The sequence below is a fragment of the Sorghum bicolor genome, chromosome 1 (genome assembly GCF_000003195.3).
Source record: "Sorghum bicolor cultivar BTx623 chromosome 1, Sorghum_bicolor_NCBIv3, whole genome shotgun sequence".
Lineage (NCBI taxonomy): Eukaryota > Viridiplantae > Streptophyta > Magnoliopsida > Poales > Poaceae > Sorghum > Sorghum bicolor.
The window spans coordinates 62474226-62753182 of NC_012870.2; the positions used below are offsets into that span (position 1 = coordinate 62474226).

At 42.4% G+C, this 278957-nt stretch overlaps 24 protein-coding genes, 6 long non-coding RNA genes and 1 other non-coding gene across 43 annotated transcripts; 17 read left to right on the forward strand and 14 right to left on the reverse strand.

Annotated features, from left to right (window-relative positions):
* LOC8066294 (probable 6-phosphogluconolactonase 1) lies at positions 6992-12006 on the forward strand. 6 transcript variants are annotated; one of them, XM_002465081.2, is made up of 4 exons: positions 6992-7170; positions 8608-8921; positions 9018-9153; positions 11140-12006. In XM_002465081.2, the coding sequence occupies exons 2-4, from the start codon at positions 8737-8739 to the stop codon at positions 11650-11652; spliced, it is 834 nt and encodes a 277-aa protein (XP_002465126.1). In that variant the 5' UTR covers positions 6992-7170; positions 8608-8736; the 3' UTR covers positions 11653-12006. The 6 variants fall into 6 exon arrangements, with proteins under 6 accessions (XP_002465126.1, XP_021307356.1, XP_021307358.1 ...); XM_021451681.1 differs by having other exon boundaries at positions 8639-8921; XM_021451683.1 differs by having other exon boundaries at positions 8642-8921.
* Positions 14694-17973, forward strand: LOC8066295 (COBRA-like protein 1). Its single transcript, XM_002465082.2, has 6 exons — positions 14694-14849; positions 15606-15685; positions 15971-16430; positions 16593-16746; positions 16834-17111; positions 17207-17973. Exons 1-6 carry the CDS (start codon positions 14762-14764, stop codon positions 17524-17526), a joined length of 1380 nt encoding a protein of 459 aa, XP_002465127.2. The 5' UTR covers positions 14694-14761; the 3' UTR covers positions 17527-17973.
* LOC8070042 (COBRA-like protein 5) lies at positions 17995-20619 on the reverse strand. The gene is made up of 3 exons (XM_002467644.2): positions 19994-20619; positions 18848-19828; positions 17995-18720 (listed from the first exon to the last, which is right to left on the reverse strand). Exons 1-3 carry the CDS (start codon positions 20061-20063, stop codon positions 18431-18433), a joined length of 1341 nt encoding a protein of 446 aa, XP_002467689.1. The 5' UTR covers positions 20064-20619; the 3' UTR covers positions 17995-18430.
* On the reverse strand, positions 27336-28268 carry LOC110432364 (vegetative cell wall protein gp1-like). Its single transcript, XM_021452609.1, has 3 exons — positions 28128-28268; positions 27767-28053; positions 27336-27354 (listed from the first exon to the last, which is right to left on the reverse strand). The coding sequence occupies exons 1-3, from the start codon at positions 28266-28268 to the stop codon at positions 27336-27338; spliced, it is 447 nt and encodes a 148-aa protein (XP_021308284.1).
* LOC8069835 (mitochondrial import inner membrane translocase subunit TIM17-1) lies at positions 28837-32578 on the reverse strand. Of its 2 annotated transcripts, none has more exons than XM_021451594.1 (2): positions 31892-32578; positions 28837-29340 (listed from the first exon to the last, which is right to left on the reverse strand). In XM_021451594.1, the coding sequence occupies exon 1, from the start codon at positions 32576-32578 to the stop codon at positions 31898-31900; it is 681 nt and encodes a 226-aa protein (XP_021307269.1). In that variant the 3' UTR covers positions 28837-29340; positions 31892-31897. The 2 variants fall into 2 exon arrangements, with proteins under 2 accessions (XP_021307269.1, XP_002467691.1); XM_002467646.2 differs by having other exon boundaries at positions 28837-29345.
* On the forward strand, positions 33871-34884 carry LOC8069836 (mitochondrial import inner membrane translocase subunit TIM17-1). The gene has a single exon (XM_002465084.2). The coding sequence runs from the start codon at positions 34129-34131 to the stop codon at positions 34825-34827; it is 699 nt and encodes a 232-aa protein (XP_002465129.1). The 5' UTR covers positions 33871-34128; the 3' UTR covers positions 34828-34884.
* LOC110436019 lies at positions 38481-42519 on the reverse strand. Of its 2 annotated transcripts, XR_002453715.1 has the most exons (9): positions 42313-42519; positions 42199-42234; positions 41696-41824; positions 41051-41160; positions 40735-40858; positions 39422-39526; positions 38891-39090; positions 38627-38801; positions 38481-38541 (listed from the first exon to the last, which is right to left on the reverse strand). It is a non-coding gene; the product is annotated as an uncharacterized LOC110436019 (long non-coding RNA). The 2 variants fall into 2 exon arrangements; XR_002453714.1 differs by lacking the exon at positions 42199-42234 and having other exon boundaries at positions 39422-40858; positions 42309-42519.
* LOC8070043 (PI-PLC X domain-containing protein At5g67130) lies at positions 54176-56903 on the forward strand. Its single transcript, XM_002465085.2, has 9 exons — positions 54176-54441; positions 54567-54689; positions 55060-55197; positions 55289-55387; positions 55479-55782; positions 55889-56112; positions 56297-56383; positions 56490-56566; positions 56677-56903. Exons 1-8 carry the CDS (start codon positions 54334-54336, stop codon positions 56508-56510), a joined length of 1104 nt encoding a protein of 367 aa, XP_002465130.1. The 5' UTR covers positions 54176-54333; the 3' UTR covers positions 56511-56566; positions 56677-56903.
* Positions 59497-59568, reverse strand: TRNAD-GUC. The gene has a single exon. It is a non-coding gene; the product is annotated as a tRNA-Asp (tRNA).
* LOC8069837 lies at positions 74177-75528 on the forward strand. The gene is made up of 2 exons (XM_002465086.2): positions 74177-74361; positions 75105-75528. The coding sequence occupies exons 1-2, from the start codon at positions 74249-74251 to the stop codon at positions 75325-75327; spliced, it is 336 nt and encodes a 111-aa protein (XP_002465131.1). The 5' UTR covers positions 74177-74248; the 3' UTR covers positions 75328-75528.
* LOC110431878 lies at positions 82806-84566 on the reverse strand. The gene is made up of 2 exons (XR_002449360.1): positions 83963-84566; positions 82806-83040 (listed from the first exon to the last, which is right to left on the reverse strand). It is a non-coding gene; the product is annotated as an uncharacterized LOC110431878 (long non-coding RNA).
* On the reverse strand, positions 92809-94292 carry LOC8070046 (NADPH-dependent aldehyde reductase-like protein, chloroplastic). The gene is made up of 2 exons (XM_002467648.2): positions 94283-94292; positions 92809-93931 (listed from the first exon to the last, which is right to left on the reverse strand). The coding sequence occupies exon 2, from the start codon at positions 93854-93856 to the stop codon at positions 93029-93031; it is 828 nt and encodes a 275-aa protein (XP_002467693.1). The 5' UTR covers positions 93857-93931; positions 94283-94292; the 3' UTR covers positions 92809-93028.
* Positions 104211-105278, forward strand: LOC8069838. Its single transcript, XM_002465088.2, has one exon. It carries the CDS (start codon positions 104418-104420, stop codon positions 105069-105071), a length of 654 nt encoding a protein of 217 aa, XP_002465133.1. The 5' UTR covers positions 104211-104417; the 3' UTR covers positions 105072-105278.
* LOC110431903 lies at positions 115759-117534 on the forward strand. Its single transcript, XR_002449372.1, has 2 exons — positions 115759-116377; positions 117300-117534. It is a non-coding gene; the product is annotated as an uncharacterized LOC110431903 (long non-coding RNA).
* On the forward strand, positions 120023-124936 carry LOC8070047 (probable galacturonosyltransferase 11). Its single transcript, XM_002465089.2, has 2 exons — positions 120023-120646; positions 122915-124936. Exons 1-2 carry the CDS (start codon positions 120473-120475, stop codon positions 124370-124372), a joined length of 1632 nt encoding a protein of 543 aa, XP_002465134.1. The 5' UTR covers positions 120023-120472; the 3' UTR covers positions 124373-124936.
* LOC8070048 (ACT domain-containing protein ACR4) lies at positions 131150-135139 on the reverse strand. Of its 3 annotated transcripts, XR_002449306.1 has the most exons (9): positions 134865-135139; positions 134314-134401; positions 134126-134171; positions 133912-134026; positions 133745-133824; positions 133075-133662; positions 132878-132982; positions 131780-132427; positions 131150-131675 (listed from the first exon to the last, which is right to left on the reverse strand). XR_002449306.1 is itself a non-coding variant. In XM_002467649.2 (8 exons), exons 1-8 carry the CDS (start codon positions 134866-134868, stop codon positions 132092-132094), a joined length of 1359 nt encoding a protein of 452 aa, XP_002467694.2. In that variant the 5' UTR covers positions 134869-135139; the 3' UTR covers positions 131150-132091. The 3 variants fall into 3 exon arrangements, 2 of the variants coding, with proteins under 2 accessions (XP_002467694.2, XP_021307211.1); XM_002467649.2 differs by having other exon boundaries at positions 131150-132427; positions 134314-134398; XM_021451536.1 differs by having other exon boundaries at positions 131150-132427.
* On the forward strand, positions 149395-150772 carry LOC8069839 (LOB domain-containing protein 41). The gene has a single exon (XM_002465090.2). The coding sequence runs from the start codon at positions 149529-149531 to the stop codon at positions 150513-150515; it is 987 nt and encodes a 328-aa protein (XP_002465135.1). The 5' UTR covers positions 149395-149528; the 3' UTR covers positions 150516-150772.
* Positions 161095-162245, reverse strand: LOC8070049 (nuclear transcription factor Y subunit B-8). The gene has a single exon (XM_002467650.2). The coding sequence runs from the start codon at positions 162030-162032 to the stop codon at positions 161355-161357; it is 678 nt and encodes a 225-aa protein (XP_002467695.1). The 5' UTR covers positions 162033-162245; the 3' UTR covers positions 161095-161354.
* Positions 162496-169847, reverse strand: LOC8069840. The gene is made up of 10 exons (XM_021446017.1): positions 169471-169847; positions 169186-169245; positions 168484-168543; positions 168268-168375; positions 168118-168189; positions 167903-167965; positions 167332-167701; positions 164143-164255; positions 163986-164016; positions 162496-163837 (listed from the first exon to the last, which is right to left on the reverse strand). The coding sequence occupies exons 2-10, from the start codon at positions 169222-169224 to the stop codon at positions 162870-162872; spliced, it is 1824 nt and encodes a 607-aa protein (XP_021301692.1). The 5' UTR covers positions 169225-169245; positions 169471-169847; the 3' UTR covers positions 162496-162869.
* On the forward strand, positions 175215-175757 carry LOC110434416. The gene is made up of 3 exons (XR_002451912.1): positions 175215-175251; positions 175388-175588; positions 175669-175757. It is a non-coding gene; the product is annotated as an uncharacterized LOC110434416 (long non-coding RNA).
* LOC110432368 lies at positions 176462-177175 on the forward strand. Its single transcript, XM_021452626.1, has 2 exons — positions 176462-176657; positions 176742-177175. Exons 1-2 carry the CDS (start codon positions 176462-176464, stop codon positions 177173-177175), a joined length of 630 nt encoding a protein of 209 aa, XP_021308301.1.
* Positions 187625-189949, forward strand: LOC8069842 (9-beta-pimara-7,15-diene oxidase). Its single transcript, XM_002465091.2, has 3 exons — positions 187625-187785; positions 188096-189043; positions 189207-189949. The coding sequence occupies exons 2-3, from the start codon at positions 188120-188122 to the stop codon at positions 189843-189845; spliced, it is 1563 nt and encodes a 520-aa protein (XP_002465136.1). The 5' UTR covers positions 187625-187785; positions 188096-188119; the 3' UTR covers positions 189846-189949.
* On the forward strand, positions 195347-196056 carry LOC110432041. The gene is made up of 3 exons (XR_002449498.1): positions 195347-195411; positions 195515-195625; positions 195757-196056. It is a non-coding gene; the product is annotated as an uncharacterized LOC110432041 (long non-coding RNA).
* Positions 223295-230304, forward strand: LOC8070050 (alpha-copaene synthase). 2 transcript variants are annotated; one of them, XM_002465092.2, is made up of 7 exons: positions 223295-223529; positions 224111-224375; positions 226788-227163; positions 227369-227587; positions 227946-228084; positions 229268-229516; positions 229795-230304. In XM_002465092.2, the coding sequence occupies exons 1-7, from the start codon at positions 223371-223373 to the stop codon at positions 230083-230085; spliced, it is 1698 nt and encodes a 565-aa protein (XP_002465137.1). In that variant the 5' UTR covers positions 223295-223370; the 3' UTR covers positions 230086-230304. The 2 variants fall into 2 exon arrangements, with proteins under 2 accessions (XP_002465137.1, XP_021306710.1); XM_021451035.1 differs by having other exon boundaries at positions 224114-224375; positions 229795-230297.
* Positions 230434-233616, reverse strand: LOC110431688 (glucose-6-phosphate 1-dehydrogenase, chloroplastic-like). The gene is made up of 8 exons (XM_021451034.1): positions 233269-233616; positions 233030-233187; positions 232816-232910; positions 232350-232464; positions 231872-232077; positions 231641-231790; positions 231122-231472; positions 230434-231051 (listed from the first exon to the last, which is right to left on the reverse strand). Exons 1-8 carry the CDS (start codon positions 233507-233509, stop codon positions 230592-230594), a joined length of 1776 nt encoding a protein of 591 aa, XP_021306709.1. The 5' UTR covers positions 233510-233616; the 3' UTR covers positions 230434-230591.
* Positions 246141-248826, reverse strand: LOC8070053 (glycine-rich protein DOT1). Of its 2 annotated transcripts, none has more exons than XM_021456229.1 (3): positions 248436-248826; positions 247568-247668; positions 246141-247380 (listed from the first exon to the last, which is right to left on the reverse strand). In XM_021456229.1, the coding sequence occupies exons 2-3, from the start codon at positions 247647-247649 to the stop codon at positions 246506-246508; spliced, it is 957 nt and encodes a 318-aa protein (XP_021311904.1). In that variant the 5' UTR covers positions 247650-247668; positions 248436-248826; the 3' UTR covers positions 246141-246505. The 2 variants fall into 2 exon arrangements, with proteins under 2 accessions (XP_021311904.1, XP_002467698.1); XM_002467653.2 differs by having other exon boundaries at positions 247568-247649; positions 248436-248808.
* LOC8066524 lies at positions 250406-256752 on the reverse strand. Of its 2 annotated transcripts, none has more exons than XM_002467654.2 (3): positions 256418-256752; positions 251225-251322; positions 250406-250931 (listed from the first exon to the last, which is right to left on the reverse strand). In XM_002467654.2, exons 1-3 carry the CDS (start codon positions 256476-256478, stop codon positions 250692-250694), a joined length of 399 nt encoding a protein of 132 aa, XP_002467699.1. In that variant the 5' UTR covers positions 256479-256752; the 3' UTR covers positions 250406-250691. The 2 variants fall into 2 exon arrangements, with proteins under 2 accessions (XP_002467699.1, XP_021306651.1); XM_021450976.1 differs by lacking the exon at positions 256418-256752 and adding an exon at positions 253012-253160.
* Positions 261402-264414, forward strand: LOC110431959 (zinc transporter 2-like). The gene is made up of 4 exons (XM_021451825.1): positions 261402-261966; positions 262683-262741; positions 262956-263085; positions 263861-264414. Exons 1-4 carry the CDS (start codon positions 261474-261476, stop codon positions 264253-264255), a joined length of 1077 nt encoding a protein of 358 aa, XP_021307500.1. The 5' UTR covers positions 261402-261473; the 3' UTR covers positions 264256-264414.
* On the reverse strand, positions 264869-267679 carry LOC8077054. The gene is made up of 3 exons (XM_002467655.2): positions 267303-267679; positions 266089-266307; positions 264869-265279 (listed from the first exon to the last, which is right to left on the reverse strand). The coding sequence occupies exons 1-3, from the start codon at positions 267564-267566 to the stop codon at positions 265232-265234; spliced, it is 531 nt and encodes a 176-aa protein (XP_002467700.1). The 5' UTR covers positions 267567-267679; the 3' UTR covers positions 264869-265231.
* LOC8077055 (probable calcium-binding protein CML20) lies at positions 271619-272627 on the forward strand. Its single transcript, XM_002465095.2, has one exon. The coding sequence runs from the start codon at positions 271886-271888 to the stop codon at positions 272393-272395; it is 510 nt and encodes a 169-aa protein (XP_002465140.1). The 5' UTR covers positions 271619-271885; the 3' UTR covers positions 272396-272627.
* Positions 275210-276173, forward strand: LOC110431792. Its single transcript, XR_002449251.1, has 2 exons — positions 275210-275605; positions 275770-276173. It is a non-coding gene; the product is annotated as an uncharacterized LOC110431792 (long non-coding RNA).

Genomic DNA, 278957 nt, shown 5'->3' on the forward strand with positions numbered 1-278957 from the left:
TGACAAATCTGCCCATTGTATCTTCTAGAAAAGAGGTCTACCATGCTTTGTGTTTTCTTTTAAAAAAATCTGTATCACTTACCTTCAAGAAAAAGAGGTCTAATTGCTACTGGGCCGTATTCTTTTGGAAATGTTGCTTGGTGATAATTGATACTGCATGTTATGAAGGTAACACACTTGGCTAGGTAGTTCTGTGTTTATAACAAGTCTTGCATAGAAAGGATCGCTAAGGGTTTCTTAAAAATCTTGAGACTGGTACAAGTAACTAGATAATTTGTCACACTCTGGATTGAAGTATTGATGTTGACAACCAAAACTGATAGCTTTGTTTTAAGTCCTTCTGTACATTGACTTATTTGGCCAAGCCAAAAAAAAACAATGAGACAAATTTGCTGCTCCACTAGACTATTTTGTGGTAGCTGGTAAGAGCTGTCACACCATGCACACAGCACACCTCTTGTCTTATCACCTGAAATAGAAGGATATGAATATGATGATATTATAACTTAAGTGGGAATAGAGACTGATGATGAATCATACTAGAATATTTGTTCTCTCTTCGTAATAAAAAGGAGCTCAAATATGCTTAAAATAAAAAAAATTACATTATTCTGTAAAGTTAACCTTTCTTAGTTTGCGCCTTGTTCTGTTTTGGGTTGGATTTTTCAGGATATAGTGAAACTTTCTTTAAGATCATGATGGCCTGGTGAATCTGGAAGGATCCATGGCATTGGTTTTACCTGATTTTCTGCTTTTAATGTAACAGTGGCCAGATTAATGGTTGATGTGTTGTTCACCTAAAGGGAAAGGCCACCAATCATAAGGCGAAAGATGGTATGGTTTAACTGAAAATGATGTGCTCTATATCGGCAGCTCTGATTTGAAATCTTTTGTTGCTTCTTGTGGCGCTGAAAATGACAGAGGATGCGGCTGTTCCGAGCATCTCCAACAGTTTGCTAAAATTTATTTGCCATATTTTGAGTTTTGGCAACTTAATAAAAGATTTGGCAAGTGAAAAAAAATGACTATCTCCAATAGTTTGCTATTTGAACTTACCAAATTAAAAAAAAAAGCCCACACCCTAACTACCAACACCCATCTATCCTGTGGCCCGTGCGTGATGCCTCGACGTCGCCTCCGTGCGTGACGTGCGTGACTCCGCCGCCTCCGTGCGTGACTCCGTCGCGTTCTTCCGACGTCTCGACGCCGCCGTGGCTCCGTGCGTGACGCCTGGCCGCCGCTCGCAGGAAGTCTTAGCGATCTCGTCAGCAGCAGCTCCGTGCGTGACGCCTGGCCGTCTCCACGAAGGTTAGCAGCAGCTCCGTGCAAATAATCTCTCTGTCTCTGTAAATCATCAGCTCGGCTTTCAAAAATAGTAGAGAGCTCAGGCTTTCAAGCTTGAGAGGAGCCAATCGATGCCTGATATCCACTGCCTGCTACTGGTGGCAGAGGGCTGCTACATGTACGGTGCATGTCGAGGTTAGCATAAGAGGCATATTCGGTGCTTTTCTGATTACTCCTGAATCCTCCAACCGCATCGGTCATCAGGCTTTGTAATCCGGAAGTAGCGATGACATTCGGACGATGGCATCTCCATCTGTACAAGGGCTGATTTCTCCATCTATACAAGTAGCGATGGCATCCAGACTAGATTACAAGCCGAGCTCTCCATCCGGACTGCAGATGCTCGTTTGATCGGATGAGCTCGCCCTGGGCTGTGCAGATCCGCACCTGCTCACGAACTGATCTCGCCATGGCAGTAGCGATCAAGGTCGAAAATACCTAATTTCTCGTCCCGTCGGAGTTGCGAGATCCAGCAGAGAACTCCGAGTCACGGCTTCTGCTCCTCTTGGCCCGCGCCGGATCTATTCCACGAACGGACGGTGGGTCGATAGGCGGGATCGCGTCGGCCTGCTTCGTGTACTCGGCGGCGAGGTGCTTGATCTGGTCGCGAGTTCCAGCACGGGAAGTTTCACGGAACTCGCGGGAACAATGAGACGGCGCGGGGGGATGCGCGGTGAGTACGCGCGTGCAGAAGTCCGCGCGCGGATCAAGTCGATGGCAACTCTAGATTTTTGGCAAACATGTTTAGCAAACTGTTGGAAAGAGTTTTTTTCATTGATTTGCCAAAATTTGTGGGATAGCAAGTGTTTTAGCAAATTGTTGTTGTGCTTGCATGATTACGTACTAGCTAGCAAGGCAAATTTTATTCGGGCCAGATAGCTATGGTCAATTTTCAAAGTGGTGTGTTGATCTTTTACCATTGTTTTCATGTACATCGTTAGCCTAGACCACACAACCAGAAAAATCTCCTTGAACTGTAGTTTGAAGAAAACATCGGTTGCGCATCACAAGTGACTATCCCCCTAAAGCTGAACTTGTGATATGTGTAGAGTATGACCACATGTCTGCTCTTCACCAGCCAGCTGATAAATCAGAGTTTATGGCTAGCAGGGCACAAGCTATGAGGCTGTCGGGTGCATAGCTTCAGTACAAGAGCAAGTATTATAGTAGGCTGTAAGTCGGCTAAAGAGGAGAGAGAGTAAAAACGGGTTGTAAGCTTAGAGTCGGTTTAGACAGAAAGAACCAAAAAATTTTATGAGAGAGACAATTGGGCCCTAATATTAATAGTAATGAGCTAACCACTATATGAGTGGGCTGCAAGAAGGCAGTAAAAAAATCTTGCAGTCGGCTATATTATTAGCCTTGCTCTAAGGCCATCCTCAGTGGAAGTTTTATAACTCAGTCTAACACATCTATATTTTGAAAATAGTACAGAAGAGTCGGTATATTTAATGTGGATGAAATTCTAATAAAAATTCATTAAACTGGCCTTTTGTACTCACTTTAGGTTGCCAGGGTAATCTAGCCTCTAATAAAATTACTACGGCAGTCTTTAAAAAGTGTAGTACTATAATTAGTGCTTCCTGTGGCCTATGGGGGAGCATGTTCTCACAATCGCCACATAGGTAGAGCTGTGCTGTTTTTCCAGTACACCCACTGTAAGTCTGTAACAAAAACTTCTTATCATTCTTCTGCAGTAAGTTGCTTCTTGTTTTTACTGATTCTCTTCCGATTTAGAATCAATTTCAGTAACTGCAGCAAGATCGGTCTCATCTTATCCTGGGTAAAAACCAAAGAAGATAGGAGTACTACATCCCTTTCCCTGTAAAGGTGACAAGGACCACAAATGCACTACGGGTTGAACACGGATGAGTACAATTAATTCCAGTCGCTTCAGCCAACGATTGATGCGTGCTTCCACATGAAGAAGACCAGGCGAATTATTCGTATAATGACCCCTTCTCTTTCACTGCAAGACTGCGCCTCTCCCTTTATGCTGATGACGCAGTAATTTTTGTCAATCCTATACAAGCTGAAGTCCAGACCCTTTTTTCAATCCTGTAAGATTTTGGAGCAGCCACGGGTTTAAGACTAAACTTGGAAAAATGCACAGTAGCTCCTATAAGATGTTCAGAGTTAAATTTGGACGTTATCCTAAGTTCCTTTGTGGGCAAGAGAGTGGGCTTCCCAGTGACCTACCTGAGGTTACCACTGACCCTTGGAAGACTAAAGGTGGTACATGTCCAAGGATATGTGGACAAAGCCAGATCAAAATTAGCTGGATGGCAAGGAAAATTGCTCAACCAGGCCGGTAGAAGAGAACTTGTCAGATCAGTGATCAGTGCAATACCTGTTTACTTGATGACAACAGTGAAACCTCCAAAGCAGCTTTATGAAGACCTGGACAAGATGCGGCGACGGTTTCTCTGGACGGGGGATAAAGAGATTAGTGGGGGAAAATGCAAGGTTGCTTGGGTCTTGGTGACTAGGCCTATTGAATTTGGTGGCCTCGGAATCCTGGACCTGGAAAAATTCAGCAGGGCACTACGCTTACGGTGGCTGTGGTTTTCATGGACCAACCCTGAACGTCCATGGAATGGCACGAAACTACCGATCGATGTAGTGGATGCAACACTTTTTGCAGCTGTGACAAGAGTCACGGTCTGCAATGGGAGAAAGGCTTCCTTCTGGCTCTCCAGTTGGGTAGATGGGCAGGCTCCGGCTATCATGTGCCCCCTGCTTTACAATCATAGCAAGCGAAAAAATCGATCAGTAAGAGAAGCATTGGTTGATGGAGCCTGGGTTTCTGACATAGCTTTTGATCTAACACCAGAACTGCTGCATGAATACTTCAAGCTTTGGAGAGCAATTGAAGCAGAGAACATTTACCTTGCAGACTTAGATGAAGAAGAAGACAAGATTATCTGGACCTTAGAAAGCTCTGGTGAATACACTGCTCGGTCAGCCTACCTGATCCAGTTTGAAGGGCAAACAAGGTCAAATTTCCCAAACCTGATTTGGAAGGCCTGGGCAACCCCTAACTGTAAATTTTTCATCTGGCTGCTTCTGCAAGACAGACTTTGGACATCGCAACGTTTACAGCTAAGAGGTTGGATCAACAACTATTTTTGTGCGCTCTGTGAGAGAAAACCTAGAGACTGCGCACCATCTTTTCTTTGAATGCCTAGTAGCAAGAAAGGTCTGGTCTCTTGTTGCTGCATGGAGTGGATGTCAGATGCTGCACCCACAATCTTGGCATGAAGACAATGATTTGGAAGGTTGCTTCTCGCAGCTAGTAGAGAATGGTAACAAAATGGGTCACTCCTTGGCAATTCTAACTCTTTGGACCTTATGGAATGAAAGAAATGCAATTATTTTCAGAAATAGCAGGAGGAATGAGCGGGGCATTTTCTTCAAGATAAAAGATGATTGTTACCTCTGGTCGATTTCAGGCGGGCATGCCCTTAAACCTTTGTCAGTTGCTACTGTTCCTTTTATGTAATAGTCCATTGTTAGGTACCAATTGAAACCTCCATGGCCTAGGCCATGGCTGGTCGCGCCCCTCGCGCATGTAATCTTCTGTTGTGCTGACTCTTTCTTATGATAATCCAAAGCCAGATTTCCGGATCTTTAAAAAAAAAAAAAAGACCCCTTCTCTTTCCTAACTGATGAAGGCTGGCTCAACCAAAAAGGGTCCCTGTCACGGAGAAAGGCTAGGGGGGCCAAAACATAAATTTCACATCAAGGTTTCAGCTTGGGATGCATGATGACGGACCAAGGACTTGTTTGTATGCCATAGTTTTCAGGGAACCATAGTATCCACGTAAAATGAATGTATGCCATAATTTTAGAAGAAAAAAAAACAATGCCATTGAGTAGAATTTCTAAACATAAATAATCGCAGCTTAGCAATAGCATGGTTCTAGGAACCAAAAGTTTTTTTTTTTGCATCAAAACAACAAATAACTGTTCAACACTAAATTGCAGACTTTTTAGTATTATTGACTTTTTAGTCTTTGAAGTGCAACTTTGACTATTATTTTTATTAGAATATTGAGAATCATGAAGATAGTTTAGATTAGAGGTAAATCTTATGAGCTCTTTTGTAATGGTTGGAAAAAAGTACCATGGGTACTTCTAGTACTTTCATTTTTTTATATTTGTTAGCCATTTAAAAATAAAGATTATTTATAAATTTAAACTTAATTCTTGAAGATATATTGGTAATTGTTTGTTTGCTCTCCCTCCTCACCACACTCGATTTTTGGAGATATGTTTTAAAAAGATATTTTAAAAGTACTAATAGTTAAAAGTGTAAAATTTAATTGTTTTGGTTAAAATGTCAAGCAAAGGGGAGTATCCCTACTATATATTGAAAAAGAACTATGCATTAACCTTTTCGAGCCATGCGTCAAGCTGTGAAACCTAGTTTACCGAAGTCCCTTTCTTTATAAAAAGAATGTAGACTATCCTTCATAAATCTTCAGTTGAGAATGACGATCGAAGAGTGCCCTGCCCCTATTTTTTTAACCTTATAAATATTCCGAAGTGGCAACATTATGAATGTAACACATGGAGGCAAACTAACTCAAATTATCTAGGGACTAAACACATGCACATAATATCATCAAAATATATTAGTGCCTTAACTGTGTTGCCATTTGATCCATCAAAGTATATTCAATCTCTCTCTTTTCAATTGTCAACAAGATAAAATTATTTGGAGAATTGAGTCTATTACTCATATGCTTGGTAACTATTCCCTCCGTTCCAAATTATAGATCGTTTTGACTTCTATAGATAAACAACTTCTATTACGTATCTAGACATATCATATATCTAGATGCATAGCTTTCTCTTGATATTTTCGCAAAAAATAGAAGAGTTCTAAAAATAGAATTTGCTTATGATTATTCCTTTTGTTTTCAGCCTCTCTTTCTCTTTTGTGATCAAAGGCTGGGCTAAAAATTTTGTATGAATTCAGCTTTGTGCAGTCGTAGAGTCCGACTTAATTTTCCTATTATTTTGCAAATATAAATTAATGGGTAATTTGTGTCCAATTTAACAATTTATTCCTACTTTTGTTTACTCACTCATTCTGACCTGACTATGGTCTTTTTAGAAAACGCAGTTTTTTTCGTCCAAAATCCCGTAAAATTGTTGGACCACACCATCCTTTCCACTTCCCAAACTCTACGGAAATACCAAACTGATTTTTATGTGGCCTTATTTAGATCCAAAAAGTTTTTGGATTTTGACACTATAACAACAAACGTTGTTTAAAATATTTGTCTCGTGATTTACAGACAATTAGTTTTTGTTTTCATCTATATTTAATGCTCTATGCATATGTCGCTGCCGTAAGATTCGATATGACGAGAAATATTGAAAAGTTTTTTGTTTTTTAGGTGAACTAAACAAACAGAACTTTTAAAGTTGGTACTCCACAAACCCTACAGAAATACACAAGTGTTCTGAATGACACTTGAAAAACAAGTGCAGCTGTGTCAAAAAAAAAAAAGGAGCAGCATTCAGCCAATCATGGCCGTCCAGCGAGGCGAGTTCACAAGCTCCTTCTGGAGAATCATGTGCTCTGTGGCCTGTGGGTGGGGAGATAAGGATCAGCGCGCACCCGCACGTACGGGTGCAGCAGCAGCATCATCAGCAGCAGCTAGGACCCCCAGTCTCCCACTCCCAGCTCCCAGCTCCCAGGGTCAGGCAGGCAGGCTCCCCACTCGGCCGCAGCCACAGGGCGCTAGGGCAGAGACAGAGACGCCACAAGAAAACAACAAGAAAATCAGCTGCGAAATTCCGGATTAAAATAAGGTTTGTGGTGTCACCCGCTGCCTTTCTCCGATTCTTGCTTCTCCTTCTCCATGTAAAAATTACGCCCGAACGAACTCAACCCTGCTCCCGCGAGCGCAGATATAAAATAAAGGGCACTCATGCCTGCTTTCTTGTTCCCCCCTGGCCCTTCTTTCATTATTCTTCTGCGCTCTGTTCTCTTGCGGCACTGGGTATACATACAACAAGGGAAGAGGGAGGGGAGGCAAATGCTTGGCACAGGTAGGGTTCTTGGGGTCTGGGGTTCCTTCTTCTTGCTCTGTTCCTGTGATCTTGGGACTGCTTCTTGATCTGGGCCGGAAGAACCAAGAAGCACTCGCAATTGTGTTCTTGCCTGTCGCTGCATTGTTTCACAGACTCTGTGGTTGAACTGCTGTGGGGTTGGAGATAATGCTGGCTGATCAGTGTATCTTTACTTGACTGATTGGAAGTTCCTTTATTTGGGGAAAGTTTTGTTGCAGATTTCTCCTCGTCCTTGTTGTGTCAGCTCGATCGATCCATCCGTCCGTCTTTGCTCATTTTGCTTGAAGTTGCAAGCTTACCTTTGTTGTTTCCATACCACATGTATGGACTGTCTGTGCCAGTAGTAAAGTGAAAGGAATTTCCTTTGCTCACGGGTTCTCAGCTTTTGGGCCCTGACTGCCCCTTTCGAATTTGGATGCTTTTGTTGTGATTCTGAGAACAGAAAGTTTGGAATCTTTGAATTGGTTTGGCTGGCACAAATGATGGCTGGCTGCTAGAGCTTGCACTGGCAGGCACCGTCCCTTTCCCTTTGCTTCCTGTCTTTCCATTCCGGTCCTGCTCTGCTTTTTTATCCTTCACTACTGTCTACTGGCATGAGTTAAACGATAAAGAAGATTCTTTTTTTACATGCTATTTGCTCAGAAGAGAGTACACTGGTGATTTTGTGATATTACTAGATCTACCTTCTTATTTCTTATCCTTAAGTATTTAAATGTTTTTTTTCCACAGAGATTTCATCCTCATGGATGGATTTTAAGCAGCCTGATATGTTTAAATTTTATTTTAGTGGTATCACCATGATTTGTACTTGCCTGGCTGAATTGTTCATTCTACAGAATTGGGGTGTGATTGTTGTTTGAGATCTTTCTACAACATATTAGGAGTTTGAGTTTTGAGATACAGAGTACTGTCCCCTGCATAGATGGTCATATTTAAACAGTTCTTTCTAGCCAAACATCTTTGAAATCGTCAAACCTAAAATTTGACAGCTTAACTATGTCTGTCTTTTCTTTACTGGCACTCGCGCTAAATGGTAGAACTGCTGTTGCAGAACTGTGCACAGAATTTTTTATTAAACAATGCAACCATAGATAAGAACACTTTGCTTCCAGATGAAACGTAGCTTTGAGTTAGTAGATCCATAATGCATATCTTGTTTATTCCATATTTTGGCAGATTCTTCATTTTAAGATATTTGAAATGTCAGTAGGGCTTGGCCTTCTGGAATGCCCTGCTAAACCATAGGCGTGTTCTGTTGGAAGTTGGAACAAAAACTTGATTGAAAGTTCAAGCCTAAACAAAACCATGGAGAGTGAAATCATGGCCCCCTATGAAACCAAGCAGAACTGCGAAATAAGGGTATTCGAGAGTTCAGACGAGATGGCAACAGATCTGGCAGAGTTTATTTCACAAGCTTCAGAAATTTCAGTTAAGGAAAGAGGATACTTTGCTATTGCTCTTTCTGGAGGACCCCTTGTCAGACATATGCGGTAATGATGTCTCCATCTACCAATACTGCAACTCTGTATGCATATTCTTGTATCTCCCTCTGAACGAATTCCGAACTGTTTTTTTTTCTTGAAAAGGAAGCTCTGTGAAGCACCATACAACAAGACCCTTGATTGGTCTAAATGGTACATCTTCTGGGCTGAAGAACGTGCAGTAGCAAAGAACCATGCAGAGAGTAACTACAAATTAGCAAAGGAAGAATTTATCTCCAAGGTATACCTACTTAATATATGTCCTTTGTTTATTTTGCATGCAGTCTACAAATCACAACATGATATGCTAAATTCATGTATTTGTTGCATCTGTTCTTTATTTCACAGAGCTTATGTGCCCACCAACTTTCATTCTTCTTATGTTTTACTACAAGTGATCTTGCTTTGCTTGCAACAAAATCATGTCACTTATTTTAACCGTTCTTCTTGAATTCTTCTAACACGGGCAAGATATTAGTAAAGTCAACAGCTTTGATTAGTTTTGCAGATACATTGAACAGATAGAAATTGGTAGGTTTCACAATTCCACCAAGTCATGTTGATGGAATAAATATATCTAAAGTAAATAAATATATACATATCTGAAGTATACCCCTCCATGATTACAAGGAATGTTTTAACGCTCCAAATTCAATCTTCTGTTTAACTTTTAACCAACTTTCAAGAAAAACATATTAACATTTATAAGTTCAAATAAATGGACAATCTGAAATTCCGAACTTATTCCATGGATAATTTAATAAGACTAATTTGATTTTATAAGTCAAAAAAATATTTTAGCTTGGTATTTCTGAATTTGGTTAGCAGAGTTTGTAAAATTTACTTTAAGATGATTTGGATGCCTATTAGTTGATAGTGAATGGTGCGGTTTTTAAAAAAAATAGAAAAGGACTGTTTGCAATACATTTGATTATGGAAAATGCAGGTTCGTATTACAATAGCATGATAGTAATCACACAATATGGCATTCAAAGACAGTGCTTATTTTTCTGTTTCTTTAGATCTAGAAACGTATGTTTTATTTGTGTTGGTACTCGTATGTGCTAGGGATGTAGATACTCAAGAATTAACAGACAGAGCTAGCACTAATATTTGAGATAAAGTTTAAACTGAAAGCAACAATGTAAAAGGTCAGTGAAGCGCTTTGTGTGGTTGCTAGTAGTAACCAGGAAATTTCTTGCAATAGTAATTGGTCTTTTACATTTCAGTCTGCTAGGGGATAATACCTGTTGAGTTTTACTATAAAATATGAATATTGCCAGTACTAATTTTGTTTCTGAACCAAGTCACTTCAATTTCATCTTTCACAAAATCCATTTTTAGTTGCATCAAATGCATTGGGATAACACCAAAATGATGTCAGTTGTTGTGCTTTGATCTGGTGCAATCTGTTTGGAAAAATAGCTACCATGCTCTGTAAGTTGAAAACTTACCTATTTTTTGCAATAAATTTGGGTCGTACCTGTTCATTATGTTGATTTGTTGGTGTACCATGAAAGCTGTTCTTTGTCCGACCTATGGTTTTGTTTGACTTAGGATGGGCCTATTCTGTCATTTGTACAGCTCATGCAAAATCCTTTTCTGAATAATTAAGCCACATTAAGGCTGCCTACCTACTATTGTTCCAACTACTCTTGGATTGGCAGCTGCTTATGGCATCTTCTCATATCTTTCGATCCCCGCAAAAAAAATCTTGACACATCTTTCTATTATTATGTTATGCCCGACAATCGTTATCAAATATAAACTTTATCAGGATAGGATTGATGTTTGTCAGTGGATCTCATCCAGAACTAGCATGATAGTGAACTCAAGGAGCCTACATTAAATTTTGGATTAACTTTTTAACTGAAAATTGCTTTTCATCCTCATCCGATCACACTTTGCCACTGATAGTTGCTGGATGAATGATTGGTTAAAATAGGCACATGAGTTCATATGCATATTTAGGCCTTATTAAGTTGACACTTTATTTACAGTTGTCGAAGAAGGATGCTAAAAGTGAGTGTATAAACAAGTAGTGATGCTTCACTGAACATCTCTATTGTCATGTTGAAGTAATATGCATTATTTCTCCACCTTTCTAACTGCATTTGCCTCTACTATGTGGATCATGTATATCTTTCATTTTGTTTATTACCGCTTATTACCAAGAGTTTCCATTGGGTAAACCAATAACCATGAGTTACATGTGAATGACTGGCAGGTGCCTATTCCTAATGGTCATGTCTACTCCATCAACGACAATGCAACGGTGGAAGAGGCAGCAACTGACTATGAATTTGTCATCCGGCAGCTGGTCAAGGTTCAGAGAGTTGGAGTCTCAAAGATCAACGACTGCCCCAAATTTGACCTTATTCTTCTGAACATTGGTCCTGACGGGCATGTAGCCTCATTGTTCCCCGACCATCCAGCGCTTGAGGTGAAAAATGACTGGGTCACCTACATCACTGACTCTCCAGAGCCTCCACCTGAGAGGATTACCTTCACCCTTCCTGTGATAAACTCGGCATCAAACATCGCCATAGTTGCCACCGGAGAAGACAGGGCAAACGCTGTCTCTTTTTCCATTTCTGACTGTCAAGAAGGCCCAGATGCTAAAACAATACCGGCTGGAATGGTTCAACCAACTGATGGGAAGTTGGTATGGTTTCTGGACGAGGCCGCTGCTTCATCTCTTGAAGCTGCAAATGGTGCTTACGAGCATCAAGGGTACTGAGACAACTGCAACTGTTGCAACCGCAGCGGAGTTAGACATCCTTTTTGCTGTGAATGAAGAGTTGTTCATGTAGTTGACAGATTTGGACGGGAGAATTTCTGTACCTTGAGACATGCAGACTGGGTGCTACCTTTGCGAGCCCTACTCTCTCTGATTTCTTCAGAGTCGAAAATTTCCATATCTTTTGCAGTTGGATGTGGCCAAGAGTGAAGTAATTTGTGTTTTAAATGTCGAGACCTCATATCAGAGTAACTAAGTTCGACCATATATTGGTCGCAACATATGGTCCTATTTTAGTGTGTTGTCAGTTTTATCCTAACTGAAATTAGATTCCTTTTTGTGACGGTTTTGGAAGATTGCTAATCTGCAGTATTTAGCACGGACCCCTGATCGCATATTATTTCGATTAAGATGTAAATCATGCCTAGCTGATTCCTTTGGCACGTATTATTTCGATTAAGTTGTAAATCATGCCTAGCTGATTGCATATCAACAGACCATCGTCTCATCACTAACAGTTTTTTTAATCATATGTTACAGACGCAGGCAGTCACTCTATACATGTGCCTACGAGCTCAACACATCCTATCCCTATCTAAGGGCGTAGCCAGGATTTAGATATAGCGGTGTGTTTAAATAATATAGATGTCGTTGGAGGTCAAGAAAGAACAAACAAGCAAAGCACTAATTTTATCTGTTAACTAGCAAATTAGAATTATACGAAGAGAATGCGTTGGTGCAGACGTCGTTCTAGCAGTGGCACTTACAGCCATGGATGCGCCAAGCTTGTAGCTTGTTTGGACTTTGGATCTCCGCGGTGTGATGCCGGATTTCTGTAAGAAATGCTTTGTGAACTGAGATTCTCAGAATGAAATATGTGAGCCTGATGTAACACTTGTATCGTGAGTTGGATGAGCATATTGTTTTCGTCCCCGTATTGTATAAACTTTCAATGCCTACGTGCAACGTATGCGCATTGCCGATTTCAAAAAATAAAATAATGAGAAAAAGAATAGAAAAACTAATCCTACATTATATCGATGGGGTTAGAGACTATTAGAAAGAAAGACCAAACAATTAAGCTCTCATTAGCATTATTATTAACTAAAAAGTTAAAATTAACTAAGTAATTAGGGGGGCACTGTGGGGCACTAGAACCTTGAGGGTACCAGGCCCTACTCAGCCCCTCTCCCTCTCCCTCTACCACTGCTCGCTACTACGAGTATATCCGAAATGAATGATACGATCGACTTTATAGCTTTATATGGTCTTATTGGTCCATTGGTTATAGCTTTGTTTGCTCTTCATCATTTCCTCAGTCCATCGGTGCCAAGCCCTCTACTCGCACTTCACCGTCTTTGACGGCCTGTTGTGTCTCGGGCCTCTAGCCTACCTTCACTATCGTAATCAAGCCTCGCCTTGATCTTCTCCATCTATCCATATCAGACTATTTCATGTCTCATTGAATAAGCTCCTTCATCTTCATTAGTTGTACACTTGCATTATATGCACAAGCCATCTCTGCTCTATGACTTTCATGACTTGCCCAACCTAGCGCGTGTGTGGACTAAGTACATGTTCATCTCATACGAAACACATTAGTTCGCTACTGCTCAATAGACCTACATAGTCAAGTTAAAAAGGGAACTTGCTCAAGCTCAAGAAGACCTCTCTTCCCACCACTTATCCCCACAGCCTTGCCCTAATTGCTATTGGGGATCTTGATCATGTTCTTCATTAAAAAAAATTCTTGATCATGTTTCCCTCAACCACGCGATACACAATTCCAATATCTAAGTTTGAGCATGCCATTTTTTTCCACCTCTATGATGTTAGTGTATTGTTGTAGGATTTACGAAACCGACCAGAGGGGTGGGGGTGGGTTGGGGGGTTAAATAGACGGTGACCGGTAAAAACAAAGACAATAGACAAATTTGATTAGTAACACAAGAGACCTACTATCTATTCTAGTGGGGTTTGCAACTTTCAATGACAAGCAAGCAATTTCAAGTCTAGGAATATAAACAACACAAAGTCTTGAATTAAACTTGATCACAAGACACCCAAGGAGGAGTAAGTACCTTATTAAGAAAAAAAAAGTTGATCTCTCTTAAGGATAATGGGTGTATTTGGTTGAGTGTATATGGATCAACTTAGCTCGTGGGATGCAAATAAGAGCTATTTGGATGCATGTATGTCGACTTGAGCCATACTCAACTCATACAAGATTTCTCCATAGCCCTGGCTTCGTAGAAATGAGATTAATATTTGTTTCTCTGGACTTAGCTAGCTTGATGCAACTTGCTTCTTTGGGTGTATGTGTTATCTCTGAATTGGAACATAAGCTTATGTAACCAATCAATGACCAAAAGAATACAAGCAACCAAATAAAAAGACTTGCACCATTTAAGGGGGCGTTTGGTTTGGACAACTAAAGTTTAGCTGTCTAATTCTAGTCACTTTTTAACTAAATACTAAGAATAAATGGGACTAAATAGCCTTTATTTCTTTCTATTTACTTTGGAGTGACTAAATGAGACTAAACTATTTAACTGAGTAATTAGCAGGGCCAAACCAAACAGGCTCTAAACCTGGTGGGTGCCAATATGAGGCCCAATACAATACTCGCCTCAACGGTCTTTCACCATGCACTGGTTCCAACCCCACTGGCCCAGAAACCCGGAGCACGGGAAAGGTCTCAGTTCGCGAAATTTTTTGGATTTTGCCATCGTAGCATTTTTATTTGTTTATGACAAATATTGTCCAATTATAACTAACTAGGGTCAAAAGATTTGTCTCGCGATTTACAGACAAACTGTATGATTAGTTTTTATTTTTATCTATATTTAATGCTTTATGTATGTGATTTAAAATTTGATGTGACAACGAATCTTGAAAAATTTTAGAAATTAAACAAGGCCTCTCTCTCTGTGTAGCAGCTTTGCAGGCTTTGCTTCTCTCTCGCAGTGCTGACACGGTTTCCTAGGCGCCCTGCTCTGGCTTTCTCGCACCAATGAAAAAACTGACCAAGGAAAGGAAATGCCAATAAATGCGAAGGAAGGGAGAGGAAGGCATGGCAAGGTTCTTTCAGCTCTCTCTGGTGTGAGCCATGGCGAGGCTGCGACTCCTACTGCTCCGGCATCTGGCTGCCGCCGCTGCTCTGCTCGCCGGCTTCTCTTCTCTGCCACCTTTGGCAGGTCAGTGCTTCACTAGCTGGCGCTTCAACCCTAGCAAAATGTGGTGAAATTTCTGCTCTGCTGGTGCTGGGGGACTACGGACTACGGAGTACTTAGTGCGCGTGATTGTTCGTGTTTTCTTGTTGGTTTCTTTTCCCACTTTTTTTTATTCGTCACGCGTCACCTGAGCCCGTGCGCATTTCACTCTGGTCCTTATTTTTGGCCTCCATAGTACTTTGGTTCACAAATACGAATCTGAAGATAGCAACAGAGAGTTTGTTTAGAGTTGCATTAATAGCGAATCCAGACATGAATCCCGCCTGACCACCAGTCATCATCTATTGAAAAGATGCTAGAACTTCCATCCCTTTTGTGCAAACAATGATGTCCTTGTCTTGTCCTTTCATATACTGACCTGAGCACTATGACTTCAGATGGGCAAGTTTGATGTCAAGAGGGACCGTTTCTTATCTCCTCAGAATACTGGCAAGTTCAGGAAAAAAATTGCTCTGATGTCCTCACCATTATTTCTCTAATTCTAGTATTTTTATGTATGGCCAATGGATGAATGTGTAATTTTTTATGCTTGTAGTGCATGTCCATGAAATACATACTAATTCTAGCCACTATGTTACTCTCAATTGTGTCTAAGTTTCTGATATTAAAATACATCACATAGGATGTCGCATTGAGAGATCTTCATGGGAGAGAAAAAGATCATATCTTGAAACTGAAGTCCAAAATTTGCCTGATTTTCTCCTTGATTTTTTTCTGCAGAAGCATATGATCCTCTTGATCCAAATGGGAATATCACAATAAAATGGGATATCATTCAGTGGACTTCAGATGGTTATGTTGTAAGTACACTGTCAATACTACTAAGACCTGCAAGCCCTGTTTTATTTATACTAACGAGACCTTATATCTTAAATGACGAATTGTTTGAGGAAGATGAGATAACAGGCTCAGAAATTGGTTCTTTCTGAATTCCAAGGAAAATTACCACATAAAGATCATGCATTTGAGTTCTGTCTGACATTCACTGTTTGCATCATATTAAATTGTAATCTTACCAAATGCCTGAAAGTGCTATAGTTTAGTCTCATTTGTATTGCTGATGTTCTGTAAAATCTGTTCTGCAGGCTGTTGTTTCCATATACAATTACCATAAATACCGACATATCCAAGCACCCGGGTGGAACCTTGGATGGGTGTGGGCAAAGAAGGAGATCATCTGGACCATAGTTGGCGGGCAGACCACAGAGCAAGGGGATTGCTCTCAGTTCAAAGGCAGTATACCACACTGCTGCAAGAGGGATCCAGCAGTTGTTGACTTGCTTCCTGGGACACCTTACAACATGCAGGATGCAAATTGTTGCAAAGGAGGAGTGCTTAACTCATGGGTTCAAGACCCAGTCAGTGCAGTGGCATCGTTTCAGATCAGTGTCGGCCGATCTGGTACTACCAACTACACAGTGAAAGCGCCACTAAACTTCACTCTGAAGGCCCCAGGACCAGGATACAGTTGTGGAGTAGCTCATGTGGTGAAGCCTCCTACGAAGTTCATTTCCCAGGACGGAAGGAGAACCACTCAAGCTCATGGTAAGTTGTTCCAGCATTCTCCTTTAGGTGGAAAAACTTTATCGTTGTCATAACAAAAAAAATCTCTGGCTTATGGTTTTTGTCAGAGCTCTATTGTGTGCTAGGCTGCTAGCTAGCATATGTTCAGGTCGTTGAATAGCGAACACCGTCTTTTTTTTGCAGTGACATGGAACGTGACATGTACATATTCCCAATTTGTTGCTCAGCGGGCTCCAACTTGTTGTGTTTCACTCTCATCATTTTACAATGAAACCATAGTTAACTGCCCAAAATGTTCATGTGGCTGTCAGAATACCAGACCGGGAAGTTGTGTTGAGTAAGTACTATCCCTTCACAAAGTCTCTTGGAGACACCATATGTTTTTCACTTAACTATTCTTTGCATTTATGTACTACATTTGTAGGGGTGATTCACCTTATTTGGCTTCTGTCGTGAATGGACCGGGCAAGAGCAGCATGACTCCTCTAGTTCAGTGCACGCCCCATATGTGCCCGATAAGAGTGCATTGGCATGTTAAGCTCAACTACAGGGAATACTGGAGGGTGAAGATCACGGTTACAAACTGGAATTACCGGATGAATTACTCACAATGGAACTTGGTAGTTCAGCACCCAAATTTCGACAAAGTTACCACTATTTTCAGCTTCAACTACAAGCCTCTGAACCCCTATGGAGTAATAAGTTAGTATCTGGCTATCTGCTGCACGCCTGCACCTCCTGAGTTCTGACCATGTTTATGTAGAATGCTTTAGCTAATTACCGATATTTTACTGCAGATGATACTGGAATGCTGTGGGGTATCAAGTACTACAATGACCTGCTCATGGTGGCTGGGCCAGATGGAAATGTGCAATCTGAGCTTCTGTTCCGGAAGGACCCGTCGACATTCACTTTCGAGAAAGGCTGGGCGTTCCCAAGGCGGATATACTTCAATGGCGACAGCTGTGTCATGCCTCCACCAGATGCGTACCCATGGCTACCAAACTCTTCCCCTGTACTCCTACTGAAGAGCTCATCCCTCGTTCTGCCCATCGTGATTTGGACGGCGATGCTGTTCTTACGGCTTGGTATGTACTCAATCCATCCCAAATTGTAAGTCGTTTGACTTTTTTAATATCAAGTTTGACCACTCGTCTTATTCAAAGTTTTGTACAAAATATCACTTTTTTTTGTTGTGTATTGGTTTATTAATAAAAATTCTTCAAGAATGACTTAAAATTTGACTATATTTGCACAAATTTTTTGAATAAGACGAGTGGTCAAACTTGAGGTAAAAAAGTCAAACGACTTACAATTTGGGATGGAGGGAGTAGTCACTACTGATGGAATAGCTTATGTTTAGGCAACTGTTTATTGAAACTAGTGATTGGTCTGTTGACACATCAAACATCCTGAATTTATTGTAATCTAATCTAGTAGGTAAGGATGATCCTGGTGTGCTGAATCTGATGTGAAACTGTCAACCTGCAAGCTGGCTGTATTATTCATTCGCATTTTGTATATTGTCGATATGAATATTGCAGACGCATCAGTTATCACTATCCCCCAAGACAAATCTTATGTGTTTGGTTCAGAAAAGCATCCTGATGTTCAGTATGTTGATTCATATATCATTCGAACAGAGTATCTGGATTATGTATACAGTACGAAATCACAGAAATCATGTGTGCTCTATATGTCTGCTTTTTTTTCTCTCTCTCGCTCAGGCAGGCTCTCTAATAGTAGTTGCAGACCCAAAAAGTCTGCCAGCCTGATTGTCTTGCCATCTGACGACCTGCAACTGGGAAGTTACATTACATACAGTACATGACAGTTTCCCTCTGACGAAGCAATTAAGCGAAGCAAAACCCAAGTGTTGAAGTCTTGGCAACCAATATGCCCTGCCTACTCTGCTCTGCTGCCCCCTGCCTGCCCACGGGAATGGGATTGATGAAGACGGCGACGGATGAGAGGTGGAAGGGAAACAAATTAAAGGAAGAAGAAATGGAGGCCCTGATCGGTCATGCCACCAGGAGCAGCGCCAGTAGGAACGCTGAGGCGGCGGCGGACACGACCAGCTGCGAGGCGGCGACGGGCGCGGCGTTGGGCAGGTACGGGTACGAGTCCGGCGGCGGCATCTTGCACTCGTCGCCGTTGAAGTAGATCTTGCGCGGGAAGGCCCATCCCTGGCTGAAGGTGAATGTCCTGGCGTCCTTGCGCATGAGCACCTCCGACTGCACGTTCCCGAACGGCCCGGCCTCCATCAGAAAATCGTTGTAGAACTTGAGCCCGTAGAACATGCCAGTGTCATCTGCATACATGAATGCATGTATAATCAATCAATCACATTGTGTAATTAACCTGGGTTTGGCACTTGCATCATGCATGCATATATGATGATCGATCAAGAACACAACAGTCTGCTAGCTGCTACTCACTGATGCTGCCGTATGGTAGCAGCGGCTTGTACTGGAAGCTGAAGACCTCGGTGACATTGTCCAGGTTTGGGTGCTGCGCCACCAGCGTCCACTGCGTGTAGTTCATCCTGTAGTTGAAGTTGGTGATGGCGATCTTGGCGCGCCAGTAGTCCTTGTAGTTGAGCTTGACATGCCAGTGCACACGGACAGGGCACATGTGCGGCGTGCACTGCAGCAGCGCCTGCCCGTCCTTCCGCGGCGTGTTCACTCCCGGCGACAGCGCGCGCTTGGAGTCCCCCTCGATGCAGCCTCCCGGTCCGGCGTGGCCGCCATGGCCGCAGCCGCAGGCGCACTTGGCGCAGGGCACGATGGTGTCGTTGTAGAAGGAGGAGAAGGAGACGCAGCAGGACGGGTACTTGGACGCCAGCTGCTGCGAGTAGGTGCAGGTGACGGTCCAGGTCATGAGCGCCTGCGTCCGTCGCCGGTGGTCGGGCGTCCAGTACACGGTGGACGGGACGACGGTCGCCGGCCCGCAGGTGTACCCTGGCCCCGGACCCATGAGGGTGAAGTTCTTGGGGAGCTTGACCGTCTTGTTGGTGGTGCCGGCGAGGCCGACGGAGACCTGGAACGCGGAGACGGAGCCGGCCTGGTCCTGGCCGTACGCCGACACGACGCCGGCCTTGCAGCAGTTGGCGATCTGCTGGTTGTAGGGCACCCCGGGGAGGAGGTCGACCACGGCGGGGGTGCGCTTGCAGCAGTGAGGGATGCCGCCTTTGAACTTGGAGCAGTCGCCCTGCTCCGTGGCCTGCGCGCCGACGATGGACCAGATCACCTCCTTCTTCGCCCACGACCAGCCCACCGTCCAGCCCGGGGACATGATGTGCCGGTACATCTGGTAGTTGCTCATCGTCACCATCGCCACGTACCCGTCGGGCGTCCATGAGATCACGTCCCACTTTATCGTGATGTTGCCCCGAGGGTCCAGGGGATCGTAGGCCACCACTGCAAGTCCAAAGCCGCCATGCATCGAGATGGAGCCAGGCGATCGACCGACCGAGGAAGACGACGACAAGAGACATGATGAGCATCGATCGTCCATTACTGGCAATTTAATAGAAGAATGAAACAATTAAGGTTTAATTTTCAGAGGAATTAATGGCGACGAACCTGAAACGGAGCAGTAGGCGAGCGCGAGGGACAGAGCGGCCAGCAGCACGGAGGAGTCGCGGAGCCCCATCGTCGGTGGATGAGCGAGGAGCCGGCCGGCCGGCGGCGGCCTCTGCAAGAACGTAGCAGTAACACCAGCTAGCACGGCTGCTGCTTGCTAACTAGCTTGGGAAGCACCAAGATCCGATTCCGATCCTGGAGGAAGAAGCTAGAGGCAGGGCGAATAAAAGGCCAAGAAGCAGGCAGGGGGGGAGAGAGATGGCCATGGCCATGGAGATGGCACGTCACACCAGGCGCGGCGCGGCCGGCCAGACATGCAGCTCGATCGATCACTCATCAGCTGGCCGACGCCGGTTGGTTGAGCTGAGTTGCGTAACGAGGACTCGAGCTGAACTACTAATCGATTTGAAAAAAAAAAGGAAGAAATCGCGTGCGTGACGGAGGTGGTGGTGATGGCGCCGCTCCACCTCCCTCTGAATCTATCTGGTGTGTGCCTGTCCATGGCGGGCGCAGATCCTTGTCTCGCCGCATTGCTCCGCCCCTGAAGCAACCGTGGTTGGTGACGGAGGGGAGGGGAAGGTGGAAAGCGACGGCGCCGAGGACGATCTAGCTTACAGAGAGGCCCGGCCGATGCGATGCGATGCAACGGTATCTCTTACCATGCATCTGCTTGGTGTGGTGTGGTGGTACGATCGATCCGTGTCCGTGATGGCGACGGACGAGCACGTCACTCGCCATGTTTAAATGAGTGAGGTGAGAAGATGCTGTTGGTGCTAGTTGCGACGTTTGATCGCACGCACAGCCACAGCTAGGAAGATGCATGCATAAGCTATCGGACTTCCTGCTGCTTGTTCATCCATCCTTTCTCACGTTTCTCATCAATCATTCAGTGGTCGTTTGAGACTATCCACCGTACGTACCGTATATAGATGTGTGCGTATGTATACGTAGAAGAATTCCATTTTATGTATCCACGAATGAACGTACGATGCAATGTATTTATATATGTTTGTATATGTTCGATTTTGCTGGGCCGTCGTCCAACCTTTCTGATTTTCTTTTAAAAAAACTTTTCTGAAGTCAACAGAGAGCAACCAACCAATGTATAGAGCCCGGGGCATTTCAATGTTGAGCAAATTGCAGCTTTTCAGCTCTCTGCGATGCGATCCAGTAGGTAAGATGGATTCCTCGCTATGACTTACTGACCGCTCGTGACAAAATTTAATATATAGGCGAGCAAGAGAGAAAAGGTTGTTAGCTCAGTTCATTACCAACAGCAGCGCAACCGACACTTTTATAAAGATATTCACAAAACAATTAAGAAGGCACGCATAATAAAATATATTAATATATAGTCGGTGTCAAATTTCCATTTAAGTTTGGCCCGTCAGTATAAGAGGCATGTACGTACCACTAAAGAGTTTTTGTTTACAACAGTGGCGGCCTCTACATATCTGAATAGTATTTTTAGTAGAGTGACCAACAATCTAGGTTTTGGGACAAGGAGTGGGGCAGAGATATTCTACCTTTCTAACATGATGGTTTTATACTTTTATTTCTATGTTTGTTGAGAGAGTAGAGACATTCATGTTATGTATTTGGTTATAGGGATAGGGACTGAGAGGATACATCACTGTTTGAGATGCCTTAGATATCTTTCAAGTGGGATCCACATGTCATCCCCCACCCCCGTCTAGTGTGCTTAGTTGCGTGATCCCAACCCTAGCTAGACCGAGTGCTCCCCCCCTCTTTCTGCCACAGTCGACACCAACACTGCATGCCCTACATGCTAAGTCCGAGCTTGTTACACACTTGAGCATTGGAGCTGAGTAAGTGCGCGCACACCAGGGCAAAAGCTTTGTTCTAGGGAGCCATCGACCACTCTTGAGGAAGAAGACAAAGAAAAAAGACGCACATATAAAAAATACGGCATCAGGAGACAAGTCCGTTCCTTTGGTTTGTGATGATGTAGTTGTCTCTTAGGATGATTCCATCCTCTATGTTGAGAAAAAACACACACACTAAGAAAATATTGGGGGTGATTATGTCCTCTATGTGTGTTTGGTTCAGAGTCATGGTGGGATGGAATGGACCCAACCTAGCTTTTTGGAATGATACTAGCCTAGTTTTACATTTGGTTTGAAGGGGATAGGGCGCCCCCTGTTTTTTGTTTGGTTTGGGAACAAAAGGTTTTGTATGGTAAATTTGACATGCAGGTCCTATGAGCCTCTTTTCTGGGATTGCAAGGGCTCAAAGGGCCCCTCATTCCACCTCATCCCATCGTTTCTGGTCACGAGAAGTATACCTAATTTAATTAAGAGCTTATTCACGAAATATTCTGAGAAGGATATCCCCATCCTACTTGATTGAACTAAACACCTTTGAAACCAAGACCATGTCATTCTATTTCTCATGGTCCCTGAACCAAATATACTATATGTTTTCGAACTAAACATGTGTTAAAAGTTACTAAGATATCTTGCTTCATTCTTGTCCCGAAAACTCTGCGAAGGCTATGTCATTCTAGCCATAAACTATCTGTCACTTAGAAAACCGTCGGCCATGATCGACAGGAAACAATATCTGACCATACTACTCATGCATGGTCAATCTGCCCATTTGATTTATCTTGGTACTCCCTTCTCTGTTCTAAATTAAATTAGATTCATTTTAAACCAAATTATTTAAGTCCGATCAATTTATAAAAAAAACCACCTATATTATATGACATTAAGTTAGTAATACTAGATATTTTGTGACCTATATTTTTTCACAATATATTTATTTGGTATCATGAATATTATTAGCTTTTCCTATAAAATTGGTACATACTTTGATTTAAGATGATGATTTTGTGTTGGGATGAAAGAAGTATATTATTAGGCCATAATTTTGTTTGGCTATAGCTTACAAAAACGGCCACCGTACCGATCGATCGATACACACCATAGTACAGACGAGCTCTTGGCATATTTTGTCAACACACACGGTCGGAGCCTCGCTTTCAGAGGGAACAATGCTGCTTGGCAAGCTATATTATTGGTGTCAGGGAGCCATCCGTTTGCTGTGAAATGCTGTATACATGTTGCGGTTCTCTTTCTTCTTCTGTTGGGTGAATTCTGATGCAATAATGGTAGCTAGTATTTAAATGATGATGCCTCTTTTCCAGGCTTCCCTGGCAACACGTACTTCATGTTGGGTAACCACCTTTTGTTAGGGTTCTTCGGCAACTCTTTCTCTTAGTTTTTTTTCTGTGCTTCATGTGGGCAATAATGTTTCTACTCTCTAATGCTTGCACTCCGGTGCACACAATTCTGGTGCTGCGCGCATGCAGTGCACGGTTTTGTCCCTCTGCGTCCTCTCATCGATCTGGCTTTATTTCACTTGATGTTATAGACTTCTTATATGTGTTCGATTATGTTTAAAGTAGCTTCTTGTTCTTTGCTTAAGGTGTTGATCACTTCTCAGTTCTCACTTTGCTTTGTCCAAGTCCATTATGCATCCATATGACTAAAAAATAGTTTATATATATTAGTGCACAACTTTAGTGCCAATGATCATGTTGTCACTCAATCACCAAGATCCTAGTTTGGTGGCTATTTGCCCTACATAGTTTTTACTTCCACAATAGGTACCGATGATGGATACAATTTTTTGCTTTGACAGCTGCACGAGAAAGTGTCCTTGGTGCAAGGACATGGATTCAAAAGGAACTTCTTCGGTTGGTAGCATCGTCAAGAGGTGGGTCATCGACTGGATTTGGAGAGGCAGGCTACGACATCACCCTTGGGTCACAGACACGCATGTAGACTACGGCGGCCTACTACTTGAGCAGATGGTTCGACGTGTGTATGTTGGGGCTAGAGGGGGCGATAGTGCAACCACGCATGGTGGCTAGAGTGCCAAGCGGCTTGCCCACGCCATGGCTATGCACTAGAGGAAGCAAGGTGGTGAAAGGATCTAGATGGCTAGAGAGGATAGTGAATAAAAAATTTCAATGCAAACTAACAAATACTAGAGGAAACTACTTAGTAACGCAACAAAGCCTAAATAGCCACTACTTTTCCTAGCTGCTATGTATATCAGTAGATGAGGCGACACAGTTGTTTGAGGCAAGGGCAGTTCTGGAGTAGTAGTGTGGTGCTTCTCATCCTGATACTGTTGGTGTGTCTCTTGGTTATTTTAATTTGCATGGTTCAACGTAATTGTAGCGTTACCATGGGCAAAAAAAATATTGTTTTTTTATGTGCATCCTTGAAATGCCGCCGTGACGTTAGCATGGGCACTATACTAGTAATTCTAGTGGCAAGTTCATTCCACTACTAAAGCAGGCTAGCAACTAACAAATTACACTAGAGAGCTAAACTAATGAGCAACTAAAGCTAGCTACTGTACCACTAGAGCTACAACTACACTAGTGAGCTACAACTACAAACAACTACCATACACAAGCAACAGATGAAAGAAAGCACAACTGTGAGTAGTAAACCGAGCTGGATAATAGGTATACACAAGATTTATCACCAAGGTTTGGTTGCTTGTTGGTAACCTACGTCATCCTCGTTTTGATGAGTCTCATGGTGATGAGTGATCCATGTTCTAACAAGCTGTGTTGAAGCTTGATCTATAACTTAGGTGCCCCAAGAGCTAAACACAACAAGCATAAGAGACCCTTATAATCACTGATTGAAGGTGGCATACAATCACCATAAGCCCCTCAACGATTGTCGTTGCTCCAAGCTATCTAGGTGGTGGCAACCTCTGCACCAATGGTAACAAGAAATTTACAACCCAACTTATGAATTAGTACCACTAGATGCAAATCAATTAGTAGCAAATACACAAGATCTCCCCCAATTTCAAGTTTAATCAAGCAAATAGCAATGAGATGAGTGGGTGGTGTTCTTGAGAGCTCACACAAATGTTAGATCACTTAGAATACCTAGAGAGACCCTAGAAGGACCGGCCAACGTCTATTTATAGAGCTCTCTAAAAAACCAGCTGCGTTGGGCCGGCTAAAAACATCTTCTACATATCGTCTAGAAAGTCAAGTGAGATTGGAGAAGCACCACTGAAATATATACACCACACATATTAACGGTTCAGATTAAATCTAAAATTTAAACATCGAAGCGCTAAGCTCACTTAAATGCCACATTGCCACCAACGGAGAAATATATGGTACCTGCACACTCGCTCGGCCAAGTCAAACCAGCGGTTCTACGGTTGAGAAATCCAATGGCTATATTCATTTCTCCAGTGACCTTCCGGTGGGGGACACTAGATAAATCTGGTGCCCCCTAAAAACGCTCGGTACGTGCAGCTCCAGTGATGAGCATTGGAACTCTGGTGCTACTATATGTTCACTCAAGCAGTATAATTAAAGTTTATATTTTTTTAAATCTTTATATATCTTCGTATATATGTAAAGACTAGTATGCATGATTCTTTTTTTTTTTCAAAATTGCCACAACGCAAGTTCGGGCACACGACGTGCCATAGCATGGGATTATCACCGTATGGGATTATGGGCCAAATCCACGTATGAGGCCCAATTCCAGGGTTGCCCTCGGAGGGCCTAGTCACCAAAGCGGCAAGTTCGGAGTCTCAGCCATAGTAGAAAATTCAAAATTGTGATATTTATTATGATCAAGACACCTGAAATCCACCCTATGTTTAGTTGAGCAAGAAACATTGCCCTTGCCCTTTCATTATATTTGCCCAGATCCTGAAAATGTGTAAATCTATATTGCATATTTTCACTATATTTGCAACACCTGCATGTAGCCTAACTTATATAACATATATAATAACTAGAGCAGTAGTAATGTTCAGGACCTCATGCAGCCTCATCATCATATCAGATTCATAAGCTGTTGCCAAAAGAGATTTTTCATATCTTAAGCCTGGCGACCTGAGGATCAATCATCAGACTCACAAAGCGCATACATAGCTAGCAGATGTAATAATAAAGATTACCAAATCGAAGACAGATCTTCCTCTTAGGCCTTGTTTAGTTCACTCTAAAAACCAAAAAATTTTCAAGATTACTCGTCATATCGAATCTTACGACACATATATATATATGGAGCATTAAATATAGATGAAAATAAAAACTAATTACACAGTATAAATCACGAGACGAATCTTTTAAACCTAGTTACTTTATAATTCGACAATATTTGTCAAATAAAACAAAAATATTACAGTGTCAAAATCCAAAATCTTTTCGGATCTATACAAGGCCTTAATTTACCAGTGCTGTGACGGAGCCGCGGCTAGATTAGAAGCTCACAGCCTCTCGTCACCGTCGACGGAGACCTCCTCAACCACGATGGGCGGCCCCTGCGGGACCCCCAAGAAGCCGGGTGCCACGGGCGCAGCAGGCTGGGGCTGGGCTGGTTGACGCCGCGGCTTGTCCAGCAGTGGGATGCGACCATCTGCGAGGTTGTCGGCCGCGCCAGCCGCGAGGATGGCCGCGCCAGCCGCGCCCCGGCGCACACCGAGGACTGCCCAGGAGACGGCGGCGGCGGCGGCTCCGTTCCAGAGGTCCTCCTTATTCGGGCGCGCGAGGGATATGGCGCTCTCCAAGGCGGAGCACAGGCCGAAGTAGGCGGCCAGCGTGCCGGCCCCGCGCGGCGCGCGAGCGCCGACGGCCCGGGCCGCGCCGGCGAGGCCGCCGCCGCCGCGGCGGAGGAGGCCCCCGAACAAGCCGAGGATGGAGCTGCCCGCCAAGCCCGTCGCGAACCCCAAGCCCAAGGCGTCGACGAAGTTGTAACCGTCGTCTGGGATCGGAGGGTAGTATGGCTGCTCCTCGCTCATCGCGCACCAGCGGGCGGCGGCTCTCTGTCTCTGGCAGCGGCGGTGCAGGATCGATTTCGATCGGAACTGCAAGTGGTGATTCTCTATGCGGTTTCGCGGAAAATTGGACGTCTCGCGTTTATTATTACAGTATATGCCCTGATAAATAAATTAATTTATATATAGGGGCTGCGGCCGTGGGTGTTCGGAATTCACCTCGCCTCGGGTCGGGTGCCAAGCAGTTTCTATCCGAACTGGTACCCGAATTAACGGCCATGTTTGGATACTCTAACCAAGGTTAGAGTTATTTTGTAGCTCATGACTAACCCTCAACTAACTCTAGCCGAAGAGGTGTTTGGATGTAAAGGTTAGATTGACAATAAATACAATTTTCCAATCATTGGGCTCCTTTGCAGCTGGATTTGATGTGGCCAGCTGTTGTGTGACCACTTTCCACTCAGAAATGACAAAAACAAACATCTTTAGAAATCAAGCATCCATCATAGGATAAATTTTATTTTCTCCATACAAATGAGATGTCTCACTCAAACATACACGTCCTGAATGAAGCAAAAAAAAAATTACAGACAATTAAACAAAGCACCAGCTAACTGATCACGGAAGGCATTCATGTTGATATCTTCAACAAGAGGTTCATCCTCTGGCCATGTTGATGCAGAAGAACTAGGCATTGGGTTATAATTTTCATCCACATTACAGGCATCAAATTCCCTATCCGCAATTCTGCTCTCTCGAATAAAATTATGAAGAGCCATACAAGCAACAAAGTTCACTTGCCGAGCGCAGGGTGTTGCTGGGGTTGCCCATGCGTCTCCTACTCCAGCTCGCTGTGGTCGATTAGGAGGGAGGCCAGAGCCCATGGAGCGGCCAGAGAAGAGGTCGACGTCGTCGCCCTGGAGGACGGCTCCGTAGAGCCCTATCCCCGGGAACTCCTCCGCCGCCGGGACTTACGAGTTGAGGTCGAGATCCGACAGTTCGCTCAACGGCGGCTGCGAGCCCCACGCGTCGAAGCCATCTCCACGCGTCGAAGCCATCTCCTTGGACGCGTGCGGCTGGGAGAAGGAGCTCAGTGTGGCGTCGGAGGAAAAGCACGGCTCTGAGGAACTCCTCGGCGGATCTGCCTCCGCTTCTGGCTGGGAGGCGCCGGCGAGGTGGATCTGCCTCTGGATGGCTGCACGGGGGCGGCGAGGCGGGCTGCGCGGCGCGGGGGCGGGCGGCGACGCGGGCACGGAGGCGGCCTGGGACGCGGGCACGGAGGCGGCCTAGGACGCAGGCACGTCCGGCGAGGCGGGCTACGCGGTGCGGGGGCGACCTGGGATGCGGGCGCGGCGCGGAGGCGGCCTGCGACGCGGGTGTGGCGCGGAGGCGACGGATGCGTAGGTGGAGGCGCGGACGCGGGTGGGGAGGCGAGTGGGGATTTCCTGCGGACACAGTCGCACAGATGGGAGGCCATCCCTGTGGGTCCCACCTAAAATATCTCCAAATAGCCCAAATAAGCACCTCTTTGGGGGGATAGTTTTTGGGTATGGGTTAGATGCAAATAACCCCAATATAACCCTCATGTTTGAATTCTTTAGGGCTATTTAAGTTCCAAATAGCTAAATCTAACTCTAACTTATGGATCCAAACAGGGCCAACAAATTAGTACTTATCCAAGTCATGTTATAATTAAGAAAACAGAAAAAGAATAACAAGTCAGTTTTTTTTTTGTTTTTTGTTTTCAGGTCTGAGATCGGTTGTGTTCAAGTCGGCGAGCCAGCAGCCAAATAACTGTGAGCAAATTTGAATCTAGACATTTTGAGTTCTATAGTCTAGAGATCTCACGTTTAATTGCAGGTATGTATTTAGTTCAGGCCTATTTGGTAGAGTATGATTCTAATTCTCTGAGAAAACTGATTGTACAAGAGAATTGATTCTATGGCTGAAAGTGATTCTCTTTGGTTCTTTACCATAAATAAACTCTTAAAATGATGATAGAGAATCACTTTACAGAGTTAGGAGAAGCTAAGCCTGCTAGTTTGTTTTAGATAATCACTTCACAAACCGGGAGAAAATCACTTTTCTCTAAAAAAAATTGTTTGACAGAGCTCCTCCTAGATTTAGCAGGTAATGAGCTCTCAAAGCTCTGCCACACACGGCCTTCACCGTTCACCCACCCTAAGCGAGTACTACTCGGTTATGCCTCTAATCCAATGTTCTAAACACTGTAAATACGTACATAGCAGTTTTTGCCATCTCTCAAAGGCACGTGGATCTCTTTCTCGCACTTCAAAACAGAACCACTTCATATACCAAAACATGGAATGAAGTGCTTTGCACACGACACAGTACAGTATACTAAGCAAAAGCTCGCGAGCTTGTACTACCCAATTTAGAAGCCCATTAGTGAATTTTGTCAGATAAAACTGAGTCCTGGAACTCAAGGAACTCCGCTTTATTTTGCTCTATAATTCTACTGTCGCCAGGCCGCCTAAGGAGTCATCACAAAAACTTCTGACGCCCCTCCTTAGAAGTAGTAGGATAATCTGACCTTCACAACAGGAAAACATGGAGTTGATTAGCATATATGATATTATTAGGACAACGGCATTGCATTTTTATATAAAATTACAGCATAACCAACCAAGAATACTGCAGTGTACTAGAATGAATGAACAATACAGCAGTATATGCAGAGGATACTGTCACCGTTTCTCAAAGAAGAATCAATTCAGACAGGCATCACACCTTAAAGACTACTTACACTTGCACATTACAACTTTGCTTCCTCAAAGGCAGCCAACTGATTTACAGCAAAAGCATAGGTCAGGAGATGTAGCCATATTCTCAATATAAAGTGTTGTATTTTCTTGGAAACTTCTGAAAATATTTAGTAATGTTCAGAATTCAGATAATGGAATTCTAGTTGGCAGACAAATATAAAGTACCACAGGATATGACAACACAATAATGTGTGCATTAGGGAACATATTCATATTTATAGCAACAGTACAGGAATGTATCATTAGTGCATCCAATTGAAAGAATGGAACTCTCATAGCTAAGGGGAAAAAGCTGACATACAAAACCTTACAGAATGGGGAAATATCATCCCTGATCCAAGAAATAGCAACCAAGAGAGCTGACCAGCTGCAGAGTCCATGCCAGATTGCACTTGCACCACACACACACACACACACACACACACACACACACACAAATTGCCAACAGTAGTTCTAAAAATGAAGCCTGTTTGCAGCGCTTTCCTAAAAAATCACTATTTGGAGCCATTGTTCACCTAAACAGCCATTCAGTTTTTTTAAATGCCGCTTAAACACTAAATGGTGGCCAGCCATGTCTGCTTAACCAGCCATTCTGCTGGTATAGCTAAACCATGGGACCAGCTATTTAGTGCTTTGGTGGACTGGCAATTCTATAAGTGGCCAGGTCAGAGCAAGGAAGAACGAAGGAGAAACAGGAGATTAAGTCCCTGAAACTCCAGTAGATACTAAGATTTTCAGATATCATCTGCACATCATGCTACTAATAATATCAACTGAACAAGGAGGCAATTTAGAAACAACAATACAACAATTGAAAATAGCATCATAGCACACTTTGTAACCCTCTGGAATATTGTATGCCTAACAACAGTATACTGTTGAATGGGATTAATAATACTTACAAAAAACAGAAAGACTAAAAAACCAGCATCACTAGACCTTGTAGTTCAAGTCATACAAATGTCTGTTCCTGTCAGGTTATTCAAAAATGGTGTACCTATCATGCAACCCCCGGTTTTCTCTAATGGAACATATACTTCAACAACTTCCAGTTTTTTACTATTTGGCAATATAAGTACCTAAAACAGGAGTTCAACGTCCATGCATCATGGAGCCAATGTAAAACATTGGAAGAATTCAATGCAGGTGCTTTCTCCACACATAACTAACATAAAAATCCATACATGTTTAAGTAGTTCATATGCATATTAGAAAAAACTCTCTTCAGGCGAAAGTGCACAACACAAAGAATGCTAATCTCACAAAAGGAAAAGCCATACTCTATATGCAAGCAATTTTTTTACATATGACTGAAATTGACACTAAGTAGCAAAAGTTTGCCAGGCATGTTAAACTATAGAGGGTATATAGATCCTGTGTTGTCAGTTGTCACTACTTTTCCATTTCCCCTTTTTTCTAATCTCGTTCCTAGCATATATCCTCGGCCCAACCTTCTAGTGGGGTAAACCTTTGAAGTTCACAATGCGTAAAGGTCACAAAACCAATAACCATAGTAGCAATATCAATAGCAGAAACAGAGATACAAGGATGATTGGCTCGCTCTAGCTGAACAATCTGCTAGACAATGACTAGGGTTCAGGATGATTGCACAAAAACCAAACCAATGGGGTTAGTTGTTTAAGCAGCAGCATCAAGCAGCGATGACCAGGGAAAGATAGAGCATGACCCAATAAATAAAATGGACTATAGTTATTATCACGTTGCAGAATTCTGCCTCTGCTTAACATACATTGTGACAACAAACTAAATGCAGAAGAGGAAAACCCGCATCATGTAGCCAAAAATTCCCTGCTAATATGCTGTGCACTACTGCACCGTATGCATCAACATTCAACATGCCCTAGGCAACAACTGTGTAGCATACAAATACAGCACTGGAACAACAGTGGGCATACCAATTATGGTCCTGGATTAATTACAGCACAAACCACAAATCAGTTAATTGTATGAGCTTGGTGTAAATTTTCTCAAGAATTGCAACAAAACTGCTACTTGGGAAGGAGAGGAATCAAAACACTTTGCATGTTTCACTCTGGATCGCTGTGTGGAGAAAATATATGTGCTTAGCTATCATAAATTCATGACACTGATCCAACAGAACCTCGTACTCACAGCATCCATTGATCAACAAAAGAAGTAACTCAAAAGTCAAAACTACCAGTACCAGGTATACTACATTTCCACAGAGTACATGCATAAGAACAATAATGGCCACATTCAACAAAATTATATCAAATCGACAACAATTGAAGGAATCAGCAGCAAACAAAATAGAACACACAAAAAAGCTAACCTTTTTTCACTTGTAGTCGGAGGAGGGAACGGCCGTCCTTGGCAAATCCATCTCATCCAACACCTCCGACTTGTTGCGATCGCCAGCAGCAACTGTGTCCTGCTGCTTCTTCCCGAACCAACCGCCAAACCATCCAGTCGGGCCGCCAGACTCAGTGACCGGGACCTCCTGAACATCGATCGGCGGCGCCGGGGGCACTCCCAGGAAACCAGGTGGTGGTGCATACTGGCCGGGATCCTGTCCGGGGTACTGCAGGTCCTCCGGAGGCGGGGCCATCCCAATGCGGTTGAGCATGATCCCGGCACCCTCGATGAGCGCGAGGAGGGCGCCGCCAACGAGTGCGGACCTGCCGGAAGCGGGGAGGCCCTGTCGCACGGCGAGCAGGCCACCCGTGGCGGCGCCGGCGGCGATGGAGTTCCAGGGGTCCTCCTTGGCGCGGGCGTAGACGAGGGCGCAGTCGAAGGTGGAGAAGAGGCCGCCCCAGACGGCGAAGCTGCCGCCGAGGCGAGGCGCGAGCATGCGCGCGGACGTGGCGCCGCCCGCGAGGCGGTGGCCGTTGGGGGAGTTGTAGAGGCCCTTGACGAAGTGGAAGAGGGAGCCTCCTACGGCGCCCATTCCGAAAGCGCCGCCGATGTCGTCGAGGATGCGGTCCGGGCAGGGCTCCCGCGACGTCTCTGGCGTGGTCATCTCCTCGCCGTGGCGGGAGAAACCCTAGGCGGAGGCGGGCTTGGACGGAGGGACTGGCAAGCCGGCGATGGGAAGGCACGGGCGGCGCGGAGAGTGGGAACGAGAGCACGTGTCTACGTGGCGTCTTAGCGTTCGACTTGGAGGCTTTGGGCTGGGCCCCACCATGTCCTTCTGGATTTTGCACGGGTGCGCTTTGGGTCCAGCACGGTTGACAAAAAAAAAACAGTATTTGTTTTGTAATCCTCCAAGATGTTTTATTCAGCATAGGGATTTGAGACAAAAGAAACATATATACAGTCTTCTCTAAATAAATTGTTGGGATTCCTCTCAAAAGAAATAAATTGTTCGGAAACATTTCTTTGATTGAAAGCCCAATAAGAAATCTATTTACCATTTACTTTGTTATAATATTTTTTTTCAAAGGCTATAGCTATAATTTGTTGTTTTAAATGATTCAGGAAGAAAAAAATTCCATGTTCCAACCAGGGCATAAGTGTATAAATCAATATTCTCTGTATTTCAAATTAAGATGTTTTGGTTTTTTAGATACAGTAGCTTTAACTGCGTATTTAGATACAAAGTGTCTAGATATATAGTAAAATCAGCTACAATGATAAACTACTTTTTTGTCTAAGTTAATGTTTGGAACATTACCATTCAGATACCAAGCGGGAAGTTGAACGTGGAAAAAAAATCCTAATCCTAAATCGAGGGACTAGGGTGGTTTCATCCTTTAACACTACTATAGAACTACAGCCTACAGGGGTCTTTTATATTTTCCTTCAAGAGCAGTTTACTTAACATACCGTTATTTTTAGAGACGTTTGCCTTTAGAGAACTATCTAAAAATTATTTTTTAGTGACGGATGTATTTAATAGAACAGTTTTGATAGCAGGCTCTAAAAATCATTTTTGACCGTATGGATGTTGCTTTTACTCAATATATGTCTGAAGAAATCATATTTGTACCCGATGTGATTCATTCCATATTCGACACATATATATTTAGGGGGTGTTTAGTTACTCTTTTATTCCGAAAAAATTTAGACTTTGATTCATCATTTTACAAAATGGAATTAAACACAATGCAAAAACTATTTTGAATTTTGCCCTAAGAGGCCACAAAAGCCCAAAAGAGTTTCAAGAGGCCCTCATAAGAACAATAAATTATGTATTTTGGATGTAACTAAACATAACCCTAAAATTTTTTTGTATTTTGCATTCCATCATTTTAAATTAGTTGGTATTTTACATTTTTTTGAACTAAACATCCCTTTATCCGTATTCATAACCGTATTCGAATATGTCTCTGATGACTATCAGTATATGATTCCCAATCTGAGGGAAAAATAAAAATTAAAAATAAAAATAAATACGAGCAATATGGGCTCGTATCGCCGATCTGATTATTATGCCCGCATGGCCCAGCAGAGCACCATCGACCCCGGAGTTTGGATCCATACAAAACCCGTGTGCTTGGTCCCCAACTCGCGATCTCCCAACCAAACGTGTCCTCCAAGTTTCGGCCGCCGCCGCCGCAGAGCGAGACGATGACGAGCTCGCCGGATTTGAACCGGCAGCCGTGCCCGGACCGCATCCTGGAGGACGTCGGCAACGCCTTCGGGATGGGAGCCGTGGGCGGCTCCCTCTTCCACTTCGCCAAGGGCCTCCACGGCTCCCCCAACGGGCACCGCCTGGCGGGCGGCGCCACGGCCGTCCGCATGAACGCGCCGCGCCTCGGGGGCAGCTTCGCCGTCTGGGGCGGCCTCTTCTCCACCTTCGACTGCGCCCTCGTCTACGCCCGCAAGAAGGAGGACCCCTGGAACTCCATCGCCTCCGGCGCCGCCGCGGGGGGGCTCCTCGCCCTGCGCAAAGGCGCCCTAGCCGCCGGAAGGGGCGCGGTGATCGGGGGCGTGTTGCTCGCGCTCATCGAGGGCGCCGGGATCGTGCTCAACCGCACCATGGTCGATACCACCGCGCCTCCGCTGGAGGAGGACCTGCAGATGATGATGCAGCACCCAGCAGGAGGACAGGGTCCTGCTGCTGCCCAGTACGTGCCGCCTGGCTTCCTGGGAGTGCCGCCGGCGGCGCCGATCGTTGTTGAGGAGGTCCCGGTCGCTGCTGGGTGGTTTGGCGGTTTGTTTGGGAGGAAGCAGCAGGACAAGCAGGTTGCTAGCGGTGATCGCAGGCATGAGGAGCTGGAGCTGGAGTTGGATTTGCCCAGCACCGCTGTTCCCTCCTTCGATTAACAATTATAACAATTATTATTATAAATAAAGTAGGCGAAAAATGTTAGGCTATCATCAGAATATAATTTTCTCGCAGACTATACAAATATACAATACTAGATTTGATTTCTTTTTTTTTTGTTACTGAATGCTGTTTGGGGGCTCTTGTCGATCATGTGTTATGTGGAAAGTGGTGCGTCATCACTCATCATCTGAGGTTTTTTTTGGCTCTTATATTGAGAAATTCTTCCTCCATTTTAAATTGTAAGTCCTGGCTTTTCTATACGGATTTGGCTCAGTTCTTCAGTTCTAAACTTCCATGGTATCAGCGTGAAGATTATGTACGGTTTTTTTTTTTTTTTTGTGTGTGTGCGCGCGCAATAGGTGGAGTACCCATCTTCTCATCCTGTAATGATCTATGCGACAAACTGACAATGTCAGTTCCTGCTGTGTGTGTTTGAACTTTTGATGTGTGCACCACTGATTCACAATTTTTTTAATCACGAGTTGTTATTTAATTATTCTACAATCAAAGTCATTTATTAGCTATGTATATGAGCTAATATATAACACAAGATACTAATAAACGTTTGTCTTGAGACATGCATGTGGCACCACCAGGGGCACTCAACTTTTTTGGTATACTCTTTAGTATATATAAATGTATGTACATATACATGTATAATGAAGTATTTTGTGATATTTTCCCTATTTTAATCCACAACTGCCTAAAAAACAAACTCCCAATCTCTTCCACCTCGCAAGCTGGCCCATGAGGCCGATCAGGCCTCTCTAGCTCTCCACAGCTTCACTACGGTGCAGCCTCTGCAGCTGAGGAGTTGTCGGGTGTGTTTGTTTGGGAGCCCAACTTAGCCATGACTCATTTAGGTCAGTTTTTGAATGTTTAGTTGCCTGAAATCGTCCTAGGATCTGGCTAGGATCGCAGGCGTGAGGAGCTGGAGTTGGATTTGCCCAGCACCGTTGTTCACTCCTTCAATTAATAACAAATTATAAAGTAGGCGAAAAATGTAAGGTTTTCGTCAGATTATAATTTTTCCGCAGACTATACAATGCTAGATTTTATTTCATTTTTGTTTCTGAATGCTGTTTGCGGGCTCTTGTCAATCATGTGTTATGTCGAAAGTGTTGTGTGTCATCACTCATGACTTTTTTCAAACGACGGCAAAAAGCATTTGTTGGATTTTATTAGACGAAGAAAAAGAGAAAAAACAAGGAAAGAAACTACTTTACAAACTGCGAGACTAAGTTCAAAACCCACTGAAACAGAAAAAAAAATATGACCACCCTTACTCCAAAAGACTGCTAAACAAAACAAGACAACACCGAAGTCGCCGGCTACCGACTGGCAGAGCAGGAAAAAACTCCCTAGGGCATAAAGAACTATATAGGTTGGCTCCAACATTTGGTCTTGTAGCCAGCTGAAATTGGTCGATCTCCTCCTTGCATAAGAATGCCACCTCTCTTGGTTGTAGACTTTAGTTCTAAAAAGTTCTCTTATTTCTCTTTCCATATATTCCACCAAAAATAGATCATTAAACCGTCAAAATTCCTCTGATGAGATCTATCTATCTTTACCCAACATCTTCGCCATAGTTGTGCAGTGATCCATTAGCTCCAATAGTGTCAATGATAGACAGGCCATACCATGATTTCAAAATTACCCATACTTGCTTCGAGAAGATACAATCCTTGCACAAATGCATGAGAGTTTCTAGATCAATTCCATAGAGCTTGCAAATAGGGTCATTTGGCCAATTGAGGCTTTTACATGTATGCCATTATAAAAGTTGGTAATTACCTATAAGCCATTAAAAAAGTTGAGCTCTTACAGGTGCCACTGCTCTAAACTCTTTTGCCCTTCATGCCATTTCTGTCAGATTTGGCTCTAACGGTGTCAAACCGCAAGTGTAAAAAGTCAAAAATACCCTCAATGCTGAATATGTAATTAACTTTTTTTGAGCATCTTAATGACTTTAAATGAAAAAACTCAGAACTACAAAGTTGTACATCTCGACAATATCTATAAGTTTTATATAAAAAATTATTTTCATTGAATTCTATACAAAAATATATGATTTCATATGATTAATATGTCTTAGAAAAAATATTTTTATACAAAATTAAATAAAAATATTTTTATATAAATATTGTAGATCTCGTCGACGAGATCTACAACTTTCTAGTTTTGAGTTTTTTCATTTGAGATCATTAAGATGCTTAAAAAATTAATTGGATATTTAGACATGAGGGTATATATATTTTGACTTTTCATACCTGGAGTTTAACACCGTTAGAGTCAAATTTGACGGAAGTGGCGTAGAGGGTCAAAGTGTTCGGAGCAATGACACCTATAAGAGCTCAACTTTTTAAATAATTTATAAGTAATTACCAACTTTTATAATGGCATACATATAAAAGCCTCTGGCCAATGTCGCTTTATCAGATTATTAGTCAATCGTTAGGATCTTGTTATGTAGCAAGGTCCAAGCGAAGAATCTGCATTTAGGTTTGGTTTTAGTTTCATCACTCATGACTCATCTGAGGTTTTGTGGGATCAGTTTCACAAGGATTGGACTTTTTATTGGGAAATTCTTTCTCTGTTTCAAATTGTAAGTCGTTATGGGTTTTATATATGTATTTGGCTCGGTTCTTCAGTTCTAGACTTGGATGGTGTCAACGCAAAGATTATACATACTAGGTAGTATGCCCGTGCGTTGCTACGGGATAACTAACATTTTATACTTAACACACAAAGATCGCACATGATAAAATATCAATACTGTGAATTAAATACTGACGCTAAAGTGACATTTAATCAAAAAACAAAGTTCGTGAAATTAACAAAGTCACGGAGAGCATGGCATCGATAGACCTTTCCGTGATACCGCTAATTAAGATAAAATGTCAACAAGAAGAAATCTTTAATATTTATTTCTTTCATGCACCAATAAATTCATGAATAAGTTACGCCAAAGGTATCATCCTGTACATAAGTTCGAGTATATTACCACGTCGTCCGTATGTTGCTGCTAGTAGATAACCCTTGCTAACGCTAGGGTTGGTATTTTCGATGCATGTGAAAACAACGAAGGGGAATCCATATATAGGGCCTGCCCTTCCTCATCCTGCTCGTTGTTTAGGATAACAAAAATTAATTCATAGATATACATACTAATATCTATGGTTTATGTAAAACAAACAAGTATTGTAGGGCTCTTATCATTTGGAGGAACTAATATCAAAAGAATCGAATGTGTTGATTGCTAAGAAGTATGTCTATGCTAATGCTATGATAAAACTAAGGAGCTCTCATTTGGAGGGAACTAATATCCTCTCGTAACAGCTCTTCCTCTTGCCTGTGGCTTGCCAGCGACCGGGAAGGAGAGGACGAGGCTGTGGTGGAGCTCACGCCCACCTTAAAAAAAACATATAAACAAACTTCTCGGGAAACTGACACACCTCTTGTAGATGTTTGCAAGCTGTTTCTTCGTTACCATCCAAGCTATGACTTGCACTATGATTTTCATCTGGCAGATAGCTCTCTTTACTTACAAAGACAAATGGTTGTAAAATAACTATTTAATTGTTCTCGACAAACCACTAAGAAAGACAAACGCCTTTAGGTATGTCTCTTGATCAGTGATCTTTTTTGCCATTGACTCAGATATGATGACCAAAAAAATCTTCATAATCTTCATCGGATTTAGATGACGCCTACAAACACAAAGGAAATGCACATCAAGTAAAAACAACCATGAACACCAAGCCATAATGCCTCAAACAAGGAGCAGATGTGTACCTTCACTTTATCCATGAAAGAGAGTGATTCCTGTAAAGAATGGTGGTCATCCTGGTAGGGATCACCTGCTTTGACAAGATGACGGAAGCCTTATAGGACGCAAGTTTGGCCAACAAATACTTGAGATAGGATTTCTTTGAATTTTTGTAGTGTGATTCTACCTTCAGGATTTAAACTGCAATAGAAGAGAAGAACATATGTAACCAGGAACAAAAAAGATGGTTCGTAGAGTGCAGATAACACTATTATACTACATGTCTATACCTTTGGTCAGCAATGTCCCATGCTGCCTCGATGAGCTCCTTGCAAGCATTGTTGCTCAGTTTGGCCTTTGTAAACATGAGGGCCCCCACAGCCTCATGAGTCCTGACCATGCATCTATAGCACCCTCTTGAGCCAATCTTCATCACCAACTTCCTCCATTGTCAGCAGGCAATGTACCGCCACAGTTTAGCATGCGGCATCTGCAAGTTGAAAGTTCAAAACTCGAAACAGAAAGCAACACAAATTCATCCATTTCTCCAAGTAACATCTCACGACCTCTTTTTATCATGTGAGAAAAAGTCTGCAAGTGCCTCTCAAGTTTCAACAGCTCTATAGCAAGTTGATCTGCAAGAGCTTAAACAACATATCTGCATTTTCTTTCATTTAAATGGCAATAGCACATGATTGATCACTCATGAAGAAAAAGTTGAGAGCACATAGCTGCCACTCTAGTTCAAACCCAAACGAAAGAAAACAATGGAATCCACCTCAAATTCACTAAAAAGTCATCGAGAAACTAAAACATATTACCTTGAGGGCATTTCAGCGAACAATTCCATCACCTCAGACGCAATACTCTGAACCCCAGCCAACTCATGAGTGGAAAATACTCTGGTGGAAAGGCAACAATCTGGTCTATATTAGAGAGATAAATGATCTTAGTGTTAACTTTTTGGAGGGCTGGGTTGTGGGTTCCAAGCATAGGGTTGCAACAAGCATCTGTAAGGTTGCAAAAACAAATTGTTTGCCAAGATATTCTCATGCTAATCTGTGGCCTGATACTGTAGTAGCAAATAAGGTGCTAGCAACAGTTTGTGGATGGGCAATCCTTTTATTTCTATCTCAATCAAAATTTAAATTTTTAATTAGTCAGATAATAGGAGGCATCAACAGCACTTCAGACATGGCACTCTGGCCAACTCATGAACCGAAAATATTTTGCTAGAAAAGGCATCAATCTGCTCTATATTATAGAGATAAACGATCTTAAGTGTCAACTTTTCATTACATTGTCTTTTGCAAGAGCAAGCATCTCGCTAGGATTGATAACAACATTATGAAAAAATGAAAATATGTCTCAAAGAATGAGACCATCACAACAAACGGTAATCTCATATATCAACTAATGATTCAGACTCTAAAAGCATCAAAGTTATGCATAATGTATATTAGTTGTTAGCATGGATATAACTTTGGCATGGGAACAACACCAATTATGTACTATAGTAAGAGGTTGACAAGATCGATAACACATGGAAAACAGGGCATAAATACAAAAATTATCACCTAGAATGCAACAAATCAAAACTTCATCACACCTTAACTACCTCAGAGCTTTCATGTGATGACTCATTTCCCTAGTTACACCAGTCAAATTAATATGTTAATCTATGTCTACCTGTCTGGTATGGACAAAGCAGAAAATTTAAAGGGCTTTGCTGTCAAATTAGGAAAATGGTGGTCACTATTACAGGACTCTGATATTTACAAAGTGGTGCTGAGTAGCTTGCACAATTTTATTCAGATCTCAGTGACCTAGAAAAGATAATACCTTCTATTCTTGATTTCATAGGAACAGTTCTCTCACATCATAAATTGGTAATGAAAAGAGGATGATTCCTACAATAACTCAAAACATCTGCATGTGGTCAACAACATCTAACAACCAACACACGAAGCAGGTCTACAGAACAATTTATTTGGATTTACAGTTTCAAAGATTATGCTATTTCTCTTTGCAAGTTGTGCTATTTCTCATCAAGGTTTTGCTATTTTTTTTTGAAAGATTATGTTTTGCTATGATACTATATTTATTATTGAGGTCTATGTTTCAGTTCACTTACTTTGGCTTTCAAATCTGACATAACTAATTGGAACATCTCTCTGGTTCTTGAACCAGCAAAATGACCATCCTTGGCAACCTTGCTAAAATCACCATTCAACCACCTTCTTCCCACAGACACATACCTGCAAGATGGAGAAAATAATACAAGAAATTAGCAATACTCTAAACCCATTAACATAAAAGGAGATAGGTCTTACAAGAGTTTTGTTAGTGTATTCTAAGACATATATTTAAACATATAACTTTAGGATTAACAAAATCATGGATAAGAATCTGAACCAGAGAATAATAGTGCTTACAATCCAATTCCTTACTTTGGGAAGTCACCAGGCAAGCCCACAGATGTAGTATCACTGCGTCACTCTGATCCTACAAGTCACCAGGCAAGCCCACAGATGTAGTAGATCACTGCGTCACTCTGATCCTACAACAACATCAATTAGACTCCCATATGTGGGCCTGACAACAAAATACAAAAAATCCATATCATCTCCCATTATCGATTTTACAGAAAATACATTATTAAAGAGCAGCAACCTACTATTTTGAGTGCCTGATTATGCAATCCATTATTCTAAGTAAAAACATAACAGTAAGCCAGGATCTGAGAAGCCACACAAGCATCAATGATTCTAGAAATACAACAGAAAGAATTTTGCACCTCAAAAATAATTGGGATTTAAAATAAGGGCAGAACAAACAAAATAAATTGTGCACAAAGTATATTATAGTTACACTTGGTAGTTCATCCATTGCCTCTATTATCATAAACATTAGTTCCCAAGTCCCAGTATCCCACAAGTCATTGCATACAAAGAATTAGGAAGGCTGAGCTGAAATGCAAACGTGCAGTAGAAATCGGCAATCTAGGAAGTTTCTTTCAGGTGAGATCCCATCATTTTGGAAGCAAATGAAGATTGCATCATTAAAGGGGATTCAGAAAAGGCGTTAGCTTATACCTCGACTGGACACATAGTCACTAAGGTGTTTGTCCTCGAACTTTAACCTGTTAAGATCTCCATAAAGCCCCGCAAAGATTCCAGTCATCCTTGCCTCCCTTTCATCTCTTATAAAGAGATAAGGGCATCCTGCATTTTAATAAAACTAAGATCTTTTGAATTTCTGTTCAAGCTGACGAAAATGAATTTGCTTCGAATTTGAACAATTTAGACATGTGTACGACAACTAATGAGAAATCACTGAAATTTCTTTTATTATAATTAAAGTTGGCCACAAACATACGCGGCCTCTTAATCTTTATTTCCATCAGTCTGCTAACAGATAAACAAATCATAAGTGTTAATATATTTTTGACATAATTTTATATTCTGGTTGAGTGACTTAACATATCATTTTTGTTTGGAGACCTTTGGTACTGAATGATTTTTTTGCCTAAAAATTACTCTAGCATTGCATACCAAAAATCAAAGGCAAAAAAACACAGATAAGAATTGGCTCGCACCAAGATTTCATGTGCTCTGTATCTTGATACTGTTGCCTAAATCAAACAGCACACTCTATTAATATTTTTAACAGACAACTTGAGGTTAGAGAAGAATACAACATACGCACATACATAACTCATGGAGTTGAGAGGCCATGGCTCGGGGAACCTGCAATTGGGAGCCGGCCAGGTGCAGCAACGCAGACCATCTGTCGGGCATGGGCATGGAGCATTAGAAGCCGGGAGGAGGAGGGCCGCTGCTGCCTTTACCATGTGACTCCACGACTGGCAGACTGTGGCACCTGCTTGGTGCCTGACGGAGCCCGGAGGCTGGAGCCAGCCTGTTTAGAGGGGGGGGGGGTTTAGGGTTTAGCCTAATATGGCTAGAGGGGGGGGGGTGAATAGCCTATTTAAAAATTCTACAAAAATACTAGAGCAAGAGGTTAGTAAATAACAAAGCGAAGCTTTTTGCTCTAGCTCTAAAGGGGGTGTTTGCAAGCCATCTATCCAACAATTCTAGTTCAAATACCTTTGAATCAATGCTATTGTAGATTGTGTTGAGAGCCATTGTATTGTATTGCTTGTTTGCTCTCTCATTGTCGGTGGGGTTAGCCGGATCAAGAATCACAAAGTCATTTTCGGTGACTTCCCACACTCTATCATTTATTGATCCAAGATACATTTTCATCTTTCTCTTCCAATAGTCAAAAGAACTTGTGCCATCAAAGAACGGTGGCTTGCCCCCAACATGGTTGAACACTATTTGAGCCATAATTTGAGCACCAAGGTTGTTAAGCCTTCACAAACGGTGACCACGGCTCTGATACCACTTGAAAGATCCTAATATGGCTAGAGGGGGGGGGGTGAATAGCCTATTTAAAAATTCTACAAAAATACTAGAGCAAGAGGTTAGTAAATAACAAAGCGAAGCTTTTTGCTCTAGCTCTAAAGGGGGTGTTTGCAAGCCACCTATCCAACAATTCTAGTTGCTATGATCACTAAGCACACAAGCTCTAGGTCTTCTACAAGTTACACTAGTGAGCTTAACTACACAAGTCAAAACTAGCAACTAAAACTAGTTACACTACTTTGCGGTAAGTGAAAGGAGAGGAAAAGATATTTATACCGCCGTGTAGGGGATGAACCAATCACCAAATATATCAACAATCAAGCACCGGGAGAATGCCAATCAATCACAATTGAGACACCGATTTTTCTCCCGAGGTTCACGTGCTTGCCGGCACGCTACGTCCCCGTTGTGTCGACCAACACTTGGTGGTTCGGTGGCTAAGAGGTGTAGCACGAACCTCGTCCTCACTAGGACACCACAAGAATCTACCCACAAGTGAGGTAGCTCAATGACACGAGCAATCCACTAATGTTGCCTTTGGCTCTCCGTCGAGGTAGGCACAAACCTCTCACAATCACCGGGAGATGGCCACGAGCAATCACCAACTCGTGCCAATCCTCCTCCGCTGCTCCAAGCCGTCTAGGTGGCGGCAACCACCAAGAGTAATAAGAAAACCGCAGCTAGATCGATCCCCAAGTGCCACTAGATGCAATCACTCAAGCAAATGCACTTGGAATCACTCCCAATCTCACAAAGATGTATAATCTATGAAGGAGATGAGTGGGAGGTGTTTGCTTAGGCTCACAAGGATGTCTAGCATGTTAGAATGCCAAGAGGGTCAGCCCCAAGCCGGCCAAACACGTATTTATAACCCTTCAAGCAAATAGAGCCGTTGGCTCTTTCACTGGGCAAACTGCGGGGTCACCGGACGCTCTTAAAGGGGCACCGGATGCTCAACACATGCGTCCGGTGCTCCAACGTCAGCCGCGTGTCAGAATCTAACGGTAACCTGCAGTGCAAAGGACGCTGAGCAAGATAGCACCGGACGCGTCCGGTGCACACCAGACTCATGCGCAGAGAGGGACGCAAAACGCCCGCACACCGGTCGCGCACCACCGGACGCTCGAGCCAGCGTCCGGTGCCTTACCCTAGCTGGGCCAGGCACTGTCTGCACCGGACGCTCAGATGCAGCGTCCGGTGCTCCAGAAGCCAGCGTCCGGTGAGTGTTTTCTCAGCGAGAAACACTCCCGCGACTTCTCTAAATTTCCCACTGGCGCAATAGAAAATATGCACTTCATTTTCTCGAAAAGCGCCGAATCGAACCCATCCTCTCTCTACCCTTTAAACTCCACCTCCTTCTCAAAGTGTGCCAACACCACAACGTGTGTACCAACAAGTGCACGTGTGTTAGCATTTTCACAATCATTTTCTTTGAAGGAGTTAAGTTAGCTCACTAGGTTCTAAAAGCATGCACATGAACAAAGACACCTAGTGGCACTCGATAACCGCTTAGCCAAAGAATTCCCCTCTTTATAGTACGGCTATCTATCCTAAATGTGATCACACCCTCTATGGTGTCTTGATCACCAAAACCAAAACCCTAAGCAATACCTTTGCCTTGATCTCCATAGGGTTTTGTTTTTCTCTTTTTTCTTTTCCAAGTTGAGCACTTGATCATCTTGTGGTCATCACCATCATCACCATGATCATTACTTGCTCCATCACTTGGCTTGTACCAACCTCATTAAGTCTACACACACTTAGCATAGAGGTTAGTACAAGGGTTTCATCAATTATCCAAAACCAAACTAGGGCTTTCAGCTGGGGCTCCGGCGAACGAAGGTGGAGGGTTGTGGTAGGGTGACATCATGATGGAACGTGAAAGGGTGGAGGGGAGAAGCAAAGTGCGGCTGGCGGCGGTGTAGGGTTACGGAAAAACTGAGTTAGATAGGGGCGAGGCGTGGGGAAAGCACGGCCATGGCATGGGCACGGTGTCTATCTATGGAATGGTGGCGGTGTGGGGAGGGTGCGACGGCGACATGGATGAGCGCGTGGAGAGCCATGTGAGCACGGAGAGAGGAGAGGCGTGTGTGCCATGGGAAGGGAGGACGAGGGCATCGCGGGGGCGTGGTCCCACCTGCCGGCCCTTGGAAAGAAGAATAGTCGCGGTATCGCAAGGGAGGAGGCAGACGGACGAATCAACAAATGTTGCACCAAAAATTGTCCACACTTTATTCTTTTTAGTTGTAGGAGATATATGGTTATTTTTTCCTGCAATTGCACGAGTACACACCTTCTCATGCTGTCATGATCTATGCGAATAAACTGACCATGTCAGTTCCTGTTGTGTGTTTGAAGTTTGAACTTTTGATGTGTGCACCACATATAGATTTTTGTGTCCGTCTCTCTCTTTCTCTGAGTCACAATTTCTTTAATTACGAGTTGCCATTTATTCCAGGGGCGGATATAAGCCTGGGGCAACTGGGGCCGTGGCCCTAGGTGTGGCCCAAAATGTCTCTTATACCATGTGTCAATTTCTGGCTTTGAAGTAATTCTAAGCATTGAAATTAAATCATCAGGCCCAAATGGAGAGAGAGAGAGAGAGAGAGGAGAGAGCAATCTGAGTCCTAACTTCACGGGCATCGTCGTGACTCTCACTCCGCGTCTCATGCCACGCCGCAAATCCCCACTACAGCTCTGCCTGTCGCTCGTCAACCCACTAGGCAACAACTATATTGGCCGGCAACTCGGGGTCTCAGCCCATGCTGGCCGTCGCTAGTCACTAGTCGCAAGAAGATGTCTATCTGACCGTCAGAGACGCGCCGTGCGTCGCCACAGAGCACGTCTGTGTGTGGGACTGTGGGCAGGGCACTAGGCCGTCAGCCGCAAGTGCATGAGCATGGACTACTCGTACATTCCGGTTTTCGGAACCAATTCTTGGCTTATCCTCTCTCTAAAAATTTCATCAATGAAATATCGATTTTTAGAGTTGCACAGTAAAAAGGATATTACATTAAAATTTTATCACTCCTGTTCCTAAGCCAAACCATCATCTGAGATAAAAAGAAATTATGTTGTGGATTTAAGCATATAATTGAATATCAGCTAAACTTATGTATTTAATTGTGAGCTATTTTGATCCGATGTGGTGGACTCGTAGTATACATGGTTTCCTAGTGGCCCTAGACGTAGAAATTGACGAGCTCCGCCACTGATTTATTCTACAACAAAAGTCATTTATTAGCTATATATATGAGCTAATATATAACACAAGATGCCAAACGTTTGTCTTGACACATGCATGAGGCACCACTGAAGAAGATACGGAGTACTACAAAAAGATTGACCCAATATGTTTGTTATGTCAATGCTAGCTTGCCATCCAAATAGGCACCAGTAATAAGAAATAAACATTGATTTGGTGACTACGTCGTCCTCCTCCCCACCTCTATCTCAATGATCTGGCTATTTCCTTAGTGGTGTGACGACACATCTATCATCAATAATGTGTCTGTGGTGAGTTTGTGAATCATAATTAAAATTTACCAGTTTTCCATCAATGTTGATACTATGTGCAAAGTGTGTTCTTGTGTGTGGTGTTGTGCTTGTGTAAATAAAAGTGAATGTCAGTATATGTCAGCAACAATATGTACAAACGGCCATTTAAATTAAAGCAACCCCTGATAAATTTTTCATATGATATTAGTCGTTTATTACACCTATTATTTATTTGATCATTGCAATTTATTTTATTTGGTTGAATAAAGGTTGGACCAATCCAATTACCTACGACAAAGATAGCTAACTCATTACCATTAGCACAAGTTGATCCAGGTGATCAAGTACAGAGCAACTCCAAGTAACTCTTTATATTCTTCCAAATTATTGGTTACGAAGACTTTGGTGGAAAAAATACCCTCTAGTTGCTTTTTTTTAATTGGATCTCCAAATGCAAACATCCTTTATTCCAGATTTCTCGCTATTCAAAGATAAAGAGCGAGAATGGCTCTCTAGGGTGTGCATAAGATATAGAAAAACGGTTATAAGGTACAAAGATATAGAAAGCGTTTTTACTCAAATGACTCTCCAAATGATAATTTTAAAAGTAAATTTTAGAAATACTCTTGGATATGCTCTAATAAGTTGTACGTCCCTTGTAATGCATAAGTATGTTTGATGCTTTTTCTTACACAACCACACAAACGATTTTTACACTGCATTGCTTAAAGACACATGTTATAATCAATGGAACCCTCTACAAGTCTAAATTCTAACTAAATATGGCTTAAAGAAGCAAAATAGTTAGCTGATATATACCAACTACCTAGTCCTTTTTTTTTGCATAGAATGGGCAAACCATTGTATTTTGGTCACTTTCTTACACGACTCTCTAACCAACCAATTCACACACATATAAATTGGTAAGGTAGCTAGATGGTTTTCTTTGCGAGACCAGACTCTATACACTCACTTTTCATTATTTGAAAGTTGTTCCGATGAGATGTTTGATGCTCTTAATCACTTTCATTTTCATTTTTTTATTTGGAAGAAGTCCAAATTACTACCCTTAAGTATGGCCTATGTCTAGATAATTCCATAAACTATCATTTGGTTCAGTTCACTCCACTCAATTATCCTAGTTTGTTTAATTTACCCATTCAATATGATTTATCTTTTTTTGTTTCTCCGCATTCAAGATGATTTAAAATTTCAAATCCTATGAGGGGCCGGGGTAGCTAGCCCCATAGTAAATGTTAAAAGGTACATCGTAGTTTTTACCAATATATATGTTGATAGGTAAGGACATATAATAATAAATTAACATAAGAAATACAAAGTTGTATTAAAATCAGTTGTACAAAATTCATATTACTATATTTCTGAAATACAATGTCCATTATCACCTCACAAATTTTGAAAGAGAGAAACCCAAAACGGTGGGAAGCAGCGATCCCTACTCAGTCACCTCCAACCTTTGATTGGCAACCCCTTTTTTCAAAAAAAAAAAAAAAACTTTGATTGGCAACCGAACAAAACAAAACTTTGACTAGCGATGTATGAGTATATATATGACGGAGAAGAAATGAACGAGGCCCTCGCTGTGGCTGCCCTGTGGGACACTAGCGAACGCCGATGTCTCCTCCTCTCGCATGCAGCGCACGGGACAAAAACAATGGAATGCAAACTGGGCCTAGAATTAGGCGGCATGGGCCGAGCCTGCCGTGGAGGGGGCTGAGAGGCGGCATGCTGGGCAGCTGGGCCGAGGCTTAGGTGGCATGGCATTCTTCTTACGGGCTGGACCGGGAAGCAAGTGGAAAAGGAAGTGGAGGCTTGGACCAGAAACGGCGCGTTGGCTGTTTTTGTTAGGGAAAAGGTTTTTTTTTTCCATCTTAAACCTCACTGCCTATTTCTTTTAATCAATACGTAAGTTGTTCAACTAAACAATCTACTGTTACATATAATTAAAAAATTCACTAGTTTATGTAATTGTAGTGTTCATACCAGCAAGTCACTATATTTTTCTCAATATACAAGTTGTCCAACTAAGCAATCCACTAACACACACAACTAAAATCCATTAGCCATACAATTGTAATGTCCACGTCAGTAAGACACATAAATTTTTATTTATCCATGTGATTATGCCACATAATTCACAGAATTTCCGCAGCAACGCGTGGGGTATTCTTCTAGTTTATACTAAGATAATGTTCTTCAATCAAGCCTTTAAAAATGAAGATAACTCTAAATTAAATTTGAATCAAACTAGAAAGATACACGATTCACGTGCATGCATACCTGCTAGATGAGTGCACAATTTAACTTACAAAATTAGAGAGAGCAGGAAAAGAAGTATAACATGTCTGGGTTTGAATTTTGAGATTCAACTCAAGTTCGAACTTGCCCCTAGCTTTAGTTTTGTTTTAGGAAAAATCAAGAGTCAAACATATGTTTAGGAATTTTTGGTAAAATAAATACTCACTTGGACAAGTTTAGGAACAAATACTCATAACTCCATTTTATTTCTGGAGAATAAATAAATGACCTTTTATTTCATAAACAGAATTTTATGAAATGTTTTCCAAATTTTTTGTTTATGTAATACTATAGGTTCAAACCAAAAGCTTTTGAAATATTTTGGCCTTTGCAAACATAAATTCCAAAATAATTAGAAGGCATCCATTACAATATTGTGAAAATAGGGTAAGAAGGGAAAGTGTTGACTTTAATAAGTTTGACCTTACATTGCATGCAATACGCAATCTCACTCCCACAAAAAGCTTTAAAAACTTAGGATTTTTGACATTATTAGAAAAATTGTTCATAAAATTGAAAGGTGGCATGGCTTGTTTCCTCCTAGATCAACGTGGATTTGGGTGGAAACGTTCCAACCCCTGCCCGAGCCAGAGATAAATTTTGTTCAAGACAGGGGGATGCATTTGAATCCTCAAGACTTTGTTTTGGTTTGGGAGCATTTCCAAGAGACTATGTAAAATTATATTATAAACTATAAGATTTAGCTATTGTATAAAATAAAAAACTCACTCAAAGCATAGAGTTGCACAATAGTCTTTGTATAGGATAGCTAGTGAGTACAATATGCTATATATGACAATCAAAAGATTAAGAATAGCAAACTTGTTATTTTAGCAAACCAGATAACATATACGTTGGACTTTAATTTTTGCTTTGAAAATGTAAAAATAGCCTAGATAACATAGATATTATATCTGTTGGAGTTGCTCGAGTGGTATTAAAGGAGATGGGAAGGGATTGAGACTGATTAAATCCTATAATGTCAAAATCTGTCGCATCCTCTCCAATCCCCTTGTAGAAGGCATTAACCGAACAACGCTGAATTCCTTTCAATCCCCCTCTAATTCCTACCAAACCGAAACAAAGCCCTTTCGAGGGCTGATTGCAATCCCTCCGCTCTCAACCAAACGCTAGCAAATCTGGGATAGGACTGTTCCATCCCATGCCAATCCTCCAGCCAAACGGCTGTGTTTTTTTTTTTTTATTATTTTGCACTCTGAAGCATCTTATAACTTGTGTGTATACACAATACATGGTCGGCAGATCAGCTGAACGCGCTCTGTTTATTCTCCTTTTGAAGACGAGTAACGTCAAGGAAAGCATAATAGTTTTTTTTTCTTGGGTCGTATAATAAAGTTCCTAGATTATAGGATGAGTCCCTGTGTGGCCTCCTAACGCACTGAATCTATCAATAGTGGCGAAGTTAACAAGTAATCCATACAAAAACGTCAACGCATTGCATTATCGGAAATTAGTGGCACGTCAACGTCGTTGCCTATAAGCATATGCTTAGTTTGCTTGTCGTCGTTGACAGTAACAAATTAAGACGCTAGCCCCAATGAGCGCACATCTCATGTGCCCCGGGTAACAAAAGACAGTCAAGTATGTTCGCTTGAGTTTATCTATCGATCGAATCTGTTAAACATTCAGTAATATTTTGTTTTACAATAAATCAGTAAACAGTGCTGATGACTTTTCAATCAAACGAACAGGATGAGTAACATAAATAAAAGGGGTCAGAGATTATCCCATGAATAACATAATGGTTTGATTATATAGTAGTAAATTGTATGCACAATATCCATTCAGAATTAGCCATGGTAATTTGCAACAAAAAAAAACTAGCCATGGTAAAACATTATGCACATTTTTTTATTGAATTCCCATCTACTACACATTCATCGACGAATCTAGAATTCATACGAAAGGGTTCAAGTCATCTTTAATCTCTAGAGCGACTCATTTTTATCTTCCATGTCTATAGAAATTAGAAAGGACTAAACTAAAGGCTTCATTATCGCAAAAGCGGCAGGGGTGCTTGAACCCCACCCGGCCGATGATTGTGCCACACCCGCCTGCTATGTTTTTATTAGATTTTTACTACCTTTTGGTAGGACCGTAGGAGCAGATCGATCAGCAACATAATTGTTCGAGAAAACTTTTAAAATAAGTAAAGGCTGGATTTGAACTAATAGGACTCGTTTGGAACAGTTCCAGTTGGAATGATAGATTTATTTGTATTTAACATTAATTAGCTGAAATAGTTCTTAGCCTTAATCCATGCCAAACGATCGAGAGCTAATACTGGTGAAAATTCTAAAGTTTGCCAAAGGCATGCCTAATTACAACCTAAATCATACAAAAAAAACTTTTGGGTATCCTTTTAGTCAATTTGCCTCTATTATCAAGAGTTACACATAAATGCACGTTTTGATGGTCTTGTGAGTGCTACCATAAAATTGTTGAATTATAACCAGAAACATTTTCTATTGCTTGAGATATTTCGTCTTTTGTTTGGATGGACAAGTCGGTACCAAATGAAATCATCTAACAAAAAATCACGTAACAAAATTGAAATCACCTAAATATTCTATAGTATTTTTATTGTTTTGTAGCAAATCAATATAGAAACTATAATAGTAGAGTATTAAATAACGTTAGATCTTGTAGCGAAAACATTTTTTTTTTGAAAGGTGCAGCGGTATGAGTTGGTATCGTATCTTCTATTTAGCCAGTCAGCTTGTGACTCAGAGCATGTTTGGATATGAGAGCTAATAATTAGTCTATGTTATACCAATTAGACCACCTAAAACGTGGGCTAATTTTAAATTAATAAGAGCTAATGGGGAATAATTTCTGGTTAGAATTTATTAGCTCTAATTAACATATAATTAGCTCATGTTTAATCTATTTTCACAAGATGAGCTATTTTTAGCTCTGGGATCCCAATAAGTATTTAGTAGTAGTGGCTGCAATAATACATGACACAGTCGTCCTAGAAAGTACTACAAACTAACTAGTGCATAGCTCTAATAAAAAGCGGCTACAACTGCTGTAGCTGTTCTGTTCGCTTTCTGCTAGCAAAAAGTCTATATAACCTCTTCAACTATGTAGTGTAGTTTACTTTACTCCTTGAACTATAACCTAAACATTTTATCCCTAACTTTTTTAAAACCGGTCAAATAACCCTCTCGAGTGGTTTTAGAGGTGGTTTTGCCTTTTTCTTTTTTATTTATTTTCGTCAAATTTTTGAAAAATCATAACAAATCACAGAAAAATCACAAAATGAAAATTCTAATTTTATCGGACTCCGGATGAGTAAATCTACGCAGTGAACATACAATATAGTATACTTTAGTACAAAGTTTTTGCTGTAACTTTAAATTTATGTTTTTTCTATAATTAAATAAAATAATTTATATATGTGGTTTATATAGTCCAATTATGGTGAAATTTTTATAGTGGGCTCATTATTGTATATTTGAACTATGGTAAAAATTTTATATTCATTGGATCATGTATAACTTAGTTATAGATAAAGCATAGATTTAACAAGAATAAAGCTAAATAAATTTATAACTAAGTTATACGTGATTCAATGGGTATGAAATATTTACTATACTTCAACTAGAAAATAATTAGCTCACCACAAAAATTTCATCATAATTGGACCATAGAAACTGCATATATGAATTATTCTAATAAATTATAGGAAAAACATAGATATGAAGCTATAGCAGAAACTTTGCATACCGTATTATATGTTTATTGTGTAGATTTGCTCATGGAGAGTCCAACAAAATTTGCTTTTCTACTTTATGATTTTTTTTATGATTTATTATGATTTTTTAAAGATTCAACAAAAATAAATAAAAAAGAACAAATCCATACTCAAAACCGCTTGAGGGGATTATTTGACCGGTTTTAAAAGTTTTGGAGATAAAATATCCGATTTTATAGTTTAGGAGATAAAATGGTCCATCCTAAATAGTTTGAGGATTATATATTTGTTTCCTTTTGCTAGCTATTTAGTGTTTTTCTCTTCGAACAAATAGCCAACGCTACTCATATGCCGTGCCGTATAAGAGCATCTTCAACAGTTATGCAATTAGAATTTGCCATTTGTTGGAATTTGTCAAGTCTCTAAATATTTTGCCAAAGGAAAAATAAGTCCATCTCCAAGTGTTTGACATTTTTGACTTGGCATTTCCCAAAATAGTGGACCCAACTATTTTTGTCCGCGATCTTTCTTTTGTTTGGCGCGCTTTACGCGAGATTTTTCCTCTGCGCGGGAATTTCCGTCGCCCGTCACCGACAGTCCACGAAGTCGCAAGTCACCGCCGTTTCTGTGAATCGCGGCCTCCCGGTCTGCCAGTCCACGAAGTCGCAGTTCGCCAGAGTTCCGTCGCGCGCCAGTAGTCCACGAAGTCGCAGGTCGCAGAGTTCACGTCGCGCGGGAAAAAAGAGTTCGCGCGGGGAGGAGGAGTCCTCGCGGGAAACTACCGCAGCGCATGGGGAGGTCGCGCACGACAAGGACTCCAGGAAACTCAGGATATCAAAATTGCCAAGCCATTGTGCTTATGCAAAAATGCCAAGTTTGGTCCATCAAATGCCAAGTTTGCCAAAATGCATAAGTCAAATGCATAACTATTGGAGAGTAAATTTTAAGATATTTGGCAAATTTTTAAAATGCATAGTCCAATTGCATAAAAAGTTGAGATGCTCTATTGCCGAATGGAGCCAGTATCCAGGACTGATTCGTGTGTGGCGCGCGCCTGCCTGCATGGGCTGACGACCTCAGACTCAGCAGCGTTTTTGTCATCCTTTGACTTCGACCACATCAAGCAGCGGCGACCTGACGAAGCCGGAGTCTTGGGCTCTTGGCCACCCAACAAACAGCCCGCCTTGGAAGCAACACCAACCCCGACCGGACGATGAGAAATTTGATGAATTCATTCTCACATTCACATGATGGGGATCCGCGGCAGCTGCCACAGACGGACGCCAACAAGTTTCTTTCTTTTCTATATAAAAATCAAAATAAATCCATCATTTATTAATATATATAATAATCGGTCGTTACAGCAGGAGGACTATCTGATTTTGTACGTAGGAGTATGAGCAAAACGAGCACTGACAGTGTAGTTGCCAAATCCGCACGGCCATCCCTCGTCTGAATTCAGCAAGCATTTGCCTTCCGTTGCTGCAAATCCATCTGCGATCTGTACTGTACAGTATGTACTCAATCTACTGCTGGCAGTCCTGGAGTAGTTGCAGTAGTATAAATCTTGGGACAAAGCTAAGCTAACCCTGCACTCCAACCACCTCCCCCAACAATCTCTCTTGATTTGTTGATTAGTCCAAGGTGGACGGAGACCTTGAGGAATCCTGAACAGCATTATTCTTTGTCGCCGCTCTTCCTTTCTCTCCACCTTCCAACAGATTTCACAGGAGGTGGTTGGGGTTGGGCGGACCAGCAAAGGCACATGGGCCGCTCCCGTTCCTTTACAGCGGCGCCTGTTCGGGTTGTGCTCGCGCCGCCGCTCCTGCTCCTCCTCTTCTTGCTCGGCCTCCTCCGACCTGCGGCTGCCAATGTAAGCAAGCGGCGGCGGACGCCCAAGAACTAACTAACCCGTCGGAAAAATCCTCTCTCTCTTTTTTTTCTTCCCTGGATGGATTGATTAGTGGTTTGATGAGCCTTAGCGGGTTCTTCTTCCAGGTGGGGGACACCTGCTCCACGACCGCCGACTGCGGCGCCGGCCAGTGGTGCTTCGACTGCGAGCCCAAGTTCTCCGGCTCCCACTGCGTCCGCTCCGCCGCCACCAACCCCTTCCAGCTCATTGTAAGCTTTGCCGCCGCCGGGCCTCCCCTTCGTTTCTTGCCTTATTTCTTCTCTTCTAGGAGTTGTTCGGCTAGTGCCGCAAAACGGACGGCGAGCAGTTATTAATTTGTCGAGAAATTGTGCGGTTGGATTACGATTCTGCTAGATAACAATTCGTGTCATTTGTTTGTTTATTATCATTTCTGGCACGCCCAGTCAGTTACCTTCTCCATCGATTACCAATCAATTCAGCACATCCATGATATATCCGAAAAAGGATTCATTTGCACAAACTAGTCCAGGACGATATCTATCATGTGCAAAGATGACTCATACTTCGTTCTCCCATGTACTGAATAGACTCACATTCTGAATGCATCTTGTCGCTCAGAACAACTCGTTGCCCTTCAACAAGTATGCCTACCTCACGACGCACAACTCATACGCCATCGTCGGGGAGCCCTCGCACACCGGAATCCCACGCGTCACCTTTGACAACCAGGAAGATACGGTCACTGATCAGTTGAACGTAATGTCCCTTCTGATTCTCTGATCATTTCAAATACCCTGCTCCTGCATCTTTCCACCCGGAATGGAATTCACATTCTTCTGATATGCAGAATGGAGTCCGGGCACTGATGCTCGACACGTATGACTTCAAAAACGACGTATGGTTGTGCCATTCAAGTGGAGGGAAATGCAACGACTTCACTGCATTCGTGAGTACACTGAGCATGGCTTTAACATCTCAACTGAATGCATTTCAGACTACGCTGAGTTTTTTTTTTACCATACTCTGGGCCATTGTAGGAACCTGCACTGGACACTTTCAAGGAGATCGAAGCATTCCTTTCGGCAAATCCGTCCGAAATCGTCACTATAATCCTGGAAGACTATGTCCACGCGCCGAATGGACTAACGAATGTGTTCAACGCCTCTGGTCTGTTGAAGTACTGGTTCCCAGTGTCTAAAATGCCTCAGAACGGTCAGGACTGGCCACTTGTCAGCGACATGGTCGCGAGCAACCAGCGACTCCTGGTGTTCACCTCCATCAGCTCGAAGCAGAGTACAGAAGGCATTGCTTACCAGTGGAATTTCATGGTTGAGAATAATTGTGAGGCATCGGTACCTGTTCTCTTTTCTTTTTGTTTGGTAGATTGCAGTTCAATTAAATGCCACTGGTATGTTTGAATATAACATACTATTTCACTTGATCTCAGATGGTGATGATGGGATGGATGCTGGGAAATGCTCGAACCGAGCTGAGTCTGCTCCTCTCAATGACAACACTAAATCGCTGGTCCTCATGAACTACTTCCCATCGGTCCCTGTGAAGTTTACAGCATGTCTGCAGCATTCCCAGAATCTTATTGACATGGTGAATACATGCTACGGCGCAGCGGGGAATCGATGGGCTAATTTTGTTGCGGTTGATTACTACAAGGTACTTAGCATATGAAAGTCCAATCTTTTGACAAGAATTTTCAGAAATTCGAAAGAAGACCAGCACCTCATTTTCTTTGAAACATATGGAATTTTCTCTCTAGTTGTTTTCAGAAGCACTCTTCAGCATTTTCAGATTCTCTACAGGATGAGGCTGACATTATTTTTGAACTGAAATATTCCAGAGAAGCGATGGAGGCGGTGCATTCCAGGCCACAGACTTGCTCAATGGTAAACTGTTATGCGGGTGCCAGGACATCAGGGCATGCTCGGTGAGACAAGATGCATTTTCCTCTTATGGGGATTAATGTGCATTGTTCTTTTGGTGATATACTAACCGTACATGAATTCAACCCCTTTTGTTTTGGCCATTTGCAGCAAGGTTCTGGTGTAGAATAGGAATTTGATTGGAGTGGTACATTCATACAGGATTACAGAAATGCAATATTTACTTGGTATGGTGATGACAAGACTTCTTTTGCTTGACCTTCTTGCTGCTGTACATCCTCTTGTTGTACTTGAATGTTTGTAAGTCTCAACAATGAACAAATTCTTTGCAATGCAGGTGGTGTGATGATGGTAGTTTTAAGGGAGGACACAATTAGAAAGTAGATTACCTGAGAGTGATGCAGCAATACAGCAGGGTAAACAATAGGAATATGGAAGAAACAACCAGAAGTTTCATGTTTGTGAATGAGAGTTTACTTTCAATTCATCTAGTTTTGAACTGGAAAAGCACTGTGACTCCAGAGTCCAATCATTTCTGAATATGCAGAAAAGTACTTCGTAGAAGTTACTATCCGATGGGATATCCAGGGGTGTGGGTATCAATTACTCCCTCCATTCCAAATTATAAGACCTTTTGACTTTACTAGGTTCATAGCTATGCACTTTGATATACACTACGTAGATACATAGTAAAAACAACGTATTAGAAAAATCAAAACGTCTTGTAGTTTAGAACGAATGGAGTATTAAAAAAAAGTTCGACCATGGGGAGATGGCATCCTCTGGGTTTTTCTTAACGAAGGGGTGTGCCGTGTGGTAACATTTATAAAGTGTCACTAGGACAGTCTATTAGTTGCAACAAATCTAAAATCATATAAGCACACATAAAGAATGAGAATTTTTTTTTTCTTGAAAACAGGAGAGTTGTGTTTCTTTGTATTAAGAGAAGAAAAGGGGACAATAACCCTTACAAACACACACAAACACAAAATCAGTTCACTACAAAAGGCTTGGAAAATTTTTAGGAAAGATCTGTCATCTTCTAACCAGGATTTATGTTATTGACGAAAAAAATCAGTCAATAAACACGATATATTATATACAGTACATCTGAACTATCGGATAGAATTTGAAAAGAATTAAAAAGTTTAAATGAATTTAGAGAAATAATGATAAATGTTGTTCTTTTTCCTGCTATTGAGGACACCGATAAACACGAAATACCAGCTATATCACATATTGTAAACTTGTTCATGTCAACACAATAATAATAAATAGGCTTTTGCATTACCTTGTCAATTAAAAAAATAAAAAGGATAGAAATAATGAGGATATTTTGCACCGAAGTGTTACTAGCAAAAGCGACGAATTAATGTTTTTGCACCGTCCAATTTTACGCGATGGATGGTCCATGTTTTTTCCAATCATTATAAAATTTCTCTACACATGTATACTCCGTGCCTGAAAACAAAGTTTAACATCTCTTTGTCATCGATCTGATGAAGTACTCATTTCAAGGAAAATGTAAAGGTGGTACATATAGTATTCATTACGCATGTTTTTTTAGCTTTCTTCATCAAGGCCGTGTTTAGTTCCTTAGCGAAAAAATTTCGCGACACTGTAGCACTTTCGTTTGTTTATAATAATTATTGTCCAACTATAGACTAACTAGGCTCAAAAGATTCGTCTCGTAAATTCCAACCAAACTGTGCAATTAGTTTTTATTTTCGTCTATATTTAATACTCTATGCATCCGCCTAAAGATTCGATGTGACGAGAAATCTTGAAAAATTTTAGGTTTTTGGTGGAAGTAAACAAGGCCCAATATATAAGAGTACTGTGCAGTTTGCACAGATCTCAAAGAAAAATGTTTTTTTAGCTTTCTTCATCAACATTATCTCTAACAATATTGTTGTATTGTTAGGACTTAGTTTGGATCTACTAGCATTACTAGTTAGGTAGCTAATAGTTGCCAATTGGTAGTATGGGTTGATTTGATCCAGGGCCTTGTTTAGATAAAAAAAACCTTTTGGATTGAGGTACTATACCACTTTCGTTTGTATTTAGCAATTATTGTTCAACCATGAACTAACTAGGTTTAAAAGTTTTGTCTCGCAAATTATAGATAAATTGTGCAATTAGTTATTTTTTATCTATATTTAATACTCTATGTATGTGTCATAAGATTCGATGTAATGGGAAATCTTAAAAAAATTTTAGATCTTGGATGTAACTAAACAAGACCTAGGTTACTAATAAGTGGTTGGTACCTATTAGCAACTATTAGCAGCACTAAATCTACTAATAGAGAGCATCTCAACAGTCCTCCAATACCGTCCTCATCCCCATAAAACTATCATATTGGAAGTGATGTACTACTTTTTCTTCTTTAGCGTCCCCCAATATCTCTCTCTCTTTTTTGTGGCCACCAATATTTCTCTCATCTCCCCTCAAAGAAAGGGGGAGATACAACTTCCCCAATACCATGGGGGGACCATCTCAACTACCACTTTTCAGTCATATTTTCTCTTATCTTTCATATGGGTATTGGGAAAGATATATTAGGGTACTGCTGCATTATCTTCCCAGTAAATCTAGAAAGCGATATTGGATGACCACGTTGTATTAGGAAACTGTTGGAGATGCTAACAACTCATTAGCTAATAATAGTTGGGCTATTATCATGTACTCCCTCCGCCTCAAAAAGACCGATGTCTGAACGGTTTTTTTTTTGAGATGGAGGGAGTATGTTTGGAACCATTGGCATGACGTCCAGCTGCCAGGATCGAATCATATTTATTTGAAATGTATTTTCGAAAATTGTCAGTAATGTCACGATATGTTGAAGTTCTAAACTGCATCATTCGTGTTGAATCTGTAGGACTCGATCTAGTGATGATGTCGAAATTTATGCATTCTTATACATAACTTTTATGCAGTACACATACGTACGTAGCTGTTCGCCTGTTCCTCAGTCCTCAATGAAAGCTGCAGACTCGAGTTGTCCTGTTGTAGGTGTGAATGTTCACACGATGCGGTAGAAAACACCTTTGAAATTCTGATTCGACGCGGCATGTTAAAAACCCCACGTCATTTTTTTTAATTTAATTAAATAATAAGAAGAAATAAATAAAAAAACAGAAGACAAAAAAAATTGCGCCGTTGCCGGGGATCGAACCCGGGTCACCCGCGTGACAGGCGGGAATACTCACCACTATACTACAACGACTTGGTTGCTACACACGCAAATATCAGATTATATCACGGATTGTCTACTAGTCCACTACACTGAACAAATCTGGCCTATCTGCCACATTATTTGGTAACGCTATGATTCACGTAAACACACACACACATGCGTATGTACTCCTATGTAGCCAGCCGATCGTCGAGCAATTGATGCACGTGTCCAATGTATGTAATAGGCGTGTGGTATGAAGCGAAGGAGACACTCATTTAACACAGCACAACAACGACACCGATAACATGTAGATGGACAGGTGCAGCTAGATTGCAAGCAAGGGATAAGATTGTCCAGCAGAGAGACCTTGCATTGGGTCTCACATCGAATCTTGCGGCACATATATGGAGTATTAAATATAGATAAAAACAAAAACTAATTATACAGTTTGTCTGTAAATCACGAGATGAATCTTTTGAGCCTAGTTACTCCATAATTGGATAATGTTTATCTAATAAAAACGAAAGAGCTACAATACTCTAACCAACAAATTTTGGGAACTAAACAAGGCCTTACTCTTCCACCCCAAAATCCAAAACTTTTCAAGATTTTCCATCACATCGAATCTTTAGACGTATGTATGGAGTATTAAATATAGACGAAAATAAAAACTAATTACACAGTTTGGTCAAAATTTATGAGACGAATCTTTTGAGCCTAGTTAGTCTATAATTAGACAATAATTACCACAAACAAACGAAAGTGCTACAATGTTGCAAAATTTTTCCCTTCAAAAACTAAACACGGCCTTAGTGTCCCTACAACAGACGGCATGCTCACGTACACGTACGTACACCACTGCATCATGCACATAAACACATAGCATGGGCCATACTCTCTTGTGATTCCTTTTGCCGTCGCCAACACCAACACCAACATCCAGCTTTCCATGCCTTCGATCGATATACAGTCTTTGCAATATCATCACAAAGCTTTAATTAGAGATGCTAATTAATTTTGTACATGCATCTATGTTGTACCGCATAGGACATGCAGCCAGCGACATATAACAAAAGCAAAGCAAACACGATCGAACTACTAGCTACATGCAAACAGCTGTATATAGTCGTAGTACGCAGCTAGGCCGGATCCACAATAAGTAACTAATATAACTGTACACTCGATTATTGTTCATTCATGAGATACTCAATTTATTGCGTGCAATGCGCGTAGTGGGCTATATATGTACACAACACACAATATATTCATCATATTCGCGTGACAATATATACAAAAGGCAAAGTAGCGTGAACATGCATGGCACAGAACGTAGTTCAGTCACACGCTAGCTCTAGCCTAAGTTAATAGGCTTGATGATCAACATATAGGTAGATATATATTGTATATATTGACAGCTAATTAACTATTAGATTAATTTCTGATCCTATATTGTATAACATAGTATAGTATATTAATTCACTGGTGCAGAAAGGGGCTACAATCTCGGTTCAGAAACCCCTTCAGTCCTGGTTTCCCAACCAGAAATGTGAATCCAGGCGGCCTAAAGACGATGGAAGAGATGATCAACGACATCATCATCATCTATCATCTGTACTCAAGATCCAAATCGAACAGATCAGAGCTCGAATCGCTGTCCCAGCTGCTAGGAGCAGGATCAACAACATTACCATCATCATCATCATCTCCTTGCAATTGCTCAACCTCAACCAGCAGCTCGTCCTTGACGTTCTGCTCGCTTGACGCCGATTCTGCTGCATCGAGCAGCATCTTCTCACGGTGCTCCTCGTCGTCCCAAGCGCCGCCGCCGGGCACGGGCACGCAGCACCTCACCACCCACCTCTCCTCGCCGCCGCCGATGCCCCTCACGACCGTGATGCCCTGCAGCCTCCTGTCCCCCGTCGCCACGCCCAGGTCGAGCTCCTCGTCGTCGTCGTCGTCGTCGTGCGCGCCGAACAGACCGTGCAGCTGCATGCTGCTGCTGCGCTCGCGCGAGGACGACGACGGGGAGTTCGCCGCCGCCTTGTAAGTATTATTAGCAGCAGCAGTCTCTCTCTCGCCGCCTGCTGCTGGTGCCGCCTCCGCCTGCCGCAGCAGCCTAGTCGTCGTCGTCGTCGATGGTGCCTCCTGCTTGTTGATCTCCTTGCGAAAGCTAGCTCTCGGCGACGGCGACGGCGACACCATGAAGCTCAAGAGGGCGGCGAGCTTGCTCTTACCTGAGTAAGGAGGCTGCTGCCGCTTGGCGGCCACTACCTGCAGCTGCTTATTGGTGTCGTGGCGGTCGGCGTGACCATGCAGCCCAGGCTGCTGCTGCTGCTGATGTGGACCGCGGAAACTGTTGTCCTCCATCGTCTTTGTCCTCGTGTCAGGATGCACCACCACCTTAGTAGCTTGGAAGTACAGCCGGTCGGCAGACGGCTCTGTCGTTGCACTGCTGGGACGACGACAGTCGGCGTCGTCAGGCGCCGGCGGCGGCAGGCCGGCGAAGTAACTCGTCGCCCCGAACACGTCGAGCTCGCCGGAGCTGCCGTGCTCCCGCTGCCGGCTCTGCATCATCATGAGCTAGCTAGCTAGATCGATGAGCAGGATGGTGGGAATAATGGAATGCGGCGGTCGATCGGGCTGTTGTCTACGTAGCTAGACGTGCTAGTAGAGTTAGATCAGTAGGCGCTTATAAAGGCGATCGATGGAGAGGAGAAGAGACCACAAGAAGGGTCGAGGGGGGATGCATATATCGTCGTGGTGGTGGTGCGTTTGCTGGAATGGAATGCTGGTGGAGTCGTGAGAGGCTGGGAGGGCATGGCGGAGGAATTGCGCGGCACCGGAACATCCGGATTCCAGATCAAATGTCATGTAGCCCGAAAACGAGAGCTTTTAATGGATCACCAAGTAGAGTAAGAATCTCATCCTTTTTGTCCGCCCGGCCGGCTGGCTAGCTCGGCGGCTAATCATTGCATATGCAGCAGTGTCTGAATATGGCCATGTCGACTCCACTACACAAGCATGTGAGTATGTGACTCAAGCTCACTAATAAGGCTACAAAAAAGTTCCCGTAAGTAGGAGAATGTTGTTGTAACAAAAGAACTCTATTTAGTATAACCATGGAGTAATAAAAGCTATTAGGGGCCGTTTGGTGGTTACAGCTGATGGAGACGGAGTGCCCGATCTTCCGTCACGTGGAAATAACTCTCTTGATTTGGTGGAGAATTGGCACTATTCGGCCTCCAATCACTAGTGCGCCGGTTCTATGACTTTTAGGGCCCTCTGACGAACTTGTCGCAATGGCCCTTAAAATCATAAAATCTTATAATATATAGACTAATTTTCTAAGAAAAACATAACTATATGAATACAAAGTACTAAACAAATTAAACAACAAAAAAACTTAGGACATATACAATTTAGATATAAATTGATTCAAAACGATTCACAAATCACGAAAAGGGCAGGACAGAAGGTTTTGCCTCAGCTAGTCGGCTGCCTAGTCGTCGTTGCCGTCTGAATTCTAGAACTCGGGCGTCGGAACATTTGTGACGCGTTGGTGATGCTGATCGTGTGGTGATCTAATCGGTGTTGCGTGCATGTCCGACCATGTGCCGGAGTGCGAAACAGAGAAGTCGTGATTATGTGCCGTGTGCGGGGTTGCGGACATTGGCGGCTTGGCTCATCACCTCCTAGAAAGAAAGAGGCCTTTAACTCTTTTTGCTGATGAGCCGCTACACCTTCTCGTTAATCTTAAATCCTAATGGACTATAGCTATAGGGTATGTGATCTTATATACTTGGGCTTTGGCTCCTATCTCGATTGGTCCTCGACCGTCGCACCTCCTGCCCACCCCTTAGGGCCGGCACTGCCAATCACAACAAGATCTAAACGATCGATGCAATCACAACTACGACTCCTTTGGTTATTAACCTTGCACTGCCTAGTTGACCTCACCATAATGATTAGCATCAAATAACACAAACAGAGACTAAAGTTTAGTCTGTGGGACCCAAACACCCTCTAAGAAAAAACACAACTGAATTTGCTGAAATATATTAAGCATCAATGTTAGGCTCTTACAAACCAATGAATGGAAGAACTATTCAATGACTAATTAATTAAGCAAAACTCAAACCCTAACTTGACTGATGTCTATTGATTGTGTGGTCTCAGGATCAGCCAAAAGGCTTCCTGACATGTCCATAATGGAATCTGATGTGATGGACGGCCCAACAAAGACGGTGCTTAGCACCCTGAAAGATTCTATATGCCCATTTGTTTTGATGATCTCGTTGACTCATAAGAACTTTGGACATAGGGCTCTATATATTAGATATTTTATCTTCTTAGCTTTCCATGCATATGTAGAATGTAAAACAAAGTCTATATGTTATGTGAGCCACAATTTTATCGTGGGCTGCTCATTAAGTCCAAGGTGGAATCAAACTTGGGTCTCCAACTTAGTTTGGATGCCCACACTGGTCTTCTCTGCATCCAAGCCTCTAGCTAAGTACTTCCTTTACCTCTCTATAGTTTCTTAGAATAATAATTGTATGAAATTAAATGGCACCTAGCAGTGTGTTTTGGTAAAAGTATGACAACATGGTCAGTGAGACTAACTAACAAGGTTTTAGTTCTATAGATGCAAAGGATGGACTTATGTTCGCTATATTGAAGGTCAGAGTAATCAACACCTCAAATGAAGATCAAACAAAAGTGTTAAAGACCATAGAAGACTTGCAAAGCACCCAAGGCATCAAAAGAAATCAAAGCATCGATGCCGAGACACTATAACACAACATACCATTGTTGTCACTTTGTAAATGGACAAAGGGCACCTTTGCCGACAGATAACCTCCCGCGAAAGGCTTTGCCAATATTTTAGAAACAGTCATGGTAGAAGTAGTTGGCAAAACCTTTGTCGATAGTTAAAGGAATCTCTGACACTTTTTGTGTAGCCAAATGGTTCACCTATGCTGACAGTTGAAACCGTTGCCGATAGTTAACCCTAGCACACATATGAGAGGAAGGGGATGAGAAGATGACACACCTCTATACTGAGGGGAATGCAGATGTAGCGATGCTACCGCTCTTGCTGGCCAGCGGTGGACTAGGGCAACGATGGGATTAGGGGTGGCGGGCTTCTGCAACACGGGGTTGGGGCAGCGACGTCAGTTGGATTCAGCGGTGGGGGCTGGGGCGGGGGCTGTGGAGCTCTGGCCAGGAAATTTGACGGTTGCTGGATTAGGTGGCCGTGGCGGGTGCTGGCCTCCGGCAGCGGCACCCATGGTGGAGCTCCGCTTGCGGTGCCCTACAGTGGAGCGCTCGAAAGCGAGTTTTTTTTCGGAGCTTTTTCCCCTGAGTCATGTGAGTATAGGGAAAGGGTTGCTGAGGCAGCCTGTTTAATTTAGTGGGCTCAACCTTTAGCATTTTAGCTCCCACACACGTTCTGTTTTGGTGCGTGGTCTCCTGCCCACAGGACATCTCTCTAATTGCTTTGGTGCCTACCCCTTCGATGACATTTTAACAGTGGCTTGGTTAAGCTACAGTGACACTTTTTTGGACTAAAAACTTTTACCGGCACTTTCTGGGTTGGATGAAGAAATGTTGACATATAACGTGTAGGTGCGCTTACATCGTTATTGCTAACAGTTAATATGACGCTAATAATGTATACAATTGCCAACACATAATAGTAGGGAAAAGTGGGTCATGGTGCAGCGAGAGAAAGAGATAAATAAATTGGTCTTGCCTTATGATTTTGGATCCATTCAAACAGATTTGACTTCAGCTAAAAGTTGCAGAGGGCTTCATTAGCTTTCCAAAAATTCCAAGATCATCAGTTGTGCCTAAAATACGAAACCGTGTCATGCTAAAAAAAAAGAGCAACGAAAATATCCAGTGCTGAACTTTAGTGACTTTTCGGGTCTCATCAGAACTCAAATTGTCATGGGACCAGATCAAATTATCATGTGTTTCTAAACTTCTATATCCTTCGCTTAAAAATAGAGGGCATATGTTAACAGTTAAAATATGATCTTGATCTAAAAAAGTAGTTAAAATATGATATGAGAGTTGAAGGTGGATTGGAAAATCATGTACAAACAAAAAAGGAGCAAATTTGGTTTGATTGTTTGAACTAAACAAAATTTACAACATCCTGGAAAAAAATCGACCCACCAGCTATGACCTCACGTGAACATTGTACATGCTGGTCCGAGTCGGTTTTGGCAATCTGTGCTCCAAATAGTGTTCTTTCTTCGAGAACTCATCCAATCTCATGGTAAACTTATAAATTACATGTAGAATAAGTTTTCTACTAAGATAAGGTCAATTCCCTCTATTTATATAAGAAGATTATGGCCGATGAGAAATCCACCTATGCAACTACCAAAAACACATCTATCTTTTTTTTGTTACATCCAAACCCTATCTTTTCAACCCCTTGCTGTCCAACCCTTTTCTCAACGAGTAGTCTCGCCGATCCTAAGACACCCCACTGCGGGTCTCCCCCGAAGGGTCTTCTTAAAAGGCATTCAGGGATGTTTTGGGGGGGGGGGGGGGGATGAGCATCTAAGAGCAACTCCAACAACTTTACTATTCTTGTTATAGAGGCCTTTTAGAATTTTTATAGTAGAAAAATAGGCTTCAACAGATGTGCTATTTGGTTTTGTAAAATAGAAAGTTTGTTATCTCTTGATTTTCGCTGGCCATATATAGCCAACCACTGACACTAGCTATCTGATAGCAAGGCTGTTGTAAACCTCTTCTTTTTTAAGAAGTTATCTATTTTACAAAATGGCTAAACATTAAAATTTGACTATTAAATTTAGCCAAGCTCTGGAAGATGCTCTAATTGGTCTTGTCGACCTCCTAGCTGATCTCACTGTTTAGATCTCCCTTTGTTGTATATCTCGGCCTTGTGCTGCTTGGATGATCTAGCCCTCTATTATTATGTTGGCCGGATTCAGCGTTAATGGCAAATAAACAAATCTGTTCACTATGGTACGATAGCCAGCAGAAACCACGTTTGTAGTCAAGTGATAACGCTTACCATTCGTACAATTTTCGAACTGATTGTGTACCGTACCAGGACAGTAGTAGAAATAGTAACAGTCATCACTGTCGAGCAGACAAAGCGACCAAACAGAAGTAACAGAGTTAGGAAAACAATGCCAACAGTAACATGTGTACGAATTCTCTTGGGCCAAAAAGTTTTCAAAATTTTCTATCACATCGAATCTTGCGGCACATGCATGAAGCATTAAATATAGACAAAAACAAAAACTAATTACACAGTTTAGCTGCAAATCGCGAGACAAATCTTTTTATATTAGTTAGTCCATGATTGAATAATATTTGTCACAAACAAACGAAAGTGCTACAGTAGCGAAATCCAAAAAGTTTTTCACATCTAATCAAGGCCTTGGACTTCTGGTGAAGGTGCTGAATAGGTAGATGATCTTAAATTTTTGTAGGATTTGCATAGGCTATTTGGATAACAAGGAATAAGATGGCAATAGAAAAATCCTATCCTAAAGCCCCCACTGATGTGATTTATACTGCTGTGTCTTTGATGCAGAGATGAAGGGTGCTGCTGAAGGAAAAGGATGGGACCGTGTTAAACAAGTTATGGAGTCTATTCTGGTTGGCCACAGAAGTTTAGGCCAAGCTCTGTAATGGCTACGGATGTGTACGAGTTTTAGATAGTCTTTTTGAGTATTCTTGTAATGCTGCTGGTATCCTCAGCGTGTACCATGTACCCTGAGTTTAATCTCGTTTAAAAAAATGAGTGCAGATGGCCTTGTTCTGCTGTTGACATGCTATTATTGATGGCTGTAATTCTCTCCTGCGCAACGAGTGTTGTTTTGAGTAGTAGGATATTTAAGCTTTGACCAACAAAATCTGTTGAATATATTCCAGTTGAACTAAATAAATAAAGTAGTTTAACCTTGCTATAATTTTCATATATTTTATATACTACTCCCTCCATCCTAAATATAAGAGATCTAAAGTTTAAAATTAGTACAAAAATATAATGTATTTTTGTTTCTCAAACACCTCTCTCCTCCATTTCTTAGTGCATCTCCAGAAGTTTGGTAAAATAACTTCCTATCTTATTTGTTAGCAAAAGAGAAAAAAAACTCCTCCAACAGTTTGGTAAAAGAGGTACTTAAAAATAAAAAGTTGTCAAATATCCTCATCAACTCATAAGTTTACAAAGTGGAGAGAACTCCCTATCTCTCTAGTAGAAGACATGATCGCCTCTAGTAAACCAACAAAACAAATAGATGTGGATCCTACTATAAATTTTTAAATTTTAGAAAGCTATTATAGGTTTTTGTTAGAGAAGAACAAAATTTAAAGTTGCTATTTCTTTTATTAACTTGTTAGATTTATTAGTTTAGCAAGTAAATTATACCAAACTTCTGAAGATACTCTTAGTTCCTTTTAAACTTAAAAAGCCAGCTGATAACTAAGGAAAGTAACTGAACTACTGCTTCCATCCTAATTAGTGAAAAGGTGAGGTGGTATTTTGCCAAGTTCCTTATTTTGCCTGAAAATCGCTTGGATCTCTTATTAGTTATATTTCAGGACAGGATAGTAAATAGTAATGTACTAATAAAATTGGTATGTTGGTATCCAACAACGTTATTTTGAGATATGGGGATTACATTAGACCGAGTGTTTGGTTCGAGGAATAAAGTATATTATCATTTTCTCACTCTTAAGTTTTTTTTTGTTTCTAAAGGTGGATATTTCCCACTGCTATAAATCGATCAACAAAGTTGGGCATCCATTTAAAAGTGGTGTAAAAAAAGTGTTTATTAGTATTAGTATTCAAACCTATGACCTTCAACTTAGACAACACCTCTACCACTACACTATACACTTATTTATGAGTATATATAGGATGATATATGTATTAAGTAACTTTGTATTGAATACTTTTAGTCATTATATGATCTCAAATGAAAAGTTGATTCAACTAGAAAGTTTTAAAGCTGGTCAAGCACCACAACTTTAGTATAGGATTCTGTCTAAGATAGTTTGAAATTTTTAAAACTTTGAATCTCAAAATATATGAAAAAAATTAAGACTCTAAAAAACTTCAAATAAAAAAATTATCAACTACAAATGTGTAGATTGGACCACTGCATTTTTGGTAATGTCCATGTGAACATTCTAGGTCGTTTGAAAATTTTAAATTTCAAAATCTAAGAACTAAAAACACATATTTGAAACTTTAAATGATTTCTAATAAAAAACTAGTAAACTTCAAAGTTGTAGATTATATTGAGAACTATAATTTTGGTATTGACCATGTCAACATCCAAGATTGTTTGAAATAAATTAAAATTCAAAATCCAAGAAATTAAAACAAATTTTGGGGAAATAGTTTCAGATAAGAACTTATCAACTACAAAATTATAGATCGCATCGTGATCTATAATTTTTTTATGAAGTTGTGTTCATCCAACTTCATATGGAAAAAGTTCTGAATTATTTTTTATGCAACTGTCTTAGAGGTAGGCCTCTTAAGACTGTGATGAGGATATGACACCATCGGATAAGACCATTGATTATAAGGTAAGCTTGTTCCTATATTTGTATAGTGATTTTTGGTACAATTCACTTGGTTCCACATATACATGTTATTATTTTCTTATACATACAAATTTGTCTTAAATACAAATCCATCAAAGTTGAACTTTCAGTTCATCGGTAGCCCAAATACTTTATTGGGAAGGCTATAACTCATCCATTCGGAGTGCAATCAAGGTCAACAAGCACTTGATGGGAAGCTTGTTTGATAAGCTTTCAAATAGATTTGGTCCTACCTCATATTGGCAAGGCCTCCAAATCAATAAGATATTCTGTCGTTGTTTCTACCAGGAGCTATATCGTCATCATGGGCTTGTTATTCAGCCTTGTGACCGTGGCCCAAGTGGAAGCATGCCCTAAGAAGATGGAGAACTTACCAAGGAAGCCCTTGGATGTCCTCCTCCTTAGCCACCTCCTTAGGAGGACAGCAAGGGCGTCCAAGCCAAGCCTGAGGTCCAGTCCAACTCTAGTTTGAGTCTGGCTTGGCCTTTAGGACCGGTCTTCAATAAAATGGACACCCATGACGCATCCAAACTCTATTTTTGATGATCCATATATGGATGAAAATATAATTTCATAAGCTAACTAATGGCTTTGGTTTGAGGCCCAAATTTTACTGAAGTCAACAGGAATTGTTGAAACAAGTGCAGCGTCTAGAATCTATCAGGTGATATGCCACCTCTTTTGGTCCATTGGGCCATGTATCGAGCCCATTAGGAGGCGTGTCCAGGTGGAGCAATGATCCTTAGACCTTATATTCAGCCACTATCGCCTCATGAGGGTTTCGGTTTAAATCAATCTGTCCTTGAACACATCCGCAGTTATTACTATACTTGAGTTGTGTGTTATCTAGTTATTGCTTGTGTTCATCGATTCACAGTAGGGATTAGCCTTCTTGGCAAGGTCAATCGGATTATGACATAGTTGATAACTAGAGAAGACGTGGTGCTATTGCAAGGTTGGGTCTTTGTGATCTAAAGCCGGATCGGTGCGTCGCTCTCTGACCAAGTCGATAGTTATCTTGAACTTGTCGAAAGATCGGGATCTCTCGTTCCCATCAGATTGCCACCTCGATCTCTTAGTAGCTATTTTTAGGGATGGACATCCTAAGGAGTCTATCTCTATTAGTTGATTAACAAAGGCCATCTCCTTAGAATGCTTGCCTTTGTAAATGATTAACAGACTAGAGGTGGGCATTTGTCTAGAGGCATCTCACCTTTTTCAGAGGTGGTGTAGTTAATCAGAGGATTTGTCTTGTAAAATCTGTTTTGTAGTAGCGATGGAATGAGTTGGTATATGCATCATCACCCCGTCCTCACAAGTTAATAAGTAGTACTAGTATGAGGAATTGAGTCATTCCACTAAATTTGAGCAATAGTCTCATGATGCACTGTGTCTTATCTAGAATGAGATAGTTCCTCAAGCTAAACACCTCTAAATTTTCACTAGTAAATGGGATTAATGTATAAAACCCGCCATGAGTGATGGACAAAGCTGTTGGCGCATACTCGTTGTGCCCCCCAAAAGGGTGTTCAGACATCAATATACTAGTGGTGACTTGGGAAACATGGAATGAGCAGAACAAGAGAGATTTCCAATAGAGGGAACTCTATCTCGGTCACCTTTTATCTTGGAGAAGATTAAAGACAAAATAAGAATTTGGGCATTGGTAGGGACAAAACACCTTGGGGCTTGTTTGGCGTATCCACTTGAATCCATGTGCGTCGAAGTATTAGGTTGGGATGCAATTTAAACTAAATTCTATCTCAACCCACACTACAAGTCTACAAACACACATGTATTGAGATGAATAACATCTGCATCCAAATAAGGCATCGTGTATGTGTTTCTCTCCTCAATTTCTTGTTGTACCTTTTCCCCTTTTGCCCGAGGGTTTGTAACCATCGTCTTGTTTTATCAATAAAAACTAGCACTATCCTCAAGCAGCAGGTTCATCGAGAAAAAGGAGTTTAATGCATGTTTCTGTTTTCTCATAATAATCTGGTCAAGTTATTCTACCATGCACTGGATTTTTCTGTGGAATAATGATGTGTAGAGATGGCTCTTTTTTCTAATGGAAATGATGTGTAGATGGCTGTACTAGAGAGGAAACAGTGGCCAAAGTTGACACGACCCATAGTGGAACCAGATGTGTTCTTGTATGATGCTACCGTTTTCATGTATGCTCTTTCGGTCTCAGGGAAGCTGTTGTGTGACTAGATTGCTCAGTCGTGTGCCATGTTGCAACACACAAAAACCCGGCCCTCTGGTTAGTGAAAGGGACGAAGGAGCGAGATGGATGTTGATGGATAGATGAATGTTTTAGTTTATGGTGGCATTGACAGGGGACATGCATGCATGTTTTGAAATATCTGAAAGAAGTGATCCAGAATAACAGCAGGACCGCGCGTGGCTAGGGTAGAGCCACGAGTCTGCTGATGGGCACCGTTTGGTTCCTCGATTTTTTTTAACTCATATCACATCGAATATCTAGATACATATATATATATATAAAGTACTATATATATATAATATCTAAAAACTTAAAACACAGGTAGAGAATAATTTGTAGATGAATCTTTTAAGCCTAATTAATCTATGATTGAACACTAATTATTAAATAAAACGAAAATACTATAACCTACATTACCTATTAAATTTCAATACCTCCAACCAAACAGAAACTTTGGATAGCCAGGGAGTCCACACATGTATATATGATCTGACCGTGATGCATCCACCATTTATAGTATATTGTGATGACTAGTACCGCTCCCCGGCCCGACATGCATGGTCGGCGGCACTCGATCGATCGCATGCCGCAGTGTGTACATTTGTGAGCTAGCTATTCGTCGTGAAGCGCAATGTGCATGCGTGCGTCAAACCGTACATGATGCTCTGTGAAGAACTGAAGATTGAGACGCTGACCCCAGCCTACAGCGCTACGTTGGTTGTTACTTGTTAGGCACACGCTGCATGCTGCCGGCCGGGCTAGATAGATCGACCCCCATCATTTCGTTTGTGTGGTGTGCTAGCCAGACTCCGATCCGATCGAGAACTATACCTAAACGGTTTTTAAATAATTACTCCTTCCATTCCAAATTAGAAGTCATTTTAACTTTGTTAAAGAGTTAAAACATCTTAAGATCGATCAAAATTATAGAAAGAATTATAAAAATTTATTACATCAAATAGTTATACCATAAAAATATAGTTAATCAAGAATCTAATAATGCTTATTTAGTATCATGATTTTATTACTTTATTATATAATTTTGTCCAACTTAAGATGTTTTGACTCTCTAAGAAAGTTGGAGTTGACTTATAATTTGGGATGAAGAGAGTAGCAGATATATGTCCGTGTGTGGTAGCGGGGGCCATAATCCTCACTAATCAAAATGCGGACACGTGAGTTTCAAGAACTTCGTATTGGACACGGATGCATAGATCTAGTTTTCGCATCGAAACTAGGTAGGACAGGAACACATGAGCTTCAAATGAAGGATGGTTTGTATTGGACACGGATGCGTGAATAAGGATCGAGATTTAGTATCACTGGATAGATGATGACAGAGTCTTTTAGGTGCAGAGAGAGATTAGAGACGGTTGTAGCTGTCATGTCCTTCTCCTCCTCCTCCTCATCATCATCCTTATCACCTCTCTCTCACTTAGACTTTAGTCGTACTCCTATCTCCCTTACTCTCTCTTTCACCCTCCCCAGATTCATCAACTCTCCCTTCTCCCCTACCCTATTAGAGCACCTCCAGCGGGACCTTCAACCAAGCGCCTAAACAAAAATTTGAGAGCTCAAGTCAAAAACATAGGTGCAACAAGCATCTACTCAGCCTTTCAAAAGCACCCCTCAAATGCATCCCGTAAGCCCTCATTCTGAGGGACCCTTTAGGAAACCCTTACTTTTCGGTTTCGGCTTTTACCTTTCCGCTTTATCTGAAACCGATTCACTCCCCAAACGCGTGATGGTGGCTGGAGGGCGATCCTCCTTGATAACCAAAGGATGCCCGACACATGGCCTTCTTCTCGACAGGTGATGACCTCCTCATCGATGGCTAGAGGACTCCTGATGTGCCACCATGGTGTTAACTCCTTCCGAGTAGCCAGAGGACGCATGACGTGCAACCTCATCCTGATGGCCGGAGGCATGATTCCTCCTAGTGGCCTAATGTGCAGTGTGTCGGGTCTCGACACCCGATGCGATGTGCAGCTTCCTACTGATCGATGATTGTCCTAGGGTGCCTAACGCCCGATGCATTTGCATGCTCCCGATGGTCATCCTCTTCCTATTGCCCGCCACCTGGGCTCTAGCAAGCGGCGCGGTCTCCCTAGAGGAGCAGCACGCATAGCTAAGATAGAGAATAATGACGAGTGGGTCTTATATGGAAGTGTCTATTAAGATGAATTTCAAAGCTTATGCTAAAATAGATGCAAATAAATCAAGCCATTAAAAGTTAAGAGAGCCCTCAAATCAAATGTAGAGGTACTGATTTGAGGGCTCCTGCTAGAGTTGCTCTTAGCTAGCTAGCTATTACTCTCTCCGTCCTAAAACTTGATGTTCTAGGATTCAAATTGCTCCAAAAAAGCCTTGATTGTTTAGCTCTTGGATAGTAGATTGGTCATATTTTCTTTAGATTATGGTTTGCATGCCTCCATGCATTTCTTTTTAATGAGGGATTTATTCATTAATAACATAGTTCAAATTCAATAAATAGTGATACATGAATAATTTTTATTAGCACCAATCTGTCCTAAAAATCCTAGAACATTATTTTTTGGAATGAAGGAAGTGGATAATTTTTTGCTGCAGCTAGTAATTAAATTTAGCAGATAAAAAAGGCCTTGAATAGTTGAAGTAGGAAATGATTTATGTTTTTGCAGTCCAACAAAAATAGACTGGGCTTGGGGGCAATAATGGTAGGTTATATGGGCTTTTTCTCGTTTAGTCTTCCTATTTTCAGCCCAAGCCTCATGTCCCCCGTTGCACACGGCCCACCTCAGCCTCACGGAACGACTGGAGACTGGACAAAGCCGGCGGCCTTCGGCCAGCTCCCTCGACCGATCTTCACAACCTCATCCGTTCCCAGAGGGCACTGGGGCACTGGAGATGGATGGCCTGACCAGCAGCGAGATCGCCGGCTTCGTGGTGGGTGGGCTGCTGCTCGGCGCCACCATCACTGCGCCCAAGGTCGATGGCTTCATTGCCTCTTCCCAAAGAAGGTATCTTCCCTTCCATCTCTCTTTCTCTGTGCTCTTTGTTTGGTTATTCCCATTTGTGCTGTTTAGTATCTTGCAGAAGGATAGCTGGGCTGTCACTGTAAGAGTTTAAGTGATTCGATATGATTAACTGGGAACAGAACGCAGAGTTGATTTGGACTAGCAGGAGGGATGGATTTAAATACAATAGTTGGGGGGATTTGAAAAGGGTGAACAAATTCCGTGAGAAATAAGTAGTATGCATAGAAATATGCGCAGTACGTGTTCCGAATTTTATTAAGGGCCCGTTCGTTTAGCCTGATTTCCAGCTGGAACTTTTCCTGATGATCTTTGGCTATGTAAAATACAACACCGATTCTGTAAAATACAACACCGATTCTGGCCGGATCGGTTCCGGTACCAGGTTCCGTTGGAACCGAACGTGCCCTAAGATGTTTTGATTCCCGGTTTAGTTAATTTCAATTGGTAACCAACTACAGCACGAGGGCTGACATATTTCTAAAAAAAATACGTATCACTTTATCAGTAGATAACTTATTTTCAGAGGAAAGGGATAAAATTCCCTTTTTCTAAAAAAAAATCAGTAGATGACTTATGTTCAGAAAATTCATGACCGAGTACCATGAGAAAGGGTATGGCATATATAAGAGTAGGAGACTTTAAGTTCAGAAAGTGCTCTGCAATCTGCATATCCTTACCAACCACTCGTCTATATTTTGTCTGAGCAATGTACAAATCCACTGCAGGTCACTTGGTATGTGTAAAAGGTGCGGTGATCTTCAGATTGTAGCATGCTCACAGTGCAAAGGAATGGGCTCAGTTCGGAAAGGAGGTGTACTTAGTTTGGGCATGCTAGATGATCTCTACGAATCACTTGGAGCTGAAGCCAAGACTGACAATTTAGTTCCATGCACAAAGTGCAGATCCAAAGGCCGTCTCTTGTGTCCAGAGTGCTCGAAGATTGTATGATCCTTCAATAATAATAATGATACAAGGAAATATAAGGTTCTAAGTTATGCTCACAAATTTCCGTGCTTTAATTGGCACAAACTGATGATACTACAGCCAAATGCAGTCTGATTTTTCTTCTTCATGATCGCATCTTGATGTTTAGTTTTAAACTGCAAGTTTTAATATGTGTTTCCATTTTACAATTGGAAGGAAAAAACATATTTTTTTTGTCAATAGCACACAAATCATTATGCTCATGAAAGTAGTTATGTTGATATGTGTTTCATTGAGATAGTGGATACAATAGTTGTGGTGAGTGCTTATGTTTCAGGACCATCCCTAGCTTGTAGTTTGTCTGAAATGCCATATATTCTGTTCAAAAAACAAAGTATTGAAATATACATTAGTGCCAAAGTTGAAGCCTTTCGACAGATGGCCTCGTTTTGTTTTTGTTTGGACCATGAGTCCATGATAGTGATACCTTTTCTTGGCTAACTGTAACTGAATCGGAGGCATGCACATCAAGTTTTCCTTTAGTTTGTTCGTCTTCTTTTTTTGGAGATGTGGCTTCTGTAAATCCTGGAAATGAAAACAAAATGTGGGTTCCTTGTTTTGTTCAGCATAGATCTACTACTTTTCATGCTGCAATACTGCTAATGCTGAATCTAAGATAATTTATAGGCAATCTTATGTTTGGTCTTTTTTAACACTTGAATCAATGAATTTCATCTGCCAATATTGTTTAAGTTCATTAGAGGTCCTTTGCATTTTTTTAAGGGTCCGTTTCACAAGATTGACACAGTATAAGGTTCATCAATCAGCAGTATAGCAGATATTGTATCTTATTCTTATCTTCTTTTCAAGCCTTAATGCAAATTGTAGAAGCCAACTCATGCTATACTTTAGCTGCTTGTTCTCTTGTACTTCCTCTGTTTTTAAGGAGACGTTTTAGAATTTGAAGTCTTAAGACCTATATTTTGACCATGAAATTCTCTTACAATATATCATCAATTTCTATAACACAATGTTTTTGTTATTAAAGTTTTTTTTCACAAATTTGTAATAACAGAGGAAAGGTCTGGCAAATTTTGTAATAACAGAGGGTGGAGTTAAAAATACAAGCTTAACCTAACTTCTAGTCCTTGTTTACAGGCCAGCCCTAAAATATCCCCTGCCCATGGGATGGGGCAGAGTCGTTGGTGCGTAGTCATATGGACTATTTTTATCTACCATGAGAAGTTATTTTACTGAATATTATTTTTAAGTTAGAGACAGTCATTTTAGCTAGGGTTGGAGCTCTATCAATTATCGATTGTAATAGAAGAGATAGGTATCGCATAGACTAGACTAATGTCCCATGTGGTAAAGTTCTGGCCAGCTCTGTCTTCAGCTCTTTTATGCATATTTTTATCTTTTCCCTTAAAATAAACTAGTACTGTAGTCAATAAAATTATGGCTGTAAGAGTAACTTCATTAGGGCCCTTACTTGAGCCCTAATAGCTAAATATGGAGGCTCATGTCAATCATCCAACTCCAGCAGCGCCCTACTACGGACCCTAAATTTATTGGGACACCAAAATCTTTCCAGGCTCAATATCCAAGCCCCATACGTTGCTTTCCTCTCCACGCGCGTACGGACCGGGACTATCTGCCTGGAGCTCTCCCCCCCAGGCCATGGAGTGAGAGCGCAAGCCACCTGCATTCTGCCACGCTGCCTGGTGATCATCCTGCGACCTTCTAGCGGCGAGGACGGTGTAATTTAGAAACAGTCAACATAATTTATGGCTATTGAATTATTTTCCATAATATTGATACATAGACACTACTTTAGACCCTATTTAGATTTGAAATATTTTGGTCCAAAGTAGAAAATTTTTGTAGAATTGGAGCCTGGAAACTAAACGGGATCAAAAAATTTTGAGGCCAAAATTTTGGGCTACAGGGTCTACTACTGTGCACGCATTCCCATGAAAACTCATCAATGACAACTGCAACTGCATGTAGCCCTAGTTGTGTCAGAAAAAAAAAATTGCCAAACTAAACACCTAAATCTTTTCGTGTGCGTCACCTAAAATTTTTCTGGCAGCCTCTGGGAGTTGCAGTTTAGTTCCTACTAGAAAAAACTGGCGCAGCTTTGCTGCGCCCTGCCTAGAGCGTACCCGCGGTACGGTGCTGCAAGTGTTCGGCGAGGGGGTTCAGGGAGACGGGGGAGGCACGGGCGACGGGGACGCAGAGCAGATAGATGTAGATGACGACCTGAGGTGGAGCGCGAGAGAGTTCACGATTGTTCGGGTTGCGAAGGAGCGTGTGGAAACCCGCTGTAGATGGAAGATCCGACGATGAAGAAATAGAGGCGACGGGTGACGTGGGCTCAATCTCTTGCCCGAGCCTATGGTGCAGATATCGTTAGGTAAAGATGGGTTCGGGTCGTGGCAAGGCTGCCAGAATGGCATTTGGCAACCAAATTAAAGACGTCTCCTAGGAAAAAAACTCGTAGTATAGGAGCGACGACTCTTCGTGAGCTGTGCGCTTGGACGAAGCGGCACCTTGCATTATCCTGGGTCTGCTCGAGGTCCGAGCACGGCTTCAATTCCCAACTGAATTGGGAGTGACGACACTGCTGCGGCGGACGCTGCATCTTCCCAACGCACGCCCAGCCTCACTATAAATCACCCGTTTTACATCTCCTGGTACAGTACGTCTCACACCAAGCAGGCATGCAGAGAACAAGAGAGACAATGGGGGCCGCGGCGAGCATCATCGCATTGCATCCTACTATGTGCTCGGCGGCGGCCGCGGTTTGCCCGCCTGTCGTCGGTGTTGCCGCCAGCGTCTTCGGTGTGGGTGTGGCGCTAGGCGCGACGGCCGCGGTGTGCCCGCCGGTCGGTATTGCCGCCATCTTCGTTGCTGGGGTGGACGGCGAGATGGACCACCACCGCGCTGCTCATCAGCTTGTGGTGTCCGAAGCTGCTTTGTTCGACGTCGCCTGCAGTTCCGGTCCGGGCGGCGCGCGGTACCGCACCCGCTCCGTGGGACTCGGCCGTCGTCTTCCCTGCCAACGCATCCGGAGCGCTGCCGGCGTTGGTGGATGCTTCGGCGTCTGAGCTTCTGGCCGCTCGTGCGGCCTGGCGAGCTTCGGAAGTGATGGCTGTCCTCGAGACCTTGAAGCCCCTGGAGGAGAAGCTGGGTGCCAACATCCCCCGGGAGGCCAAGTCCTGCATCTGCGTCATGGCGGCCGCAGCAGGCGTTTGTCTCGACGTTTTCAAGCCTCCTACTGGTGGCTCTGTCGGGGGCAGTAGTGGTCTGCGGACACGCGGCGGCGCGGTAGCCGAGCCGCGGTTCCGTGGCCATGGTACCGGCAATCGGCGCGCGGTGCAGTAGGTTCACCGATGTTTGTTCTCACATGTGATCGGCAGATGCATGCAGTAACAAAGGCCGGCCGCCGCCGCCGCCGCGTGGCCATGATGCCTAAGCTTGATTAGCCTCGACTCTGTAGTACGTAGTATTAATTATATGCTTCAGCCTTTGTTGCCTTGTTTACAGTTATGCCATTATTACCGTTACGATTTTTGTTTTAGTGGTAAGGTATTCTCACCCGTGTGCACGGCTATTTTTTTTTTTAAACCGAGGTAAACCCCATTTCCATTATCACTAACGGATGTTCCAAACTGCAAACCATATATGTTATATTATGATCATGATGCATCAATTGAATCATTTACCCGCTGAAGTTATCATATATTTCTTGTCAAGTATCGAATTTCAGAGGAACGCGGTTTTAAATTGAATATTCGAGAAGTTGACTAATTGTTCGTGAAGGAAATCACCAAAGCGTCTAGCAACCTGTGTTATTTTTAAACAACTTGTCATTATGTGTTCCATGAAATTCTCAGCTTGAAATGTGAATTTGGATCTTATAATTTATTCTTTAGAGGATCAAGTTTGAGGCGGACCCGTGGATTGAATTCAGGAACTCCAGGCTGAGTAGTTTAATACACTAGGGTAGGCACTGATCTTTAGAAATAAAAGTCACCCTAGCACTTCGTAAAAACATTCTCCTTGCAGTTGCCTTAGCACTCCCTCTGTCCATTTATCTAAGTTATTTAAGCAAAAAAAAATCAATAGTTTCCATCATCTTGAGGTGACCCGCTGTAATTATAATTGTGTCTCGCATACGTGCTGGCCATTCTTTGGTTGCATGCGCATGTCTCTCTATCCTGGCCGCTCCTTGGTTGTATACACGTATGTACATTAATTGGATTAATTAAGATCACAGAAATTTATTGCAAAGACGTGAGTCATTCATGCTCGGCACAAGGCCGTGGGTCCTTCGTGCTCCTTGGTCTCTAGACACAAAGTTTAAACGAAGAAGACTAATGGACAAAGGGTGTAATAAAAAAAATCTTCCAAATTATAGCCAGCCTCTAAACTTTATATGATTACAAAATTAAAATCAGAATAAAAAGGACATCAATCAATAGAAATGGGAATAATCCAAAATCTTTATATGAATCCAACTCATGCGGAAAAAAACAAACAGTTTTGAGTCGCTCAAATCTTTATTTGCAGTAGATATCAGTCTAGTAATGGGAGTTTAATTTGACTTGGTTGACCGTGTTACCTTATGTTACCCCGTCTTAAAAATAATGCAATTCTTGTATTCACAGTTACTTCAAATTTCATAATAGTAAAATTGTGTAATTTAGAAACAGTCAACATAATTTATGGCTCTTGAATTATTTTCCATAATAATAGCTATATATTGATGCTTAGACACCGCTTTAATGGATTTTGAATTTTGTTTTCATAACAACGGAAGTTAATAGTAATTCATATACAATTTTCAAATTTACTTTTTTATTATCTTTATTGTGGTAGATGTGGGTAATAAAAAGAAATTTTTGGTCTCCTCGAGGGAGTGTCTCCTCCTTTTCCGGCCTTTTCAAGTGAGACGCTGCGTCCCAGGCAGCTTTATGGTGCGTTTTCATGGCACTTGTCTTGTTGAAACTTGAAAAGGCTTGGGCCGCTTGGGCGCTTGGCCCTTCCCCTTCTTCTGCTTCCGTGGATAGCCATAGCCACAGCAGCAGCACAGCACATCAGCGTCCGCCATCATGGCCGTCCTCTTCTCCAGCCTCTCGGCCCTCGTCAAGGGCACGGCGAGCGCGGCGAAGGGCGCCGTCACGGAGATAGTCCCACCGGCCGCGGCATTGGTGGGCGACATAGTGGCCACAGCGTGGGCGTCGGTGGCGTGGTTCATCTATTACCTTTGGGCCGTGGTCGCTGCCGCCGTCGCCGTGGCCATCGACACTACCATGCCGTACGCCGTGCCGGTGGCCAAGACCGCGGCGTGGTCCGTGGTCCAAGCCTCGCGCCTGTTTGTTGGTGTGGCGCTGCAGCTCCTGAGCTATCTCTGGAGCTTCTCGTCCGCCGCCGTCGCTGGAGCGGCGCGTCTGGCGACGGCGATGCTCCCGGCGGCCGTGACATTGGTGGAGTCCGTAGTCGGAGCCGCGTTAGCTTCGGTGGCGTGGGTCCTCTGCCACCTCTGGAGCCTGCTCGCTACTGCGGCCGCCCTGGCCATCCACGCGCTGTCGTGCGCCGTGGCAGCGGCGGAGTCCGCGGCTCGAGCGTCGCAGCCATGGCTGGAGCTGGCGTCGAGCCTCGTCCGTGAACTCTACGGGTGGTTGCTCGCCGCGGCTGCCCATGAACCACCGGACATGGCCCAAGCTGTCAAGAACGCGGTGGAGTCCGCCGTTCGAGCCGCGCAGCCATGGCTGGACCTGGCATCGAACATCCTGCATGGACTCTATGGGTGGTTGGACACGATGGCAGTCAAGGAGTTCCCGGACGTGTCCCAAGCGGTCAAGAACATGACGGAGTCCGCCGTTCGAGCCTCTCAGCCATGGCTGGAACTAGCGTCGAAGCTCCTGCATTCGTTCTACCGGTGGGTGGTTACCACCGTAGCCACCGTGGAACGTCCTCCGGACGTGGCCCAAGCGGTGAAGAACGCGGCATCGACCGTGGCTCAAGTCTCGCAGCCATGGCTGGACATGGTGTCGAAACAGTTGCGCGATCTCTATGGATGGCTAGTGGCAATGGCAACTGCTGCGGAGACGAAGCTCAAGACCGATGCAGCAAATGCATGTGTGTCGGCCTCCGAGAAGCTGATCCCGAGCGACGCCCCGCCGGCCGTTGTGTCACCGATGGGCTCCACGCCGGCACAGGCCTCCGCCGCCGAGATCCTACACGAGTGGTGGTCGTGGTTCCTGCATGACCGCGGCGTCGTGGTGTATGTGTATGTGCTGCTAGCCCTCGCACTCCTTGCAGTTGCCTTCATCTGCGGCGGCGTTTGCGCCCTCACTCTGCGCTCTCGACTTGCTGCTGACCAAGAGGGCCACGGCGGCGATCGGCGGCGTTCGCATCCTCAGCAGCGGCAGCGCGCGGCATGATCGAACTGCGTCGTTGTCTATACTACCATATGTATCTACGTCTACTACTCTCTAGTCGAGATTTGGTGTTTTATGATGAAAGTAGGTTAAGCATATTAGTGTTTGAAACTGTTTCGCTCCACGTTTTTTTATCTCCACTCTAAGTTTTTTAGTCAAACAGTTTTAGCTCCACACACTCTATTCGAGAAAAAAAAAGTTAGAGCTATAATAAGAACATCTCCAAGAGATTAGCCAAATCATTTTCTAAAGGTAAATTTAGCTATTGTTGAAGAAAAAGCATTTCCAACACTCTGTAAACGACTCTTCAAATTTAGTAGCTCTCCATCTTATCTTATTTGCTCTCTACTTTTGAATAGCCTAACTCACTAGCCATCCTTTATAGAGTCTGTTGGAGTACTCTAATATATTTTTGTCAAATCTATTTTAGAGAGTAACTAAATCACTAAATTTGTTTGATGAAATGTGTGAGAGTTGATAACCATGCAGAAGAGGTAATTCTATATAAAATAAAGTAGATAACTAAATACACCCAATGCTAATCAGATTAGTACAATGCACACAATATTGTTTGGATCATGGCCTGGGCCAAGCTTCCCCAGCATGCAGAATGGGCCAAAGAACATATATGAACCAGAGCTTTGTGACTTGCTCGAGGCGCCTGGGCCAAGCTTCTTCAGCATGCGAAATGGGCTGAAGGCTGTAACTTGAGAAAGACAATCATCACCCCGCGCGAAAGCAAATTGCAATGGACTCACTAAGGGCAGTTCCAATGGATGATTTCTAGTTGTAGTCTCCAAGAATAATTAATGTCTATAGAAATCATCCTTCCCAGTCCATGGTTTCTATAGCAATATTCATTCACAGGATAAATTAAATGAATCATTAAAATGAGATGGATCAATTGTGGCAACTAGCTCTCTACAACACACAATGCAACATAGTTCAAATATGCTTTTCCAAAACACACATTGTTCAAATATGCTTCCCAGAACACACATAGTCCAGACGATGGCAAAGAAAAGAAATCAAATATGCTTCCCAGAACACACATAGTTTAGAACAGAATTTAGATATAAAGATAATAGATACCACATAGTTCAATACACACAAATTTATAGATAAAGATAACAGATGGCATCATACATCAGGAGATTTCATATAGTTGGGCAAGAGAATAACTAAAGTTCATGATATATTATAGTATATAAAATAATATAAGGTGCAACCATCAGGTTTGCACGGCATCATCTCAAGTAGGTCCAGCAGTCATCCAGAAGCCATCAGGCTGCAAAATTCATCCAGAAACCATCAAGTTTCGTAGCATCAATACAAGTGAAAGAATAAGAAACAATGAATAAAAAATAACAAACATAAACATGGAGAGAAAAAACATAAACATGTATATCTATAGAAACTGATCTACTATTAGTTATATGTACCTAATTATTTTGCCTATATGAGATCCTAAACTTTTCTGAAGTACTATTTGAGTTCAGCAAATTGGTAAACCCTTCCCCATCTTACTTGCATATACTATAACTGATTGTAATGCATCTGATATAATCCAGGATTAAAAGAGCTTGTACGCAGTCAGATATTGTTGATTAAAAAAACTGCACAACTTGATACTAAATACAAGTGCAGTTTTCATGAAACAGGATGCTAAAAAAATGCACAACCTACTAGTGTCAATAATCTATTTTAGTTCTTAATTGATCAAGCAGGAGAGAACTCAGAAAGGATTATAATGTGGAAATCTATATTGAACTGAAACAGGATGAACCAAAGAAAATATTTTACTTTCAGTTCGTCAAGCGGAGACCAAATTCAGACCTGCAAGCTAAGTGTGTTTTCATGGTGGATAATACTATGCCAGATATTGTCCGATACTCTGATTGTAATGACCAAACCAGTTCTATAATAGAAATCATTTTGTCGCATCTATTATCAGCACTAAATTTTAAAGCAATATGCAAACACTGTAGGGATGATTGAACTGAAAGCCAAAGTGCACGACGGCAAAAAACTGAAATAGCATCTACAATTCATCAGACTAAATAAGTCTGGAAAACTACCTACGATTCAACAAGCCTAATTTTAGCCACTTCTAAACCAGACCGCAACAAAGCAATACTAGCCAATCATGAGCACACAAAAAAGAAAAATAAAAAATAAATCAATAAGAAATTTGCACGGACTTTATTTACCCGTCACTTGAGCCAAGCGGAGATGAACTTCTCCACCACGCAGGAAATCCCGCGGCTTCAAGACTTGCAGGTGCTGGAGATGTTGTTGCTGCTTGGGCGATGGGTTCACCGGTGGCCGAAGTCGATCCATCAGCAGGGGCAGCGGGAGTAGCAGCGACCGAAGCAAATCGGGCATCAAGAGCCATGGAAGCACGCGCCTTGCCCTACCCTAACCTGCCTTGCCCTGCCTCGATTTGCTTGGAGCTTGAAGATGGCAGACGGAGGGGATTCATGGTTGAAGAAAATGGGGATGGATTGGGACCGGATGAAGCAAGGATTTGGGATAGGGTTTGGAGACCGAGTCTTTAAGGCTTGCTGGTGGGATGGCGGTGAGCGAGCGCCAGAGGAATCGGAGAAAAGAGCGCGCTTGCAGGGGAGGAGAGGCCATCGTGCGGGAAATCGGAGCGGAGCGCGGGGGAAGGGCGCGAGCATGCGTGCGGCATCGCCACGGCGGTGGGCGCAGTGGATCGGGATGAATGAGCCTAGAAACGAGTCGTTTCTCCACAGTGGCGATTTGGTGGTTTCGATCGGCCTCGTTCCTAGCGTAGACATGGTTCCTTCACCTAGAAATCGTTTCTACATCTAGCACCCTCTCTCTTCAATAATTCCTATGCCACATCAGCAAAAAGCTGAGTTGTCAAGCTAATTAATGAACATAGAAACTGCAATAAATTTACCATTGGGACTGCCCTAAGGCGTACAGCTCACAACAGCTTCATGAGCTATTGTGAGCTGTTTTTTTTTTTTGCCAAACACTTATTTCCAAAACAGTTTCATGGATGAAGCTATTTTTCTCCTCCTCTCATAAAAACATAAGTTGGGATGAAGCTGAAAAAAAGTAGCTTATTGCAGCTCTCTCCCTCATTTCTCTCTCTCAACTATGCATGAAGTAGTTGGTGAAGCTATTTTGCCAAACACTTTTTCCAAAACAGCTAGAAAGTCACTCATGAAGCTATTTTCTAAAAAAACAGCTTTACTAGTGAAGTTCAGCTATGCCAAACAAGCCCTAAACGTCGGAGTTCTGGATTGATGAATTTTATGTGATTAGTATTTCTTCCCTTCTGTTAAATGTTAACGGTGCTAGTTCACATGCAATATATAGTGGATCAACTTCCAGTTTCGAGGAAACAAATTCTGCTTCTCCCTGGTAGATACCACTACGTCGTTCGATTGTCTTAGCCTGGTTTAGTTCGGAAAAAAATTGGTTTTTGGCTACTGTAGCACTTTTGTTTTTATTTGACAAACATTTTTCAATCACGGAGTAGCCTCAAAAAATTCATCTCACAAATTACAGATAAACTGTGCAATTAATTTTTATTTTCGGCTATATTTAATGCTCTATGCATGCGACCAAAGATTTGATATGACAAAGAATCTTGAAATTTTTTGCAAACCCTTACTATCCATTCTCTCCGCATGTATATACTATAGTATAGTCAGTAACACGATACTTTCTTCTATATACTCATTGTCTGATGATCATGTTGGTCAGTCTTGGCATGATGTATAGTCAAAACGATTATTAAATAAATAATGTACACGACTAAGAGCATCTCTGAAAGAGCTTTTCTAAATTTTACTTTTTAAATCATCATTTAGAGAGTCATTTACATAAAAATCGTTATATATATATATATATATATATATATATATATATATATATATATATATATATATATATATATATATTCACTCTCCAAGAGTTTTTTTTCTATATCTCATACGTATTCTAGAAAGCTATTCTTGTATTTTATTTTTTGGCTAGCAAAAAATACGAAATAAAAAATAGTTATATTTATATAACCATTTAGCAAAGTTGTTGAAAGATAACTTCTCACCAAATTTTTTAGTCCTAGCATAAATATCCCATTCTTCTGCACGTAGACGCTCGGCCCTAGATGTGTGACTGGTGGTTATTGAGGCGCTTGCTGCGGCACATGCGGCCGGTGAGGCTGAGCCAGGTCGGCGGTGGAGGTGGCGTTCGGCTGCTCTTGTGACGTGCCAGCATGAGTAGGTGTAGGTAGCACGCGCTCCACCGTGACTTCACGACGGCAAGTAGCGAGTGGCACGCGCGGCAGCGGCAAACAGGGAGCGACAGGCGTAACAATACTAACAATTAATAACTAATCAAGCTATAGCTGCACGAATGTATTAAAATTAACCAATGCAGATCCTTGTCAACCCTGCCCACTAAAAAAATTGGGAAAAATTTTCCTCTCCTGAAGGATTTTTCCATTTGGGCCTATCCATGTCTCGACTGAAAAAATGGCCTTCCAAAGGCTCTCCTTGGATGATTGTGGGGATTTATCTGCCTTATTTCCTGGCTTTCTGGAGAACCTCACCTCCCCAGAGGACATGAGTTATTGCATATTATCGGTTGTCAAGACCCAGAAAAAATGGACAGGAAGCAATTGCAAACATAAAAAAACGCTATGTGTCGTTTGACTGATAAACCATGGCTAAAAGTACTATTCACTGATTTGTTGTGAGAGAAAAACACTGTTGAATAGCTACCAGATTCGGCAGATAAACTCATAACTGTCAAAAGCCCAAAGTTGATGGAAGTGGACCAGCCAATGATTAGAGGTGATATCAATAAGAGGTAAGAATAATGTCAATTGTTTAGTACTCCCTCTGTCCATAAAAAAAATGTAATTCTCATATTTTGAGCAGTCAAACATATTAAAGTTTGATTAAAATTATATAAAAAATATTATTACTCATGAGACAAAATAAGTATCATTAGATTAGTTATAAAATATATTTTCATAATAAATTTAATTGGAGACAAAATGTTAATAATATTTACTATAAACTTGTTAAAATTTAGTTACTTTGACCAGCATGCTTCTCATAATTGCATTTTTTATTGACAGAGGTAGTATAAGTAATTATATAAAAAATTGTATGTTAACAGTAATTTTTTAATGAAATAGCAGGAGTTTTGTATTTGAATTAAACAGTAAAGGATAATTTATGTACAGGATTAAGGCTTGGCTACCGAACACTGGAGATCCCCCCACTACGCTGCCTAGGGAGTAGGGGCAACCACAAAGAGAACCTCAAATGAAAGAAAGAAAAAAAAAAGGCAGATTCTACCATGCAAACTAAGCTCTCTTTTGTATGTACTACCTTGTCCAAAAATAACTATTGTTTGTGTTTCCTAAGAAACAACTTTGATAAAATATATATTAAAAAATATTAATATTTATGGCATATAATTGGTATCATTAGAAAGATCTTTGAATCTTTTTTTTTGAGATACAAATATTACACGTACCTTTTATAAATTGAGTCAAATTTATGGCCGAAGATAAAGTATGGGTCAGAAGGAGTATTGAACTAAGAATTTATTTTTTATTGAACGACTTGCAATAGTGTGGTGCCTATTCTTGAAGATTTTTTTGGTTCCACACTCTTTAAAGATTCCACATTACATAGATGACCATACTATAGAAGTTGCACCTTTGGCTTAGGTTGTTCGATATATGGTTTCTCTGGCTGTCGTTGATGTTGATGTTGATTTATTTTAAGCAAAAAACACTACTCTATAGTTGTCTCCAGTGTTTATCAAAATTTATAGAAAATGCATGCTGCATGATCACCGATTATTTCCAGGTGGGGGATGTGTTCGATGTTTTTTTTTTGACAACAACCAGATTTTATTAGCCACAGCAAGCTGCTGTTAAGATAGTTACATTGGAGAGGTCTACATTGAGTAGAGCCTGAAGAAGGGAGCATATAATTCCACATTGAGATCTATTACAATGGAAAGCCTGTGTAGAGGGAGTGGAAGTTTGGGCTTGTTTAGCCAAAGTATCTGCAGTTATATTCGCCTGTCTACTAATCTTGTAGAGTTGAGCTTGCATGGTGCCTGCAATATTGGAATATGATTGTGTAAATGGTTTGATCCTCCACTGTGGGGGGTGATCCTGTTGGTCTTGGTGAAGGAAATGCACCAGCTGTTGAGAATCTGAAAGAAAGTTGCAAGAATGAAGTTGTAGTGCTTTGACAATTGTCGATCCTAGAGCAAGAGCAGTCGCTTCACCCATGAGAACAGAGTGGCAATTGTTCAGTTGAGCCTTTATGTAGATAGCTTGAGTTGGTTGGACCTGAAAATTAAGAATAAAAATGCCTAGACCAGCCATGTTAGTGTTTGTGTTGTAGCTGTCAGGTACTACTGCAACGTCAACATAGCATCTTGAGTCTTGAAGGCAAGCAGGGTTGGGGCAGTAGTATGGATTTATTCCTTGGTTGGTATTAGTGTCCTGCAAAACAGAAGGTTGCATACCTGATGGGTGTTCAAACCCAACGGATGATCGGGGAGGGTTATGTTCGTAGTGGGCCATATAGGTTTGGACTGCTTGATGTACTTGTTGAGGTGTCCATTCCTTCCTATTAAAGTGATAGTCATTCCTAGCTTTCCAGATATACCATAGGGTGTAAAGGGTTTTGCAAAGTAAAGAGTCATGAGTGTTGTCATTGATTATCAGAGACAGAGTATTTTGGATACCATCAACCTCCTGAGGAAAATTGGCAGTGTTGATAGATGGGTTTGTTGTAAGCCATACCTGTGCTGGCAAAATACAATGGAAAAAAAGGTGGCTGTCATTTTCAATCAAATTGCATTTGTCGCATATGTTGTCACCATTAGAGGAGAATCTGGTAGCTCTGTCTGCAGTGGCAAGTGCTCTTCTAATGAGTCTCCAGGTAAAAGTCTTAATGACGGGAGGGATACTTTTGGACTTCCAAACCCTGCATAAAATTCTTTTAGCCTGAGGAGTGATGCTTCTGGCACCTGTAGAAGGAAGTTGGATGTTATTGGAAACAGAGAGGTAATTGTAAATAGCTTTGGAGGATCCCATTTCGTCCTTAGCAGGAGTCCATCTGAGAATGTCGCTGGCTGCATTGTGAACAGTGGGAGTAGCAATAATTTGTTGAACAGCTTGATTGTCAAAAGTAGTATTGAGGAGGTGAATGTTCTATTGGTGGGTGTTGGGGTACCAAAGGTCACTGACAGTGTCTGGAAGAGGAAGCGTAGTGACCGGGAGAAGAAGGTGGTCATGGATGGAATTCCAGATGTTGCACCAAGGGGTGGACCAGATAGAGCTGTTACCTTGGTGTAGTTGGAGCTGAACATTGTCAGAAAGTTCTTTTTTGACCTGCAGGAAGCTGGCGCGCCTGATGGATCCCTGGCTCGAGGGGCAGGACACGTACGTCGAGGGCCGGGGCGAGCTGCGGTGCCTCGCCGTCGACCACAAGAACTGGCCCTCCATGCGGGAGGTCGTCGCGCGGTGCTCGAGGAGATCGAGTCCCATGTCTATGGCGGTGGCAAGGCAGCATGCACTGCTGGAATAGGCGGCTTTGCCGAGTGTCCCCGGCATTGGCAAAGGTTAACAAACACTCGGCACAACATTTTGTCGAGTATAACAACCGGCAAAGCATATACGACAAAAAATTAAAGTGTCTTTTGTCGGGCACTCGGCAAAAATTTACCGAGTACCGATCCGACACTCGGCAAAGTAAAGTTGTCGTGACGGGAAGAGCTGCTGTTGACGTTCAGTTTGCCGAGTGCCAGGATGTCGACACTCGGCAAATGCCCAGGTTTGTCGAGTGTCAGGCTGTCGACACTCGGTAAACTGCATAGGTTTGTCGAGTGTCATGGGCTGGACACTCAACAAAATAGCAAGATTTGCCAAGTGTCTTGGTCATTACACTCGGCAAAGCATGTCTTTGTCGAGTGTCAACCTTGTGACACTTGGCAAAGCTGAAGCGTACGGTGACTCCCGTTAGCGGACGCCATGGCTTGTCGAGAGTCAACCTTGTGACACTTGGCAAAGCTGTAGCGTACGATGATGCCCGTTAACGGATGCCATGGTTTGCCGAGAGTAAACTTTTTTGCCGAGTGTTATACACTAGGCAAAGCATCAATTGCCGAGTGTAAAATTTCGTCAAGTGTCGTGCACTAGACAAATGTCTATTTTACCTAGTGCTATTCTTTACTGAGTGTCGGACATTCGACAAAGATTTACTTTGTCGAATGTCGCGTTTTACCGAGTGTAACACTCGGCAGAACTAATTTTTGTCGAATATCCGATTTTTAACTTTGGTCAAAGATTTTTACACTCTACAAATTATGGGTTTCCATGATGCATGGATCGGCGTCCCGGCTGGTAGGGCTGGAGGATTCGTGTTGGTCCATCCCTACGTGGCGAGGTTTTTTATAAGCAGACCGCAATTATTTTGGAAGGACCGAGAAGTACAAAGCCAATCCAACGGTGCGGTGCAGACATATTTGTCCTGTGTTTCATGTCGTTTTCGTGTATTTGGAACAGGCCATGTGCCATATTTGGGAGGTCAGCATCACGCAGACTCTAGCTGTTGAGGATTGATGGATCCGCAAATGGAATCGAATACGGACAACACTGTTTATACCATATTTTAATTCAAATTCGAATACGAATATAGATATTATCAGATACAAATGCAAAACACAAATGTCTCAAATACAGGTACACATTCGGATATCTATTAGATGTTGACAATAACATATATCTATTTGTCCATCGATAGTTTTAGTAAAACAAAGTTATTGTGTATGTGGAGATTATATTATATAACCACCGTTGATAACAACTCCTCCTAAAATAACATATATAATAATGATTTTAATAGTTAAATAGATCAAAAAAATCAATAAAACTAAATAATATTTATAAATAAATAGTTTAAAACATCAAAAACAATTTCATCAATATATGAATAAGCAAGCCTGGACGAAAAACTCGAAACTCGGTAGCTCGCTCGACTCGCTCGTTAATGGCTCGGCTCGAGCTCGACTCGTTTCTTAACAAGCCAGCTTGTTTTATAATGAGCTAGCTCGTTTTATAACGAGCCAGCTCGAGCTAGCTTGCGAGCAGCTCGTTATCTCATATGAGCTAGTAAATTCACAAGCCAAAACTCAAATTAGCTTGGCCCACATGGCCATATGGTCGTGCATCCCATGCTCCATGCGGTGAGCTTGGCCCAGCTCAATCTTTGATAAATTTTGTATGAATGATAAATTATGTAATGGTCTTGGACCTGTGGTGCGCGGTGGGCTGCCTTTAAACTTTACAAATTATGGATCAATGGATGGTTTGATATATTCTTGACTTGTTTTTTTGTCTACCAGTTAAATTATGGATCGTTTATTTTGTTTCTTGGCTTGTTGCTCAATTGCATCTTGCTATAATGTGTTTTTGATGTTTGGCTCACGAGCCAAAACGAGCTGCTCGAGCTACTTAGCGAGCCGAGCCGAGCTGCTGTTCTAGCTCGTTAGTGTAACGAGCCGAGCCGAGCCAGAATACTAACGAGCCGAGCTATAACGAGCCGAGCTGTAACGAGCCGAGTTGGCTCGATATCCAGGCCTATGAATAAGTAAGGTACTTAAAATTAATATGATTATCTATTTTAAAACAAACCTTTACATATATCATTAAGAATAATAAAAATATATAATGTCATTTGGCCACATAATAGATGAGTTTTAAATAGTTTAAATGATGCATATCATTTGTTATATTAAAGGTGATATTATTTATATTACTAATTAGTCATAGATATAAGTTTAGATGGTTTTATAGGTATTTTGTTATTTGCGAATACAGATAGTGTCGGATGTTTCATATTTTTTTTCCGAATGCTAATGTGGAATCGAATAAAGAAAAATCATAGAAAACGAATACGGATACATCTACTTAATATTTTGATTAAAATTTGACTCTAAAACAAATACGGATATCGGATGGTTCAGATATTTTAACATCCGGATCCATCCTTGCTGGCTGTAATTTCATTCTGCGTTCCTGGCCCAACACCTGTCGTTGTCGTGTGTTTGGAGCAGGCCATGTGCCATATTTGCGGCAGCACTCGGCAGTCTCACGCACGCAGCAGACGTACAGGCCCGTACAGGCCTGGTTGCTCTGGGTAAAGTTTACCGTCTATTACATTAAATATTTAGACACAAACATAGAGTATTAAATATAAATTATTTATAAAACTAAAAATACACTTAGAGAATAATTTATAAAACGAATTTTTTAAACATAATTAGTCTATAATTAGCCACTAATTATCAAATAAAACAAAAAATACTACGATATCTGTTTTTTTTTTACTTACAATATCTGTTAAGATCCCACCATACACCTTCTACGTGCCCCGGTGCCCGCATCGTGCTCGCATCATTGTCAATCCCGTGAGTACGTTTGGTGTGTTTACAAGCCGGCCTCCTCTGCTCGTACCTTTGTAATGGGACTGGGAGCCCGTATTCTTCGACTCTGTGTTGAGGAGGGCCTGCTTTAATATAAGCATACCAGTTTTGGCATAGCAGGTGCCTCCATTACCAGCAAGTTGTCATTTGTACGACGCTGAATGATTGGAAAGTGATTATTTATCCATCCTAGTGTTCAGGAGCAGCTCAGCAAGTTAGCTGCTGATTGATAAGAGCCTGTTTGGGAGTGCTTTAGTCGGCTCTAGCTTTTCTGACATATTCGTTATTGATATACTGTTTATTATATAAACTTTTTTTCCTCTCATCTTATTTTCTCTCATCTCAACCCCTCCTGTCCTCACTGGCTCTATAAGAGAAGTATATATGAGAGAGAAAAAAAAGAATTTCTATCAAGGATACAGCATCATCAGTGAATGCGTCAGAAAAGCTGGAGCCAATAGAAACTCTGCCCAACAAGGTTTATAAAAAAAACAAAAGAGGAGAAAGGTCAGATGTATGTATCCTTGCCTAGCACCTCTCTTTACAGAAAGACTTTGCTTGGTACTCAATTATATATTAAGCATTACAAGATGAAGCAAAAACAGTCTTTTATTGACGAAAACACGACAGTACATAGTACTAGTAATTGTACTGAGACGATGATGCAAGCAACAATATAATGCTACGCGCGCGGAGGTAAGGTAAGGTAATTAATTAATAATAGTTGAAAATATAACCGGCCGGGCGCTAGCACTAGCGCTACCGCTGGAGTGCTAGATGGTGCCACCGTTGCAGCGCAGAACCTGGGCGTTCACCCAGTGGCCAGCGTCGCTGGCGAGGAAGCCAACCAGCGGCGCGATATCCTCGGGCATGCCGAGCCTTCCCAGCGGCGCCTCGGCGATGTACCGCTCCGCCTCCTCCTCCGTCTTGCCGTTGTAGAACATGGGCGTGCCCGTGGACCCCGGCGCCACCGCGTTGGCGGTGATCCCGGTGCCGCGCAGCTCGCGCGTCAGGATCCTGGTCATCACCTCCACCGCCGCCTTGCTCGCCGCGTAGCCAGGGCGCAGCGACCCGACCCCCGACGAGGAGAAGGTGATGATCCGCCCGCGGCCGCCGCGGGCAAGGCGCGCCGCGGCCTCGCGGCAGCACAGGAAGGTGCCCCGCGCGTTGGTGCCGAACGTGGCGTCGTACGACGCCTCGCTCGTCTCCGCCAGCGCCGGGTACGAGAAGTCCAGCACCGCCGCCGCCGTCACCAGGATGTGGACCTCCCCGCCGCCGCCGAACGCCGCCTCCGCCGCGTCGAAGAGAGCCTTCACCTGCGCTGCGTCCGACACGTCCGCCGCCACCGCAACAGCGCGCGGCTGATCCCCGCCGCCGCCGGCCGACGACGATGAGTTCTTGTTGATGGTGCTCACCAGCTCCAGAGCAGGCGCTGGGTCGCCGATGTACGCCACGGCTACGCGCGCACCCAGGGACGCCAGGTGCTTCGACACGGCGGGGCCGATGCCGCCGGCTCCACCGGTGACAATGGCCACGCGCCCGTGTAGCATCATCGGGGCCGTCACATCGCCATCAATCGACTTCGACTGATCATAACCCATCGAAGCGTGACGACGTCGGTGGTAGATGATATAACAATACTAATAATATGAAATGTGAAGTGCAGCCGACGTCGACTGATAAGCACGAGGACCTCTTCAGCCGCTCACTTATATAGACAACATATATATTTACACTATAGCAACTGTTTCAAAAAAAAATTACAGTATAGGTAGTTTTTCTTAGGAATGCTGCTTGTATTCACAGTAAGGGTCCAAGCCCACAGTATATACATGACATAATGCATAAATGTCCTTACACAATAAGGAAATATGCTAGACAATATATACATCTAACACCCCTCAAACTCAGGGTGGATCATGAAAACTGGTTCGGGAGAAAGAAACCATGCATGTCGAGCTGTCGGGGGTGGTACAGAAACACCAAAATCCCCAAATAACCATCATAGCCAAGTAACTCCTACTAACTCGGAAGAGCCATATAGCTCGTAACTTAGCTTCTGCACTCGAACGAGAAACTGTAGTATGCTTCTTAGTCTTCCAAGCAATTAGAGAGCCACCAGGAAAAACACAAAAGGTAGAAAAAGAGAGTGATGCTCGGAAGAGTCACTAGCCCAAGTAGCATCAGAGTAGGCTTGGAGATGAAAAGAGCTAGAGAACAGAAAGAACAAACAACGAGTAGTGGTCCGTGGAGCCGTGGAGGTAACGCAAGACACGAAGAATAGTGCTACAAAGTTGTGTATATACCGTTTGCCTTCTACTCCTTTCGTTATAAGTTATAAGTTGTTTTTACCTTTTTAATAAATTAAATTTACTATGTATTTAGACATATATTGTATTTAGATACGAATAATAGTTAGATATACCAAGGAGGAAAACACAAAAGAGAAATACGTGTAGCTATAGAAAGTGGTGGGTTATAGTTAGTGTTCCATCTTTTTATTTGTTTGGCTGAAAAGTCATAATTGAAAGTATTGTTTGTTAATTTATTGTGAGCTAAAAATATTATTAAATGGTCGATAGATTCAGCAGATAATCCGAAGCGAAGAGGCTTGATTAAATGTTCCATCAACTCACATAGTTTGAGAAAAGTTCATACGCTTTTACACGTTCACATTATATATATCACATATAAGTGCATGTATGGCACCAGAGAGGTCTTGCAATAATTCCAACTGTGGGTCAGTCTATCATGTCTAGCGATCTCGTATCTAGCACTGTTTAGTTGTGAAAAAATTTACAAAATACTTACTGTAGTACTTTTGTTTATATTTGATAATTATTGTCCAATCGTAAACTAACTAGATTCAAAAAATTTATCTCGTAAAGTACAGACAAAATGTATAATTAATTTTTATCTATATTTAATACTCTATACATATAGCATAAAATTTGATATGATAAAAGTTCTTGTAAAATTTTTGGGAACTCCGTGTGCCCATTCATGCGACTCTTGTCCCGGCCACATCCACACAAACACATCTCGGCTCCTGTGCCGCTAGCCCTACCATGTCCATGTGCGTAGAAACAGCGTCGACTAGCCCATACAATATCTTACTATTTTCTTAAGGCTATCCTCAATGGAGGTTTCATGATCCAGTTTCTAATACATCAATATTTTGGAAACAGTGCACAAGAGTTTCATGGGGATGAAACTCTCTCTACTCACATGAAACTCTTATCATCTCTCTCTTCATTAATATAGTGCCACATCAGCGTATTTAATGTGCATGAAACTCTAATGAAACACCCATTGAGACTGACCTTAGTAGGTGTGTGTATATCTTCTTAGACTATATTTAACTATTTCTGTTTAGGAGTTCAATTAATATAAATTAATTAGTGGCACGTGACATCTCCTCGTAGCCATTGGATCGGAATACGTGGCCCGCCGCGTCCAGGCCGCAAGGAACCGGGTGGACGACGACACGACCTGGTGCGGTCCGCGATCGAGTATACAGTATACACTAAACTACCACGAGCTGCTGAGTTAGACTATCTCCCACAATCGTCACCCAAAATACAAAATCTATTTGTCTTTTGGGTAGCGCTACAGGTAAAAGATTCCATACCTATTTTTAGTCTTCTCCAACAACAAGACCTAAAAGACAACACTCTCAGTAAATGGGTCTCGAGGAGAGAGGATACCCAAATTTGGGTTATGCCTCTCCTGATACCTAAAATGGGTATTCTGTATGGGTACTCTGTTGGAGGCTATAGGTATTGTGTTGGAGACCCATTTTAGGTTTGAGTTCCCAAATGAGTCTCCTGTTGGAGGCAGCCTTAGGGTGTGTTTGGTTGGGCTGTGACTTTTGGAAAAGCTACTGTGAGCTTTGAGCTTTTGAAAAACTGTTGTGGGATGTGGGCTTTGAGAAATCTAAAAGTCATTTGGTTGGTCACTTGTGGCTTTTGGAAAAAAAACTGAACGGATCCCAAAAGTCAGTGAAAGCAGGGGGTGAGGTACTTTTAGATTTGTACTACGAGAAAAGCTGCTTTTAGGCAAAAGCACTTGTGGCTTTTGGGTCCTTTGGTTGGCTTTTGGCTTTTACAAAAGCAAAAGCAGGTTCAAAAGCCCAACAAGGGACGCTTAGAGTGGCTACCGGCTGCAGGGGGACGGACACCATGGCAGAGACGGAGCTGCATGCGGGTGGTGGGTGGGCTGGCCTGCTTTAGGCCCTGTTTAGTTTCCCACCCAAAATTTTTTCATCCATCCCATCGAATCTTTGGACACATACATAGAACATTAAATGTAGATAAAAAATAAACTAATTACACAGTTAAGTTGAGAATCGCGAGACGAATCTTTTAAGCCTAGTTACTCCACAATTAGCCTTAAATGCTACAGTAACCCACATGTGCTAATGACAGATTAATTATACTTAATAGATTTGTCTTGCAGTTTCCTGACGAGCTATGTAATTTGTTTTTTTTATTAGTTTCTAAAAACCCCTTCCGACATCCTTCCGACACATCCGATGTGACATCCAAAAAATTTTCATCTCCAATCTAAACAGGCCCTTACGTGTGCCCTGCCTGTAAAAGCAGATCCTCCCCCACCACCAAAGCAGCTTGAATTAATAATAATGCATCTTTAGGTTTCTGTTAGAATAATGCATGCATTTTGTTGAACTCTCAATTGCTTGTGAATTTGGTTGAAACAGGAACTATTGGGTATGGGTCGGCCCGTCGCAGAGCGGAGTTGCACGTGCAGGCGCAGCACGTAGTGTGACTGGTCGCTAAATAGAGATTGCGTATTTTTCTTTTTGTGGTCGAAATTAACAAAGTTGGACTGGGCCTGGGGCAATAATGGTAGGTTAGATGGGCCTAAGCTCCTGTTGACAAACCAACCAGGTGGCACGCAGTGGCACTCCGACTAGTAAATTTTGTAGCGCCGGCTCACGATTCCGTCCGGCGGCCCGGCCCACATAGCGGGTTGCCGCCCCCGCCTCCCGCTCCCGCGTCGCTCCCTCCGATTCTCCCGCGCGTTCTCTCTCCAATACCGTGAATCCTAACGTGATTGCCACAAAAGAAAAAAAAATAGCACAAAGAATAATAATAGAAAAAAATGGTGCACAAAAGAGTTTGAACAAAAGATCAGTGACTTAAGAAATAATTCCAACACCACTATACCATGTAGATGATTGATTTTTAATTATAAATATTTATAATATGTCCACAAAATTCTTTGCTAAGTCGGTCCAGCCGGTAACGCGCTTATTGTGCGTTGGTTGTATTGTAAACTCTTTTTTTCTTAATATAATATATAATAATACGCAGATCTCCTGCGTATTCAGCAAAAAAAATATTTATAATATTATAAAATGTATCAGACTATATAAGTAAAAAAATCCACATACACAAGAATAATATTCTAGACAGAAATATATACCATGAAATATAAAAAGCTACATAATAAAATAAAATTAAAAAGGACGAATAAAAAAGATAGTGACACAAAATAATAGATGAAAATAAGAAAAGTAACCTAAAATACATAAAAAAATATTACATAAATACTAATTAAACAACGTAAAATATATCATAAAATATCTCACAGGTATCATGTGAATAATCAAAGATAATCATTACATGTCCTATTTATACTACGTGAACCTCCCAAAAATAACATAAATAGAAAAAATAATAAAAACATAGATTAAATCATAAGAGAAAATAAAAATTCCACATAATAAATGAAAATTAGATAGAATATTATATGGGATATTATGTGAACCTCTTTGGTCTTCGGCACTACTTTAGCACTATTTTTTAGCGAACGAATATTATTTTTTTATAACAAATCAGCATAAGCAAAAACATAAACTAAATTTCAGCTAATATTAACATTACAAAATACCATCTCATGTGTACCATAGTAATCGTGAAAATATCCCATACATAACATGTGATGCATACAACGTGAATATCATATATCATTACAAAATACGACATAAAACATCACGTGTACACTACATAGATATCACAAAAAACATAGTAAAACATCACATGTATAATATGTGAATATCATATTATAGAACATCATGCGTACTGTATGAACGTCACAAAAAAATATCATAAAACATCACATGCATACTATGTGAACATTGCATGTATATTGTGTCAAAGTAAATCAAAGAACATCTCATGCATACTATCTGGGTATAACAAAATAAAACATAAAATATCATATCATAGAACGTCACATGTATATTACGTGAACATCACATTATCTAAAAATAAAAAGAGTGAAAATAAAATAAAAATCAAGTAACTAAATAGAGTAAAAAAACAAAAAAATAGAAATAAAAACATAAATAACAAATGCTAAATATATAGAAAAATAAATAAATAACTTAAATAAGAAAAAAAATAAAATATCACATGTATATTGCGCAAATATGACATATATCTGATGTAACATATGAAATGAAAAAATAAAATAATTAAACATCAAAATCATTAAAACAAAAAATTGGAGTAAAATAAAAATAGAAAACAAAATCAAAATTAAAAAAAGATAAAATACAAAAGGAAAGAAAAAAATAAAAGTTAATAAAAGAGAAAAGAGAAGTAAATAAAATAAAAACATGAAAACAGAAAATGAAATAATAAGTTAATAAACTAAGAAAAAAGAAAAAATGAATAAAATATAGATAAAAGTAAAAAAAAGGAAAAGAAGAATAAAAGGCCACATAATAAAAGATAAAATACAAAAGGAAAGAAAAAATTCACAATGAAAATAAAAAAATAAAAGAAGAATAAAACAAAAATATACAAGGAAAAGGAAAAGGGGAAAGGAAAAAAATGAAAAAAAAAAGAGAAACTCACCTACCGAAGTCCCTACAACATCAACGAAACAAAAAAAAGGCGACAAAGTGTGGATCATGCGCTCTGCGTGTGTCGCGGTCTGTGGTGGTCTTATTGGCGCATACCACGGTGGGGTCTTCAACCCGGGTGAAGTCGTAGCCATAGGGGAGCCTTCGCGATGGAAATGCCCTCGCTTACTTGACTAAACTAAGGACCTAAAAGTCTAAGTTTAAGTTTAGTTTTGGTAATTAATGGCACCAAGTTGCTAATGCCTTGTGACTAAGTAATCTGAGTTAGGCATAGTAATACATGTGATGAAGGTGCAATGTGGTATAAAAAGGTGGCCACATGATTACAAAGAGATGAAGCATGAAGTGGAGATCATGATGATAAACAAGGAGTAAAGTGATCACATAGGGTTTTGCGTTTGCCGGTCTAAGTTGAGTAGAGAAGTGATTGACCGGATTTAAGATAGATAGTCGACTATCTAGAGGGGAAATCACGGTCATCTCTCAAATCAAGTGCTACTATGTCTATATCTTGAGCATCAGTGGCGGATCTAGGGGTATTCCTCGGTATTCCCGGGAATACCCAACTATTTTGGTACACTTTTATGTAAATATGTGTATATACTTATATATATAAATATATAATGCTATAATATATAGTATTTTGCACATTTAAACTCAAAACATGTAAAAAACTAGCATTTCCATTAGAAGTCTATATTCTAGAAAGCAAATATTAGTTTAAAGTTGCTAACTTGCAGTACAATTGACTATATTTTCAACCTATAGATTAACTTTGTGAGAGTAGGAATACTCAAGTTTAAAATTCTGGCTCCGCCACTGTTGAGCATATGCATTAGGATCTAGTAAAGTGCTAACCTAACTCCTTTGACAAAATGTTTGTGAAATGCTAACACACATGCACAATGGTGGTGGTCACTTGGTGGAGTTAGCACATTTGCAAAGGAGGTGGAGTTCCTAGGGTAGAGAGGAGTTTGACGCTTTTGAGAAAATGAAACATATATTTTCTATTATGCCGATGAAAAGTTTGTAGAAGTCACGGGAGTGTTTTTCACTGAAAAAACACTCACCAGACGTAGCATCAGACGCTACACCGGACGCGCTCTGTGCGTCTGGTGAGTGGCACTTGCTGGCGAGTACACATCTGTCACACGCACAGTAACTTGAGTGAGTCCAGTGATGTGCGTCCGGTGGATCTTTACAGAAGCGCTCACGACATCGGATGCAGGAGAGCGTCCGGTGGTCCGTGTCCGGTGACCCCGCGCGTTTTACACCTTCTCTACGTACGGGTCTAGTGTGTACCTGACACGTCCGGTGGATACTTAACCGCGCCCGGTGGTTTGCAAGTGACCGTTAGAGATCGATGCACGTTTTTCAAAAGGGTGACACGTGGCTGACATCTGTGCACCGGACGCAGGGTTCCAGCGACCGGTGGCTCCTTGCTATGCGTCCGGTGCCCCCGACTTTTGCCCAGTGAAAGGGTCAACGGCTCTATTTTTTTAGGGGACTTATAAATAGAAGGTGGCCGGCCTTATGGGGCTCTCTCTTGCACTTTGGAAAACTTGAGGCATACTTTGAGCTAGAGAACACTTCCTCCACTCATCTCTTTGCTTGATTGCCAATCCTAGTGAGATTGAGTGAGATTTAAGTGCATCGCTTAGTGAGTTGCATCTAGTGGCATTTGATTCTTAAGTTTACTGTGAATTTCTTATTACTCTTGGGTGTTTCCCGACGCCCTAGATGGCTTGGAGCAGTGGAGGTGTTGAGCTTGTAATTAGAGATTGTTTCGAGCCTCACCAAGTGATTTGTGAGGGGTTCTTGAGCCTTCCCCGCGGGAGATCGCAATTGGCTACTCTAGTGGATTGCTCGTGGCTTGGAGGATTCCCATCTTGGAGTGGATGTGCGGTATTCGCTGAGGGTTTGGCTTTGAATTGCCAATTAGCTCGTGATCCATCAAATGGGTGTATCGCCACAATGAGGACTAGCTTGTCGGGAAGCAAGTGAACCTCGGTAAAAAATATTGTGTCATATCTTGCCAAATATTGTACTCTATAATGTTGGTATAACAATCACTCTCCATTCCTGATTTACTTGCATACCTTGCTAGTTGTTTAGCTTACCCTTCTTGTTTAGAAGCGTAGATAGCCTTTAGTTGTGCTTTCTTACTAGACTTGTTTAGTGGCTTGCATAGCTTAGTTGTACTAGTGCTAAAATAGCTTCGCCACTTATTTTACTTACACAATTGTTTAGTGAAGTTTGTAGAATTTTAAATAGGCTATTCACCCCCCTCTAGCCATTTGGGCCTTTCAGGACCTCAACGGAAGCTTATGTAGATCGACTAAAAAGACGATTCCACTCCTTTGAAAAAAACATACTAATCCTGAACAATGGAAACTACCTAAGCATAAGCAAGCCTTAGTCAAAAGCCCTAGTCTGAATCTTCCTTGTGTCTCAGAACTCTTCAAGGAGAGGTTTCAGCTCTGCGGGGACTTCGAGGTCTCCGTTTTGGATGGGCTGACCGACCCTCTAGCAGCGAAATTGCTGTTTTTGTTGTGGGTGTGTTGCTGCTCGCGCCACCATTGTTGCGCCCAAGGTCGACGACTTCATTACCTCCTCACAAAGAAGGTATTTTCCTTTCTTTCCCATCTCTCCTTCAGCGCAACTATCCTTCTTTGGGATCTCAAGCAATAGTTGGGTGCCTAAAAGTAAATTTATCCCTTCAAAGAATAGTGAAATGTTGGTAACAGTGTATTCGAATTTGGTTCATCAAATTTTCTACTATCGGCTATCTTATAAGAAATTAAGAAATGATTACATATATTGAAAACAATAGGCAGACATACCTAAGACACATGTTTCTATTGGATTTAATTGGGTTCCTCCAATTTATTCAGCAATTAAATCAAAGAAAATTCCAAGGTCAAAGTTAATACTAGGTGTAATTTGTTGAGTCCTTTACGCAATGTAACTTATGATTTAACGAGTGTCATGTGCATGATGATCATTGTGTGATAGTGGTTCATGATGTCTTAGTGTTTTCAGCTACTAATAATAGACAATCAATTTGTTAGTTTCATGAGTTCTTTTTTTAGATAAAGAATAGTTTATATCCGGCTTCATCTACCATAAGGTAGAATCAGACCAATTATTACAAAGTTCAGTCGGACGACCGACACATCTGAGATAACTCAATTTAAGGAAAACAAAAAAGAAAGAAAGCGTTTGACTATGAAAGACCAATAAACCTAGTTGACAGCCATCCATTGGATCTAAAGAGATGCAAAGCTGAAGTTTCCAAAAACTGTCCAGCAAGCAGAAGCTGGTCCTTTAGTATCTCACGCCGCTGCAGTCTTGCCCACTGCCGAAGCCAATGGGTTCCCCTGAATAATACCTGCAAAAAAGTTTTCGGTCTGCATTTGTCAAAAACCACTTCATTTCTTGTTATTCAAATTGTCCAAACTAGGGTTGTTGCTGCCGTTAATAATAAAGAATTATAAGTATTACTACCCCTCTTAGACCAATTAACAAAAAGATCATTTGTACTGAGGGGGAGTGCAATTCAAAAAACAGGTGTACCGCACGCCATAAGAATTTAGCATAAAATCATTCGAAAAAGAGATGGTGAATAGTTTTAGGAGAATCACAGAACACACATCTTGTGTCGCCAGTCAAATTATGTCTGACAAGATTATCTTTGTTTAAAATAACACCTCTTTTTAAATACCACAAAAATACTTTTATTCTTGTAGCTCTTCGTCTTCGTCTTCCGTTGTTGCTGCATAAAAGGGACACTCTTTCTCTTATTGCGAGAGTTGAGACAGAACTAAGAACATCAAATCGCTGCTATTGCACTGTTCTCTATCATCCATGTCTCGGTTCCCTCACACACGGGAATAGGGAGAGCAGGCCTCCAAAACCGACACTGTTTGTGAGTTCATCTGCTCGAGTGAAGACCGATAATCAGGTTTTTAGAGAGTGTCTTCCACACGACTGCTCAATCGATCCACAGTTTCCTCTACTTCCTAGCAATGGGCGCACGACTTGTGTGTGGTGATCGACACTACAACTCATCTACACGACATCGAGCATGATGACTATTCAACAACCGCTATGTCAACTAGCATCGGCTCTGGTGTCACCGGGTATGCTGCTACAATCTGTCCTATGATTTCTGTGATTAAAATTATGATTATTAGTACCATCTACATATTTATATCACTTAGATCACACGTGCACACATATATGAGGCCACAAATTTGTTTTTAATCTTTTTTGGATTAAATTAATTGTCTAAATTTCTAACCACTTCCACCTTTAGATCTAAACAAATGAGACTACAAAATGTAAGGCCCTGTTTGGAACGGCTTCTTCGGCAGCTTCAGGAGTCGTTTAGAGTTGTTTTCTCCTGAGTAGGGTAAAATAAAATGGCTTCACCGATGAAGCCTCTAAAACGTGTTCTCACAGAAATTTAGGGTGGGAAGGAGCCAAAAATAGTCCTACATGGCATCATATGCAGCATATTTTAAAAAAATATATATGTGGAGCTGTTTTATCAAATGATTTACCAAAATAACTCTATCTGCACTGGTAGAGCTGTTTATGGGGCTGAAGCTCCAAAAAAAACAACTTCATTGATGAAGTAGAGCCATGCCAAATAGGATCTAACTATCTAACCGAATGGACCACGAGTATTGAGGCACCGAGTGTGACTAGACAGTCCCCACTCCCAATTAGAGTGCTCTAGGCATATTTGGATTTCGCACAAAGCTACTAGGAATACCATTGACACATTAATCGGGGGAAGGCAAGCTGAGGACTGTCGTTGGGAGGGCAGGAACTTCTGTAGTAGATCTTGGATGCTCTAATAGATCATCCTTGTGCTTGACGTTTATCCCACATTCCCACTGAAAGGCACAAAGCGTCCGGCCGGTGAAGAAAGCCGGTAGCACAAAGTGTGAAATGCAGAATCACATGCGCAACACAACACATCACCGCTAAGCAAGAGGCTTTTGGTCATGTATATAGTACTACCCATCGCCATCCATCGGCATCGAGTGGGCGCCGCTTTAATTTGCTTCCCTTTCTCTGACTTCTGCTAGCTTGGTTTCCCTTTTACCGCCTCCTCCGTCGCACGTCCTACTTTAAGCTCCACTCACCACTCAACACTCACTAGCCAAGCAGCCATTTTGGAAGGCAGCAGAGGCCAGAGAGAGAGCAAAGCAAACCAGACTAGACGCCAGAGCAAGCGAGCAGGCCAGTCGCTAGCCATGGCCATCCCCATCGCCAACCTCTCGGCCATCGTCACGGGCGCGCTCGAAGCGGCCAAGACCGTCGCTACCGAGATGCTCCCGGCGACCTTGACGAAGGACGCCGTCATCGAGGCGTCGAGAGCATCGGTAGCATGGCTGACGAGCCACCTCTGGGCCTGGCTGGCCGTGGCGAGGGCCGTCGCCGTCGACAACCTCCCAGCCAGCGCCGCAGCGGCGGCCGACGCTTCGGGGCCCTACGTCCAGACGGCGGCCAAGCTCTTCAGCGGCCTCTACGGCTGGCTGGCGGCCGCGGTGGTCCAGAAGCTCCCGGACGTCGCCGCCGAGAAGCTGCTGGGCGACGCGGCGGCGTGGCTCGTGCACGGCGGTGGCGGTGGCGTCGCGGTGTACGCGACGCTCGCGCTCGCGCTCCTGGCCGTCGCCTTCGTCGGCGGCGCCGTGTGGGCGCTCACCTGCCGGTCCATGAAGGCGCCCGGACTCGGCGGAGCCCGCGTGCCCCGCGCCGTGTTCAAGGCCAACCCCAAGCGCTACTACGCCACCGTGCGGACCGCGCGGAAGGCGCGGCGCCGCGCCGGTGGGGCTGGTTGCAAGCTGCTTCTGTCCGGCCTTCTCGTTGCGTTCGCGGCCTACGTAGCTGCAAAGATGCTCTACTAAGACGTTACGTTATGTGTCCGGATGTTAGAACCACTAATGGTACTGTCCATGAGTTTATCAGCCGTTCGCTTGAGCTTATCTTTCTCTTTATAATCAACGAACAGTACTCTCTATTATGGCTTATTAGTCAAACGAACAGTGCTGCCTGCCTGAAAATCACGTTGATTGCTAGCTGCAATTGAATTTCAAGTTTTTTTTTGTTTGCCCGCTCTTAACTCGGAGGGTATACAAATATGCAACTCACAACTGCTAAGATCGTGTGACTTGTTAGTGCAACTGAAAAGTTAATGCCATTATGCCAGTATATGACAGCTTCTGATGACAAAGTTTTTTTTTAACAAAAACTATTGTAAGACAAAAAAAGAAGAAAAAAAAATTAGAGCTTTGTCCCGGTTCTAAAACTTTTCAGATCATTTATTACCACACGAAATCTAGTATTTTGCTAACCTATCTTAGGTCAGCCCCAACAAGGTGGCTTCGCTAGTGGCTCTATCAGGGTTTCTCCAAGGCAACGCAGTGGTGTCCTGCCCCGGAGTCCACTTGTGCGTTTAGTTCTAGATCATCAAAAGTCTCGCAGAGATTCATAGTGACCTGCAGAGACACCATTCTTCTCACCTGATACATTGCTGAAGCAAATATTGAAGAGCGCGTTGGATGAGAGAAGTAACTGCTTGAAAGGAGAAAGGGGGTAATTAAATGAAGAAGTTTCATCAGATGAGAGAGGAGTTTCATCTCCATGAAACTCATGTGGCTCGGTTACCTAGTTCATAGTCTTGGTAACTGTGCCATAAAACTATGCATTGAGACTGGCCTTAGGCTAACCATTAGACCAAGATGTATGCCAAATAGGAGAGGTAAAATGAGCTAGTTATAAACAAACAAGAGCTAATTAGGCAATAATTAACGGTTAGAGCATCTCCAAGAGTTCCCAACAATTTTTTTCCAAGACCATGAAGTTTTTTAACTCGCCAAAAATTATTAGGAATAATAAATAAGACCATCTCTAACAATTTCTAATAATTCACTCTTAAAACATAAAACATAATTTTACGTCAAGAATCCTATACTATTTCTAAATTATCCTAACAACTTTTGTATATTCTTTCTCTCTCGTATATTTGCATCAAGGATCCTTTTATATTCTTTATTTTTTTCCTAAACCCTTCCACCTTTAGATTGGCCAATGTATACATATGTGGGAGACATGCAAATATATCCGCGCTGATCGATCTATTTTTCCAAGTGCGGAAAGATCGAAAGGTGGATTTGGGAACTGTTGAAGATGAGTTTTTCTATTCTTGCTAAAAATCATAAATTGAGAGGCTTTATTGGGAACTCTTGGCGATGCTCATTGAGTCCATTAGCTTTTGTTAGCTTGTAACTAGCCTAGAGTCTATTATCACAAGATAGATTAAATTTTAGCCTTAGATCCAAACACCCCTTAAATTGGGCTGTGAAAGGCTATAGGATCGTGGCCGGGCCTAGGCACAATGGAAACTATCAAAACCATGGCAGATCAAATGCCACGAGCCCACTAGATAGATTAAATTTTAGCCTTAGATCCAAACACCCCTTAAATTGGGCTGTGAAAGGCTATAGGATCGTGGCCGGGCCTAGGCACAATGGAAACTATCAAAACCATGGCAGATCAAATGCCACGAGCCCACAACCAACACCCCAATACCTCCACACGGCAAAAATGCAGACTGCAACGGACTACTAATGCAAGCAAGAAACAAGATCAGGGGCAAGATCTTAAACCGGGCCCGTTCGCTTGACTGAAAAGTCATAGCTGAAAGTATTGTTTGCTGATTTATTGTGAGAGAAAATATCGTTGAGTAGTTGGCAAATTTGGCAGATAAGCTCAAGTGAACATTCGTTTTGAACAATATTTTGTAGCACATAGATGTTGTAATCCAAACTTAGTGTCTTTGCTACTTACTCTCTCTCTTCTAAATTAGAAGTCATTCCAACTTTTCTGTAAAGTCAAATCATCTCAAGTTAACCAAAATTATAGAACGAATTACAAAGATTTATGACATCAAATAAGTATATTACGAAAATATAATTCATAAAGAATCTAATAATAATTATTTGATATTATAAATGTTATTACTTTATTATATAAAATTATCAAACTTGAGATACTTTTACTCTCCAATAATATTAGAACTGGATGGAGTTACTATTTCCTAGCTCATTGCTTGCATAATTGTGATAACATTTACACTTTCATAACACACTATTGTGAATTAAACTTTGTACTATGCCGTCTCAATGCGGCTAGTCCTTGTAGGATAATAATAAAATCAATATATCGAAAAACCCCATCACAAAGACTTGGTCATTTGATGGATACTTGAGCTAAGGAGTGTTGTTCCTAACAAATGAGAATCGGCAAAAACCCCATCACAAAGACTTGGTCATTTGATGGATACTTGAGCTAAGGAGCGTTGTTACTAACAAATGAGAATCAGCACTGGGATGCAACTCTAAGGTTTTGTTTGGATGTAGTCGAATTTGTATCAATCTACATGTTTTGGGCTAGATTGAGATAAATTACACAACATCCAAACATGACCTAATAACGAATTGGCACTAAAACGAAATAGAACTCTCAGAACGAATAATTGGATCAAAACGGAAAGGAAAAAAAAATCAGAAATCAGAGCGAAGAATTGGTCGATGGAGGAAGATAATGATCTCTTTCAATATTAGGGATAGATAGATGATTTCATTAGATACATTATGAAATGTATTTTTCATAATTTACCTCTTTGATATAATATATTTTCTATAAATTTAGTCAAACTTAAGATGGCTTAACTTTAGATAACTAAAAATTTATATTACATCTTAGGGCTGATATTATAAAAGGCTCTTCAGATCCCTTGCCCAAAAAAATTATAACGTCAGCGTTCATTTGGTTTTCCTATTAGCGTTCTCACCCTTGGCGTGCATCTTGGAAATTGAGCCTAGCTGGTGTTTGTTAATTGGGCTTGCAATCTTATTCTTCTAAATTTATTTAAGGGGGCTTGCACTGGGCCTTCCCGACATGGCCCAGTCCATCTTCAACACCACGGAGCGCAGGTTGCAGCAGCCTGATAACATCGGGCTTTTTGGCCCAACCGTATAACAACAATGTCATGTCGAGCTATAACAATGTCGAGCTGTAAGTTTGTTGTTAGATGTTGGAGGGAAGCAATGCTAGAAGATATACGGACTGAACTGCTACATAAGCGTTCAGCTGCAGAAATGGTTTTGGCCATCCTGGCCCTCCGGGACGATCCTCCTTGTTCGTTTGGCTGATAAGCTATGATAAAAAATACTAATAGCTAATTTGTTGTGAGAGAAAAACATTGTTGAATGGCTTGTAGATTCGGTTAATAAGCTCAAACGAATAATATGTTGCGGGTGATCATGTTCTTGTACTCATGGTGGGAGGCTAGGAACAAAACAAATTCAGGAGAAGGTGTGCGCTCCCCAGGCCAAGTTGCCCACCGAGCTATTATGCTAGCGATCGAATCCAACCTTGTAAGAAAGGAGGTGAACATAACACAACCATCACCAGACAGATGGATTCGGCCGCCGATGGGTAGTACTCAAAATCAATTGTGTGATGGTGCCTTTTTTTTTGCTGAAACTAAGACAGGGAGCTGGGGCTTTGTAATTAGAGATCACAACAACCATGCAGTATTGGCTAGGATCTAGTTCAATAGGAGCTGTTCATGACGCTGACTGTTCTGAAGCTCAGGCCTGTATTGCGGCTCTGCAAGCGCGCGTCGAGCCACGGTATTGGCAGCATCATCCTTGAGTCGGACTCAATGGATACAGTAAAAGCGTTACAGTCCAATGAACGTAATCGTAGTCCAGCATCTGTACTCTATAAAGAAGCTAGGGAGCTGATTTCTTTGTGTTTTGATTCTGTACAAGTTTCTCATATCTCTAGATCATGTAATAGGAGTGCGTACGAACTCGCTCGCCTGAGTCTTGGTTGGGACCTAGATCAACCCCATGTTTGGTTTGATCCGCTCCCTAGTTTTGTATCTAAAATTGTGGTTTGCGATTGCGCTGAATCGAGTGTACCTGAATAAAGAGTCTTAGCGAGTTTGATGGACACGAGTAAAACTAAATAAAATGAAAAAAAAGGCTATTATGCCATCCATGGCAGTATAATTAAGAGCACAATCATATTCTGAGTTAATCTTGCAATAAGTTACTCTGCATAACTTGTCAATATTACAAGTCATGACAGACCGAATGGAATCGATGGTTAGCCCCCCTTTGAATGCAGGAAGTTTTTTTTCATGAATCCTGTGTTTTCCAAAACGACTTAACTATTGTGAAATTCTTATATAATTTCTGTAAAATTCTTTGTTTAGAAAACAGAAAAAATCCAGCTATACGACCACATCCAGCCAAGTATTACGGCCTTGTTTAGTTTCCAAAAAAATTTGCAAAATTTTTTAGATTTCTCATCATATCGAATCTTGCGACGCATGCATAAAGCATTAAATATATATACAAATGATAACTAATTGAACAGTTTGAATGTAATTTGCAAGACGAATCTTTTGAACCTAGTTAGTCAATGATTGGATAATATTTGTCAAATACAAACGAAAGTGCTACAATGTCCATTTTGTATTTTTTTTAACTAAACAAGGCCTACATTCTGTAAAATTTCACATATAGTGTGATTTATGATGTTTTTGGAAAGCATGTACGCATAAAATCTCTTAAGAAAAGACCATGAAGACCATTTTTAGTCATAGGATGAACCTTTTTATATATAATCATTATGATTGGATGTTAAAAGTCTCGGCATTGAGGCCTTGTTTGATACAAGTTGCACGGAAGTGCAAGAGCTTTACTGTGGGCTGTGGCCAGTGGTCACAGGCCACTATTCAAGCCGATAGGGGAGCTAAATTCTGCCCTCCTGTAGATAGAAAGAGACGTGGTGAAACTATTAAGTATTACCCATTTACCCTGGCATTGTCCCCATTAATCTCAACTAACTTCCGCCCCAGCACCTTTGGTTGTTCCACGGAAAGAGAAACCAAATGATTAAAATCCAATAATGAAACTAGAAATACCCTTCAATATCAAGGAGGATATTCATTTGGTAAAAAGATGCAAATAATCTTTTCGATCCATTGGCTCATTTATATTAATCAAGTCTTTTTCCTGCCTTTTCTCATGGGCCTTAATCTTGAAGCAAACACCCAACCTAACAAAAAAGGAACTCCACAACCATCATCGTGGTTGTTCTGATATTCAGCTTTATATAACCACATGCTATATATAAAAAAAATTCTAAGACACCATGGCACATGCATGTGGAGCCGTGTCCCCAGCATGGCTCACCAACCCCCATCCCAGTTTTGCATGCTTTTGCATCATGTGCATGCATGTCACTTTTCACACAACATGCACTCTGAAACAGATCGAAACTGACATATGCTTCTCCTCCATGTTTGCAGATCTCTAATCTCTCTGCTTCAGCACAAATTGCACTCTGATCCTTGTAGCTAATTGGTTGGTTGATCAGGAGATCTGCTTGTCTCATTGGCTCCTTTGCCACTTCCCAAACTGCCTATACACCTAGTGGTAGAAATAAAAACCTGATGAGGAGACTTTTGGCCAACACTAACACTGCCATTTCCTGATTCTTCCCATGTAGTACTGTAACTGTGTGTGTGTGAGTTTGTTGTGCCTAACTTTTTATGACCGACATGTAATCAGGCAATCTGCTCTTTTCAGTCTTCTATCTTCTGGAGTCCATGTCTTGAAGACAAATCCTACATATGCGCTACAAACTAGTGTTTAGAAGGATTCAGCTAGCAGCTCCTGTGTTTCGTTCTCCTCTAGCAGAACTTTCAACATAATTAGGCTGCTTTAGTCCATCAGTCCAACTCTATTCTAGTAGCGCGCGTAACTATTCCGGCCGGGTCAGTGTGGCGCGACAAGGATGGCCTGGAAAATGGTACACAGAATTAATACCTCGCTTAACAGCATCGCTGCCCTGCTTTGTGCTGTGATTGAGAAAGCCTAACGAAAGGTGACTAGCTGAGGAAGACGACCTGATTGGTCCACCCACAGGAATCTGATGTAGTATATATTTAAAACTCCATCTGCACGCATTATTGGGCATTTCGATGGGTAGTCAACTCGCTCATTTGTCTGGGCCCTAGACATGTAGGAGTAGTGTGTGTGTAGCAGTATATATGGTACTATATGCCAAGTGTTCGGTAGGTAGAATCGTGCAAGCAGGTCCTAGTCCTACCGACAGTTTGTAATAGTTCATATACATTTCTTCGCACTGGCTTAACCGTACCTGAGAGGTGGCCAATGTCACCATAGAATATGGAATATGTATATATGTCTCCTTTGTCTAAGAACTCCGTAGCATACATGTCGTGTGTTATTACAAACTGCAAGTTATGACTCGAAGATTTATTTAGTGATAACATCATCTGTTCTAATGAGTCTTGAAATTGAACTTCTTATGAGCACAAATTATGAGTAAGGTCAGTTTCAATGGGATTTCATTAGAGTTTCATACACATTAAATATGTTGATGTGACACTATATTAATAAAGAGAGTGAGAGATGATAAGGGTTTCATGGGAGTAGAGGGAGTTTCGTGGGGATAAAATTCTTCTACATTGTTTTCAAAATATAGATGTGTTGGAAACTGTGTTATGAAACTCTCCTACTAAGGATGGCCTAACGAGACAAGAAGGAACGTGTGAGGACAATTGTGATAAGTAAAAAAAGAAGGACAAAAGAATCCTTTATGTCTTTAGTATACTAGCAAATATATCCATATGTTATATTATGAGAAAAAAATCTATCAAACGGCAAGAAAATCGAACATGTTGAATTAATGTTACATATCTATTTGTGTTTTCCTCTTTCTGTGAAATTTAAGAGCTACGGAATAATTTATTTTATGATGACTTTAACATCTACTCCCTTAGTTCCAGAAAGAATACAATTCTAGTACTGTATCATGTTTCATTATCTTAAATTTGACCAATTCTAACAAAAAAATATTTATCGTATTAATAAATATCATTAGATTAAACTAGGTGAATTCCCCGCGCGTTGCTGCGGGATTTTCTTAAAAATAAATCATTATATATATAGCATTACTATATGATATTCAGTATATTATGTATGTATACATATGAATTTGACTTGCATGTATTTTATTGTATTAGATCTAGTAAAAAAATTGCTAAGCTAATAGAACAAAAACTAATATTTAGTTACATTATAGAGAAATTAATTGGTGATGAAATATGTACATGACTTGTATGTTAATAGATTAAAGATTTAAAGTATTTCACATGATATAGATGACATGGTTATTTTTTGTAATTAATATGAAATGATATGGACTTAGTGGGGAATGATGTTGACACCTTGCATGAAGAGATAGAATATTTAGTGGGTCATTTAGTGGGGAATGATGTGAACACCTTGCATGAAGAGAGAATTCATCTAGTGGGGTTTAGCTTTATAAGAGTTATAGATATAAGTTATACTTCCATAATAAATTGATTTGGAGTCATAAATATGAATACTATTAATTTACTAGAAATTTGATCAAATATGAACCATTTTAAGTGGCACACAATCTGTAGGTGTATTCTTTTTGGATGGAGGGAGAATGATTTAAGCAATATATGTTGGCAATAATATAACAATATCCTATTAAATCTGTATCAAAGTAAAATACAATATTGATGGATTTTTTCTCCGATTATATTACAAAGCATGAAATAAAATATTTCATAACTTCAATTTTTACACTACCCATGAACCGGAACATAGCTGATTATATCAAGCTCTGTGGCTTCTTTTTAAATTTCATAAATTCAAGTCAGTAAGAAGTCAGTTGACAACGTGTTAGGGACTATTTGTTGATGATTACGACGAAAGATCTCTGTTGTTTTTTTCATGTGGCAAGGATTGTTAGGGTTCGCACGGGTACATACATACAGCCTAAAGACACATTTACTTAGACCGAACTGAGCAATAAACTTCTTAATATATGAGTTTGATTAGTTGAACCAGATTCTGTTATATAAATTTTATTCCTAATTAAAATTATGCCAACAACTTTTTTTAGGGATATTATGCTAACAACTTGGCAGTGGCAACCTTTGGTTTCTCATGATTAGAATTAGAAAAAGGGTTACGTGTTCATACGCTCGTAATATTGCTTTTATTTTTTGTTTTTGACATTTATTATATTGTCATTCTTTATCTTTTTATTTCTATTTTCATTTATATTACCAAAACAACTGGACCGTGACCAAGAAAAATCTACAATAATATGGAAGAAAAAACACCTAGACCATATATAAGCGTTAGAATCCAAATAAAAAAAAACATATCAGACCAAGTGACACACAACTGGGACAAGTCGAGAACCCTCGCTGGGTTAACAAGCAACTCTGGCTATTAGTAACCGATGGACTTTGTTATGTTACCCGCCGATGGAGCATCCATGTGATTGTTCCTTGGTGAAGACTCAAAACGCGACAGGAGGGCAGGAGGCAAGAGGACAACAAAGAGCAAACAGGAGTATATTTATTACAATATATATGCGTGTTCTGCTCAGCGACAGCCGTCAAAACCATCATGTGTGTGTGTGTTTTGCACGTGCGCCAATAAAATCTGCATTACTACTACACTTAGATCAGTCTCAGTGAAAATTTTGTGTCTTGTTTTTCAAGATTCAATATGTTAAAATAACTCTAATATCTTATTTATTTTTGTTATAGAGGCTATTTTAAATTTGTATAGCAAAAATTAGTCTCGAACATATATGCTATTTAATTTTATAAAATATGAAGCTGGCTATTTAATTGTCGGTGACCATATATAGGCAACTTCAAGCGCTGGCTATATAACTTTGTAAAATATATAGCAAGGCTTTTATAGATATTTTCTTTTTTGAGAAGTTTTCTATTTTATAAAATAGCTAAACAATAGAATTTAACAACGAATTTTAGCCAAATTATTGAAGTTGCTCTAAGAAATAATATAGATAAGTTTTATTTCTATGAAACTTATTTCATCCCATAAAATTTTCATCATCTCTCTCTTCATTTGTACATGGGCCACCATGAGCTAAATTTTAAATTGGGCCGGGTATGACATACACCCCCCTTAAAGGATCCGACGTCCTCGTCGACCCAACATACCCACAAACCGGACAAATGGTGACCAGGAACGCGCAGGGCCTACACGTACAATGAACCCCGTGTCCACGCCTCTGACCCGCACGCGCCCGTAGAAGCGAATGTTGGCTTCGATACCATTTGTAACGCGTCAAAGTCCAAACGGTTCAGATCCACTCTGCACGCGTACAATGAACCCTATATCCACGCCTTTGACCCGCACGCGCCCGTAGAAGCGAAGGTCAGCTCTGATACCATTTGTAACACCTCAGAGTCCAAACTGCTCAGATCCACTCTGCATGCTGAACGAACCACATCTATCACCATCCCACTTACGCTTTCGTCCTCGCATCGCATAAAAGAATTAACCCGAGGATGGTGGGATAGACTCTAGAAGCTTTATATGTTGGTTTAACCCACCCTTAACAACCAAGGTGGGACTGAACTCTTCATAATTATCTCATAATATGCATATGAGCCACCACGAACTAAATTCTAAATTGGACCAAGTGTGGTATGTTCTTATTAAGGTAAGTCTCTAGGTAATCGATTTGTGCACTAACAAGCCTCACAAGTTTAACCCTTAATAACTTGGGTGCTAGAATTCAATCTACAAAGATCACTCCAACTGGCCTCGAACATTAGGATAAGCATAATCTCCCTCACAAATCAACCAATTAGAGCCTCCCAACAATCACCAACAAGATGCTCAACGATCCTCGCTCTCGAAGACGTCTAGGTGACAACGTACAACCACCGAGAGTAAAAAAAATTTATAGCTAGTCGATGAACTAGTGCCATTAGTTTCAAATTCACTAAGCAAATGCACTAGATCTCTTCCTAACATCACTTTTAATCAATCACTAAGCAATGTAGTGAGTGGAAATCCCCATCCTCATTTAAGTTATTAAATGCAATTCTCATAAGGCCAGTCTCAATATATAGTTTTATGGCACAGTTACCAAGACTATAAACTAGGTAACCGAGCCAGATGAGTTTCATGGGGATGAAACTCCTCTCTCATCTGATGAAACTCCTTCATTTAATGACCTTGCCAAGTCAGCAATTTTGCTTATGTGGCACCCTATTTAATGTATATGACACTCTCATGAAACATACATTAAGAGTGGCCTAACAATTCTAGAGTTAGCTTAGGAGGTGGGATATATGACCCTTTGGGCCAAACAAACCAACTCGATCGCTTCCATCTCCTCCCAGCAGTACGAGTTATGAGTTCGAAAAATCAATATGAGTGTATGACTAGCAGTAATAGAGCATGAATAAATTACAAACCAATCAATGAGCAACAGCCAACAGGCAGTAGCAACTGTTAACATACAGTTCTCCTTTAGTATATGTGATGTGATTATGATATCTTAGGGCAGTCCCAATGGTAAATTTATTGCAGTTTCTATGTTCATTAATTAGCTTGACAACTCAGCTTTTTGCTGATGTGGCATAGGAATTATTGAAGAGAGAGGGTGCTAGATGTAGAAACGATTTCTAGGTGAAGGAACCATGTCTACGCTAGGAACGAGGCCGATCGAAACCACCAAATCGCCACTGTGGAGAAACGACTCGTTTCTAGGCTCATTCATCCCGATCCACTGCGCCCACCGCCGTGGCGATGCCGCACGCATGCTCGCGCCCTTCCCCCGCGCTCCGCTCCGATTTCCCGCACGATGGCCTCTCCTCCCCTGCAAGCGCGCTCTTTTCTCCGATTCCTCTGGCGCTCGCTCACCGCCATCCCACCAGCAAGCCTTAAAGACTCGGTCTCCAAACCCTATCCCAAATCCTTGCTTCATCCGGTCCCAATCCATCCCCATTTTCTTCAACCATGAATCCCCTCCGTCTGCCATCTTCAAGCTCCAAGCAAATCGAGGCAGGGCAAGGCAGGTTAGGGTAGGGCAAGGCGCGTGCTTCCATGGCTCTTGATGCCCGATTTGCTTCGGTCGCTGCTACTCCCGCTGCCCCTGCTGATGGATCGACTTCGGCCACCGGTGAACCCATCGCCCAAGCAGCAACAACATCTCCAGCACCTGCAAGTCTTGAAGCCGCGGGATTTCCTGCGTGGTGGAGAAGTTCATCTCCGCTTGGCTCAAGTGACGGGTAAATAAAGTCCGTGCAAATTTCTTATTGATTTATTTTTTATTTTTCTTTTTTGTGTGCTCATGATTGGCTAGTATTGCTTTGTTGCGGTCTGGTTTAGAAGTGGCTAAAATTAGGCTTGTTGAATCGTAGGTAGTTTTCCAGACTTATTTAGTCTGATGAATTGTAGATGCTATTTCAGTTTTTTGCCGTCGTGCACTTTGGCTTTCAGTTCGATCATCCCTACAGTGTTTGCATATTGCTTTAAAATTTAGTGCTGATAATAGATGCGACAAAATGATTTCTATTATAGAACTGGTTTGGTCATTACAATCAGAGTATCGGACAATATCTGGCATAGTATTATCCACCATGAAAACACACTTAGCTTGCAGGTCTGAATTTGGTCTCCGCTTGACGAACTGAAAGTAAAATATTTTCTTTGGTTCATCCTGTTTCAGTTCAATATAGATTTCCACATTATAATCCTTTTTGAGTTCTCTCCTGCTTGATCAATTAAGAACTAAAATAGATTATTGACACTAGTAGGTTGTGCATTTTTTTAGCATCCTGTTTCATGAAAACTGCACTTGTATTTAGTATCAAGTTGTGCAGTTTTTTTAATCAACAATATCTGACTGCGTACAAGCTCTTTTAATCCTGGATTATATCAGATGCATTACAATCAGTTATAGTATATGCAAGTAAGATGGGGAAGGGTTTACCAATTTGCTGAACTCAAATAGTACTTCAGAAAAGTTTAGGATCTCATATAGGCAAAATAATTAGGTACATATAACTAATAGTAGATCAGTTTCTATAGATATACATGTTTATGTTTTTTCTCTCCATGTTTATGTTTGTTATTTTTTATTCATTGTTTCTTATTCTTTCACTTGTATTGATGCTACGAAACTTGATGGTTTCTGGATGAATTTTGCAGCCTGATGGCTTCTGGATGACTGCTGGACCTACTTGAGATGATGCCGTGCAAACCTGATGGTTGCACCTTATATTATTTTATATACTATAATATATCATGAACTTTAGTTATTCTCTTGCCCAACTATATGAAATCTCCTGATGTATGATGCCATCTGTTATCTTTATCTATAAATTTGTGTGTATTGAACTATGTGGTATCTATTATCTTTATATCTAAATTCTGTTCTAAACTATGTGTGTTCTAGAAAGCATATTTGATTTCTTTTCTTTGCCATCGTCTGGACTATGTGTGTTCTGGGAAGCATATTTGAACAATGTGTGTTTTGGAAAAGCATATTTGAACTATGTTGCATTGTGTGTTGTAGAGAGCTAGTTGCCACAATTGATCCATCTCATTTTAATGATTCATTTAATTTATCCTGTGAATGAATATTGCTATAGAAACCATGGACTGGGAAGGATGATTTCTATAGACATTAATTATTCTTGGAGACTACAACTAGAAATCATCCATTGGAACTGCCCTTAGCCAACTAACGAACTCAGCTGTTAACCTATAACACACACACACACTCTCTCTCTCTCTCCTATTTAGTAGATAGATAATATACTCCCCGCGTGGTACAAAATATATATACTTGTTACATTTGATTTTACATAGTTTTAAATACATTTCTTTGACCATTATTTTCTTACAAAATATATTCTTAAAGTTCTTCAAAAATTATGAGATTTTGTAACTATTTATAATATAATTCTACACATAACTTATATGATTTCAGATAAAAATTAGTTTAGCAGTTATTGGTATTTGTTTCATATAATATGTTTTTATGACTAGATGGAGTAGCTTGGTGTAGGGTGGGGATGGGTCACCCTGGGCATTCGGTAATACCGAACCGATCGGTTCGGTTCCTCGGTACCCAGACAAATTCGGTTCCTGAGAAAACTGGTACCGATCGGTTCCTAAAAAAATTCGATACCGAGCTAATTCGGTATCGATTCTTTCGGTTCGATTCCGGTATTTACCGAAAGAACCAAACATATTAGAGCAACATGTAACATCAAGTTTAATTCGGTTTATCTTGGTTTTCTTAGTAAAACATTAACACGAAAAGTACATTTGACTCAGAATCATGTTTTCACGGTAAAGCAACTTTTCAGTTGCCCCTTTATTATACTATAAATATTTATACTATAATACTAAGGGCGAAGATAGAAAAAGGTAAACAGGAGCCATGCCACAACAATTGTCACACAAAATATAAGACCCATTCGTCTTTTGGTAAAAGGTTTAATACATATTTTTTGTCTTCTCCAACAACAAGAGCTAAAAAACTACACTCTCTGTAAGTGAGTCTCGAGGAGAGAGGATATCTAAATTTAGGTTATGCCTGATATAAAAAATAAGTCTTCTAATATAGGTATTCTGGTAGAGGCTATAAGTATTGTTCTAGAAATCCAGGTATGCTACGCGCGGTATCAGTCTGTTCAACTAGAACCATTCACAGTTTGTTGCCGCTGCTGAGAAGCTTAGACACAAAACACTATTGATACAATAGATATTTGCAGCGTGAGTGTTGTCTAGAAACGCAGCCGGACAATATACCTTATAATTGAAGAGAAACAAAAATTTTAGCTGTTCTCTAATTATTCATCTACTAACAATTTCATAAAAATTCAAAAGCGGGTATGAATACGAATTCAAAAAGAATCATATACCAATTTCCTAGGAACTAGTTTATTTTCATAGAAAAAAAATACACATATAAGAATAATCTTTTAGCAAAACAATAATAGACAAAGCTAGTTGTAAAACCAAGCATGCAAAACTAATGTCATTACAGTATCTCTAAGAGCCTTTCTAATTCTCACTCTATTAATCATCATTTGAAAAGTCACATGCATAAAAATCACTTTTCTATATCTGATGTGCACTCTAAAAAAACTATTCTCATCTTCTATTTTTGGCTAGCGAAAAATTCAGAATAAAATATAACTATATTTAGATAAACATTTAGATAAACTGTTAGAGGTTAGTTTTTTTTACTAAAATCTCTATTCCTAGTGTTTAGAAGGAAAATAAAGAGTCTCTTGAAGATGCTTTTGACTTAGTTATCATGTCTTGTTTCTCTAAAGTCAGAGAAAGATCATATTAATTATTTGTGGAATGTTTTTATCTGGTGAACCGGTGACATATTTTTCAGCGTATATATTACCAGAAAATCGACATCCGCGTTCTGAAGCTAAAAAATATTCAGTGGTTTGATGTTACGATAATTTAGGGCATTACGCTGAACAAATTTGTTTCTATCTTTTTTTTTTAGATAGTTGAGCTGCTGCACGCCTGAACATTAGGCTCTCTCCAATAGCATATGCACTTGGGAACCCAAACTCAAAATAGGTTTCCAACACAATACCTATAGCCTCCAATAGAGTATCCATACAGAAAACCCATTTTGGGTATCAGGGAGGCATAACCCAAATTTAGGTATCCTCTCTCCTCGAGACCCATTTGCAGAGAGTGTTGTCTTTTAGGTCTTGTTGTTGGAGAAGTCTAAAAATAGGTATGGAACCTTTTACCTGTAGCGCTACCCAAAGGACATATGGGTCTTGTATTTTGGGTGACATTGTTGGAGATAGTCTTACAGCAAGCTGAACCCGGATGGTACGAGGGAGGGTGAAAAATGAATGGAGACGCATGACTGGAAAGGGTGGCTTTTGCCGTGTCTTTCCTTTTACGTCAGCGAGCGAAGAACTACTCCCTCCCTCCCTCCCTTCTCCCCCGCACCGTCTCATCATTCTCAGATCTCTCCCTCCCCCTCCCCTTCCCTCCTTCCCTTCATCTCCCTGAATCCAACCCAGCTCGCCGTCCTCGCATTCCGCCGCTCGCCCTCGCGGATCCGACAGCTCCTTCCTCGCTGTCGGTTCTTGCCTCACCTCGTCTGCTGTCCTGGAAGCTGCTGCCGGGTCACCCGTGGCTGGACTCGACCCGGCCGCCTCCGGCGTGTGGGTTCGCCGGATGGTTATCGCCTCCTGATCCATCCGGACCCCCGGATCCGCCGCCAAAGGCACCGCCTTTGTGGGTTCTCCGCGCCCATGCAGGAGGGTTTGGCGCGTCGGCGGTGAGGCGGGGCTCTGGTTTAGTTCTTGCGTTGGACTAGTCCGGAGATGCTTCGTGGGGCGGGGCACGGGGGCGGCGATGCGCGGAGGCGGGCACTGCGCTCGTCGCGGCGGCGGCTTCCGGGGTGGATCTGGTGGCTTCTCGGGATCTTCCTCCTCGTCGGGCTCATGCTCTTCGTCCTGCACCACAACCAGAAGGAGCAGTTCCGGCCGCCCGTCGTGGTGAGTGCCGCAATCCTGGTCTTGTGTAGCTTTCAGATTGCTTAATTCTGCGAGATCTTCCGAAAGATCACCGCTTTACTGTTATTGCTGAAGAATTGTGGACCAATTAAGTGTCTTTATGCTTTTGTCACCTACTTCTGTTACGTGGGTCTCGATTAGCTCAACAATCTGTGATTCTTTTAAGTGTACGAGAGAATGCTCATGTTTCATGCTGTAGACGGGTATTTACACGAACTGAATGCTATCTATGTTTGTAGTGAACGAGGTTTCGACATTAGTGTGCGAGTATGGCTGGGTGGTAGGCTCTTGAGTATCAGAGTACAATTTTGGCCCTAGATCTTTATTGCCATATTTTAGTATTGGATCCTTTGAAGGTTAGTATGTCGAGTCATGCACTTTGCCATTTTATGGAAATCTTAGTTGCCACATACTATTTCGTTGATGGTAGAAAGTGTTTTTGGTTAATCATGATTGGTTGTTAGAAATGGCAAACGTGGTATGTATGTGATTTTAGGAGTTGGTGTGGCATGATAGATAGTCTGTCCCTGTACTTTTTTGGTGATCTGTTCAAGTACTTAGGTAGGGTGTCATTCTCACAAGGTGGTTTCACATCTTCCCTGTTAATAACAAATACTGTCCACGTACTAGGAAGATGAGTGCTTTCTTCCATCTGGGGTGGACATGTAACAGAGAAGATCTAATCCAAATATTATACATCAATATTCAGTACTTTGTGTGATGCTATACTTTGATAACTTCAAGTGACTATTCAAGGCCTTCTTGTTGTATTGAACACTCCCAAAAGTATGGCATTTGGGAGATCATTCATAGTTTCTTTTTTACTTTTCCTTTGGCGTCAAGCAACTTCCAGTAACACTTAAGCCTCTCTCCTAGTTTGTAATATTTGAATTGCATGAATTTGAATCGCTTCAATGAATTTCTTATGATAGCAATAAGTCCTATCTGTGATACCTGCTTAATGAGCATTTTGGAACTGCACAATTGAGATTTGAAGATGCTGAAGAGAGATCAGATGAAATCATTAATAGAATAGGATACCGCTGAGGTATATGAGACAATTGTTGATTTTAGCTTATGGTATAGGCTTTCTTTCAGGTAAAGGCTTTGTGTTAGGTTTTATATAATTAAAATGATAATCAGAATATGGATTCCCGTGGCAGAACAATTAAGTGATAATGGAAACCAAGAAAATCCATTTGTTGTTATCTGTAGTTATTTTTAGCTTCAACGAAGTATTAAATTCTATTGCACTGCCAATGTCTAGTGGTAGCTTGACTATCCAAGGGGGTATTGTAAGGTGATCGTTGTAAGGAAGTTTTTTTTTATGTTTAGCCTCTTATTATGACTTAATGCATGATAATCATAACTTAGAAAATCAGTTTTTTATGACATACGAAGAAATTGAATCCTGGGCATGAATGTGTTGGCCATTCTGTGACTTTATTGTAGGAAAGGGTATTGTATCCTCTTCAATGGCACATGGATAAATGCGAAGTGTTGTGAATGGTCTGTGCTTTTGGCAATAAAGAACTAGCTTAGATAGCTTCATCGATCACTTTAGGACCATCTCAAGGTAGATCTAATCATCTCTTCATCTGAAGAGGCATTGAGGGTTGTGGCCCTGAAAGAGACATACTGATATAAATCCTATACTAGTTTTAATCTTGAATTTCTCTAGATTGATGCTGTGAATCAATCTACTGGAAGTTCCAATCATTTATTTCTTTTAACATATGTCAGTTCATGTTATTGTCTTTAGAACTACATGGAAAAAAGGAAGCTGGTAGCAAATCATATCAATTCCTATTATTCTGTCTATAGAAAAGTATTTTTGCATTCAAAGGTGAGGTTTTAACACAATATCTGATGGAATTTCAAGAATTGGCCATATCATAGTTCAGGTATCCATATATATAAGCCATATTTTCATACAGTAGTTCCTCAGGTGGTTCACATTCATTATAAATGAAACGAAGACCAGAAATTTTTGTGGGTGCTATTCGAATCTTTTCCTTATAATTGCTTGAATAATTCAATAAAAGATAACTCCCAGCACTTGATTATTGTCAAAGGTTTGCAAACCTGTATCTGGTTAATTTTGGATTAATTTAAAATCTACTTCAGAAATGGCAGCTTCTTGTATACAATCTTGATTGGCTGCTTCTGATGTTAGCAAAAGTAACTGTTCCATTTATGAAAAATTTGCCCCTGTGCATGTTCTCATGTTTTTCTTTTGACTAATTTCAGGATAATGGTTCAGAGATCGAGGAAGTCCCTCATGAGAGAGTGAATTTCTCAGAAGAGCTTTTGAGCAGCACATCATTTGCTCGCCAATTAGCGGATCAGATGACTCTAGCAAAGGCATATGTCATCCTTGCAAAAGAGCATGGTAATCTTCAGCTTGCATGGGAGCTTAGTTCGCAGATAAGGAATTGTCAAAGATTGCTATCTGAAGGAGCAGTTAGTGGGAGAGCAATCACTAAAGATCAGGCCCATCCTATAATAAGCCGGCTAGCACGGTTAATATACAAGGCTCAGGATTCTCACTATGATATCAGCACAACAATAGTGACATTGAAGAACCATGCCCTGGCACTAGAGGAGCGTGCAAAGGCAGCAATTGTTCAAAGTGCTGAGTTTGGCCAGTTAGCAGCAGAATCCTTTCCCAAAAATCTGCACTGTCTAACTGTGAAACTGACAGAGGAGTGGCTTCGGAACCCGAAGCATAGGAGTCGCTCAGAGGAGAACCGGAATTCCACACGATTGGTGGATAATAATCTGTATCATTTCTGTATATTCTCTGATAATGTGCTGGCCACTTCAGTTGTTGTCAATTCTACAGTCTCCAATGCAAATCATCCTCAACAGCTTGTGTTTCATGTGGTCACTGACAGAATCCATTTTGGCGCAATGTCAACTTGGTTCCTCTTAAATGACTTCAAAGGTTGTACTGTTGAAGTCCGCTGCATAGATGAGTTCTCGTGGTTGAATTCTTCTTCATCTCCTCTTGTCAGGCAGCTCTCTGAGGTGGAAACCCAGGGTTACTATTACTCAGCTGGTTCCAAGAATCCTGAAAGAGAGATAAAATTCCATAATCCAAAGTTTGTTTCTCTATTGAACCATTTACGGTTCTACATTCCTCAGATACTTCCCAACTTGGAGAAGGTGGTGTTTCTTGATGATGATGTTGTGGTGCAAAAGGATCTGACTCAGCTGTTCTCCATAGAGTTGCATGGCAATGTCATTGGAGCAGTGGAAACTTGTTTAGAGTCGTTTCATCGGTATCACAAGTATCTAAATTTTTCGCACCCAACCATCAGCTCCAAGATTGATCCACATACTTGTGGATGGGCTTTTGGAATGAACATTTTTGACTTGATAGCTTGGAGGAAGGAAAACGCCACGTCATTGTATCATTATTGGCAAGAGCAAAATTCTGACCTATTGCTCTGGAGAACAGGAACTCTTCCTGCAGGTCTTTTGACATTTTATGGCCTGATGGAGCCCCTAGACCGCAGATGGCATGTCTTGGGTCTTGGGTATGATGTAGACATAGATGATCGTTTGATTGAGAGTGCTGCTGTTGTGCACTATAATGGGAACATGAAACCCTGGCTGAAGCTGGCAATTCGCCGTTACAAGTATATATGGGAGCGGTATGTGAATATCTCACACCCGTATGTTAGAGAGTGTATGTTGCATTAGAAAGTATGCAAATCTCTGTATGTTCTTGCATGGCATTGAAGCTGGATGCTTCAGTTTCTTCACATGAGGCTGCTTTCGAGCACCTTATGTGAGGGAAAGTTTCAGAGGTAGAATATATACTCAAGGGACAGCATCAAAGAAGTCAACTGTTAAGTTTTCTTTTTGGGTTGGGGGAAGATTCATTTTGGGATGAAAATAATTCCTTTGCAGAGTTTACATACAATTTGGACTGGAAATTTTAGCAGTCTAACCAGATACATCTGGATAGATATTGTAAAAGAGATACAGTTGGACCAATGGGCAAATTTTTTTTTGAGATTTAGGAAATGCAAATTGTGAGCTCAACTGTGCAGGGTCAGTGGTGTTGCATTCTTTTGGTAGTATCTTGTTTTATACCGGCGAAGAAGGTTCTGCCTCCCTCCTTGTATAAGTAGCTGTTTTAATTTGTGCTCATTCGTACAGTATGAACTCAGTTGAACCTGAGAAAGGATTCTGAAATCATATATGATGTGCTTAAGTTGAGTTGCTGATAATGTATCACTGATACAACAGAAATTCAGGTCACTAGTAGCTGTTTTGATTCACTAGGGCACTAAGCCAAACTGCTTTCATGTTTGAAACCCTGAATTGCTTCCTTTCTGTCATGACCGCTGCAAGTGCAACATTTTGTTTCATTTGTTGTTTCTGGAAAGTTTGATTCATATAATCTCGGGCTTAAGCCGAAACGACCTAGGATTATCGTGGTGAATGTCTTTTATCTAGGCATGTAATTCGAGTTCAACTGAAGCGAACCTTGGAGAGGAATGAGCCTAATCTTTGTGATCTGAGGAGTCAGCTGTATAAACATGTACTTATGGCTTACGTTTTTCAGAGTCTTTAGAACTAGAAACTGGGAACGGCAATTCTGTAGGGAAGATAGGATGCTAGATTTAACAGCCTTTTCAATGAGGTAAAAACAAAAAACTTCTGGCCTATTCTTTCTAGTTTGTCCATTGTCCTCAAGCCATCTTGATTTCTCCTTTTTCTTTGAGCTCTTGAGAACTTATCACCTTCTATGTTTTTGGACCTATATGTTCCAGTGCACCCATAGGCCCTAGTAGCTACGACGAACGTGACAGAGATTTGGTGCATTTCAGAGCAGATCTATAGAATACTCCAACGTTGGATGATGCATTGATGCATGCAGAGTCATGAAATGAAAGATTGCTCAGGGGAAGTGCATGTAGGTAAGATCCAGATCTGGCCGGCAGCTTAAAGCGGGGCGAGTACTAGTTGAAAAAGGCTTCGCTTTTCATGTGCCTTCTGCAATGCATGCTTCGTGCATCATGATCAAGACGTCTCATGTGTTTCAGCGACACCGGATTGCATCTCCGTACCTGGGAACGGCTAAATGTGTCTTCATGTCTCTTGCCACGCCATTACTATGTGAACGGTAGTGTCTGTCTCCAAGCCCTTTCAACGGACCATTGATGAACTTAAGAAACCCTCACTACCACAATCTCGAATTGCTTTGAGTGCCAAAAACCGTCAAGAAAAGAGGTTAAACCGTCAAGGAAATAATCTCTGACCACAAACCGTCAAGCAAACACACTCAAGAATAGAAGCTAAGAGAAATTAGTTTTCTTGACGGTTCTGGCACTCAAGGATGATTTACTTGAAGGCTGACCGTCAAGAAAACTACGACCAGACTTAATTTGCCAAAACGCCAAGAAAAATGTTGCAACCGTCAAGGAAAGAAGTTTTCTTGAGGGCTCACAACCTCCAAGGAAAGTAGTTTTTTTGACTGCCAACAACCTCCAAGGAAATTATTTGGATGGCCAAGGAATTCTTGTTTCATTGGCTGCCCATGACCTCCAAGGAAACTTTAAATTTCCTTGGCTGCTATTGACTGCCAAGGTAATTGTGATTTCTTTGTGGGCTGGCACCCAAAGAAATCTATACAAACAACAAAAAAAATACTCGCAATAATCAATTTTAAGATTCTGGTAACTAAACTCCACAAATTGATGATGACATGTCAATCCAGCATAAATACAATCAAAATCCAATACATAAATATATTCAACTAATTTAGTAGAAACATATTACAAATTAAAGTGTCCAACAACTACACTCCAATTAGATTAAAAAGTTTTCAACCATTACGCTAAAAGAAAAGAATATCTTAGTCATAGCTAACGTACATAAGTCCTAGCACCTATATAGATCTAAATTGTCCACTGCAAGATGGTTTTGTGGTCTACGGCTGAGAATTGTCCACTTCTTTGAATCCAGACTTCATTATAGCATACTGTTCAAAGTGCTAGCCTTCTCGGATCCAAACTTAGATTCCTATAAAACCATGAAACAAAGTCACAGATTAGTTTAGCCAAGGCAATTCCAGTTTCCTGTAGTGCCTATCATATTTTCGACTAATAGGAGGCTTCAATTCGTATTGAACCTTGCATCCCTAATAACCAGCACAGCACAAATCCTGACATGTCGAATAGATTACGGTTTGGAAAAGGGCTCTAGGAATCGTAATTATGATCAAGGAGTAGTAGTCATCAAGAGATTATATTATGTATTTATGCTGGCCATCACCATTCTTGTATCATAAGCATTTTCAACATAATAACATATGGATAGAAATCATGTTTGCCAGTTCCTGGGTGTAAAGTTTTGGGGTGTCATATATATCGGGTATGACACGGGGTGTCGTAGGGTGTTTGGATACTAATAAAAAATAAATTACAAAATCTATTAGTAAACCGTGAGATAAATTTATTAAGCCTAGTTAATATGGCATTAACACATGTGTTAATGTAACATTTATTGTTAAATCATGAACTAATTAGGTTTAAAAGATTCATCTTACAAAGTAGTCGCAATATGTGTAATTAGTTATTTTTTAATCTATATTTAATACTTTATGTATATGTCGAAATATTCGATAGGATAGAGTGTAAACTTTTGGGAAGCTAGAACTAAAAGGCCATTATATCCGATTCGGAACGACTGAACCAATGCAAAGCAATGGACATTCAAACTACATATGCTGCTCCTCTGATTGTACTCAAGACACTATTACATGCAACATTAAGGTTGTCCTTGGTGTTTGCCCAAGCCCAACTGCTGCTACCTTTGCTTGAACAGGGCCAGCTATTGGATAACCAGGAGTCCTGGCTATCCAATAGATTACCAACTGGAAAAGAGCTTAATCAGGAATCTAAATCCCAATCAATGGTTAGTCCAAGAGGTTGGCACTGACTGTCTCTTACTACTAAAAGTTATCTTAGTCACCAATCACCATTTTGTGTCTTACTTTATATCATGTTGACCATTACTACATATACACTCTCTTGTCCCAAATTTTAGGCTTTGACATTTAAACGACCTATAAACTGAACGGAGGAAGTGCATTTCCACTCTCCTCTCTCTCTATAAAGGAAACATGCATATAGACATAATATAGTAGAGAGACTGGATAGAAGAACCAGGAAGCTTCAAATGAGTAGCCACAAGCCACAAGCTAGCTTCCAATCGGTTACGAAGCACCAGTTGCAACGATCGCAGTTAGAGTTAGGTGTGGGGTATTACTGGCACATTTTTCAAGGCTGCTGTCGACAAGTGCATCTCAACGCTGGCTTACACAGTTGTTGCCAACAAACATGTCACTCTGATCATTGTTTGAGCTACATATATATAGTAGGAACATAGAGACAGCAAAATATGCACGTAACAGAGGTGGCGAGAAAAACTGTCGTCGACGACTTTCGCAAGGATTCAAATGCCAGGGGGGACAATCTCTCCTTCACTAGTCTTTATTTACGTAAATCTCGTCATACGCTTTTTTACTACTACTTCTGTTACAACTTTTTATTTTTTTCTAGATACATTTGTTTTTAACATGTGTCTAGACATAATGTATTGTATTTAGCTAAAACAACGGAGGGAGTACCATTTTTATGTTATTATTGTACGTGCTTCTACGCTGTTTTGTTGAGAAGAGAAGACATTCCATTTAATTCGTGAAATTTATTTATTTTCTCCCACAATATCATCTCTAGTGTTAAAATTCTTAAAATTCACCCTCACTGCACTTATATTCTTAAAATTCTTCTCATAGTTGATGATCCGGATTTTTTGTTGAGACGTCGTTCTCCTGTTACAGCAGAGATGATATAGCAGCCGCTGCCCGCCGCCGCCGCCGCCGCCTCCTTTTTTTTTTTTGTTTATCCCCACGTGGACTATGAAGTCAGATACAACGCCAGCAGCCTCGTGTTGGTTGCATCCACGGAATTCAGCATCCATATCTGACAGCAGATTTGTTTCCTGTCCATATCCAATGCAATACACAACAAACACACGCCATTGTGGCATTGTTTCAATACCTAGGTCGCCTAGCGAGATAGCGGATCCTTGGACGATCACTGGTATTATTCCATGAAATGCTGCCAACTAGCTAGGGATGACAGAACTGCTTCATGGCCTAGCTATATCTACAACTCTAGCTCTGCAATCTGTACTTCTTTTTGGATGTTGATGGGGGTAGTTTCAAATGGACAGAATTGGTGTTTGGGCAATGTACTTCCCCAGTAAACAACAGATTCCAACGAGGCAACAAGTCCTGATTTTCCTCTGGACAAAAACTTAACAAATATAGTTTCGCTACTGGGAGTGCCCAGGAGCATCTTTTCTTTTGCACATACTGTGATCTCCTGCCAATGAAATTGACGCGTGCAACGGTGACATGTAATGGTCATTGCCAAAGTCATTACCAATAGTGAGCTAATGATTTTTTCTCGGTACATTTGTTTAGACAAAAATCTAAGCAAACTGAACATAGAGGCCACTCAACTTTAAACAAGAGGAGTTTGCTGCTGCTGCTATGAGAAGTATCACTATTTTCTAGTAAATGTCAGCAAGCATCCGCGCGTCGTAGTAGTAGCTCTATAGTTGATGATTGGGCCTATTTCCAGGAAATGTTAGAAACAGGTTCATAAAATGCCTCTTCCACCATTGGTAACTAGAGGCATGGCCAGAAAAGATTCGTAAAATGCTTCTTCCACTTCCACGTGGATGCTCAATTATCGACGCCACTACTTGGTGCCCAATTAATAGGAAACTTTTGCGTTCTAATCATGCTCCTTTTAGTCTGTTAGCATCCAACCATTTAACCGTGGGTGGAACAAACATTTTTTCGGGAAAAAGGTGGTCACAAACTCACAATGGTGCCACTGCCAAACTTTTCAGTATACTTTTTAGTATACTGAAGAGTAAAGATATGGATTCCAAATTTCCAATACCCCATATCTAGAAACACAGCTATATATGGGGTTGGGGGTAGCAGTAGCATGCATAGCCCTAAGACTGTGCCACATGTGTGCCTAGCTAGTCCTACCAGAAAGGGATTGGTGGGCTTGCATTGTGGCAGAAGAGATGGACACTGTGGAGCTGTGATCATCTTAACATAGTGCAGTGATACAGGAGTTATGGGAGACACACACATTGCTGCCCCCCTGAACCCTGAACCTGATAGATAGATAGATAGATATATAGGAGTAGGCTCCAACTCCAACCTGTTGGGTTGGATTTCACATGGTTTCAGCAGCCGCTGCCGTCCCTAAAGATGGATGCATGCCCACCAATCCCTTTCTGGTTAAGCTCCTCTGCTCACTTGACTAGTCCCCCCACGACATGAAAAGACCAGCTTTTCTTCCCTTGCATCACAGTTCACAGAAGAAAAAGACGTCACATGACATGATGAAGCATGTTGATATAAACTTTAGACTGAATGAACATACATACATGGCAGATTATGTATATATTTCGGAAAAGCGAAAACGGGTGGCCTCAAATATTGCATGCATAGAAAGGGAAGAGTTTTCTTCTTCTAAAAAAGGGCGAGAACTGAGAAGAATCAGCTGTATCTGCATCTGCACATCATATATTGAAGAGTAAAGATCTGAAGATCATCCTCCTCCTGACCTCCAGCTCCAATGCAACAACCTGTGGTAGGGTACGTAGCAACTGACCAGATCTGTTCCAGCTCATGCACTGCCAATCGCCCAGCCCAGTGATGACAGTGGCAAGATCTGACTGAAAAGTTGCTGCAAGGCTGCAGAAGTGCAGATGAGCACAGCTCACTCTTTCAGAGGCGACTGGTGGTTGTGGGTGGTGGCAATTAGTTGCTTCAGATGTACTTACTTTAAGTTTAAGCGCTGTAAATGATTAAACACTGACATGCATGTGACATGATCGTGAAACTATGCTCCTGCTCCTCAAAGTACTGCACTGTAAATTGTAAAACCATATATACAACAGGGAAGCAAGATAAAATTATAGAACTGTGGTAGTATTTACCAGGCGCCAGAAATATCTGCAGGTAACAACACAACACGTAGTAATATAGATGGCCCCGGCGGCCCTGCCTGCAGGTGTGTAGGGCCTCTATGTGTTTATGAGAGATTCTGGTGGCAGTACGGCACAAGGTCTTCTTTCACAGGCCTTGCAAACATTCTGATGATACTAATAAGTAGAATTCAGAAACATATATCCCATTCCTGCGGTATACTTTGTAGAGAGCTGTTATGTTATGCAGCAACATGTCCAAGAATATGAAACACCATGAGCCATATATATGCGAATATCTGACGCTTACTACTTGTTTCCAACCAAAGATTTTGTATACTTCATTCACGTCTTAGAAAAATTGAATGTGAAAGAGTTGATGATGAGTGGACGATGAATAAGGATAAAATCACGAAATTCGTTCTCTCTAAGAAACACAAACAGTAGGCAATGTCTTGTGAGACTGAGATATTCAGATTTTAACAAACCAATCACAAGGTAATATCATGAGTGAGACTGAGCAGTAGGCAAAGAGACAGCATGAGAGAAAACGAGGAAACATGAGCGAGACCAAACATGAGTTGTTGCATGCATTGGCGCCACAAGGACAAGACGAGAGAGACACCTAGACGTACGCCTCTGCCTGCCTGCCTGCCTGCCTGCCTATGAGACGAGAGAGGCAGAGGCCGGCCGGCCATGGCTCATTCATTGGCCCTTGGTCTCTTTGCATTGCATCCCGTCAGGAAGTGCAGAGTGAGAGGGGACTCCACATCCAAAGCTCCAAGCACCAGCTTGCAGCCACGGTAGGGCCCCGGGCAGAGCTGGCGGCCATTTTCGACATGTGCGCCCGGCACAAATGACAACCGGGTCGCCATCGTCGTCGCCGTCGGCCCGATTCCTTGGACAAGCAGCTTGCCATCGATGCCACTTTCACCCACCCTCTGAATATCCCCAAGAGGCAACTCCCCTTCTGATGGCAGTATCAGCATCCAACAATGACACCCGCAGGCAGGATTTAGACAGCTGCTACAGAGGGCCAAGGGCAATATTTACAACAGTTTGAATCATACTTACTAGGCACTGCTTGCAATGGGCACCACCATGTCGAAATGGGGGGAATGAAGTATGTACAATGGTGGATGATGCTAAAGAACCTACTGTATGCACCAACTGCTGGTGGTGTACATGCCGGTTGGTCGGGTTGCTTTATATGACTAGTCGTCATCTGATGCATGAATACTCCTAATTGCATTGTGGAACTTGGGGGCACCAGCATCTTGCGTGCATCATGAACATGCTGTGGCTGCCACGGTGTCACCACTATGGCCAGTTTTCTTTGCCACCACGCTGCTTGCAGAGTAGTAGTGGACATGCGCTGGCTGAAACTCAGGACCCAATCAACCCAAGGTTGCAGAGTGATCTTGGTCTAAAGAGGCTGCTGAAGAGGAACCTAGTGGGCGACTCCTGCGTTAGCGACTTTGGCTGATCAGGGTGCCCTTTCACTTGAAGCACGGTCTGGCCTATCTCCTGGCGTATGGCCTCGAGTGTCTTCAGCTCCACCGAGCTCCCTGCCGCGTCACGGACATAGAAAGTATTGATAGCCTTGTCGCCCTTAGTTGAAACTTCTGCTCTTGTGACTGTCAATCCGTTCTCGCGGAAGATGCGTGTTACGTCCGATAACAGACCCACTCTGTCGCCTGTTGACAGCTCTAACTTCAGGCCCTGCAAGGGATATACAGTTGGTGATGAATTTTGTACTAAAAAGCACTGCTGCAAAAAATTCTAGTTTGTAGTTCATCACGTGATCCGACACCTAACTTCAATTCATTATTGTGTACTTACATTAAAACTCAACAGTAGGAAAATAACTGTAAGCAGGGATGAGTTAATTGTGAACATTGAAGGAAAACACAGCACGCGCCTCATCAAGAGACAAGAGGAAAAGGACCCAAAGCATTGATATTGATTCATCATTAAAGTGTGTCAGGCAATGCAAAATGCCAACCCTCGAACAACAATTTACCTCCTACAGCAATGGATCACACCATTCAAGTCCCTATCTCAGCAACTATGAATGCAGAAGTATCATCTGCGACCGCAGAAAAGCAAAACAAACAGCGAAAAGCAAAAGCAAAATAATCACATAGGTGCTGCCAACTATTGCAGAATTACCTCAGATACTCTCCGTTCTATAGCTGCTTCAAGACAATGGATGATTCTCTTTCTCTCGGCTTCTGAATTGACAGGTGAACCATCAATGTGCCTAATGTAATAGTCCTGTGGAACCATGGTGTTAAAGTAGGAAACAAAAGGTTGCATGTCTATGTCCAGCAATAGGAATTTGAAGCTGAAATGTCGTGGTGAGATACCTGGTAAGCATCGGGGCCCTCAGTATCCACGCTCCCATGGAAAACCACATATTGCATATCTGTTAGGGTGCAAACCGTATCGAATAGAAGCTTTGGCCGATCCTTGCAACGAATTGTCACCACAGAATAGTCTTTCTGAAGCCAGTTAACGACTGAAACCATTGAAGTGGGGCTGCCACTTGCCCTATCCTTATCATGCCTGTCGTAATCTCGATCCTCAAGCATCATTTGGTGCAGCCTCCGCTCTGTGTGGGTTATGCCCATTGCGACCGTTGTCTTGGCGTCTCGACTCCTCCCTTTGAACACATTGCAAAGCCGCTCTTTGATTCTGCCAAGCCTTTCTGCATCCGAAATTGCCAGCCCAGACTTCCTATCAGTGACCTGCATGACGGCAGCTGCTCTTTCGTTATGTGTCCACAGCTCCGCATTCACCACATTGCACTCCAGATTTGTGAGCACAGCGCTCACTTCAGAGAGAAGACCGGGTCTATCGGTCCCAGTTAGCTCTATCAAGGTGTAGTCGGAGGAAGGCTCCACTCCAATGGCTCTCCTCCGCGAGGGAAGAAGGCAAGAATCAGGCCCGATAGACTGCATAGGAAGAGACTGACAGATTCAACAAACTGAACGGGAACAAGAATATGAATAAACAATCACAAGCATTCCTCCCTACCTTGTAAATGCAATCTTTTATACCTTCTAGCACAGATTCGTCCATTATCTTGTGCCCACCTTGGTTCGTCACATTGAAGACTGACAGCAAAAACCAAACAGCTTAGAAATGGTTACACCATTTTGTCGAAAGGAATCAAAAGAGACCAATTTTTGATTTTGTCCTACCATCCATGAACCATCCTCCGTCTGAGGATATGTATGCTTTCTTGACTATGAGTTTGAGGTCAGTGAGGACCTGCACTACCTCCAACAGTACCCCATACTTGTTGGCGCTGTCCACCTATATCGTTCAAATAAAAACTAGTATGTCAGCTTCAGCCACAAACAGGAAAAACATACCAATAACCAATGAGAAGCACTTTATTTTTGAGGGACTCACATGAATAACTGTAGCATTTGGACATGAGGTGTTGTCAATAGTGACCCTGAACTCAGAAAAGAATATGAATCAACATGTTAGTATATAACCATGAAAAAAACTATGCACACTCATAAGACTGACAGAGGTTAAGGAAGGAACTGCTTTTCTGAAACAAGGACATTGTTGAAGAATTGGGTTAGTACTACCTTGGAGGGTTCATCTTTTGAATAAATTTCTCGTACTCATCGTCACTATCCAAAGAAGAATAAGCCGCATCTCCATCTGCTAATGCTGCTTCATGAATTGGAAAAAAAAAACGCACAGTCAAGATTGAATCAAACCGCAGCTGCAAACCAGAAATGCAAGAGAAAAAAAAAAGTATGGCCGCGCCCACACGCTGATTGCGGCTATTGGAGCGAGAACAGCTAAATGGGCTTTTTTTTAGTTCCCGACGAAAATCAAACAACTGAATTTATCAACTCATCAGAAAGGAAAAAAAAAAAAGAGCTTGCCGATGTTTTCCAAGAACACGATGAAACAGAGACCGGAAGAATCCGATGGAATCCTTCAATTCATCAAAGAGGTACAAATAAAGGAAAACTGAAACTGGAACGATTTTCCCACAGGGAAACAGAATCAAGACGGCAAAGAAGGGAAAGAGTCCGCCATAGAAGGAAAGCACTCCCCGCCGCACGGGAGCAGGCCGACCTGAGCCGAGCGACACCAAGAAAGGAAGCAAGGGCTTTGACATACATACCCATGCTGCTTGCTCGGTGATGATGGCGGCGATGATTGAACTCCTCAATCTTGGAAAGAATCGAGAGCCGAGGGAGCCCCTGCCCTGCCCAACCGGAAGACGCCTCCCCTTCTCTCTCTCTCTCTTCCCCCAAGCCCGCCCACCCCCACAGGATGACAGTCAGGAATGGCAACGGCAGCAGCAACAGCAACTCCCTCTTGGAGGAGTTGGAAAGGCCGGAGGATTCTGCCTTTTCCTCGAACGGTGAAATGAAATGGAAACGCACACGCGCCCCAACCCCAACCAACACGCCCCTCCAGCTGTACTCCTCCTCACAACAAGGCAGTAGGAGGAGGGTACGCGAGCGTGGCTGCGACGGCCCACCTGTCAGTCGCCTTGCTGCTTTTGAGCTGTTACTTGTGAGGTAGGGGAGCACGCCCCACCTGTCAGTCGCCACACCCACAAGGACCATAGGCTGCACAGGCGAGCCCAGCAACTCCGTTACCGAACTTGTCAATAATAATAAGAAATTTGTTTAGTTCCTGGATAAAAAGTTTTTAAGGTACTGTAGTATTTTTTTGTATTTTATAATCATTGTCCAAGTATGGACTAATTAGGCTCAAAAGATTTGTCTCACAAATTACATACAAATTATACAATTAGTTATTTTTTTTATCTATATTTAATATTTTATGCATGTGCCATAAAATTTGGTGTGATGAGAAATCTGAAAAAATTTTTGATATTGGGTGAAATTAAACAAGACCTAACTAGAAAAATTCCTTGCGTGTTACCACGGTTACAAAGAAGAAACATAAATAAGTTAGAAACTTAGAATATGCATTGCATAGTTTGGATAGCTTGGTCTTGTTTACTTCCACCCCAAAACTCAAAAATTTTCAAGATTCCTCGTCACATCGAATTTTTAGATGCATGCATGAAGTATTAAATATAGACGAAAATAAATACTAATTGCACAGTTTGGTCAGAATTTACGAGACGAATATTTTGAGTCTAGTCAGTCCATGATTGGACAATAATTACCACATACAAACGAAAGTGCTACAGTGTCGCGATTTTTTTTTTTTCGGAAACTAAACACGGCCTTATATGTTCAGAGAAATAGCTGACTTACTAACGTGAACATTACAATTATATGAGCTAGTTGATTTTAATTGTGTATGATAGTGGATTGCCTGGGTGGATAGCTTGCATATTAAGAGAAATAGGTAATAGAGCGTGATAATGGATTCCCTAGTTGAATAACTTATATATTAAGAGAAATAGATAGTGGAGTTTTGCTTTATAAGAGTATAAGATAAATCTCAGGGCAAATATTTGAATCTCAAATTATTTTTGACTTATTTAATATATAGTTTTCGAAATTTGATGTTTCCATCCATACTCAGACTTTAATGGTGACTTTATTCTTACTTTTTATAATTTTGCCCTCGTACTGTTTGAAATGGTTTAACTGTTTATCCGTATTTTGTAACACCGTTGAGCCTGGGTGGATTAAATAGAAAAAAGAAAAAATACCCACAATAAATGGCAACAATATTGTCAGCAAAAAATTTCCTCTCGTTGCATTCTCTCTCACCTTTCGTTGGACCGCAGTATACCCTTATCGCACAGGAGGACACTAGGGTTTCCTTGGCCGGCGACCTTGGGCAGTGGGACTACAAACGAAGTCGGCTCTTGGTCCCAGCGATGTTTCCCTCCTCCTATTACCTCGCCACCCTAGTGGCTCGAGCTCCATGCAGGCGGAGGCTGCTCCCGGCGTCGGCCGACATCTGGGACCTTCCTAGGAACAACGTGGTTAGAGGCTATGCTTTAGACCTCAGTGACCTCCTACCCCCAGCCACCTTGGTAGCACTAGGAGGGCACGAGATAGCACCAAGAGGGCACACCGGTTGCACTGAAGCACCACCGATTCAGCTTTAGGGCTTTTGCGACTCCATGTACTGATGTAAATGTGGTGTTTCTAGATGTGAATCAGTGCAGTTAGCAGCCACACATCATGCTATCTTGCATGATCATGCTTCCCATGTTGCAAAAAAAAGACAAGAAAAGATTTAGGTCCAAATGCAAGAGAGTTGAACAAGGTTGCAAGTGAACCATTTTTGCATATACAAGCAAGAAATACATTGGATTCATGGTAGATGACAACTATTCAGTTTCTCTTTTTGGAAGTGGACCTATTGTATTCATCCACATTGATGGTTCATTTTAATTTGTACATTTTCATGATGTAGGTTAAGATAAATAAGCATATTTTGGTTCATTAAATAAGTGTGGTCAGACAACGACCTCTAATAAATGGGTGGCTAACAGAGTGGTTGACTTATTGAGGGATGACTCTAAAGTGGGACTGGCTAAGAGTTGAGGGACAAATTTAAGAATAAATACTCAATGGATGTTCCATATGACAGAGATGCTAGAGGGAAGTTGAGAGCACTAAACATGATATATGGGAAATGAGATGATAGTTATGATTTGTTGGGTACTGATCAAGTTGAGCTTTTGAGACCAGTATCTGGTAGTGTTGTGGAGCTAGAGACTAAAGAGCAGAATGGTGATGTGTGTTTTATGAGGTTCTTTGTTGCTCTTAAACCATGCATAAATGGCTTTTTGCTTACATTGCCATGGATGCAACACACTTGACAAGGAGATCGAGATGTTAGTTGGCATCAACTATTGCAGTGGATGGTCATAATTGGTTGTTCCCACTGGCATATGGAGTGATTGAGATCGAGTCTAAGAAAAGTGGACTTATTCAATCAATAATGTGAATACTACTATTGGTACACCTCTAGGTATATACATTCCCTATTTCTAACTATATTTTCTAAGTTCCAAGTTTCTAATATTTTTTGACATAGAGCAAAATGTTCATACAAGCTTGGTCATTAGCACAGATGTAGGAAAGGGAATAGGATTGGCAGTTGAAGATGTGTATCCTAGAGTAGAACATAGAGAATGTATGAGGCACTTGTGGAAGAACATGAAGGAAAATTACAATGCTACTCTTTATGGCAATAAAATGTGGTGTGTTGCGAAGAGCTTCATAATTTCAAAGTTTAACTACTTCATGGGAAAATAGAGGACAAGGATCCTAAAACCATTCATATGTGTGGAGTATAAGAAAATTTAGTGAAGAGTGCAAGGTAGATTATATCAATAAAACCTCTCTAAATGTTTTAATAGTTTGATGTAAAAACAAAGGATCTTTAGATTATTGAAATGCCTGACCATATTGGATAAATGATCATTGAGAAATTTGTTTCGAGGTCTAAGACTGGTAGTAATATGCCATGCATTATAATCCTAGCTATAACCAATGATTTGAATGCTAAAACAAAGAATACCAAAGACCATGGGGTTTTAATATGTGGGTCTATGAAAGCTACAGTAACTATGAATAGATTTAGGCATGTAGTCAACTTGGTGAAAAAGCAAATGTTCATACAAGCTTGGTCATTAGCACATATGTAGGAAAAGGGAATATGATTGGTGGTTGAAGATGTGTATCCTAGAGCAGAACATAGATAATGTATGAGGCACTTGTGGAAGAACATGAAGGAAAATTACAATGGTACTCGTTATGGCAATAATATGTGGTGTGTCGCGAAGAGCTTCATAATTTCAAAGTTTAACTACTTCATGGGAAAATAGAGGACAAGGATCCTAAAACCATTCATATGTGTGGAGTAGAAGCAAATTTAGTGAAGAGTGCAAGGTAGATTATATCAATAAAATCTCTCTAAATGTTTTAATAGTTTGATGTAAAAAAACAAAGGACCTTTAGATTATTGAAATGCCTAACCATATTGGACAAATGATCATTGAGAAATTTGTTTCGAGGTCCAAGACTAGTAGTAATATTCCACACATTATAATCCTAGCTATAACCAATGATTTGAATGCTAAAACAAAGAGTACCAAAGACCATGGGGTTTTAATATGTGGGTCTATGAAAGCTACAGTAACTATGAATAGATTCAGGCATGCAGTCAACTTGGTGGAAAAGCAAAATGTTCATACAAGCTTGGTCATTAGCACATAAAGCAACCACCGAAGTTGCAACACATCTTGCCGTTCGTAATGAACTAGAGGTTGGTGGTCAGGCCGCAACATGCCACAACTGCAACAGCAAACCAACACATGTCCAAGGTGTGGCAAACTACGACAGCCATCCAAATGCTCCCTTAACTTAGAAGGCAATTCATGGATAATACGCTTGAATTTTAGATCAAGTACTTGCATACATACCAATAATACACATATGCACTCCTACTACTACTTGCAACCGTATCAAGAGAAAGAAACAAATTTATTTATATCAACTACCGAAGAAGCGCACAACAAAGGTTAACAAGCATGGATCAATCCGTATATGGAAGGTACCTGTTGGTGGCTATCAGAAGCCGATGTTGCTGCAGTGCTGTTGCTGTGAGCCGATGCTGTTGTAGTGTTTTTGCTGGTGTTGGAGGTCATGTCCTTGGTTCCTTCCATTCTATAAGCTATAGAAAATATTGCACAAATACATGAATCAAACCCACAAAATCGATCCAAGCAAATAAATCAAGCAAGAGTCCCATCACAATCTCATAAATCAGGGTGATCGATGAATCGACTTGTTGTGGAAGCACAGAACACTAGGGAGACGGAGGATCCTATTGTGTACACTCGACGAACAGGCTATTCCGCCGGCTTGGGGAAGGAGGGAGAGAAATAGAGATGTTGTGAGAGGTGATGCCTCCTTCAATTGTATATAGAGGGAGTAGAGGGAGCAAGATGGTCTGGCGGATGGTGTGAGGGCCTAGCATACATAGAGTGCATTGGATGGATGCAGAGCCAGCTAGCCGACGGTGGGGTAGAAACGGATCCGATTTCCCATAGAAGAAAGCATGCGGCGCGGCTGCTAAACAATGATGCATGCAGGCACACATGAGGACCGTTGTTTCAAGGATGACCCATGCTTGCCGAAAGATGCCTTGCAGGTCCTCTCTTCCATTCACAGGCAGCAGAAACGGCACAGAGAGACAATCAACACAAGATCAACAACGTAGATCTCACACTCGTTTTGCACTACAAGCCTCTCATCCTTGACACAAATACCCTTTGATTAACTAAGGTAAACTAAAATATTAACTTATTGGCAAACTTAGCTTAATAACCTAATTAATTTGGTTATCCCTAGAGTCACACACCCCATATATTCCACATGTGTGTTGGTAGTCTTAACTCCACTAATTTGACCATTAGAACAATATAAAGTTTAAAACATCCATGTCTCACTTAAGAAACATCTTAATTATAGGGTCCAAATTTAATGAGTTCTACAAGTTGTGTCAAAACATGTTTTGAAGGGAACATAGATTATTTATAGTACAAATACCATGAATGGTAGATACCCCTTAAGCCAAAGGATTTGAGTACTGAAACAATAGTTTATCTAGGCATTTGGACATGCTTCCACACAAGGAAGAAATGTGACTTTAGACATGGTCAAATACTTGATCAAATCACATTTTACTCCATCATGTCAAAGAGGTCACTGTGATGAATGAAATGGACTTTTGGTTTACCCAATTCTTGGTTCAAACTCCAAAGTTATGCTTTCTGAATGATCGCAACACAGGCTGGGCTCAAGCTTTGAGGGAAGGATCGGGCGACCTATGGGCAAGCCTAATGATCCTCAAATTTTGTCTAGAGCTCCCAAGGAAAGTTAGGTTTGTTAGAGAGGCCATAAGGGGAGGTTAAGTGACCTCACCTTAGGTCACCTAACCTAGCAAGATGCCCAAACATAGTCCACTTCATGATAATCCAGTGTAACATGATTGTGTGTGAGGGTAACCATGAAGCGATCCAGGGATTGAATGGCCCACCATTGCTTATAAGAAAGCATAAACAAATGTGAACTATGTGTTAGATACCTATCAACTAATGTTGGGAAGCTCTATGAAGTGTTGGATGCAATGGTGGTTAATCCTTAGGTTGGTTAACCTAATAGGGGTCGCTTGACTCCTTAGCTCCACCATATCATCTTCGAGTATAAGTACCCCTTTATCATGGACACTACAAATATAGATGTTGGCACCATTCTTAGAACATACACACACACAAAACACACACACACACACACAAACACACACACTTAAACACACACACACACACACAAACACACACACACACACACCTCGCGCTACACTTTTTCCTCATACTTGTAGTAGTGGTGCGTGAAAGGACCTTCATGTTTCTAAGAGGGGTTTTTAATAACAAACAAAACTTGCAGCGAACGAGCAGAGTGCAGAACTTCCACTTTGCACAACTTCCACACAACACAATATAAAATGAAGATCAATACACCTTATTGAGTTCAAGCTCAAACCAAATTTGTAAATGTGTTTGTGGATGTACACAACCAAGGAGATCGAGTGGAGAGCAAATGTTGGAATTCAAAGCACAGAGAAGAGATTTGTTTCACTGAAGTTTGGGTTCCCATTTCAACACTACGTATTTCATTGAGGTGGTGATGAGAAACAAACAAATCTCATGCCTGTGTTGAGTCCCTCTCAACCACTATCCTCATCTCCATTAGGTGATCTTTTCCCTTGGGGGCAAGATCACTGCTCTCACTACCTTTTATGTGGCTACCACAAGCATTAGAGCATGTTAGATGATATCTAGACATCTAGGAGGGCTTCCCTCCAAGAGTAACAACTTTTTCACAAAATATCGATAAGGCTAGACAAGTGCTCAAGGTTTGGCTAGCTCTATTTTGCTCTCTAACTTGGAATCACTCAAGTAGCACTTTGATTTATCAATTAATGCTCAGTATCATAAAGAGAGGGTTCGGGATTGTCTCACAAGTTTTAGGGAGGCTCTCTCATCCACTAACACATCAACAGCTTCACCTAGGGCCATGGGATGGGTATATACCCACCCCTAAAAGTAAGCTAGTAGAGCTCTAAAACTAGCCGTTATGACATATGGACTATGAAAGTTCCACACCGATGTGTGGAATTTCCACTCCAAGAAATCCATGAAACTTTCATAGCCTTGAAAAACATCATAGGTCACCTCATGAGGAACATCATAACTGTTAGCTCCAAACTTTCACTACTACACTTGCACCCTTTATAACTGCATCGAAATGGTAGTCCAATTTTGGACTCGACAGTGAGCCATCGGTAGTGATAATTGTAGCCATCACCATCGCTATCTAAGATCGACTAAGAAGTACACAACATAGCCATGTTGGCTCATCATCCATCTATGATAAGGTCCTTAAGCACAAACCAACTAAAATAATAAACTTGTTTTAGTTGATGCATCTTAGTGTGCTAAACATGCATGCTTTGCGATGCGTATGATGACATGGCAGGTTTTAGGATTCATACCATGAGAGATGTTATAAACGCTGCCGACCTTAGCATCCGATGAGTGTTTTTCAACAAGAAATACTCTCGCAACTTCTGTGAAAATTTTCTCCAGTGCAATGGAAAATGAGCACTTCCAAAATCTAGTCATAAACTTCTCTACACACCTATGACCGGTGAAATAGAAATGCCCGAAGTTATACCTTTGCCTTGCGCATTCTATTCTGTCTCCTCCAATGTTCATGCAACACATGCATCAACTATTCACCAAATGATATGATCCACTTCATATCATTGATCATATCATCACATGACCGTATTGGTTCATCAATCTTGACCTCACTTGCTCTTCATTGTTGCGTTAGTCCATCGGTGCCAAGTCTTGCTCAAGCTTCACCATCACATGCGGTCCCTCGCTTCAAAGCCTCTAACTTGTCCTTCACACTTGCAACTAGTCCATCGAGCCAGGCCTCATCTTGATCTTCTCCACCTTGGTCATATGACTCCATGTCATGTCTCATATGCAATGAGCTCATTCATCATCACATATATTCATCTATGAACTAATCTCTTGTGTATCTCACATAAATACGCCGCGTTGCTCTCTACTCTGTTATTGTTCGTGACAGAGTCGTAGGCCACTACAAGTCGAACAAGGTGGCTGGTTTGCTTCTGCCGGCCCGGTCCATTAATTTGTTGGGCTTGATCTGTCATCGACAGGTCTACATGTCCTCCGCCGATGGGGAGCGAATGCTGGCGCATCGATGGTTGGCGCATGCAGCCTCCCGACGCAATTCCAACATGTCTGAAGATCCCGGAGCTTCAACTCCATAGGTGAGCTACTCGTCGTCCGACTCTGACCTCTGACGTGATCCATCCCACCATCCAAAGTTGAAAATACGTTTTCTCCCCTGGTACGCAGGTACGGTAGTCCTGCTTGCTCATGTATTTTGACTTCGTGTTGCATTGCAGCTGCCGATTTGGGCAATTATGGGATGATCTTACTGCTGTTTGAGACGCCCTCTGGCTTTGCTCTTTTCTCGTTTTGTGGTATATATCTGTCTATGTGAACCAGATGCCATGGAGCTGCTTTGTTTTTCCTTTGCTCTTGTGTTTAATTTGCTCTCTTGTTGTTATGTCATCTGCCTAACTTTTATGTCCTCGTCTTCCCCAGAATCTCGGGCTGAACTTGGTTGTGTACGCTAAGGCGAGACAAGTTAATTCCCCCTTCTTTCCTTCTCTTCTGATTCTGATTGTTATTTCCTTATCAGCTGGTTGCTTGCCGTCCAACTAATAATCTTAAAAGAAACATTGTGATAGAGCATCCCTACATCTCTAGTTCAAACGGGAGCTATAGATGATTCAGGATCTGTTTTGGTAGAGCTCCCTTAATTAGAAGTGATGTTCCGCGAGCTCCACCAAGAAGACCCTGAGCCTTGATCGATTATGTGCTACTTTCTACACTGTTCTCATTTTAAAATGCTTCATGGTACCTTGACACGTACAATAACTTGAATTTGGGCTATATAATTTACAATTGCAATATATCTTCTCATTGAGACATGCCTTGCTATTTTATTATTTGTTCCTTTTTTATCAAGGGCGTGTTTGTTTTGTTTCTTTATCAGATTGCTTTTCTGAGAGAACTTCGAACGTTTGATGACGAGTTCAGCGCCATTAACTCCTCTATTGGTGTTAGTCAAAGCCTTAAGGATATGATCTTGAGGCATCGACGGTCTGGACAGAAATTGGCTGTTGGAAAGCATGAATATAAAATAATCATTGAAAACACAATGGTGAGTCCAAACTCCCTTACATGCCGTTAACCGTGGACAACTTTGAGGTTGAGCGCCATTTTTTTACTTCAGGGAATACCCTGCTTGTTTTGTGAAACTGTGATGGAGGCAATGTGGGGCCTGCACAACCTCATGCACTGGTTAGTGCCTGCAGAAAGATCACAACCGGGACTTTCATAGCGTTGTTTTCAAGACTAGCATGTCATGTGAAATGAAATAAAACTTGGATATAACACTCACTCTCAATGGAGAGTTTCATTTCATAGTTTCATAGTCATTTAATTCTAGGACTCATAGAGAGTTGATAATCATGCCAATAGAGTTTCATCTAGATAAAACTTATTTTTTCTCTCTCTTCTTAAATACACCGCCATGTTATCAAAAAAGTTTATGTGACAATCTATTTAATGTAAATGAAACTCAAATAAAACTCCAATTGAAACTGGCTTTGATGATGTCGAACTAGAGATGGCGAGTAAAACTTGATGGAATACTTTCTGGTTTCTGCATCTGCAATATAGCTTCCTGCCGTTTAGAACTGATGATGAAGCAATTTTATTCATTTCCCTGAGCAATATTTTATTTGAAGTTGAAGTAATGATGATGAAGCAATGCTATTTGTATCTACCTCAATTTAGAATGGAAGGAGTAACTAAGATAAGAAAGATCAAATGGACTTTTCCTTGGAAGTTCGAACCACCGAAAGCGCCGGGCAGCGCCGCCTGTATAACCGCGTCTCCGCCGGGCCTGGCCCTGCCCATGGATTAAATTTTGCCCCGGCAAGTGGCCGACTAGCTCAAAAGATTTCCATGGCTGCACCCGGTGGTCATCCACACCAACTATAGACAAATGAAATCAGGTGGCCAATCGTGGCTGGGTTTGGGTTTCACCGGATAATTCCATTCCAAGTTGCAGGGAAGAAACCACGGAAATGGGAGCCGTTGAGAATATGGTGTGCAGATGTGAGTGGCTGGCTTCTCGCGCAAACTGCTGCGCTGCCCTGGTCACGCCCGTTGTTGGCAGCGCAAAGAGAGGACCGGCCGACGGTGTCTGTCTGACTGTACCAGTTAAACAAAGGGTGGCAATTGGCAATGCTCAAAACACGAAAGTATATATCTGCATTTTTATTGTACGATCATAAAAACAAAATATCATGTAAGATCATAATAAATTAAATTAATATAGAAATCCAAATATTTAAGGTAACCTGCATATATAGCCTGTCGTTTGTCTGATAAACCACATCTGAAAGTATTGTCACTAATTTTTTTTAGAAAAAAACACTGCTAAGTGATTAGCAGATTCGGCGAATAAGGTCAAACGAACAAACCCTATAATGGTGACAAAACCAAGCATACTTAGGCCTTGTTTAGATGTGAATTTTTTTGGATTTCGCTACTGTAGCACTTTCATTTGTTTGTGGCAAATATTGTTCAATCATGGACTAACTAGGATCAAAAGATTCATCTCGCGATTTATAGATAAATTGTACAACTAGTTTTTTCGTCTATATTTAATGCTTCATGCATGTGCTATAAAAATCGATGTGACGGAAAATTTTGAAAACTTTTTGGTTTTTGGTGAACTAAACAAGGCCTTAGCGAGATGCACACTAGTCTAGCTTGACTGCTACATTGTAAGGGCTGAAATATGAACCTGACTCTAGTAATATCTTTTTTTTTTCTTTTTTTACGGATGACCCTAGTACTACTATACCAAACGTATAGCAAGTAGAAATTTATATAAAGCGAAAGTATGCATGTAGCGTATATGTATCATTCACTGGAAAGGAAATAAATCCTAACTACAAATCGGTCACTAGAGCATCTCCAAGAGATTAGGCAAATTTACTGATTTAGCTAGTTTGTAAAATAGATTTAACAAAAAACAGATTAAGTACTCAAACACACTATGTAAAACCAAGAGTCTAGTAGATGGCTAGTGAGGTAGGCTATATAAAAGTAGAGAGCAAATAAGGTGAGATGGAGAGCTACTAAGTTTGGAGTGTCATTTACATAGTCTGTTGGAGATAATTTTCCTTCAATATTAACTAAATTTATTTTAACAATAATTTAGCTAATCTCTTAGAGATGCTCTTAAGAAACATATCAAACCTGAAACATGCCTAGCCGTGCATATGGCCAAGGTGAAGATACGTGGGTCCTAGACGTCATTGCCTGGTTTGTATGAGCTTAGCCAGAACAGGTAAAGAGCCAGCCCAGTAGGTGTTGTTTGATGTGTGTTGTTTCCCTGTAGAGCCACACTAGATAGGGATTTTGTTTGTTTACCTGTCATGTGATATGTGGTCACTGAACTAGCATTTGGTATAATTACCACCCAGCTATTTTCCTTCTTTTGTTTGAGACATTTTTACGAACAGATTCAACACACAAGTTGTTCCATGGCTGCTCATGTCGTTGCCCTCCATGGCAACCTCCATGTTCACTGCTCATGTGTGGTCTTGCTACTTCTATCTACCACCTCCATCACCGTTGAGGCGAAACCCTAGCTCGCTTGGGTAGACAACCACAGACACACCTCTAGCGGCAAGCGCAGCCCAAAGCTACATCTCTCTCGACAACAACCACAACCACCATCATAACTCACCAGCCTCCTCGCACCTCGCGATCAACGAGAATTTGTCATCCCTAGTAAAAAAACATTATTCACTGATTTATTGCGAGAGAAAAACACTAATGAATAACTAGCATATTGAACAGATAAGCTCAAGCGAATAGTGCCAAAATTTTAGTTCAACCAAAAAACCAAAAACTTTTCAAGATTCTCAATCACATCAAATCTTGCGGAACATGTATGAAGCATTAAATATAAATAAAAAAAACTAATTGTATAGTTTGTCTGTAAATCATGAGACGAATCTTTTAAGTCTAGTTATTTTATAATTGAACAATGTTTATTAAATAAAAACGAAAGTGCTATATTATCAAAATCAAAAAAAAGAAATTTGAATCTAAACAATCCAACTAGAGCGCGGAAGCCAACAGGTCATCATACGAGAAATACTAGGATCCAAGAGTGCGGGTAGACGTAGCGTGGCCGGGACAGAAGGGAACGACGAAGGACCCACGGTGAAGAGCCGAAAACCATGGAGGGACACGCGTGGCCACGTGGGGTCGGTCCCCTTGGTTCTCCGTCAGCTGGACAACGTGCAACGCCAAATCCAGAAGCCGCCCACGGTATTGGCTCCCGCCGTCCCGCTCGCCCGCCCTCCAGTCGCCTCGCCTCGTCTCTGGTTTCCTTTTGGCAGCGGCTCCGATACTTTTGGTGGGCGGCGCGGCCGCGGCTGGCCACGGGCCACGCCACGGGCAGGGAGGTGGAGGCCACGCGCGGCCGGCGGCTGTAGGCGGGCGCCTCCCTCCTTCCCCCGCCTGCTGCCTTTTTGGATTCTTCTGCCGCCCGCCACGCCAGACATTCCGGCTCCCGCTCCCGTCCCGTGGGTTCCACCTGTTTTTCTTTCTTTACAAGTGCTGATGAGTGCTGAGAGTCATCCAATCCAACCGAATCGTAGCGGAGTATGCAGTCGATTCTTTCACAGGAGTCGAGGATTGTCGCTGTTCATTACCTACAGATTGCCGGAGCCCATCTATGCCTTGTTTACTTTTAAAAAATTTTGCAAAATAAAAATAATAGCACTTTCGTTTGTATTTAACAGATATTATCCAATTATGAATTAACTAGACTTAAAAAATTCGTCTCGTCAATTCCGACCAAATTGTACAATTAGTTTTTATTTTTATATATATATTTAATACTTGCATACGTCTAAAGATTCGATGTGTCAAAGAATTTGAAAAATTTTGTAAAATTTTTAGAAAGCCTACTAGACTTCGTGCCGCATACTTGCAAAACACTCTCGCACATGGAATAGCCTTGTCTGGTTCCTCCTCTAAAAATTTACACTTATAGAGTATTAAATATAGACTAAAATATAACTAATTACACATATTACGACTACTTTGCGAGATAAATCTTTTAAACTTAATTAGTACAAGATTTGACAATAAAGTACTACAATAAAATATGCTAAAAATGCATTAATTATGTTTAATAAATTCATCTTGTGGAACGTTGAGGGATAGTATATGATTTTACAATAAAGTACTACAATAATATATGCTAGAAATGCATTAGTTATGTTTAATGAATTCATCTTGTGGATCACTGAGGGATTTTGTACTTGTTTTTTTATTAGAATCCAAATATACCCTTGACGCCCTAAATTTTTAACCCTGCCACTAAACAACATCTTATGCCTGTCACATGGACTTGTCAAAGACATTCCCCTGGCAAGGTGTGCTTCAAGACCTTTTGTGTTCAGTTCACTAAGGGGCTGGCTGTTTCGTTGGTGAAAAATTTCGCAAAGTATTACTATAGCATTTTTATTTGTATTTGACAATTATTGTCCAACCATAAACTAGCTAGGCTTAAAAGATTCGTCTCATAAATTACAGACGAACTATGAAATTAGTTATTTTTTATATATATTTAATGCACCATGTATGTACAGCAAGATCAATGTAACGAGGAATCTGGTAAAATTGTGCAAAACTTTTGGGAACTAAACAGCCCCCAACTTGGTTTAGCAAGTCATTTTTGGATTTCTTCGGGATCTATTTGCTTATATGATACTCACTCCATTCTAAATTATAAGATGTTTGGCTTTTTTGACTCCAAATTTGACTACTTGTCCTATTCAAAAAATATGTACAAACATAGCTAAATTTAAGTTACTCTTGAAGAACTTTTAGGCCTTGTTTAGATGCGAAAAGATTTTGGATTTCGCTACTGTAGCACTTTTGTTTGTTTGTGTCAAATATTGTCCAATTATAGACTAACTAGGATCAAAAGATTCGTCTCACGATTTACAGTTTAACTGTGCAATTAGTTTTTATTTTCGTCTATATTTAATGCTTCGATTCGATGTGACGGGGAATATTGAAAACTTTTTGGTTTTTGGGTAAAGTAAACAAGGCCTTATTAATAAACCAAGCTATGATATAAAAAAATAATATTTTGCAAAAAAATTAAATAAGGTGAAAGTTTAGATTTTTTTTAATGGAGTATACCAGAAAAGGTAGCACCAACTCCCCGGGCGCCTACAGTTTGCTCCCTAGAATCCATGGTCCATGGAACCTGGAGTGGACAGAGCACCCGGTATGCACGCGGTGGGCCCCGCGATGACGCTAGCTCCCTCGCAGTTCCATCCAAATCCCGAAATCCATTCTCGTCCCGCGGCGCCGAATCCGCCTTCTTCCCCCCGCAACCTTTCCGAAACCACAGGCGCCCCAGCCCACTGGCCACTCTTCTGCTCCTCCACTCTCCGCGCCTGCTCGCTCGCTTATAAAACACCCCACCGTCTCCCCCCCTCCTCCGCCGCGCTCCACCATCACCATTCCAACCCCAACCAACCACCTCCATCACCGACCAAAGCTCATCATCGACCAGACGCCGACGATCGCAAGAAGAGACGACGAACGAGAGACATGCGGATGAGCTGCAACGGCTGCCGCGTCCTGCGCAAGGGCTGCAGCGACGCGTGCACGATCCGGCCCTGCCTGCAGTGGATCAAGTCCCCGGAGGCGCAGGCCAACGCCACCGTCTTCCTCGCCAAGTTCTACGGCCGCGCGGGGCTGCTCAACCTGCTGGCCGCGCCGCCAGCCGCCCAGGACCACCTCCGCCCGGCCGTCTTCCGCTCCCTCCTCTACGAGGCGTGCGGCCGCATCGTCAACCCGGTCTACGGCTCCGTCGGCCTGCTCTGGTCCGGCCAGTGGCACGCGTGCCAGGCCGCCGTCGAGGCCGTGCTCAAGGGCCAACCCGTCGTGCAGGTCGACGCCGCCGCCGCACCGCCGCTGATGCTCGGCGGCCGCAGGTTCGACATCCGCCATGTCGCCAAGGATCCTGACGCCGCCGCCGCGGCAGACCTCCTCCGCGTCGCGCGTGGACGCAAGCGCGCCGCGTCGTCGTCTTGCACCTCCTCCAAGCCCAGCGGCAACAAGCAGCGGCGCGCGTCGACTGGCGACAACGACGAACCTCTGACGCGAAGGCCTGGACAAGAGGCGGAGGAGGAGCCGGAGCCGGTCGTTGAGCACGACCACGGGCACGACGAGGAGTCCGCCGGCAGCCACGACCACCACCACCACCACCTGCAGGCGCAGCAGCAGGGGTCGGAGGAGGACACCGACGTGGAGGCGGCGTCGCACTCCCACTCCCACTCCCACTCCCACTCCCACGTGAGCCAAGCCGAGCCCGAGCTGCAGAGCCATGCGCCACCAGTCAGCAGCACCCAGCAGCACGCTGATGAGGACGACGAGGAAGAGGAGGTTGGGCTGGAGCTCACGCTCGGGCTGGAGCCGCTCGTCAGGCAGAGGCAGCAGCAGCAGCCCAAATCTTCGCGCTACGACGACCACAGCGGGTTGAGCTTGAGCGCCGCATCGAGCCTCATCTGCCTGCGCCTGCAGCTGCCTGCCTGAGATCGCCAGCTCGCCGCATCGAGCCACATGCCTGACAACAATTTTGGGACCATGCCGTGTCAGGAGACAAACAACAAAAAACAGACTTCTTCCTAGGTTTTTTCTTTCTTTTTCTGTAAAAAAAAGGGCTGCTGAGCACCGTCCTAGGATCTCTTTGTTTCTTTGCGTCCTGTACTACTACCTTACATGTGATGTGATGGTGTCTTTAATTTGTTCAAACTTTTTATGTTTAGCTCCGGCTGTCACAAATTTTTCAATCCGTTGAAGACCAATTAAAAACACTGAGATCGTTGGTAGGTACACACACTGCACTAATTCATCTGATTTAGATAAAAAAAAAGCAGTTGGGCCATGCACTCTCATAATTTTGTTTTCAATCAGAAATGATACTCCAGTTCAGGACATCGGAGAAACTTAAACCCTGTTTAGTTCCTCGTCCAAAAATTTTTCATCCATCCCATCGAATCTTTAGACACATGCATGGAACATTAAATGTAGATAAAAAAATAAACTAATTACACAGTTTAGTTGAGAATCGCGAGACGAATCTTTTAAGCCTAGTTACTCCATGATTAGCCTTAAGTGCTACAGTAACCCACATATGCTAATGACAGATTAATTATGCTTAATAAATTTGTCTTGCAGTTTCCTGACGAGCTATGTAATTTGTTTTTTTATTAGTTTCTAAAAACCCCACCCGACATCCTTCCGACATATCCGATGTGACACGCAAAAAATTTTAGTTCCCAATCTAAACAGGCCCTTAACTGATATGTCCAAGCAACCAGTGTCACATACTATAGATTAGGCATCCAATGGATTGCATAGATTGGATCATACAGCTGTTGTAATACCGTGAGCCTGTTTCGCTGGAGCCCCTGGAAAGTTGCCTGCCAGACAGCTCTATCCAACCACAAACAAACAAAATCACACGTAACGTATTGCTGCTTGAGCTAGGCAACTGAGTAACTTTCTCACGGTCCGAACTAAACAGACTCACGCAGGAGAGCTCTAAGGTCTCGTGTAGTTCGTGAAAAAAAAAGTGGTACATCTGATATATCGGTAATATTTGAAGTATTAAACATAGACTAATCAAAAAACAAATTACATAACTCGCATGGAAACTGCGAGACAAATTTATTAAGTCAAATTAATTTGTCATTAGCACATGTTGGTACTGTAGCAATTATGACTAATTATAGACTAATTAGGTTTAAAAGATTTATCTCGTGATTTATAACCAAATTGTGCAATTAGTTTTTTCCCATTTACATTTAATACTCCATACATATGTCGAAAAATTCGATAAAATGACTAAAAAATTTTTAGGTGAAAAACTAAACAAGGTCAAGCAAATAGAGTTTTAAGGTCATGCCCAAAGTGCCCAACACGATGCAAGTGTAGGATGACCTGCAGAGGCTGTTATGGCCACAGGAGAGAGAATGTCTCTATAAAAGCTTCCCTAATAACAGTGTATCATCCAAGATAGTAGTCCATACTGCCCTAGAGTTCATGTAGGCACCGGTGATTTGTATCATCCAAGATAGTAGTCCCTAACATGGCATACTGCCCTAGAGTCCATGTAGGCACCGGTGATTTGTATCATCCAAGATAGTACTCCCACAGACTCATGTAGGGTCTATTGCCTTACCTGACAAAAAGTTGGAGCAAAACATAAAGTGTGCATTGAGAGAATGAGGAATACATGATGGTACCACTTTTCTCGGTCTGTGCTCCTCTGTTGATAGTTTGCTTGGGTTGAGAGAATTAAAAAGGCCTTGTTCCATCAACATCTGAGTGCCCTACAAATTCAACTTGGGGCTAATTCCTGCATTGGCCATGCTCTAAGGGTGTCCCCAATGGCGTCCAAATCACCAGCTCCTGTGAAATATTATTGGTTGCTGAGAAGAGAGAGGAACTAGCTAGCGCTTGCATATTCGCCTATCTCGCACGGAGTTTGAAAAGGTCCTCTCTCTCTCAGCTCTGACAATCTGTGCATCCATCCTCTCCATTTCTCCGGCTCATTCGCTTCAGCTTATCAGTTGAATCTGCTAGTCATTTAGCAGTGTTTCTCTCTCACAATAAATCAGCCAACAGTACTTTCTGTCATGGCTTATTAGCCAAATAAATAAGACGTTTATTGTTTCTCATTTACAAATAGACTGGCGATTTTGTTCCCCTATTGAGGACGCACTAAGGCCTTCCTCAATGCTCCACAGTGGATTACTGCCCTAGCCTTCACACATGTGCATTGAGTGTCTGAAAGGTCCTAATATGGCTAGAGGGGGGGTGAATAGCCTATTTAAAAAATTCTACAAACCCACTAGAGCAAGAGGTTAGTAAATAACAAAGCGAAGCTTTTTGCTCTAGCTCTAATGGGGTGTTTGCAAGCCACCTATCCAACAATTCTAGTTGATATAATCACTAGGCACACAAGAGCTATGTTACTACTTACACTAGAAAGCTACCTAAAGTTTCTATACAAGTAAGTAAGCTACTCTAGTTTGCGGGAATGTAAAAGAGATGGTTTGAACTTTATACCGCCGCGTAGGAGGGGATGAACCAATCAATAATATGAAGTCCAATCACCGGGAGAAATCCAATGAACAATCACAATGAAGACACACAATTTTTCTCCCGAGGTTCACGTGCTTGCCGGCACGCTACGTCCCCGTTGTGTCGACCAACACTTGGTGGTTCGGTGGCTAAGAGGTGTAGCACGAACCTCGTCCTCACTAGGACACCACAAGAACCTACCCACAAGTGAGGTAACTCAATGACACGAGCAATCCACTAGAGTTACCTTTCGGCTCTCCGCCGGGGAAGGTACAAGACCCCTCACAATCACCGGGAGATGGCCACGAACAATCACCAACTCGTGCCAATCCTCCTCCGCTGCTCCAAGCCGTCTAGGTGGCGGCAACCACCAAGAGTAACAAGAAAACTGCAGCTAGAACGATCCCCAAGTGCCACTAGATGCAATCACTCAAGAAAATGCACTTGGAATCACTCCCAATCTCAAAAAGATGTTTAATCTATGAAGGAGATGAGTGGGAGGTGTTTGCTTAGGCTCACAAGGATGTTATGTATGCTAGAATGCCAAGAGAGTTGGCCCCAAGCCAGCCAAACACGTATTTATAGCCCCTCAAACAAATAGAGCCGTTGGCTCTTTTACTGGGTGAAATACGGGGTCACCGGACGCTCTTAAAGGGGCACCGGACGCTCAACACCAGCGTCCGGTGCTCCAACATCAGCCACGTGTCACGCTCGTGTCAGAATCTAACGGTCACCTGCAGTGCACCGGACGCTGAGCAAGTGAGCACCGGACGGTCCGGTGCACACCGGACTCATGCGCAGAGAGCTCCGCAAACTCGCAGGGTCACCGGACGCAAGCCACCGGACGCACCCTGAGCGTCCGGTGCTCACCGGACTCATGCGCAGAGAGGTTTGCAAAACATCCTCACACCGGACGCACACCACCGGACGCTCCAAGCTGCGTCCGGTGTCTATCGTCCGGTGCCTAACCCTAACCGAGTCAGGCAGCCTGCACACCGGACGCTCAGACACAGCGTCCGGTGCCTCTGAGCCAGCGTCCGGTGAGTGTTCCTCAGCGAGAAACACTCCCGCGACTTCTCCAATTTTCCCACCGGCGCAATAGAAAGTATGCACTTCATTTTCTCAAAAGCGCCGAATCCCGCCTCGCAAGCTCGGCGGGAGGGAGAGAGGAACCCATCCTCTCTCTAACCTTCAAACTCCACCTCCTTCTCAAAGTGTGCCAACACCACAACGTGTAAACCAACATGTGCACGTGTGTTAGCATTTTCACAATCATTTTCTTTGAAGGAGTTAAGTTAGCTCACTAGGTTCTAAATGCAAGCACATGAACAATGACACCTAGTGGCACTTGATAACCGCTTAGCCAAAGCATTCCCCTCTTTATAGTACGGCTATCTATCCTAAATGTGATCACACCCTCTATGGTGTCTTGATCACCAAAACCAAAACCCTAAGCAATACCTTTGCCTTGAACTCCATAGGGTTTTGTTTTTCTCTTTCTTCTTTTCCAAGTTGAGCACTTGATCATCTTGTGGTCATCACCATCATCACCATGATCATCACTTGCTCCATCACTTGGCATGGACCAACCTCATTAAGTCTACACATACTTAGCATAGAGGTTAGTACTAGGGTTTCATCAATTATCCAAAACCAAACTAGGGCTTTCAGTGTCCAAATCACCCCATGGTGGTCTACGAGGAGTTGACTGCCTCATCTGACATATACGCGAGGCAGCTTGGAAAATTTGTGTTTTGACAAGGGAGCAGTTGGCTTGGGAGTAGATGAAAGGGAAAAGCTACAGTACTTCAGCTTTTAGCTCTGAGAAAAGTAAAACTAACGAGACAGCATGTGTGAGGATTCTAGTACATATTTATTTTTTTGCTGGTTTCAATTCATGGATGTACAGGTAGAATGTAACTTTTTAATGGGGCTAACAATTGCATTCGCATGCGTTGGGAAGCCCTAAGGCCGTCCCCAACGCTACATGCTGTCATGATGCTCCAAGGTCGTCCACGTCGCCACCAAAGTTTCATGTCACACTGAAGTATAGCCTCACAGGATGTCAGATGCTCTTGCAGAAGAGCCGTTTGCTTCACCTGACAAAAACGCGGAGCAGCTAATCGAGATAGCGTTGTGGCTATGTAAGTTTTCTAGGACCACTCGAAAGAGACAGTGTGTGTATCGAAGCTGATTCAAAAAGAGACAGGAGTCCAAAGATAGTGGTGGGACCAAAGAAGAGAAGATAGCAGTAGTTGGAGAAAAATTAGCTTTGGTTGTTGCTCTCCTAGATTGAACACAACTTTTTTCTAAGGGCACTCTCAATACAGAAATCATCATGGTTTTTGTAGACATTTATTGTAGTGTCGCCTAAGCATTTTGATGTGGCAAGGTAGTTATTGAAGAGAGAGAGAGCAAAATTCATAGAAACTTACAAACCAGTCTACACGAGATCCAAGACATGAAGTGATATAATTGGTTGAAAATAAAGAGAGAATGAATGTGATTGGATAAAAAAATATTCTGTAGAAACTATCCACTAAAACTATGATTTTTATATATAGTGTCTATAGAAATCTATAGTAAAATTATATATAATTTCTAGCATTAAGATTGTCCTAAGGCTAGTAGCATTGTCTGTCTGCGTTTGCAGCTGCAAAGAAAAACAGGATCAGCTTTTGCAGGCTGTAGTATAATTGGGCCTTGTTTACTTCCACCCTAAAATGCAAAATTTTTCAAGATTCCCCGTCACATCGAATCTTTAGACACATACATGGAGTATTAAATATAGACGAAAATAAAAACTAATTGTACAGTTTGGTCAAAATTTACGAGACAAATCTTTTAAGCCTAGTTAGTCTATGTTTGGACAATATTTGTCACATACAAATAAAAGAGTTACTGTAGCAATTTTGCAAAAAATTTCCCAAGTAAACAAGGCCTTGGAGTATGTGCTTGCGATGGGAAATATGTGGAGGGTGATCTTTTTCTGAGGCCTTGTTTAATTTAAAAATTTTGCAAATTTTTCATCATATCGCATCTTGCGGCAAATGCATTGAGCATTAAATATAGATAAAAAATAACTAATTACACAGTTTAACTATAATTTGTGAGAAATCTTTTAAATCTAATTAGTCAATGATTAGATAATATTTATCAAATACAAATGAAAATACAACAATGTTTATTTTATCAAAAATTTTGGAACTAAACAAGGCGTGAAGCCAACACTCCTATCTTGTCTCTACCTACGTGAAGGGTGATCTTTTTCTGAAGCCAACACTTTTCTTTCGCTGTGTTGGTGAAGCCATAATATGTGTCATTTAAAAAAACTGTATGTACCCACCCAACACTAAATTGTTTTGAGGCTCCGTTAGATATCAATGTTAAAATAGAAAAAAATGCATCATTAATAGTGAAGTCATATTCCTACAAAACAAAGAAACCACCATATAAGGCTGCAGGGCAATGCATGGCAAAGAAATCTTCCTCGAGACCAACATATATCCAGAATCTCGGTATGTTAATTACCTAAAGACCAACATGTGCCTGCAAATTATCATGAAAAGAATATGAGAACCACTATATATCCAGAATTTGGACATTGCCATGTTTCATATAGCTAGCATGATTTTTAAATGCTGAAACAAACAGATGCTGCACAGTGTATTTAACTGAACAGACTGTTTATCAACTACATACATACTTCCAATTTCCTAACTCTATCCTAGTCAAGACACAGATTATGTAAATAAAGCTATAAAAATTTCCTAACTCCATAGTATGTACACTCATATTCTTACCTGAAGATCTGCAAATACTTCAAAGGAGCAACATTTATTGTTGATACAAACACTGAAGATGAAGATTAAAATAGTTCTCCGAGATTCTGCCTGAGCATAACCAAATTATGAACCCATGACGAACCAAATGTATTACAATCTACTAATCCAAGATAGGAAGCCATCATGACTAATAAATGCTTAAGCTGTGCTATTCTATATATCAGACTGGAGTTTCCATCTTGAGTATAAACACTTCCTTGCGGGATTCTGCCTGACAATAAACAAAAGTATAAACCCGTGGTGAATAAAATGTATTTCAATTTATATGCTAACCCAGGCTAGGAACACATCGAGTACTAATAATCCTGACAGTCATACAGTTTGTGGCAGAAAGTATATGATTAATGTTTGATGTGCTAACACTTCAATCTATTGTCTAACTTTTCTTTTTTTGAAACCTCTCGTCTTAGTACAGCTGTAGGAAATGTTCATGCACGAAAACACACACCTACACAACATACGCACCCCACACACATACCACACGTGCACTACTAGACATACAACTACACATAGATAACAATCGCGTTCTTCTTGAGATCGTGTCCTTCTTGAGATCACCGAAACCATCATGACTTTGTAAACGACAGACACATCGTATTCTCATTGTGGCTTCACGCGAATAGGGGAAAACCCCGAGCGGAGCTCGAACTCGTGACCGGTGGCCTCCACAGCTGTAGGATTTGTTCATGCACGAAAACATACACCTACACAACATACGCATACCACACACACCACACGTGCACTATTAGACATACAACTACACACAGATAACAATCGCGTCCTTCTTAAGATCGTGTCCTTCTTGAGATCATCGAGACCATCATGACTTTGTAAACGACGGACACATTATATTCTCATTGTGGCTTCACGCGAGGGGAAAACCCCGAGCGGAGCTCAAACTCGTGACCGGTGGCCTCCACAGCTGGAGAGCTCACCAACCGAGCTACGCCTCGGTCCCCTATTTGTCTAACTATTTGTAACTTCTTAAGTGGTACTACTAAGGCAGGTACATCTAGAGCTAGATCTCTAGCATGCTACAGTTTCAGGTCTTGAAGGGTGTGTGCGTGTAACTTCTAAGGCAGATACCTCCACGGTTTAAACATTGGGGAACAGTTTATGTACTTTATGCAAAACGATCTTCAGGATTTCTTTTTTTTTTTGAATTGTCGTGCACATCAACCAAAGTGAAATTCTACAACGCTGCGAAATCGAGATAGCAATCCGGAAGAGCTGGATTGCAAACTTGTAATGTAAAGCATGATGCAAACAACTGAATAAAAAAAGAAGAAATAGATAGAAAATAAACTTATGCAGTAATACTAAGAAAAGATAGCTGATAAACAGTTAACTAATTGTAAGAACGAAGAATATATATTGCTTTTTTTTAGGAAACGAGAAAGTGGAGCCTCCCATGCGGCCCAGCCCATCTGCTTGATGAGACACGGCGCCGGCGGGCCGGCCTCGCTACATTTTTCCAATCAGCACCGTGGTGCCCCGAGACTGAAGAGCAAAGGGAGAAGGACGAATCGACATTGAGGCTGTGCCAAAAAGACACGTACTATAGCCACCTACAAATGGCATGATTCATGTCTCAGATCTATTTTTTTCCATGAGAATTGAATCTGATCATCCCTAAAAATGTTTTCTTTACTAGTAGTATCTAAAAATACATTATCAAAAGGAGTAAGATACTACCTATGGAACGAAATAGGTTTCATGTTCACGTTCCTATGCAAATCCAATGCAACTGTCTCTAAAAAATGTTTCTTTATGCATGCAATATTGCAACTAAAAACATGTCCAAAAAGGACGAAAAGCACCCAGACTAATTAGATGCAGTGACTGAGCGATCGATTTCCTTGTCGTGCAGCCCAGTGCTTTCAGCCTTTAATTTTGACTTAAGCGAAAGCTAACTGCAAACCACTAATAAATCGCCTAAGATAACATAGAGATTTAAGCCTGCTAAACACATAACTGCACCCCCACCATTGCTACTGGTATTTGTCGGCGCACTACTATCATTATTATGATGTTACAAATTTAAAGGCGAAGTAGAAATGTGAATTTTAAATTTATGAAAGGCATGGAAAAAATGCACATACTGTCCTCAGTTTTGGAAAATGTGCATTCAGTTGCCTCTCCTCCAAAGAGCAAAACTTCCAAGTGCCAACAGATTGAACAAAACTTTCAAGGGTGGAGTGTAAGTGCCAACAGATTGAACAAAGCCGTTTGTACCGGCAAGGCCCCTCCTGTTGAGTGACTCAAAGAAATTAGACTCTAAAGTAGAGGGGCCCTCAAATCAAAAGTAGTGGCCTAGATTTTGAGGATTTCTATTGAAGTTGCTCTGCTGACTAATTTTTAACCCCTAAAGGATCCAAATAGCTAGATCGACTAATTTTTAGCAAAGTCACCAACTAATTGTCAGTCTACTACTTACCCAAACTCAGCTGAAGTAACCAATCTAAAAAAAAGTCTAAAATGCCCCTCCTCACTGTGGGAATGCTATGGGCCAGGGGGCATACAATGTTTTGTGTGTGTGAGAATAGTACTATCTTTTAGTCATTGGGGAACAACAACACAATGCTAATTTTTAGCTAGCTAATTATTTGTCAACTAACAATTATCTCTAGCTAATAACCAACTAAGAGCAACTCTAGCAGAGCCCCATACTTGAGTCCTCATAGCTAAATACGGGTGCCTAGGCAAAAAAACACTGTTTTAGTAGAGCCCCTACTAGAGCCCCCAAATTGGAGTGGACACCCAAATCTCTTCTCAACCCAATTCTCATTGGCCCAACAAGCTAGCTCCCATCTGTGCAGGCGCTACTCCTTCGCTCCCTTCGCGCGCTGCTCCACCCTCCGTTGCATGGGCTATTGCAAGGATGAGCCGATTGTTGCTCCGCCGCACATGCTGCCTCCCTTTGCTTGATGGCGCTCCCTCCCCTCTCTACGACACGCAACGACGCTCCCCCTTCCCTGCGACCTGCCTGCGTGGATTTGCTGCATGGCCGCTCCTTCCCCTCACTGGCACCAGATCTGCTGCAGACCAGCTCCCTCCCCTTGCCGGCATTGAGGAAGATGGCTGCAGGGTTGGCTCCAGTGCTTCGCCTGTAAGCACTGTTGTCGTCGCTCTTTCTTCCCCATCGTATTGAACTAGCTTAATTGTTAAAGGATGACAAGTGGGTCTCAATTTTCATCGCCTGTTAAAAAGGATTTGGGGACTTTTGATGGAAGAGATTGCGAAATAGAGGGACAACAAAATAGGGGGAGCACCCAAAAAGATATGGAGGCCCTGATTTGGGTGCTCTTGGTGAAGTTGCTCTAACAATTAGTCATAAATCATAATCCATCCAAACAGAACTTTGTAGGACTACAATAATGCCCTTATAACTAAGCTATTAACATTTCTATTGATGTAGAGAAGAGAATGGAGGGGCGGGCTTTGTTCTCATGCAAGTAACAAGATGGACATAAGAGGCTATGTAGTGATTGTCCCAAATAGCAAGTAAAATGTGAGAAGAAATAGAATACAAAATATGATAAAAAAAGTAGTACCCTATAATAATAAAAGAACTTTGGTAGCGGTTGTACCTTTGAAACTACAATAAACATGCCCATATTCTTTCTAGTTATATATTGTTATGTATTTAGATATGCACTATATCTAAATACATATATTTTACTATATAGGGACGGACTATAATTTGAAATGGGTGGAATACTCTGAATACACAAATGTCTGGTGACAAGGTACAAGATACCCTTTTCAAAGTACAAAAGTGGAGCCTGATTTGCAACCTGCGAGAGCGAGGGGTCTAAATGCTCGGTCGATCAACTTGTATAGCTGGATGTGGTAAACGCGCTGTGGATCTCCTAATCCCAGCAGTCATCTCTCGTCAGACACACCAGCAACACACTATATGTTTGTTTGAGCTTATTTGTCGAATTTGTCAGCTATTCAATAGTAGTTTTTTTTTCATAAAAATCAATAAACAATACTTTCGGTTATAATTTTTCAGACAAGCTCACGTCTGGTCGTCTGGTGCTCAAACACATCAAGCCTTTTTGGTGTTTTCAAGGACCATGTCCGTGACAAGGAAGTGACGCAAATATCCTGTTGTGGTTTGACGTGTCTTGGTTCATCTATGCCTGAAAACACACTTGGTGGCTGCCTGGAGCTATCAAGATAGGAGTATCAATTAATATTTCATTGGAAACAAGTTCATTTCTCGCATGAAACGGGAAGAGGTCACCGTTTCGAAATGGATCCTCAGATTTACAGTAATTAATACGGAGTAATAATTAGTAAACGTACAACGACAGGTAGAACGAGCTACGGTGTCATCAATTAGGTAATATAATACGTATGAATTTGTTTAATTTGGACGACTCTAATGTATCAGCGATTCTGATTCTGAACAGTACAGTATCATCGCAACTCACGCTCTGTCTTGCCGGCCAAGCCCTGACGACGACGAGGAGCCGCCGCCGCCGCCACCGCCTTGATGGCCGAAACCCCCTCTGCCTCCCATTGCCATGTGATGCTGCTGCTGCTGCTGCTGTGACGGCGGCGGCGGCGGCGGCTGCTGCTGCTGCGGCGAGCCGTACATGGGCTGCCCCATCATCATCATCATGCCGGCGGCGCCGGGCGCGCCGCCGTACCCGGCGTACCCGCCGGCATTGGCGGCGCCTCTCTGCACCACATCGCCCTGCTGCTGGTGCTGAACGGCGGTGTTGGAGCCCGAGGCGCCGGCGGACGCGGCGGCCCTCTCGCCCTCGATCTCGCGGAACTTGTGGAGGTAGTGCTTGAGCGGGTCGACGTAGTCCTCGAAGCCGAGCGTGGTCATGGCCCAGAGCAGGTCGTCGCCGTTGATGGTCTTGCGCTTCTCGCGCTGGCACTTGTCGGAGGCCTCCCCCGTGATGAAGGAGATGAACTCGGAGACGCACTCCTGCACCGTCTCCTTGGCGTCCTTGCTGATCTTGGCGTTGGCCGGCAGCGCCTTCTTCATGATCCGGCTCACGTTGGCGATCGGCAGGAACCTGTCCTGCTCCCGCGGCGACGACAGCTCTCCGCCCGCGTTGCTCGGCCCGCCGGAGTCGTTGTCCGAGTCCGGCATCGCTATAGCTTCCTCCAGTCCTCTGCCTCAGCTCGAGGCCACCCTGTATGGATGCATCAACAGGGACACCACACCACCTGGGATGGGCGAGCAGGAGCAGCTCTCCCCTGTATGAATGATGGATGCGAGAACGAGAACAGGAGAAGGAGGGAAATTTGGCCAGGCAGGCAAAGAGATTTGGGGGAGAAAGAAGAGGGTGGGGAATGGGCGGGTCCGTTGGATCGCGCGGATAAGAACGCATCCAGCTCGGAACGTGGTGCGCCTCCCGCCGTTCGTTTCCTGATAAGTGTGTGCCACCTGGCGATTCCGCCTCCGTGGATGCGCGCCACGTAGGATCCATCCAGGCCGTCGCAGTGGGCCCGGGAACACGTGGGACGGCGCCCGGCTCGTGAGGTGCGCAAATGGCCGGTTTGCCACCTAGGACACTGCACTCAGTCCACCACCACCACAAGATGAACCGAGGAGAGCACAAAAGGAGACCATTCGGATTTCTGATACACAAAGGTAATGTTTGGAAACACATCCTGCTCTGAATTGCTTGGTTCCAACATACAACAGCGCAACTGGATGGATTCCCTGGTCTAGGTTTCCAGTAGTCCAGTGCTATACACATCAAGAGCAAGCTAGACCCGTGCATATTTTACAATACAAACAATCTGGCCATCTCTAGGTTCTAGGCTTCTAGACCTTACACTTGCCATGGCTCTGCATGATAAGCTATCATACAAGAGTTAGGGCATCAGTGATAGTCTCTCACGTGGGACCCTACATCAACTCTCTTACAATCTACATAAGCGGGATCTTATTCGAACTCTCTTACAATCTACGCCCATCTCATCACGCTAGCGGGCTTCCTTCAGCTGTGCCATCGCTGTTGCCTTTCACATCAACATCAGTCTTTCCATTCTCGGCAGTACCATTCTTGCTTGAATTGGCATCATCAACTTTGGTGTTCTCATTGTGCTCAGCATCTTCAGCCGTATTATTGCTGCCACCGTCTGCTTGACTCTGTTCTGCATCTATATCGCCTTCTTTTGCTTCGCCGTCTCCATCAGCATGGATTTCTACATTTGCACTGTTCTCATTATGGTTAGCTTCCTGAGCTTTGTCACCTTCTGTGTGTTCTACACGTTCATTATTTCCATGATTGTTAGACTCTTCAGCTTCACAACCATTGGCAGCTTCTGCATTGCTACCGACATTCTCACTCCTGTTTTTTTCATTGCTACCATCTTCAGTGTCATTGTTTTCTCCACTGCTAGCGCCTTTCACTTTGCCATCTTTTGACCCTTCTAGGATTTCAACATTGTTGTTATTCATCAGCTCAGCTACGACATTGCTTGAACCTTGTAGTTGTATGGTACAATCACTGTTTGCAATGGGTGCGAGGGCAACCTTTTCACCATTGCCATCCTTAGTTATGACTTTATTCTTTGCATCAGTGTCAGCTTTGTGGCCGCCTGAACCTTCGGCAGCATAACAGCTGTTTCTCTTGAAAGCAGACTCCACAGATGCCCCACCATCGATACTTATTTTGTTAGTACTGTCATTTGCATTCTTTAGACTGTCTTTAGTGTTGCTATCTCGACCAGCTTGAAGTACATGTTGCTTGTTGATACCCGATTCAACTGTTTGAACTTGTGCCATCTCCTTGGCAGCTTGCTCAGCTCTAGCCTTCGCCTCTGCTGCTTCCAACTCTTCCAATTCCTTCTTCTCAGCCTCGTCTGCTAGCTTAAAGAGCTCCTCTTCTATAAGACACCTTATTAGTGGCTTTCTCTCAAACAGATCCTTGCCAAAGTATTTGTCTGAAATATGAAAGCAAGTCAGAAAGCGCAACCAGCTAAAAAGCAATGAACGTTCAGGCTTCATAGATGCCTTCACATCAAAACACGACCAAACATATCTGCAAGGATCAGATATAGAAGGCCTCTGGAAAGGTAAGCAAAGACATACCGACTTCTTTTACAACATCTCCAAAGGTCATCTGAAAAAGGCAAACAGAAAAGAAACAGACAAATATTAGGATGAATATCAAAAAACAACTATTGCATCTTATAACTCAACAACACAACACACAAGTTAAAGATAAATAATGTGTTGTGTATCTCACCGTGGCAAAGTCCGCGGTATCCAAGATAAGAAAGACAGCTTCCCTCAGCTCATCCTTACTTGGTTTGATTGCCTGTTTTCGAGGTTTTGCGTCTCCTTTAGACTCCTGTTTACCTTCAATGGAAAAAGAATACGGCGTTTACAAAATGAGGAACTAGTAGTCATCCAACCTGTTAGAGGATCATTAAGCTTTCATAATCATGTAAGAAAAAAGATACCGTAGGAACACCTAAGCAACCTAGCAGTTGATCACAAGCAGTGGTGGGTGGTGTTGAAGAATGGTTTCAAGTCTAATTGTCCTTCAAACAAAAAAATACACAGTTTTTCCTTCTACCTCAGCAAAACTAGCTCTTACTTGAAAGTTAAAACCGGTCTATAGTTAAAACCAATTCTGTTGAAGTTATGTCATGGGCATAAAGAGGGGCGCCGTAGGGCGCAAGTGTCCTAGTTGGGCCTTAAGCCCATTAGTGTTAATTAGTGTCTCTCTTAGTTATTTGTCTATAGGAATAGTACCATATTGTCTAGGCACAAGATGTGTTAGTCCTATGTACCTTTTATATTCAGCCCATGGGGCACAATGGAAAGCAAGCAATGAATTATGAAGAAACAATTCTAGTCTCCCTCAATCTCTCAAGCTCTTGGCAAAGTATAAGGCCTAGTTATCCCAAAGCTCTTGGCAAAGCATAAGGCCTAGTTATCTATATCCAAAATACCCAGCACGTTCATAACATCCCATCCTCATAACATCTGGTATCAGATAGAGTCCAGCGATCCTCCTCCATCAGCCGAATCCTCCAGCACTTCCGATCCTCCATCAGCCGTTTCCAAAAAACAAAGATACCGATCTAGATCGCCGCGTCGCCTACCTCATCCATCGTGCCGCGCCGCCACAGCAACGCCACCAGCCGCCGCCGCACCCCCATCAGCACAGTCACCGCGCCGCAGCCCCATCACCACCATCCGCCGCCGCCGCAATCATCGATCTAGATCCGCCACAACACACCGCCGCTGCCACACTTTGCCGCGATGGATTTCCCTAAATTTGCGGGGAAATCTGATCCTGTGGCCTTCGTCAACCAGTGCGACTCCTACTTCCGCCGAGAGCGCATCATGGAGGAAGAAAAGGTATGGCTGGTTTCCCGTAATTTGGAAGATGATGCCCGGGTTTGGTTCCTACAAGTCCAGCACGTTGAAGGCACCCCGGCGTGGCGTCGCTTCACCGAGCTCCTGCACCTACGCTTCACATCGCCCCCATGCCCCGACCTGCTCTACCATGTGTCCCCTGCTGCCAACGACACTTCCCGCATCTTTGCTGATATATTCACGCAGCTGGATCGCATCAAGGAGTTGCTCAACGCGAAGGATAAGAAGGACCGTGAATGCCGGGCGGCTGTACATCTCCAGGCAGCAGCACGGAGACTCTTGGCACGTCGCTGAGCATAGGCTCTTTGTGCCACAAAAGCATCGAAGGAGCAAGCAACGGTGCGCCTCCAGGCAGCAATGCGAGGAATCTTGTCCGTTGCATGGTGCGGCAGATACACATGCTCCTCAGCTCGACGTTGTCGTACGTGTTCATCCACTCTGACTCGCCGATACGGCCTGCGGCTCCAATTGCAGTGGAGGTCCAAGTATGGGCGTTTCCAGTGCAGTGACCTCGCATTAGCATCCAACATCAGGCATCAAAGGCTATCTCATTCATCCTTGTGCCTGCCTTGGTGCCAGACACTTTCAGCATAAGAGCCAGCTGCTTCACACTCCACCCTTCAGCCTACATGAAGCCAGCAGAGACGCTCTTCCCATGGGATCCAGGTGGATATCCTTGTATTTTAGTATTCAATAAAAAGGGAAAGCCGAGATGTAAAAGGCTTAACCCTATTTCGCGTCAGCTCTCCAGCTCGAGGACGAGCTGGGTCTCCAAGGGCGGGGGAGATGTCATGGGCATAAAGAGGGGCGCCGTAGGGCGCAAGTGTCCTAGTTGGGCCTTAAGCCCATTAGTGTTAATTAGTGTCTCTCTTAGTTATTTGTCTATAGGAATAGTACCATATTGTCTAGGCACAAGATGTGTTAGTCCTATGTACCTTTTATATTCAGCCCATGGGGCACAATGGAAAGCAAGCAATGAATTATGAAGAAACAATTCTAGTCTCCCTCAATCTCTCAAGCTCTTGGCAAAGCATAAGGCCTAGTTATCCCAAAGCTCTTGGCAAAGCATAAGGCCTAGTTATCTATCTCCCAAATATCCACCTCGTTCATAACAAGTTATGTAGTCAATATAGTATAAGTCCTGTCAACTACAAAATCCTATGTTAGGCAAGCACACATATTACTGTATTTATGTTGCTCATGTGTTTCTTTCTCTAAAAAAGTACTTTCCGGGCTATGCACTTGAATCTTTTCACACATTTGAATCTCTGCTCTTGATTTGTACAAGCTCTTTTACTGTAACCTAATAATTCACATCGATAAACATTTGATTATGAACCCCTCTATCAAACGAAGCACTTCAAAGTCCACTCTACCTGAATGAATCTCTTTGTAGTTATAGTAGTAATTTAGTAAAGAACTTTTGCAAATTCTTCTGGGTTCTAAACATTGTTGTCTGACTTTGAAGGATGCTGTGGAACATGTTCTAGTTTCTTTGTTACCAATTCAGAAACAAAAAGATTAATTTACTTATTTACTACAGGTCCCTTAATAAAAAAATCGATCAAGGGGAGAGAAATTCCCTTGATCACCACACCATTACGGCTAATTTGGAAGAAGGGGGAGGCACAAACAGGGATGAAGGGGGAGGCACAAACAGGGATGAAAAACCCTCCACAAAGAACTAAAATGGTTATACAAATTATTTCTCCATGGATTTCCCACCCTGGGAAAAGTCAGGGATCCCAAGGGGATTTGAGTTATCAAATTAGCCCTTAGCACCTCTGCTATAGGTCCCTCAGTGTCTGTTTAAAGTATAGGTGGCCAGTTACACCACAGCATTATAAAGTTATGTAGGGTACCTTCTCCAGCCACAATAGCAATAAATCAATAAAAACCAGTCCAAGCAAATATTATTCATGGCACATTCCTGAATATTAAACATAGGCACATAGCTCTCTTTGTTTTAAGTGTTTTATCCACATGTAGATAAACAGCACATGCAGGCACAGGTGCATAAGTAGCAGCAAGTCATCCAGAAGCATACCACAGAATTTGACTTTGCAATCTTCCTTAGGAGTTGCTTTTTTCTTGGTAATAGAAGACATTTTCCCTTTTAAAGCCTTCACGTCAATACTGTCACCCGTAGCAGCTGTAACAAACTTTGTAGGTGGTGTGGTTATTATTAACTGTTCATCTGTAAGAATTGGCGCTTCGCTGAGTGATGCTCCATCTTTCTGTGACATAGAGTCATTTATCCTCTCAGAAGGATCAAAGTTGGTCTGTTCATTTGGGAATCCCTTCTTACTATCAGCACATGTATATTTGTTGTCCATCAAATCACAGTCAGAATGTTTTCCTATATCCTCCACACCCTTCCTCTCATCTGCTTCCTCTTCACCTTCTCGTTTCTTTTTCTGGGTAGTCCAAAATAAATAATTATATAAAGTAAAAGAAATTTATGCTAAGGAAAAGGCTGGAAGATTTTGCAGATCATGCTTATATATAAAACCCTAATAATCATAATATCTTCAAATAAATTAGGAACTTTTGTGATGCTAAGGAAAAGGCTGGAAGCATACAAGCATACTCTAAAGGAATGTGTAAATACAGTTTACCTTCGAAGGTTTACCAGTAGACAAATTTTCGTCTTCTTTTACACGCCTTCTTTTCTTGAATTTCTACAATAGACAAGACACATGAAAAAGAATTAGAGCGCCAATGATGATAGGGCAGTGCTTAAGTTATGAAGTTAAAATGACAACATCTGCTATCATTTCTAGATAAGTGTTCTAAGAAATTATTATGGCCAAAATAACCAGTAGTTTTGGACCTTATCAGAGTTTATGCCATCACCAGAACACTGATCCTTAATAAATTCCATCAGAAAACATACCAGATCCTCCTGAAACGAAACAGAAATGTTTTGTAATGTGCACCATCAGGCAGGTGAGAAGAAATTCCAAGTTTTAAGCTACCCAACCTTCCTATTAGCGCTTGAGCCAATGACATCAAATGAATGACACAGTTCAATTAGCGTATCTCTTTTACAGCTCTTGAGCTTCTCCAGTAGCTCTGCCCGTGATTTTTCCTGTTATCAAGTCAATACCATCTCCAGTATCAAAAATACTGTAACACAATAATAGACCAAAAAAGAACTGATTCAGTACCACCAAACTGTTACCAAATCACAACATACCTCTTGATCGTGAGAATCATGCTCAATGAGTCGGAGAATTTGCTCTCTTAAGTCAGTTACCTGGTACGGTTAACCAAACTAGGAGTTAATCCAGAAGATGAAAGAGATAATCTAGAACCAGCAAACTCGATTCACATTTATTTAGCAAACAAATATACTGCATACTATACTCAATTCCTAGATTTGGTTCAGTGCTACAATAAAGAAGCATATCGATCTAATTCACAGCTGCAACCTCTGTTTATACCATGCCAGTGAGAATCATTAAGACAGTGATTAATTTTTACAGGCTGAGGGAACAATTAGGTGCTTACAGTGATGGTCCAAGCATCACTAATCTATCAATCAATGCTTAAACAAGTGCAGAAAGTTGCATCAATACACCTAGCAATTAGCATGTCACCGGCACCTACTCAATGAATGTGCCAGACCTTGTTTCAGTGGCCGGTAAAGTTTCCTTTGCCTAAAAGACCAAACAACTAGCATGCATACATGAGGAACAAGCTAAAGGGCCTTGTGAAAGTTGCTAGTCTATCTTTTACTTTTTAATGTTTTGCATGCAAAATTATGCAAATGCAGTACAGTAAGGAGATGTGAATGCCAAGGCCCTCCAAAGGCAAGGGAACTTAGCAGTCCATATAAATAGTTGAATCTGATTCGAATAAAGACAAGCTGACATCTCTGTACCAGCGGAAAACCTACCGATTCTTTGCCAACGTGGACCCAATTAGGATGCTTCATCAGCTTAGTCTCTGAAGCAACCTAAGAATGGCAAAGAAAACATAGCAACCATCAGGGACGGCCACGGGCGGACCCAGCAAAGCAATCGAAGTTAGTAGGCATATACATGTACACCTGCATTTAGATTCAGATCCGATTACGAATAGTATGTTAGGATTTGGGCGCACAGTTTTACCTACGAAATACGTTAAGGTTTGGGCGCACGGCTTCGCACAGCAGGAAGGGAGGACCAAGGCGAGGGAATACCTGCTGTCCTGGTGGTGCTCGTCGCCGGCCAAAGGTGGCGAGTGGCTGCAGAGGGCGGACGCTGCGCCGGAACTGGTTGCGAGAACGCTGAGCCCCAGGTGGTGCTCGACCTAGCGTAGTCTCCTCTCCGGATTGCGGCGCGGCGAGCGGATGGAGGAGATCGGCCGCGGGCGAGACGAGTTCAGGTTGCGTGCCAAACGTCGAGCAATACGGTGACCTTGCCTAGAGCTCAGGTGAGCACCTACACTTTGTGTGTCATATAGCGCGAGGGGGGGAGGGGCGTGGAGGAGGAGGGCGCCCGCTCGCGTCGGCCGTCGCGGCGTCGGGACGGAGACCGAGAGGGAGAGAGCGACGGGGAGGAGGCGAAGAAGGGCACTTTTACATATTTAGGTTGCCTCTCACCTGATTATCACTCTTATAATGTGTCATACATATTTACCATCTTTAAGCTATAACTCTTACATTTAGACCACATTTACACATGTGGCAGCCCAGACCGACTGACATGGTGGTGCTGACTCAGCATGGGCAGGCGAAATAACGATGCTGCCCCTGGCCTCATTTTCTTCTAAACACAGCAGCATAAAAACCCCTCTATTAATAAAAAAAACACAGCAACATAAAAAAAACACAGCAGATCCTTATGTTATGTTGCTGTCTGTGTGCAAATGAAATATGTTGTTGTGTTCTTTTTTATCAATAGAGGGGTTTTTATGCTGCTGTGTTTAGAAGAAAATGAGGCCAGGGGCAGCATCGTCATTTCGCCTGCCCATGCTGAGTCAGCACCACCATGTCACTCGGTTTGGGCTGTCACATGTGCAAATGTGGTCTAAATGTAAGAGTTATCGCTTAAAGATGGTAAATATGTATGGCACATTATAAGAGTGATAATCAGGTGAGAGGCAACCGTTATGATGGTAAATATGTAAAAGGCCCGCGAAGAAGTGCCGGGGAAAGAAGTATTTTCTTTTTTTCCTTTTTTTTAGAGAGAACGAGGAAGGCAGGTTTTTCTTTTTTTACCGTAGCAGTGGGGAGGAAATTGCTCGCAGCAGTACGTGTCCAGCCTGATCTGCCGGAGAATTAGAGGATTGTTTAGAGAATTTACATATAATTACTATCTTGTAAATAAAAGGAAAAATAAAAATTTTGAATTTAAAGTTGTACAAAAAAGATTAAAAAAATAAGGTTCAGTCCACCTTATCTAAGTACTCCCTTGATACCTATAAAAAATCATTTTGGTCAAGGTTTATGTTAAACATTGAAAATATAAATCATAAATAACTTTTAAGTTATTGAGTTTGAAAATATGAAAACCACATAAATAGATTTATCTTGAATAATACTTTTATAAAAATATAGATATACCTCTTTTTGATAACTATTTTATAAAAAATAAGAAGTCAAATTTAGGCTTTGGAGACTGTGTCGTTGTCCTAAACGACGATTTCTTTATAGGTATTGAGGGAGTACACATTATTTTTTCTGACCTAACTCACCACTTCATCTAACTTTGTGCTCGTTTCTACCTCCTCTTAGTTGTGCTCGTCGTATGTCGCACTGCTTGTATCTCCTAGCCGCGCGCAATCACTTAGGGTGTGATTGGTTGCGATTGAAAGAGGCATCCAGAGTGGTGATGAGGTTCAGACTCATGGTGTCCTGTACACAAGCATACATGCAGGTTTCTTTAGTTTGTAAATGGATTGGACCGGTTGCGATTGAAAGAGGCATCCAGAATGGTGACAAGGTTCAGGCCCATGGCATCCTATACACAAACATACATGCAGGTTTGTTTGGTTTGTAAATGGATTGGACCGGGATGAAGAGAGCTACTGATTGGTTGGGTGTATGAAGAACTTTTTTGTGTGGCTGTAAGTGGACCCCCAATATTTTAACTATATTATCTCAGCCTGTATCACAAGGGAACCTCGATGTCTGCGTACGCATTACCTGCATCAGGACAGCCTCAAATGCATGGTCATGTGCATCATTTTCATTCGGCAGAGGAAACCAAACGCATCGCACGAACTAGGCCACTTAGGTAAAGCATGCGAGGACGAACTGCTCCAGCCTACTAATTAGCTCCTTATGCAACCTTGTGCTCATCACCTCTGCCCTACCCCCTCCCAGCCTTCGCCCGCTACCTCCAGTTGCACCTGTCGTGCACCTTTCTCCTAGACACGCTTACCGCTGGCCTCCTCCAGGCACAATTGTCAACTCCCACCGTCATCAATCGTCTCTCCCTCAAGTAGTGCAGCCCTAGATGAGGCACTCCATCTATCTATCCCCTTGGACGAGGTGATGTCCCTTCGCCTAGCACATAAACACGCCTAGGCGAGCGTTTTGTAGAATATTGGGACGAGCTCGGCCGCAAGGGGACAGGAGGTGACCACTCTCTGCAATAGATCAGGAGTAGAAAGAACCGACCAAGTGGCGTGAAGAAAGGAAATTGGGGATGCTATCCCCCCTAGATCTACCTGTACCTTTGAGACAAAATCCACATAGAATTTGCATAGCAGAACAAAGGGTGGTTAGGGGTTTTGGATTTGTGTTGGTTCATATCATTTAGATTTTCATTTATATTTGTTCTTTTAATTTTTCATTGAATCTGTTTAAGTCTTTATGACTCTTGTCTATGAATATAGGATCAACGAGTATTTCATTAGTTACAGTTGGCATACGAGTTTCCAATTTGAGTTTTTGTGCATTATTGAAATCATTGTGAATATTCAATTAGTTCAAGATTCTTTTTGTCCAAATTAGATTTTCATGTTTTAGTATCTTATATATTTAATGTATTGCTTAGATGTTTTTAATTAGCCTATAGCACAATATATCTTGTTAGTGTTGTATAAGGCTGTCTCCAATAGGAGACCTATTTGGGAACCTAAACTTAAAATGGGTCTCCAACACAATACCTATAGCCTCCAACAGAGTACCCATACAGAAAACCCATTTTGGGTATCAAGAGAGGCATAACTCAAATTTGGGTATCCTCTCTCCTTGAGACCTATTTGCAGAGAGTGTTGTCTTTTAGGTCTTGTTGTTGGAGAAGACTAAAAATAGGTATGAAACCTTTTACCTGTAGCGCTACCCAAAGGACAAATGGGTATTGTATTTTGGGTAACAATTGTTGGAGATAGTCTAACTTGTATCACTATTATAAAGTATTAACCAAATTCGATTAGATCTTGTTATATATACGAGACGAATCTTTTGTGCCTAATTAGTCTATGGTTGGACAATAATTACCATAAACAAACGAAAGTGCTACAGTGTCGCGAAATTTCTCTGTCCAGGAACTAAACACGGCCTAGCTTGCAAGGATCATGGGTTATTATTAATTGACAGGCAAAACTGCACACTCCTTATTATTAATTAATGCTAGACTTTGTTTCAGGTCTTTTTTTAAAATAATAACTAACTGACTAAAGACTTTATACATCAAGTTAATTTTCAGTCAGCCAAGTAAACAGTGCTTTCGACAATAACTCTATTCCACACCCTCTATTTCAGTTAGTAATTTCAGTTAACATGATGATGGTAGGAAGAAAAAAACGTTACTTATATCACTCTTAGAATAGAAAATTAGGGCTTGTACTGATGTGTTTTTTCAATCTATATCTCTTATATAGATAAACTCCACTAGCTAATTCTCTTGACATGCAAATCATCCACATCATCATCCACTAGAGCTTCCCACTAACTAATTCTCTTGCCATGCAAAGCGTCCACATCAACATTCACTAAATCATCCCACTAATACATTACCCCGCACATGCAAAGTATTCACATCATTATCCACTAATAAATCGAACTAACACATATCATTTATCCTGCATCTATGTTATTCACATTAGCAAACCACATCATTTTCTAACATATATTTAGCTGTCCATGTTAGAATAATAAAAATCATCCACTAACATATATTATGATAGTATAATTTTACCAGTAATTTCCGCAGCAACGCACGGGGCATTCTTCTAGTTCCTAGTGAAATGAATGGCAATGCTAGATAAACCCCACTAGCTAATTCTCTTGACATGCAAATCATCCACATCATCATCCACTAGAGCTTCCCACTAACTAATTCTCTTGCCATGCAAAGCGTCCACATCAACATCCACTAAATCATCCCACTAATATATTACCCCGCACATGCAAAGTGTTCACATCATTATCCACTAATAAATCGAACTAACACATATCATTTATCCTGCATCTATGTTATTCACATTAGCAAACCACATCATTTTCTAACATATATTTAGCTGCCCATGTTAGAATACTAAAAATCATCCACTAACATATATTATGATAGTATAATTTTACCAGTAATTTCCGCAGCAACGCACGGGGCATTCTTCTAGTTCCTAGTGAAATGAATAGCAATGCTATTATGATAATGTTTGCCCAACCAATCTTCCAGTTTCATCTGCCATTATCAGAGAAAATACCTACCCACAATAAATACACTTGAGTTGAAAGCTTAATGATGATAGATCAGCTCCCACCTTTAAGATTATGAACAATCATTGTGATACAATAATTAGTCTATAAGAACTGACGAGAAAATTTATTCAAATTACTCAAGATATGTTGAAAAGATCTTGGAGGTCGAGTCATTTGCTTATAAGAGTTGTAGAGCATTTTAGAACCTATCAAATGCTCCTGTCGGCTACTACCTGTCGCTATGTAGACACTTTCTATTAGCTATTTCAATTTAATATTGTTTTAGACTCTTTTCAGTTAGCAATTTAAGTTAACAATAATATTGTTTTAGACTCATTTTTCTAGTTGAATTATAAGTGTTTTATTTTTGTATATTTTGAGTAATATCCTGTTATTTTTGTATTTCAGTTTGCTATTCTATCCTGCTATTCATATTTTAGTTTGTTCTTTAATTTTATGTATTTCAGTATTTTTTTTGTATATTTTGAGTAATATCATGTTATTTCAGTATTTCAGCATGCTATTCTATTGAGTGATATCCTACTATTCATATTTTAGTTTTTTTCCTTTAATTTTAATGTATCAGTATTTATTTTTGTATATTTTGAGTAATATCCTGCTATTTCAGTATGCTATTCTATTCAGTAATATCCTGCTATTCATATTTGAGTCGAGCCATTGAACTGATTCTCTGTATTTGGTAATTGATTGGAACCTGGAATGACCAGCGTGGTCCATCTCATTGAAGCATACACTACCGGATAGCAGGGGTTTGCGTGTGCCTGGCGCACACGGTAAAGCCCAAATTACACACGGCGAAGGCTTTGCCGTGTGTTGCTCACGGCGAATTTTTTTTTATTTTTAGCCTATTTTTAAAACAAATTTCAATTTTGACACGCTTTTGAAAAAATTTTCAAAACTAGGCCGTTTGGCCCCGCCACCATGCATGGCGGGGCAAAATCACTGCACCCCGCCATGCATGGTGGCGGGGTTGTCCCTACCACGTCAGCGCTGCATGGCCCTGTGTGGTGACGTGGAACCCGCCGTGGATCATGGCGGGGTAGGGGTACCCCGCCGTGGATCATGGCGGGGTACGCCCGCGCCCTACTTAGTCGGCCGAACGGCCATCTTCCTCTCATTTCTCTCCCTCTCTCACCCCGAGGGTCTCTCTTTCTCTCCCTCTGTCACACCCGAGCTCCACTCTTCTCCGGTGCCCCTCCGCGTCGTCCTTCACCCCCATTGCCCCGCCTCGGCGCCCCTCTCCGCTGCGTATTCCCCACCTCGTCGTTCTTCACGGTTGTTTTTCCGGCCACCCCTCGTTTGGAGAAGGTAAATTTCTTACAACCTTTACCTTTTCATTGTTTAGATAACTTCAATTGTTTATTTTTAATATGTTTAGTAAATCTTTTGTTACGTTACTTTGTTTAGTTATGTGATTTGTGTTGAATTATTTTCGCGTATTTAGATGGAGGACTCGTATCGTGAGTCGATTTGGCGAAAAAAGGGTCGTCCTAGAGAGTTGTACCCCGATGTGTCTTGCAAGGATGCCCCCGTGCCTCCCGAGGAACCTATTCCTAACTGTGATTGTGGACATCCGGCACACGTGAGCCAGTCGAGACATCCGGATACTGCGGCACGTTGCTTCTATACTTGTTATAGTTATAGCGTAAGTCACTGTGCCCTTTGTTTTTCTTATTGGTTTTTTATCTTTTTATTCCCAATGAGACAATTGAAACTCTTTTGTAGCCCTACTTCCGGTGCTTTTTCTTCCAATGGATCGACGGGCCGGACAAGTTTGACCCAAGAATTCTGCTTTTCTATCCCGACGTTGATCATTGCAAACGTGAGTTATTTACTCGCTGGGTTCCGCCCCCCCCCTAACCCTCCTCCTTTGACGGAGGAAGAGAAGGCCGTCGCCTCTGCACGGCGGCTCGAGGATCCTCCAAAGTGTCATTGCGGAGAACAAGCCGTGATAAATCCACGGAACGAACTAGAGTTCATTTGTCCTCTGCAGCGTGAAGTAAGTTTTAGGGTCAATCTTAAAATTTCAGTTCGTTTATGTGTGTTCTAATGTGTTCTTTTTGTAGGATCGTGGTTTTCGAAAGTGCCGTTTCGCGGAGTGGATCTATGGTCCAAAGAGCCATTGGCCAGAGCCTGAGAAGCAGGAGGAGGTTCCAGAGTGGAAGAAGAAGCGGAGGTCTATTGCGCCTCCCGTGATGTGCAAATGTGGTGTTGAAGCTAGCTACGGCCTAGTTCCTTCAGGTCTTGGGATTGGCCACTTCTGTGGCCACATGATCGACTATGATGAGGTTTGCTATGACTGTGCACATTTAGTACTACTATACTCATATATTTGTTTTTGTACGCTAACTTTGTATTCTTATATTTCCCGTAACAGAGCACTCAGAAATGCAAATGGGAATCATCTGATGATGTGTTTAAGTTCAAAGATGAGTATAAGGCAAGAGTAGCAGTTCGCAAGACGAGAGGTTATCCTGCAAGCTACGTCACTGATTTTGTGAAGGACCATAAGAAGAAAATGCTTGCATTCGCGCAGGACTTGCGTGTTCGTAACCCTGCGAGTATTGCATGGAAGAAGTGGTCCGAGGAGAGGGAAAAGGAGATAGAGGAGTACCGTGCAAGGAAGGCTGAAGAGGATGGAAGGAAGGCTACGGAGGAGGCTGAGAGAGCTGAGATGCAATGCTTGAACGATACTATTGCCTCATTATGTGCTAGTGAGTCATTTAATTTTTGAAAGTGAAACTGTTTGTTTCTCTGAAATGAATATGTTATTAATTCTTTAAATTTTGTACTTACAGAGATTGGATGCACCGGGAACTGGCAAGCAGATGTGGGCCGTGCTAAGTACGCGGAGAATATGATATTAGGGCGGGACGCTGCAGTTGGTGGCACCGCTAGCCGTCCGATTGTGGTCGAAGAGGAGGCCGAGGCGGAGGAAGATGACGACACCGGAAGGATAGGCGACCTCATTCGTCTTGCCGAGGAATTGGGGTACCCTCAGGACGAGCATGACTATGAAATGGGAAGGATAGGCGACCTACTTCGTCTTGCAGAGGAGGGTGAGGCGTCAGGACCGATGCCTCTCGGTGCCTTAGAGGAGGGTGAGGTTGCATACCACAACCAGAAGACATCGGTCTACGAGTCATGGTGGCCAACAGACATGACCGAGGAAGAGGGACAGTTATACTCTCAGGCGGCAGAAGAGGCGGAGGCAGCTTACTACGAGAGATAGGCTAGTGAGGCCAAGGCAGCGGAGGCGAGCATGGGTAAGGAGGCCGTAGTGGACGATTGGGAGTCCGAGGACGAGTTGCTTACGCAGTGGTGCACGCAGTTTGATTGATGTGGTAATGTATGTGAGTTGCTTAGGGATGTGACTTTTGTACTTTGAAACTTGTCATGTAATAATTTGTATTCCGACGTATTTCAATTTGATCGCTCCTCGCCAAAGTCCACAGCTGTCAGAATGTTTAACTAACATAACAATTTAAAAAGATTTTGTAATATGTTAAACTAATACAACATTTAAAAGTTTTGTTTCTTGCATGTTTACTAGCTGTTTTTTGTGTAATATTTAAAAATAAATAGATGAAGTCTCTTTGAGTAATGCTAAGTAAGGTACAAGGGGTTCTGGCCATTTTCTGGCTACCCCGCCATGGCTGGGGGCGGGTTAGGGGTACCCCGCCATGCCCCATGGCGGGGTACCCCTAACCCGCCCCCAGCCATGGCGAGGTAGCCAGAAAATGGCCAGAACCTTTGCTGCACGTTCTTTATTTGGTTTTTGTTAACCGATTGTCCTGGTTCGCAGCTGGTTTGGCAAGACAGAGATTTTTACGTAAATACCAAAGATACTTTAGAACGAACAACTAAAATAATTCTCACTAATGCTTAAAAAAGGCACATCAAATATCTAGAAATATGTCACAGTTACCAACGTGCTGGAAATAACAATATGTCACAGGTACTACATGACAAGTCCCAACTGCTAAACATGTCTAATCTAATCATCGCCAGGGGTGTAGCGGTTTCGCGGCTTCCGTCGTCTCCTAGGATTGGTAGGCACCACGTTGCTTGTCCACCCCACGTCCGTGCGGTCTCGCCGCTGCCTCTCTCGCTGCCGCCTATGGACACGGTCTGTCTCCTGTGTGGACGAAGTACCCTGCAAACAAGTACCCTAATGAGCAATTTTAAATTTTGAATCATGCAAATATAGAAAAGTAAAAGCACAGTATAGGCACCTGGTGCTCGACGTGTCTGTACTCCTCCTGTGTGTACTCCACCCCCTGTGTGTACTCCTCCGGTGTGTACTCCACCCCCTGTGTACCAATAGGAGCACCGCCTAACTGTGAGGTACCCATCTCCTCGTGACCGGTGAACTCCCACTGTAACTCGTCGTCGTCGTCACCACTAGTCGTGGAGTACTGAAGGGCCTCGTCCTCATCGTCCACGTCCGCTGGACCCTTCCCTGTGTACTGCGGAGTACGTACAGAGGAGGAAGCGGCCCTAGCCGAAGTAGCTCTGGTGGACATCGAGGCCGTCTGGCTCCTAGACAACATGGGGTGCAACGGAGGCTCATATGTCGTGTCTGCACAGCTCAGATTAGCCGCTAACTTCTTGCAACCCTTTTTGATTTTCTGCAGGATAAAATGACAACATGCATTATTCAGTTGTAATTGCTTTGTAATAATGAATTATTTTATCGAAAGTACCTTGACAAAGCTGCGAAGAGGGTTGCTCTTGTCGTCTCTACTCTGGAACAGTTGCCTACTAGCTTCCTCGGAGTAGTTAGACAACTGTTGTGACTACAACATCACACACAACATTAACTCGATCATTTGGACAACTTTTGTGCCACAAACATCAAATAATACATAAAAGTCCAAGGTACTTACCACATATCTATTTAAGGGGGCCCTAAGAACCTGTTTGTCAACCCTTTGCGCCTCGTCGAACGCATCGGCGATGTCATCCTCAGCACCCTCATCTGCAGGGGTGTTGGTGTACGGCACCATGATATGAGTCCTCGTACTCCGGTGCAGCCACTGTAGGTACTCCATCCATTTGGTCGGGTCGTGCGGTGGTAGTGAGTTGACGAGGGGAACCTGCCTGTGATACCAAGTCTGCAAATGTGCATCGTGCCTGACCGCCCAATCCTTTTGCGTGGACCGAAACCTACGATCAATCCTGCAAAAATATATTGCATTAACAATGAGCCAGTTAATGGAAACAAATAAAGTGCCATCATACCTATGCAGCTCAGCGTTTGTGGAATACAGCGGTGGAATCCCCTGCAGCCTCCCGAACTGTCTGTAAACCCTGCAAGGGTAGTGCATCTCGACCACGTGGAAGAAGATCAGTGGGCCATCATAAAGCCAATCGCTATCCTCCTCCTCGCAGCGTGGACTAAGGTACCCCTCTAGCTCCCACCGAGACCACGGTGACCATGTGACCTGCAAAATTTGTAAACTTATTTTTAGTATTTCAAAATAAAACGCATTAATAGTGCATTTAGTACTAAAAGTGAATTGAACTTACGTAGTTGTGTGTCAACACGTCTAGCTCGTCAGTGTACTGCCTGTACCTCCTGTCTGCTTCGCCCCTGACTACCTTAGCATCTGTCCAGAGAAAAAGGGCGGTGGGTCCAACATCTTCATGCACCCATACCTGCAATTAACACAAACATAATGTCACAAATGCCTTAAGTGTTATGAACAAATCGAAATAGCAAATGCACTTACAGGCAAACCCGGAGGTTTAGTGGGCCTTCCAACTGGAAAACGCTCCCAAATCCAAATCTGAAGTAGATATGAGCAGCCACCTAGGTTTCCATTCGATGACTGGCGACGACAGGCCTGGCAAAGCTGACGGTATGTCCATGCAAGCACCGCGGTACCCCAACTGTAGCCGGCAATGTTCTCCAGTGGCTGCATAAGGATCCTCAGGAAAATCCAGTTGATGCTGTCTCCTGAGGAATCAGGGAACAAGAAACCCCCCAAGAAGTGCCACAACCACACCTTTGCATACATCTCCACCTCATGATCTGGAGCATCAGGCGGTGGTCCTGCACCAAAGTTCTGCGTAATCCAAGACGTCGAGACTCCTGAGGTCTTCCTGCAATTACAAGTAAACCAATATTGTATAAGTATAGATGTATCTAAAACGGTTGTATTAGTAATTTCAATGGGACTCAAATATGAACTTACTTGGTGCCTTTAACTTCAGCATCTGATGGCCGCCTGCCACAAAACTCCTGTACCAAGTCTAGCCAAGTAGACTCATCGACGACCCCAGTCACCGGATGACCAGACAAACTCAAACACAATATCATCTTCACATCCTGCAATGTGATAGTCATTTCTCCACAAGGTGTGTGGAAGGTGTGAGTCTCTGGTCTCCACCTGCATCGTTATAATGTTGTGTATATCAATTATTTGAGGGCACATATTTAACAAACAAATTAAAGTAATGTAAAATGTTATGTTACCTATCAACAAAAGCAGTAAGAACTGCAGGGTCTAGAGTGGGAAGTCCACTGTTGTAGACCCGGACGATCTCAAGAAAGCCTGCACGACGAATGTACGGCGCGTATCGCTCGTTCCAGCTGTGTACGTGGTGCGTGCGACCACGAAGCACACACAACGGCCTCTGCTGCTCCGACAAGGCCTTGGCCCGGTGGTCCTTGTCGTAGTCCGCCTCAATGAGGCTAAAGCGGGGATGAGGTGCCCGCGCCGCCATCGTAGCCCGCCTGTTTCAAAAATGAAAGAAACAACATTAGTACAATTAATAACATTAGTAATAAGACAAAGCAAGTAAATTTGACGACGAATAACATAAATGCATGTTTACTAAGAATTTTGACAAGCACAAAGATTAATAAACAACCTCTTGTCTACCCCTCCTATGAAATCTAGCATTATGACCAGGTTTCTTGCAAATGCTGCATAGGTTCTGCCCACGTTCTTCGTTGAAGTCACCACCACCATACATGTCATCGCCATAACCTTTCATATTGTCCATATCGCCTTTCAGTCGCTTCTTCTTCCTCCTTCCCTTCCCTACCTTTCTTAGGTCCGGATAAGGCACGTAGTCCTCACCATTATATGGAGGCCACTGCGACTCGTCAAGGTACGGCTCGAAGCTCTTCTCCCAAACATTTAGGGTGTTGGCACGGAGATACAAGGGTGACATGTATGGTTCAACTGTATGGTCAAAACCTCTAAGCCGACAAGACGTAATCATGTGTGAGCAAGGAGCATGCATGATCTGAGGTACGTTGCAACTGCATTCTACTTTTTCAAGATCCACACGGTACGTTCGCCCACCAAAGCGTTCACCGCCAAGGTTTGTGCCCCCTCTAGCTCGTACGCTAAAAACAAGTCTATCTCGTCCATAGGCCTCGCCAACCTGTTGCTTGGACAACTCCTCAGCCTCCTACAAATATTCGTGTGCAGCCTTCCCTCATCTTCCAAGCTCCTCTTCATTCCTCAGGGCTAGGCCAAACCGCGTAACAAAATATTCATTGCACTTCTTAAAAGAGAACTCAACAATACCGGACACTGGTAGAGATCGAACGCCTTTGAACACACGATTGAAAGACTCAGAGGAGTTTGTTGTCATTATGCCATACCGAAACCCACCCTCATCATATGCTAATGCCCACTTCGCTTTATTTTCCATCTGTTGATCTAACCATGCCTTGCCCGCTCAGTTCATCATCTTCTGTAGTTCCGCCATTGTCTCCTTAAACTCGTGTTCCGTACGTTTATTACAAAGTTCCTTTAACTTGTCTGCCACCTCCTTCTTCCGTTGACGGCGCCAGAAATTAGCGGCAAAATGCCTCATGCACCAACGGTGCACTAGGGGTGGGTGCCCATCAATGTGTTCACCGGCAGCATTAAGAATTCCAATGTGACGGTCAGATATCAAACAAATGGTGCGAGAAGGACCAAGAACGTGAAGACAGAGCAGACGCATGAACCATGACCACGAATCATTGTTCTCCCCCTCTGCCAAAGCAAAAGCCAGTGGCACAATTTGATTCTCAGGGTCTACAGCAGCAGCCATCATCAATGTACCTCTGTATTTGCCGGTGAGGAATGTGCCATCAACTAGAACAACTGGCCGGCAATACTGAAATGCATGCTTACACTGATCAAAATACCAGAACACACGGTACAAAATATGCCTCAACGGGTTCTGAAGATAAAACCCTCCTGTGTATATGAACCATCTCATGCCAGGGTTGAAGTGTTGCATTGCACACAAAATGCGTGGAACCCTGTTATAGGCTTCCTCCCAACTACCCCACCGAATTGCCAGGGCAATTTGCTTTGCCCGCCATGCCTTTCCATATGTTACCTCATACCCAACAAAAGTGGCTATGGTCTCCTGCAAGAAAGACACCGATACGTCGTTCTCCGCATCTACAAGACCCAATATACGGCGAGCAAGGTACCGAGCCGTCAACTGGGGATGGTACCGTTTGCCCTTGTTAGTCTGGCATCTGTGCGGCTGCTACACTGAAGTTACCTTCCACTTCCCATCACTCGACCGTTTCCGTGCATTCAACTTCCACGTGCACGGGAACCCTGCCTTGCATACTATTTGAAATTTTACCTCCTTGTCGGAATGCCGAACCGTGTACGGCCTATGATGATACACAGCATAGTCCTGAAGGAACAACTTCATCTCAGACATCGTATTGAAAAGGATTCCCTTCCTGAGTATTACATTTTCATGGTTGTACAATGATTCCTTACAAATCTGCAAACCCGTGTCACAAACCGCCATATGCGACATGCTGACATCCATATAATTTGGAACACCAGTAAAGGGCAAGCCAGCCTCCCTCAGCTGTATAAGCTCTGCCGATGTATAAGAGGGTGGTGCAACGTAAGGTTCCACCTCTCTAACCCGACCCCATCCTTCATATTCCTCTCCATCACCTGGATACCCTGTGGCTAAATTGCCCTGAGTCCGCGTTGCATGAAGTACCTCAAGCGGAACTCCTGAGGCCATGCCACGAACCGGTGCACACATGTCAGGTGAACCTACTTCTTCATTTTCTGATTCCTCAGAATCAGAGCAAACATCATCACCAATCATTTCATCCTCTGCCGCCTCATTCTCCTCTTGTTCAAACTCGTCTACATCAAAATCATTTCTTATTTGACCAACTGGAGGAGATTGAACCCGCTCCTGCGTCCAATTACCATCCAAGTCCATACTCTCCATAGTTTGTTGGACATGCACACCACAATCACCACCGTCGTCGAAGGACGGCTCCTCATTCTCAACAGTCTCCAACACCAACTCAGCCATGCCTACATTCGAACCTTGGATGACCCTATTGTATCGGGACCACTCAGCTTGGTTACACAAGTCCATCATCACATAGTGTGCTCTATTCTTTCCAACATCAAACTTACCCTTTAGTGTGAAAGCATCGCCAAACTTCAAACTCAAACGGTCACACAGATCACTGAAACAAGGGGGACCATCAAACCATTCCAAATCCTCGGACATATCCTCAAACTGACAATCCTCTCTCCTAACACTTCCTCCGTAAAAAACTCTTACACCGTAATCCATCTACAAAACGATTGAAGTACAATCCTCATCAACTAACCAATATTTATTAACTATTTCCGACAAAACAAACTAACTTACTAACTAAATTACTAAATAACTCTAATAATGTTATGTAATAATAGTAAGTAATAACTAATTTCTACGTAACTAACTCTAATAATAATATTCAAAATAATAACTAAACAATAAATGCTAATTAACCCTAATAATATTTACAAAAATAGTAATAATTAACTAATTACTACATACCTAATAACTAAACAAAGTTCATTTAATAAAATTAACTTAAAATATTAAATAATAAAAATAACTAATAACTAAACAAAAATTAAATAAAAAAATAACTAATAAAAAATCTTAAAATATAATACTAAATAACTAATATAAGAGTGAAAATTAAAAAACATATACCTTCACCAAAAACGCCGACTGGCTGGTGCGGGACGCGGAGCCGGGGCACGGCCACGGCCGCGGCGGCGTGGTGCCGGGCTGGGGCGCGGGCGCGGCCGCCGGGGCGTGGTCAGGGCCGGGGCGTGAGCGCGACCGCCGGGGCGGGCGTGGCGCGGCGCGCAAGAGGGGCGGGCGCGCGCAGGCGGCGGCGCGGGCGCGGGGGCGCGCGCAGGAGGCGGGCGTGCGCGGCGGGGGCTGGGCACGAGCGGCGAGCGCGGCGCCGCGGGGTGGGCGCGGGCGCGGCGGCGGCGCGGCGTGCGAGGGGCGGGGTTAGGGTCTGGAGATAGTCGGGTGCGTGTGGGCTGGGCGACCTTTTGTCACGGGGCAAACCCCGCCGTGATGGGTGGCGGGGAAGTGATCCCCGCCGTGACGGGTGGCGGGGTACGCCCCCATGCCACGTCAGCCAGCCGTGCCACGCAGCTGCCACGTGGCGGGACAACCCCGCCACCATGCATGGCGGGGTGCAGTGATTTTGCCCCGCCATGGGTGCAGTGATTTTGCCCCGCCATGCATGGTGGCGGGGCCAAACGGCCTAGTTTTGAAAATTTTTTCAAAAGCGTGTCAAAATTGAAATTTATTTTAAAAATGGGCTAAAAATAAAAAAAATTCCTCACGGCAAACTCTTTCACGGTGAACCCTATTTTTGCTCACGGTCAAATTATGGGCACACGGCGAAACTTTGCCATAAGTCAATCTTGACACATGGCAAAGAAAAGATAACGAACGGCGGGAGACGGCCTAACGGCAGGGTTTGCCGTGTCACCATATAGACACACGGCAAAGTCTTAGTGTTTGCCGTGTGCCAGGGTTGGACACACGGCAAACCCCAACGAAAAAAATCTAAAGTTCTGAATTTTTTTGCGGCCCATGGGATTCGAACCCATGATCTCCTTCTCGCGTTTCTTCGCTCTTAGCCACTGCACCACACTATGACTTGTGTTTATATTGCATTTCGGTTGCTCAAATATTATATCAAATTATGTGTAAATTGATAATTTGAGGTCCTAAATGATTTCAAATAAAAAAAATTTCAACTACAAAGTTTCATAACTTTTTGGGATGTACAATTTTCATTTAGGGAGTTTCTCCATCCGAGGTCGTTTACAAAATTTGAATTTCAAATTTGAGAAATTCAAACGTAGTTTTTGCATGACAAGATGATTCCAAAATAAAAAGTTGTCAACTACAAAGTTTTGTAACTTTTTGAGATCTACAAAGTTTATTTAGAGAGTTTTTCCATCCGAGGTTATTTTTAAAATTGAAATTTTAAAATTTTCAATTAAAATGCTGAAAATAATTAAGAAATAGTAAACAATTCCGAAAATTTTCTAAACTTGGACACGACACAACCTATATGGTGCAGTGCCTATAGAAAAAGTTTTAAAATCAAATTCAAATATAAAAGTCAAATCTACTCCAACTCATGCTTCTTCACTCACATCTGTGTGGAACTTCTTCGAAGATTGTCTGGTTTCTATACATCATACATGACAACTTGTTCGAAATCTTTCCAAACTTTTTTATGGCCTCTATGTATGATAACATGACATATGTATAAGTTTTAGGATTTACGGAATAAAATAGCATTTATTAGAATTTTCGAAATGTACCGACGCACGTTCCGCGTCGTGTCTCCTAACCACGGCATTCAAAAGTCATTTCCGTTTCGAATGTGTGTTCTCAGACAGGGTTGGGTAACATGAATATCATTTTTTTGATATATTTTTCTAACTATTTCACTGACTCGTAGTTCAAATTTGAACGTAACCGGAAAAATGAAAATAAATAATGTTAATTGCAAAAATATAGCAAACATGTTTCAAATTTTATGAAATTTGAGTATGGAGTTACAAATGGTGAATGTGTAGAGAAGAAAAAATTTGGAGGGCAAAAAATGAAAAAAAGATAAATTGTTTGCCGTGTGTCGCACCCCTGGCACACGGCAAAGTTTGTGTTTGCCGTGTGCCAGCCTCAAGCACACGACAAACCCAGGCTTTGCCGTGTGCCTAACGGCCGCACACGGCAAACGTTGACGGCTGGAGGTGGACGTTAGCGTGGGTTAGCTTTTGCCGTGTGCCCTGTTTTTGCCGTGTTGCTCACGGTAACAATTTGAGTTCGCCGTGTGCCTAGTGTTTGCCGTGTGCAACACACGGCAAAGGACAGATATACCGTGTGCCTAGCGTTTGCCGTGTGCTTGGATTAGACACACGGCAAACTCGACCTTTGCCGTGTGTTGCTCACGGCAAACGGGCGGACACACGGCAAAGGCCGGCTCTCCGGTAGTGATACCATTTGAATAGTCAATGGGGTATTGCTTCCAATTGGCTAATAGTATGTGTCAGTTCTCTTGTTGCAGTGCTGGGATGCTCGTGAACCTGTAGGTGTCCTGGATCATTTGGGGACATCCTGAGCTCAGATCTCTGTTGATTCAATCCCCTGACATGAATACCTTTTAAACTCTTTAAGTTGCTATTGATTTATTTTACCTTGTCTGATGATTACTCTTCTCTTTGACAACTTACATTGCTCTGTATTTTGCTTGATGCTTGGAAGAAGTTGTCTGGTTTATCTATTGAATACATTCATGTGTTATTCTGCTAGATGCATGGAAGAAAATATCATGAAAATTAGTTGTATAAATCTATGTGTACTAATAGTTAACACAAAGTGTATATCTTAATGTGGTTGATTTTTTCCCCTTTATCTACCAAATTTCAATTCATTTTTCAGGCACCTACATGTCATGTGATGGTTGGACGAAAATCTAATTGATGGAATGAAACAAAATCAATCGAAAGATGTATAGTCACTTCAAATACTGATAAATTGTAATGTAGTGTTATCTCTCTCATTCTCGTGCCATATCAGCCTGAGCACGGCTCAAAATACGGGTCGGGCTGGTAACCCATTATGCTAAGATCGTAGGTACGACACCACGACACCTTATATATGTGTCATGTCGTGCTTTGGGCGCTACTAAAAGCAGTGACGGATCAAGGATTTTAGTATAGAGTATACCGTACAAATTTTTATATATAATCTGGTAAAACCATTTTTTAATATGTAAGCGATATTCCAATTTGGTAAAACCACATGCATTAAAAATATGATAAGTCTTAAATTCAAAGACGATTAAGCTACAAACTACGAAAAAATATGATATATAGTTCAAATGAAATGCAATTAATTTGAAATATAGCCATAAAAGAGACTTTATAAGTTATAATACACGTTGTTGCTTAAATGATGCATGCTATGTTACTAAAATTGTAATATAAAGGGTTCAAATGTCATACTTATAATTTCAAAAATAGGCATAAAAGAGAGCAAGAGACTTACAATACTATTTATTTGACCTTTTAGCCAACACATTTTAAGGACCTATAAACGTCTTGATTGTATCATTTTTATCCACTACAATAAAAATATGTCGTTTAATAAATATGGCTAGACAATTACACAAAAGATTATCACCCATCTTATTTCTTAAATTTATTTTTACTAAACGAAAACTATTGTTGAAAATACCCCTTCATCTCATTTTAAACCGGCAGTTAGGCTTTGTGTGCACGGACAGGCATACAACCAAGCTAAAGCAAGGTGACGGGATTGTCCTGAGGGAGTGAGTGTGTGGTCGCCTTTATATAACTAACTATTGTCTGCCTCTAGCAAATGAGTCCCGAGTCCATTTGGCTTATTCCTTCCTGTCAAGCTTCCCTTCCATGGTTGTTGGTTGGGAACTAGCTTGGGACCAATACACCCTCTTCACATCTCTCAACGCCACCGTTAAGACTTACGTTACGAGTAAGCAACTACAACCTTTTGGTAACGAATTCTTCTACAATTTTGCCTTTCCATCAGTTCACTAGCACCGCACTGTCATGTACTAGTAACTGTGAAACTATTCTGGAAATTTTTATATATATACTTGATGAAGGGGAAAAGCCCGCATGTTCTTTTTGTTATTAACGATGTTTCTCCTCATGGCCATGATGAGCTGGGAAAGTTATACAGATCAGACATCAGTAGATACCATTTAACTAATCTGTGTTTATCTATACACTGACCTAAATCTAATATATATATCCAACATGTGTTTCTCCATTTCCTCCAGGATCGGAATAGCTGATATTGTTCCATGGAGCTAATAAGCACAACCACTGCCTTCTTGTCCGCCCTGATGCTAATCCTTGTGTCATTCCTAGCCCACAAAGCTAGAGGCAAATCCATGAACAGGAGGCCTCCGGGTCCTTTGGCCCTCCCCTTCGTCGGATGCATCCACCACCTGCTCACCTCGCAGCCGCAGGCCGCCCTACGCGACCTGGCTCAGAAGCATGGCCCGGTGATGTACCTGAAGCTGGGGCAGGTGGACACCGTCGTCATCTCCTCGCCGACGGCGGCGCAGGAGGCGCTCCGGGAGAAGGACCTAAGCCTGGCGTCGCGGCCGAGCTTGCTGGGCTCGGAGATCATCTGCTACGGCAACCGCGACATCGCCTTCGCGCCCTACGGCGACTACTGGCGCTCGCTGCGCAAGATGTGCACCGTCGAGCTCCTCAACGCTTCCAAGGTGAGGCAGTTCGCGGCCATCAGGGACAGCGAGACCATGTCCCTGGTCAGGGAGATACGCTGTGCTGCTGCTGCCACCGGCGGCGGCGGCGGCGGAGAGCCCGTGAACCTCGGCGGCCTGCTCCTGTCGTGCTCCAACTCCATAACTGGAAGGGCAGCGTTTGGCAACCGCTGCAGCAGCGAGCTCAAGGCGGATTTTCTGTCAGCCATCTCCGTGGTGTTAAGCAACATGTCAGGGTTCTGCGTCTCGGACCTCTTCCCATCGCTGCGGTTCGTGGACGCCCTCATTGGCACCAAACGCCGCCTACGGAGGGCGCACCAGCAGCTGGAAGACGTGTTTGGCAGGATCATCTCTGACGGGGAGGCGCGACGGGAGGAAAGAAAGGGAAGCGCTGCAGGAGAAGACGAGGACCTTCTAAGCGTCATGCTGAGGATTCGTGATGAGGGGGGATTTGAGATCCCAATCAACAACACAAATATCAAGGGAATCATTCTGGTAAATATATATACTTGATATATGTACTTGTTTATTTAATTTCCATGGTACGGCCAAATTAATCCTCATCATAGACAGTACTAATAATATATACCACAGCTAATAAGTACTACTAACCATGCGTGCAATCTTGTTGCCTATGCCAAATTTGAATTTGGTTCAGGATTTATTCACAGCAGGGACAGAAACGACTTCGTCAGTCGCCGAGTGGCTGATGACAGAGCTGATGAGGAACCCTAACACAATGCAGAAGGCGCAAGAGGAGGTGCGGCAAGCATTGAACCACAAAAGCCCCCATGAGCACGAATCACAGATGGACAAGCTGCACTACTTGAGGATGGTGATCAAGGAGACCCTGAGGCTGTACCCACCCCTCCCGCTTCTCATTCCTCGTCAGTGCCGGGAGACCTGCGATGTTGGTGGGTACGAGGTGCCCAAAGGTAGCAGGGTGATCGTCAACGCATGGGCGATCGCGAGGAGCCAAGCGCACTGGGACAACGCCGACAAGTTCATGCCTGAAAGATTTGAGCACAATGGTGCGGCAGATTATTACAAAGCTGCTGCTACGACTACACAGTTTGAGTACTTGCCGTTTGGGCATGGGAGGAGGATTTGCCCGGGCATGGGCTTCGGCTTATCCACCTTGGAGATCCTAGTAGCGCGGCTCCTCTACTACTTTGATTGGAGCCTTCCGGATGGAATGAAGGTGGAGGACCTGGACATGGACATGACTGTTGGTGCGTCGGCCAGGAGAACCAACAAACTGCACCTAGTGGCCTCGCCGTATCAAGTACCCATGTAGATTTCATATGATGGTTGCAGATGCAACCAAGTTGAGCCAAGTCTGTCTTCTCCAGTTCGATCTCTTGCGCAGAAATCAAATAAGAGCATTTCACATTTCCAGTATGAGGTGTTTAGTTCCTCTTCTATTTCAAAAAAAAAATCAGGTTTTGTTCTATTATTTTGTATAATAAAAATAAACACCATGCAAAAATTTTTTGGTAGAAAGGTGATTATTTTTCATTTTGGACTTTGACCTCAAAAGACCAAAAAAACTCCCAAAAGAGCCTCAAAAGGCCCTCATGAGGGCAATAAATTCTGCATTTTAGATGAAAGTAAATATAACCTTCAAAATTTTGGCATTTTATATGGTTTTCACATTTCCAAATTCAACAACTTAAAAGTTATTCATGATTTATATTCCTAATGTTTAACTAAAATTTTGTCTAAAATAATTTTTTTTATAGGTATGGAGGAAGTATAGTTTAAAATAAAGATATTTAATAAATTTGATGATGGAACTTGTGAGAGGACGGAAGCAAGAAAATATTTAGCGCCTAAATATGATGATGGGACTTTCGATGATGGGACTTTTGAGAATATAGGAAGTAGGGAGAAAGAAGATGTCGTGAGGCCGTGTTTTTCCTCAACGAAAGTTTTTAGAATAGTATATAGTATTTTCGTTTGTGTTTGACAAATATTGTTTAATCATAAATTAACTAAGCTCAAAAGATTCGTCTTGCAAATTACAAACAAATTATGCAATTAATTTTTATTTTTATCTATATTTAATACTTTATACATGTGTTTAAAGATTTGATGTAACGAGAAATCTTAAAAAATTTTGGGTTTTGGGAAAGAAGTAAGGTAGTTTAGTTCACCGCAAAACCAAAAACTTTTCAAAATTCTCCGTCACATTGAATCTTGCAGCACATCCATAAAGTACTAAATAAAGACAAAAACAAAAACTAATTGCATATAGTTCACCTACAAATCGCGAGATGAATCTTTTGACTCTAGTTAGTCTATAATTGGACAATAATCAAAAGTGTTATAGTATCAAAAATCAAAAAAAAATTCGAAACTAAACAAGGCCCAAGAGGACAAAGGCAAAAAGGAGGTTAACGAACTAGCTCGAGCTCATAACGAGTCCAGTCAACCTAGCTTTTTCGAGTGTCGCTAGGTTAGCTACTCAGCAAAAAACATATTTTTTTTTAAAAAAATAAAAGAATAATTTTTCAAAACAAAAAAATAAAATTTTAAAAATGTTTTTTAAAAAATAAAAGCAAAACAAAAAAATAAAATTTTTAAAATGTGCCGAGCGCCTGATTCGGCTGCACTCGGCAAAAAATAAATTTTCAAAAAAAAAGCTTTGTCGAGCGTGAGATCTGGTGGCACTCGGCAAAGGTATTAAAAAAATAAAAAAAATCTTTGCCGAGTGCCGAATCACGGGCACTCGGCAAAGCCTCTTAAAATTCCCAACCGGCCACGCCACTCGGGCTTGCCTGCCCACAAACGCCGCCGTAGCGCCCGTCCGCGCCCGCCCCTGGTCGTGCCTGCCGCGCCCGCCCTCGTCCTTGGCCTCGCCGCCGCATCGCCCGCCCGCGGCCCCCGTGCCTGCCCTCGGCCGTCCGCGCCCGGCGTCCACGCGCCCGACCTCGCCTCGGCCACCGCTGCGCTCGCCCGCGGCCCCCGTGTCTGCCCTCGGTCCCCGCGCCGACAACGCCCGCCCTCGGCTTGCCGCAGCCCCCCACGGTTCGCTGCGGCTGTCCGCGCCCGGCGTCCGCGCGCCTGAGCTCACCCCGGCCGCCGTAGTGCCTGCCATCGGCTCGCTGCGGCCCCCGCGGTTCGCTGCAGCTGTCCGCGCGCCTGGCTGCGGCCCTGCCCCGGCCAGCCGTGCCTGGACGCCGCGCCAAGGACACCGCCTAGTCGCGCCTCGGACTGGCCGCTGCGTCGCACCCTGGCCTTCGTCATGCCTCGGCCCCTGTCGCGCCCTAACCGTGGCCATCGTGTCTCGGCCAAAGTTTAAAATAGCGAGCTATTAAAAATAGCGGCAACTTATTTTCAACAGCTATGCAGCTATAGCAGTGCTACAGCGGCGCTATGACAGATAGCGTTTTCATAAAAAACTTGAGTAATTGATAAAAAATACATGGTAAATATGAATTTTGATAATGTTTTTATAAGTCTAGGTAATATTACTAAGTACTAATGTGACATTACAGCATGGTTTATGAAAACTTTATTGTTTAAAATACCAAATTAGTTATAACTGATAAATGATAACCTAGTCTAAGATGGAGTTTTGAGAGTCAAAGTGAGAAAATTTATAATAGCGGCGCTATAACGCGTAATAGCGGTAAAATTTAACATAGGAAATGTAACTTAGCAGCGCTATAGCGTGTAATAGTGGTGAAAGTTGTAATAGCGGAAAAAATACAAATAGCTTAGCGGCAGGCCTGTCCAGCAGCTATAGCGCCGCTATAGCCCGTTATTTTTTCTATGGTCTCGGCCCTCGTCGGTAGAGAAGGTAAAGCACAAGAATGTCGGTCAACGTGTCGTTTAAGTCGTCGATGGCCTTTGAGCCTTGTTTGTGAATGACTAGGGCATCGTGGTGAAAATATAGATGTCGGCCTTCGTGTCGATGGTTTTTTTGCAGGTTTCGAAAATCTACCCGTACTGGGGAGGTTCTACCGAAATTTTTAACTAATAGTATTATGTTTCTTCTTTTGCAGAGTAGAGCTGTCGGAGGGTAGCCGGAGCACCTAGACGACTCTGATCATCTTCGTCGGCGCTGTGGTCTTGCCTGCACAGCGCCGACTCGCCACTACGCCACTACCCTATCTCCACCGCCACCTTAGGTATAATTAACCTCTGTTCCTTACTGTTATTCGCTATTCGCTATACCTCCACCTCCACCTCCCGCGCACGGTATTCCTGTAAGTATGAATATGAGTGTCTAAGTTTGTTGATAATTGCTTAGGATCAAACCACAATACTACATGTAGCCTAATGGATTTTTTGTCTGACACATGCAACGTCTTCTCTTTTGTACAACATCCATCCGCCGGTTCGAATAATCCACCTATCAGACCCTCTAATGATCCAGGTCATGGTACACCACAGTCGTAGTGGGGACCTTGGGGAGCTGGATAGTTCTCTTTGCATTTGTTTGTTCGGTTTGTGATGAACTTACGATGCACTTTTGTTACTTATTTGGATTTGTGATGGACTTGTGGATTTATTTAGATGGACTTGTGATGAACTTGTGGAATTGTACATATGAATTTGTTTAGATGTGACATTTATGTGATATGCATGATATTTATGTAATGGATGTGAGATTTATGTGATCAATATGATATATTTTTGAAGGATGTGAAATATATGTGATGTATTGTGTTTGTCACGAGGAAATGTAAAAAATAAATAAATAGGTCGGTTCTGGTCACTTTGTCGAGTGTCGGGGAAATTACACTCGCAAAGTGACCATTTGACCCACCAGGTTTCCCAGCTTTGCCAAGTGCCTCCAGACTGGGCACTCGGCAAAGAGTTTTTAAAAGAAAATTAATTTCTCTGCCGAGTGCCTCTAGGGCATTCGGCAAAGAGTTCTTTTTCTAAAAATAATTTCTTTGCCGAGTGCCTCCAGTCAAGGCACTCGACAAAAAGTTTCTTTTTAAAAAATTAATTTCTTTACCGAGTGCCTCCAGTCAGGACACTTGGCAAAGAGTTTTTTTAAAAAAAATTAATTTCTTTGCCGAGTGCCTCTAGGCAGGACACTCGGCAAAGAGTTTTTTTTAAAAAATAATTTCTTTGACGAGTGTTTCCAGGTATGGCACTGAGCAAAGAAATTCGGGAAAAAAATATTTAATTCTTTGAGTGACATCCTTGGAGACATTCGGCAAAGCAACCGCTCCTTAGAAACCCACCGTCACGGTAATTTTTTCATTGCCGAGAGCTTCCGGAGACACTCGTCAAAGTCTTTGCCGAGTGTCCGATAAAAAACACTCAATAAAGCCTTTGCCGGCAAAGAAGGTTTCCTGTAGTGCTCAATCCGGTGAGGTGGGTGGTGTACAGGAAGACGAGGACGCGTGAAAAACAAGGATGCGCGGGGAGCGGTGAGGTCGGTGGTGTACAGGAAGACGAGGACGCGTGAAAAACAAGGATGCGCGGGGAGAGCCAAGAACGACTAGAGAAGCGCACGGGAACGAGGCATCAATGGAGATGGCAAGGAGAAGAAGCTACAGAGGGAGGAAATTTTACCAAGGACCTGCGAGTATTTCATTTTACACAATAAACTTTTTTCTATTTAACAGAATATAATGAAATTCAAACAGAATTAAACTAAAGGATAACATAGTAAAATCTACTAAAATAAAACAAAAAATAGAGCAACATAAAAAATAAAATTTCATCAACATCGTCTAGATTTTTGTATATATACTATTTATTTTTCTTCTTTGTATCTAGCAAAATTATAAGGCGCGTGGTGTGGAAGGGATGGCGGCTAGAAATAGGATCTAATTAAAGCTAAGCGACTATGCCATGTATTAAGAGAGAAAATTGCTATTCTAGGACTCCCAAACATGTGTCTTTGCTAAAATAGGATTTCTAACGTTGATATCGCTAAAACGACATATGAAACGTTTGCACTTTATTTTCTATGATATTTGGTGTATTAAGTCTCTTTTTTCATCTAAATATATGTATTTCTATTCTTTTTTGACACTTTTACCCTTGTCATCTAGACGTTTACCATAAAGGAATTTCATGGGTTTTCATTAGACGTTGGTTCAGTAGGCAGGCTGTGCAAGGCCATCGGCGCCTTCAGCCTGGGCGGTCAGACCATCGGGAGCCACGGCCACGGAACCAGGCTGGGCATCCAGGATCTCCGATGGCGTTTCCAGACCATTGGGAGCCATGTCCAGGCCACCAGGATCGCTGGCTCCATCAACACCAGGCAGAGGGTCTCCACGACTCAACCCACCATCGGCACCAGGTAGGGGAGGGAGTTCACGTGCACCAGAGATCGGAAGACACACGTGCACTAGAGATCGGAATTGAAGGCACGTGCACTAGAAGGGCCAGCGGCGTACACCAGGAGTGGTCGGCCGGCCGGCTGGCGGCCTCGCTAGGCGCCATCAAGTAACGCAGGGAGATGAATCGATCGGTAGGTCACGGGTAGATGAGTTCTCCCGTATGTAATCCGTAGGCAGAAGGGTAAAAGAGTCAAAAGAGAAAAGAAATACATGTATTTAGATGAGAAAAGAGATTTAATATACGAAATGTTATGGAAAATAAAGTGTAAATGTTTCGGATGTTGTTTTAGCGATGTCAACGTTAGGAATCCTATTTTAGCAAAGCCACGCGTTTAGGAGTCTTAGAATAGCAATTTTCTCGTATTAATAAGAAAGGAAATACTAGTATAATAGATGGATGGATGGATGGTATTGTGCATTGAGACTCTCTATACATATAGAGTGCAATGGCTGACATCAACCTAGCTAGCCTATCTATAATAGACTCGTTAGAGGTATAGGGTAAGCATCAAGGAAGACGAGGGGTGGATCAGAGCGTGTGTATTTCATGTGAGATCTTGTTTTGGATGTATTATTTATGTAAATTTACATATGTTCAAATGGATTGGAGTGAAAAATTAACTGATTTACATCTCGATCTATTTCAACGCAGGATTCGCTGAGAATCAAATATCACTTTGGTTCCGACGCCGCACAGCTTAATAATTGTCCGTAGCGACGTGTGATCTGATCCATGCGATCGAGTTGGTGATGATCCGCACAGGTGCAGCATACGATAAGATAAGGCAGACAGCTCAATCTCCAATATTGTCCGATCTAATATGGCAATTTGCGCCAACAATATCGCCATGTTTATTTACTCGTCTCCATGCATGTGGTTCCATATATCTGCAGGGCATCTGGCAAGTTGTTAAGAACATGTTAAGACCAAATGAAAGGCGGATAAATGTCATCGATAAAATTGTCTACTAATCGCCACCATTTTTAAGAAACCAACGCGCCTGTTCGCTGTCTCTCGTGATGGATGCATGTTTACGTTGTCCGGTTTGCGGGGTTACCATGTTGTGGTGTCATCAACGATGTATATCCAGAGTATAGTTTGTTATGGCAGTCCCAATGATGTATCTATGGTGATTTCTATATCTATTAATTACCCTGCCAACTAAGCAAAATGCTGATGTGGCAATTGATTTATTATAGAGAGAAGAAAGAATGGAGAAACCGTTTTCTAAGAAAAAAACGAAGTCTACACGTCGCCCTATGCACGAGGAAACGAGCCGATGCGCGTTAGGGAGAAACCGGTCGTGTCTTTCCTTCTCTGCCTAGATCTCATGCTCCAGCTGCGCTACCACATCCCTCCCCCATCAAGCGCGACATCGGTCATGGCCTCGGCCACCCTTGTCATCGTTAGGAGGAAAGTGCAGCGGCTATGGTCAACAATTGCATCCCCAGCCCATGTACTCGCAGTTCATCTAATACGGAGAAAACAACGAAAGAGATCGATCTAGCTGCTGGATCTAGCTGCTGGTGCCATCCATAGAATGGGTGTACGCATGCGATGGTAGCTAGCTGCATCCCATCAGTCATATGGCGGCTATGACAAAGAGGAAGGTGAGGATGATCTCAGAGGACGCCGCAGAAAGAAGTTTGGCCACGCCATGCAGTCCCAGCATCAACTTTTCCATCTGTATTTTGGTGTAACTATGTTTGTGCCGCTTTGCGTGAAAGAATGAAAGCAAAGCTATCATTGTCAAAGCATACACGATAGACATCGGAGTTATTGATCCTGTTGAACACGAGTTAGATATTAATTTGTGACCATATGAATGCTACATGTATCCTAGCCATAACTGATCACGCTCTCTTTTTAAAACATACATGGCCCATTAATTGTTCTTTGAATCTAATTAGAAACTACTGTGTAGAAACTATGCATTGGAAGAGTTGGGTCTACAGTGCAATTTATTGCTCTTGGAAACTACTGTAGAAATTGTCCATTGGGACTGCCCTTATAAGGCTTAAAGAACAAACAAAAAGGTTAAAAAAACTTATACCCAACATTGATAATAATAGACAACAACAATTTGTTTTTTCTATGACAACATGTAAGCGCGCTGTCAAACACATTGATGCATACCCAAAGTATAGCTTGCTATGAGGCTTAAAGAACAGGCGAAAAGGTTAAAAAAACCTATACCCAAAGTTTATAATAGCATACAATAACAATAACCATTAAAGTAGTTTGTTCCTATGACAACGTGTCAAGTGTGTTGTCAAACACATTGACATTAAGTTATATGTTATGAAGGAGAAAGTCCAGAATCATACTTAGTATTGAGTAAGTATTTACCAAAGGCTTACCGCCTAGCGCGTTTAGTGAACACACAATCGACATGAGTTTATGGAAAAGCCTATGATTCCTAGACAATAAAGGGCTCAAAAGTTAAAGAATGAATCTGTTTCAGAATATATATGTGTATTGTAGTTGTTAAATCTATCGGCGATTGATCATGACGATAAAGCATGCTCTATGCACTGATCTGTGATAGAATAGAAAAAAGAATAAGTGCAAAGTTTAAGTCTAAAGTTTAAGTGATGAGTTGAGATCAAGGAGGAGAGTGTTGAAATTGATCTCCACCGAGTTGGTCCAAGACCAACTTGATCCACACTCTGATTGAGGGTGTTCAGCCATTCTCTAGGCTAGTGGGCCCTTGTCGCACAGTGTCTATAAAGTGGAGGTAGGGGCCATGGGCTCAAGTACAAGGTTTACTGCCACAGTAACCACCTCACCTATCTCTGGTCCGATCTAGAGAGAGGCATTGCCAGCGACAATAAGTCATCGCCACTGCTTTAACCATGGTTCACTATCTCTCTCATTCTCTTTTTCTCTCTAGATCTATGAAGTTCTAAGTTATTTATCTCAGAGTAGAAGTAAAATACGATCTAAGACTTAGTGATCCTAAAATTATATCAATCTGACCCATGCGATCGAGTTGGTGATGATCCGCACAGGTGCAGCAGATACGATAAGGCATACAGCTCAATCTCCAATGTTATCCGATCTAATATGGCAATTTGTGCCAACAATATCGCCAGGTTTATTTACTCATCTCCATGCATGTGGTTCGATATATCTGCAGGGCATCTGTGGCAAGTTGTTAAGAACCTGTTAAGATGAAATGAAGGAAGGCGGATAAATGTCATCGATGACGAGACATGATTGGAATTATCTACTAATCGCACAGATATCGCCACCATTTTAGGTCTTGGTTGGATGTAGTCGGATTCACATCAATACACATTTATTGAGGTGGATTGGAGTGGAATTTGAACTAAATTCCACCCCAAACCATATCAACACACATGGATCGAAGTGAATCCGACAACATCCAAACAAGGCCTTAAGGAACGGACGCGCCTGTTCGCTGGGCGTCCACGGCCCCGCGCGGGCCGTTCGATGGAGCTGGCCTCTCAAAATTTATAGGCTTTTGGGAGAAAAGCAACACATATTGAGTCCACGATCGTGAGTTAGAAAAGTCTGTAACTAGCAATTCTTCTTCATGTAAGTTTGTAACCCTTCGTAACTGGTCCACATTCTTGAGGCACAATTATATCATCTTGTGATTTTCATAACTCCCAATCCATAACAAATATAAGGGTGATTCTTGCGGTCCGAGAAAGATCTTGAAGTCTACTTTTGTCTAGAATTTTCTCAAGATTTTTAGTCATTCAAGAACAGAGATATAAACTGATAAATACATGATACTCTGGAAAGACATGAATAGGATAACAGAGAAAATCAAAATCCGACTATTTGTTTCATTAGTCCTTATACCTTAGATCTATAAACTAAATAAAATTATAGAAAAAACTCACAAGATCATTACACTCATACAAAGATCCAAATTAAGTATAAGCATAATGACAAACCAACTAAGCATTAAAGTTTCATACTTCAAATATTGACTTAACTTGCGATACCATCGTTTTCTTCATATTATGGACAAAGATCCTAAGCATCTCTTTCAATGACACAAGAAGCTGTTAAAAGAAGATTCTAAAAGCATGCCAAATCAAAGAGATGAATAACAAGGGAAGAGATATAACTAAAAATATCAAGTTTACAGAACATGGATTTTATGGCAACTCCAAAACCTTAAGAAGTCTAATTTCTATCTAGGCTTGCGTCCTAGAGTCATCATTGCTCTGATACTACTTTGTAATACCCAAAGCTGGAGTTATCTTCCGTTGTTTGCTACTTAAGGTTATCTCTAATATATTATGTATGTTATATAATAAACATTTTGATTTGATACTATCTCTCTTATTTGTTGATTTGGTTTCTAAGACTCACATATGGTGTATATTTGGTTTTGTTCTTAAAATCGGGTATTACAATATGTCCTACTAGCTTACTTTTGCACTCAATAAACCATTGCATTAATTTGGGTACTCATACAGCCTAGAATTTTGGTATCCTGCTTTTCCTTTTCTTTTTACCGACTTACTGTGCTCCTAATCAGTTTTCAACATTTTATTGGATCCTTCAGGAAATAGGGATGAAGAACTTGCAACTAATCAAGGTGGCATGGGTAATAATCTATCTTTTTTCCCTTTTCAGAAAAAAAATAATATATCAACCTAGACAATGAGAATTCCTGTGCCAGACATAGGGTGCTGATTGGGCGCCTCCTAGCATATACGCTATTAACAATTGAGGATTTACCCTAAAATGAGAAACACCTATTAGTTCAGAAAATTGCTTGTGTCCTCATACTTGTGTATCAAATACTCCGGAAATGTCCACTGCTTCTTTCTGTAGCTATATTGATTCTGAAAAAACAAAACTAACCATCATAGTCTCATAGCACAGTTGTTGGTGAGAAATTCCTATTTATCCCCTAATAACTTCCTTATCTTCAAATGTTATTCAAACTACTTTTAGTCTGTTGGATATCACAGAATAAATACCTTAATTGGGTTATGCATTCTCCTTTGTAGGTGCAGAATTTTGGGATCTCAAATGAAGAAACTTGGCCAGCAGGCTTATTCTTTGCTTTGGTAATATTTATGGCTATTACATTCATTAAAACAGTTAATTTGGTATTCCCACATTTGATCGCTTTTCGGAACATCTTTGATTTGCCGATAAGTGGCATCTTGCGCTCTATAGCATCCACCGAAAAAATCCTCCTTTTTCTACTTTCCATGATCAGTCCACCTAGGTCAAGCACAATTCAAATCAATTTTGAATCCACCCCGTGTGCCGCCACAATCTCCATGTCCTTTCCTCTAGGAGTGCGTAGGCGATCTACGCCAAGATCTATGAGCGCAACATTGGGGTGACGTGACGAGCGCAGAGATCGAATCCTAGCCCACCCCAACGCCGAGGAGGCTCAACGTGGTCGTCGGCATAGGTGGCACGGCGGAAGAGTTCCGGTGTTCTCGGCGGGCAGAGGCAGATCGACGTCCTGGTTGTCCTCATGCCACTTGGATCAGGGTATTGGGCCTGTTAGATTGACGTCGTAGCCTCCCCTTGAAGTGCCACCGTAGCGACCGAGGCGATGTTCGCCCCTGGCTCTGTCAAGCCATCAGCTTGGCTTTGCCCGTGGCCGCCACGATGACTCGGGGCTTCCAGGTGTTTCGCACAGCACCGATCGAGGGCTTCGGAGGACGACGACTCTGGCTCCATCGCACAGTACCAACACCTGCAGAACATGTCATCGATAGGGCAAGGCGGCATGGATAGGGCACGCCGCTCCATCGTGCAGAACACGTAGAACTCACTATTAATGCTAATGCTCACTACTATTCTCCCTATATATCTCTATGGCTCCCTATATAGCTCATTGCTATTCTCCCTATACATCTCTATCAACTCAAAAGAGATCGAAAAGCTTAGAATACAGAATATAGAATATAGCATTATTTTAAAGATGTTTTTTAAGAACAACATCCCTAAAGATATCTAATATTTGGTTAAGGAGTTTGAGAGGATGTAAATATGTCTGGAGATATAAAATAGTGTAAACAAAAACTTTGTAGAAATAAATTGGTTCTTTTAAAAGCATTTTCTACAAAAAACTGTAGCGTTAGCACGGTTTTATTCAGTTGATCTTTTATACATTGTCTTTGTAATATATTGATATTTGTCATTATCTTTTTTTGACAATAGATGTTAGGTCTCCACTTGTTGTTTTGAATTGAGCCTCATATTTTCTCGGGACACGCCTGATCGCTGCCTCTCGTCATGCATGGATGTTTAAGTTGTCCGGTCTGCGGGGTTGCCATGTGCATATACTCCCTCTGTATCGGATTTAGAAGTCGTTTAGGATGGCGACACGGTCTCCAAAACACAACTTTGATCTCTTATTTTTTATAAAATCATTTAAAAAAATAATATATGTATACTTTTATAAAAGTATTTATCAAGATAAATCTATTCATATAATTTTTATATTTACAAACTCAACAATTTAAAAATTATTGGTGATTTATATTCCTAATGTTTGATACAAATCTTGTCTAAAATAACTTCTAAATTCGACACGGAGGGAGTATATCTGCAGGTGTGTGTTCTGTTAAAGAAGTATGCGCGTGGCAACTAACAACTAGCAGTATATATGCTTTGTTGATTTGCAGGTCCATCATGTGATCCTTGTTGCTATGCAGTCGTCGGAGTCCGAGGAAGCGTTGTCGGCGTGGACACCACTTGCTCCCACGGTCGAGGGAGCCATCGGTGCTTTTCCCCAATCAGGGACTTCTGGTGTAGCCGCTAGCCCGGTGGATTGAGTCACTAGGGGCTCATCGACCGATGCCCTTGCTTGCTCGATCGACGGATGTCCTTCTAGCAGAGGCTCAGATCTCACCCGGTTTGTCTCAACTCTGGTGTTGGAGGCTCCATGCTCTTCTGGAGCCGGTTGTTGCGTGACTTGCTCGGCAAGTCTCGGCGCCTCTCCTACACTTGCCTGGTCTGGGTTCACGTTAGACACGACACTGCCACATTACACCACTAAAATTAATTCTTACACTAATGACTTTAGGAGAAGTTTTGGTTTTCAAAAGACTTATAGGTCTGAAGCTCGGTGTGACATCGAGAAGACCCTGCGCCTAGCACATCCTGGAGCCACATTTGCTCGTGATGCTCAGGAGGCACCTGGTCATCGACCCTAGTCGAGGTCATGGCAATGGTCAGTGACATCGGTGGTGGTACCTCCAACAGCGCTGCATCTGGGGGCACCTCCGCGACCGATGGATCAAGTCGGGGGTGCTGCTGTCTTTGTTCTCTTCATCGTCGTCCACCAGCTGCAGCACTCGACGATGCTTCGATGCTAGGTCCTCTGCTCGGGACACAACAACATTGGACGAGCCTTAGGTCTGATCTAGGGCAACTTCCCTTTTCCTTGATGCTCTGGCTGCAACTGGTCTCTTTCCTGCAACTCAGTCATCTACGGCAGGCGTCCTCTGCTAGTTGTCCTTGTCGCTGCTAGTGTATATGTAGCACTGTGCTACATTCCACATTAGCAGGTCCATGCCTCTTGGCTGCTCCATGCCAAGTGCCAAGGAAACATAAACCACAGACCTGTCCATATCACTGACCTACCTAACACACATCATGTATTAGTCGTTTCAGCAATTAGTGTCAAATAACAAGCTCAAGTTATATACAGTTACCTTCGATGGTGGTCGGGCTAGCTTGTATGCATGCATGAGGTCGCTGCTCGGAGCATAGCCCGCATCTGAAAGATTGAAGAGCTCGTTGACCTCAAGGCTCTCTTTCTTCATCCTGGACGTATCAACATTCCCTTGGTACTTGTACCCATAATGGACCCTCCTCTGGCATGGTTGTATTCTTCTACTGATGAAGCTCCTAACCACTGCTGGTCCATCAAGACGAGGCCACTGGATCAGGTTCATCAGCTCCTCCATCTGTCCATTGTACTCTGGTCTGTCGGTCCAACTCACTCTCTTCTCTGGCTGGTACCAGACATCATAGAAGGTGGCACTGTTGAGTTCCTCGCTGATGTAGAACCATTTCTTATACCACTTTGGCAAGGAAGTGATCTAGGGACAACTAAGATAACAGGTTTTCATCCCATCTCTAAGATTGAGGTATACTCCACCTACAATCTTGGATCTCCCATGGGCCCCTTTCTTCCTCAGATAGAAAAGATAACGAAAAAGATCAAAGTACGGTTCTATCCCCATGAAAGCCTCACAAAGATGAATGAAAGTAGTGATAAAGAGGATCGAGTTGGGATGCAGGTTGTAGATCCCAATCTCGTAATACAACAACAAGCCCTGAAGAAATGGATGAACCGAGACCCCGAAACCGCTTTTCAAGAAATCCTCAAAAACAACAATCTCACCGGGCCTCGGGTTAGGGAAGCTTTCTCCTACGGGTGCCTTCTTGCCTCCAAGTTCTTGGTTGTGTAGCACGCCCATTCTGATGAGCTCGTTGATGGATTGCGAGGTGGATTTGGACTTCTACCACTCCTTGGCTATCATCTTTGACCTCTTCTTCGCATTGCCTCTGGCCATTTGAGTTTGTGTGTTGGTTTTCTGGATCTCACTCAGATGGCTGATGGCTTGAGGAAGAAGACGGTGTGTTGGGAAATGAATGGCAACTGCTTTGGTGAAGATTGGTCGCCGCTCTTTGTGTGGTTATTTATTATGTAGCTGCTACCGCTCCCAATCCCTGAAAATCTAGGGGAACGTGCGCCATTAACGCTGAGAGTGCCATTTTAGTTTCCAATATTGTCTTGATAAATCTGCAAGCAGTTCTTCCCTTCATTGGCTTGGTGGGCCCAGTTTATTTTGGCTCTTGTGTGGGACAGCCCACTGCGTCTTTGTGGGCTTGCCTTTCTATGCTACTGACGAGTTGTGCAGTCTGACACGTTTAAAGTAGATGGACTACTATTCGAAGTTGGAATAAAGTGATGTCATTGATATGCTGACAAGATAAGGAATTATGTTGCTCCAAGACACAGGAGGAGTTTTTATGCTCGGGGATTTCTTCGACCAATGAGCACGTTTATGCTTTCAATAACGCTCAGAGACTCGTCGACTAGCTCTTATGCCGTGTCCGGGGACTGCTCTGACTCCGAGCATGTTTACGTTCCCGACTACGTTCGGGGACTTGTCGACCATTTTCTACGCTATGATCAGGGACTGCCCGACCACCGAGCACTTTTATGTTTCTAATCATGCTCGGGGACTCACTGATCACTCCCTACGCTGTACTTGGGGATTTTAATTTTTTAGACCATGCTACAAGGCTCATACTTTGCCTTCCAGCAAGCTCGGGGACTATATCGGTACGATGCATCTCAATATCAGAATTTTTATGTGGATTTTTTCTTTTTGGGCCCTAGCACCACGTGCCTACGTCACCTATTGCCAAGCTTGGGGACTAAGTGGGCACACTTCACCTTACGGTGAATATGCTTGTTTTTTCAAACCCTATACTTTTTAAAAAAGTAAAGTGGTCGCACTTTATAAGGAAAGAAATCTTTTTCTCAAGAGCACCATACATTATTCAGATAACCTATTTCTTCGATGTCAATGATGAGACTTTTCTGCTGGTCGGAGACGTCAAGCCTCACTGGTCGAAGAATATCAAGATGGTGTGTCACATCACAATGCATAGTGCTCAGAGACTAGCTATGGGGGTATAAACCCCTATACCCTTACGGCTAGGTTTAGGCTAAAAGGATGGGCCCATTACAAGATGATTCGTGGCTTAATCGATCTGCTCGGAGTTCCGTGCAAGGAAGGTAGTCATGGAGTGTGGGGGTATAAACCCCTATACCCTCATGTATCGACATGAGCCGCACCATCAGAGGTGGCCCAGCCCACAAGATGAAGACGTGCGGCGCACGACGCTGGTCGGTGTGCACAGCAAGGCTACAAGAAGATATTGTACCAAATAGGATACTTTACTTGTAACTCTGTCCCTTCACGATATATAAGAAAGGGTAGAGGTCCCCTAGAGGACAAGTCAGAGATCTTATTATATCTCATATCAATACAATTAGACACAGGACGTAGGTATTACGCCCTCACGACGGCTAAACCTAGATAAAATTCTTGTCTGTGTCTTATGTCACCATCTAGTTCGTAGCTTATACACCTGTCTATCGATAATCTACTACCTTGGGCATACCCCTAGGTAGACCGCCGACCAGCTTTCATCGATAGTGGCACGCCAGGTAGGGGGTGTGCGTATAGCTTCCCAGACGAGCCAAATGGTCATCATTCCCGACTTCGCAGCCATGGCGGACGACCTCACGTCACCATCAGCTAGATCACCTGGACCACCGGCTTCAACAGCTTCACCGCCACGATCTAATCTGCACCGATCACTTCTTCACCGACGCTGGCTGCGGCTCCAACCACGCTGGCTACGGCTCCAGCAACGTCTCCAACCACGCCGACAACACATCGTCGCTTCCCTGCTACAAAGGGAGGAAGATCGACGACACTGATCTGCTTGGGCTATTGACCAAGTTGCTTGGCCTACTTGCTCTGACCACCTGTCAAGTCGCAATAATGATCACCACGAAGAACGGCGCTACGATAACCGTGACCACCTTCATGACAACACGTCATAAAGCTTGAGAACCAGACAATTTTGTCGACACCGAACATACTTTCGTCCAAAGATAAATGCACTTCTAATATTTTATTAATTTTTGGCATAATATTTTTAATATTATTATCCTTCAAAACAAGTTTTTGGTTAGCCGACTAGTTTTTTCTTCTACATGAGTTTTCAGAGCCGGCACTGTCTCTAACTCCTTCCCACACTTGCACGAGATCTACCCTCTACGTCCCGGGTGGTCGGCAGTAGCTCTCTGGCGAGGCTAGCAATCCTACGCGTGCCTAGGTTCCACACCTCATACTCTAGATTGCTAGCCAGACCAGAGCTGGTACAAGCTTTAGGATGAATTAACTACTCGTGTTAACTTTAAATATAATATAAAAGCTAAAATCTTACACTAGTGCTGATTTTTTATCTAGAGTTTATTTATATATCATATACTATCTATTCTCTATATTTATTTTTTAGGAGTTTGTCCCAGTCAACAAGCTACGCTCGGGGACTCGTCGACCATTCCCTACGCTGTGCTCGGGGACTGCTCCGACCACCGAGCATGTTTGCGTTCCCAACCACACTCAGGGATTTGTCGACTAGTCTCTACGTTGTGCTCGAAGACTGTGCCGATTGCCAAGCACGTTTATGTTCCCAACCACGCTCGGGGACTTGTTGACCAGTCTCTACGCTGTGCTCAGGGACTGCTCTGACCACCGAGCATGTTTGCGTTGCCAACCACACTCAGAGATTTGTCGACTAGTCTCTACGTTGTGCTCAAAGACTGTACCGACCGCCGAGCACATTTACGTTCCTAACGACGCTCGGAGACTTGTTGACCAGTCTCTACTAGAGATGGCAACGGGTACAAACCCGCTGGGTTTTGCCATCCCAAACCCATACCCACGAAAATAAAATTTGCCCGTTAAAAAACCCATGACCTATCACGGGTTTAGTTTTGTGCCCAAACCCATGCCTATTTGGGTCACGGGTACCCACGGGTTGCCTATGATATCAATAAAATTTAAACGTATTTCATAGATATTTATTAGATATAAATATCTCATGTAGTTCAACTTTTTTGTCTTTCTAATCTAAGAAGAGAAAAATATTATAGATTTTAACTGCTTGTCTAGGTATCACTAAATAGTATAGATTCGACCACTCTCTCCTCTTGTTGGTGATATAAGACTAAAGACATCATGTTATGAGTAATAATTAAAAAACAAACACATGTGGGCTCGTTTTCCTTGTTAAGATCGAGGTAGACAGTAACATCTCAAGCAAATGTGTCATGTATGGATACTTGTGTTTGTGTTTTGTTCTTTTCTGTACCTTTTCTCAAAATTGTTTTACATACCTTATTATCTAAAATTTATTTATACAAAGTGCGTGTGATATAGAGTAGGTGGGTAGATATAAACTACTTTGCTATCATGGATCGGGTTTATAAAACCTATGGGTTTACGGGTTTGGATACTACATTACTAGACCCATGCCCATAAACCCACTGGGTCTAGCTTTTTACCCATTAACAAACCCGTGGGTAGAGAAATTGACCCAAACCCATGCCCTAATAGGGTAAAACCCATCGGGTTTCGGGTACCCGTTGCCATCTTTAATCTCTACGCTGTGCTCGGGGACTGTGCCGACCACCGAGCACGTTTACGTTCCCAACCACACTTGAGGACTTGTTGACCAGTCTCTACGCTGTGCTCGGGGCTTGCTTCGATCACTCTCTGACCATAGCTTGGGGACTGCTCTTTTCAGTTACATATGAATTGGACTCATATACAACTGAGGCGCGATTTTAATTTTTTAGACCTTGCTACAAGGCTCATACTTCGTCTTCCAACAAGCTCGGGGACTACATCGATATGATGCACCTGATGATGCATTTCAGTATTAGAATTTCTACGTGGACTTTTCTTTTTAGACCCTGGTACCACGTGTCTACGTCACCTACTACCAGGCTCGGAGACTAAGTGGGCACACTTTACCTTACGATGAATATGCTTGCTTTTTGAAAGCCTATACTTTTCAAAAAAGTAAAGTGGGCACACTTCATCAAGAAAGAAATCTTTTTTCTCAAGAGCACCATGCATTATTTGGACAACCTACTTGTTTGGTGTCAATGGTGGTCGAATATCTGTCGAACTACTGTTGCAACTATTCGAGCAACTTTCCCTGTTAGTCGGAGACGTCAAGCCTCATTAGTCGAAGAAGCTTAAGATGGCGTGTCGCATCACAATACATGGAGCTCGGGGACTAGCTTTGGGGGTATAAACCTCTATACCCTCATGGGTTGACATGGGCCACACCATTAGAGGTGGTCTGGCCCACAAGATGAAGACGTCTGGTGCACGACGCTGGTCGGTGTGCACCGCAAGGCTACAAGAAGATATTGTACCAAATAAGATACTTTACTTGTAACTCTGTCCCTTCACGCTATATAAGGAGGGGCAGAGGTCCCCTAGAGGACAAGTCAGAGATCTCATTACATCATATATCAATACAATCAGACGCAGGATGTAGGTATTACGCCCTCACGGCGGCCGAACCTGGATAAAATCCTTATCTGTGTCTTGCGTCACCATCTAGTTCATAGCTTGCGCACCTGTCTACCGACAATCTACTACTTTGGGCATACCCCTAGGTAGACTGCCGACCAGCTTTCGTCGATATGGATGAAAGCCCTAGTTTGGTTTTGGATAATTGATGAAACCCTAAGTACTAACCTCTATACTAAGTGTGTGTAGACTTAATGAGGTTGGTACATACCAAGTGATGGAGCAAGTGATGATCATGGTGATGATGGTGATGACCACAAGATGATCAAGTGCTCAACATGCAAAAGAAGAAAGATAAAAACAAAAACCTATGGAGTTCAAGGAAAAGGTATTGCTTAGGGTTTTGGTTTTGGTGATCAAGACACCATAGAGGGTGTGATCACATTTAGGATAGATAGCCGTACTATAAAGAGGGGAATTCTTTGGCTAAGCGGTTATCGAGTGCCACTAGGTGTCATTGTTCATGTGCATGCATTTAGAACCTAGTGAGCTAACTTAACTCCTTCGAAGAAAATGTTTGTGAAAATGCTAACACACGTGCACATGTTGGTTTACACGTTGTGGTGTTGGCACACTTTGAGAAGGAGGTGGAGTTTGAAGGGTAGAGAGAGGATGGGTTCCTCTCTCCCTCCCGCCGAGCTTGCGAGGCGAGATTCGGCGCTTTTTGAGAAAATAAAGTGCATATTTTCTATTGCGCCGGTGGGAACTTTGGAGAAGTCACGGGAGTGTTTCTCGCTGAGGAACACTCACCGGATGCTGGCTCAGAGGCACCAGACGCTGTGTCTGAGCGACCGGTGTGCAGGCTGCCTGGCCCAGCTAGGGTAAGGCACCGAACGATAGGCACCGGACGCTGGCTTGAGCGTCCGGTGGTGTGCGTCCGGTGTGCGGACGTTCTGCGACCCTCTCTGCGCATGGGTCCGGTGAGCACCGGACGCTAAGGGTGCGTCCGGTGGCTTGCGTCCGGTGACCCTGCGAGTTTGCGGAGCTCTCTGCGCATGAGTCCGGTGTGCACCGGACGTGTCCGGTGCTCTGCAGGTTACCGTTAGACTCTGATACGCGGCTGACGTTGGAGCACCAGACGCTGGTGTTGAGCGTCCGGTGCCCCTTTAAGAGCGTCCGGTGACCCCGTATTTCGCCCAGTGAAAGAGCCAACGGCTCTATTTGTTTGAGGGGCTATAAATACGTGTTTGGCCGGCTTAGGGCTTACACTCTTGGCATTCTAACATACTTGACATCCTTGTGAGCCTAAGCAAACACCTCCCACTCATCTCCTTTATAGATAAAACATCTTTGTGAGATTGGGAGTGATTCCAAGTGCATTTGCTTGAGTGATTACATCTAGTGGCACTTGGGGATCGTTCTAGCTGCGGTTTTCTTGTTACTCTTGGTGGTTGCCGCCACCTAGACGGCTTGGAGCAGCGGAGGAGGATTGGCACGAGTTGGTGATTGTTCGTGGCCATCTCCCGGTGATTGTGAGAGGTTTGTGCCTACCTCGGCGGAGAGCCAAAGGCAACATTAGTGGATTGCTCGTGTCATTGAGCTACCTTACTTGTGGGTAGGTTCTTGTGGTGTCCTAGTGAGGACGAGGTTCGTGCTACACCTCTTAGCCACCGAACCACCAAGTGTTGGTCGACACAACGGGGACGTAGCGTGCCGGCAAGCACGTGAACCTCGGGAGAAAAATTGTGTGTCTCCATTGTGATTGATTCATTGGATTTCTCCCGGTGATTGGACTTCACATTATTGATTGGTTCATCCCCTCTACGTGGCGGTATAAAGTTCGAACCATCCCTCTTACATTCCCGCAAACTAGAGTAGCTTACTTACTTGTATAGAAACTTTAGGTAGCTTTCTAGTGTAAGTAGTGACATAGCTCTTGTGTGCCTAGTGATTATATCAACTAGAATTGTTGGATAGGTGGCTTGCAAACACCCCATTAGAGCTAGAGCAAAAAGCTTCGCTTTGTTATTTACTAACCTCTTGCTCTAGTGAGTTTGTAGATTTTTAATAGGCTATTCACCCCCCCTCTAGCCATATTAGGACCTTTCAATGGAGATCAAGCAAGATCCTAGTCGGTTAGAATAGGAATTGACGTCCAACTATCTATGACAATTGTAATCGACTAGGATTAGGTTCCAAATTTGTAACCTTGTCCCCCGGACTATATAAGGTAGGGCAAGGGTCCCCCTCAACTCAATTCATTACACCCCATATCAATACAATCAGGCGCAAGACGTAGGTATTACGCCCTCGCGGCGGCCGAACACACTACTACAGAATGAGGCATTGGTCGATGCCCAAAATGGCCAAAAACCTCGGCCTTTTTGCGGCCCGGGGTTAAAGACCCCTTTAGCACCGGTTCGTGTGACAAACCGGTGCTAAAGGGTCCTGCCCAACGGCTACTGACATGTGCTGTCGGGGCAGGGACCCTTTAGCACCGGTTTTTAACAAGAACCGGTGCTAAAGGGGTCCCTTTAGCACCGGCCAGAGCCACGGGCCGAGGCAAACCCTTTAGCACCGGTTTGTGTTACAAACCGGTGCTAAAAGGTAACCCTTTAGCACCGGTTTTTGCTCTGAACCGGTGCTAAAGGTCCGGTTTATAGGCCGGCTCCCTCCTCCCCTCTGCCCATTTGAAACCGAGAGCACCATTGTTGTTCTTGGAGCTTCTTCTTGCTTGTTCTTCATTTGTTCTTCATCTCCAACGCCCATCGTTGATCTTCTTCGACTCCGTCATCGTCTCTTCGCGCTTAGAGGTGACTAACTTCAGCCTTTCTTGTCTTTTTCATGTTGTTTTTGGCTTGTGATGTTCCCATCATTTTTTAGCTCAAATCCACTTTGTTATTTTGAATCATTCACATGAATTAGTATCCATATATATATCATATTTCATGGTTCACCTAGTTTTAATATATTTTGCAAGAATGAATTATAGTATATTTTTATGATCATAGAAAGTAGGATAGTTCAAATTAATTGGTTTGTTAATATCACTTGATTTATTTTTATTACTACATATAATGTCCATTGTATCATACATGTTTACTAGTAAATGTGGAATTTATAATTGTTTTAAAATTGAGTATGGATAGTAGATGGCAACCGTGACCGGGTCTTCCGTCTCTCAACGGGTTCAAAAGCGATACCGTCCGGAACTCCCTCTCATTACTTGTGGCAAGTGTGGGCAGAAGATTTTGATGGAGTACAAAGTGTCGAAAGAGGGAGTAAACAAGGGTCGTATATTCTACAAGTGTCCAGATCGTAATGTGAGTTATTTCCAGACATTTGCTTATATATGTGCATATTTTTTTAAATGATATTAATTAAACTTTTGATTCTCTCTTTTAATTTCAGTGGGACGGTACCGGCGGATGTACAGGTTGGTACTGGGAGGAAGAATACATTGAACACATTAAGAAATCTTTTGCACAGGTGGTTGAGGCTGAAGGTGGTGAGGCAGTGAGCCGACGAAAGAAGTTCAATGAAGTTGATCAAGCGAATGATCTATCTATTATAGTTGGGATCGGACGCGAACTAATTATGTTGCTTAAGTGCATTTTAGTTTTATTTTTTTTAATGCTAGTTGCGATTGTATTTGTTGTAGCCAAGCTTTTCTAAATTAATCAACTATGTATCTTAGACATGTTGTGCAATAAGATGAGAAACTATATGTGTGCATGGTTTTCATAATATATATGTTATCTTTAATGCAGATGGTAACACGTAATTGGATGTATAATGCCGATCGGCGCTCCGAAGAGTTCATTAATGGCGTGCACTATTTCTTAAGTGTGGCCGAGTCAAATAAGAGGGACGGTTTCATGTGCTGTCCATGTGCCGTGTGCAAGAATTTGACGGAATATTCTAACTCAAGAACTCTTCATTCACACTTATTAAAGTCTGGTTTCGTACCAAACTATATTTGTTGGACCAAACATGGAGAAAGCGGGATTATAATGGATGAAGGTGAAGAAGAAGAAGAAGAAGAAGAATTGGACCATGCCAATATTATTGCTCAGTACGGTGGCTTCAATGATGTTGCAATGGGGGGAGATAATGAAGAAGAGGTGGCGGCAGAAGATGATCGGGGCGATGATGCTTTTGGTGATGCCATCCGTGATGCACAAAGAGAATGTGAAAGTGATAAAGAGAAAGCCAAGTTCGAGCGCATGCTAGAGGACCACAGGAAATCGCTATATCCCACCGCTGAAGAGGGGCAAAAAAAGCTGGGTACCACACTAGAATTGCTGCAATGGAAGGCAAAGAATGGTACATCTGACAAGGCATTTGGGCAGTTATTGAAGATCATAAAAAAGATGCTTCCGAAAGGCAACGAATTGCCCACCACTACGTATGAAGCAAAACAGGTTGTCTGCCCTTTGGGATTAGAAATCCAGAAGATACACGCATGTCCTAATGACTGCATCCTCTACCGTGGGGAGGAATACGAGAATTTGGATGCATGTCCAGTATGTAAGGCATCACGGTATAAGATTAGACGAGATGATCCTGGCGATGTTGAGGGTGAAGAACGACATAGGAAGAAAATTCCAGCCAAGGTTATGTGGTATGCTCCTATAATACCACGATTAAAACGTCTGTTCAGAAATAAGGACAATGCAAAGTTGTTGCGGTGGCATAAAGAAGACCGTAAGATAGACAATATGCTGAGACACCCTGCCGATGGATCCCAGTGGAGAGCGATAGACAGAGAATTCTCAGATTTTGCAAATGATGCTAGAATCTTGCGGTTCGCCTTAAGTACAGATGGTATGAATCCTTTCGGTGAGCAGAGCAGTAGTCACAGCACTTGGCCAGTTACTCTATGTATCTACCACCTTCCTCCATGGCTATGCATGAAGCGGAAGTTTATTATGATGCCGGTGCTTATCCAAGGACCGAAGCAACCTGGCAATGACATAGATGTCTACCTTAGGCCATTAGTTGAGGAACTACAACTTTTATGGAGCAAACCAGGAGTTCGCGTGTGGGATGAGTACAAACAAGAGCACTTTGACCTACGAGCATTGCTGTTTGTAACAATCAATGATTGGCCAGCTCTGAGTAATCTTTCAGGCCAGTCAAACAAGGGATATAATGCATGCACACATTGTTATGAAGACCTTGACTGTGTATTTTTGAAAAAATGTCGAAAGGTCGTGTACCTTGGCCACCGTCGGTTTCTTCCTGTGAACCACCCAGTACGAAAGAAAGGCAAGCATTTTAAAGGCAAGGCAGACCACCGGACCAAACCTCTCAATCGAACCGGGGATGATGTACTCGAAATGGTCAAGGATATAAAAGTGGTATTTGGAAAGGGACGAGGCAGCGAACCTATTCCCAAGGATGCTAAGGGACACGTACCCATGTGGAAGAAGAAATGCATATTTTGGGAGCTACCTTACTGGAATGTCCTAGAGGTCCGCAACGCGATCGACGTGATGCACCTGACAAAGAATCTTTGTGTGAACTTGCTCGGATTCATGGGTGTCTACGGGAAGTCTAAGGATTCACTTGAAGCACGACAAGACTTGCAGCGCATGAAAGAACGAGACAACCTGCATCCAGAAAAGACAGATGATGGACGTCATTACTTAGGCACTGCTAGCTACACTCTGAGCAAAGAAGAGAAGGAAAGCATGTTTGAATGTCTTAGCAGCATCAAGGTCCCATCTGGATTCTCCTCCAATATCAAGGGAATAATTAATGTGCCAGAGAAGAAATTCCTGAACTTGAAGTCCCATGACTGTCACGTTCTAATGACGCAATTGCTGCCGGTCGTTTTAAGAGGAATTCTACCTCCACACGTACGTCTAGCCACCGTAAAGCTATGTGCATTCCTCAATGCAATTTCTCAGAAGGCAATCAATCCAGAGCAACTAGCTACTCTGCAGAATGATGTCGTTCAATGTCTCGTCAGCTTTGAGTTGGTGTTCCCTCCATCCTTCTTCGATATCATGACACACCTCCTAGTTCATCTGGTCAAAGAGATTCGTATTCTCGGTCCTGTGTTCCTACACAACATGTTCCCCTTCGAGAGATTCATGGGTGTCCTAAAGAAATATGTCCATAGTCGTTCCCGGCCAGAAGGAAGCATTGCCAAGGGCTACGGAACAGAGGAGGTCATAGAGTTCTGTGTTGACTTTATTCCAGACCTTGACCCAATTGGCATTCCTGAATCTCGACACGAGGGCAGACTCAGCGGAAAGGGAACACTTGGGAAGAAAACATATATTGGTACGGGAAACGATTACTTCAATAAAGCACACTACACAGTTCTCCAGAACTCCTCATTGGTGGAACCATATGTTGAGGTACACAAAGATTACCTACGGTCCCAGTGGCCCGGGAAGAATGAAGCTTGGATAATGCGTCAGCACATGGAAACTTTTGGCGATTGGTTGCGCAAAAAATGTCAAGGTGATGAAAACATTGATGAGCAGCTTTATTTGTTGGCCAGGCAACCATCATGGCATGTCCTCACATACAAAGGGTACGAGATAAATGGTAACACATTTTACACAGTTGGCCAAGATAAAAGGAGCACCAACCAAAATAGTGGTGTACGCGTGGATGCCACGGATCCAAATGGGAACAGGCAAACATATTATGGACGCATAGAAGACATATGGGAACTAGTCTATGCAGCTAATTTTAAAGTTCCTTTGTTCCGGTGCCAATGGGTGAAGATGACCGGAGGTGGGGTAACAGTCGACAAGGAGTATGGGATGACAACCGTGGACCTTAACAATAGTGGGTTCAAAGACGAACCATTCGTCCTTGCTGCAGACGTGAGTCAGGTGTTCTATGTCAAAGATATGTCTACGAAACCAAAGAGAGGAAAAAATGATGACCACTCAATCATCAATGAGCCAAAGCGCCACATTGTCCTTTCTGGGAAAAGAAACATTGTCGGAATTGAGGACAAGTCAGACATGTCAGGCGATTACGAAAGGGATGATTGAATTCCGCCCTTCATAGTCAACAAAGACCCAAGCATTCTGTTAAACAATGAGGATACTCCATGGTTACGGCAGGATCATAACCAAGGGTCATACGTCAAGAAGAAGTTCACTGTTGTGTCGGCTTGACTGTTCCATTTGGGACAATCTAGGGTTCGGTCAAAGGGTGTGTTTGTAAAAACCAATGCTTTGACTTTGGTCAAACTTGGTCAAATAGCCCATTTGATGACTTGAAATGAAAAAAGTTTGAATACAAAGTTGTTAGAGATCATCAAAATCTATATTTTATATATTGTCCATTTTTCCATTTGGATAATTTTGAGCCAATTCTAGTTACATTTCTATAAAATCCAAGACGGGTTTCAGTCAAACTTGGTCAAATGACAAACTAAATTACTTCAAATGAAAATATTTTGAATACCAAGTTGTTAGATATCTTCAAGATCTAAACTTTTTATATACACAACTTTTCCATTTGAGAAAATCTAAGTTAACAATACCCACCAATTCTAAGTTCTCACACAAACTATATGAAACTATATGTGTCAATTGTGGATTTTCAACTACACCTTCCCAAAACTTTGTCAAATGCAAAAATGGTCTATATATGAAATGTAGATTTTGATGAGTGGAACAATATTGGTATTCATGACTTTTCCATTCGAGACCATGTAGGGTTCCGAAACCGCTGCGTGGCTATGAGTTCCATGAAAATTCAAAATTCAGTGGTTCAAACTTTTCCAAATGAAAAGTTGACCATTAGACAAAATGTAGAACTTGATGAGTGTAGCAAACTTTGTATTCATGACTGTTCCATTTGGGACAATCTAGGGTTCGGTCAAAGGGTGTGTTCATCAAGATATATATTTTTATATGATTTTTTATTTGATGAAAATTATACCCAAGTAGCATTCCTAGTAATAAATAACAAAAATAAAAAGTTTTATGTCAATATGATGTGAAAATAAATTTCCAGTTCATTGGATATAGTTTTTGTAAATTTATTGGAATAATATATTTTTGCATTAACAAAATACTAAACATTTCTTACAAAATCATTGTAAATTATAAAAATACAATAAGATATTTAAGTTTAAAAATTTTCATGTGTACATTAAAACAAATTACAATATATGTCACTATTTAAAAAACATTATGCAAAATATTTAATTTACTATACAATTTATAATATAAACTGTATATATAAAACAATTGAAAAACCCTAAACTAAAAAAATGGGCCTTTAGAACCGGCCCATAGTGGGAACCGGTGCTAAAGGGTCCTGAAAATTTCAGGACCCCGCCCGAGCCCGCCTAGGACCCTTTAGCACCGGTCCGTGGCTAGAACCGGTGCTAAAGGGTCCCTTTAGCACCGGCTGGTAACACGAGCCGGTGCTAAAGGGTGACCCTTTAACACCGGCTCTTTTTACCAGCCGGTGTTAAAGACCCTTTAGCACCGGTTCCAGCCACGGACCGGTGCTAAAGGGTCCGCCCCTATAAATGTGTGCAGGAGCCCTGGATCTGGGCAGTTCCCTTCGTCTTCGTCTTCGTCGAGCAGAGATCTCCGCGCCGCCGTCGTCCAGCGCCGCCCATTCGTCTCCCAGCGCCGCCGTTCGTCTCCAGCGCCGCCGCCGCCATCTACAGCGCCGCCGCCGCCATCTACAGCGCCGCCGTTCGTCTCCAGCGTCGCTGCAGCGGCTCTCCACAGATCTACGTATATTTCTTCATGTGTATCGATCGCTCGTGTGTATATATATATATATATGGATGAATGTCAAAACAGTTTATATGTATAGACTAAAATTGTATATATGAATTGTATAGATATATATGAATACCAACAGTTTATATATATACACACACATATATATATATATATATATATATATATATATATATATATATATATATATATATATATATATGAATACCAACAGTTTATATATATATATATATATCTCTTATATATATATATAAGATATATATATATATGTGTATGTATGTATATATATATACTATTATTCTTGTATCATTTTGTTCTTGTATCATTATTTTATATTATTAATATATTTTGTATCATTATGTATATATACTATTATTTTATATGCACTTAATTATGTACTATTATTTTGTATCATTATATATGCACTTATATTTCATACCGAATAGTTTATATACTATTATTTTGTATTATTATGTATATATATGCACTTATATTATTCTTGTATCATTTTGTAGTATTATTAATTTTTTAGTACATTATTCTATGTGCAAGTGTGTATTAGTTTATATACTATTATTTTAGTATTATTTTTTAGTATTATATTTTAGTATATTATTCTAGTATATTACTTGGCTTAAAAGACTTTGTAGTATGTTATTCTAGTATATTATGAATTGTAGTGTTTTGAATTGTTATGAAATATATTTTGTGCTAGTGTTTTGAATTATTATGAAATATATTGTGTGCTAGTATATTATTCTAGTGTTATTGTCTGTATTATTTTTTTAGTATTACTTTTTAGTTTGGAGCACTCTAGCACTTCTATTATTCTAGTGTATTTCTTATTATGTATATATATGCACTTATATTATTCTTGTATCAATTTGTAGTAGTATGAATTTTTTAGTACATTATTCTATGTGCAAGTGTATTACTTGGCTTAAAACATATACTATTAGTTTATACTATTATTATAGTATTATTTTTTAGTATTATATTTTAGTATATTATTCTAGTATATTACTTGGCTTAAAAGACTTTTTAGTATGTTATTCTAGTATATTATGAATTGTAGTGTTTTGAATTGTAGTGTATTATGAATTGTAGTGTATTTCTTATTAATGTATTACTTGGCTTAAAAGATCCTAGTATTATTTTTAGAGCACTCCAACACTTTCATTTGTAGTAGTATTAGTGTATTTCTTATCTTATATAGAATATATATATGTATGGTTGCAGACATAGAAATGGCTGACCGTCCTCATGATGATCCTGATTATATGGAAGCTGCCATTCAAAATATGATCGACGACGGTAGTCAGTACTTTGTTGATTACCACGACATCATGCAAGGCAATCGTACTGAGCAACAAGAGGGCAATGCCCCTGAGCAACAAGAGGGCAATGCCCCTGAGCAACAACTTGTCGTGCAACAAGAAGAAAATACTGGCGAGGTATGTAAATGTAAACATATATAAATAATGCATCTCTTACATTAGGTTTTAGACTTATTACTTGGTTATTAATTTAGTATTTTTGTTTCTATATGTACGTGTAGCCTTCTGGATCGACCTCTACGGGGAGAAGCGTACCTCCACGAGGACCAAAGAAGCCGTTGGAGGGCCGCTATGTAATCTCTGAGTTTGAGATAGCTACAGGCAGACCACTTGGTGAGCATGCAAATAAATATGTTAATCACTGTGGATATCTTGTGAGAGATCAAATACCGATCAGTTGTCGTGAATGGAGAGAGAAGCGAGGTGCTCCTGAGATCAGTTTTGTCTCTGATCGTGACAAGGAGTTAGTTTGGAAAGCCGTCACAGACGTTTTCACCTTCGACACCAACGATGAAGAGTTGAAGGTGCGAATTTATGACTGGACTATGAAGAAGATGGCAGTACTCTTCCAGAATTGGAAGAAGTCTTTGTACAATAAATATGTCAAGAAAAACGAGACTCCAGATTTCAACCTCAAGCAATATGTAAAGCTGAGGGCCTTCTGGGATGACTTTGTGCAGTACAAAACATCAGAAGAGGGCGAGGAACGAGCCAATAGAAACAAAGAGAATGCCAGTAAAAAGGCATACCACCATCATATGGGATCAGGTGGTTATAAGAGTGCTGCTCCCAAGTGGCACCGAATGGAACAGGAGATGCTTGCTAGGGGGGTCACACCCGAGACAATAGCAAAGAATTGGAGCGAGCGCTCCAAGCATTGGTTCTACGGTCATGGGGGAAGCGTGGACCCAGACACCGGGGCGCTAGTTTGGGGCCAAGAAATCTCTAGAGCAGCAGAGAGACTAGTCCGTGCACGTGAGGCGGTTCAGTCTGGTGAGTTCAGGCCTAACAGGGAGAAGGATGAACTCACCTATGCGCTTGAAAATCCTGAGCACGGTGGGCGTACGAGAGGCTATGGGGCAGTTCCGTGACTGCAATCATTCCAAGCCGATCAAGATACCTACAGAAGCCGCCAGAGAAAGAAGGATGAGGAGGCAGAGCGGATCCGCCGCCTGGAAGCTTTTGTTCTGCAGTCACAAGAGCGCGAGAAAGCTCGTGAAGAATGGATGCAGGCAGAGATTCAAAGGCAAGTGCAAGCAGCACTTAGTCAAATGACGAAAGGGCAAGGTACATCACAGCCTGAGGTCAATGTTAGCCCCCCAGGCCACTTGAAAAGCAGCTGCGCATCCACGGAAGTACCAACCATTCAGGATGACACGAAGCTACACTTCCCCGTGGATGATGTCACAGAGCCTTTTACTACCTGTGAGCTGCATGTACCAGATGGGAATGCCACCAAAAAGGTGGCTATCGCTGTTGTCAACCCTATCGACCGAACGGGCACTCCAAGAATCCATAATCGACCAGTACCTGGTGGATATGCTAGCGTCTCGGTTGATAGGGTTGAGAAAGGTTGTGGCAATGTGCCACTAGACATAGAAGGGGGAGACGGAGAGAAGACCTTAGGTGAAGCTGAGAAGACATTTATTTGTTGGCGCAAGCGCTTCATAATTATTCCTCAGCATAGGTTTGTGTGTGATTTTACTTCTTATATTATTTATTATGTATTGAAATTTAAAAAAAGTTTACTCACAAAACTTGTAATTGTTTTCTTTGCAGGGACTCCTCCAACCTAAGTCCAGTTCTCTCCCCAGCGCATCATAGTGCTGCGGGCGGTGACAATGCTGGATCTCCTCCAACACCTGCGGCGGCCACACCGACCCCGCCACCGCCTCCACCACGGTCTCCACCTCCTCCACCGAGGTCTCCAACTCCTCCACCGCGTTCTCCAACTCCTCCACCGCGTTCTCCAACGCCAAAAAGATCGGCCCCACCCCCTCCACCGCCTGCACCGCCCTCTCCAAAGAGTGCACGGTCGGTCCCCTCGCCTCCAAAGCGAGGTAGTAAGAAGCGGTCCGTCCAAGAAGGACCGAAGTCATCGGTCCCACCTCCAAAGAAGGCTGCCTCAGCAAAGAGAGCTAAGACGCCAGAAAAATTATCTTACGAAAAGAGTGAAGAGGAGGTAATTGCTACATCTAAAGCTGAGGTCCAACAATTTTTTGATAAAATAAAGGAGGAAAGGAAAAAACGGCTTAACCCAGAAAAGCCGTACTTTTATGTGAAGCCATCGGAACTGAGGCAGAAGGTGGCGGACCATCAAAAGAAGCAACGCGAAGCTCAGAAAAAGCCAGCACTTTCGGACTATGAGCGGTCTCTGGTCAAGTCTTCACAGCCTACTAAGAAGAGAGTAGGAAAGGGGGTCCCACAGCTCGGAGAAGTATCAAAACCGGTGCCCCCTTTGATTGTGCCAAATCAATACGGCTCAAATGAAGACTTGATGCCAAAAAAATCCTTAGCGTTGTCTGAGCTAGACTCGCTTGAGAGTTACTTTGGACAGAGCGGTTTAAATATAGAAGAAATTACCGCCATTCTTGGATGTCATACATTTGAAAAAGCCGAGGTAGTTGATCAATGGAGGGCAAGATATGAACCGGGCAGGAGTCTATTCGACCCTAAGCGTTTACACGAGCTCGGCACACAAATGTTTGCAATAAACAAATGGTGCATTGAGGCGTCTAAAAGGGGAGAGAATTGGATTTCTGTTCGTATTAGACAACATCACTACTTCCGTGGAGATGACCTCATATACGTGCAGTTCGAAGAATTGCACCAATTATGCCACCTCGACGCTCTTGACAAATCTCTTGTCACCTGCTTTTGTCTGTAAGTATTTTTCCTTTTTATTATACTTCTAACTTCTTTAATTACATGTATATAATCCTTACACACTTAGGATTTGTATGTATATATGCAGGCACCAAATGAGAGAGCTCAGAATGAGAAATGACAATAGTATTGGGTTCGTTGACCCTTATATTGTTTTCAAGGCTCCGCAGGCAGTGTGGACAGCAGATTATGAGACAGAAATCTGCACCAATCTTATGAGGTTCTTTGTAAACCAAAAAGAAAAACAAAAAATACTCTTCCCCTTCAACTTCGAGTGAGTTATATAGTTATTAAGTGCATGCATATTTTATTTTACATTATAGGACTGACCCTATATATGTGTGTGTAAACAGCTTTCACTGGATACTCATGGTCATTGAAATTCCCAAGAACCGATTGATAATCTTTGACTCAATGAGAAAACCACAAGAAAATTATCAACAAATGGTAAACATTATTCAAAGGTACGTAATGTCGATCTCAGCTACAAAAATATCATAATATGACTCTGTAATTATTTGTTCACGATCCACAATGGCTGTGTATAGGGTTTGGGAAAGATTCATTGACCGTGAACATCTCAGTGGATGTAAAGCGCCGCTTAACATAATACATCCACAAGTAAGTTCTACTAGCTAACAAACTTTCGCTAACTTTTAGCCTTCTTATTGTCGTGGTTATGAATATTTTTATATATATATACATCGTACAGTGGTGTTTAAGACAAGAAGGAGGGAACAATCTATGTGCATATTACGTGTGCAAATTCATGATGGCACAAGTCAATCAAACACCCACAGAGACGCTCAGAGTACGTTACATGTCTCTTTTCATTATCTCCTGAATTATATTGAATAACTTAGATAACTAATACCTTTTTTATTTATTTCAAATTAAAGACGGAATGGCTGAGGGAAAAGGTCCTACAACAAGACCGAATCAAAGCTATCCAAGAGACGATAGCAGGATTTCTCCGCGACCAAGTGATCAATCCAAACGGCGAGTTTCACTTCAACGGCAACGAAACTCTTATACCAAACAACGATGATCATTTGTATCGTTTGTAGACATTGGGAGAACAAACTCTATGTATATATGTGTTACGAATTTTGTACATATAAAACTATATATATATAAAGCTTTTTACATATCTATTTAATTTTTGATGTGGTCTATTCATTTTATTATAGGCAAAGCTTAACTATTAAGCTTAGCCTATAATTTTCATTTATATATGCTTAATATGCGTGTAATATAAATATATTATTGTATCAGCAAAACATGTATTGAAAAACCTATTATTATATATTATATATAAACAATAAACAGAACCGAAGAAGTGAACTAAAAAAAAAGAAAAAGAAACCCTTTAACACCGGTTGGTAACACCAACCGGTGTTAAAGGGTCCTGCAACGTGGCAGCCCTGGCAGGACCCTTTAACACCGGTTGGTGTTACCAACCGGTGTTAAAGGGGGGGGCTTTAGCACCGGTTGGCCGAACCGGGACTAAAGGGTGGGCCTTTAGTCCCGGAAGGGCAGCACCGGCTCGGGAACCGGGGCAACAGGCCCTTCCCGACCGGTGCTAATGCCCGATCATGCAGCAGTGACATGGATAAAATCCTTGTCTATGTCTTGCGTCACCATCTAGTTCGTAGGTTGCGCACCTGTCTATCAACAATCTACTATTTTGGGCATACCCCTTGGTAGACTGTCGATCATATTTCATCGACAGAAACCCTAACCCTAAAAGAATTGATCTATTGAAAAACTTATTAGAGAGATGAAACCTCACTCCCTCGAGAGGGACGAGCAATGGTGGATGCAGGGGACGTTGGCGGCGGTGGCGTCCTCGGCTGCACCCTAGGGCATCAAACCGTACAAAGAGGAATTTACTCCCTGTGGTGCAACTTTTTGGCGCGTTTATATACTCAAAATGTTGATTAGCTATAAAGTGAATTTTCCAATTCAAATTTGCACAAAATAAGGTAGCGGAATTTACCTTTCAAAGTGTTAACACAAAAGTGGTAGGCGGTCTGCACTAGCAGTAAGTCCAAGACTTGTCTTATAGCTAGTGCTAGACAGTGAATATATGTAGAGAGATAGTGTGCTTTATATACATAGCATCACTTATTATTTAAATAAAATTTAAACCTGTGTTATAGCCAGACCTGAAACAACAATTACATTGAATTAAATAGTAATAAGTACTCTGTCACAAATCATAAACGTGTACACAGTATAATATTGCTACCCTTATTTGCTTAGGGAATGGTGGCACATGCAGTTCCTTTGTTTTTTTCCCTTTTCGAGCAACACTCCTGTCTATAAAAGGCGGCTAGCTAGCTAGACGGGAGCAAACATCATCAACTTCTCCACCTCATCATCACTCTAGCTAGCTAGTACAAATAAGGCGACGTGTGTGAGTGAGTGTGAGAGAGAGATGGCTGCTGCGAGAGAGGTTGATGATGATAGTATGGGATGCCGAGTGATCGCCCAGGGATACAAGGTTCTGGACGAGGAACGTCACGCCGTGGACTACCGGCCTAGTGTCTGGGGTGATTACTTCATTAAGAACCCTACACTACCACATACTTATGAGGTACACATCATCATATATATATATAGACACACACACACACTCGCATTCCCGTGCATATATTATAGTAAAGTAGAGATGATGCGTCTACTCTATGTATATGACACGTTAGGTACGTACAGTGTTAGTAACGCATTCATCTTTCCATGCATATTCATTTGGCACGCACTTCAATCATAGTAAAGTTTTGGCCTTGCGGTACCGGTACGTATAGACAGAGAGGGAAGACAAATTAAATCAAAATAAGCACTCCGGCCTAGCATTCTCAAATTTTACCTTTGCTGAAATACAATTGGGGAGATGCATAAAATTCATCAGAACATGCAAGCTATGTAGATATACTTTTTTTTCCAAAAGGCACTGACAAATGTATATATAATTGCAACTTGTGTGTTTTTAAATGCTATTCATGCATGGAGCTAAATCTTGCGACTATTTTTCCTGAAAATTTGTAATTACTTTTTTACCCTAAAATTTCCGGCTGTTCACAGTATATTTCATTATTTTGAACCAACCATATTAATTTGCATTATTATTGGCTATCTTCCGTGCTCTCAAAATGGTGCATATACTACTACGTACAGAAGTCGGTGGAATGGATGAAAGAGAGACGTGATGTGCTAATCAACGAAGCAAAGAACACCTTGACCGGCAAGCACGATGATGGTCCCTTGGCTGAAATGAAGCTAGTCGATGCAGTTCAGCGTCTCGGAATTGCTTACCATTTCCAGGACGAGATCCATGCGTCGCTGCAAAAGCTCAAGTCCATGGAGTTCCGCAATGAAAGCTTCCATGAAATATCCCTCCAATTCTGGTTATTAAGACAAGACCGGTACTACGTGTCTTGTGGTAAATCTCTCCATCTCCCCATGCCAGCGCCCACACCACCACATATCGTTTTTTTTTTTTTTGCCTCAGCTTGCTTGAATGGGTTCTAATTAATATTGCTAGCTCCTCAAATTAAATATATATAACTCTCGATCAGCTACAATGTTTTCTAATTGCACTATTTATATTATATTAGCCAAAATTTGAGCACATTCTTCCTGGTCCCAGTAGCATGCATGCATATTGAGTTGCATGCCCCAGCAAATTCAGCATTTTAATGTTTAAGACTGGTATGCATGGTTGTTTCTCTTAAGCCTGAGAAAAGGAAACCCAGCCCATAAACATTGTAGCTGACTGCTACGAGCGGGCTTGCATTGGACAAATAAAAAGGGTTCCAACCCAAACACTGGAGCCTGGCCTGAGCGTAGCTAACCTTAGAATATTATTGCACTTCTTTTAAGGAAAAAAGTCTATTTTTCCTCTATCAACTTTTACGAAAGTCCACTTTCTATTTCAAATCGGGCAAATCACCTCCCTCAACTTTTCAAACCGTGTATTTTACCACCATATAACGGTTTTGAAGGCGGTTTTGCTACATAGAATAGTGGTTTTGCTATAGTAACATTAGTTTTATCTTTTTATTTTTTTAATTATTTTGGCTGAATCTTTAAAAAATCATAGTAAATCATAGAAAAATTATAAAATAGAAAATCTAATTTTTTGGACTCCACACAAGTAGATCTACATAGTAAACATATAATATGGTATGCTTTAGTACAAAGTTTTTGCTATAAATGTTTTGTCCTTTTCTTTTATTTATTTATTTGGCTAAATCTTTGAAAAATATATTTTTCTTAGACTCCACATGAGTATATATACATAGTAAACATATATTATATGTATGTTTTAGCCTGACAAAATAATTATAGAAGCTGCAGCTATGAATTATTTCAATTAATTAGTTACAGAAAAGTATAGATCTAAAGCTACAACAAAAAAATTATACTAAAGCATACCATATTATATATTTACTATATAGATATGCTCATGTGGAGTCCAACAAAAATATATTTTATATTTTCAAATATTTAGCCAAAATAAATAAAAAGGAAAAAGACAAAACCTTTATAGCAAAAACTTTGTACTAAAGCATATTATATGTTCACTGTGTAGATCTACTTATGTCGAGTCCAACAAAATTGGATTTTCTATTTTATAATTTTTCTGTGATTTATGATTTTTCTGTGATTTATGATTTTTCAAATATTCAGCCAAAATAATTAAAAAAATAAAAAGACAAAATCACTGTTACTGTAGCAAAACCGCCTTCGAAACCGCTTCAAAGAGGTAAAATGCAAGGTTTGAAAAATTGAGGAAGGTGATTTATCTGATTTTGGAGTTGGGGAGAAAAATCGGACTTTCATAAAAGTGGAGGGAGGAGGACTTTCGTGAAAGTAGGGAGAGGAAAAGTAGACTTTTTCTTTTTTTTTTACCTTCTTTTTGAGAGGATACTTTTTTTTACTTGAAATTCACCGGCGGCTCACCCTGATCACACATGGCCCAGTATTTCTGCCCTGTGTGGGAGTTTAGGCCTAGGCCGGCCCAGACAACCGCTAGCTCTCAAGTTTTTATAATGCCATGTTCCCTCTATGGGCCAACAAAAAGAAACATGAACCAGTTGACTTACTAGCTACGCTCAACAAAAAAGATGGACTATAAATAAATGGAACTGTTGTAAACTGATAAACCAGTTTGTGGCGAAGTGTTTTGTCATGAACCAGGTATATATCAGTTTTATGTTTGCCCTCTAGTTTGAAACTTTGTACAATAGACTATTCCAATGTTGTACAATATATATATACACACACACACACACTCTACTATATGTTTAGATATATCTTACTACATATGGCAAAATTAAAACTTGCACACTCCTTACATACAAGATATGAGAAATAAATATTGTGTTGATAAATGAGAAACCATTACTGCTTTTTAGGGCCTATTTGGATCCATTAACTCTAAAAAATTAGTAGCTAAAATTAGTACTAGAATTGCTAACTATTATCATTAGCAGATGGTTTATAGTTGCTAATAGGTGCTAATAGTTTATATGTACCTTCAACTCACTATCCAACTACCTATTAACATCTATTATTAGGTGGATCCAAACACTCCTGTGCTAAAAATTAGCTAGCTAATTTTTTAGTGCTAATAGATCCAAACAAGCCCATAATTAGACGAATGAACCATAGCCTAACCAATTTAATCTCATGTCTAGCTTCTTTTCTGTGTCTTTAATGTGTTGGTTGATATTGAATATTCTAGTGTCAACTGTGAACTACACCATCATATATAGAAGTCACTAGAAAGAACAAATATTATGTTTCATAAATTAAGAACTGACTAAAAATAAATCTATTATTATTTCAGATGTATTCCAAAGTTTCATGGACAACCAACAGAACCTAAATGTCAGCTTGCAAAGTGATGTGCGAGCATTGCTTGCACTCTATGAGGCAGCACATCTAGGCACTCCAAATGAACAATTTCTCATTGAAGCTCAAAGGCAAACTACTAGTCTTCTAAGATCCATGGTTGACCATCTTGAAAAACCACTAGCAGATAAAGTACGACATGCTCTTCAAACACCGTCTTTTCGAAGGATGAAGAGATTGGAGGCAAGACTATATATCCCTCTATATGAAGAGGATAAAGAGGATTGTGATGAATTGATACTTGAATTGGCAAAATTAGATTTTTATTTGCTCCAGCAAATTCACCGTGAGGAAGTCAAGGAAATATGCGAGTAAGTGCATTGCAGTAAACAATAAAGTAAAACGGTGCTCAATACGAACTTGTAGTCTTATAGACAAGCAGATTTCTAATAGTTTTTTTTGTTAGCTTTGTTCAATGTTGCAGGATTTTTGTTTAGTTGTCTATTTAGAATTTTGTTGTAGATTTAAATTGCGAAATAGATTTCCAATAACACAAGAGTTTTTCTTATCATAAAGGTGGTACCATGGTTTGGACTCCCCACGGAAATTATTCTACGCAAGACATAGGCCAGCAGAAGCCTATTTTTGGGCATTAGGAGTATACTATGAACCACAATATGCCAAGGCTAGAAAGTTACTAGCGAAGTTTATAGCAACAATTACACCATATGATGACACTTTTGACAATTATGGCATGTGGGAAGAGCTACAGCCATTCGCTGATGTGATGCAGAGGTATGCTATTTTATTTTTTGAATAATCAAATGCCAGAAAAGCTAATAACAATATACGTAGTAAAACAATATTGTTACACTTTGCCGTTTTGGCTGTTAATAAATTCCTGTAGAGGCCTTTGGTCTCTCCAGTTCTTTAAAAAAAAACAATATAGTAAAACAAAATTGTTGCTGTGCATCTCAAACATAATTGCACAATTAACCTGATTGCTATTTAAAAAGGATGTGTATATTACATGTGTTTGGCAGTGTAATATAATACTAACAAAGGGTTTTTGAAATATTTCAGTAGTACTACATATAAAGTATCTAAAATATGATTATGTGTTCTACATTCTTTATAATGAACACTCCTGTAGGTGGGACATGAAGGAAGCCGAGGGACTCAATGAATGCTACAGTGACTTTGCTCGCTTTATGTTCGGTACTATGATTGAAATCGAGAATGCACTTCCAAAGGACATAGGAAGAAGGAATGTCAACTTTATCCGAGATATTGTACGGTTTTAACAGTTCTTTGTTACCATTCTCTTTAAGTGTGCATGTGTGTCTTCTGGCATTTTACAAATATATAAATTTGCATATGGGTTCTACAATGAAGTTGTGAAAGTAATAATGTATAAAAACTGAGAACATTAATACTTAATATATAGGATTATATCAGACTTTTATTCATTAGATAAGTATGTGTGTGGTGGTATGTCTACCTAATAAGACTAAGCGCCTGTTTGGTTCCCTTTGCTAAATTTTAGCTACCTAAAATTATTTTAGCTATTCTTGGGTGACTAATGGAACTAAACTATTTTAGCTCTTTTTAGTTAATGTGTTTAGAACTTTAGCTACTAAAGTGACTAAAGTTTAGTTAGCTAAAATTTAGTTGGTGGAACCAAACAGGGGCTAACTATGATTCATGAAATCTTGTTTGATATTGTCCTCTAGTTAGTTATGTGTGCTGACATATTGTGCACGGAGGCAGTACTAATAACAAAAAAAACTATAAAATAATATAGGGCTTGTTGAAATTCTCTGCTACTCCATTGTATATAAACTGTGACGAGACAATCTCTAGATTTGGGTAGCGATGCTTGCCTTAAGAGGATACTAATATTTAAGCCTTATTAAGCCAGTTTCAATGGTCCGTTTCAATGCACTGTTTCCAAAACAAATATACTGACAGAGCATCAATGAAACGAACAATGAAACAACCTCCACAATGTATGAGTTTCACCTTGATGTTTTCTAGGTTGGGCAAAGCATTTAATTACTGCAAAATGATTGGATCACATGCAAGATGGTGAAACGATTTAGTCCTCAGTGGGGATTTCATCCTGTTTCACCGCGTGGGAAACAACGCCAGCGGAGTTTCACCATGGTGAAACTACTTCCTTCTCTCTCCTCTTCGTTTCATGCAAAAAGTGCAGTTTTGCTGACATGGCGCTCTAATAAATGTGCATGACATCCTGGTGAAACCCCCACTGAGACTGGCCTTATTAGCGTTGTTCACTCCAAAGGAATCTCAAGACATTTGAATTTTCTATTAGGGTTGTTACAATTATATTACCAATCTCCTCACAATATAATGCAAAAAAGAATACTAGCCAAGTAAAGTTTTTTAACTCTAAAGGGAATTTATTCTAATGTTTTCTTTCCATTTTGCTGATCTTTTGGGGTATATATATAGATCAATGAAGTATGCAAAGGCTATGTGACTGAAATTGGCTGGAGAGACAGCAAGTACATTCCTCTTTTAGAGGAGCATCTGAAGGTCACACTCATTACATGCTTCTACTGGGCGATTAATTGCACAGCTTTTGTTGTCTTTGAAGAGAATGTTACAGAAGAAATTCTGAAGTGGATGTCAAAATTTCCACAAATTGTCAAGGATTCATGTATTATATCTCGGCTCATGGATGACATTGTTGCCCATGAGGTAATTTCTACTACTTCACTCAAAATTCATAAGAGACATGCAACAGTTTGTGATACATTGCAGTCAGGAGTATAATTATTCTCTACAATTAAATAAGGGTGTCAATAGTCCATGTTGCAATATCATACATAATATTTAGAAAAATAATAATATGAATATTACTATTGAAATAGTTGAAGAGTAAATGTACAATACATATATGCAATAATACACCTAGCTAGAATCGGTCATCATTTTAGTTCTTCCAGATATTCTAACAACCACAATCTTTATTGTAGTTTGAAACAGAGAGAAACAATGTTGCTACAGCTGTAACTTGCTACATGAATGAGTATAAGACAACAAAGGAAGAAGCAAGTGATGTGCTGTGGAACTCAGTAGAGCATGCATGGAAGAGTATGAATCATGAGTACCTCACCTGGACTTCATTGCCATCATCGTTGCTTATTCGTGTAATCAACCTTGCACGAATGATGGAGACAATGTACAAGGAGATAGACGGATACACGGATTCAAAGTTACTGAAAGAGTGGATATCCAAACTGCTTGATGAACCGATTCCCTTCTAGGGTACCATCCTAAGAATGTTTTCATCCATCACAATAATAAAAGCATCTGGTCCACAAAAGCAAATTTGTTTTGGTTCAAGAGCGTCAGTTACTTATTTAGTAGTAGTGGCTTATTTCACTGTTGTTCAATGTTTGTTTGTTTGTTTTTCATGAAAGTTCAATGTTTATTGTAACCAGCGGAGTTCATGAATAAAGTTATGGTTCTTGTTCTTGCAGTTCTGTGCAAGCTGTGCTCTACAAAGTATTTTGTACCAAACCCCCTTGCCATATTTGTGTTTTATTTGATTGGTTTTGATTGGATACATGTTCGTTTGAGCTTATTTGTCGAATCTGTTAGTCATTCAACAATAAATCAGTGAAAAGTATTTTCAGGCATGGCTTTTCAATCAAGCGAACAGGCTAAATCGATGGACCGCGTTCTTTGGAATTTACAGGATGGACCAATTACTAGTTGGGTACACGAACAAAAAAAATCAACTTGTACTCGGAGTCGTAAATGGATGGAACTAGAAGGCGGCGTCATCGCTGGTGATGTCTCCCCACCTGACGTTGTAGTTGGCGGCGAGGTAGTGCGCGCCGACGGGGCCCCTGCTGCCGTAGGGGTAGAGCTCCGGCGCCACCTTCCTGTCCTCCAGCTCCCTGAGCACGGGCGTGAAGATGGCCCAGGCTGCGTCGAGCTCGTCGCTCCGGATGAAGAGGCGGCGCTCGCCCTCCATGGCGTCCAGCAGCAGGCGCTCGTACGCGTCCGGGATCTCGCGGCGGTAGCGCTCGGAGTAGAGCAGGTTGAGGTTGCTGCGGTCGAGGCGCATGCCCAGCCCCGGCACCTTGTTGTTGATCTTGAGGTAGATGGCCTCGTCGGGCTGCACCCGGAGCACCAGCTCGTTGGTCGCCTTGTCCAGGTCCGTGCCGATGTTCCGCCGGTACAGGTTCCCCGGCACGCGCCGGAACTGCACCCGGATCTCCGCGCTGCAACGCAACGCATTCCTTCCGGTCAATTAATCAACATCCTTTCAGGTGAAGAAGCCCAGAAACGCACCGTCGTGTGTGCAGCGCCTTGCCGGCCTTCATGAGGAACGGCACGCCGTCCCAGCGCGCGTTGTCGATGAAGAGCGCGGCGGCGGCGAAGGTGGGCGTGACGCTGCCCTTGGGCACGGTGGGGTCGTCGGCGTAGCCCGGGTAGGACCTGCCGCCCTTGGAGTGGCCCTTGTACTGCCCCACCACCACGTCCTCCAGCTTCAGCTGCCGCATCGACCGCAGCACCTTCACCTTCTCGTTGCGGATGTCCTCGGCGTCCAGGCTCACCGGGGTCTCCATGGCGAACAGGGCCAGGATCTGCACCAGGTGGTTCTGCATGATGTCCCGGATGATGCCGTAGTTGTCGAAGTAGCTGCAGACAGTCAATCCAACGTCATGAGCTCATGATCGGTTGATCGACCTTCATTGTTGTTTGAAATGGCTAATAATTAACAAGTGACACTGAACACTGAGTTTGCAATGCGAATGGATGCATGAACATGATGAACTGAAGAAGGCACATTGCAGAGTCCAGACAGACCCGCCTCGACCCTCGGTGCCGAAATCTTCAGAGAAGATGAACTGCACATTCCGGATGTAATTCCTCGACCACAGCGGCTCGAAGACGAGGTTGGAGAAGCGGAGGACGGAGAGATTCTCAACTAGTTCCTTGCCCAGATAATGGTCGATCCTGCAGATTATTGCAATTGTTTTCATTTCGTATAGTTCCAAGATAGAGTATTAGAAATTGTTCGTCATATGTATCACTTGCCTAAATATTTGCTCCTCGACTAAGTACTTCTTCAAGGACCGAGTGAGCTCGCCTGAGGACTCCGAGTCGCGGCCGAATGGCTTCTCCACTATAAATCTCGTCCACCCGCTTGAAGATGACGCGGTGCGGCTAGCGGATCTTACAACATCCACAAATATGTTTGGCGGGATCGATAGGTAAAATAGCCTGTTTGGTAGCCTACCTGCCTGACGAGACACACATAGAGTGGCCAAACATGAATTCTTCAAAACCATTAGCATGGTTATTTCACATTGGCACACAAAGAAGTATCTATTACAGTTCAAATTTTTTGTAAGAAAAAAAGTTTTAAAAAAACGAAGTATCTATTGACAAACCTTAAAGGTGAGCTCCAATTGATAAGTTAAGTATGCTACTATTTGCAATAATCACTAGCAGCATGATGAAGGAACAATGGTTGCTGAATTTAAAATCTGAACTCAAGTGATGTTAGGATTACCTCTTTTTCTTTAAGCTTTCTGTCTAACTCAGCAAACCCCTCCTCTGAGTTGTATTGCCCAGACTGGTAGAAGCACCTCTTCAGAAACTGTTCCATCTTGTCGCCGCAGTTCTCCCTTTCGAGTCACTCAATCAAATAGGGTTTGCATTACATTTAGAATACAACTTTGGGGACTGAGAATGTCTACAACATATAAGAAGTGGAACTGGTTGGAGACTTGCAAAGCTTAAACGAATTAGTGCATAGCAGACTGAATCCTGAACTTCATTCCTCCTTTTTCTCTTTATGGCAAAGCTATTACAGATGAATTGAAAAAGAAATCGTAAAATGACGCGACACTAGTGATGCAATACCACAGTAGTACAGAGCACCATTATTTCCCCTATTTGGCCGGCCAGTCAGATGACTGGTGCTGAAAATTGAGGCATAGGCATGGCGTGAAACAGAATATGTGAACATACAGTACCTTTTGTCGATTCGACACGTCAGAGTCGTGCTGATCATGTTCCTGAGCTCCTCATCGCTCATCTTGCTACGGGCATAACCAAACACTGTAAAATGCTGCACTGGCCATGGTTAGTTTAACTGAAACTCCAAAACAGGCAGGTTCATCAGACTGCAGGCCTACTGCACCATTCATTCATCCACTGCCGAGAAGAGCAAGAGGCGGGTTCACGAACCTCCGGAAGGCAGTCCTCGTAGAACAAGGCGAAGAGGGCCGGGAAGATCTTCTTCTTGGCAAGGTCGCCGGAGGCGCCAACGACGGTGATGCTGACGGTGCTCCCTCCCTGCCCCGGTGCCGGTGGACCATCTCCTGTTGGCATCCCATCTAGCACCTCTGCAGCCAGTTGCAGTCAGTCATCACGCTCCCACATACAGTACTTATTTCAACGGCAGGCGAGGCGAGGCGAGGCGATACCATTGCTGTTGCCGAACGAGGCACTGATCTGCGGGCGCCCATTGGAGGACCTGGCCCTGAGAAGGCAAGTTCTTCTAGGGACGACGCTCCTGAGAGGTGAGCAATGGCGGAGCGGCTGCTTCGTCGTCGCTGCTGCTGCCTCTCGTGGGTGAGCTGAGACTGAGAAGGCGGCCGGGTGGAAGCTCAAGGCCGCCGTGGCGGCCATCGGATCAGTGGACCGGGAAGGGGTGGCTGCGAGCATGGATCTCGGCCGGAGCGGTGGACCGGTGGTAGATTTTTGATATCGATTTTCAGGAACAGACGTTGATGTTCTTGGCGATTGCTTTGTGAGGAATGCTGACAGTTGGTCAGGAGGTCGTGGTCCAGCGATATGTGGTCACGGATAATGCCTCATCCAAGATTTTTCTTTTTTTTCTTTTTCCCTCTTGCTTCCTCGATGGTTTAGGAATATCTATCGAAATTACTCCCTCCGTCCAAACAAAAAAGTGTAGTTTTAGAATTTTTAAACATCTTGCTTGATCATTCATCTTATTCAGTTTTTTTACATAAATATTATACATTTTGTTAAGACTTATTTTATCATTAAGGGCATCTCCAGTGCTGCAGCGAACCGTATAGTTCGGAAGGAGCAGACCAAAAATTCGGTTCGGCAAGCTCCAGTGTGGATTTCAGTTACATGGGCCCTTTACGTATAAAAAATTGCAGCTCAGTCACACGATAGACGCAAAAGTGCCGCTCCATACTCGTCGTTTGCATTTGTTTGGGATTATTTTATTCCCCGTGTTCGGTGCTTGTGCAGCATCCGCTTTTGTTTCTGACATCTACGGTTCGATGGCTGTAGTGTTGATGGTTCGGTTAGAGAGACCCTTGGTTCGATTCTGCTGCAACACTGGAGGTGCCCTAAAGATACTTTACTAATAATTAATTTATTTTATAATTTATAAAAAAATTGAAAAAAATAAACAATCAAACATAATGTCTAAAAGTCAAAAACCTTATTCTTTTTGGGACAGATGGGTAAGGCCTTGTTTAGTTCACCCAAAAACCAAAAAGTTTTTCAAGATTTTTCGTCACATCGAATCTTGCGGCATATGCATAAAGCATTAAATATAAACGAAAACAAAAACTAGTTACACAGTTTGTCTGTAAATCACGAGACAAATTTTTTGACCCTACTTAGTCTACGATTGAATAATATTTGTCACAAACAAACGAAAGTGCTACAGTGGCCGAAAATTTTTCATTTCGCGTACTAAACAAGGCCTAGATTACAAGTCTTCTTTGCGAACAGCTCTGTTTCACGTTTTTTTTAGAAAAACGGTTTTAGCCCACGCTCTCTGTTAAAAAAAAGTCATGAGAACATCTAAAAAGTTAGTGCACAAACTTTAAATTTTTTTTCAAACTACTCTATAGTCGAGTTTGTAGATCAGAATTTATGAAGTAGTCCAAAACACGCTCCCGGATCGTTCATAGCAATGTCCAACTTCTAAAATGCTTGGAACGGCTCTAATTCTGAGATACATACACACTGGAGTATGTAGAATAAAACAGAATGGTCTAAACATATATGTTTTAAGTTAAATTAATAGCAAAATTACTTAATTAAATATCTTTGATATGTCTGAAACTGGAGTACCGTTGCAAAATTCACCCATGTGCGTCAAAGTTTGACTAGAATGATTCGAGCGATGCCTAGATAAATAGAATCCACAATTTTATGTCAGAACCTTGTCCGTAATCACCCGACAAGTTGTTCTTGAAGTTTGAATAACATGGACAATAGTTTCTTCAGGTAGACATAACTTGTTATTATCAAACCATCCAATTTCTGAATTCAATTGCATAGCATAAGGTTACCTTACAATTTTATCACTCTGCAACCGACGTGTAACAATGTTTTTGCATCTGGCCAGTCTCAATGCATGTTTCGTGAGAGTGTCATGCACATTAAATATGGTGCCACATAAGTAAAATTGCTGACTTGACAGGGTCATTAAATGAAGGAGTTTCATCAGATGAGAGAGGAGTTTCATCCCATAAAACTCTTGTGGCTCGGTTACCTAGTTTATAGTCTTGGTAACTATGCATTGAGACTGGCCTTAATTGCCTGATCTAGGCATCTTCGACATTATCATCAAAGGGCAGTCCCAATAATAATTAATGAGCAGTTTCTATCTTCATTAATTAGTTCGACAACTCAGCATTTTACTGATATGGCACAAGGATTAATGAAGAAAGAGAAAGAAAAATCAAGAAATCGTTTCTACTCCGCTTCTTCCCTCGCAACGAGGCACATCGGCGTGGCATTTTCTCGGTTGGGAAGAAACCACCGGTGTCGATGGGCATTGATGGCGATCCACTGTGCCGCCGCCGCCGCCGCGCGGCCTCCTTCGCGAGCACGCGCGCAGAACGCCCTCGCTCCCGCTCGGCTCCCTCTCCCGCACACACGCCCACTCCCACGCGTGCTTGGCCAGGCCACTCCCGCGCTGCCCTGCTGCAACTCCCGTCGTCGCCGCCTGGAGCTGGATTTCCCGCGCCGCCTGGAGCTAGATTTTCCGCCACCGCCTGCAACTCCCGCCGCCGCTCCCGCTCGTGATATTTTGCTTCTCAAGTGCTATGTGACCAAGAATATAGAGTTCATGTTTGTTTGCTTGTGGATGATGCTACGTGACCAAGAAATAGTGGCATTTGTTTGCTGTCGTGAATCAAAACAAGTTTGCATTAATCTGGAGGCTACATGGTTGATTGCCACTACTGATCCACTCTGATTTTATGTTGCGTTTAATTTATCATTTGTATTAATACTGCTATAGAAACCATAGGTTGGGAGAGATGGTTTCTAATAGACATTAATTGCTCTATTTCTCTTTTGGAAAATACAACTAGAAACTTCCCATTGGGACTGTCTTAATGAGTGTAATCTTGGTCCACTAGTCTCTTTCTGACATGGATTGTCTGCAAGTCTTGTTTGGTTTCATCAAGTAAGTTCTCAGACTATCTCCAACGATCATCACCCAAAATACAATACTCATTTATCCTTTGGGTAGCGCTACAGGTAAAAGGTTCCATACCTATATTTAGTCTTCTCCAGCAACGAGACCTACAAGAAAACACTATCTGCAAATGGGTCTCGAGGAGAGAGAATACCCAATTTGGGTTATGCCTCTCCTGATACCTAAAATGGGTTTTCTGTATGGGTACTCTGTTGGAGGCTATAGGTATTGTGTTGGAGACCCATTTTGAGTTTGGGTTCCCAAATGGGTCTCCTATTGGAGACAGCCTCACCATCTTCCCTATGTATAGTCTATTTCGTATAGTTCTTTTTTTTCTTTTGAAAACAATCCCTGAAAAGAAAATAACATTCAGAAGCTCAGGCCTTGTTTAGTTCCCACCAAAAACTAAAAACTTTTTAAGATTCCTCGTCACATCGAATCTTACGGCACATGCATGGATCATTAAATATAGATGAAAATAAAAACTAATTGCACAGTTTGCCTGTAAATCACGAGGCGAATCTTTTAAGCCTAGTTACTCCATAATTAGACAATGTTTGCCAAATAAAAACAAAAGTGCTACAGTAGCGAAATCCAAAAAACATTCACAACTAAACAAGGCCTCAATGTTGTGAAACTATTTTTGATTCTTGCAGTCAACACATGGGGTCTATACAAAATCATCATCTCACAGATTGAGCCTGTGTTGTACTTATACACCTTGGTGACATTTGGGCTTATTTCCTCCGTCTCATTGGTAGTGTCATTTTTTATTTTTAGATTCTTTGTTGGGCTGTTTGTTTTATTTAATTTTTTATGTAAATAGTAAAATGAATAAACAAATTGTTAAAGTATTTTGATTGACAAAATAAGTCATAAGAAATAAATAATATTTGTATAAAAAATTAAGTAAGACAAATGGTCAAATAAGAAGTTTGAAAGTTAAAAATAACACTTTTAACGGACGGAGAGAGTATTCAGCTGCTTGTAAAAGCACCATCAGCACAGTGTTTGCGTGAGAGGCACCGCAGCGGCAGCGGCTGTATAAATCAGCTACCATCCACAAACTCATCGATAGTTCTATGTTCTAACAAACTCATCGATAGTTGTATGTTCTATAAGATGGGCATCCATCATCAATCCTTGTCTAAACGACAGAATAGGTATGGCAATTGATAGAATTAAAAATCCATTAGATATATATGCACAAACATAGGAGGTGGTAATTCAGATTTTAAACCGTTGCATCCATGAGCTATTTTGTGGAAAAATGACAGACAGACAGACAGACAACATGAAGAAACTGCCCTCTCTTTTTTTTTTCAAAAATGTTTATTTTTCCTTCCAGGCAGCTCGTACATCCTAATTAAACATGTATCCGTAAGTTGGTATGAGATTTAAATCGTCTATATGGCAGCTACGACATCTATACCTACCTAGTACGTACACGATGAGTCGATGACGTTAACTGGACTGAGGGGGTGTTCATGATCGAACGAATGGTCTGTGTCATCGTAAAATCTTGTGGTCTAAAGTAAAGTGCATGGGTTCCCACTTCAGGTCGTTAAGCAAAGTAATAATCAATAAATCACGCGTTGCTGCGGTCTGCAGAGGGGTGGAAGTGGCTTGGCAAGCGACAGGAAGGAAGCAAACGAAACGCCCGCCTGGGTCTTGCACGCTTGGGTCGAGGACCACGGCTGCCACTGTGCCAGCTGCTGGTACGTGCGGCGGCGACGTAAACCCTGCGCCGGAAAAACGAGTCTAATTGATATATATCAACCATCACAAAACGAGTCTAATTTACATAGGGTTGTTCTTTGCCGAGGGCTCTTGGAGTTAGCTGGTTGATTTGACAGATAAGCTTAAGCGATTGGCTGAAAAGTTATGACTAAAACTACTATTTACCGATTTATTATAGGATAAAAATATCAGTAAACGAACAAGGTGTCAGATCTCAACTCAACGTGCGCGGAATAGTTGGGTTGTGTGTGGACGCGGTCAGCTGCGCAACTTCGGCATCGTCACAAAGTCTAGGTCAATCCTCGGCACAGCAGGGCGCGCGGGCCCACCGTTTACTCCCAGAGTCCGAGTCGTTCCGTTCCGTACCTGAGCTCTCCTTGAATTTAGCTAGCCAAGTGTGCGTATATAAAGGCAAGTGTTGAGCAGCCAATGCAATGCAATGCAAGTCCACCCACCTCTGGCTCTCGCCCAGAGCGTGCATTCTGTTCTGCCCAACATGGCGAGCGTGGCTCTGCTCTTCTCCTTCTCAGCCATCCTCTTCCTCCTCGTCCTCCTCCAGGCACCGCCAACGGCACCGGGCCTCGCCCTCGCCGACCACCTGGTCCGCTTCCTCGACGGGCGCGGCCTGCTGGAGCTGCTGGCGACGCGCAGGAACATGGTCCTCCTCTGCCACGCCATCCTCCTCCTCATCCTCAGGGACGCAGGAGTCCTCGGCGCGCCCGCCCGCCGTAGCCTGGGCGAGGCAACCTCCGCCGTCGCCGCCGCTGGCACAGAAACCATCGCCTGCTACGCCGCCGCTCCGGCTCCGGATCGGCCCCACGCCAGCAGGAGCGCCGTCGTCGCGCCCGTGCCCATGCTGCGCGCGCACGACGCCGCGGGTGGTGTCGTCGTCGTCGAGTGCCGGACGGCAGTACTACTGACAGGTCCACAGCAGGAGGAGGAAGAGGCCAAACAGATCGTCGTCGTGGAGTCGGTCAGGAATAATGACGACGACGACCTGCTCGATCACCATGATCGCGCGGATGCCGTCGAACCAATTGAGCATCCCACCACGGCGATCGCGGCGGACGGCGAGAGGGTTGACTGCGATGATCGCCGCATCATCGCCGTCGCCGTCGCCGACGACAACGAGAAGCCGCGCATAGACGACCAGACGGCGGGAATGGAGATGGAAATGGAAATGGAACTAGCCGACGACAGGACGTTCGAGGAGTTCATCGAGAGCCAGAGGAGGCAGATGCGGCGCGAGGAGAGCCTGCAGCTGGTCAGATCAGGCTACCATTACCAGGCGATAGCAACATGTTTTTAGTTGCTTGCTACCATGACAAGTTCTGTGTGTGTGTATGTAACTGAAATCAGAAAAAGAAACCTGACAAGTTTGTTCTCCTAGTCCTAGATAGGTTAGCTGCTGCAGTCCATGGCTCCATCTCCATTGCATGTGTAATGTGTTCTCCCCTCTAAAATGTTCCGTTGCTGTTCATAACCGTACTTCATGGGAAGCGAAAAATAATTTTCCATACTTTTTCCCCTGGATTAGATCGTCTTAATGACTTCATGGTATCGTTAAACAGTTGGTGATACTTTTTCCCTGGATTAGATCAGCAGTGAGGCAGTAGCCGTCGCTGTTGACTCAGGGAGTCAATCGAGTCAATAATGTTGATTACATTACGTACAAAATATCCGCCAAAACACGACGAGTCAGTGGTAATACGAGACGGGCGTTTGGACACGGACACTGCCAAGCGCAACGCTGCCTAGTATAACCGTGTCAAACTAACACAATGATGTATGCAACGCTACGTTGGAGTTTATCGATGGTGGTCATGCATATGTCTGATGAGGTAAACGATGGTTTTGATTCCTAGGGTGAAAAATCTGCAAGAACTGACACAATTTGGAACCCATTGTGCTCTGCAAAGTGCTTTACAAGATTTGTCCTTAAGTAGTTGCCAATCAACTTCGGTTAGTTTTGGATGATATTATTTCTGAGTAACAATCTTCTTCAATTCTTGGGCGTCTAATCACGGACAATGTTCTAGTGCCTATGAAAATATCCATTACCTTAAGAGGAAAAAAAGGCAAGACTGGAGCTTGTGCAAAACTTGATATGGCAAAAGCGTATGACAGAGTTGAGTGTGGTTTATATCTGTTGCATCATGATTAAGTTGGGCTTCCAAGAAAACCTAGTGAATTTGATTAGGAAATGTGTGTAGACTGCCCGATTCTCAGTTATGGTGAATGGGCATTTATCTAATGTATTCTCACCCTCACGTGGAATTAGATAGGGTGATCCTATGTCCCATACTTATTCCTTCTTTTTTTTTTTGAGAGAACTGGAGGGGCCTTGGCCCCTGCAGAAAATTTTATTAAAAAAGCCGAAAGAAAGGCAACAACAGTTACAGTTACAGAAACAGGGTTACAAAGCTAGAAAATAAGAAGCGAGATCTAGGAGACAAAAAAAAATGAAAAAAAGCAAGAGCATCAGGAAGTCTAGAACAGCGACTGAATCCATTGAGAAAAGGAGGGCTTTAATCTTTCGTTGACCCTGTGATAAACAAGGTTCAGTTCCACTGAGAGCATGTTCTTGGTTTCTTGAACGGACATCTGCCTGTTGTTGAAGATTAATTCATTTCTGACCTTCCAGATTGTCCAACTCATTAAGATTATCAGCACCATGAAGAATTGGTTGTGCAGTTGATCTTTGGCTGTTGTGATGTTCTGGAAGATTGTTCCCTCTTGAATTGTTTCAATGTTGACTAGTGCCCAACATTCTTGTGCAAATGGGCAATTCCAGAAAAGATGATTCACTGTCTCCTCTTGTCTGGTGAGACAAATCTCACAATTATAAGAGTCCAGGGGCATTTGTTTTCTTCTTAGAATATTTCTGGTACTAAGTCTGTCTTGGAGCAGAAGCCAGAAGAAAACTTTATGCTTAGGTTGGCAATAAGATTTCCACATCCACCGAAAGGCCTCTTCTATTGTTTGGTGTCCCATTAACTTCTTGTAGATTGCTGAAGAGCTGAATTTAGAGCTGTTCCCATTATAAGTCCAGTTGTCCTTAAGAGTACTCTGAAGCTGTAGCTCTGATAAGGCCTGTTGAATTTGATCAACTTGAGTGAAGGCAGTCTGGGAAAGAGGCAGGTTGAAGAGCTCAAAAAGGTTCTCAGTAGAGATAGCCTTGTTTACTGTGATGTTCTTGTTTTTTGCAAAGGAGCAGGAGGGTTGTCGAGTATGCTCAAATACTCAGGCCCCTCTATATTGCGAAAAAGGAATACAAGCAGGAATTCATGCTCCTTGGGTGTCTCCTTTGTTGTTCACTGATGATTTGTCTGGTGTTCACACAGGCTAGCAAACCAGGTGCGACACGCTTGACAGATATTTTGCGCCATGGTTCCTGCTAAAAAATGTTGTTTCATCTTCCATTCCACAAAATATGCAGGCCCCTGCCGGAGATGGCTTCGAATTTCTTGTGCTTCCAGGTTTATCCATACAAGAAGATCAGCGAATTATGCAGCTCACCTGTGTGCCCAACATGTTTCATCTTCTTTATAGAATAATTTTGTTTGGTCTTTACCTTCTAGCTTTCTTGCAGCAATGTGTTTGATCCTAATAACCCTGTCTAATCAACGAAGCAAAGTTCAAAAAAAAAAAACTATACACTGGAGGGTTTGTTCTATTTGTCAATTAAATTAAACCTTTTAAATTTGAAAGCTGTCACTCAGAATGCCTTCCTCCCGCTCTCAAGTGTCTCAGATCTGAGGTCTCGACTGAACTTTACGCGGAATGGTCGTTTGTTGTGTGTGGACGCGGTCACCTTCGCAACCCCCAACCCGGGCTGTGCTGTCCCGGCATCGTCAAAGTCTAGGTCAGTCCTGGGTACGGCACGGGAGGGCCCACCGTTTACTCCGAGTCCATCCGGGCCACGCCGACGCCGTTCGCCGTGCTCGCCTCCGCGCGCTTGTGCTGTGCTGTGCATATAAAAGTGTGGAGCAGCCATGTCCACCTCGCCGATCCATCGATCGATAGCGTGCATTGTTCAAAGCTCCCCGGTCTCCACTGCGTCACCGCCGGCCATGGCGAGCGCTACTGGCATAAGGGCCGCGGCGGCGGCGGCGGCGGCGGCGACGCTGCTCTTCTCCTTCTCCGCCGTCGTCCTCTTGCTCCTCCTCCTCCTCCTCCAGGCACCGCGACCGGGCCTCCTCGCCGCCGACCTCGTGGTCTCCGCGCTCGACCGCTTCGTCGACGACGGGCGCGGCCTGCTGGAGCTGCTGGCGACGCGCAGGAACATGATCCTGCTCTGCCACGCCATCCTCCTCCTCATCCTCAGGGACGCCGGGGTCCTCGGCGCGCCTGCGGCCTGCCGCAGCCCGCCAGCCATCGCAGTCGGCGGCGTCAGCGCCGCCGTCGTCGCACAGACCGCCGCTCCGGCTCGGCCTCGCCGCCACGCCACCAGAAGCGCCGTCGTGTGGCGCCGGCGGCCGCGGAACAGGGCCAACGTCGCCGTCGTCGTCGTCGCGCCCGTGGGTCGTGTCGTGAACGTCGAGCGCCGGCCGGCGGTAGAGGCGGCATGGGCCGCGCCTGTACTACTGACGACAGGTCCACCACCACCACCACCACAGGCGGAAGAGGCAGCCACCGCCGTGGCCACCAAACAGATGGTCGTCGTGGAATCGCCCAGGAATGAGAATGACGACGATGATCGCGCGTCTGTCGTCGAACCACTGGAGCATCCCACGGCGATCGCGGCGCCCGGCGAGGGAGGTGACTGTGACGATCGCCGCATCATCGCCGTCGCCGCCGACGACGAGAAGCGCGTGGACGACACGGCGCGGGAGCATGAGACGACGGCGGAGATGGAAATGGAAATGGAAATGGAACTAGCCGACGACAGGACGTTCGAGGAGTTCATCAAGAGGCAGAGGAGGAAGATGCGGCAGGAGAGCCTGCAGCTGCAGCTGGTCAGATCAGGTCAGGCTACCACTACCAGGCCATAGCAGCATGCTATTAGCTGCTACCATTAACAATGATAACAGTCGGTGTATAACGGAGCAGGAACCTGATAGGTAGCTGCCGTACGCGCCGAAATATTGGTGTTCCTCTGCTCTGCTCTGCTCTGTCCCCTCCGAAATATTCCGTTGTTGTTCATACTCCATAGGAGGAAGGAGTATTCCGTTGTTGTTCATACTCCATAGGAGGAAGGAGGGAAAAAAAACATTCTCCAATAGTTTTGATCATCTTCATGACATCGCTAAACAGGTTGTTTAGCTTACGTATCATGCATGCAAGAAGTGGGCGATCGGGATTAGAAACACAGCTCTCAGCTCTCTCTCTCTCTCTCAGGCTCTCACAAGGATCACAGACGACGGTGACTGAATTGGATCCAGTCACCGTCGCTGTTGACTCGGGAGTCAATCAAGTCAAGGTTGATTACGTACGAACAAAATGTGCGCCAAAACACGACTAGTCAGTGGTAATACGAGACGCCCATAATTTGGACTTGGACACTCTGCCAACGCTGCTGCCTATAGACCGTGTCTGACTCTGAATAAAGCTTTTGCCCTGAGACCGTGACTTTCGGGGGGTTCATCGTCGTGTGCCACGAAAGCTCCCATGGCCCAATCTGTGATCTGAGATTGTTGAGCCGTTGACGTTGAGCGATTCAAGTCGTGTTTGATTACTTTGATTTTTTTTTTGTTTTTGTTTTTGTCCAGCGAAAGAAAAAGTTGATTACTTTGATGAATCTGTGCAGCGCGTGCGTTCCCACGATACTCCTACTTGCTCATTGCTCTAGTGCTGATAGTTTGTTGCTGGTGTGTAGTACCATCCGTAGGAATTTCAGTGAGTCGGCCATCAAAGAGCGGTGAGCAGTTTTAACTGAAGGTAAAGATGGGTTTCGTCCTGCATGTGACGGCCTCGGTTTCCTGTGTGTGACGAAGCCGCCACGGCATTGCACTGAAACTTCTTCACTGTCCGACGACCGCAACTCATGGATCGTCTGATCCGGCGGCCGGTGACGCGGAAACCCTGGGCGGGCCGGGCCGGGCCAGGCCGTAGACTGAATCCGTAGTCCCTGTGAGGATGTCCCACAGCTTACTTTCCGGCCCGGCCCGGCCTGCCTGCCCGTACCGGAGAGCACAGCGACCGATCCCGAGTCGGACACTGTCACTGCTTTGCCCACGACCGCCGATGGAATGGAGATAGCCGCGGTTGCTGCCCTCCGCCGCCGCCGCCGCCGATGCGTAGGACCAGAGTCCAGAGAAGCCGCCCCTGACAGATGCGAATACTTTTTGAAAACCAAAAAAATTTCAAGATTTTTCGACACATCGAATCTTGTGGTACATGCATGAAACATTAAATATAGACGAAAACAAAAACTAATTACACAGTTTAGCTGTAAATCACGAGACGAATCTTTTAATTCTAGTTAGTCTATGATTGGATAATATTTGTCACAAACAAACGAAAGTGCTACAGTACCGAAAACTTTTCACTTTTCGGAACTAAACAAGGCCGGAGTCACGCGAGGCGATGAGGAAGTCTTGTTTCCTTCTCGACGTTTCCTCTGCTTCTATGGGCTAGGCTGCATGCTGAAGGGACATCTAAGAAAAATTTGGCCTCATAGGAGGGTAGGTTTCATGTCAGACGGGAAGAGGCAAGAGAGAGAGAGATGAGCTTGAGCAGTATTTAATTAAGTGAAGACCTTATGTTTACGACTTTTGTGTTAAAGATTAAATCCAAGGAAGACTACAGTTTTGAATTTCATGTGGATTTGCTTTTCTTCCTTCCTTCTAGTCTCACTCTTTTTCTATTTTTTTGGTTTGGATGGGGGTCTTCATGGGTCTTTCGTTCATTGCGCATATCGCTAAGGTTTCTTGGTGGATGTTGAGTCTAGGATATGTAATAAAATCTCTTAGGTGACTCCCCAACCAAATCCACCTCACAAGGATTTTTTTTCAATTAGATAGTTTTCCCAAATCCATGAAATATATGAGATGAAGTATTGATCTTTGCAAGTTGATCTTTTGGGCAAAGACTCATCATGTGTTGGTTTTACATAAATTTGATTGGATTTGGGGGGTCGTTTTAGATTTTATCGTACCCCGAGTCTTCTGGGGGCTAATTTCTAGTGGATCAAAAATTCCGACACTGATCGACCTAAGACAATAGAAAATCAATTTCCAACATTTTTTGTCCAAGTGAGAGGCTCTTTGTCTAAAATTCTTCTGGAATTTCTAACCTTGCTTAACTTGGAGCCACTGTGAACTCAAAGAGCATTTTATTACTTATATATATATATATCAGTCCTGTCATAGAAAACCTACTCACTGGATCTGAAGTTACAACCTAGGTCTTGAAGTATCATATTTTTTAGAGTACATTTGTGTTTGGTACTTCAATCTGTTCTTATGTATCTTGCTTTCAAATGGTTTTATTCATTTGTTCTTTGAGAAATTCCGCCAAAGGTTAGCATATGAGGGTTTTTTAGGGTCATAGGAGGTACTGATTTGTGTAATCTTTGTTGGTTGTGAAGTTAGGACATAGGAGGAATTGAGACTAGCTCAACTAGTTGAATTGGAGGTGTGTCTTCATGCACCTAACCAACCATGTTTGAGCTCTTTTCAACTCAATTCTGGATGCCTATTTTCTTTATACCATACAGTTCTTGTTTACTTAGTCTCATACTCTCAATTTTTTTAAAAAAAAAGAAACTAGGACATAGGCAAGTTTGAGGTGAGGTGAATGTCTCGTGTCACGTGGTTGCCGTTCGGCCTACCATACGGGCTGCCCCGGTTGCCACGCATAATGCATTGGTGCTGTGGCGGCGTTTATGCATGGCATCCATTGTAAGGATCATCACATTTCACCTTTTTTTTTCATACTACTTTTGTGCATATACACTACAAGCAAGAGCTAGGGCCCAGGGATGGTGATGCATGCATGGGCCGGCCATCTCTAACCCACACCACACCCATGAGTCCTGCCCTGACTCCTGAGACAAAAGCAGAGAGGAAGCTCAAAGGCCGCTTTAAAATTTTCCACACCCAAATTAGGTCTTGTTTAGTTCTAAATTTTTTTGAAAAATAGCGACCGTAGTACTTTCGTTTATATATGATAAATATTGTTTAATTATAAACTAACTAAATTTAAAAGATTCGTCTCATAAATTACAGACAAACTGAGTACAGTACAAGATCATAAGAGTAGCATACGTATTCTTCCCAGATTTGCACAGGAGAGGGAGCTTCATCCTCCTACTAAACTCACCCCTACCATAACACTCACTTGTGACAAACTTTATAACCTCTCCAAAAACACACAAACAAAATAGTACGTACGTCGTACTCGCCAACACATGAACCAAAGCAAAAAACCAAAACACACCCTAATATACATGTACATATACATATATACTAACACAGTGGCACTAGGAGTAATTTTACGTACGGTGGACACGAGCAGCGCATGTCCGACACGATGTCGCGGAGCGGAGCCGATCGATGACATCACATGACGCTGCACCCAGCGCTGGGCTCTTCCTCGTAGTACTGCTGCTGCGCGTACGGGTTCCGGCCGTAGCCGCCGCCGTACGGCCAGTGCCCGGCGGCGCCGCCGTACGCGCCGCCGTAGTACCCTCCAGCAGGCGGGCCGCTGTAGCTGCCGTACGGCTGCGTGCTGTAGCCCCACTCGGGGGCGGCCGCCGCCGGCCAGATGGACGGCACGCCCATGCCTTGGGCATGGTGCCCATGCTGCTGCGGCATTGGCCCCATCGCCGGCATCGGCATCCTCACGGGCGCCGCGGTGGCCATCGACATCGCCGGGCCCGTGCGGGGCGCCTCCAGCCGCGCCGCGATGGGGGTGTTTGTTGTCCTAATGATCTGCGGCTTGCCGCCGCCGTTCCCGTGCCCGTGCCCGTGCCCGTGCCCGCTGTGCGCGTTGCGGCCGCCGACCGGCTCGTCCATGTCGTCCAGGTCGAAGTCGTCGTCGTCCATGTCCAAGTCCAGGTCGTCGAACTTGACGTGCTTCTTCTCCGGCTTGCCGCCACCGTGGCCTCCACCGCCATGACCACCATGGCCTCCACCGCCGCCGTGCCCGCCATGGCCATGTCCCTTGCCCTGGCCGTGGCCGTGGCCGTTGCCGTTAGCCTTCCCTGTCTTGGGCGCCTTGCCTGGGGTGGCGGCGGCGGCGCCGTGCTTCTGCTTCCCTCCGCCGCCGCCGCCCAAGGCGAAGCCGCCGAATCCCCCGACGACGTGTATGTCGGTGATGACCTTGCCGGCGTCGGAGGTGAGCCTGTCGGCGACCTCCTCGGCGTCGAAGGGCCCGGACACCGTCACCGTGTTGTTCTTCTCGTCGTAGGAGATGGTCCTGATGCTCACTTTGTCTGTCGACGAATCAATCATGCATAGGCACAGATAATGCTGGATCAGCTCATGTTCATGATTTTGATTTCATCCTAGCCTAGCTAGATTCACCACCTCTTTCTTTTCTTGCAGTTTAATTTGCACAATTCTGTTTTTTTTTCTTGGAGGAGAGTGTGAATAGTGACTGAGAATCTGGGAGAAACAAACCTTGGACCTTGCAGAGGACCTTCCTGATCTTCTTGTAGCACTTTTCGCACTCAAGATCCACTCTCATCACAACCGTCGACATCTGAATGCAAACTTTGGTTCTTCAGTTTCATACACAAATGTACATAGAAGAAGAAGCTCGATTAAAGAAAGGCAACTGAAGAATGTTCTTTTTTTTTTCCCTGAGAAGCAGAGGAGCTAGCTCTAGTGATTATAGTAATAGTAACAATCTATAGCTAACTGCTTTTGAGACAGAGTGTTTTGCAAGCTTGTAACTAGATAGTGGTGTTAGATCCCTGAACCTGAATGATCTACAGTGCGGTAGTTGGTCCATTTAGCAAAAAGGAAAAGGAATCAACCACGTTGCTTGTTGTCTACTTCACTTCACGCGTGGTACTCAAGTGTGTGTGAGGGGCCAGCGCAACAAAAAGCCATCATGCGTTTAACGCCATCAAGTAATATCTTGGAACAAATTCGTAGCTTATAGCCAGAGGTTTGGAGAGTTGGAATTTGGAAGCACAACAACTAACAAGCTGAAGACATGCATGATATGATGAGAACAAAGTTGTCACAAACAAACTCCCCTCTGTTCAATATATATTTCTGCAACATGCATGAATTTGCAGAGATGATCGATTTGGTTGCCAGCTAAAAGATGAACCTAGCTAGCTATTGTATGTGGATGGAATGGAAGATTTGCCATTACATTTCACCCTGATATAACTTAGATTTGGGTTTCCAGAAAGGTGGAATCCGTTGTGTGAGGTGTATGATACAAATAAATTTGTAGGACGAGAGGATGAACCTTGGGATCTGATCAAATGAGAAAACAGATAGCACGAAAGATGGGAATGGGAAGTTTGCTTACCTTGTGCTGGCTGCTATGGACGGTTGAGCAAAGATATCAGCTCTGATCTGCCTGCCACCTTTGTTGCTGCTGCACGAGGAAGAGAGGAAGAAGAGATAAGGGCAGAGAGGGGAAGGAGGGCGGTGGGCAGTGGGTAGTGTGGGTTGGTTGTGTGTGTGCAGCCTGCCCTTCTCAGCTCGGCTCACTCGCTTTTGTTGAGACACCACACCACCAGCACCAGCAGATGATTGAGCATGGCAGGGAAGGGCAGGCTGGCTGGCGCCGTGACGCTCTCGATTGCTCTTAGCTTTGGCTGGCCTCCCTCAAATCGCCATCCCTTTCCAAAGAGGCACAGCCATCGACAAGCTGTTGAATTCATCTGCTGCTGCTGCTAATAGTGCGCTGATATTATTATATGACAGTAATATATCAACTCTTTTTTATTATTATTGTAATAACAAGGTACCCCACGATGTGTGAATGGGTTGAATGGCCGCTCCACTACCGCTAGTACCCCGGGAATTAGGCATGGCAGTGCACAGCTAGCTTTGGCTGGTAAACTAATCCATCTCCCCTGATCTCCTGGGGCTCCTGCTGCCTAGTGTAGTGGGTACTGACGTACGTCTGCCACTAGCTAACCTAGCAATAGCAAGGTGTATGTAAGGCCTTGTTTAGTTGCCAAAAAATTTTGGTTTTAAATAATCTAGTATTTTTGTTTGTATTTGGTAATTATTGTTTAACTATAAATTAACTAGACTTAAAAGATCCGTCTCATAAATTACAAAGAAACTGTGTAATTAGTTATTTTTTGTATCTATATATTTAGTGTTCTATGTATGTGTCGCAAGATTCTAATAGAGAATCTTAAAAAAGTTTTTTGATTTTGCGGTGAACTAAACAAGGCCTAAGAAAAGAGATGGTTCCAAAGCCAAGATTGTAAGTACTTTCTTGTAAACATGCTCACGTAGCTACTGTGATTCTGTGAAGTACCCCGAGAGTCACGTAGCTTTCGTGGGAGCGGATGGGGGAGCGTGGTGGGGTTGTTGGCCTCGCCCTATCCGGCTATCCGTTACTTGGTGGTGGGCACTGATACTGGTAGTAGCAGCATTAGGATTACCACGGCTCCGTTTTAGTAGTATTGATTGATGAATTGTAAGTACCTCTGTCGTTCGTGCATGAAGCATGCATGATTGCCGACCGATCAGCAAAGCAGGTCCCGACGTGATATGTCCTTGGACCTTGGGTGGTTTAATGTGCGGGTGTGCCTTCGCTCTCAGCTCAACTGCACTTCGGCAAAAAAAAGGAATTGCTGGGCCTACGTCACCGACGCTACGGATGACAATCTCCTTCCAAACAGCAGCAACATCCTCAGGCTTGCTTACAAGCACACTCCACACTCCTCTCTCACTTATGTTTCGGTTTTCCTTTTCCTTTTCCTTTCTACGATGGTGGACTACTACTTGCATCGTTTTCGTTCCACCAGGCTGCTGCCTTTCGCAATACCAAGAGTACACACTCGTACCAAAAAGGCCGTGTGCATCTGGGACCAACATTAGCTTTACCTGATAATCCTGAAGATTCAGATTAGTATTCCCAGTCGGCGCATCAATTCCACAGTGCAGAGTCCAGACTGTGTAAAACGGTGGATGCAAAATACTAACAAATATCCCGCGCAACTTTATCATCAATAAACCAAACGGGACAGCTGCACAGTAACAGGTGAGGAGATGCGATGATAACAAGCATGATGACGCGCGCCCCCCCAATTGTCCCTGTTTGGACCAGACACCGAGAGGCGCAGCAATCATGGCATCGACAGAGGATGCAATGCACCCGGCACAACTATTACAAACAAAGCAACGCCTCAACCACCTGTCTCGTCGAGGGTTATCAGTTTTCATCACCAAGATAATTAACCTCAATCAAAGGTGCACAAAACAATGAGTAAAAACCACGGGAAACGCAGCAACCGCTGATCGACAAACACCAGATTTTCCTTTCAACCCAAATACAAACACAGATTTTCCATTCAAAGCAAATACAAACACAGATTTTCCATTCAAAGCAAATACAATGTTCTGCAGCAATATACTGATAGTAGTACATACCAGCTGACCAGGAATACCTGCAGCTCAAGATAATAGGGCTGATCACAGGTAAAAAAATATATATTTTCCAGTACACTGATAAAATCACCAGAGTTTCGCTTAGTTAAGGTGTGTAGAGAGGATACAGGTATCAGAGTATCACTGTGGACGAACCTCGACAGGCACAAGGTCAGACAGATCGCTTGTAGGGGTCCTTGCCATGGTTGGCACCATTGTGGCGGTGGAAGTCTCCCGCGTTGTTGCCTCCTTTGGTGTTCCGCCCAGTTCCAAAAGCCTTCTGATCAGCTTCCCTCGCTTTGCTGTTCTTGTCACGGTACCCAGCTGTAGCCAAAGTATCCTCTGCCTTCTTCGCTCGAGATGGTGGCGCACCGTGTGGTCCGAGATAGATGTTCTCTGTATCTTTGGTGGCCTGTAGCAACAAAGCGTCAATATAAAGTTAGGGGCATCACATGCATGGACAACAATTATGAACCATATGAAACCACCAATGCAAGTTAGCTATCCTCTGAAATGCAAAGCTCCTCTCCTATTTCAGGACAAGCATGTTTCTTCAGAATACTCAGTGTGACATACTAGTAGGATTTTAACAGTTGTCCCTCATTCATGGCATGGCACAAAGAAATGAAGATACGCTGCTGTTTCACATTCACATTCATAAATGGATCCAGAACAATGACAATGACATGATGATAAGAAAAAGACCTTTGGAGGTGGTTGAGGATCAGTAGCCCGTGAGGATTCCCAGTCACCGAGATCAGATTCTTCAACACTAAAACTTGGGATCACAAAGTCATCATTATCTGTGACATGTAAACCACAGATGTCAGAATAGATTCCCTAGGAAACAAACCAACATTCAGTGAACAAATCGACTAAAAGATTCCTGTCATTGTCAATGAGGTCAAACAGGATGGTTAAAGTGCAAACAGACATTTAAAAAAAACTTACTAGATAAGGTGTCACATAAGCAAGTATGATAACATCGCACTAGAGTTATGGAGAGAGAGAGAGAGAGAGGGTGAGTTATGAAACTGGGTGTACACTGTTTCCAAAACTTGGAAACTGTTCCACACTAGCATTATGAGGCAAAAGTTTCATTTCATCCAACAATGAACAATCCACCAATCGCACGAAATGCTATGACCAGCCTATGAAACAACAAAATTGAAACTAAGCATTCAAAGTTGTTTCATCCATCAACACAAAACACTAAAGAGCTTTGGCACCCTTGGAAACAACATAATAGAACTCCCCACTGGGACTGGCCTAAGGAGTGCAGATGCATCCAAAGAGACGAAACCAAACAATAAAGCCTACTCCGGAGTAGTCAAAGAATCTCTACAACTAAAAGTTACAAAGAGGACCCGTCTACCACATGTGGTGAAGCCATGACTCCAATCCCCTTTATTGAATGGGCCCCATCGTTGACACATGCACATAACCAACACAGAAGTCACCTAGATTTGTGTGCAGTGACCATGTTTACAAACTAAAAAAATCATAACCGCAAAACCAAACATCCAAATTAAATTTCAATTACACCATCAGATTTCTTGCAATAAATCCTTCAAAACAAGATCCCACATGGATATATTTAGATAAAAATATTTTAATGAACATTTATCTTATAAAGCATTAATTACTGTTGTTAATGAGTATGTCTAACCGTGTGGTTCTGTTTTTCAGTGGAAATTCATAGGGTATTAAGGGGACCTTGAGCTTCGAACTCTTGTACCTTTTTTTCAATCCAATTCTATACTTAGTGTCTCACGAAGTGTTTCTTCCTTTGTTGGATGGTTTGATTTCAAGTGTCATTGGCCTTGGTACAACCCATTTATAGTTTTAGTGATGTCCTTTCAAATTTGCATGTCAGGCAATTTGTTCTTTATTGGCTGCATGCATGGGGTGAATAAAAACTAATGGAAATGAGTAGAGAAAGGTTGGACGAGCGTGTTCAGATGTAAATTGCTACCAATCAAGAAGAAAGTGTTGCTCTTGCATGTCTTTCTATTAAATTTAACAAATCATTTATGTCTAATAAATCAGTTTTTTTTAGTTGATTGATTATGGCCCACGAAGGGCACTCACAATCCATACAAGGTGTTTTAAGATGTTTGACTATACAAGGTGTTTGGTTACCCAAATCAAAACCATGATGCCATAACTTAAAAGTATGTGGATTTTAAAACCCGTAGCAACGCACGGGCATTAACCTAGTGCACAAAAAATAAGGAACTTACATGACCAAAACAGCAGAAGAATACACCATATGAAACTAAAAACAGATCTAGCAAGCAGATCATATTAATTGATTAAAAAAACATGGGAGCAACAGAAGCCCATGGATAAGAGACACAGATCAGAAAGTGAATCATGCTGCCAGCTTCCATCCTATTGTTACATACTTTTAGAGCATTCAGTGTCATCTGAAGTAAACTTTTTAATTTTCTTGTTAAATCATCCCTATATAGGCCTTAGGAGGGCACAACCTTGTTGAAGGTGCAAACGAAGGAAATGTGAAGTGGGACTTCTCCGGACTCTCATTCAACTTACTGGACCAGCACATCGATGTGTATGTATTAACACCCAATCAAAGTACCATGTCATGTCAATAACCCATCATCAAAAGTCTGTCAACCCATATAATCAGGCCAATTTGGGTCACCTGTCAAATTTGATGGACCAAATCGTTATTGTGGGCCAAGACGGTGAGCAAAGAAATAAATCACATTATAACAGTACAAGAACCTAACGTCACTGATCCACCAGAAAGAGGCAAAGTACTTCCAGCCTTCCATGATGTCATGTCAACTACATGAAAGATGCCTTGTGCCCTCTGCACACACGAGAACCTGTCCCTATGGTAAATAGTTTCTACAACTGGGTCATTGAAGACAGTTTCCAAAAGCACCTTATCATGCTTCAAACCACAGCTCCGTTTTTCGCAATATCATTTATTCTTTGGCCAAACTCTGCCTACAGGACACAGAACAGGCATGATACACAAAAATTCATTTATCCAAATCTTCCCCTCCCCTCTACACATTCTTCAGGGAACTCCACAAATACCACCCACCTAGCAAATTTACATGCTGCAGTTGTAAGTAAGGTGGAACAGCCAGTGCCAAATCCTGCCATACTGGGTCGCCTTAATGCCTAGGTGGCACTTAGGTGATGACTCAAAAAACTACGCACAGCACGCAACTGCTAACGTATGCAGTAAAGCCATGGTAAAGAACTACTGCACTGTAGCAATACATATAAAATGGTGCATGTAATGTAATCCCCCACCACAAAACATTAGGTTTAACCTGTATGTTCAAGTAAGAGCTTAAAGATGGAACACCACCTGAGACACCTCAAAATTTCAATGTTCTACACATTATCATTAGAATGGGCACTGTTAGATGTTCCTTGATTTAATACAAACTGTGATTTATTTTTTGTGACAATTACTAGCTTGCTTGAATAGATAAGCTGCAAACAAAACACAGAACTAGTGCTACAGGAACACCATTGGATTGTTCTCTGTTTGACACAGCGATACTTTGTAAAAATACCCCTCCAAAGGTGATTCAAGGGGTAGTGAATAACTTGGGTTGAGTAGTTCAATAGATATGTAGTAATGCCACATTCACATCTTGTCATTCCATAACTCTTCATCTTTACATCTTTCAGTTTTTGCTCATGACACATGCATAAAGAAACACTGACGCCAAAGTTGCTGATTAGTCACTGAGAGAGATTGACTTTCCTAAGTTTGCAAAGACAACTAAGATATTTTGCAAAATCGCAGACAAGAAAGTTTGGGTCAGAAAGAGATCCTCTGCAGTCAGGCTGGTCGACTTTCTTCTACAGTTGGCTGATCTGCACCATCAGCTGCGATCCAACGATGAGGAGCTCCACCAGTCTCCCACAAGCACAACACACAGCCCATCTCAGCCCAAGACGGATTTACCTTCGTCTTCCTCATTTGGAGCTGGCCGACGCGATGCCCAGCCAGAGGTGGCGAGATGGTGGCCAACATGGGGGTGCGACAAATCACATGGGAGGCGTCCGGCGCACACGGCGAGTGAGTGGCTGGCACAGGGCTATGACAAATTGCACGGGCGGTGTCATCACTGCACACGCGAATGCTACTTGGAGCGGTGCCCCTCTTCTTGAGGACTGTGGCTCCGAGCCAAACACGGCTTGAGCGACGGCAGCAGCAGGAGCTCGCCGTGGCTAAGAAGCAAGACGCGGCGATGGCAATGTGCCTTGCCGGAGGTGGTGCCACAAAGCACGCCAACGGCCGTGTAATCGAGCAGGTAGTCCTCTACTGTATTTGCTCGGAGAGCAAGGAATTCGTACTTGTAGAAATGAAGCTGGATACGCAGGATGCCAGTAACGACCATGCAATCGAGCATTCTCTACTGCATTAGCTTCGGGAATCGGGAGCAACCAAATAAAACCGGAAGAAATAAATTGGCGCTCGACGGCGCAGGGCCACGGCCGCCTGCACGCGGTGATCTGGAGGGTGAGCAGCTGCTGGCGCTCCATGGAGCAGGGCCGCAGCCACTTGCATGCGCTGAGCTGGAGGGCCGCGCGGCCGTCGGCGCTCGACGGAGCAGGGCCACGGCCGCCGCGATGGAGTAGGGCCACGACAGCGAGAGTCTCCGGCCATGATGGCAAGCTCGGCATTGCAGCCTTGCAAGAGAGACAGAGACAATAGAGGAGTGGCAGCACCAAAAGAGTGGATCGACCCTGCAGCACCAAAAGATCAGGTCGCAGCACTAGCGACGGTGACGGCGACGAAGTGCAGTGAAGGCGGCAGGCGGACCCAACTCGCACATGGCAATCTCGTGTGTATGTCCGGTCTTGTGGCCTTAGAGGGGCCACCGTGACCCACCCGTATGGCCTGCTAGATGAGTTTTGCAAGCTACACCGTTGGATGCTAACGGGCGGCACAGATATGACGACTGCAGAGAGGAGTCGATCTGCACGACTGCAGAGGATCTCGTTCTGTTTGGGTCATATGGGTGGGAAAATAATTGGGAATTTGAGCAATCAGTATTCATTAGCATTGTTATCTCAAGGAACCTAGAAGAACACAGTTGATTCGTACTCCCTCCGTCCCCGAAAGAATCAATTCCTAGGATCCGTGCCAGTCAAACTTTTTAAAGTTTGACTAACTTTATAGAAAAGAGTAACAACATCTATAATATAAAATACACATTATATGAAAATATATTCTATGATGAATCTAATAATACTAATTTGATACTATAAATCTTAGCATTTTTTTCTAGAAATTTGGTCAAAGTTTAAAAAGTTTGACTTAGGACAACTCTAGAAATTGACTCTTTCGTGGACGGAGGGAGTAATACCTATTGTCTACTGACCCTTTGGAAATGCAGTAAGGGCAAAGATCTGAGGCTCTGAGCTATCCATGATGATGGCAAGCTCTAGTTAGCTATTCTTTGCTAAGAATATAAAGCTCCAAAGCCAATTGTCTCCATAAAATTTTGCATCCCCTACTGCCAGCAAAATGTGTGATGTATCCAACACAGAGTCAGGGTTTTTCTCTCAACCATGTTGACCTTGTCCAGCAACGGATTTCACAGCTCAGCCTAGAGGCTAACATCACAAACTAAATCTCAGCATCTCTTGCTGCATATAGTGTTACAGATGGTCCCGTGATTTCCCTTAAGCCCACAGGTCACAAACGCAGCTAAATTTACATCACACTCACTAAAGTCTGTTCGCCCCACGCACGAGAAACGTTCGTTCATCGCCTGCGCTCTGCAGACTCTAAGCCGCTTCCTAAATAAACAAGGAAACGAACCCATGGGGCATGAAGCAGCACACGACATGTTGCGAGGGATGGGGGGTGGGGGATGGGTTTATTAGCCTTACCCCAGTCATCGGCGTCGTCGGCGTCGGATGCGGCGGGGCCGGTCAGCCGGTGCGGATCCATCAGGCGCAAACGGACATCGAACTCCGGACGCGGATGGGCGCGAGAGCCCGGATCCGCTACTTCAAGAGGTTCCGGCGGCGGCGGCGGCGGTGGGGAGGTGTGGTGAGGCTAGGCGGCCGCCGGCCACGGAATCAGGATGAGGAAGGCGGCTGCGCTGTGGCTGGAGGAGCAGAAGCAGATGCGGCGAGGGAAGGTCGGAAGGAGAACAAAACAAAGCAAGAGAAGGAACTCGAATTTGGAATCTGGTAGGTGGTATGACGACTTTACCCCTGTATTTCTGCTCCTCTCACAATTTTACGCCTGTATTTCTGCTCATCTCGAGCTGGATTTTTTTTTTTTTTTTTTTGAGAGAAGCCAACCCCAGCTGGTTACCGAGGGACTCTGGCAATAAAAACTGACGGAAATCGTCGGAACAAATTATTAATCATTTCTGTTTCTGTACTCTGAATTTTTTTTATTACCGAAAACAGTCGCCACAACAAAAGAAAAAACTGAGGTGCTGTTTACGAGACCACGGGATCCGATAATGTATTTGTTTCACTATCAGCAACGGGATAAGGTAGTAACTGTTTTTATCTTTTAAAAAAAAAAAAGATAGCAACACAACAACAACTCGACCATTTTACCACACATGAGACTATCTAAAGGGGTTTTATTTAAGAACACCTCCTCCAAGTGACCCTACATGCCCTCCCCCCGGCTCTCCTTCTTTGGCATCTTCATCGGGGGTGAGAGTGAAAAGGATTGGCCTCCATTTCCGTAATTTAGTATATTAGATTTAGTATTTTATTTAAAATTTAGTTGAGTGATTGTTCCCTGCTATTTTGCTGTTATCATCACTGCCGTCATCAAACTCGTGTGTCCTCATCGGTTGCTACGGTTTTAAAATTTAAGGTGAGTCTCAATAAAACAATCTCTTCCTCTACACATCGGCTACATCTCGCCTTCGCCTCGCTCACCACAATTTGGTCCGGCCAACTGGTGTAGCTTAGTTGATTAAATTTTATATATGTTGAGATCTTTCCACACGGATTTAAAAAATCCTCGATTTGACAAGATGCTTGCAACTTTTTTTTTCTGATTTAATAACTTTTTTTTTTGTAGAAGGTGAAGTGCTTGTGAATTGTGATGACTTCAACGGATAGCTTGTCCATACGTGTAGTCCTAACCGTCAATGTGCATATTTATATTGTGTTTATTTTTTAAAAAAAAATATATATGTAGGACTAAAATTTTACAATTGACTGTATGCGTGTGTTGTTGCAGACATTTTAGTGCTAACAATTTTTTTTTAAGAAGTTCATTGTTAACGGTTGTATCAGGTATAAGTATTCGTAATAACTGTCAGGTGGGATCACTGTGGTGCTGCCGATGCCGAGTGGAGGAAGCAAGCACCCTCGCCCCTACCCCTAGAGTGTGGTGTGGTTGTGCGCGTGTGTGCCTCCGCGGCTCCGGTCGTCGGCGCTTGACACTTTTTGGTGGCCTCGCCCTCGCGAGCGACCGCAGTGTGCAGCAGTTGCCGAGGAAGGACGCCCTGCCCTGGGCTCCCGTATCGTGATCGTCGTCGTCATCAGCTGAAAAGCCGAGGCTGAGCAGCTCTGTCCCAGACTCTGTTCACCGCCCGGCAAGAGCGGAAGCGGATGGACACGCAGAGCCGCGGCCCAAGAGAGCGCCCAAGCCCAGCAAACATTTTGCGGGCCCAGAAAGGACAACGTAATGTGATCTCCTGAATGTAAGGCCGTGTTTAGTTCACGTCAAAATCTAAAAAACTTTTCAAGATTTGTCATAATATCAAATCTTGCAACATATGATAGATAGAGCATTAAATATAGATAAAAAAACAACTAATTATACTGTTTACCTGTAATTTACGAGACGAATCTTTTGAGCCTATTTAATCTGTATTTGGACAATAATTATCAAATACGAGACGAAAGTGTTACAGTGTCGAATACGAGACGAATCTTTTGAGCCTATTTAATCTATGTCTGGAGAATGATTTACGAGACAAAAATGTTACAGTGTCAAAATTTAAAAACTTTTTGGATCTAAACCAGGCCTAAATAAAGGAGAATGAGAGAGGGAGGACAGATTCAGACAATTGTAAACTGAGGCCATCTCAATTCAAATTCAAATCCTGTCCTCGCCGACTCCGTGCTCCTCCTGTCTTCCCCTTCCTGCTTCTTCGTCTTCCTTCCCAAGCTATCGCTAACACACCAGTTTCACTCTAATTAGTTTTGTAAATAATCTGGTTAGGGCCCCACATCGAATATTTAGACACATGCATGAAGTACTAAATATAGATTATTTATAAAACTAAAACCACAGCTAAAGAAGTAATTTATAAGACGAAGCTTCTAAGCCTAATTAGTCTATAATTAGACAATAATTGTAAAATAAAACTAAATTCTGCAGTGCTTATTTCACGTTAACACCCTAACCAAACATTCCCTTAATTTGTCGACAGCGTCACCGAGGGCCAAGTTGTGAGGAAGGATCATCAGAGCTTTGTTTATTGATCACTCGTCGCCGTCGCCGTCGACGTCGACGTCGACCTTCCGGCATCATTGATCGCTGATCGGTCAACAATACCATAGCCGTGTTGTGTTAATAATCATATAGTATTAGACTAGTTTGTACACATACATCCTGGGGATCATCTACATGGATGCCTGGATGGCCGGGCAAGGCACGCAACACTTCTGCAGTCTGGCTTTCACATCTGAACTAACGGTGGACGCAGGTTCATTTCACATGCATATACATTAATTAATTATATACTAGTAAAATATGTCAAATATGTTGTTTGTCACGTAAGAAAAATGCTAGACCCATCCAAAGCTTGTTTGGATGCTCATGTATTCACATCAATTCATATATATCAGGGTGAATGGATCGATGTAGAATTTAGTTTAAATTTGTCACCAGCTCACCTCAACACACATAAATTGAGAGACATTCATTTCGCTGAAATCTGACTTATGCTGATGTTGAAAAATATTGTTCGTTGATTTATTTTGAGAGGAAAACACTGTACAATAGCTGATAAGTCGATCTGGTACATAATATAAATCAATACTAGCATTATAATTAGATATTATTATTACCATATATTAAAGGTTAAAAGATAATAAGTAAACTAAGTGAATTCCCAATGTGTTGCTGTGGGATTTTCTTAAAAATAAATCATTATATACATAGTATTATTATATGGTATTCAGTATATTGTGTGTGTGAATTTGACTTGCATATATTTTATTGTATCAAATCTAGTAAAAAATTGCTAAGCTAATAGAAGAAAAACTAATATTTGATTACATTATATAGGAATAGGTGATGAAACAAATAGTGTATGTACATGAGTTGTATGCTAATAGATCAAAGATTTAAAGTATTTCACATGATATAGATGACATGAATATTTTTTATAATTAATATGAGATGACATTGACTTAGTGGAGAATAATGTGGACACATTGCATAAAAGAAATAGAGCATTTAGTGGGCCACTTAGTGGGGAATGATATGAACACCTTGTATAAAAGAGAGAATCATCTAGTGAGGTTTTGTTTTATAAGAGTATATGATATATGAAACTCACTCATCTTCATCGATCATAGGTTACGTATGTATGTTTTTGGAAGAGCCAATCACATTGAAGGGACTAGTTCTTTTGAGCCGGCAGCCCGGCACGTTGTTGTATTTGATATATCCTACTCCATGGTATCAGCTCCCATCTTGAGTACCTTGCATTGCTTACCAAAAAATTGTATTAATGACTATCTCGGTTTGTTTGTGTGAGGTGTAAACAAGTCAAAGATTTGGGTGTACTTTTTTTTGAGGAAGGGTGTACTTAATTTTCTGCACTACATATAGGTTGATGCAAAGTTAGGAGGCGTGAAAAGGGACGTACTATAGCATGGACTATGGCCCCCATTTTTCCTAATTCGTTATGTTAATGGACAACTTTGCTAAGCACTCTGCAAATTCTACCCAATGCCGTCTAACTTGGCCATTTTTTTTTGTTTTTTTTTTCATCATTCGAAGTGCAGGGAAACCGGCTGTAAGTAGTAATTACTAAACGGCCTTGTTTACTTCCACCCAAAATCCAAAAACTTTTCAAGATTTTCTGTCACATCGAATCTTTAGACACATGCATGAAGTATTAAATATAAACAAAATTAAAAACTAATTGCACAGTTTGGTCGAAATTTACGAAACGAATCTTTTGAGTCTAGTTAGTCTATGATTGGACGATAATTACCACAAACAAACGAAACTGCTACAGTGTTCCGAAATATTTTCGGGATGGAACTAAACAAGGCCTTATGGGCAATGTCGCCATAGAAAAAAAAAGTACGTACTATATCATATTATATGTTTGCTCATAATATTTTTTTGTCATTCTCACTCGTGTCCACACCACAGCTGGAGCAGGAGAAAATAGAAGGGCAGAGGCCGGCCCAACAAGGCAGGCAGAGCGGCAGAGAGAAGAGGCACCAGACGCGGACGCAACGGAACGGAACGGGACGGACTTTCCAAATCCTGTCCCCATTACGATTTACGAGTAGTAGTACGACAGCCGTGACCTTGCCTGCGATCGTACCTGCCGTTTTCTCCCGCCTCCCCCCCCCCCCGTGGCCGCCGGTACACTTGTACTACTACCACCACCACCACCACCACCGCACGCTCACCTGCTTCCGCTGCCACCCCATGTCTGGCCGTGGCTGCCCACAGAACTCTACCCCACCTTGTCAGTGTCCAACCAGTGCCAACGCTCCAGTAAAGAAAAACCCAACTCCGAGGATACCTCCCGCCGTAGTACAAAACAAAAGTACCGCGGCCCCACACGTCAGCCTTCTCCAAGCTCTCCGGGCTCCGGCCGCACCCGCCTCGCCTCGTACCAAATAAACCCAATTCCACCCCGCGTCCGCCTACCATTTCCCGGGCCCGGCCGAGTGCACAGGCCTCCTCGCTCGCTCGCGGTCGCGCGCCATGGCCCGCGCCACCAACGCCCACTACCACCTCCACCTCCTCCTCCTCCTCTGCCTCTCCCTCGCGGCCGCCGCGTGGGCGCACGGCGGAGGAGGCGGGGACGGGGACGGGGACTCCGACGACGCCGACGCCGACGCCCCCAGGCCGGACCTGCGGGCGCGGGGGCTGGTGGAGGCGAAGCTGTGGTGCCTGGCGGTGGTGTTCGCGGGGACGCTGCTGGGCGGGGTGTCCCCCTACTTCCTCCGCTGGAACGAGGCGTTCCTCGCGCTGGGCACGCAGTTCGCGGGCGGCGTCTTCCTCGGCACCGCGCTCATGCACTTCCTCAGCGACGCCGACGAGACGTTCGGGGACCTGCTCCCCGACAGCGGCTACCCCTGGGCGTTCATGCTCGCCTGCGCCGGCTACGTCGTCACCATGTTCGCCGACGTCGCCATCTCCTACGTCGTCTCACGGAGCCGCACCGCCGGCAGTTCTTCCGGCTCCGCTGCTGCAGGTCAGTTAACGAGAGTCACGTGTCACCTCTCAGCTTGTGCCTTGTAGTACGACTCCTGTTCGTTCTGTCCTGGTTTCTGACAGCTGTGTACTACTGCGCTCGCCACTTTTCCTGTTGCCGGGTGGGTGCACCTAGCACAGGCTGCAAATTCAGATCGGTGGTGGTGGGGACTTGGGGTTCTTGCCTCTTGGCCCTCTTGGGATAAATTTACTCTTTTCATTCATTGCTATGCTTTGTGTACTGTAGTACTGGACCACTACCTAACCTAAATCAATTGCTAATGCTAATTGAAAAATGGAAATGGTTGAGCTCTTACTCTTGTTTTTGTCTGCTTTCACGTTGTAAGATCACGTACAAGCTAGGAAGATTGCAAGTTCAGGTTTACACAGTTTGCAGCAATCCTATCCTTGAGAGTTTTATTTTCCTTCATACAATCAACATGTAGTAGCGAGATTGATTAGTGGATCATATAGTTAGAGTAGTGGGATCGAAACAGAAATCTCAACTGTTGTGACGAACTGAGAGTTAGTTATCCAGTTCACCTCTGCGTGGAATCAATCTATGCTCAAGTCTGAATAGTCAGTCTTCAGGGGAAGCCTGTCTGTCCCTCTCTACACTACTGTATTTTTTTAAATTTGCCATATTTTCTCTGTATTGAAATTTTAGGACGCTTAGACTTCTATAATTCATTTTTCTCACTTTGACACTTTCAATAGGGCTGGAGGAGGGCAAGATGGGAGCCACAAATGGCACAATCTCTGATCCCACACCACCTGTAAGTTACTACAAGCTGCTTCAGTTGCTGAATTCATTATTTGACCATGACAATACCTGCGTGCTCTTGCAACAACAATATATAATACAGTCCACTCCCAAGAAACGAGAGTAAAAAAGAACAGCACTAGTAATATAGTATCTTACAGTCGTCACTTAGTGTACAGAATCTTGTGACCTTTGTCACCATTTGATTTTGTGTTCTTCGCGTGCAGGAGACGCATGGATCTGATCACTCGGCCGCGTCCATGCTGCGCAACGCCAGCACCCTCGGTGACAGCGTGCTGCTCATAGTCGCCCTCTGCTTCCACTCCGTCTTCGAGGGCATCGCCATCGGGGTCGCCGGTAAGGCTAAGCCAGACAGAGATAGGGGATATACGGATGCTTTGTTCCCTTCCAACTTGCAGATGATGCCTTGAAATTTCTTTACTTGTATTCCGGGACTATCAGCAGACGTCACCGTCATGTCACGGACTAGTTTAGTCTGACTGAGCAGATGATTAGATGCCCAACTTTAGGTATAAATGAGATGCGACGTATGACATAGATACCTGCAAGGAAGGATGGACTCAATCTGAAGTCTCAACTGAACACCGGTTACGTTACTTCTTAGCCTGATTCTAGTGATAGATGTGATGGTTTTGTTGTGACTAACACCAAGTGGAATGTGTCCTTGCTCTTTTGTCAAATTTGCGCTAGTGTCTCGCTGTTCGGTCAGAGCGAAAGGAGCCTACAGATTCAGCACAGCCAGAGCAATACAGATCGTTCTTCCAAACCAACCGTCTTTGCTGACCTTTCCTGGTATTTGTCCGCGTGATGTTTCAGTTCAGTCGTTGTCATGCATACTTTTACTTGTTCTGATCTTAGGTTTAAATGTCCATCCGGACGCTCACCATTTCGTCTGAATTAATTCTGAAGGCATTTCAAGTGCTCTTCCATATTGTAATCAAGTTAAACGGAGACGTGGAGAGATTGGTTGAAAATCTGTGCACAATTCTGAGTTTCTCATAAGCATAACGTCTCCAATTCTTGGTTGAGCTTAACAGTTGCAGGGCATTGCTAAGTGCTAGTAACTCACTCTCTGACCTCATCATCACGAAACTAATTACTGAACCTGCAGAGACCAAGGCTGACGCATGGAAGGCGCTGTGGACCATCAGCCTGCACAAGATCTTCGCGGCCATCGCCATGGGCATCGCGCTGCTCCGGATGCTCCCCAACCGGCCCCTCCTCTCCTGCTTCGCCTACGCCTTCGCGTTCGCCATCTCCAGCCCCATCGGCGTCGGCATCGGCATCGTCATCGACGCCACCACGCAGGGCCGGGTGGCCGACTGGATCTTCGCCGTCTCCATGGGCCTCGCCACGGGCGTCTTCGTCTACGTCTCCATCAGCCACCTCCTCTCCAAAGGGTACAAGCCCCGGAGGCCTGTCGCCGTCGACACGCCCGTCGGGAGGTGGCTCGCCGTCGTGCTCGGCGTGGCTGTCATCGCCGTCGTCATGATATGGGACACCTGATCCGATGAGAGACACGTACATACGGCCATTCGGGTGGCTCTTGCACGAGGGATCGGATATATTGTAGCAGACTCTTTTTAGCTGATATATACTATAGCACTACAACGGTATATACACATTCGTGATTCGTGACAAATTTCATTACTTCTTGGGTTCTCATTTTTTGGGAGTTAAGTGGCTGCCTGAAAACTTATCCTTTGAGGTAGATCATCTCGAGCCAAGGTTAGGGGCTAGGGCGTCCTCAATAGTGCGAGCAAATCTCCAGCAACTCTCGACGCGCCTCTGCCACGCCCTCCTTGGAATTCGCCTGCTTAGCATTTTTCTTTTCACAGTTACTGTAAAAGGTTTATCAGTTGAGCTATGAGATATGACTTCTGAAGTCGAGCTAAGTTGTATTTAGGCCTTGTTTAGTTCACTCCAAAATACAAAAAACTTTTCAAAATTCCCTATCACATCGAATCTTGTGACACATGCATTAAATATTAAATATAGATAAAAAATAACTAATTACACAGTTTGTCTGTAAATCGCGAGATGAATTTTTGAGTCTAGTTAGTTTATGATTAGACACTAATTACCAAATAAAAACGAAAATACTACAATAGCAAAACCAAAAAAAAAATCGGATCTTAGCAGAGACGAATACAATAGCATCTTGAACATTACTGGGACCATGGTCACATCATAGCAGTCCGGTTCGAGTCTCCTGATGCGACATGATCATCAGATTAGTGATGGTCAGTGTAATGACATTCAATTCGGATTTCCTAGTATGGATCCATACGCATTGCTCTCACTAAATTGTAGTGCAACTTCATAGTAGTGTTACACAGTGCCATAAATGCACCTTGTTGATCTACCTGGTACAGATCCAGTGAACAACCAGTTTAGTAATAATTTCATCAAAATACTTTCAGCCATGGCTTTTCAGCCAAGCAATCTTCAGGTCCTCAGGCCACAGATATTTGTGGAACTACTAATTCGCCTTTGACCTGCCACCTCTGTTGCTCACGGCATTCTCTTCCTGCACAAGGTGACTGGAAATAAGAAAACTGTGCTGATAACCCTTATTATTGTGCATAGCCAGTTTTTAATGTTTCTGAGCAATATGTTTACTGCCCAGTTGTTGAGTCTCAAGAATAAACCAGATCAGTTAGGGGCCTAGTGTCAGTGCAAACTATCCACGTTCTTATGTAGATTGGGCATCTGGTATGTCATATATATTCTGTACTTAGATACTTGATCAGGTAGGCTGGTCAAAGATAGATGGCTTGTTTATGAAACTATACCAAACAGAGCATGGGTACAAGACAATGTGCAAACTGAACAATTCACAATATCACTATCAGTTTCACCAAAAATGCTGATGGTGATGTACCAAAATGTTTCACATTAAAGAAGAGAAGCAATTTGCAGGTAAGCAGAAACTTGCACTGCATTACAACTCATAATCTGCACCGCCATTTCAACAAGGAGTTGTTTTAGGAAGATTGTGAATTCTATGTTTTAAGTCATCAGTCACATCAGTCATTACATTCATGATGGTTCTACCAGTCCATTAGCTGAAACCAAATAGCATCTCTGATGAAAATATAAACCACTACTTATGTTGTCAGGTGTCATATCAGAATTTGGACCATTGCCATTGCTCGAAAATGGGATACAGATGCATGGATTGCATTCATAACAGTATTTGGTTTGAAGTGGAATGAGTTGACATGGAAAAGAAGTGTCACTCTCACAAAATAAGGGAAACCGCACAATGAATAGTGAATTACTTGAAACGTAAGGCATTTGGAGGTAATTAAGGTGAGATACAGTTTTTGGGCATACCTCATTCTCATTCAGTGTCTGCTCGAGTTCAAGTTTGTGGGCTGACATTCGGGCAATCTCAGAGATAGCTGCATCACGCACCTGCACATCATCGCCAGCAAGTTCCTCGTATGCAGCCTCAAACGCCTCCTGCCAGAACCGTGGAAGCCGTACCTCATCACTGGTCCGTGTGTACATGTCCCACATTCGCCCCACTAATTTCTCCCTCTCCTCCATCTCCTGGTCATATTGTAGGACAAGCATAAGTATCCACACACAGAAATACAGCACTGAACTATACCTTTCATGATTTATGCTAGACAAGACAATAGTGAATCAGGTAATCAACCATTTTAACAATTTTGAAATGAGGTACTGGACTAGTGGACTTGGTAACAGAATATTATATAAAGCAATGACTTTTTTTTTATTTCTAAGATACATATAAAACATACAAAGACTAATCCACATGCCTGATCTATACAAAAAATTGTCACACCCAGGAGGAAAACCTGCTAAAGCACCTGCAGCTTTATAGAATGGACCCTAAAATTTGTGGCATGCCAAGGTTGACTACTAAACAAGTTCAAACAATGTGATCTTGATGTTAAATCTGGACACCTGACTGCCACTCAGTAAGGGGTACTCTGCAGGCAGGCTTGTTGAATTAATTCAGACCAAATACGAATCTGAATATGTTAGCCTCAGTATTGCTCGCATAACAACATTTGTGCTTCCACTACCCACAGGGGGAATTGGTAACAGTCTGGTTCACAGAGAGATTTTTGAAACCCTGACTGAATCTCTCCTGTTATTCTGAAGATAAAGTTGGCAAAATAGCAACATTCTTGAACAGAGGAGTAACGGATTGGAGTATATCGTTTTGCCTGTGTTTCTCATGGATAGCCTAATAAGCAAACTCACTAGTAAAACCAATTGTTCTGAAACTACCTGAACTTGGCAGGACTACTTGCAGTTGCAGGCTAAACCAACTGTTCAGTTTCAGTTTCACCCAACCTTCGCACCCATATCTGTTGGGTAATCCCTGAGGGAGCACGAAAGGAACGATCTCCTCCCTCATTTTAACGCAAACCCGAGCCAATAGGAGATTAAACCCGTCACAAAAATAGTTGCTGGCACACATTTACGCAGTAGTAGTATGTAATAAATCAGACAGAAGAAATCAGCGGGCAGGCAAAGGTAGAAGGAACCAGGGAGCGTGCGTGCGTGCGTACGAGGGAATCGAGGTCGTCGGCGAGCGGGACGTCCAGGTCGCCGTAGACGGATGCGAGGTCGCCCGAGGAGGACCAGCGGAGCGAGACGGAGGCGGCGGACATGGACCAGAGCGCGAGGAGCGCGATGGCGGCCAAGGCCCACACCTTGTACCGGCCCTTCCCGAGGAGCGCCGCCTCCGCGCCGCCGGCCGCGGAAGCCGCGGGCATGTTGATCTTGGTCGCCGGCGCCGGGGACGCGGCGCTGTCGGCTGGCACGGCCTTCATTCCGGCGTCGGTGGTGGCGGTGGAGACTGGAGAGCGGGACTGCGGGAGGGAGAGGAAGAGGACCCGTGGTGAGTGATTAGCGGCTGCGCTTAGTGAGGTTGGCCCCGCCTGGTTCCGGTGGCACGCCACCAGCTCACCACACTTCGTCAGTGGAGAACCAACGGCCGAGCGGTTAGTGCGGTGCTCCGGTATCACTCCTCTCTAGTCTCTGCGCTTGTAACGAACACAAGTCGTGTGTCAATCAGTATCACGTCCCTCACTCGCTACCGCAGTTTTAAAAAAATTTGGTGAAATTTTGTTAAATTTTCGTGAATTTTGATAATTTCCGGTTAGGCGCTACTTTGACAAACACTATTGTTTAATTGACACACGTCCCTCTTGGTCAGTATTCTTTTATGCAAGAAAATCATATTATGGGCATGTCTTTTTCCGATTAAAATCCGATTTGTTGTCGTCTTGCCACAAAGAATCGAGAAAATCCCGTTTGACCTTACGTGGTAGTATCGACAATTATTTTCACCGCACAAGGCTTGTGTTTTCTGTGCCGTAGGATGGACCGCACTGCGTGATGACCAAACTGTGATCCTAAATACGTCCTACGTAGTTATAGAGTAGACATTTATATGTACTAGCAAATATGTTAAATATGTTCGTATTTTGCAACTGGAGAAAAACATTAAATACATATTATATATCTATTTATATTTTTCTTTTTTATAAAATTTAAATTCTATAATTTATTTTATTGATAATCATGACATCTATGATATTAGATAGTTAACATTTACAATAATATATAATTCAGAGACTTATTTATTTAATAATAAAGATAGAAATTAGTCAAACCTTATTTTACTCTAATATTATCTCTTAATATACCTTAGTATTATATTAAAACATGAGAAGTTTGTTGCTAGCTTTGTTTTTTATTTAGATTGGGATTCCTATAAAATATGATATATCAGTTAAATGTATGTAGATTATGAAAATATTGGCTTATGAAGTGTCCATATAACATAACAACACATTGTGCAAAGGTAGTGAAAGCATCCTTAAGCATAAATTTAGATAAATTAGTAAATCAGTGAGATATGCAGGAATGGTGCTAAAACTTTTACCATAAACCAAGCATCACATTAAACAGGCTACCATAAAATTTCATAATAATTGGAGCAGATAACTACAATTTTAATTTTATACTAAAAAGCATAGGCAAGCATCTCCAAAAAAAAATATACTAAATTTTGTGATATTTTTTGTTTACTGCATGGATCTACATATGTGGAGCTGAACAAAATTTGTTTTGTAATTTTTAGATTTTTCTATGAATTACTACGCATTTATCAATTTTCAACCGATCAATTTTACACTAAAAAGCATAGGCAAGCATCTTCAGCAAAAATATGTACTAAAATTTGTGATATTTTTTATTTACTGCATTGATCTACATATGTGGAGCTGAACAAAATTTATTTTATAATTTTTATATTTTTCTAGTATTTATCAATTTTGAACCGATTTAAAGAATAAAAAAGGTAAATTAATAGAACAAACACTTTGCACTTAGACCTCTGTACTTTTCTTATTCTTAATGTGTTTTGATATGTATAGGAGATTTTATATTGAGAATAATCCTAGAAATATTTCTATTTTGTTTTTTTCTTCCACTACGGACGTACTCGGACCGGACGCTCGACGGGGGCTACGGACGGATTCGGACCGGACACTCCACGGGTCGACGGGGAGGCCTAGTTATTCGAACCGGACCGGACCGGCGGTTCGACCGATAAAATACCGAACCGGAGCTTTCACCGGTCCGGTTCACCTTAGAGGATCGGAATGCAATCGAACCGGTGAAAACCGGTTGAACCGGCCGGTTTTATGCGAACCGGTGATGTTTTGAGTTTTTTCAAAGTTACCCCTCCGGATGTTCAGAACGACATGGTCTACTCAGGGGTATTCATGGAAATTGCATCTTTAGGGCTTCTTTTGGCGCTGGGCGGCTTGGGGAGGGAAATGTCTGTTGTTTGTGTTCGTGATTGTCTTTTTAGCATGAACTTGTTTGGAACTTTGTTACCAGTTTATCACGGCATCATGCATGTTGTTATTTTTTTATTAAAGAACCTGTGAGGTTGTGTTGCTGCCTTGCTAGCCATGAGCCCGTGACTGTTTTTATGAACTATGAATATGAAATTATGAACTATGTGTTAAGCTGAAAGCTATGTTATCAATATCGATATTCTTCACTACTCACTTTGTGTTTATAATATATTAAGAACATGTCGTTGCATTATATATATATATATGGTAGCGCTATTCTACACCCTAGGTGTAGAATATTATTCTACGCCGCAAGTCAAAACTAACCTGAAAATAATACTAAGCAGTACTGAACATCGTTCAGTATCATCCAACACTACACCTAGGACCACGAAATACTGAACAATACTGAAACACAAATACTCAATGATACTGAATTCTGCTCAGTATAACAGTTTGGTGTAGAATAGTATTCTACACCTAGGATGTAGAATAGCACTTGTATATATATACCGGTTCAATTATTTTGTGGCCGGTTCGATTTGTCCGGTTCAAAACAATCGAACCGGCGGTTCAACCGGTTCCTAACGGTTGGACCATTGAACTATTGAACCGACGGCCTCGCCGGTTTGATTTCCGGTCCGGTGCTAAAAACTATGCGGGGAGGCGGATAGATTTTTGGCTGACTGACATTTGGGTGAAGGCATTAATTGCACCCATGGACTGGCCATCGACTTGCTGTTAGGGCAATCCTAATACTAAAAACTATATGTAGTTTGTATATCTATTAATTTTTATAGGCACTACATATAGAAACTGTGATCCTAATAGACATTTTCTACAACATAATTTTTTGTCCAATCACATTCATCCTCTCCTATCACTTCATGTATTGGATCTCTTGTAGATATGGTTTTAACTTAGACTCAGTTTCTATGATTTTGCTCTCTCTCTGATAACTACCGTGCTACATCATCAAAATGCTTAGATAGCCCTATAAATAATGCCTATAGAAACGATGATATTTCTATACTAGGAGTGCATTTATTGAGCTTGGAGGGGTGTATATACCGGAGCTGAGGAGGGTGCAGTGCCCAAAATTTGAGATAGTTAGCTCTAGATTTTTCTTTTCCTTACCTGCCCATCTCATACTAGAGCTTTAGATCTGAAAAGTTCGGTGATATGCTCTAAATTGTACAATTTAGAGATAAAGTTAAGAGAAGAGGATCCTAACATGCCTTTAATAAAATCATCAGTGTGGAGTCCCTACAAATTGACTTATCTATAGTATAATATATACTTGATTCTCAAGTCTCTGAGAGCTGGGTCCGCGTCGATTGCTCACTCGTCTCAAGTGTCACTGTCGACCGTGGAGCACCAAAACCGTGAGACCGGGCAGATTCCTTCCAATACAAGGGGCGGTCGCCATGACAAAAGCGAGGTTCGTGTTGTTAACAATGATAACAAAGCAGGCTCTCATCGCAAATGTCCCAAGATAAAACCGCTGGTTGGCACCAAACCAGAGCCCTCGTACGTACGTCTGTTTACCATGCTACTAGTGGTTGCTACTCGCTAGCACACGGTGTGGACTGGCTTATTACAGTATTAGCGGGACAAAGGACTTGTTTAGTTCCAAAAAATTTTAGAAAATCGACGGTGTAACATTTTCGTTTGTATTTGATAAATATTATTTAATCATAAACTAACTAGGTTTAAAAGATTCGTCTCGTCAATTCTGACCAAACTGTGCAATTAATTGTTATTTTCGTCTATATTTAATACTTTATGCATGCGTCTAAAGATTAGAATCTGAAAAATTTTTTGAACTCAACAAGGCCAAAAACCACTACTTTTTTTCTTCTTCTTTTTGAGCAGCGTTAAAAAACCACTACTTAATATAGAGAAGTCAACTGAGCCCATTTGGAAAATCCGACAACAACATCAAGGGGCGCACGTGGGATGAGACGAGTGATCACCGGCCACACCCGGACCCAAAAATATCACAGCACGCGACGAGCTACTTGCGGCGGGGGCCAACGCTGGAGGATAAACATCACCCAAAGCCCCGAACCAGGAAAGCAAAAAAAAGTGAGCAGCGAGCCACCATTAATCATCAAATTTAAGAGGAGCGAACAATCACCAAACCAAGGCAGCTCTCCCGTCTCCAGCTCTAGCTAGCCACCGCCGCCGCCCAGCAGGAGGAGGAAGAGATCGAAGAGCTACTAGATCAAGCAAGCAAAGCGACGTACGATCGAGTGACCAGCAGCAGCAGCCACACCATGAGCGTGGTGGTCCTGGACGGCTCGACGGTGCGCGGGTTCGTGGCGGACGAGCCGGCGTTCGCGCGCAGCGTCGACGCGCGCTTCGCGGCGCTCGACGCCAACGGCGACGGCGTGCTGTCCCGCGCCGAGCTCCGCCGCGCGCTCGAGTCGTTCCGCCTCCTCGACGGCGCCGGCTTCGGGTCCGCGGACCCGGCTCCGCTCCCCGGCGAGGTCGCCGCGCTCTACGACGCCGTCTTCGAGCAGTTCGACGCCGACGGCAGCGGCGCCGTCGACCGCGCCGAGTTCCGCGACGAGATGCGCCGCATCATGCTCGCCGTCGCCGACGGGCTCGGCTCCCAGCCCATCCAGGTCGCCGTCGACGACGAGGGCGGCAGCTTCCTGCTCGAGGCGGCCGAGCACGAGGCCGCCGAGATCGCTGCCAGGGTCCAAGCCGACCGCAGCAAGGTCAAGGCCGAGGCCGAGGCGGAGGCCGCCGCTGCTGCTGCTGCCGCCGCCGGCCCCAAGTGACGACGTGTCCACGTGCCGACGTGGCAGTCGGTGTGCCGCTGCACGTGTACGGTGTACGTAACCACAAGCAGCCAGCAGGTCGGTGGCGCTGGTGTGCTGAGAGAAATAACTGCTCATACTACTTGCGAGTTGTCAACGGAATAAAATGTACTACTGCGCTCAACTTCACTAGTAAAGCTGTTTTTTAAAAATAGTTTCATGAGCGACTTTTTACATGAAGCTGAGCTGTTTTGGAAAAAGTGTTTGGTAAAATAGCTTCATCGACTATTTCATACATAGTTGAGAGAGAAATGAGGGAGAAGCTGCAATAAGCTACTTTTTTCCAGCTTCATCCAACTTATGTCTTTGTGAGAGGAGGAAAAAAACAGCTTCACCTATGAAGCTGTTTTGGAAATAAGTGTTTGGCAAAAAAAAAAAAACAGCTCACAACACTTCATGAAGCTGTTGTGAGTTGTACCAAAGGCCCTATATTTGTATTTCAACTCGTCCAAGGGGCTGTTTAGGTCTTTTCAAGATTCTTCGTCACATCGAATTTTACAGCATATATATAGAATATTAAATATAAATAAAATAACTAATTATATAGTTTACCTGTAATTTACGAGACGAATCTTTTAAATCTAGTTAATTTATGATTAGTCAATAATTACCGAATAAAAATGAAAATGCTAAAGAACTCAAAAACTTTCCACCTCCTCAACTAAACACAGCCTTAGTGGGTTATTTTTTTTAACTTTGACTAATATAACACTTTCATTTATATTTTATAATTATTATCTAATAATGGATTAACTAGGCTTAAAAGATTCAGATTACAGACGAATTATACAATTACCTATTTTGTTATCTATATTTAATGCTTCATATATACCGCAAAAATTTATGTGATACAAAATCTTAAAACTTTGTAAATTTTTTGGGGAACTAAATAACCCCTAAGGCTTTGTCTGGTTTCTCTTATTTTTTTTTGTAACACCTAACGTATCGAATATTTAGACACATACATGAAGTATTAAATATAAACTATTTATGAAGCTAAAAATATAACTAGAAAATAATTTACGAGACGAATCTTTTAAGCTTAATTAGTCCATGAATAGAAATTAATTGCCAAATAAAACGAAAATGCTACAATACCTATTAAACTTTAATACCTCCAACAAAACACTCTCTAAATGATTGTCCTAATTTTTCCTTACGAATAAACACCCGCCCATAACAAATATAGGCTCTGTTCACTTGAGCTACCGAATCACCAATCACTCAATAGCATTTTTCTCCCAAACAAATTAGCGAACAATATTTTCAGTCATGTCTTTTTAGATAAATGAATAGGCTTGCATGGGACTATATGATGGGCATTTTTTTACCACTCATGTTTCAATAGTGTCTTTCAAAATGAAAAAAAATCATTTAATATAACGCTACACAAATCTTTTACGTAAAAATGGCATCCTTTGCGGATAGAACAGCAAAACTTCGATAAGAATAGGACGTCTTTGATCAAATTAGATCGATGAAATAAAGGAAAATATCTACTTATCCTCCTCAACTTTCATGAAAGTCCGTTTTCCCTTACTCAACTCCAAAACCAGGCAAACCACTTTCCTCAACTTTTTCAAACTATGTATTTTAACTCTCTGAAGCGGTTTTAAAGGCAGTTTTGCTATAATAAATAATGGTTTTGCTATAGTGACAGTGGTTTTGTTTTTTTAATTATTTTGGTTGAATTTTGAAAAATCATAGTAAATCATAGAAAAATTATAAAATATAAATCCAATTTTGTTTTCACATAAGTAGATCTGTACAATGAACATATAATATAGTATGCTTTAGTACAAAGTTTTTGCTATAAAGATTTTGTCTTTTTATTTTTTATTTATTTGGCTAAATATTTGAAAAATCATAGAAAATTACAGAAAAACCATAAAATAGAAAATATAATTTTATTAGACTCCACATGAGCATATCTACATACTAAATATATAATATAGTATGCTTTAGTATGTTTTTTTTGTTGTAGCTTTAGATCTATGCTTTTCTGTAATTAATTGAAATAATTCATAGCTGCAACTTTTATAAATTTTTTGTTGGACTCAAACATACATAGATTATATGTTTATTGTGTATATATACTTATGTGGAGTCTAAGAAAATTACATTTTCTATTTTATGATTTTTCTACGATTTACTATGATTTTTTAAAGATTCAACCAAATAAAAAAAGGACAAAACCTTTATAGCAAAAACTTTATACTAAAGCATACCATATTATATATTTACTATGTAGATCTACTTATGTGGAGTCCAAAAAAATTGTATTTTCCATTTTATGATTTTTTTGTGATTTACTATGATTTTTCAAAAATTCAGCCAAAATAATTAAAAAAAGACAAAATCACAGTGTAGTAAAACCACTATTCCTTTACCACCTTCGAAACCGCTTCAGGAAGATAAAATGCACGGTTTAAAAAGTTGAGAGAGATGATTTGTTAGAATTTGGTGTCGAGGGGAGGAAAAACGGCATTTCGTAAAGTTAGGAAGGAAAAATAGATTTTTTTTCCGAAATAAATTACATCGACGAATGGGCCAAATCTAGTGGCCCGGGATGCGTTCGCAGAGCCAGCAGGCAGCAGCTGGTGCCTAGTGGCCCGGGATGCGTTCGCAGAGCCAGCAGCTGGTGCCTAGTGGCCCGGGATGTGCCTAGCCGGCCGGGCCGAGAGAAGCAAACATGGGCCCGGCCCACTCTAGCGCGAGCTGGTTGAGCTGACAAACAACTTTACTCCAGCCGTCTAGCGCTCTGTATCTCTAGCGCGAGCGGATCAGCGAAAGCACATTCCGCCGCCTGTCCTCTCTCGCCGCTGTTCCGACGAGCTCGCCAGCCGGCGACCGACCCCTCTTCCGGCGGACCAACCCGCCAAAAGCGGCCGGACGCACGAGAGGCTTACCTCCCCGCGTACACCTGCCTGCCTCTTCGCCTTCCCGAGCCTCCTGCGCCCGGGCGGGCACCCGGCCTTGCGCGCCCGAACGCGTGCAGGCGGCACCGAACCCGCCTCCTATTCCTCCCCGTCGGAGCTCGCCGGCCACGCGGAGGGAATTCTTTTCCTCGCGGTCTTCCTCCTCGTCGTCGGTGGCTTCGTCGTACTCCAGGGCTTGGATTGGCGTGGAGTGGAGAGCAGTGCTGACCTGGGATTGAATTCTGGTGTATAGGTAAGGAACCCTAACTTTCTCAGGTGGAATTAGCTGACTTCTGCGAGGGAAGGTGTCAGGAATCAAGCCTTAATTTCTCTTCTTTGGTCCCTATGTGGTACTAGCGGATTACTTTGCTACATAATGGAGTGCTAATCAACTCATCCATTGTTTTTTTTTTTGAGGTTCAGCGCCCCACACGATAGGTCCATCCCTAACCTTGTCATCAGTTGGCATCAGTTCAGTTCTTTCGCAGGCAGCTGCAACAACCTGCCGCTGCTCCTATGCTCCATTAGCTCAACTGACTGACTAGCTTTCTGATCGATCTATGGAGGCAGGAATACATCCTTGAAAGTAGCTTGGTCGTCCTGTGCATAACGTCCATGCTGATTTTCTTTTCACTCAGTGTTTCATGGTTAAAATGCATTGTGGTTCCAGAGATTCTTTAACACATTCTGGGTTGGATATTGTCGGTAATAAATTTGATTTTATCAGCTTCTGTGCAGTAGTATCTGGTTTCATTTCAGTGTAGAAGCTGAGCTGCAATGGACAGTGGCGGAAGATTTGGTAACATACTTATAGTCTTAGCTATGAATGTTAACAGAAATAGCTTCCGGACAAAATGTTAGTTGTTCCAAATGAATGCAGCTTAACATGCGACCGTGCGTTATAAGTAGGGATGTTTCTTTATTAGCCCGTTTCTTACCATATCAGTGACGTTTTTAGGTGGAAAGCTAGTTGCAGCTACATCCAGCTATATTAGAGCGTTTTTACCTTTCTTTTTGAAAAAGATAATTTTAATCAAAGCTCAGTAGTTTTTTTTCCTTTCTCTCTTAAAGACACTCTTTTATGTGAGACTGACACTAGTACAAACGCATACGGCTGAAAACCCATTTCTACTGGCGTTTTTCAGCCTGCGCTGGAGGCCAGTAGAAATGGGACATTTCTACAGGCGGTAACTAAGAACCACCTGTGGAAATGCATTTCTACAGGCGGTTCAGTTATGCCAACCGCCTGTAGAAATGTTTTTCCAGAAAATAGGAAATCGGTTTTTAAAAATAGGAAAAAAGATTTTAATACAGGGAAGGACCATCGGCTATTATAGACGAATTATACAATTACTTATTTTGTTATCTATATTTAATGCTCCATATATATACCGTAAAATTTGATGCGATACAAAATCTTAAAAACTTTGTAAATTTTTTAGGAAACTAAACAACCCCTAAGGCTTTGTCTGGTTTCTCTTGGTTTTTTTAACACGTAGCATATCCAATGTTTAGACACATACATGAAGTACTAAACATAAACTATTACAAAACTAAAAATACAACTAGAAAACAATAGCATTTTTCTCTCAAACAAATTAGTGAACAATATTTTTAGTCATATCTTTTTAGAAAAAAACGAATAGGCTTGTCTGGGACTATATGATGGGCATTTTTTTACCACTATGTTTCAATAGTGTCTTTCAAAATGAAAAATAATCATTTAATATAACGTTACGTAAATCTTTTACATAAAAATGGCATCTGCGGATAGAACAGCAAAGCTTCGAAAAGAATAGGACGTCTTTGATCAAATTAGATCGACGAAATAAAGGAAAACGTCTACTTTTCCTTCCCAACTTTTATGAAAGTCCGTTTTCTCTTCCTTAACTCCAAAATCAGGCAAACCACTTTACTCAACTTTTCAAACTGTGCATTTTAACTTCCTGGAGTGATTTTGAAGGTGGTTTTGCTACAGTGAATAATGGTTTTGCTATAGTGACGGTGGTTTTGTCTTTTCTTTTTTAATTATTTTGGCTGAATCTTTGAAAAAATCATAGTAAATCATTAAAAAATCATAAAATAGAAATCCAATTTTGTTAGACTCCACATAAGTAGATCTGCACAATGAACATATAATATAGTATGCTTTAGTACAAAGTTTTTGATATAAAGATTTTGTTTTTTTATTTTTTATTTATTTTGGCTAAATATGTGGAAAACCATAGAAATTTACATAAAAATTATAAAATATAAAATATAATTTTGTTATACTCCACATGACTACATGAGAATATCTACATAGTACATATATAATATAGTATGCTTTAGTATATATTTTTGTTGTAGCTTTAGATCTATGCTTTTTGTAATTAATGAAGTAGTTCATAGCTGCAACTTTTATATTTTTTTTGTTGGACTAAAATATACATATATTATATGTTTATTGTGTATATTACTTATGTGGAGTCTAATAAAGTTATATTTTCTATTTTATGATTTTTCTACGATTTACTATGATTTTTCAAAGATTCACTAAATAAAAAAAGACAAAACCTTTATAGGAAAAACTTTTTGAAAACTAGTTGCAGCTACATCCAGCTATATTAGAGCGTTTTTACCTTTCTTTTTGAAAAAGATAATTTTAATCAAAGCTCAGTAGTTTTTTTTTCCTTTCTCTCTTAAAGACACTCTTTTATGTGAGACTGACATTAGTACAGACGCATACTGTACAGGCGGCTGAAAACCCATTTCTACTGGCGTTTTTCAGCACCGCCTGCGCTGGAGGCCAGTAGAAATGGAACATTTCAATGGAACATTTCAATCGGTTTTTAAAAATAGGAAAAAAAAAGATTTTAATACAGGGTAGGACCATCGGCTATTCGCCCGCCGGTGGGATTCGAACTTGCGACCTTGCCCTTGCGCGTAGCCTCCTCTACCACTCCACCTATCACTCACTTGTGTCTATATTAGAGTTTAGTTTCCCACATATTATCACAAACCGAGCATATATTGATTATTTGAGGCCCTAAACGGATTCCAATGGAAAAGTTGTCAACTACAAAGTTTCATAACTTTTTAAGATCTACAACTTTTATATTGGAAGTTTTTCCATCTGAGGTCAGTTACAAAATTTGAATTTCAAATTTAAGAAAGTCAAACGTAGTTTTCGACGACAAGATGATGTCAAATGAAAAAATTATCAACTACAAAGTTTCATAACTTTTCGAGATCTACAACTTTCATGTTGACAGTTTTTTCAAACAAGGTCATTTGAAAAACTCAAAAAATTTAATTTCAAATTATTTCTACAGGCGGCTTTCTTAACAAACCGCCTGTAGAAATATGATTTTACAGGCGGTTTCTTAGGAGAACCGCCTGTAGAAATACATGATTTCTACAGGCGGTTTTGTTAGGAAAACCGCCTGTAGAAATATGATTTTTAGTGGCGGTTCCTTAGGACAACCGCCTGTAGAAATGCATGATTTCTACTAGCGGTTCAGTTAGGAAACCGCCTGTGAAAATGCATCTTCACATACGGTTCGTAGTTCTGACACGCCCTTTTTACACCACAGGCGCGTGATAACTACAACCGCCTGTAGTAT

Bases quoted from the DNA above. Each gene is read 5' to 3' on its own strand.
- LOC8069840 (XM_021446017.1), bottom strand. From the start codon at position 169,224: ATGAAGCATCCTAATTGGGTCCACGTTGGCAAAGAATCG. The intron at 164,256-167,331 runs GTATGCTTCTGG...TTTCCATTGAAG, and splicing joins TTGCAAAGTCAAATTCTGTG to GTAAACAGGAGTCTAAAGGA. The intron at 164,017-164,142 runs GTGAGATACACA...TGCCTTTTTCAG, and splicing joins ATACCGCGGACTTTGCCACG to ATGACCTTTGGAGATGTTGT.
- LOC8070053 (XM_021456229.1), bottom strand. From the start codon at position 247,649: ATGTCGACGGTTGTGATGAGAGTGGATCTTGAGTGCGAAAAGTGCTAC. The intron at 247,381-247,567 runs GTTTGTTTCTCC...ATTCGTCGACAG, and splicing joins GGTCCTCTGCAAGGTCCAAG to ACAAAGTGAGCATCAGGACC.
- LOC110432364 (XM_021452609.1), bottom strand. From the start codon at position 28,268: ATGGCCTCCCATCTGTGCGACTGTGTCCGCAGGAAATCCCCACTCGCC. The intron at 28,054-28,127 runs GTCGCCCCCGCA...CCCGCGTCCCAG, and splicing joins GCGCCGCGCCCGCATCCCAG to GCCGCCTCCGTGCCCGCGTC.
- LOC110431688 (XM_021451034.1), bottom strand. From the start codon at position 233,509: ATGCTCGCAGCCACCCCTTCCCGGTCCACTGATCCGATGGCCGCCACG. The intron at 233,188-233,268 runs GTATCGCCTCGC...AACTGGCTGCAG, and splicing joins CTCGTTCGGCAACAGCAATG to AGGTGCTAGATGGGATGCCA. The intron at 232,078-232,349 runs GTAATCCTAACA...GTGTCTCGTCAG, and splicing joins GAAAGCTTAAAGAAAAAGAG to GCAGGTAGGCTACCAAACAG.
- LOC110431959 (XM_021451825.1), top strand. From the start codon at position 261,474: ATGGCCCGCGCCACCAACGCCCACTACCACCTCCACCTCCTCCTCCTC. The intron at 261,967-262,682 runs GTCAGTTAACGA...CACTTTCAATAG, and splicing joins TTCCGGCTCCGCTGCTGCAG to GGCTGGAGGAGGGCAAGATG. The intron at 262,742-262,955 runs GTAAGTTACTAC...CTTCGCGTGCAG, and splicing joins TCTCTGATCCCACACCACCT to GAGACGCATGGATCTGATCA.
- LOC8070043 (XM_002465085.2), top strand. From the start codon at position 54,334: ATGGGCCGCTCCCGTTCCTTTACAGCGGCGCCTGTTCGGGTTGTGCTC. The intron at 54,690-55,059 runs GTAAGCTTTGCC...CTTGTCGCTCAG, and splicing joins CCAACCCCTTCCAGCTCATT to AACAACTCGTTGCCCTTCAA. The intron at 55,388-55,478 runs GTGAGTACACTG...GGGCCATTGTAG, and splicing joins GCAACGACTTCACTGCATTC to GAACCTGCACTGGACACTTT.
- LOC8077054 (XM_002467655.2), bottom strand. From the start codon at position 267,566: ATGAAGGCCGTGCCAGCCGACAGCGCCGCGTCCCCGGCGCCGGCGACC. The intron at 266,308-267,302 runs GTACGCACGCAC...CAATATGACCAG, and splicing joins CCGACGACCTCGATTCCCTC to GAGATGGAGGAGAGGGAGAA. The intron at 265,280-266,088 runs GTATGCCCAAAA...CACCTTGTGCAG, and splicing joins AGACACTGAATGAGAATGAG to GAAGAGAATGCCGTGAGCAA.
- LOC8066524 (XM_002467654.2), bottom strand. From the start codon at position 256,478: ATGGATCCGCACCGGCTGACCGGCCCCGCCGCATCCGACGCCGACGAC. The intron at 251,323-256,417 runs GTAAGGCTAATA...TACATGTCACAG, and splicing joins CGACGACGCCGATGACTGGG to ATAATGATGACTTTGTGATC. The intron at 250,932-251,224 runs GTCTTTTTCTTA...TTGTTGCTACAG, and splicing joins ATCCTCAACCACCTCCAAAG to GCCACCAAAGATACAGAGAA.
- LOC8069836 (XM_002465084.2), top strand. From the start codon at position 34,129: ATGACGAGCTCGCCGGATTTGAACCGGCAGCCGTGCCCGGACCGCATC.
- LOC8070050 (XM_002465092.2), top strand. From the start codon at position 223,371: ATGGCTGCTGCGAGAGAGGTTGATGATGATAGTATGGGATGCCGAGTG. The intron at 224,376-226,787 runs GTAAATCTCTCC...TTATTATTTCAG, and splicing joins CCGGTACTACGTGTCTTGTG to ATGTATTCCAAAGTTTCATG. The intron at 229,517-229,794 runs GTAATTTCTACT...TCTTTATTGTAG, and splicing joins ATGACATTGTTGCCCATGAG to TTTGAAACAGAGAGAAACAA.
- LOC8070046 (XM_002467648.2), bottom strand. From the start codon at position 93,856: ATGGGTTATGATCAGTCGAAGTCGATTGATGGCGATGTGACGGCCCCG.
- LOC8069838 (XM_002465088.2), top strand. From the start codon at position 104,418: ATGGCCATCCCCATCGCCAACCTCTCGGCCATCGTCACGGGCGCGCTC.
- LOC8070049 (XM_002467650.2), bottom strand. From the start codon at position 162,032: ATGCCGGACTCGGACAACGACTCCGGCGGGCCGAGCAACGCGGGCGGA.
- LOC8069842 (XM_002465091.2), top strand. From the start codon at position 188,120: ATGGAGCTAATAAGCACAACCACTGCCTTCTTGTCCGCCCTGATGCTA. The intron at 189,044-189,206 runs GTAAATATATAT...AATTTGGTTCAG, and splicing joins ATATCAAGGGAATCATTCTG to GATTTATTCACAGCAGGGAC.
- LOC8070042 (XM_002467644.2), bottom strand. From the start codon at position 20,063: ATGGGGCTCCGCGACTCCTCCGTGCTGCTGGCCGCTCTGTCCCTCGCG. The intron at 19,829-19,993 runs GTTCGTCGCCAT...TTGGACTTGCAG, and splicing joins CGCCTACTGCTCCGTTTCAG to TGGTGGCCTACGATCCCCTG. The intron at 18,721-18,847 runs GTGAGTAGCAGC...TCATGTATGCAG, and splicing joins GCTACCATACGGCAGCATCA to ATGACACTGGCATGTTCTAC.
- LOC8069839 (XM_002465090.2), top strand. From the start codon at position 149,529: ATGCGGATGAGCTGCAACGGCTGCCGCGTCCTGCGCAAGGGCTGCAGC.
- LOC8070047 (XM_002465089.2), top strand. From the start codon at position 120,473: ATGCTTCGTGGGGCGGGGCACGGGGGCGGCGATGCGCGGAGGCGGGCA. The intron at 120,647-122,914 runs GTGAGTGCCGCA...GACTAATTTCAG, and splicing joins AGTTCCGGCCGCCCGTCGTG to GATAATGGTTCAGAGATCGA.
- LOC8066294 (XM_002465081.2), top strand. From the start codon at position 8,737: ATGGAGAGTGAAATCATGGCCCCCTATGAAACCAAGCAGAACTGCGAA. The intron at 8,922-9,017 runs GTAATGATGTCT...TTTCTTGAAAAG, and splicing joins CCCCTTGTCAGACATATGCG to GAAGCTCTGTGAAGCACCAT. The intron at 9,154-11,139 runs GTATACCTACTT...AATGACTGGCAG, and splicing joins AGGAAGAATTTATCTCCAAG to GTGCCTATTCCTAATGGTCA.
- LOC8066295 (XM_002465082.2), top strand. From the start codon at position 14,762: ATGGCGAGGCTGCGACTCCTACTGCTCCGGCATCTGGCTGCCGCCGCT. The intron at 14,850-15,605 runs GTCAGTGCTTCA...TTTTTTCTGCAG, and splicing joins TTCTCTGCCACCTTTGGCAG to AAGCATATGATCCTCTTGAT. The intron at 15,686-15,970 runs GTAAGTACACTG...TCTGTTCTGCAG, and splicing joins GGACTTCAGATGGTTATGTT to GCTGTTGTTTCCATATACAA.
- LOC8077055 (XM_002465095.2), top strand. From the start codon at position 271,886: ATGAGCGTGGTGGTCCTGGACGGCTCGACGGTGCGCGGGTTCGTGGCG.
- LOC8070048 (XM_021451536.1), bottom strand. The intron at 134,027-134,125 runs GTGAGTCCCTCA...TGAACGATATAG, and splicing joins CAAATGCTACAGTTATTCAT to GTGGACAGCGCCAACAAGTA. The intron at 133,663-133,744 runs GTAGGGAGGAAT...CTTCCTATGCAG, and splicing joins TAAAAGATTGCATTTACAAG to TCTATCGGGCCTGATTCTTG.
- LOC8069835 (XM_021451594.1), bottom strand. From the start codon at position 32,578: ATGACCACGCCAGAGACGTCGCGGGAGCCCTGCCCGGACCGCATCCTC.
- LOC8069837 (XM_002465086.2), top strand. From the start codon at position 74,249: ATGGATGGCCTGACCAGCAGCGAGATCGCCGGCTTCGTGGTGGGTGGG. The intron at 74,362-75,104 runs GTATCTTCCCTT...AATCCACTGCAG, and splicing joins ATTGCCTCTTCCCAAAGAAG to GTCACTTGGTATGTGTAAAA.
- LOC110432368 (XM_021452626.1), top strand. From the start codon at position 176,462: ATGCTTGCATTCGCGCAGGACTTGCGTGTTCGTAACCCTGCGAGTATT. The intron at 176,658-176,741 runs GTGAGTCATTTA...TTGTACTTACAG, and splicing joins TATTGCCTCATTATGTGCTA to AGATTGGATGCACCGGGAAC.